At 44.0% G+C, this 288,358-nt stretch overlaps 3 protein-coding genes and 1 long non-coding RNA gene across 5 annotated transcripts; 2 read left to right on the forward strand and 2 right to left on the reverse strand.

The window, feature by feature from the left end:
* Positions 1 to 59,427: 59,427 nt before the first annotated feature.
* LOC130309503 (uncharacterized) lies at positions 59,428 to 102,133 on the reverse strand. Its single transcript, XM_056552327.1, has 4 exons — positions 102,041 to 102,133; positions 96,020 to 96,212; positions 60,057 to 60,619; positions 59,428 to 59,974 (listed from the first exon to the last, which is right to left on the reverse strand). The coding sequence occupies exons 3-4, from the start codon at positions 60,173 to 60,175 to the stop codon at positions 59,521 to 59,523; spliced, it is 573 nt and encodes a 190-aa protein (XP_056408302.1). The 5' UTR covers positions 60,176 to 60,619; positions 96,020 to 96,212; positions 102,041 to 102,133; the 3' UTR covers positions 59,428 to 59,520.
* A 14,469-nt stretch (positions 102,134 to 116,602) lies between these two features.
* Positions 116,603 to 179,019, forward strand: TOP3B (DNA topoisomerase III beta). 2 transcript variants are annotated; one of them, XM_056532044.1, is made up of 18 exons: positions 116,603 to 116,956; positions 124,525 to 124,659; positions 131,017 to 131,148; positions 135,422 to 135,528; positions 140,978 to 141,052; positions 141,151 to 141,347; positions 142,873 to 143,029; positions 143,186 to 143,299; positions 153,807 to 153,897; positions 155,327 to 155,481; positions 156,190 to 156,295; positions 161,127 to 161,273; positions 162,539 to 162,712; positions 163,270 to 163,398; positions 169,891 to 170,040; positions 170,753 to 170,853; positions 176,135 to 176,336; positions 178,489 to 179,019. In XM_056532044.1, exons 2-18 carry the CDS (start codon positions 124,590 to 124,592, stop codon positions 178,956 to 178,958), a joined length of 2,577 nt encoding a protein of 858 aa, XP_056388019.1. In that variant the 5' UTR covers positions 116,603 to 116,956; positions 124,525 to 124,589; the 3' UTR covers positions 178,959 to 179,019. The 2 variants fall into 2 exon arrangements, with proteins under 2 accessions (XP_056388019.1, XP_056388028.1); XM_056532053.1 differs by lacking the exon at positions 116,603 to 116,956 and adding an exon at positions 116,963 to 117,099.
* LOC130282988 (uncharacterized) lies at positions 162,719 to 186,865 on the reverse strand. Its single transcript, XR_008846585.1, has 3 exons — positions 186,809 to 186,865; positions 179,085 to 179,195; positions 162,719 to 162,946 (listed from the first exon to the last, which is right to left on the reverse strand). It is a non-coding gene; the product is annotated as an uncharacterized LOC130282988 (long non-coding RNA).
* Positions 186,821 to 230,975, forward strand: PPM1F (protein phosphatase, Mg2+/Mn2+ dependent 1F). The gene is made up of 7 exons (XM_056532060.1): positions 186,821 to 187,174; positions 200,909 to 201,045; positions 202,757 to 202,956; positions 208,524 to 208,712; positions 210,673 to 210,816; positions 210,917 to 211,010; positions 228,978 to 230,975. The coding sequence occupies exons 1-7, from the start codon at positions 187,008 to 187,010 to the stop codon at positions 229,343 to 229,345; spliced, it is 1,299 nt and encodes a 432-aa protein (XP_056388035.1). The 5' UTR covers positions 186,821 to 187,007; the 3' UTR covers positions 229,346 to 230,975.
* The last annotated feature ends 57,383 nt before the right edge of the window (positions 230,976 to 288,358 follow it).

A 288,358-nucleotide genomic window follows, 5' to 3' on the forward strand; every position in this document is an offset into this window, starting at 1 on the left:
ATTTTAATAACAGCCAATTTCTTTCCATCTGAGGACAGTCTGCCACGGCTCAGTTAAAAAGATTGCTTGTTGTTTAATTTATTTAATCATTTAGGTTGAAATGGTCAGTCCTACATCAAGTCAAATCCTACAGAAAAATTTCAGCAGATCACCAGGTGATCAAATTCGGCAACAGAAAATTAACTATTGCTGCCAGTTAATCACCTAAAAGGGACCTCATTGTGTATGGTGACCTTAAAATTTCTGCAAGAGTCTATTAGTAAAAATTCTGTCTTAGCATAAAACAATTTAAAGCAATAGAGACCAAGAAGGTAAAATATGAAGATTTAAAGTAAAGATTGCACTTCTTAACACAATTAACTTCTTTTTAGTTATCTGTATTGATCTAAAAGCTACTTAAACCCTCTTTCCAGTTTTGTCAAATGTCTGAATTTTTAAGTTTTTCTCACATTTTATCACTATGAAGACAAAAGGAGGCATCAAATAAGGAAAAGTATACAAACAGCGATATAAAGGATATTTTAAATATATAACTTGGTGTTAATGTTAATTTCTGTTCAACACTCAACGATGTGAAATAAAATATGTAAGATAATATTCATTGCTCAAAATACTGTATTTACAGACAAATACAAATGGTAGTAAGGAAAAACATGAATCAGAATTTAATCACCTTTCAAAATACAATAATGATTATAGAAAATTAGCCTTCTCATACTTTTCCCTACTGTATTGTTATAAAGGTAAATAGTTAACCATAGAGATATTGGTTCATTTTCTAATCATATGATATAATTATGACTGGAAAACTAATCTTTATCTTCAAATATTTGTACATTAATTATGCTATACATTCATTTAGATATAATTTTGGATCACCATACTATTCATTGATAGGAGAATGGCTATTTTTTAAAGATTTTGGTTTATCTACTTATTGTGATGAAAACAATTACAGAACACCATGAGTTTAACCTATTAACAGTCTCATTCAATGTTTCATACCCTCAAACAGTTGTTAAGTTTAAATGAAAAGAGTTTACATGGAAAACTGCAATATGATTAGATCAATATTTTTATCCTAATTATGTGCCCCATATTTGTTATTTTTATAAAATTATAAATTTTTTCATTTTTATTACTAATTAATATGTAACAGTAAGTAATATATATATTTTTTTGTTCATAAGTTAAATTAATAAAAGTTTATTTTTAATTTTTAAACTTAACACTAAGAGCAAAGAAAAGCTTTGAAAAAGTTGCTATTGGTACTTTTAAAAAATCTTTTTAATGATGTACTGAGAAATAGATCATGGGTAGAATGGTATTTTAAATAATTAGTTGGTTCCACATGACAGCAGTTTTTTGCATCAGTATTTGTAAGCCAAAACCAGGAGTGCTTCCAAAACACGAAATAGGTACAAATCTTTCCATTATGTTTTTTTCTTTTAAGGTGCCACTTCTAATTTTGGCTTATAAATACTGATACAAAATACTGCCATGTGAAAACAGCTTTGATACCAGAGTTGACACCAAATTTATATATTTTTTTGTGTCTTATTACTTAAATAGTAATAAGACTATTCTTATTAGTACTAGTTCTTATTAGTTACTATTTTGAGGTGAAAACAATTTTGTGATCATTTTCTGAAGAGGTGAGGTGAATAAAAGTGCAGTAACTCTGGCTTTTTCCCCCCTTTATAGTATTCACTATGTATAAGTAATAAGGTGACATTTTAATAGATTTGGCTTTTACAGACATAGTAATATGATTTTATTTTTTACATAAAACTTTCAAACTTTGTTTAACTTTTTAACTTTTAGTATCCCAGGGGGATTTGAACAAGCAATAGCAACAGCACATGTACAATACAGTGAAATACTTCCATGTTTGTGGTATTGGGGGGGGGGGGGGGGGGGTTACGTTTGGCAACCAATCAGATTGCTTATTTCATTTTTCACAGGTTTCTTTAAAAATTTAAGAAGCAATCTGATTGGTTGCCATGGGCAATTGCACCACTCTTCCTCTGCACAGTTTTTGATAAATTTCCCCTATGTGTTTGTTTGCAGCCACTTTACAACCTTTTTTATGCTGTTTTTAGCATATGTGCACCAAATGTATCAAAATGGCGCAAGACTTTGATAAATTTAGCACAAATGAAAAAATCACTTCAGAACTTGCTGTAGCATGTCATTTTTCTAAGGCAGGGCAGCGGTGGTATATAATAGTGTTTTTTTTTATGTATGTGCAATATTTTTTTGCGCAATAAATATTTTTGCGCATTTTTAAAAAGACACAGTTAATAAATATCATCCATTGCATAGTCAAGAACGAAGCACTGCATATCACAGTCACTTTTGCCAAAGTTTTCAATTTTAAGTTGCGCAAAGTTTTTGCGCAAAAAATAACTGTGCACCAAATTTCAGGAATAAAATGTCAGATGACAATGATAAATCTCCCCCACAGTCCACACACACCAGTTACAAAACTTTGCTCCCTACTTAGAAATTCTGGGATGATAGGTGCCCAACACAGATTCTGCTTTCCAGAAAAGGATTGAGACAATCTGTGGGGAAATTTGTCAAAATTTGTGCAGAAGACTAATGGTGCATTTGCCCATAGTGACCAATCAGATTGCATCTTTCATTTTCAGAAGCGATCTGATTGGTTGCTGTGGATAATTGCACCATTCTTCCTCTGCACAGTTTTTGATAAATCTCCCCCTCTAAGAGCACGTTACCATAGACAAATTCTCTGTGTATAAAATCTACATAAAAAATGGCTCCAAAAACTACTTCTGTCTAAGGAGTTTTTATTTTATTTTTGCATTTCAGGCATAGAAACCAGGTTCTGTATCGCAGTAAACAGTGTATGTACTAATAGACATTTATTTACATGACTAAACCCCCAACAGCCTAACATGCACAGATTAAACAAATATTCGTGTACTGCTTGTTAAAAAAGATGGTTCAGAATAAATTAGATAGAATAGTGGAATCTGGAGCAGTATAACTCATTGATCTGTAATAGATTGAGGGCTGCACTTTAACCATCTCACCAGAAAGATCCTAACATATGGTAACAAAATATGCAGGGATGGAAATCAATTATCCATTGTACTATTTTAAATGATAGTTGGACAGAGACACATTTTAGAGTTATCTATAGTGTAATATATGCTTATTATCCGCCACTAATCCAACAGAAGCCAGATAGGCTGACCGATTGTCCCAAATTTGTAAGACACATTGGCCCTGATTTACTATTGTAAACCCGACCTGTTTTGTCGGGTTGTGCTGCAAAATGTGTTGCATTGCACCACAAATTGTGTCTGCGCCAGAATTTGGACCACAATTTAAAAAAAAACAACAAACTCTCTATTTTCCTTAGAAAACCTGAAAAGGGGGAGTGGATTTGACATGAGGAAAACCCCACAGCTCAGAGCATGCCTACAAAAAACCAAATGTAGGGAAATATTAGTAAATACCGTGATATCGTGGAAAATTACTACACCCTATTCTTAGAAAATCAGGGCCATAATGTATCTGTTTTACAGAATGTTGCAATATAATTTTTTAAATTTGTTAAATAATAATAGATAGTGCCTAAAATATAGCTTTTAATAAGTATTTACTAAAATACACCAAAAAGAAAAAGTTAACTCATCAGCATTAAAATATCTCAAATGGCAGGCTATGTAACCCCTTAAAGGACATCTGCAGCGTGATTAACACTTATCCCCTATCCACAGGATAGGGGATAAGTGTTTGATCGCGGGGGGTCTGACCGCTGGGACCCCCTGTGATCTCCTGTATGGGGCCGCGGCTGTCCCATGCAGGGGGCGTGCCAGCCGCAGCATAACGTTGCAGCCGGCACGCCTCCTCCATACATCTCTATGGGAGAGGCGGGGAGGCAGCGTTCGTGCCTCCCCGTCTCCCCCATAGAACTGTATGGGGACGGGGAGGAGACGGGGCGTCACCGTCGACCTCTAGGTCGACGCTACGTCACCATGAGCACTAATGGCGGCGCCCCGTTAGGGAGATCGAGGGGGGTCCCAGTGGTCGGACCCCCGCAATCAAACACTTATCCCCTATCTTGTAGATAGGGGATAAGTGTATATTGCGCTGCAGTTGTCCTTTAAGGACCCGGGGTTTTTCTGTTTTTGCATTATTGTTTTTTTCCTCCCTACCTTTAAAAAATCATAACTCTTTCAATTTTGCACCTAAAAATCCATATGATGGCTTATTTTTTGCGCCACCAATTCTACTTTGTAATGACATAAGTAATTTTACCTAAAAATGTACGTCGAAATGGAAAAAAAAATCATTGTGAAGCCCATTTTGGGGGCTTCCGTTTCTAAGTAGTACATTTTTCAGTAAACATGACACCTTCTCTTTACTCTGTAGGTCCATAAGATTAAAATGATACCCTACTTATGTAGGTTTGATTTTGTCGTACTTCTGGAAAAAATCATAACTACATGCAGGAAAATGTATACGTTTAAAATTGTCATTTTCTGACCCCTATAACATTTTTATTCTTCCACGTATGAGGTGGTATGAGGGCTCATTTTTTGCGTCATGATCTGATGTTTTTAGCGGTACCATTTTTGTATTGATAGGACTTTTATTCATTTTTTCATGATATAAAAAGTGACCAAAAATGCACTATTTTGGACTTTGGAGTTTTTTTGTGTGTACGCCATTGACCGTGCGGTTTAATTAACGATATATTATTATAATTTGGACATTTCTGCACACGGCAATACCACATTATTATTTTTATTTACACAGTTTTTTTTTTAAATGGGAAAAGGGGGTGATTCAAACTTTTATTAAGGAAGGGTTTAAATGATCTTTATTCACTTTTTTTCACTTTTTTTTTTGCAATGTTATAGCTCCCATAGGGGGCTATAACACTGCACATACTGATCTTTTACATTGATCAGTGGTTTCTCATAGGAAACCACTGATCGATGATTCTGCCGCTTGACTGCTCATGCCTGGATCTCAGGCACTGAGCAGTCATTCGGCGATCGGACAGCATGGAGGCAGGTAGGGACCCTCCGGCTGTTCGGGATGCAGTGATTTCACCGCAGCGATCCCGAACAGCTCCCTGAGCTAACCGGCATTGTTTTATTTTCACTTTAGACGCAACGTTCAACTTTGAACGCCGCTTCTAAAGGGTTAATATCGCGCGGCACCACGATCAGTGCCGCACACTATTAGCCACGGGTCCCGGCCTCGCGTTATAGAACGGGAGCGGACTCATGACGTACCGGTACGTCATGGGTCCTTAAGGGGTTAATATCAGCACGGCTGTATAAACGTTTTCTCCACAGAACATCAGAGATCTTTGAAACTAGCATTGTATATGTCTTTTATTTTTAGGCACTATAACAGAGATGGATGGATACTTCCAGGTGCTAAAGACCAGATGATGCTTCTCTGATTTCTTTTACAGGCAGAGCTATATGTATTTTACATCAACAGTTTTTACTTGTGTGACATGGGACAGTGAAACCAAACTGATGCCACAACATATTCCTGCATAGTTTGTATAAGCTTTATGGCATACTTTATTCACTGTATCTACAGGACACAATTTAAGTTAATTTACTTGTAAACTTTCCAGTACGGCTCTTTGCCATCCTGATGACATTGGTCGTGACAGACCAATAGAAACGAGTTGAAGGCACGAGTGTTGGAATTTAGCTGTCCCAATAGGGACTGACATATATGTGTGGCCATTATCTATAGTCCGAGATTGGACCTATTTGATGGACATTGTTTATTATGAATAGGAATAGATCAGATATTATATAGCCTGCCATTTGAGATATTTTAATGGTGATGAGTTTACTTTTTCTTTTTGGTGTATTTTAGTAAATACTTATTAAAAGCTACATTTTAGGCACTATCTATTATTATTTAACAAATTTAATTTATTTGCCGGATAGTATCCACTGAGTGGGGCGGATGGGATCAGAAACATCCTATCATTATTTAATATTATTTATTCCAAACTTTTTGGATCTGCCTCCAAAAAATAATCCATACTCTGGGGTATTAAATTACAATGATTAACGGGAAATAAAGATTAAATATTGTATAAGTGAATTACCTACTCTAATACATACATTCTGCCTTTGTGCAAATAGATGTCTCCTCCAGTGCTGACTACCATTCTCTATTTATGTCCACGACCAAAACATTCAGTAATGCTTCAGGACTTCGACAGCTCATAATACCTTTCTCCTTTATGGAATGATATCTGATGTAGTGTTTAAAGGGCAGACTAGAACCTATGAAAATTACTTTAACCCCCTTCATGCATACGTCCAAGCATCCGACACGTGCAGTGCAGGAGATCAGCGTCAGGACCCGGCTGTTAATCACAGCCGGGGTCCCGCCACAGCTGCTGGAGCCGCGATTGCACCGATCCTGGCAGCATTAACCCCCTAGATGCCATGATCAATCCTGATCACGGCATCTATGGTGTTGACAGGGGGAGCGCTCTCCTCCTGTTCACGATCGCGGGTCACCGTTGGTTGCTATAGCAGCAGGAGGTCAGATCATGACCTCCTCTCTGCCTGCTATGGAAGCCTGTGAGATCCAGCCACAGCTGTGCTGTGTGCAGCTCATCAGGTCATACTGTGCTGCAGTACAAATGTATTGCAGCATAGTATAACCTGTAAAAAGTGTAAAAAACTTTACAGTTTATAGTTCTTCAATAAAACTATGAAGTGTAAAAAAAAAAAAAAAAAAAAAAATGCCCCTTTCCCAATAAAAGCCCTGTATTATCACAAAAAAAAGATCAAAAACACAAATCATATACATAATAGGTGTTTCCACATCCGTAATGATGTGTACTATAAAACTATAATGTAAAGTTTCCCGCACGGTGAGCGCCAAAATAAACATTAAAAAAAGCGCAAAATTTGCCAATTTTGGTGCAAATAGCGGAATAAAAAAGATCAAAAGGTAGCACGTAGCACAAAAATGATACCAATAAAAAGTACAGCTCATCCCGCAAAAAATAAGTTACAGTTACGGCTGTTGGAAAATGAATGGCAGAAAAGAATTTTGCTCAGAAAAGGAAAAAAAACATAGAAAGCCATATAAAATGTGTATCACCATAATCGTACTGACCCACACAATAAATATAATATCACTTTTACCGCACAGTGTACACCATAAAAAAATGCATTGAAAAAAAGCCAGAAATTTTCCAGTTTTTCACAATATTTTGAAGTTTTTCACAAAAATGCTGCATGTGTCAACAAAAATGCACCACTTATATAAAGTACAATATGTCACGAAAAAACAATCTCAGAATCGCTCTGCTCAGAAAAAGCGTTCTAAAGTTATTACCATTTAAAGAGATACATGTCAAATAAAAAAAAAGAGCCTGGTCATTAAGGGATTAAAGGGTTACTCTGCCCGAGACATCTTATCCCTTATCCAAAGGATAGGGGATAAGATGTCTGATTGCGGGGGTCCCACTGCTGGGGGCCACCTGCGGTTTCTGTTATAGTGCCTAAAAACTGTGGATGTTGGGTATAAGTCTCAGGATTTGGGGTATCGTATTCCATAGAACTGGTGCAGCACAAGCAAAGTATTGAGACAGGAATGAAAAGTTTGGATTATGGAAGATGGTATATATATAGAAATAGGATATTGGACATTCCTACCCACATCATCACAGCAACACTAGTATATACAGAGGATCCAAGGCACTGGATCCATAATTGGCATTTTGCCTGTCTTGGCTTGGAAAATGCCAATTATGGTCAAAATGTTGCCATGTATTGCAATAAAGGAAGTGTGTTTGCCTGAAGGCCATGGTACCTTGGATCCTTTGTACATACAAGTCTCACTGTCCAGTGTTTTGCTGCCTGGCATTCTGCAATCACTCATTTTGCCTGAGCTTCTGCAGTCTCATGCTGTACCTGCCATTTTGTCACAACTTCCTGTTGATACTGGCGACTAAGAACCATATAAACTAGTGTACTAAAGTAAAAATTGTTTACCAGCACCATATTTATCACATCTTGTACCATTAAATAAATGTCACACACGTACACAGCTTCCACCAAAAAAATTAAAGTTGTAAAAAACGTTCACCTACACCACTCCTGGTAAATTCCCCCCTAATGTCCATTGCTTGGCATTTAGGAGCTAAACTATTTCTCTGCTCAGATGCCATGATACACTGCTCTATACCATGCAATATCAAAGCACAGATCAGCAGTTCCTTTGTTTTGGCTGCAGGATCAATATCTCCCTGCTTACAGAGGTTATTCAGAGCCTTTTGCTCTGCTTCTTATGCACTATACAGATGTCACAGTAACAGATGTAGCTTTTGCCAAATAAACGATAGGAAAGAAAAACAGGGAAGGGGAAACTGAGACTGCTCTTGTAGAACTGTTGCACACCTCCAAGGATACAGCTAGTATGTCCTGCGGAGTGAAGTTTTACCTGTGCTCCAGTATACCGCACAGGCCTGGCCTCCCCATACCACCGTTTGCAAAGCCATCACCCGGACAGTGTTTCGCTTCATCTGGGGCAAAATGGACAGAGTCAAGAGGACTGTGATGTACAAGGAGCCCCGCAAGGGTGGGAAGGGAATACCCCATATCCCCACTCTGCTGAGGGCCTCCTTTGCATGTGTCAGCGTGCAGCGGACTCTTGTTGAAAAGATTGGCTCAGCAGGCAGGTCCATGTCTCGCTTGTTTCTCATGCCCCTCTGGAGACAGCTGGGCTGGGACAGCTGGGACAGCTCCATCCCTTACAACTGGAGCGCTCCCTGGTTCTATTGGGATGTTGTCTGGTTTGTGAGGGAACACCAGCTGGAAGGACTGAAACCTGACCTATGGAAGCCGAAGACAATCTACAAGCTCATCCGAGCTAAGGACTTGACTGAGCTGGTTCCGGGACTCCCCACAGCCACTGCAGAGACAGTTTGGACTAATGTGGCCTCAAAGCTGCTTACCAATGGACACAAGGACTTGTCGTGGATGGCCGTCAAGGGAGGACTCTCTCTCAGGTCGTTCATGCATGCCCGCAACCTGTGCACAACCCGGTACTGCCCCCGATGCCCCTATGTGGAGGAAACATCTTTGCACGTGTTTTGGCAGTGCCCCTTTGCACAGGGTCTGTTGGACGCCCTGGAACATGAACTCAGAGACTCTGTACCCAGGAACTGCTTATCGTACCATTCGGTGCTTTACGGTCTGTTCCCTGGGACCCAAGACGTGGAGGCCATCCAGGAGGCCTGGCGCCCTATGAACTGTTTTAACGACGCAGTGTGGCTTGCCAGGAACCGCCTCGTGATCAACAGGGAGAACATGTCCGTCCTGGACTGCTGCAGGTACATCAGGAGCCTGCTCAAAGATTATTCCATCTTGGACAGCCCGGCCGTCGATGAGGAAGAAGAGGAGTGAAGACCCCTCTCCTCCCATGTCTCCTTGAAGATACAACCCAGCAGTTTGGCCCTGTGATCTGTCCCCTCCCCACCCCCACCCCCACATAGTCGCCAATACCCCCCACGCCCCCGCCCCGATCACAGATTGTATTGTTTTGTTATTCGATCTCTTGTGCTTTTCTATTACAGGATTGAGCGGAGTGTTAGAGTAGCATGATGTGCGATGTATAGCTTAGGGAACCTTTGCTGTGTACTGTACTGTCATGCTTTGTGTGATTGTAATTTATTGTATGACTTGTAATGACTGAACGGACAATAAAGCTCTTTCAATAAACCAAGGATACTGCTAGTTTTTTAAAGGAGCAGTCCATGACTTTGTTTTGCTAATATAGTGCAACATAGGCTATTTTTGGAGAATATTGTAGAGGTTATTGTGTATGCCTTGCGCCTACACAATAACCTCTACAATATTCTCCAAAAATAGCCTATGTTGCACTATATTAGCAAAACAAAGTTTTGTGGCTCCATACTGGCTACAATTCCATCACTAAAATTATTAACTAATTTTGCATTAACCATATGGCTTTGCAGAGAGAGGGTGTGAAGTTGTATGACTGTTCTTTGTCATCTCATTAGGCTGCTGGTGCTGGAGTTCAACCAGGTGAACTTATTAGCCTTACAAGTGGATTGAGTTCAGTTCACATTATGTGCAGTTCTAAAACTATAGGGAGAAACAACAGAAAGTCCTAAACTATATTCCATCTTATTACAGAATTCACCATGTTTGTACCAGTGACATACTGTAAAGCCACATACCATTTTCAATACATTATCTTTTTCAATTTAGATTTGTTTCTCATTTTAAAATCCAAGATTTTTTCTCACTTTGAAATCCAAGATGTTGGCAGAACATTGGAATTCTATCTTTAAGGTTTGTACGACAATATTTTCTAATGATTCAATTGCATCTTTATTTATTCTTCTCATTTGTATTGCTCAGGCAGGTGTCTGTGGTGAAAAGATAATTTCTTAGATCAGTCCCTTGCATCTGACATCCCAGGTGACTGGTACTATAAAAGAGAATGAACACTGTTATTTATTTGTTGTAACATTGTTTTCAAAAAACAAAAGGAAACACAGCATTGATTTTTCTTTGCATTGCCTTTTATGCTAGCCTCATTAAAATATGTTTACATATGATTAAAGGGGTACTCCAGTGGAAAACTTTTTTTTTTTTTTTTTCAAATCAACTGGTGCCAGAAAGTTAAACAGATTTGTAAATTACTTCTATTAAAAATCTTAATCCTTCCGATACTTATTAGCTGCTGAATACTACAGAGGAAAGTTATTTTTTTTGGAACACAGAGCTCTCTGCTGACATCATGACCACCGTGCTCTCTGCTGACATCTCTGTCCATTTTAAGAACTGTCCAGAGTAGGAGAAAATCCCCATAGCAAACATATGCTGCTCTGGACAGTTCCTAAAATGGAAAGAGATGTCTGCAGAGAGCACTGTGGTCATGATATCAGCAGAGAGCTCTGTGTTCCAAAAAGAAAACCATTTCCTCTGTAGTATATAGACCCTAAAAAGTACTGGAAAGATGAAGATTTTTAATAGTAATTTGCAAATCTGTTTAACTTTCTGGCACCAGTTGATTTTAAAAAAAGTTTTCCACGGCAGTACCCCTTTAAGAGCAACACACACACTGTTATATTTATTTAAAGATTAATAGTCAGTAGTTCGGAGCAACACTACACTAGGTTATTATTGCTACTTTCTGCCACTGTGCTTTACTTGGTCCTTTACAAGTACTATTGCATTTAGCATTTTAGCCCAATGTATCGTTGTGTTAGTGCCACTGATCTTGGCCACTTTACTTGGCATCAAGACAGGATCCTTTGAGTTGGGGCATCACTAGGATAACACATAGTTGGGGGAGGGTTCAGGGCTTTTTTTTAGGGCTCAACCCTCTGCAATTACAGCCAGATGGTCCCCTTTAGGGCAATAGTGAGGACACTACATTAGCTCCTGTCCATTTAAAGGAAACCTGTCATCATTCTCATCTGCACTAACCTGTCGATACAGACAGGTAGTGCAGGTGACACTGATAACAATGATAATTACCTGGTCCCCTTCTGTGCTGTGGTTATTCTGCAAACTTCCGCCGTATCTTCTGCTCCGGGGCTGACTTGGAGCATGGGCAGAGCTTAGTGACATCACCGCTGCTGTTCTCTGTTGGGTCCCGCTGCTAGCAGACAGCAGCGGTGATGTCATTAAGCTCTGCCCATGTTCCAAGTCAGGCCTAGAGCTGAAGATAGCAAAGAGGATAGCCAGAGAACCACAGCATGGAATGGAGATAACATGAGGAGTAGGTTTATTACAGTGTGTCACCCCAGCAGTAAGGTTATTACATGACAAGGAGGTTTGTTACAGTTTGTCACCCCAGTAGTATGGTGGGGTGTGTTACAGGGCAGAGCCAATGGGTGGGGTCAAAGGGCGGCAAAATTACTTTTGCCTAAGGTGACAAAAATACTTGCACCAGCCAAGCATGGAGGGGGTGTGTCAACCCCGCTTGTTGCATGGGGAGAGCCAGGATGTCATGTAGGAGATAACTGGAGGGCCACAGCAGTCGGACCCCCTGACAATCAGACATTTATTCCCTATCCTATGGATCGGGGAAAAGGAGTAAAATGTTGGACTACCTCTTTAAAGGGGTACTCCACTCCTAGACATGTTATCCCTATCCAATGGATGTCTGATCACGAGACCCCGTGATCTCGGCTGCGGCACCCCAGTCATCCCATCCGGTGCATGGCGTGAACTTTGGATAGGGGATAAGATGTCTAGGGGCGGAGTACCCTTTAAGAGCCTTTCACTGAAAATAAACACTGGGAGGATTTCTCAATTTATACCTTCAATATTAGACTGCAACATATCCAACTATATAGGCATACAGTCAGGGGCGGACTGACAACACTCGGGGCACCCGGACCAAAGAAAGCAAGGGCCCCCAGTCGGCCCCTGGCCACACCTCTGCCCCGCCCCTATTCTACCAAAATCCTTCCTCATGCACCACTTCTACATACAAAATAAAATATATACCGTATAAAGTAAGTAAGATAATTTTCCATGACCAGTAATACCTGTATATAAGGAGTAAATATATACCACCACACAATAACTGCATAATACCAACATACTGTACTGAATTAAACCACTAAACACACACCAGTATTCCCCCATACAGTTCCCAAATAGCAGTAGATACCAGCTGTACACTGGATCTGTATATCATATAAGTGATTATATACAGGGCCGCAGACGCTTGCCCCATCCCCCTCTGGTGCTGCGGTCCGCCCCCTAGATTGCGGGCACTCCTGTGTCCCCTGCCCCTACTCCTGTGCGTTCTGTTTGTCAGCGTGCGCGCACCAGCACTATAAAGGGCCAGCTCGCTGGTAATTGGGACTGACTTCCCCTTGACCCTGGCTGGATCTTTGTGTCTCCTAGAGCCTGAGAAAGAGTTTTCTGTATGTTCTGATTATCCATGTACAGGGCTGCCATCAGGAATTTTGGGGCCCCTTACACAGCTAAAGGCCTGCGGTTTGCCGCCCCGACTCCGCTCATAGGCCCCTGACTCTGCCCCTAGACCTCCCCTATGACCCACCCCGAATTTTTTTTATTTCTTTTTACTACTACAAAGACAGTAAAAAGTGAGACAGACCCTCAAACTGCAAACTTCCGGGGGCCGCGTGCAGGAGATCACAGGGAGTCCCAGCACTTGGACCCCCCTGCAATCTATAACTTATCCCCTATCCTTGGATAGAGGATAAGTTATTTTTCACCAAACTACTCCTTTAACAGAGGGGCCTACCCAAACTATATGGAAGCAACTATTAACAGAGGGGCCTACCCAAACTAAATGGAAGCAACTATTAACAGAGGGGCCTACCCAAACTATATAGGGGGCTCCACCTGCCCCTCTGTTAATAGTTGCCCCCATAGTTGTGGTGGGCCCTTCTGTTAATAGTTTCCCCCATAGTTGTGGTAGGCCTGGGACCCTCTCAGAGAGGCCTACAACTATATGGGGGAAAAATATTAGCAAAGAGGGGCCTACAACAACTATATGGGCCGGGACACAACTTGCCACTATATAGTTGTTGTACGCCCCTTTCTGCTGCTAATTGTTGCCCCCATATAGTTTAGGCCTCATATATTTTCCCCAGGCAGTAGTCCCCAACTCAGCTGAGCTGCCTGCCATTGCTATATAGTTCTGCTCTGGGACCCCCCAGCCTCAAGTCACATTATATATTTTTTCATTAAATTTATGACATGCTCTAGTGCTGCCACCTGTGATCAGCCTCATTTGCCACCGCTGCAACAACTCACCTCTTTGGTAGCCAGCCAGCGCACACAGTCAGCAGCAGGCAGCAGAGCGACTCTCCTCTGTTCCGAGACAGCGCAACTGTGCATGGGGAGCAGGGCGGCGGCTGTATCAATGCGCAGCAGCCGTGCATGAGGAAGTAGTACCTCCCGCCGGCCATTGCAAATTTAAAGAGACAGCTGGCCCCGGAGGTATCCCTGCTGCATACATGCATAGACCGCGGCACTGACTGTAAGTAATCAGTTAGGAGTGGTGGTGGGCCCCCAGTGGTCAGTGAGTGACAATTGCAGTCACTCACTGACAAGCAATAAAAAACAGGTCCAGGGGCGGCCGGGCCCCTTGAAGCTCTGGGCCCCATACAGGTGTATGGGTTGAACCCCCCTGATAGTGGCCCTGTCCATGTACCGTACCTTCCTTCTAAGTTCCTCACCTTGCTCCTGTGCCCTCAGCCTCTGACCATCTTGCTATGTCTCTGACCAACTTGCTACGTCCCTGACCACACTCCTGTGCCGCCAGCCCTGACCTTTTGCCTGACCTGACTACTTGCTTTATCCTTCTTGTGCCACTCTACACCTCGGCAGCCTGTGTGGACGAGTCGTATCGATCTGAGTGCCGCCTGCTGCAGCAAGTCTATCCTGCTTTGCAACGGGCTCTGGTGAAAACTAGTGGCACCTTAGACTTCGCTCCCTGATACGGTCCTTTTATCTTCCACACAGGTCCAGTGTATTCACTTCTCCATAACCAGCTGTTACAGTAAGATCCGGCCATGGATTCCGCCAAGGTGCCTTTGCCTAGTGTCGCAGACCTCTCTACAGTTCTGGCTCAGCAGTCGCAACAGTTGGCCCAGCAGGCCCAGCAACTGAACCAGTTATCCGCCATGATGGAGCAGCTCCTCTCCATGTAGCAGCAGCAGCAGCAACAACAACAGCGGCAACCTCCTCCTGAGTTTTCCTCAGGGACAACTCCTTCCATGGCATCGCTAGGTCCCAAACTTCGTCTGTCTATGCCTACCAAGTAGTATGAAGGGGACCCAAATTGTGCAGGGGATTTGTTACCCAATGCTCCATGCACGTGACCGATCAATTTCCGTCTGAACGTGCCAAAGTGGCTTTCGTGGTTAGCCTTCTTTCCGGCAAGGCTCTGGCCTGGGCTACTCCTCTTTGGGAAAAAAGGCGATCCTGTGACGTCCAACCTACAAGCCTTCTTCTCGGAATTCCGAAGTGTCTTCGAGGAGCCAGCACAGGTGTCTTTGGCCAAAACAGCCCTCCTTAACCTCCGCCAAGGGGACTTTTCTGTGGGAAACTACATGGTTGAATTCCGTACTGTAGCATCTGAGTTGGATTGGAATGATGCAGCCCTGTGTGCTATCCTTGCTCTATGTTTTTGCCTTTGTGGACTCCGGTTATGCAGGGAACTTCGTAGAGGCCACTCTGGTCTACAAATATCATCATCTTCCAGTCACACCACTGTACATCTCCTCTATCAACGGGGAGTGTCTGAATTCCGTGGTGAAGTTCATCACAGAACTTCTGAGGATGCAAATGGGTGCTATGCACAAGGAATGGATCAGGTTCTACGTGCTTCCTCACTGTTCTTCGGTACTCTTCGGTCTGCCGTGGCTGCAATGCCACACCCCAGTGCTCGAGTGGCATTCCGGAGAAGTCTCACGTTGGGGCCAGGACTGCCAGAATCGCTGTCTGTTGACAATTCAACTGAAGCATCCATTCCTTGTCCTTCTCTGCCGGGTCTGCCTACCTCATATCAAGACTTTGCTGACGTGTTTTGCGAGAAGCAAGCGGAGAGTCTTCCACCACATCGACTTTTGTTCAATTGATCTTCTGCCGAGTACTTCACCCCCTCGGGGAACAATCTATCCCTTGTTGGCTCCTGAGACACAGGCCATGTCGGAATACATCAGAGAGAACATACAGAAGGGTTTTATACGGAAGTCTAGCTCTCCAGCAGGAGCTGTTTTCTTATTTGTGGAGAAAAAACACTGATCTCTTCAACCATGCATTGATTACCAGGAACTCAATAAAATCACCATCAAAAAACGATATCCTCTCCCACTAATCTCTGAACTATTCAACCACCTATGGACCGCCAAGATCTTCACCAAGTTGGACTTGTGAGCGGCGTATAACCTTATCAGAATTCGGGAAGGTGACGAGTGGAAGATGGCTTTTAATACTCATGATGGGCATTACAAGTACCTTGTGATGCCTTTTGGTCTCTGTAACGCCACGGCCGTTTTTCAAGAATTTGTTAATAATATTTTCCGAGATCTCCTTTACACTTGTGTGGTGGTGTATCTGGATGACACTTTGATCTTCTCGCCCAACTTAGAAGCTCATCGCACTCATGTGCATCAGGTTCTGCGCCTTCGTAGCAACCGCCTCTACGCCAAGCTCGACAAATGCCTTTACGAGAAATCGAGTTTACCCTTCCTCGGCTATAATGTCTCCAACCAAGGCCTACAGATGGATCCTGATAAGCTATCTTCGGTTCTTAACTGGCCACAACCTTCTGGCCTACGGGCTATTCAACGCTTCCTTGGGTTTGCCAACTATTATCGGCAGTTCATTCTCCACTTCTTGAACTTCTCCACCTTGGTAGCTCCGATTGTGGTCCTTACAAAGAAAGGTGCCAACCCCAAGTCCTGGTAATCTGCAGCGGAAGAGGCTTTTTATTGTTTGAAGTCGGCATTTGCCTCTGCACCCGTACTAGAGACCTGATCTTGACAAGCTTTTCTACCTCGAAGTAGATGCCTCTTCAGTTGGTGCAAGAGCAGCTTTGACTTAGAAATGGTGACCTGTGGCTTCTTTTCTAAAACTTTTTCTCCTGCTGAGAGGGATTACACCATCGGTGATCGGGTTCTCTTGCCCATTAAGCTCGCCCTGGAAGAATGGCCTCATTTGTTAGAAGGAGCAACTTTTCCGATTAATATCTATACGGACCATAAAAATCTTCTTTACTTACAGTCCGCACAACGTCTGAACCCTCGGCAGGCCAGGTGGTCACTTTTCTTTTCCTGTTTTAATTTTCTCATCCATTTTTGTCCAGCGCACAAAAATGTCAGAGCCAGTGCCCTCTCTAGAGACTCTGATGTGGTGGACCAGGAACCTAAGCCTCGTCATATAGTGCCTCCTGATCGATTGATTTCGGCAGCACCAATCGAACTGGGAAAGACTTTTGTGCCTACTCGCCTTATTGACTTTTGTGCCCACTCGCCTTATTATCCTTATTGGCTGGCCACCCAAGCAGTACGGAAATATACTTTGCTCATCACCCGTCATTACAGGTGGCCAAACCTGGAGCGCAATGTTGCTGACTAGGTCCGCACCTGCGTAATATTTGCCCGTGACAAAACGCCTTGTAGCAAACCTGCGGGCCTCTTACAGCCTCTACCCATCCCTGAGTGTTCGTGGACCCACATTGCCATGGATTTTATCACAGATTTGTCGTCTTCCTTCAATTGCACGGTCATCTGGGTGGTCGTTGATCGTTTCTCTAAAATGGCTCATTTTGTACCACTACCTGGACTTCCTTCTGCTCCTCAGTTGGCAGATCCATTTTTCCGACATATTTTCCACCTGCATGGTCTTCCGCTACACAACATCTCAGACAGAGGGGTTCAGTTCTGCTCTCGTCTCAAAGTCAAATTGGATTTTTCATCAGCATACCATCCGTAAACCAACGGCCAAGTAGAACGGGTGAATCAAGTCCTTGGAGAGTATCTTCGCCATTTAGTTTCTGCTCGGCAGGATGACTGGTCCAATCTGTTATGCTGGGCTGAGTTCTCTTACAATCATCGTGATCCTGAGTCTACTGGTACCTCTCCGTTCTTTATTGTCTACGGTCTTCATCCTCGTCCTCCTCTTCCTCTGCCCACCTCTTCTGATGTACCAGCAGTAGATGTTCTGGTCGGGAACTATTTGACAGGAAACCCAGCGTTCTTTAGCTTTTGCCTCCTCTCGCATGAAGTCCCAGTCCGACAAGAAGAGATCTCCACCAGTCTATTCTCCCGGGGACAAGGTTTGGCTCTCTGCGAAGTATGTTTGTCTGAAGCAACCTAGTTACAAACTGGGGCCATGGTACCTGGGTCCTTTTAAAGTTCTACACAGCATTAATCCGGTTGCATACAAATGATATCTTCCTCCTTCTCTGCGCATCCTGAACTCCTTCCACGTCTCCTTCCTCAAGCCATTGGTTCTTAACCGGTTCTCTCAGAAGAACATCTCTCCTGATCCTGTTTCCGGGGCCTTTGGCGCTCCCCTGCTGCTATGCAGCGGTCCTGCGTTCCAGTGTCCCGGCCGCAGGCGCTTGCCTCTGCCCCCCTCTGGTTCTGCGGTCCACCCCCCGGATCGCGGGCAATCCAGTGTCCCTACTCACCTCTCCACGCTCCTGTGCGTTCTGTTTGCCAGCGCGCACACCCACCCCCTAGTATGCGCGCTTCGACTCTCTGGGATTTAAAGGGCCAGCGCGCTGGTAATTGTCAGGCGCTGACCCTATCAAGGGGACTGACTTCCCCTTGACCCCTGCCAGATCTTTATGTCTCCTAGAGCCTTAGAGAAAGTGTTTTCTGTGTGTTCTGATTATCCGTGTACCGTACCTTCCTGCTAAGTTCCTGACCTTGCTCATTTGCCGCCAGCCTCTGACCACCTTGACCTTTTGCCTGAGCTGACTACGAGCTTGCTTTATCCTTCCTGTGCCACGCTACACCTCGGCAGCCTGTGTGGACAATTTGTATCAGAGGTAGTGACCTGGGTGCCGCCTGCTGCAGCAAGTCCATTCTGCTATGAAAACCAGCGGCACCTTAGATTCCGCTCCCTGGTACGCCCCACATCCTCTTCCACACAGGTCCAGCAGATCCACTTCTCCATCACCAGCCATTACAAGAGATATACACCAGCTGTACACAGGATGTATATACCATATAAATGATTATAGTTACATTTGAGGACTCACAATCAAAAATTTTTCTGATCAGTGTCGTCCTTTTTCGTTTTCCTCTCTGTCCGCATCAGACAGCCATATCGACTTCTTCAAGCCAAAACATATGTAAGAGAAACATGTCACACTCTGCATTTTTACAGTGCCCTCCCCTCCTCTAAACAATCTCCCCATCTATAGGCCCCTGAACTGTTATAACGCCCTCAGGGCAGGTAGGTAGGTAGCCGGGTATATAAGTATCCAGGTAACAAGCTAGTTTTTCATTACATCACTAATTTAACCATAAAATCTCTGGCGAAAGCAAATAACAATATTTGTGGGTCGTATTTTGTTTTAAAAACAGCGCAGTTTGCAAATTTTGGAGGGGGTTGTTACTACACAAAAATGACACATTGGCCCAGATTTATCAAACTGTGTTAGAGAAAAAGTGGAGTGATTTTCCCATAGCAAGCAATCACAGCTCAGCTTTCACTTTACCAGAGCTTGTTAGCTGAGCTGTGATTGGTCGCTGTGGAAAAATCACTCTATTTTTTCTCTCACACAGGTTGATAAATCTGGGCCATTGCCTTTATTATAATAATAGTATATTATTACAACAATACCCTCATATAGGTTTTGTATTATTTTAAGACTTTAAAAAAATTATAGCTTTTGTAGGAAAATATGTATGTATCTTACCCTTATAACTCTTATTTTTCCGTATATGGGGATGTATGAGAGCTCATTATCTGTAGTTTTTATCGGTACAATTCTTGTTCAGATTGGACTTTTTGATCTTTTTTGATTTTATGAGGTGACCAAAACCCAGCAATTCTGGACACACTATTGATGTCATTCCAAAGCAAAATTGGTGGCGCAAAATACAAGCCCTCATATAGTTCTGTAGGTGGAAAATTGAAAGTGTTCTGATTTTTTAGAAGATGAGGAGGAAAAACCAAAGTGTAAAAATGAAAAAGTCCTATATTAAAGTTTTCTCACCAAAGCTGTCACATGTCACCTTTTGTTTGCAAACACTGAAAAATGCTGTACTATAGCACTGCATTGATCAGTGCTGTTGGTGTTCTATTTATACAGGCTGCCTATATTCTTGGAGTGCCGATCTGACAGCACTGAGCCAGGTAGAGCCCCTTCAGTCTTCCTCTCAGCTGATTTAGACTCTGCGATTTTGCTACTGTGGTCCCGATCAGCTTTCCTAACTGACTAGTGCATGCGCTTTAACACTTTTAGACACTACCATCAACTTTGATAGTGGCGTCTAAAGGGTTAATGTCGGACATCAGCCTGATTGGTGATGTCTGGCATTAGCCGAGGGTTCCAGCTAATGACTTATTCAACACGATGGGAGCAAGCACAGTGCTTACATGTATGCCTTGCGTCCTTAGGGCTCATTCACATAGACAGATCCGCAGCATATTTTACGGTGTGGATCCGCCGACAATGGACCCCACAGTGCTGCCTCCATTTGTGCCTGCTCATAGCGGAAATCCGCCGCTATGAGCAGACATGCTTCGATGTGCGAGTCGCTGCACGCATGCATAGTATACTTGCGCACATCGTGGCTGCTCTCTGCATAGCTCAGGGAGCAGGGGGAGTGTCCACGATGTGTGTGAGTATACTGCGCATGCGCACGGTGACTGCACATTGAAGCGTGTCTGCTCGTAGCGGCGAATTACCTCTATGATCAGGCACAGATGGAGGCACCCTGTAGAGTCCATTGCTGGTAGATCCGCAGCGTAAAATACGATGCAGATCTGTACGTGTGAATATGCCCTTAGGGTACGTTTACACGTACAAGATCTGCTGTATATTTTCTGCAGCTGATTTTGTTACCTATTGAAGCTAATGGGTTGCAAAATCAGCTGCACAAAATGTGTAGCAAAAATATGCATCAGATCCTGTACATGTGAAAGGGGTTAATGATAAATAAACAAGCAGTGTGTTCACATGCTGTCGCCCCAGTGGGGTCCCTTTCCCTCCTCCAGTGTTCACAGGTCACCAACAGGTCACATTACCAGAATTTTTTGGAATTTTTGAAAAATCGCAGCAAAAATGGCGCGGTTTTACCTCGATTTGAAAAATTGCTGTAAAACTGCGCTTTTGTGGTGGTTTTTCCCAAAAATTGTTGTGGTAATGTGACCTGTTGGTGACCTGTGGATACTGGAGGAGGGAAAGTGACCCCACTGGGCTGCTACTTTACAACCTCCCCCCAGCCCCATGTTATACTGCTAGTTAGGAGGGAAAGAGGCAGGACACAGGGACATCACTCACCCTCACATGAGGCCTCTCTGCTGTGTTCCTGGGAAGCCTGTCAGCTCTTGGCCTCCGTCCTCTTTCTGTGCTGGGGGCGGAGCCATCAATGAGGTCCCTTTCATCTCTGTCTCCACAGAGCAGGAGCAGCATAGGGATATTTAAATCAGCAGAAAGTAGCGCTTGTCTGAATGAGGATCCGGGATAAGTGTCCTGGATTCTCAGCAGCTGCAGTGGGCCCTTAAACCGTCCATTCCCTCGGACCACGTCCGAATGGACCGGACGGTCAGTCCGCCCCTGCATACAGTTGGAAACCTCACTTAAATGCTCCCATTTGTTAAAAAATAAAAATAAAATAATATATCTGGTTATTTTACTGTATACCTTTGTATATTGAATATTGTAGTCTAGTATACTTTTTTATATCGCAATAAAAAGTAGGCCCACCCAACAGAGGTCAAAAGGACACTTTTGGCCTTCTTTCAGCAAACAAAGTCTTACATATACATTTGGAACGCCAAACATGAAATTAACGTAAACCAAGGGTAATATAAAACACACATAACAGCTGCTTAGAATGTACTAGCAAGTAATTGTAATTATATGAGTAGTTGCCATCTATATATATATATAAAACTCAACGTGTGTGTATGTGTGTATGTATGTATGTATGTATGTATATATGTATGTATGTATGTATGTTCCACAAAGACTTTCAAACGGCTAAAGATATTAACATGAAACTTGGCACACATGTTACTTATATGTCAACAACAAACATAGGATAGGTAATTTAACCCTTACTCACCCCCATTTGCCAGGGGCGGGGCTTATGTTTAAAGTCCCATGCAAGTCAATTGGAAATATATGTTACTGCATAACTTCCAAACGGGTGGAGATATTTCGATAATACTTGGTCACATGTTACTTATATGTCCACTTAACAGATAGGATAATTAATTTAACCCTTAACTACCCCCATTTGTGAGGGTCAGTTTTTTTTTTTTTAAGTCTCATGCAAATCAATGGGAAATGTATGTTCCCATCTAATTTCCGTTAGGCTGGAGCTATTTCATTACCTGGTACACATATTACAAGTCAGGATATGAGGACGGGATGGGAGGTCGGGATAGGAGGACGGGATATGAGGACGAGATATGAGGTCGGGATAGGAGGTCGGGTAGGAGGTTGGGATAGGATGTCAGGATAGGAGGTCGGGATAGGAGGACAAGATAGGAGGACGGGATATGAGGACGGGATAGGAGGTCTGGATAGGAGGTTGGGATAGGAGGTCAAGATAGGAGGTCGAGATATGAGGACTGGAAAGGAGGTCGGGATAGGAGGACAGGATAGGAGGTCTGGATAGGAGGTCAGGATAGGAGGTTGAGATAGGAGGATGGGATAGGAGGTCAAGATAGGAGGTCGAGATATGAGGACCGGAAAGGAGGTCGGGATAGGAGGTCGGGATAGGAGGACGGGATAGGAGGTCGAGATAGCAGGTCGAGATAGGATGTCAGGATAGGAGGTCGGGATAGGAGGACAAGATAAGAGGACGGGATATGAGGACGGGATAGGAGGTCTGCATAGGAAGTTGGTATAGGAGGTCGAGATAGGAGGACGGGATAGGAGGTCAAGATAGGAGGTCGAGATATGAGGATGGGAAAGGAGGTCAGGATAGGAAGATGGGATAGGAGGTCTGGATAGGAGGACAGGATAGGAGGTCGAGATAGGAGGTTGAGATATGAGGATGGGAAAGGAGGTCGGGATAGGAGGACGGGATAGGAGGTTGAGATAGGAGGTCGAGATATGAGGACGGGAAAGGAGGTCGGGATAGGAGGTCGAGATAGGAGGACGGGATAGGAGGTTGAGATAGGAGGTCGAGATAGGAGGACGGAATAGGAGTTCGGGATAGGAGGTCAGGATAGGAGGTCGGGATAGGAGCTCGAGATTGGAGGACGGGATAGGAAGTCGGGATAGGAGGTCGAGATAGGAGGACGGAATAGGAGGTCGAGGACGGGATAGCATGATGGGATAGGATGACGGGATAGGAGGACGGGATAGGAGATCGGGATAGGAGGACGGGATAGGAGGACGGGATAGGAGGACGGTATAGGAGGTCGGGGCAGGAGGTCGAGATAGGAGGTCGGGATAGGAGGTCGGGATGTGGGGTCGGGATATGACAACAATATATGAGGACTGCATATGAAGTCAAAAGCTTCCTCCTTTGTTTATTTTCCTCCCCAAAAAGGATTAGGAAGGAAAAACCAGGCAACGCCGGGTACTCAGCTAGTTGTCTAATAAAAGCCTCTGGGTATCTTAAGCTCCTTAACTCTTTGTAAAAATCAGTTCAGGGAGGGGGACAGTAAAAAAAACCAAAAACAAAACAACAACCCTATCTTAGCTTCCTCACTCCCGTGCTGATGCCAGTATCAGTTCCTATTGTCCACTGCTGATTTGACAGGTTGGGCGTCACACCCGCTCCAATAGACATGAATGGAGGGGGCGTGGTGTGACATCCCGAGGGTGCCTGGCATGATGTCACGTCTCCAATCCCAGAAACAAAGAGCTTTCCGAGACTAGAGAAGCAGCCACACATAAAATGTGGTTGCTGCACGGAGATCGCGGTGGGGTCCCAGAGGCGGGCCCCCCACGATCAGACATATTTCCAATCCTTTGGAAAGGGGATAAGATGTCTTTGGACGGATAACCCCTTTATTTCACTAGAGTACCCCTTTTTCTCTGGAGTACAGTAGTAAAACTCAAGAGAATTTTTTTAAAGGGGAATTATGGTAATTTAATTTAATTTAATGTACAGCCTGTCTCTCCAAAATGAAAGAGCTGAAGGGTCACAGTAGAAGAGATAAAGAGCAAAACAAGTTCAAGGTTCGCACACAACTGTGTACCTAAACCGATAACTAAATTAAACAGTCAAGAAGCAAAAATACAATAACAAAGAAAAATGTTATAAGTATCTGTGAACTGTTAAAGGGGTATTTCAGGATCTTTTTTATTTTATTTTACTAACCTACAGGGGCTGTAAAGTTAATGTTGTTCAGAATATAGTGTATATTATATATATTTTGCCCCAATATTTATTTTTAACAGCATACAAAATTACTCATGTCTCAGGATTTCCCAGGTTCCAGTGCATCGAGACCTGACATAATGGGTGGAGCAACAGCTGGGTGTGAGAGAGTTCATTTTGCAACAGCTGTAGGCACCCTGATTAGTAAACACTGGTCTTTGAATGGATGCTGCCAATTTGTGTTTCAATGGGTGGGGTGGCTGATGTGTGGGACGGAGGAAAGTGACTTCACACTTACAAGCATGGAACTATGGGATGTGGAGTTTAGAGAATTCAACAGGAAATGCTCAGTTCTGACAAGTATGTACTACTAAAATCCCCTTATGGTGGATAACCCCTTTAATTTCAGATGACAATTACAGGGCTGCTCTCATAATGAGAGTTAAGTGTACAAAGAATAAATATACCAATATTATATATACTTATAATAAGATTCTACATCCCATACATAAGATGGCTAAATAATGGAGCTTTTTTATTTTATTTTTTACAGTAAATGTATGTACACTGTTTGCACTGAAAAGTGGTCTTTAATGGGGATTGTCTTCACAAAGAAAATGGTGACTATACATGAATAAGGATGTGGTTTTCTCAAAGAGGTAGTCTTATAGAGAGGGTTCTCTGTGTATACAATTAGGGGTGAGTGAATCAAATCTGACGAATCTGAATTCGTTACGAATTTAAGAAAAAATTCAATTCGCAATGAATGCGAATATCGCCACGATTCGACCACACAATCACTTCATTAAACTCCATTTAGTGCAGTCCAGGCTCCACATGTGAGGACATGGGGCAAGGAATCCTGGGAAGGCGGGAACAAGGGTCGGCGGGATGAATCAGCAGCCAGCCACCCCTGTGATGTCATAGCCATATATAATCGGCAGCCATCTTGCGGCCAGTCGCATCAGTGTTCTATTACAGAGAGAGAGGGACAGACAGCAGTGTGTGTTGCACAGAAAAGCATTTTTACAGCAGTGATTCACCTCCGAGTCACATCAGCATTCTATTGCAGACAGAGGGACAGAGAGCAGCATGTTGCACGGAAAAGCTTTTTTACAGCAACGATTCACCTCAAGCCCAAATCCAGCCTAGAAGCACTGATAGGGAAGGGAGTGAGATTGAGAGAGAATTGTGGGTGTAGTACACAGCAACTGTGTGCTCCAGCACTGGTGTGTACAACAACTAAAAAGCTAATAGTAGCCAGCCAGTTAGGGTGAGCAGAGCACTAAAAGCGTATTGCCCTCTATTAAGTGTAACCTGTGCGTACATCGAAGTGGTGTATCATTTTGTTCCTGTTAAAGACTTAAGGGCCTAGATACAAGGCCTAGGCCTGGCAAAAGTACACACCTTCTGGTATTGTAGACAAATACTGTTTTAAGTGTACTGGAGCGCATTGTCCTCCCCTCAAAAGTGCACACCACATACATACATCAAAGTTGTGTACCATTTTGTTCCAGTTAAAGTCTTAAGGGCCTAGATACTGTGAAACGCCAGGCAAAAGTACACACCTGCTGGTGTTGTAGCAAATACTGTTTTAAGCGTACTGAAGCACCTTTTCCTCCCCTGATAAGTGCATACTACATATGTACATCTAAGTGGTGTACCATTTTTTTCCTGTTAAAGTCTTAAGGGCCTAGATACTGTGAAAGGCCAGCCAAAAGTACACACCTGCTGGTGTTGTAGACAAATACTGTTCTAAGCGTACTGGAGCGTATTGTCCTCCCCTCATAAGTGCATACCACATACGTACATCAAAGTGGTGTAAGATTTTGTTCCTGTTAAAGTATTAAGGGCCTAGATACTGTGAAAGGCCAGCCAAAAGTACACACCTGCTGGGGTTGTAGGCAAATACTGTTTTAAGCGTACTGGAGGACCTTTTCCTCCCCTCATAAGTGCATACTACAAATGTACATCTAAGTGATGTACAATTGTGTTCCTGTTAAAGTCTTAAGGGCCTAGATAGTGTGAAAGGCCAGCCAAAAGTACATAACTGCTGGTGTTGTAGACTAATACTGTTTTTAAGTGTACTGGAGTGCATTGTCCTCCCCTCATAAGTGCATACCACATGCGTACATCTAAGTCGTGTACCATTTTGTTCCTGTTAAAGTCTTCAGGCCCTAGACACTGTGAAAGGCGAGCCAAAAGTACACACCTGCTGGTGTTGTAGACAAATACTGTTCTAAGCGTACTGGAGCGTATTGACCTCCCCTCATTTGTGCATACCACATTCGTACATCTAAGTGGTGTATCATTTTGTTCCTGTTAAATTCTTAAGGGCCTAGATACTGTGAAAGGCTAGGCAAAAGTACACACGTGCTGGTGTTGTAGACAAAATCTGTTTTAAGCGTACTCGAGCGCATTGTCCTCCCCTCATAGGTGCATACCACATAAGTACATTTAGTAGTGTACCATTTTGTTCCTGTTAAAGTCTTAAGGGCCTAGATACTGTGAAAGTCCAGCAAAAAGTACACACCTGCTGGTGTTGTAGACAAATACTGTTTTAAGCATACTGGAGCGCATTGTACTCTCCTCATAAGTGCATACCACATACGTACATCTAAGTGGTGTACCAGTTTGTTCCTGTTAAAGTCTTAAGGGCCTTGATACTGTGAAAGGCCAGGCAAAAGTACACACCTGCTGGTGTTGTAGACAAATACTGTTTTAAGCGTAGTGGAGCCTACTCCCCTAATATACGCACTAAGTATGTCAGGCAGAGAAGTACCAGGATGTGCACAGAGGAGTGACAGAGGCCTAAATTCATCCGGCAGAGGACGCAGCAGACTAGGGGCGAGTGGCAGCATGAGTCGCAGCGAGAGGCCTGAGCTCCCGTATCAGCTAGCGGTCGTGTCTCGACCAGCAACCCATCTGCCGTCATCGATTGGTAAACACGGTCATCCACTTCACACCACGGTCATCCACTTCACACCACGGTCATCCACATGTCACATCTGACACCCCCAGTCAATAGTCGGTGGGTTCCTCAGACACAACCCTCAGTTGGAATGGCTGGGGAGAAGTCCCTGTCCTCCCATTGCCTCTGTTCTATGCTGTTCACCTCCCCACAGAAGAATCTTATGCTGTGGGTTCAGCTCCATTATTTAGTGAGGGCGATCTACTAGAGGACAGTCAGCAGCTACTGCCCAGTCAAGAAGTGGAGGAGACAGCCGCTGCTTCCTCCCTTAGGCGGGCAAGTAGTGATGAGGAGAGTGGCGTGGGAGGTGGTGTTGCGAGCACTCAGGCTCCTGAAGCAGACACTGCTGAGGAACCTGAGGAGGACATCAGTGACGTGCAGACACAACTCGCTGTTGATGAAGCTGAGTGCACTTGGGAGCCGGGTGCAGAAAGGGCTTCATCATCATCATCAGAAGAAGAGGGTTGCAGGTTTCCCGTGAGGCAGCAGCTGAGCCAGCAATGTGGTAGTATGGTTGGCAATTAGCACGGTGACAGAAGTGGAAAGTCTGGAGCCAAACGTGCCCGGGGTAGACCACCTGCTTCACGGCAGTCTACCTCCCGGGGAGGTAGTGGAACAGGGGTTCATGGAGTCAGCGCCAGTAGCAGTCAATCAGTGCAGACTGTTGGTGGGAAAATAAGCTACTCGGCCGTGTGGCAGTTTTTCATCAAGCATCCGGAGGATGTTAACCTGACCACATGCAAGATGTGTCGGCAGAAGGTAAAGCGTGGCCAGGGTCCCAATGTTGGCACCATGACCCTGCGTTAACATATGCAGCGTCACCATAAAGCGGTTCTGGGAGAACTGTGGCTCCGATGTGGTGATTCAGCCTGCTGCATCATCCAGTGGCACGCCACTCCCTGTTTCAGCCAGTCAAGGCTCCACCACCTCAGCCAAAGGGAGCTGTGTGTCTTACCCATCTTCTGTCGCTCCAGAGGCTCCTGCTCCTCCTACTTTTCCTCATGCTGCCGCCAACTACAGGCTGTGTCATTCAGCCACTATATGGTCTCTTCATGTTTCCACCACCTCCAGGCTGTCACTGTACCACCATGTGGTCTCCTCATGCTGCTGGCACATTAAATAAAACTTTTTAGGTTCATCTATTTGAAATCTTCAATTTAAATGTTAAAAAATATCTTTAATCTTTTCAATTGTGAGGCCCTATGGTCTCATCAGGCTGTTGCCACTACATGGTCTCCTTTTTCTGCCACCACCTCCACGCTGCGTCATTCAGCCACTGTATGGTCTCCTCATGCTGCCGCTACCTCCACGCTGTGTCATTCAGCCAGTATATGGTCTCCTCATGCGGCCCCACACAGGAACCTCTCCCTATTTCCACCTACAAACACTGCCAATTCACATGGTTTTCAGGTGGAAATAGGGAGAGTTTCCTGTGTGGAGCCACCCTTTTTAGGGCGAGTAACACTTGCCAAGAAGGGAATTAATAATGCGAGAGTAGGGCCTTACAGGGGAAGATTTTACCCCCACCAGTTACAATGAACCATATGTTTTCCCCTTCCACCTTTTAGAGGTCTTTGCATCACATCAATACTTGGTGGTGTAGGTGGCACATGGTGTTTTTTGCACACCTTTCGTTTTGTTTGATTTAAAAAAAAATTGGGTACATATATTTTATCCTAAGAGTATTATTAAAGTTAAGTTTTTCGTAATGCATATCCTCAATACTTACCTGTGCACACTAACACTTTTACAAAAGAGACCATTTTCTTCTGTCTACCTGCCTCAGCTACTATTCTGATCCTGCCAAATTTCTCCTTTTTTCACCCACCTTCATGACCGGGTACTGGTATTGCCACCCACTGCCCCACTATGTCACCGGGTCACTTTCAGGACTCCTGATGCTGCTGATGCCACCTCCAGGCTGTCTCATACTGCCCCCATATTTTCTCCTCATGCTGCCGCCAACTCTAGGCTGTGTCATTCAGCTACTATATGGTCTGCTCTTGTTGCTGCCAACTCCAGGCTGTGTCATCAGCCACTATATGGTCTCCTCATGCTGCCGCCAACTCCAGGCTGTGTCATTCAGCCACTATATGGTCTCCTCATGCTGCCACCAACTACAGGCTGTGTCATTCAGCCACTATATGGTCTCCTCATGCTTCTGCCACCTCCAGGCTGTGTCACTGTACCACCATGTGGTCTCCTCATTCTGCTGGCACATTAAATAAAACTTTTTAGATTCATCTATTTGAAATCTTCAATTTAAATGTGAAAATTATCTTTAATATTTTCAATTGTGAGGCCCTATGGTCTCGTCAGGCTGTTTCCACCTCCACGCTGGGTCATTCAGCCACTATATGGTCTCCTCATGCTGCCGCCACCTCCACACTGTGTCATTCAGCTACTATATGGTCTCCCAATGCTGCCACCAAATCTAGGCTGTATCATTTAGCCAGGCTGTGTCATTCAGCCACTATATGGTCTCCTCATGCTGCCACCAACTCCAGGCTGTGTCATTACATAGTAACATAGTAACTTAGTAACATAGTTCATAAGGTTGAAAAAAGACCAGAGTCCATCAAGTTCAACCTATATCCCTAATGAATCCCTACTGAGTTGATCCAGAGGAAGGCAAAAAAAAAACTCATTCTAGAAGTAAAAATTCCTTCCCGACTCCAAATATAGCAGTCAGAATAAATCCCTGGATGAAAGTTCTGTCCCTATAAATCTGTTAAACATAACCATCCATGTTATTACTCTCCAAAAATGCATCCAGACCCCTTTTGAACTCTTTTACAGAGTTCCCCATGACCACCTTCTCTGGCAGAGAGTTCTATAGTCTCACTGCTCTTACAGTAAAGAACCCTATCTGTGCTGGTGCAGAAACCTTCTTTCCTCTAAACGTAGAGGATGCCCCCTTGTTATATATACAGTATAAATAGATAATGGGAGAGATCTCTGTAAGGTCCCCTGATACTTAGTTATTAGGTCTCCCCTAAGCCTTCTTTTTTCTAAACTAAATAACCCCAATTCTGATAATCTTTCTGGGTACTATAGTCCTCCCATTCATCGAATTACCCTGGTTGCCTGTCTTTGAACCCTCTCCACGTCCACTATATATTTCTTGTACACTGGTGCCCAGTACTGTACACAGTATTCTATGTGTGGTCTGACTAGTGATTTGTACAGAGGTAGAATTATTTCCTTGTCGTGGGCATCTAGGCCCCCACTGATGCACCCCATGATTTTATTTGCCTTGGCAGCAGCTGCCCGACACTGGTCACTACAGCTAAATTTACTGTTAACTAAGACTCCTAAGTCCTTTTCCATGTCATCCCGAGTGTTCTCCCATTTAATACATAATCCCAGCCTGGATTTTTCCTCCCCATGTGCATAACCTTACATTTATCAGTGTTGAACCTCATCTGCCACTTCCCAGCCCAAAGCTCCAAGCTATCCAGATCCATTTGTAACAGTTCACTGTCCTCTATAATGTTTACCGCTTTACAGAGTTTAGTATCATCTGCAAAGAATACTACTTTACTATTCAACCCCTCTACAAGGTCATTAATAAATATATTGAATAGAATAGGACCCAAGACTGACCCCTGTGGTACCCCACTAGTAACAGTCACCCAACCAGAATAAGTACCATTAATAACCACCCTCTGTTTCCTATCACTGAGCCAGTTACTTATCCACTTACACACATTCTCCCCCAGCCCAATCTTTCTCATTTTATGCACCAATCTTTTATGAGGCACAATTTCAAATGCTTGGGTATAATCCAGATATACAACCTCCAGCGAATATTCCTGGTCCAGTCTGGAACTCACCTCCTCATAATGGCTGATCAGGTTAGTATGACCAGACCGATCCCTCATAAAGCCATGCTGATACGGAGTCATCCATTTATTTTTATCAAGATACTCCAAAATAGCATCCCTTAGAAAAACCCCAAACAATTTACATACAACTGAGGTTAAACTAACAGGCCAATAATTCCCGGGGGTCACCTTTTGACCCCTTTTTAAATATTGGCACCACATTTGCCATGCACCAGTCCTGGGGAACAGTTCCTGTCACTAAAGAGTCCCTTAATATTAAAAATACATTACTTAATTCTTTTAGAACACGGGAGTGGATGCCATCTAGACCTGGTGATTTGTCTATTTTGATTTTTAGTAAGCGGCACTGTACTTCTTCCTGTGTTAGACAGGTGACCTGTACTGGGGAGTTTACCTTATCTCGCTGTATTTCACCTGGCATTTCATTTTCCTCGGTGAATACAATGGAGAAGAATTTGTTTAATATATTTGCTTTTTCCTGATCCCTGTCTATAATTTCTTCCTCATCATTTTTTAAAGGGCCACTTTCATTTTTAACATTTTTGCTATTTTTATAGTTAAAGAACATTTTGGGGTTAGTTTTATTCTCTTTGGCAATGAGTCTTTCTGTCTCTATTTTTGCGGCTTTTATCTGTTTTTTTTTTTTAACATATTTTACTCTATAGCTTTTTAATGCTTCCTCACTGCTGTCCTGTTTTAGTATTTTAAATGCTTTATTTTTGTCATTTATTGCCCCCTTAACATTTTTAATTATCCATATTGGTTTTCTTTTATTCATGTCCCTTTTATTCCCATAAGGTATATACATCTTACAGTGAGAATTTAAGATATATTTAAACGTCTCCCATTTAGTGTCAGTATTCTTGTTTTTGAGGACATTATCCCATTTAATATGGTTAAGGGCTTCTCTGAGTTGATCAAACTTAGCCATCCTAAAGTTCATTGTTTTTGTGGCCCCTAGCGAGATTCCCTTATTGCAGAACAAGTTATAATGTATTATATTATGATAACAATTTCCTAGTTGTCCTTCTACTCATTAGTTACTCTGTCAGGTCTGTTGGTTAATATTAAGTCTAGTAGGGCGCCCCCTCTGGTCGGGCCCTGCACCATTTGGGACAGATAATTGTCTTTAGCTATATTCAGAAACCTGTTTCCTTTATGAGATTCACAGGTCTCTGTCTCCCAGTTTATATCAGGATAGTTAAAGTCCCCCATTATTATCACCTCATTCTGATTTGCTGCCTTGTTTATTTGCCTCAGTAGTTGATCTTCTGGCTCTCCCATTTATCTCCATAGATTTCTACCCATAATGGCTCCACATTATCGTCTCCCTCTCATATATCCTCCCGCAATGTGGCCTTCAGACTAGATTTTACATAAAGACAAACTCCTCCCCCTTCCCGGTTTGTCCGATCCTTCCTGAATAGACTATAACCCTGTATGTTGACCGTCCAGTGACAGCTATCATCCAACCAAGTCTCTGTTATACCCACTATGTCATAATTCTCCTCAGGCATCAAACACTCCAGTTCGTCAGTTTTATTGGACAGACTTCTGGCATTAGTCAACATGCAATTCAATGGTGTATGTTTTTGTTTCCTATGAAGCCTATCCCTATTAACTATTCTAACCCCTCACTCCCCTCCACCCCCAGGTACATTAATAAGTCCCCCCTCTCTAGCTACACTATCTTCTCCCTCTACGTTGTAGGTTCCCTCCCCCCAGTCCCTTGTTTAAACACTCCTCCACCCATCTAGCCATCTTCTCCCCAAGCACAGCTGCACCCTCCCCATTGAGGTGCAGCCCGTCCCTACGGTAGAGCCGGTATCCAACAGTGAAGTCGGCCCAGTTCTCCATGAACCCAAACTCCTCCTTCCTATACCAGCTTCTGAGCCACTTGTTTACCTCCCTAATCTCCTGCTGCCTCTCTGATATGGCTTGTGGTGCAGGTAATATCTCAGAAAATATTACCTTGGAGGTCCTTGCCTTAAGTGCCTGAAATCATTTTTATGGACACTCCACCTACCTCTTTCTTTGTCATTGATGCCAATATGTACTATGACTGCTGGGTCCCCTCCAGCCCCACCCAGCAACCAGTCAGCCCGATCTGCGATGTGCCGAACTCAGACAACACACTGATCGGCGATCCCGGTCTTTGTGACAGATCGCCCTGTCTGTCCCCCTAATAATAGAGTCCCCCACTTCCAGAGTCCTGCTGCAGTACTGTTAGCTCTGAAATGGCATCCCACTCATCTGCCAACGGGGCAAACTTGTTGGGGTGTACCAGTTCAGGACTAGCCTCCCTGACACTTTTCCCTCTACCCCGTTTTCTAACTGTAACCCAGCCACTATATGGTCTCCTCATGCTGCCGCCAACTCCAGGCTGTGTCATTCAGCCACTATATGGTTTCCTCATGCTGCTACCAACTACAGGGTGTGTCATTCAGCCACTATATGGTCTCCTCATGCTTCTGTCACCTCCAGGCTGTGTCACTGTACCGCCATGTGGTCTGTTCATGCTGCTTGCACATGAAATTAAACTTTTAAGGTTCATCTATTTGAAATCTTCAATTTAAATGCTAAAAAATATCTTTAATCTTTTCAATTGTGAGGCCCTATGGTCTCATCAGGCTGTTGTCACCTCCAGGCCGTGTCATTCAGCCACTATATGGTCTCCTCATGCTACTGCCACCTCCACGCTGTTTCATTCAGCCACTATATGGTCTCCTCATGCTGCCGCCACCCCCACGCTGTATCATTCAGCCACTGTATGGTCTCCTCATGCTGCCACCAACTCCAGGCTGTGTCATTCAGCCACTATATGGTCTGCTCTTGCTGCTGCCAACTCCAGGCTGTGTCATTCAGCCACTATATGGACTCCTCATGCTGCCGCCAACTACAGGCTGTGTCATTCAGCCACTGTATGGTCTCCTCCTGCTTCCGCCACCTCCAGGCTGTGTCACTGTACTGCCATGTGGTCTCCTCATGCTGCTGGCACATTAAATAAAACTTTTTAGGATCATCTATTTGAAATCTTCAATTCAAATGTTAAAACATTTCTTTAATCTTTTCAATTGTGAGGACCTATTGTCTCGTCAGGCTGTTGCCACCTCCAGGTAGGGTCATTCAGCCACTATATGGTCTCCTCATGCTGTCGCCACCTCCACGCTGTTTCATTCAGCCACTATATGGTCTCCTCATGCTCTCACCAACTCCAGGCTGTGTCATTCAGCCACTATATGGTCTGCTCTTGCTGCTGCCAACTCCAGGCTGTGTCATTCAGCCACTATATGGTCTCCTTATGCTGCCGCCAACTACAGGCTGTGTCATTCAGCCACTATATGGTCTCCTCATGCTTCCGCCACCTCCAGGCTGTGTCACTGTACCGCCATGTGGTCTCGTCATGCTCACCTCAATTTAAATGTTAAAAAATATCTTTAATCTTTTCAATTGTGAGGCCCTATGGTCTCATTAGGCTGTTGCCACCTCCAGGCTGTGTCATTTAGCCACTATATGGTCTCCTCATGCTGCCGCCACCTTCACGCTGTTTCATTCAGCCGGTATATGGTCTCTTCATGGTGCCGCCTACCCCACGCTGTGTCATTCTGCCACTATATGGTCTCCTCATGCTGCCCCCACCTCCACGCTGTGTCATTCAGCTACTATATGGTTTCCTCATACTGATGCCACCTTCAGGCACTGTCTTTGTGCCGCTCTTTTTTTTTTTTTTTTTAAAAGCCGAGGCAAGTGCTCTCTATCACCCAAAGTGCAAGAAAAAGTGAAAACGTGCCACACTAAAAAAACATGCACAAATTATGCAGTCTATCACTAAGCCCTTCTCCAACAGGACAACAGGAGAGAGGCCACCCAACAAACCTACCCTTCACCTCCGGGCCAAAAGGCACCTGCAAGGATCCAGGTTCGATGCCCCTTTTTGCCGAAGCTACTGCAAATGCACCTGGCTTCAACCTAGGCGTTAACCAAGGTGTCAGCCGAGGAGCCATATACTGATGGCATCTTGACCTAAGTCAAGATGCTAAGGGGTTGCAGGGAGGTGAGGAACCTAATGGCCACACACACCTCCCCTAGACCACCAGGAGGGACACCCAGAAAGGCTACCGCATCCTGACAAATCCTGTGTACAAACAAAACACGCAAAGGGGCACAGTGACATACACAAACAATAAATAAGTGAATGAGTGCAGATATACTGCCCGGTCATCCGGCCGGATCTATAAAAATGTCCCTTATCCTAGCCAGAAGGCCGGGATAGCAAGGATGAGTGCCAAAGGTGGGCATGACAGGATAGGGTATAAGATGTCTTAGCACCGGAGTACCCCTTTAACTAGTAAGTTCTCTTTACAGACACATAGAAATTCTGCAATTCTTCAATTTACTCAGCTTACTCATTTCTACCAAACATTGAAATAGAACTTGGATTTACATAGGGACCCCCTCCCTTTAAGAGTCTTTGTATTGACAAGAGCCCTCTTGAACACTTGGTGTCCGTGATCTATGCTATTCTCCTGCAGAGCATTGCTCACTTATCAGAAGGGTTGGACCTGGAAGCTGGGCTGTTCCTTCACTGCACAAGACTTGGACAATATACTTTTGTCATAAATACTCGGTCTCTGTAAATTTGCAAGAAACCAATTTCAGGATACTCTCTAGGTGGTATCGGATCACTGTGTACTCACACTGATTTTACCCGGCTGTTCCAGAAGTGTGCTGGAGGTACAGCTTGGCTCTAGGCCCCAAGACTCCAGGCTGGAATGCTTGGTTTTGCACACCATTTGGGTCCAGGTTTAAGATCTTATCTTAAGGATAACTGGTCCGGCTCTGCCACATACTCTTTATGTATGGTGCTGTCTATAATACCGGGATGGGTTAAAAACCTGAAAAGGGGGCTGGTGTGTCTGCTGTTGGTGGCGGTGCACCAAGTCCTTCTGAGGAGATGGAAATCCATCCTCCTTTCTACAATAACTGATTGGCTTAGGGAGGAGCTCCTCATTTATGGAATGGACGAGTGTATGGGCATTCTCGGGTGGTTCTCGGCTCGCTGGCTACCATAGCTGGAGTTTCTTGAAAGTCGGGAGTATTGCTCCATCTCCATAGCATCCTAGGCACTGGGTCCTGCGCTCGACCCCTGTGTGAAGCTCTCTTTCAGTTTCTGATGGTTGTACTGGTAAGTGTCCCCTCTCACTTCCTCATCCTGGTTTCCCACTCCTCCCATCCCCTTCCTACCGTTATTTAATCTTTCCTGGTCTTATTTTCTCTTTATCTATTTTGTGTGTGCCCGATTTGATTTGTCTGGGGTCGTCTTTCTGTCTCTTCCCTCTTCACAGTTGAAGGTGGACTACAGAGACAGTATTGCTTGTGCTCTTTTGTACAGTTTAAACAATTGGTGCACATTTGCATTAAAGGTGAAGTGTTACATAGAAACATAGAATGTGTCCAAGCTATACATGTTAAGGTCCTTTAACCTTTCCTGATAAGTTTTATACTGCAATCCCTGTACTAGTTTGGTAGCTCTACACTGAATTCTCTCTAGAGTATCTATATCATTCTGGAGATAAGGTCTCCAGTATTCAGCACAATACTCCAAGTGAGGTCTCACCAGTGTTCTGTACAGCAGCATGAGCACTTCTCTCTTTCTACTGCTTATATCTCTCCCTATACAGTGGTCCCTCAACATACGATGGTAATCCGTTCCAAATGAACCATTGTTTGTTGAAACCATCGTATGTTGAGGGATCCGTGCAATGTAAAGTATAGGACAGTGGTCTACAACCTGCGGACCTCCAGATGTTGCAAAACTACAACACCCAGCATGCCCGGACAGCCGTTGGCTGTCCGGGCATGCTGGGTGTTGTAGTTTTGCAACATCTGGAGGTCCGCAGGTTGTAGACCACTGTTAGAGAAAGTTGTTCTCACCTGTCCCCGCTGCTCGGGATGTCGCCGTCCATCACTGTCGCCGCGTCCCCAAGGTGTCCCCGATGCTCCGGCAAGGCCTCTGCTTCCCCGGCAACCGCGCTCTCCGTCGCCGCCATCACGTCGCTACGTACACCGCCCCTATTGGATGACGGGACGGCGTGTGCAGCGACGTGATAACGTTGATGGAGAGCGCCGACGGTGCAGAGGATCCCGAAGAGGACGCGCCGGAGCCCCAAGGACAGGTGAGTGACCATCATTGAAGCTCACGGGGCACCGTAAACTGCTATCCGGCGGCAGCTGAAGCAGTCAGCGCTGCTGGGTAGCCGTTTATGCGATGGCCCCGACATAAAAAAGCATCATATGTTGATGCTGCCTTCAACATGCGATGGCCTTTGAGAGGCCATCGCATGTTGAAATTATCGTATGTCGGGGCCATCGTAAATCGAGGGGTCACTGTACATCCAGCATTCTGCTAGCATTTCCTGCTGCTCTATAACATTGTCTTCCTACCTTTCAATCTTCTGAAATAATTACTCCTAAATCCCTTTCCTCAGATACTGAGGTCAGGACTGTGTCAAATATTCTATATTCTGCTCTTGGGTTTTTACGCCCCAGGTGCTCTATCTTGCACTTACCCACATTAAATTTCAGTTGCCAGAGTTCTGACCATTCTTCTAGTTTGCCTAAATCCTTTTCCATTTGGCGTATCCCTCAAGGAACCTCAACCCTGTCTTTGTGTCATCAACAAGAAGACATACCTTACCATCGAGATTTTGTGCAATATCACTAATGAAGATATTAAAGGGGTACTCCACTGGAAAACATTTTCTTTTAAATCAACTGATGCCGGAAAGTTAAACAGATTTGTAAATGACTTCTATAAAAAAAAATATACGGGCACCCGTATATGCCCGTAATTCCTTACGGACGTTATATAGTGACGGGACATCGTGGCGGAAAAATTACTGCATGCAGTAACTTTTCCGCCACGATGTCCCATCACTGTATAACGTCCGTAATGAATTACCGGCATATACGGGTGCAAACGGGCAGTTACAAAACCCCATAGGCTGCAATGCGATTTAGTCGCGGCCGTCAGGGGTTTTGTAACGGCTGGTTTTCCCCGATATAGTGACGGAACTTGTGACGGAAGTTCCTAAACGGAACAATAATGTAGTGTGAAAGGAGCCTAAGTCTTTGAGTCTTGGTTGCTCTGCCATGGCTCTGGTGGACAATTATATGGAGCGTGTTATATATTTTGCACTTTTTACACTGTGTCTTACATTGTATATGTGCTACTGTTGTATGAACCCTGCTTTTGTATTCTCACCTCCCTTTTTTGCCTTCTTTACCCCTTATTGTTTAATAAAAGTTCTTGAATATGAAAAAAAGAAAGTCTGCAATTCTGTTTGGGCAACATATTCAAGTTACTTTAGCTGTAGCTCAACTTCTTCCTATAGCTGACATTATAGAGAACCTGCCACCATTAAATAGGTGTCCAATGTACTAGCATCATGTTATAGAGCAAGAGGATCTGATAAGATTGATATATAGCTTTAGGGGAAAAGATTCAGTATCTTGTCATTTGAAGACCCTGCACATTCTAGGCTAAGAAGGCCAGTGGGCAGAGTGACTGAATGATTTACAACCTCTCCTGTATGAGTATGACTAAAGAGGTCGCTGGCAGTCACTGATAAGGACCACCCACTGGACTCATAGAATGAGAGGGGATTTCAATCAACAAGTTATTCTGAATTCAATTCCTATAAAACTATATATCAGTCTGCTCGGCTCCTCCTGCTCCATAACATGATGCTGACAGAACAGATCGTTTCAACATGACAAGTACCTTGTAACATGGAAGCAATAAAAGGCTGCAATAATGGAAGTTTTCTCCTAATCTGCACCACATTAAAATGAATAGAGTGTGCAGACTTCAAGTAAATGAAGCTAATGAACATCATTGTTGTTAGAAGGTGTTGTGCAAGAGCAACAACACAGCCTCATCCACTGATGATTAAGAATGCTGCTATTTAGCAAATAAGTCAAAAAACAAACAAACCAATACCTTTTTGTCATTGGTGGGGGCCCCATAGATGCTGTTGAATTTATTCAACTATTTATTCAACTATATTCTGCAAGGTATTTCCTAGATTAATTTTCTCAGTGGATCCGCAGTATTCATATGAATGCTTATTTTGTGTGAAATTTTTCGCTAAAATAAAGCACGGAAATTGACTAATAGGAATTTGCTCATGGATTCTTCTGAAAAAAATAACATGTATATTCTTTCTAAGGCACATGGATCCATGGCAGAACTTCTGTCATTGAAAGCAACGGGAGGCATCTGGAAGCAGAATCTATTCAGCACAAAATTTCTGTAGTGTTCAACTGCTGCTGATCTCCTGCATCATATGACAGTGTTTGCTTGCAGTGGTGCATGATGACTTGTCCATAGTGACAACATGGCAAATGCCTGCCTTGGTCAATCATTGGCCAACACTAAGATTAGTTTCACCTTAGCCAGTTTCATACCTGTCAGTTGGGGTCAATAGACCTGTGGTCAGGCCGGGACATGCAGCTGTAATATGGACACAAAAATATGCATGTAATACGCTCATGTTAAACTAGCCTAAGGCATCATTTTGGACATATTGTCATCATTCTCTGATAATAGATACAGGAGGAAAAGAAGCTATTAATACATTGGGGTTTTTGTTTAGGCCCAAACACACTTACAAATTAAAACATTAGTAAAACGCCATTCAAAAGTAAACCTTGGAGAAAAGCATGTTCTAACCTAACTTGGGAGCTCATAGCTCCTGCTCCCACTTCATGTTTCTGTGACTTGCTGCAGATGCTTAACATAGGAAAATTAAAATAAGTGGCTTATTGTTACTAAACCTTCCTATTCTCTACAAAACAACCAACTTTTTAGGAGAGAACCTTTTAAGCCAAAGGAAGCCACTTCCCTTCCCCTTCTCCATTAAAATAACATAGTTACATAGTTAAGGAGGCTGAAAAAAATAGACATACATCATTTGAAGAGGACCTGTTAGTAAATACTGGTATTCCTCATAAAATCACAATTCCGAATCATCCTTTCTTATAGCTCTGTGTTATGTTGTTCCTTAATTATTCTTTTGATAAATTAGTAAATTGTCACCTGGGTGTTACCAGCTAGGTCATTGTCCCTACAAGATCCAGAACAGTCAGGATAATGCATCTCAACCCAATAATGTCTCATCCGCATCACAGATGGTGTTAGAGGAACCCTGTATATGACTTGTAAGAAACAAGATTCAGCGTTGAACAGGTGCCGTGAAGTAGACTCATTAATTGTATAAAAGTCATGAAGACAAGTGGTGAGGACAGAGGCACGTTTCATGTGCTGCCACCCTATCTGTAACATCTGACAACATCTGAAATGCGTGACTCTGTTCATATCACTTGTATTCATGCCTTATATAAAATAAATGAGACCACTTAATTGTACCTGTTCCACACCGAATCTCCGTTCTTACATTTTGACAGGATAATGTCAAACAGTGCAGGGCCTGCCCCCAACTGATAAATCCCAGTTAACTATCTAGTCATGTATTTTTAGTAAGAATAACCGAATGGCACAGCATAGAGCTATAAGAAAAGATGCCTCACATTTGTTACTTTATTGGAAGTCCAACTACTTACTAAAACAGACATGTCCAAAAAGCTTACTGGTCCCTCTTTAAGTCTGAACCTATGATGTGGAGCACATGTGTTAAAGGAAGAACTAGTTGAAAGCAAGTATGATAGCCATAAACATGTAAGTATTGTTGACTTTACTCAACTGGTTATATTGTTAAACACAAACAACTAAAAACTTGTAAACCGCTGAAATGTTGATCGTCTGTATTTACTTTTTTCTATCAGTTCTCCACAAAAAATGCCCCTAAAGTGGCGTGAGCCAGGGTTCTTATTAACCAATACACAATGTACTGCTGCCCATATTACCATTTGATGACAGCGGGAACATGCCGAAACATGTAGAGGAGGGCACTTTTCTGTGTTTTTACCCGCCAGTATTGTCTGCACTTTTTCTCTTTTTGTCTCATTTAGTGTGCAGCAATACATTGTTTTAATAATTTTTTTATGGATTAAAAGTTACGTTTTAGTGGGTTCTACAATAAGGGTTCTCTGTGCTCTGGGCTACAGCCCAGGGTCTTTGTATTTTCTATCAATTGTCAGATGTAACCAAGTTTATGACTCACTTTGCAGCAGTTTAGATTTTTTTGGTCTGATATTTTTCCGGCAAGCTACCTTCAGTGATCTGTTCATGACCATGATGTCAAAAGGTCCATTTACATGAACATTTGGTACAAGCTTTGGAAGGACATTTCAATCATTACAGTTATGTCCATTTTACCATCAATTATAGATGTCCAGATCATAGTATACAGGAAATATTAGACATACTTTACACAAAAATCTTTTGATTTTTATGCTTTAAATATTTTTTATTTTTATTGAATGTTTCATTCTTTTATACTGACCAAATATTGTTAGGAATTGTAGCAATTTCTGAGACATGTAAATGGGGCTTTCAAACAAGCATTCTCAACTAACCGAAAGATATTGGTAAGTCATTTTATTAGATGTGCAACTTTAATTGTTTATACTAATAATTGCTCATCTCAATTGATAAAAAAAAAGTGAATGAGGAGTGAATGTTTAATAGATTTTGTTACATTAAAGCAATCTATAGTATACAATCTTAAGGCTTCGGATCTCCAGACAAGATACAACTTTGTGACCAGTAATTTTAATTTCACAAGGGGACAAAGTGACTGATATATTTGGAATGTGCTAAACATAATGTCATTTTTGACAATTCTTGACTACAGCTAGTTTAAAAGGAAACTGAAATGACCCAATGCAGTCCTACAAATGAACTGTTGTATTTAACATGCAGGAATGAGTATCTATAGGCACAGATTGCAAGTAGTGAAGAATAGACCCATTTAGCTAATGTTACCAGCTTCACATCTGATGATGAATCTACATCAACACGATTTATGTTTAGAGTCCTTCTTACTTCTCATTATAAGTTGCACCCACTACAGAAGTGATAGTTGTGCTTTCTTGAGGAAAACTGATGCTATGTCTCAAGGGTAAATGGCTTCCTCTGCTTCCTATTTGCCATTTGAAGGGTGAAGGGCATCATGACCTATATGGTAAGAATTCCCATTTACCTGGTTTCTCCTGTTTAGTTCTAGTCTGGGGAAGAACAGGGCCAAAGGTTTGAAGATTAAAATGTAAACACCAAAATCTATTATAATTACAAGAGTGTTTCAAATTATTTCCTTAAACTATGGCATAATTTACCTCTAGTCAAGGTCTCTATTGGTGCTGAAAGAGGAAACTGCTTGACCTCTGTGCAACCTCTGATCCTTAGGGTCAGAGCCCATGGAATGCACAGATGTCATGGTTCATAAGTAAGGACTGAAAAGCTCCGAATTCCCAGGCAGAGAGGCGCCAGTGTGTGGATGGATCTAACATGTACACCTTCTCCACCCCCCACACTCGGATGTTCTGTTCCCCACACATGTTCTACATTCCTGTCTAACATGTATGTGCCTATCCCAGACTCCACTGCAGGACCCACTGCATAGACTCACCTCTGGTTTCCTGAAGAATTATTGAGCTGCCTTGCATAGCAATGAAAAAATATTACTCTGTCTTAAGCCTCAAACACTTGTTATCCTTTACTATAGGATATTTTTTTCCTTTTTTTTCTCATCACACAATCCACAGCTTTAGAAAAAAAAAACTCATGCTTTCCCAGCAATCCTACCAATGTATATTCTGAATCCAATAAGACTGATTTGTATAAGTGGAATATTTGCTATACTGGAAGTATTATTATTTAAAACATATACAATGTTTAAAATTTATTTTAAAAAATCTGCAATTGTTAATCAAAATGTTATTACTTGAAAAATACAACTTTTCAGATGAAAGAAAAATTTTCAAATTAATCGTTTTTTTTCTTCTAACACCAAAAACAAGAATTTTAGTCAAATTTATTTTCCTTCTAAATGATTTTAATATTCATTGTTTTTTTTTCTTCTAAGAACAAAAATGAGAAATTTAGTCAAATTCATTTAGATAAATAATAAATACATACTACAAGTAGAATGTGTAAAAGAAAATGAAAACTGCTTGCATCCAAGTTCAATTTCTTCTATAAGTATTCTGAGAAGATGGACAGTTTTTCCTCCTTGTTCATGATTTTTATGACAAAATGAAGTGTTGTTATATTAGTGATGTAAACATTTCACTAATCCCGAACAGAATAAAGAAACAATGAGTATCACAATACCTCAAGTATATGAGGGAGCGGCTTCTCTATTGATCTGACTGCATCAACAGTTACAGAACCAAGCATTCTCTAGGATTGAGACAAACATGCAGAGAACTGAGGGGGAAGGGAGGGGGTCTCATAGTCAGATGGACTCACAGAAGAACTGCGCACTAGTCATTTCTAAGATGTCGCAAATGCCACCCTTGTGTCTGGTGCTGTCCTATTGCAGTATTATCACTTTATTTATTCTGCATCATATCAGCACAGATTTAATAAGAAATAACTGTGTAGCTTTAGGGGGATTGAGAAAATTGCAGATGCAAGAGGGTCTGGTGTCTGAAGTGGACCAATGACCATTCTGCAACAAAAACAACAAAGGAGTTAAAAATTCGCAGTCACAGGTATTTAAAAAAAAAAAAAAAAAAAATTGGGAATTTGTTAAAAAATTTCAAAAAAGAGGAATAAGTAATATACATACTTTCGGAAATAGTTCTGTCCCCTGCTGCTGAAATCCTTTAATCAAGTAGGATGACCGGGCTATAGTGACATTTCGTCCATAGTGACATAACATCCTGCAGTGTCCACTGGATGATAAGGTCATGTGACATTATCTTGTCACTATGGATGATATGTCCCTGTAGCCTAGTCGTCGTATTATCACAGATGTACAAAGAAAGTGTTTTATTGTCTGCAAGTCAACAACTTGGAAACCTTGATATCTCTTCACTTTTATAATATATATCACACCATGTGAGGTGAATTCACAAGACAGCATGTGGCAGCTGAAAAAAATGGCTTGGCTCCACACTATGTCTCATGGTAGGGTAGGTATTTTTATTACAGAAGAATATGCAGAATTATTACTACTTGCGTATTTACATCTGCATGGTACATTTACAAACTTTAAAAATGTGACTACAGTGTTAAGCCTTTGAGTGATTAGCTGAGATAGCATATCACTCTGCTCTTTTCCCAGTAGTTGAGTGGCATAGCACCCTTAAACCCTTCATACTTCAGGTCATGTATCCAGAGGAATGCGCTGTCAAGTCTTGCAGCCACTGCTGGTCAACCGAGGTCAGAGGTTAAACAGAATGTTGGAGTCGCATACTCCTTTCAAACTGAGCCCTGTCTGATCAAAGGATCCCCAAATTAGTTTGGCTTTCAATCACTATAATTGTCAGCCTGGTTTGGAGCAGGAGAAACATTCCTTGAAATTCTGTTTCCAATCTTTGGGCATTTTAAAGGGGAGTGCATAGCTAGTGCATGCTATTAACCTTGAGAATCTGATGTAATGCTGAAGTTTCCCTCCTCACTTTAAAGTACATTTAAATAGTGAAAGTTGTTTTCTACACCTAAATCTACTTTCTATAACAGATTGATATGAAAACATGACATAATATAGATTTTCCTTTTATTAGAACTACGGTTTATCAGTCTAAAGGGGTTGTATCTTATAGAGGTAGGGGTCTTAATCTTCTTTATATGTACTTGACAATCAAACTCATTAAATGCATAAATCTTTGCGATATCATTTAAGGTAACTTAAACAATAAAACAGACGACACCTATGGTTTACATTTTTTATGTGTTTATTTTTCATTCCATGCATGGTATATAAATAGCTGAGCTTATGTTTCTTCTCCTTTATTCCTCTTTCTTGTTTGATATATAAAAATTAAATAATTTGGAACCTAAAAAAGCATTAGCATTAGAATCGCTTCCTTTAATATACACACACACAATAAATATCATATAAATATATAAAAAAAACTTTCCAATTAAAAAAAAGGCATTTTAACCTTACAAGATGCTGTATTTTATTTTGTGAATTGTTTTGTTTTTGTTTTCATACAACACAATAAGACATTGATTGAAAATGAGCTTTCAGAAGTATTTCGGAAGCTCGTTGTTGTAAAATTCTCCCACAGTAAGCAGTCATATCATTTACAACACACTGACCACTCCCCTTATACAGGAAGACTCATGGTATAGTTAAGCTACATAACAGTGTTATGTAAGAAGGAAAAGCAGGGTCAAGTTGCGAAACGTGTGACATCTTGTGGTGCAGTTTAAGTTAAGTACTCTGTTTGTTATAGTTGTTCCTTTAGTTCATAGAGAAGAAAGATGTTAGAGAATTTGAGGCCCAAGAGGAATATGCAGTAAGATATCTGCAGAGTGAAAGAGGCCTTTGTTTCTGGGTGTGTGTTTAAGGCTGGAGCAATAGATCTGGAGGGATACCCAGGGATATCAGCTCCCTGATGGATTAATTACATTCCCACAAACTTGCAATCTCAGGCTTGTTTGATTAACTCCCAGTTACCATGGTAATGGAAGGGGGCCTTCTGGCCAGCATGACCCCTGACCCCATTGAAAGGCAAGGAGGGACACGATCCTATAGATTTGACCCACTTATTTCAGGGCTCCTAGCCTGGGGTAGGGAAATATCTCTTAGAGGTGAAGGGCTACTTAAATTGTATTTATTTTAAACATTTTCTTCAGGAAATAACCACACATCCCATTTCCTTGTGTGGCCCGGGTGACCTTCATCTCTGCTACGTATGGACGAGAGTGCATATTTACAAGAGTAACCAAAAAATTAAACTTATGGCATGATTTATTGGAACAACACAGACAGGATACCATGAGCATAATCTCACAATGTCAAGTACATTGAGTAGTTAAGTAGTTCAAATATAAATGTTTGAAACACACTCTACTGTTTTTCGCTTTTCTTTTAGGTTTAGGTTTTGGTGCATTTACAAAGTATATTGTTGCTGAGTGTCAAATCTTACAACAGTGTTGTGTGTGTTGTATTTTTATTCATTCATTTAATTCCTTCCCCCATACTTTTCCTCTTCTCCTCCTTGGTTGAACTTGATGGACTTGTGTCTTTTTTTAACCTCACTAACTATGTAGCTATTTTGGTGCACATTTGTTAGTACATTTTGGCCTCTCCCCATGTGCTACCCTGTTTAGATGCAAAAGGCAGAGTAAGGCATGTCTCAACTTTTTTTGTGCAGCTTGCGCCATAAATTGTGCCAGAAATGCATTAGTAAATTATTCAGGAAAACATACATCCCTCTAGCCACGCCCCATTTTAATTGCAAAAGCTCAAAGCATGTATGTGCCAAAAAAGTGTTTTGTGTACAAAAACAATAAAGGACATATACCTGCCATGTGCCAAACTTTGCCGCATGAGGTGACAAAATGAATTTGTGGTGACAAAATACTACATTTACCCCCAAAAAACGGATCATTAGCTGGATAATACACGCCTGAGTAAAATTGCTACAAAGTAGCTAAGTGATTCGTTCAATTTCCATCAAAGATGGGAAAGATGAATATTTCAGGGCATAAACAAACATCATAGATCAGATAGGATCCTTCAGTTCGAGGAAACCAGGTCAGCAGATTTCCATCTGCTGTCAATTCTATGTTTTATTTGTTGTCTGTGTAGCCAGGTTCCCATATAACACTAGGGAAGAACCCATACACCCAGCTCTGAGCATCGTTGGTTGAACACAAACCAATTAGCATCTTGTACACAAGAATCCAGATCTTTTTTTCCAGGCTATTGAGGAAGAGGAAGCGTTGGTGTAGATTTTATTGAGCTAGTCTCACAGAAAGCTGTAAAGGATGGGAGCAGGAAGCCTGCAGGATACAGTCATCCTTTTTTATTCACAAAGCTGGGATCAGATGTCAAACCACACACTGCAATCTGTTACAGGGAATACCATGTGAGGGCGGCATGCAGGGGAGCTTAGTCCCCTGGAGACTGCCTCACAGAATGCCAGAAATGTTCTGCCAGGAATCTACCTCAGAGCTGGTCGCATGAAGTTTTATTACGCCACTTTAGAGTCTGCATAAACAATGCACTTTAGTAAATTAGACCATTTTTTTTTATGTTTTCTTATTCTTTGTATAACATTGTATAACAGCTGTTATTCAGATGTGGCATCACATAGTAAGTGCATTCTACAAGGAGCCCCGGCAAAACTACTGATGATAATAGTATCAGAAATCAGGAAAAAAAACTATCAGAAAGATTGTCAGAAGGAAAATAGGAAGGAGATAAAAGAAGTCGAAAGTTCACTCATACACCACATTATTAATTTCAGTTGTGAATCCTCGTGATGAGCATTGATGTGGTTACATATATGTGGTTATGTAGTCACATGAAATGCTATAGTTATGATTATTGTTTTGTTGAATCTGCTTAGAACCTAATACATATTACCTAGTCTTACTATTTTTACTACCGTATATACTCGAGTATAAGCCGACCCGAATATAAGACGAGGCCCCTCATTTCACCCCAAAAACCCAGGAAAAGTTATTGACTCGACTATAAGCCTAGGGTGGGAAATGCATCATCCCCCCATGTCATCATCCCCCCCCTGTCATCATCCAGACCCCCCCCCCCCCCGTCATTAACACCCCATCATCACCCTGTCATCATCCCCCTCGTCATCATCCCCCCCCTTCATCATCACCGCCTGTCAATTCCTTCATCAGTGGTCTTCAATCTACGGACCTCCAGATGTTGCAAAACTACAACTCCCGGCATGCCCAGACAGCCGATGGCTGTCCGGGCATGCTGGGAGTTGTAGTTTTGCAACATCTGGAGGTCCGCAGGTTGAAGACCACTGAAGGGATTGACAGGCGGAGAGTTCACTCGAGTATAAACCGAGAGGGGCGTTTTCAAGACGAAAAATTGTGCTGAAAAACTCGGCTTATACTCGAGTATATACGGTATATTTGTAAATTGAAAAAGTTTGGGCCTTGTGAATTTTTTCTCCATTTTCAAAATCTCTGCATGCTGTTATTGAATCGAAACACATAAAAAGGCTTTTTTCCTATTCAGCTTTTTTGGTCGGTTTCTCAGCCTTATTTTAAGCATTTTTTTTTTTTTTTTTTTGCATGAGACTATGTTCTTGCACATTTTTAGCAGTTTTTTTTTCTTTTTTGATCAGTTTTTTCCAGCTGTTTACAGTTCATAAAACAGCCCAAAATAGCCAAAGGCTGTAAGCCCACCCTAATATGGTTCTCTTCATCATTCAGGTTTTGTTGTCATGCGTCAGTGTTTGCGAAACACAACATTAGGATAAATCTATGTTCTGTCAGTTTGATCTCTTTAATGTGCTGTCCACATCACTTTTAATAATTCATAAACATCTTTCCTTTTTTTTTAATTGAAAATAACTAAACAGATGTATAGAAAAGGATACAAATCAATCTGGCTGTAAGGCCCCTTTCATGCTAAAAAGTTGTTCCGTTAAAAGATCTGTTACAAACGTCCGTTAGAAAAGCCATGTTAAACGGCCGTTACACAATCCCATTCTATTCTATGGTATTTTTTTAATTATCTGTTAGGAACCGTTATATCCTGTCATGAATAACGGACGTTGGTTGTGAAGGAAGAAATAATGGCACTTGCACTATTTTTTCTTCCGTCACAAAAAACAGGTAAATTAACAGCCGTTATTTTTAACATTGAAGTCTATGGCTGACGGACGTTAGCAAAGAATGTGCGTTATTATTACGTCCGTTATTTTTACTGAGCATGCTCAGTAAAGCCTTCAGCCTGTGAGCACATGGTGTAGTGCTCACACCCCCTGTTACACCCCCTCTTTTCTTCTGGGACTGTACAGCAGGAGGCAGCACAGCCTAGAACTCCATCCACCACCATTTGCCACCATCAGCCAAACAAATCTTTTGCCTGAAGGTGAGTACATTGATGGCTGCTATATGCAGTATGTTTTGTACCTTTTTCTGTGTATTTGGGAACATGTGCTTTGCTTGCATGATCATCTTGGACCGTGTGGTGCCAGTCTGAAACATTTTTCTGTCCGCCATGTGCTTGCCATGTTCTTGCATTTTTGCAGGACACACGCATTTTTGCACGCGGTTTGTATGGGCGAATGAATGCTTTTGGTAGGGAAGAGTGCATGATCATTTTGGACCGTGTGGTGCCAGTCTGCAACATTTTTCTGTCCGCCATGTGCTTGCATTTTTGCAGGACATATGCATTTTTGCACGCAGTTTGTATGGGAGCATGAATGCTTTGCCTTTTGTATCATAACTGTAGCTTTTATTAAATTTTTTTAAAATAATTAAAGTGGAATATTTAGTTTTTTTTATTATAGACATAATGCCCCAAAAATTTGATAAATCAACTAAAGAGCCCATGAAGGCCCCAAAAAGGGTTAATTGTCATAATTTGGAATGATTTATGTTATGCTTTTTACATTATTTAATTGCGCGTATTATTTTGGAATTTAAAAAAAAAAAAATTATTTGTACTTTTCAGAAGCTACCACCAATGAAATCTTCAAGTGATGAGGACCCTGGATTTCCTATTGTTTCTCCAATCCCCCGTGTGAGTATTAGATTTTTTTTATTTTTATAAAATTATAATTTTTTCTGTATTTTATATAGATTTAATATTTTGAAGGGGTACTACACCCCTAGACATCTTATCCCCTATCCTTTGGATAAGATGTCTGATCGCGGGGGTCCCGCCGCTGGGGACCCCCTCAATATAGCATGCAGCACCCACCTGTATCTGCTTCCGGCAACGCTGGAGGTTCTGGCTCCCGATCACGGGAACGGAAGATCGTGACGTAACAACCACGCCCCGTGTGATGTCACGCCCCGCCCCCTCAATGCAAGTCTATGGGAGGGGGCATGATGGCTGTCACGCCCCCTCCCATAGACTTGCATTGAGGGGGCGGGCGTGACGTTACACGGGGCAGAGTCGTGACGTCACGATCTTCCGTTCCCGTGGTCGGGAGCCAGAACCTCCAGCGCTGCTGGAAGCAGATACAGGTGGGTGCTGCATGCTATATTGCAGGGGTCCCCAGTGGCGGGACACCCGCGATCAGACATCTTATCCCCTATCCTTTGGATAGGGGATAAGATGTCTAGGGGTGGAGTACCGCTTTAATATCATTATGATAATTGGTATTGAAGTGCACAGGAAATTTTTGTTACGCCACTTATTTAATTTTTTTGGGCATTTTATCAATAATTTTTTTTTTCTATACACACAGTATTCCTCCACACCATCAAAAAAATCAAAAAATCCTCCACACCACCACAAATTTAAAATGTCAATGATTTATTAAAATAATTATTCATTTTTTGCAGAAGCATGTAGTGGTTCAGGAACCCTGGATCCAGAAGGCCAAGTGTGAGTTTTTTTTGGGGGAGTAATTATGAAATTAAGTTTTCTATAATTAAAAAAATGTTTTCTTTGACAGTCAGAATATATTCCATCCCATGAGGAATCCAAGGAGGAGAGTGTCCCTGTTACGCCTAGCGCTCCGGGTCCCCGCTCCTCCCCGGAGCGCTCACGGCGTCTTTCTCCCTGCAGCTCCCCGGTCAGTCCCGCTGACCGGGAGCGCTGCACTGTCATGGCCGTTGGGGATGCGATTCGCACAGCGGGACGCGCCCGCTCGCGAATCGCATCCCAGGTCACTTACCCGTTCCCGTCCCCTGCTGTCATGTGCTGGCGCGCGCGGCTCCGCTCTCTAGGACGCGCGCGCGCCAGCTCCCTGAGACTTAAAGGGCCAGTGCACCAATGATTGGTGCCTGGCCCAATTAGCTTAATTGGCTTCTCCCTGGTCCCTGACTATATCTGACCTCCTCCCATGCACTCCCTTGCCGGATCTTGTTGCCCTTGTGCCTAGTGAAAGCGTTTTGTGTGTCTAAAGCCTGTGTACCAGAACTTCTGCTATCCACCCTGACTACGAACCTTGCCGCCTGCCCCCGACCTTCTGCTACGTCCGACCTTGCTTCTGTCTACTCCCTTGTACCTCGCCTATCATCAGCAGTCAGAGAGGTGAGCCGTTGCTAGTGGATACGACCTGGTCACTACCGCCGCAGCAAGACCATCCCGCTTTGCGGCGGGCTCTGGTGAAAACCAGTAGTGACTTAGAACCGGTCCACTAGCGCGGTCCTCGCCAATCCCTCTCTGGCACAGAGGATCCACTACCTGCCAGCCGGCATCGTGACAGTAGATCCGGCCATGGATCCCGCTGAAGTCCCTCTGCCTTATATCTCTGATATCACCACGGTGGTCGCCCAGCAATCCCGACAGATCGCCCATCTAACCCACCAGCTGTCGGAAATGTCCACCATTGTGCACCAACTTCAGTCGCAACTTCAGCAGCAATCATCTCCTCCGCCAGCTCCTGCACCCCTTCCGCAGCGAGTGGCCACTCCTAGCCTCCGCCTGTCCTTGCCGGACAAATTTAATGGGGACTCTAAGTTTTGCCGTGGCTTCCTTTCGCAATGTTCCCTGCACATGGAGATGATGTCGGACCAGTTTCCTACTGAAAGGTCTAAGGTGGCTTTCGTAGTCAGCCTTCTGTCTGGAAAAGCCCTGTCATGGGCCACACCGCTCTGGGACCGCAATGACCCCGTCACTGCCTCTGTACACTCCTTCTTCTCGGAAATTCGAAGTGTCTTTGAGGAACCTGCCCGAGCCTCTTCTGCTGAAACTGCCCTGCTGAACCTGGTCCAGGGTAATTCTTCCATTGGCGAGTACGCCATACAATTCCGTACTCTTGCTTCTGAACTATCCTGGAATAATGAGGCCCTCTGCGCGACCTTTAAAAAAGGCCTATCCAGCAACATTAAAGATGTTCTGGCCGCACGAGAAACTCATGCTAACCTGCATGAACTCATTCATCTAGCCACTCGCATTGACATGCGTTTTTCTGAGAGACATCAAGAGCTCCGCCAGGAAAAAGACTTAGATCTCTGGACACCTCTCCCACAGTCTCCACTGCAATCTGCGCCTAGGCCTCCCGCCGAGGAAGCCATGCAAGTGGATCGGTCTCGCCTGACCCTGGAAGAGAGGAATCGCCGTAAGGAAGAGAATCTTTGTCTGTACTGTGCCAGTACCGAACATTTTTTGGTGGATTGCCCTATCCGTCCTCCACGTCTGGGAAACGCACGCTCGCACCCAGCTCTCGTGGGTGTGGCGTCTCTTGATGCTAAGTCGGCTTCTCCACGTCTCACGGTGCCTGTACGGATTTCTACTTCAGCCAGCTCTTCCCTCTCAGCCGTGGCCTGCCTGGACTCTGGTGCTTCTGGGAATTTTATTCGGGAGTCCTTGGTGAATAAATTCCGCATTCCGGTGACCCGTCTTGTCAAGCCACTCCACATTTCCGCGGTCAACGGAGCCAGGTTGGATTGCACCGTGCGTTACCGCACGGAGCCCCTCCTAATGTGCATCGGACCTCATCACGAGAAAATTGAATTTTTGGTCCTTCCCAATTGCACTTCCGAAATTCTCCTTGGACTACCCTGGCTTCTACACCATTCCCCAACCCTGGACTGGTCCACTGGGGAGATCAAGAGTTGGGGTCCCTCTTGTTCCAAGGACTGCCTTAAACCAGTTCCCAGTACTCCCTGCCGTGACCCTGTGGTTCCTCCTGTATCCGGTCCCCCTAAGGTCGTTAGGGACTCTGCCTGCCACAGAAAATGCCTCTCCCCCCCTCCCAGTCCCTTCAGGCAAGCCTCTGTGTCCCCTCATGGCTCCCGTCCTTGTGTCTCCCTGCCCCGTGCCAAGCTTCACCCTCTGCCCTCCCTCCCCATTCCTACTCCTGCTGTACTGCCTGCCATTGAGGAAACCATCCATTCCTTCCCGGTGTCCTCATCCCAGGGGAGGCAGTCACCGGACAAAAAAAAGGGGAGACCTAAGGGGGGGGGGGGGGTACTGTTACGCCTAGCGCTCCGGGTCCCCGCTCCTCCCCGGAGCGCTCACGGCGTCTTTCTCCCTGCAGCTCCCCGGTCAGTCCCGCTGACCGGGAGCGCTGCACTGTCATGGCCGTTGGGGATGCGATTCGCACAGCTTGACGCGCCCGCTCGCGAATCGCATCCCAGGTCACTTACCCGTTCCCGTCCCCTGCTGTCATGTGCTGGCGCGCGCGGCTCCGCTCTCTAGGGCGCGCGCGCGCCAGCTCCCTGAGACTTAAAGGGCCAGTGCACCAATGATTGGTGCCTGGCCCAATTAGCTTAATTGGCTTCTCCCTGGTCCCTGACTATATCTGACCTCCTCCCATGCACTCCCTTGCCGGATCTTGTTGCCCTTGTGCCTAGTGAAAGCGTTTTGTGTGTCTAAAGCCTGTGTACCAGAACTTCTGCTATCCACCCTGACTACGAACCTTGCCGCCTGCCCCCGACCTTCTGCTACGTCCGACCTTGCTTCTGTCTACTCCCTTGTACCTCGCCTATCATCAGCAGTCAGAGAGGTGAGCCGTTGCTAGTGGATACGACCTGGTCACTACCGCCGCAGCAAGACCATCCCGCTTTGCGGCGGGCTCTGGTGAAAACCAGTAGTGACTTAGAACCGGTCCACTAGCGCGGTCCTCGCCAATCCCTCTCTGGCACAGAGGATCCACTACCTGCCAGCCGGCATCGTGACAGTCCCGCATGTGTCGGCCCCCCCAGGACTCCCAGGATAGGCCCTCCAAAGAGCCTGAACCAGTATGTATTGCACAATTATATTGCAGTTTTTTCAAAATGTTGTATACCGTATTTCAAATATTTTACATTTTTTTAAAATAGCGTACCGAGCCTCATCAAAAAAGAGGAAGAGGATGCCTTGTTGTTCGTGGCAGAGGACGTGGTCGTGTGAGTATTTAATATTAAAGGGGTATTCCAGGCAAAACCTTTTTATATATATATATATCAACTGGCTCCGGAAAGTTAAACAGATTTGTAAATTACTTCTATTAAAAAATCTTAATCCTTCCAATAGTTATTAGCTTCTGAAGTTTTCTGTCTAACTGCTCAATGATGATGTCACGTCCCGGGAGCTGTGCATGATGGGAGAATATCCCCATAGGAACTGCACAGCTCCTGGAACGTGAGTCATCAGAGAGCAGTTAGACAGAAAACAACAACTCAACTTCAGAAGCTAGTAACTATTGGAAGGATTAAGATTTTTTAATAGAAGTAATTTACAAATCTGTTTAACTTTCCAGAGCCAGTTGATATATAAAAAAAAAGTTTTGGCCTGGAATACCCCTTTAATACTTGTTTTTTTAGTGTACTTTTGAAGTCAGTTGCCCAGAGCAAGTAATGACATTGATTCTTTATTTTTTGGCTTGTTTTTAAAGAGCCAATGTGATTGCTTGCATAGTCAACTGAATACACCACAGTTTTTAAAAACTATTAACAGAAGATTTATAATTTCAGGGTGGCGCTCGGCCCGGTCGGGCGAATATTTAAGGGGGCAGGAGGAGCCAGAGGTCATCATTGACGATAACCACTTAATAGCTATGGTTGAGGCTTGTCCTGCCCTTTGGGATTTGTCCAACCTCAACCATGCCAAGTGCCAATACACCAAGGCTCTTTGGAATGAGATTTACAGTGCCATCTGTAATTCCTGGGAGGACCTTTCACCTGATGAAAGATGCATTATTGGTAAAAAAAAATAAATAAATAATGTTTTATGTTTTTGTTTATTATTTTTTACAAATAATTTATTTTTCCTTCTAGGCGACCAGATAAAACATCACTGGGGATCCATCAGGGACCAGCACATGCAGGACCTAAGGGAGGAGGAAGAGAGGCCAAGTGGATCGGGTGCCTCCACCAAGACCCCATAAATTTACCGGCCACTTCTCGGGTTCCTCCAAAAATGTCATAACATGAGGAAGTATGTCCAATTATATTTATTTATTATTTTAAAATATTTTTGGTAAATAAACTAATAAATTTTTTTTCTCTTTCAGAACACATTCCAGTGTGACACAAAGGCAGACTCTCGCTGTTGCACCACCCTCCCTGCCCCAGCCCCCAACACTGCTGATCAAGGGCAAGAACCTTCTCCCCTACCAGCTTCCTCATCGTCCCGACCAAGTCGCCAGAGGATCGAGACATCCTTTGGAGATTTGGTCTGGCTGTTGAGGACTGATAGGAGACAGCATGGGATCCTTGAAGATCTCATAAAGCTCACAAAGGAAAGTGGAAGCCTTGAGGGAGGAGCTTTGCCAGTTACGGCAGGCAGGAGCGGGGTCGTCAACTGGTCCCCCTTCAGACTCTCTACTCTATCTCCAGAGCCTGGCTCCCATGATGGAGAAACTGCCCCTTGATAAGCAGTGTCAGTTCCGCAAGGAGTCATTTCACTTCTGTCTAGACTCTGCTGCCCCCCTCCCACCACCCCCCTCTTCCAACCCCCCAACTCTCCCCAACCCACCTCTTCTCCACTCCCCTTCCTTGTCCATATCTCCTGTCCAAAGTACAATCCATTACCGTCACCGCTCCCCTTCCCATCATCACTCCCGTTCCCCTTCCCGTCACCACTACCATCACTGCTCCCATTCCCCACACTATTCCCATCACCGCTCTCCACCCTATTCCCATCAACGCTCCAGTCACCACTCCCATTCCCCTTCCTATGGCTGTTACCCTTCCCTTTCCACTCCCCATTCATACAGCCGTCAACTTTCCCCTCCCTTTTATCCTCAGTCCAAGTACCACACCCTGCACCGCTCCCTGGGACATTCCCAGCATTTGGGCCAGTTATTCACCCCTTCAAGTAGTCTGGTCAAAATACTGTCCCAGGGAGAACCTTCTGCCCATTCCACCCCTTCCTTCACACCCAGTTTCCCTTTGCCCCATAATATTCCCACCCCTTCAACACCTTTCCGAAAAATTTCTTTCTCCCAATCACATTCCTACTCCCTGGATACCCCTATTCCCAGATTCTATTCAGAAAGAAGAATAGACTCCTTGCAGCCCCCGGAGGACCCCAGCTCCCAAGACCCTTCTCAGGTCCCCCACCAGCCCACCTTTACTGATTCATAGGGCAAAAGCCCTTTATCCCCAAAAAATATGTAAATAGTTAAGTTATTTTTATTTAAAAAAAATTATAATTCAACTCTGAATTAAAAAAGGTTTTTTTCACTAGATATAATGACTTTGTGTATTTATTTTACAACCACTAGGGTTTGCTTTCAGGATACTAGAGGTACCTTCAACCACACAGTATTTTATTCACACTGGGGGGGGGGGGGGGGGGGGTAGAAGGTACCATGCTACTATCCTGAAAGCAAATATTACATAACATGGGGAAATATAACAGAAAAAAAAACTTTGCTAGCAGGATAGGGGAGGTGGTAGATTGTATGCCCCAGTGTGACTTTGACATTGGGGTGTACAATCTACCCCCTCCCATATCCTACAAGCAAAGTGTACCACCAACAATATACAATATATACATGAGCACCTTGCTAGCAGTTTGGGGGAGGGGGTAGATTGTACACCCCAGTGTGACTTTGACATTGGGGTGTACAATCTACCCCCTCCCATATCCTACAAGCAAAGTGTACCACCAACAATATACAATATATACATGAGCACCTTGATAGCAGTTTGGGGGAGGGGGTAGATTGTACACCCCAGTGTGACTTTGACATTGGGGTGTACAATCTACCCCCTCCCATGTTCTGCAAGCAAAGAGTACCACCAACAATATATACATAAGCACCTTGCTAGCAGATAGGGAGAGGTGGCAGATTGTAATCCCCAGTGTCACTGACAATACAATCTACCCCCTCCCATATCCTGCAAGCAAAGTGTACCACCAACAATATATACATAAGCACCTTGCTAGCAGGTTGGGGGAGGTGGTAGATTGTATGCCCCAGTGTGACTGACACTGGAGTGTACAACCTACCCCCTCCCATATCCTGCAAGCAAAGTGTACACACAACATGCAAAATACATCAGCAGTTTCCTATCAAAAATGAATTTAACAAAAAAATATACAAAAAGTCAAAAAGAGTTAAGAACATACGATCCTGCCAAGACACTCTGCCAGCTTCTGTCAAGAAATACTGTGCAAAATCGTCTTGGAGACGGATGACGGCCTGGGTTGATCTTCTTGATGACTGCTGTAGTCCAGGCAGAGCAGCTTCCACTTATTCAGGATCACTGGGGTGAGGCTCCTTGGTTGGGATGAAGTTGTGGAGAACAACAGCTGCCTTAAAAACCTGATCAACCACGTCCGGGTGCAGTTGAATTGGTCGTGTGAAGATCCGCCATTTGCCCGCAAAAATTCCAAAGGCTTACTCCACATAGCGTCTGTTAGGATTCGGCAGGCTGGATGTGGATCCTCTGTGTCAGCGAGGGATTGGCGTGGACCGTGTCGGTGGACCGGTTCTAGGTTGCTACTGGTATTCACCAGAGCCCGCCGCAAAGCGGGATGGTCTTGCTGCGGCGGTAGCAACCAGGTCGTATCCACCGGCAATGGCTCAACCTCGCTGACTGCTGAGAAGGCGTGGGACAGAAGGACTAGACAGAGGCGAGGTCAGACGTGGCAGAAGGTCGGGGCAGGCGGCAAGGTTCGTAGTCAATGGAGATAGCAAGAGGTCAGGAACACTGGTAAGGCAAACACTGTAAACGCTTTCACTAGGCACAAGGGCAACAAGATCCGCCCAGGAAGGGAAGGGGAAGTGAGGTTATATAGACAGGTGCACAGGTGGAAGCTAATCAGACTGATTGGGCCAGGCACCAATCATTGGTGCACTGGCCCTTTAAATCTTAGAGAGCTGGCGCGCGCGCGCCTTAAGGAGCGAAGCCGCGCGCGCCAGGACGTGACAGCCGGGGACCGGGACAGGTGAGTGACTTGGGATGCGATTCGCGAGCGGGCGCGTGCCGCTATGCGAATCGCATCCCCGAGATTCTGACAGCGGGTCTGACCGGGGCGCTGCAGAGAGAGGAACGCCGCAAGCGCTCCGGGGAGGAGCAGGGACCCGGAGCGCTCGGCGTAACAGTACCCCCCCCTTAGGTCTCCCCCTCTTTTTGTCCGGTTGTCGCTTCATATGGGACGAGGACATTGGGAGCGATTCTAGAGTTTCCTTCTGGAAGACAGAGATATCCTGGGTAAACTCATCAATGGCAGGCAGTCCAGAAGAAGTGGAAATGGGGAGGGGGGCAGAGGGTGAAGCTTGCCACGGGGCAGAGTGTTACCAGGACGGGGACTATGAGGAGGCAAAATCTCTGCTCGTTTTTTGCAAAAAACCTCGGCATAGTCCTGATAGGCCTTGGGGTGACCTGGTATAGGAGGAGACACTGAGGTTTGACTGACGGGACTGGGAGCAGACATGAGGCATTTTTTGTGGCAAGAAGCACCCCAGCTCTTGATCTCCCCGGTGGTCGAGTCAAGGGTAGGAGAATGGCGTTGGAGCCATGGCAGACCGAGGAGGACTTCAGAGGGGCAGTTGGGCAAAACAAAAAATTTAATTTTTTCATGATGCAGTCCAATGCTCATGAGCAGGGGTTCTGTGCGATAACGCACGGTGCAGTCCAATTTTACTCCGTTGACCGAGGAAATGTAGAGCGGCTTGACGAGACGGGTCACAGGGATGTTGAACTTATTAACAAAAGAGGCCAAAATAAAATTTCCCACAGAACCAGAGTCCAAGAAGGCCACAGCTGAGAAGGAGGAGTTGGCAGAAGGAGAAATCCGTACGGGCACAGTGAGACGTGGAGAAGCAGACTTCAGACCAAGAGACGCCACTCCCACGTGAGCTGGGTGCGTGCGTTTCCCAGACGTGGAGGACGAATAGGGCAATCCACTAGGAAATGTTCGGTACTAGCGCAGTACAGACATAAATTTTTATCCCTGCGGCGAGTCCTCTCTTCATGGGTCAGGCGAGACCGATCCACTTGTATAGCCTCCTCGTCGGGAGGCACAGGGGTAGTTTGCAAAGGATATTGGGAGAGAGGTGCCCAGAGATCAAGGTCTTTTTCCTGGCAGAGCTCCTGGTGTCTTTCAGAAAAACGCATGTCAATGCGGGTGGCCAAATGGATAAGTTCATGCAGGTTGGCAGGAATTTCTCGTGCGGCCAGCACATCCTTGATGTTACTGGATAGGCCTTTTTTAAAGGTCGCGCAGAGGGCCTCGTTGTTCCAAGATAATTCCGCCCAGGAAGGGAAGGGGAAGTGAGGTTATATAGACAGGTGCACAGGTGGAAGCTAATCAGGCTGATTGGGCCAGGCACCAATCATTGGTGCACTGGCCCTTTAAATCTTAGAGAGCTGGCGCGCGCGCGCCCTAAGGAGCGGAGCCGCGCGTGCCAGGACGTGACAGCCGGGACCAGGACAGGTGAGTGACTTGGGATGCGATTCGCGAGCGGGCGCGTGCCGCTATGCGAATCGCATCCCCGCCGGCAGTGTCAGTGCAGCGCTCCCGGTCAGCAGGTCTGACCGGGGCGCTGCAGAGAGAGGAACGCCGCGAGCGCTCCAGGGACCGTTAGTTGAAGATCCGCTGGCGGTGGTCGAGTCCTCAGCTGGAGTAAGGCTTCAGCAAGTTGGCACACATCTGTAAGGCCTCGTCCCCAACAAAAACAAAGGGCATTTGAGGTCCCTAAGTCCAAGGAAAGGCCCTTGCTTCAGGAAGTCCCATCTCATCAGAGTAGATCCTCCTCCCCATGGCAGAGTTCTTGAACACACGGGAGTCGTTGGTTCTTCCATATGACCCGATGTCCACAGCGATCAATCTGTACTGCGCATCCGCAACGGCCATAAGTATGGTGGAGAAGAACTTCTTGTAGTTGTAATACTCCGACCCTGTGTGTGCCGGCTTCTGGAACCTGATGTGCTTCCCGTCGATTGCTCCAACACAGTTTGGAAACTGTGTGACTTCCTGGAACTTCTCTGCGATGCCAAGCCAATGTTCTGCTGAAGGTTGTGGGAGAAAGTCTGCTTGAAGGCAATACCACAGGGCATTGCAGATGGTCTGGACAAACCAAGAGATGGTGGAAATTCCCAGGAGAAACTGGAAGTGGAGCGACGAAAAACTCTCACCGGATGCCAGGAACCTGAAAAAAAAGGGTTTAAGTATTTTGCAAAACACATTGGATGAGCACTGTAAAAAAAAAAAATAGAATTTTGACTACATACCTAAGGGTAGCAACAGTACTCTCCCTCTCAATGCTGAAATTCAGACTGCAGCCGGATGCTCCATCTGAGGTGGGTGTCTTGGCAACAGATCCTTTCATTGATGCGTTGCAGGAGGTCATCAAATGTTCTCAGGGTGCTGGCGAAGCCACAGCAGCACATCGAAACTGTAGGAAAGGTGGGTAGGAAACATGGTGAAATTCGCAATGGTAAAGTCTGACAGCAAGCAATCCAAGCAACAGTACTCTCCCTCTCAATGCTGAAATTCAGACTGCAGCTGAATGAGGCGTTCCTCTGGCGAGATTCTCCTTCTGAGCTGGGTGTCTTGGCGACAGATCCTTTCATTGATGCGTTGCAGGAGGTCATCAAATGTTTCTACAGTCATCCGTAGGTAGCTTGCAAACTTCTCAGGGTGCTGGCGAAGCTCCACGTACAAAGTGCTGTGCACCCCATGGGTCATCCGTGCTGCAGTGATGGGATGGATCCAATATCTTCATCGGCGGCGACATCTCTCATCATCTTTGGATCTTCTTCTTTGTTGGGCACACCACAGCAGCACATCGAAACTGTAGGAAAGGTGGGTAGGAAAGATGGTGAAATTCGCAATGGTCTGACAGCAAGCAATCCAAGCAACAGTATTCTCCCTCTCAATGCTGAAATTCAGACTGCAGCCGGTTCATTGTGGCAACTTTTTATACCCTCCCCTTGAAGTAGGAGGTGGAGCTTCAGGTGTTGCAAGGTGTGAAAGGTAGGAAAGGTCAAAAAGGGGTTAAAATAACGGACGTTATTAACGGATGTAATAACGGATCATAACGGATAAACAATTATAAACGGACGTTAAACTCTGTTCACCCGTTATTATACGTCCGTTACAATACATAATAACGGATGTTTATAACGGACGAATGAACTATAGTGTGAAGGAGCCTAAATGACATTTCTAAGAGAGAGAAAAAAATTTAAAGTTCAAAAATAATGCTACACTAGATTAAATATTTTTCCTAGGTGTTTACAGGTGTATTCACTCATCTTTTTTGTTTGGATTTTGGGGCAGAATACACAAGTATTCCACAAAGAAATGCACATGAAATCCACCAACAAACCCCATGATTTGCTTGTTTATTCCACATGGATTGTGTTCAGTTTTATTTGCAAAAAATGCAGTAAAAGATTAATTGAAAATATATATGAAAATACAAAAAATTAAACATACACAGGATTAGAAAAACCAATTTCTTCCAAAAAACTGCACCATATCTGCCCTCAGGTTGTGTGCGGTATTACAACTTGGCTCCATTAAATTCCATGTAACTGAGCAGCAAAACTACACCCTGGGGACAGAAGTGGTGCTGTTTTTATCCCGGATAACTCCTATAAATGGGTTTCACCATTATTCACTTTCCTTAGCAAACATAATATTTTGTTAGGTTAAATTAAAGTAAATGTGTGTCTCTGTAAAATAATGCAGACAAGACCTTATTTCCTTGTTTCTACCTTCTTTGTGTGCCCTCCCCTTTTCATATAAAAATCTGTGTGGTGGGTGGAGCTTCTGATTGTCACATGATTTCCTTTGAACTTCATTTTCCAGCAGTACATAATATTTTATGAAGGTAAGAAGAAAATGGACCCGGCACTACCAGAATTAAAGGCTACTGGCACTCTTTGCATCCGAGGGGGCTGCGGGGCTAGCTAGAGGGTTGCCGATAGTGGTGCGTCTCCATAAACAGAAGGATAAAAGTTCCAATGAAGACAAAGAAAGAGGATCGCACTCACCAGAAATTCAACTCTTTATTCCGTCACCGGTACGTAAGGCATATGCATAAGTGGAGGCGGGCGGGGGGGGGGGGGGGGGACAGGAGCTCCAGAACAAGTTGCTTCACGCCTGTTTGGCGCTTCCTCAAGCCCTTAGGGCTTGAGGAAGCGCCAAACAGGCGTGAAATAACTTGTTCCGGAGCTCCTGTCCCCCCCGCCTCCACTTATGCATATGCCTTACGTATCGGTGACGGAATAAAGAGTTGAATTTCTGGAGAGTGCGATTCTCTTTCTTTGCCTTCATTGGAAATAATATTTTATGAGGTATACTGTCCTCATCCTGGCCAGTGAATATTTAGCCAGACTTATGCATATTTACTGCAGTGAATGATGTACTTCTAGAAGGTTCTGATAGGCCAGTGTAGCAGTTGTATATGCTTCCGTCTATTTGGGTGTATATTCACTTTGTGTGAGGAGAACTAAGCAACTGAGCATGTCTGACCAGAGAAGAAACTGTCTACAGACATATTCCCATGGCAACAAGCAAAAAAAAGCACTTGGCCTATGTTGGTAGGGCTGCCTTTAAAAAAAGATTGATTTCTGATAATTACTTATATTTCCAAATATGTTTCATTTTACATAATGCATCAGTTTAGACCAATTTTGCTTCAAGGTTAAACCTCTTAAAGCCATGGAACTTTCCCATGTAACTTTCTGGGTATCACATAATAATAATAATAATTTTATTTATATAGTGCCTACAGATTCTGCAGCGCTTACAATTATGGGGTACAAACAAAGACAAGTATCAGACATAATATTACACAATAACTATTCAAACAAGAGGTGTGGGGATATGTTGAGGCCAATTAGAGAATGTTATAGGCCTGTCTGAAGAGATGTGTTTTTAGGCCACGTTTGAAACTATGGATGTTGTTGAGTCTGAGGGATTGAGGTATAGCATTCCAGAGAACCGTTGCAGCACGAGTGAAGTCTTGGAGACGGGAGTGAGAAGTTCGGATTATAGAAGATGTTAGTGTGAGATCATTAGCAGATCGGAGAGAACGTGTAGGATGGTAGACGGAGATGAGAGAGGAGATGTAGGGAGGTGCAGCATTGTGGAGAGCTTTGTGTGTGAGACTGAGGATTTTGTACTGTATTCTGGACTGAATTGGCAACCAGTGTAGTGACTGGCACAGGGAGGAGGCATCGGTGTAGCGGCTGGAGAGGAAGATGAGTCTGGCTGCGGCATTAAGGATGGACTAATGAGGAGAGAGTTTGGAGAAAGGAAGGCCTATTAGTAAAGAGTTACAGTAATTGAGGCAGGAGTGAATCAAAGCAAAGAGTTTTAGCAGTTTCAGTAGTGAGAAACGGGCGGATTCTGGAAATGTTTTTGAGATGCAGGTGACAAGAACGTGAAAGGAACTGAATATGGGGAGTGAAAGAGTCAAGTATAACTCCAAGACAGCGAGCCTACTGCCCGGGAGTTATGGTAGTACCACTTACCGTGATGGAAATGTCAGGGTTAGGTACAGTATCAGTTGATGGAGAAAAAACAAACAAAGTTCTGCTTTTGAAAGATTTAGTTTCAGATATAAAGAGGACATGATGTCTGAGACAGCAGAGAGACAGTCACTGGTATTCTGTAGGAGTGCCGGGGTGATGTTGGAGGAAGAGGTATAGAGTTGTGTGTCATCAGCATAGAGGTGGTACTGGGAACCAAATCTATTGATTGTTTTTCCAATGGGGGATGTCGAGAGTGAAAAGAGTAGAAGACCCAGGACCGATCCCTGGGGAACCCCGACAGCAAGGGGAAGAGGAGAAGAAGTAGAGCCAGAAAACGAGACGCTAAAGAAGCGGCCAGAGAGATAGGAGGAAAACCAGGCGAGAGCAGAGTCCTTGAGACCGATGGAGCGGAGACTACTGAGGAGGAGTTGGGAATCCACAGTGTCAAAAGCCGCAGACAGGTCCAAGAGAATCAGTAAAGAGAAATTGCCATTTGATTTGGCCGTCAGAAGATCGTTAGGGACTTTGGTTAGGGCCGTTTCTGTGGAGTGAAGGGAGCGGAAACCAGACTGTAAGGGGTCAAGGAGAGAGTTCTCGGAGAGATAGCGGATAAGGCGGGAGTAGACCAAGCGTTCGAGGAGTTTGGAGATAAAGGGGAAATTTGACACGGGTCGATAGTTGGCTGCACAGGATGGGTCCAGAGATGGTTTTTTCAATAGTGGGGTTATGATAGAGTGTTTGAAAGAGGAGGGAAAGACCCCCGAAGAGAGGGAGAGGTTAAAGATTTTAGTTAGGTGACAGCTGATAGCAGGAGAGAGAGACTGGATGAGGTGTGAAGGCATGGGGTCACTAGAGCAGGTAGTGGGGCGGGCAGAGGAGAGGAGCCTGGAAACCTCATCCTCCATTACAGGCTCAAAAACTGAGAGTGATGAAGAGGAGATGTGGCTAGGAATTGGATCAGAACTTTTAGGGGACTGGGAGAGGATTTCATCACGAATGTCATTGATTTTAGTTTTGAAGTATTTGGCCAGGTCTTCAGCACAGAGATCAGTGATTGGGGTCTGTACTTTAGGCCGAAGGAGAGAGTTGAACGTGTCAAAAAGGCGTTTTGGGTTGTTAGACAGAGAGGAGATGAGGGAGGTAAAATATGTTTGTTTGGCGAGATGAAGAGCGGAGTAATAGGATTTAAGCATGAATTTATAGTGCAGATATTGTTGGAGGGGATTTTTCACTTTTTTTAATTTTTATTTTTACATTTTTCAACTTTTTTTTTTACACTTTTTATGTCCCCATAGGGGACTACTATAGCAATCGTTTGATTGTTAATACTGTGCAGTGCTATGCATAGGACACAGCACTGCTCAGTATTATCGGTGATCTTCTGCTCTGGTCTGCTCGATCTCAGACCAGAGCAGAAGACCCCGGGAGACAGCCGTAGCTAGGTAAGGGGACCTCCGGCTGTCATGCTGGATGATCGGATCCTCGCGGCAGCGCTGCGGGAGATCCGATCATCCAATCAAAGTACCGCAATGCCGCAGATGCCGTGATCTGTATTGATCACAGCATCGGAGGGGTTAATGGTGGACATCCGCGTGATCGCGGATGTTGGCCATTACCGGCAGGTCCCCGGCTGCTGCTAGCAGCCGGAACCTGCCGTGTATGACGCAAGCACCCTTCCGATGCTCGCGGTCATACACAGGACGTAAATGTACGTCCTGGTGCGGGAAGTCCCGCCAAACCAGGACGTACATTTACGTCCGTGGTCGTTAAGGGGTTAAGAAGCACTTTAGATGGCAGTTTCAGATGGTATATTTGAATATCTCCAGACCTAAGTCTAACAGACCTATTGTCTCAAATATATAGTACTAGGCTAAGCCAGCAAATTGCCAGAGGATTGCTATCAGGTGTGAAAAAGGGTGGGGGAGCTATAGCATTTGGAGGAGAAAGTTAAGGGAAAAAAAACAGTTTGGGATCACTCAGGGGAAATAAATTGTGATCAAACAAAATAGAAACACTTGCCAAATAACAGTAATAAGTATAATGACAATGCAATGATGGTGGTAGTTGTTCAACGGATGAATGATGATTGATTATTTAAATACAGCTAAACATATATTTATTTTTATTTATTTATTTATTTTAGAGTAATGAAACACATGGATGCAGCTGTGTAGTGTTTTATTAAATATTTTTACAACTACATTCAATATCCACCCCTGCTCCCAGTAACCTAAACATTGAGCTGACAACAAGGGAAGGAAAGGATTAAATGGGCACTGTCATGAAATCTAAAAATTGATATGTTGTAGTACTTAAGTACTACAACATATCTCTAATATACTTTAATTAAAAAAAGTGTTTTTAAACAAGTTTAAAATCACTTTTAAATTCGGCCACTAGGGGTCGCCCTCCTAGTGGCCGAATGCATTCTGCAGTGACGTCACTACTGGATTTCGACTCATTTCAGCCTGGCAAATGAGTCGAAATCCAGTCACTGCGGTGCTCGCTCGCGCCTGTCAATCAGACAGGCGAGAGCGAGCACGCTGATAGCTGGGGCTGCGCGCATTGGCCAGCTCCACTGGCCTCGCGAGTGGCTCCGCCCCCCCTCCCCTCCCCCCCCCCCTTATCCTGTCCGGAGGCCGTTACCCTGTCCGGAGGCAGCTCATTGATCCTCTGGTAAGTCTTCCTCACTGGAGGAATGGGGTGGGGGAAGCAGGGTTCGGGGGAGTGCCGCCGCTCAGCACTAGAGGTATGGGGGTGGGGAGCGGGGTTCGGGAGAGCGCCGCCGCCGCCGCTGCTGCTGCTGCTCCCGAAGTAGCACTGCTTATTGTTTTCACCACAGGGTGCCTCCAGCTTTTTCACCACTACAACTCCCAGAATGCCCTGACAGCCAGTAGATGTTAGGGCAAGCTGGGAGTTGTAGTGGTGAAACAGCTGGAGGCACCCTGTATAGTGAGCTAAGGGCGGAAGTGCCGGCTCCAGCAGGCATCAGTGACGTGGTGCCTGCTGGGGAAGTCTGCCTGGTAGTGAGCACACTACCAGGCAGACAAAAAGGGATTTTAATATAGTAAAAAAAAAATGTAAAGGGAGGGAGGGTTTAGGGAGAGATGGGCAATAGGCAGGGACAGAAAGAAAGAAAAAATGGATGGTGGGAGCTACACTTTAAGAATATCAGGAGCAAGTTTGCTAAATTAATGTAATTGAAAAAATATTTAAAGAGTACTAAACTAACCATTTAATATATTGTTCCTTATGTAATTATAATACACTTTGCTATTTACTTGCTGTTAAAATTCTTAACCTTTATATGCTTTTTAATGCCATTGAAAAAAAACAGCCACTAGGTGGCTCTGTTCTGTTCCCTGCCACAAGTCAAATAATTAGTTTGGTCTCCTCCCGGTCTGGCAGGAGACCAAACTCAGGAAGTGCATGCGGGATATGGCAAGGCACAACTCTCACAGGCTTCAGTGATGTTGTGCCTGCTGGGGAACACCCACTTTTTCCTGCAGGGAGTTCACACAATGTGAGCAAGGGGAAAGGTATGATACAGAGATTTTTTAAGCGCAGGAGGGGTTTTTGTTGTAAGGAAATATAATCTGAGTTAGTTTAGAAAATATGATTTGATAACAAGTACTCTTTAAATATTTACCTTGACATGACCTACCAGTTTAACTATATGGGTTGAGATGGGCGTACCTCTTTAAAAAGACAACAAAAAATAGTAAGACACCAGCTAGAGCAAAACACAAAAACTAGCAAATATACAAACTGACCCAGATTCCAATAATTTTCAAATACAAAAATTACGATAACACATACAACAAGCAAGAAACAGCCCAGGAACCAGGACAAGAACATGACATTTGACAGATACAAGAAACAATTGGTTGAAACAAGAGTAGGAAGCATTGAGCAGTGCGGTAAGGAGAGCAACCTTGGAATAGCACTAGTTGGAGATCGACGACAGATAAATATACTATATATGTATTTCTGCTAAATTCGCTATCTCTTTGAGAATTTGCTCCTTGACCCCTTAAAATCTGGTTTCTGCTCCTTACACTCCACAGAAACTGCCCTAACCAAAGTCACTAATGGTCTTCTGACTTCCAAATCTAATGGCACTTTCTCTATTGATTCTCTTAGCTTTCTCTGCAGTTTTTGACACTGTAGATCCCCAAATCCTCAGTAGTCTCTGCTCCATTGGAATTAAAGGGGTACTTTGACCCTAATACATCTTATCCCCTAAGGATAGGGAAGAAGATGTCTGATTGCAGGGGTCCTGCCACTGGGGACCCCCGCAATCTGCCATTCAGCACCCACCTTTGAGAGCTCTCCACAGCCCTGGAGGCTCCGAGTGTGCAGCGTGACGACCACGGGGACGGAGTATCTTGACGTCATGACTCTGCCCCTGTGTGACATCACGCTCCGCCCCCTCAATGCAAGTCTATGGGTGGGGGCGTGATGGAGAACTGTATTGTCTCCATTGACTAATCTACCTAAAACCGGCATTTACATCTCAGTGTTTAGTTCTATCACAACTCCCGGGTAGCAAGCTCACTGTCTTGGAGTTATGCTCAACTCTGATCTATCTTTCACTCCCTATATTCAATCCCTTTCACGTTTTTGTCACCTCCACTATTGAAACTCTAAAACTCTCATTGTTGCTTATACTCATTCTCGTCTTCATGATTGTACTAATAGGTCTTCCTTTCTCTAAACTTTACCGTCTTCAGTCCATCCTAAATGCTGCAGCCATCTATCTCGTCAGCCTTTACACCAATGCCTTCGCCCCTGTGTCAGTCACTACACTGGATGCCCGTTCAGTCCAGAATACAGTGCAAAATCCTCACTCTCACCCACAAAGCTCTCCACATTGCTGTACCTTCCAACATCTACTCCCTCGTCTCTGTCTACCATCCTACACACACTCTCTGTTCTGTAAATGATCTAAAACTAACATCTTCTATAATCCAAATCACTCACTTCCGTCTCCAAGACTTTGCTCTTCTCTGGAATGCGATACCCCAAACCATCAGACTTATATCCAACATCCTCTGTTTTAAACATTCCCTAAAGACACATCTCTTCAAAGAGGTCTATCTCTTTAATTGGTCTCTGTCTTCTATGAGTTTGCCCCTTTTTGAGACCTCTGGGTCTTGGAGACATCAAAAAGTGTCATATTCGTCAGTCTCTCCCTATGCTCTCTGCACTTTTGACATTCAGAGATAAGCTAATAACAGGTTGGCTACCCTATTTATAAAACATACCCTATTTTAAAACATAGCTGGACCATCCTATCAATAAAGCACTTTCTGCCTTTTGTCTCAACCCCATTCCTCATAGACTATAAGCTCTCGCTAACATGTAATATTGAAATGTCTGATATTTGTCTTTATTTGTACTCCCAAAACTGTAAAGTGCTGTAGAATCTGTAATGAATATTACAATTACAGTGATCCCTCAACTTACAATGGCCTCAACATACCATAGTATCAACCTACAATGGTCTTTTCTGGACCATTGTAACTTGAAACCAGACTCAATATACAATGCTACAGACAGGCCAGATCTGTGAAACGTGTCAATACCTGGAAGAACTGACAAATCAGAATGGACATTTCACTGGTAAAACCCCTGTATTCCTGAAGTGCATGCACTGACTGGCTGTCTAATAGCGCCTCCTACAGTACAGTGAGGTACTGCATGTGCTGTACTACTCTTTACCTGCATCAGGGATAGCTTCTCCAGGTGAGGGCGGCTCCATGTTACTTTTCTTAGGACACGGTGTGTACTGTACAGGACCCTGAAGAAGCTCCTGTCCTCAGTGATTTACAGCTCCCAGCAGATCTTTCTTACTTTTATATGTAAGGATTTGCTTTATCTATATTAGTTATCTGCTTATTTTTCTTTAATCCTCACTTTTTCCTTGTTGTGGATGACATTTTGGTGGATTCAGAACCAATTACCAGGTTTCCATAGAGTTATGGTCTCAACATACAATGGTTTCAACATACAATGGTCGTCCTGGAACCAATTAATATTGTAACTTGAGGGACCACTCTATTATATCACTACATCTTATAGTTATGTATAAAAGACCTTGGCCTGGGTCTCCTAATATCCTTATATTTCACAGGAGGGGTGCATTACCACACATCTCCGGAACTAGAGAGGCTTATTTGCATAAGTACAATAGTGACTGTCCTCCTGTTGAAAATGAGTTTGATTTATCCTTTGATGTTTAGGTCTTTTTCATCAGATATGCTTTTCCCGTTTACATTTGTTAATTTATTTTGAAAAATGATGGTATTTAATGGGATAACATACTTTAATATATCATTTTGTCCATGATATATGCAAAGTATTTACTCAACAAGATTAAGTAACATTAACAACTATAGAAACAACATTAAGCACCTTGCGGTGTTACATTGGACTGAATAGTAATTTGTGCCTGAATCATGATGGTAAATTAACTCTTAGCAAGGCTTTAAGACAGAAGTTACATTATAAATTAACAATTGTAAAGATGTTTACATCATAGTACACCAGAAATTGAAATAATATAAAAAAAACCCAGAGAGAGCAACAAAACAAATGATAATGCAATATACTACATAAGTAAGGCAATTTACTTAAAAGTAAGAAAAACAGAAAAGAACCGATGCGCATCTAAGTGCAATTAAGATATATAGCATGTATTGTGTAAATAGGTTTGCTCACCTGGTGGTGTTGTACTTTGAGCACAACACCATAGTAGACTTAATACCACTGCACCAGTATGGAGTGCAGCCGGCACCGGTCCCGTTCTCGGCTGGAAGAGGACGGTCTTGAGAATGCAAAAAGAGGGGAGGAAAAGATCTCCCAATAAAGCGGTGGCTGGAATGGCGCTGTGCTCCAGAGGATCGCTGTCTCGATTGGGGCAATTAACCGACCAAAACGGACTTTAAAAAAATAACAAATTGATTAGTTAAGAGCATGCAAAAGTGGCATGCTCTTAATTAATAAATTTTTTATTTTTTTAAAAGTCCGTTTTGGTCGGTTAATTGCCCCAATCGAGACACCGATCCTCTGGAGGAGAGCGCCATTCCAGCCACCGCTTTATTGGGAGTTCTTTTCCTCCCCTCTTTGTGAATTTACTACTATAACAATACATAAATGATCAACACTAGATCTTGTAAGTAAACATATAAGTTTTGTTTATTTAACCCCTTAAGGACATAGGATGTAAATGTACATCCTGATGTGCTGGGACTTAGCGCACCAAGACGTACATCTACGTCCTATACATGACGCGTGCATCGGAGCAGTGCTTGCATCATGCGTGGCAGGTCCCGGCTGCTATTAGTAGCCAGCGTCCCACCGGTAATGGCAGACATCAGCAATTGTGCTGATGTCCGCCATTAACCCCTCAGATGACGTGATCTATATGGCAGCTACGGCAATGTGGCGCTTTAAAGGGCTGATCTGATCGCCCACGACACAACAGCGGCGATCAGATCAGCCAAGATGGTGGACGGAGGTCCCCTCACCTGCCTCTGTCTGTCCCTGGCATTTTCTTCTCTAGTCTTGCATCGAGCAGACCAGATAAGAAGATCGACGAAAATACTGATTAGTGCTATGCCTATGCATAGCACTGTTCAGTATAAACAATCTAATGATTGCTGTAAATAGTCCCCTATAGACTATAAGTGTAAAAAAAAAGCCCCTCCACCAATAAAAATGTAAATCACTTATTTTTTCCCATTTTACCACCAAAAAAAAGTTAAGAAACTAATTAATAAACATATTTGGTGTGCATAATTGTCCGAACTATCAAAATATAATGTAAACAATTGCATATGGTGAATAGCATAAAGATAAAAAATAATTGCTGTGTTTTGATCACATTCCAAAAGAAAATAATAAAATGCAATAAAAAAACTACAGATCACAGCACAAAAAATTAGCCCCGTACACCCCCATATATGGAAAAAGTTATAGGTGGTCAAAATAGGGCAATTTTAAACATACTAATTTTATGAAAAAGTTTTTTTTCAAAGCAGAACAATAATAGAAAAGTATGTAATCATGAGTATCATTTTATTCGTATTGACCCACAGAATAAAGAAAACATGTCATTTTTACCATGAAGAGTACATCATAACAACGAAAGCCTCCAAAATTTTCAATTTCCTCACACATTAATGTTTTTTGCGGTTTGCCTTACATTTTATGGTAAAATGAGTGATGTCATTACAAAGTACATGTCACGATGCCGGCTGGCAGGTAGTGGATCCTCTGTGCCAGAGAGGGATTGGCGTGGACCGTGCTAGTGGACCGGTTCTAAGCCACTACTGGTTTTCACCAGAGCCCGCCGCAAAGCGGGTTGGTCTTGCTGCGGCGGTAGTGACCAGGTCGTATCCACTAGCAACGGCTCACCTCTCTGGCTGCTGAAGATAGGCGCGGTACAAGGGAGTAGGCAGAAGCAAGGTCGGACGTAGCAGAAGGTCGGGGCAGGCAGCAAGGATCGTAGTCAGGGGCAACGGCAGAAGGTCTGGAAACACAGGCAAGGAACACACAAGGAACGCTTTCACTGGCACTAAGGCAACAAGATCCGGCAAGGGAGTGCAAGGGAAGTGAGGTAATATAGGGAAGTGCACAGGTGATTACCCTAATTGGAACCACTGCGCCAATCAGCGGCGCAGTGGCCCTTTAAATCGCAGAGACCCGGCGCGCGCGCGCCCTAGGGAGCGGGGCCGCGCGCGCCGGGACAGAACAGACGGGGAGCGAGTCAGGTAGGGGAGCCGGGGTGCGCATCGCGAGCGGGCGCTACCCGCATCGCGAATCGCATCCCGGCTGGCAGCGGGATCGCAGCGCCCCGGGTCAGAGGACGTGACCGGAGCGCTGCAGCGGAGAGAGTGAAGTGAGCGCTCCGGGGAGGAGCGGGGACCCGGAGCGCTCGGCGTAACAGTACCCCCCCCCTTGGGTCTCCCCCTCTTCTTGGAGCCTGAGAACCTGAGGAGCAGACTTTTGTCAAGGATGTTGTCCTCAGGTTCCCAGGATCTCTCTTCAGGACCACAACCCTCCCAGTCTACTAAAAAAAAATTTTTCCCTCTGACCTTTTTGGCAGCCAAAATTTCCTTGACCGAGAAGACGTCCGAGGAGCCGGAAACAGGAGTGGGAGGAACAGATTTGGGAGAAAAACGGTTGAGGATGAGTGGTTTGAGAAGAGAGACGTGAAAGGCATTAGGGATACGAAGAGAAGGAGGAAGAAGAAGTTTATAAGAGACAGGATTAATTTGACACAAAATTTTGAAAGGACCAAGATAGCGTGGTCCCAACTTGTAGCTAGGGACACGGAAGCGGACATATTTAGCGGAGAGCCATACCTTGTCTCCAGGGGAAAAAACGGGGGGAGCTCTTCTTTTCTTATCCGCGAACCTCTTCATGCGTGAAGAAGCCTGTAAGAGAGAATTTTGGGTCTCTCTCCATATAATGGAAAGGTCACGAGAAATTTCATCCACAGCGGGCAGACCAGAGGGCAAGGGGGTAGGGAGGGGGGGAAGAGGGTGACGGCCGTACACCACGAAAAATGGGGATTTGGAGGAAGATTCAGAGACCCTGAAGTTATACGAGAATTCGGCCCATGGAAGGAGATCTGCCCAGTCATCCTGGCGGGAGGAAACAAAATGTCGCAAATAATCACCCAAGATCTGGTTAATTCTTTCTACTTGTCCATTGGACTGGGGATGATATGCAGAGGAAAAATTTAATTTAATCTTGAGTTGTTTACAGAGAGCCCTCCAGAATTTAGACACGAATTGGACACCTCTATCCGAGACAATCTGCGTAGGCAACCCGTGAAGACGAAAAATGTGTACAAAAAATTGTTTAGCCAACTGAGGCGCAGAAGGAAGACCAGGAAGAGGGATGAAATGTGCCATTTTGGAGAATCGATCAACGACCACCCAAATAACAGTGTTGCCACGGGAAGGGGGTAAATCAGTAATAAAATCCATACCAATCAGAGACCAAGGCTGTTCGGGGACAGGCAGAGGATGAAGAAAAGCAGCGGGCTTCTGGCGAGGAGTCTTATCCCGGGCACAGATAGTGCAGGCTCGCACAAAGTCCCCAACATCCGTCTCCAGAGTCGGCCACCAATAGAAGCGGGAGATGAGTTGCACAGATTTCTTGATGCCCGCATGACCTGCGAGATGGGAGGAGTGACCCCATTTGAGGATTCCGAGGCGTTGGCGTGGAGAAACAAAGGTCTTTCCTGGAGGAGTCTGCCTGATGGAGGCAGGAGAAGTAGAGATCAGGCAGTCAGGTGGAATGATGTGTTGCGGAGGGAGATCAACTTCTGAGGCATCCGAGGAACGAGAGAGAGCATCGGCCCTAATGTTCTTATCGGCAGGACGAAAGTGAATCTCAAAATTAAATCGGGCAAAGAACAGAGACCACCGGGCCTGGCGAGGATTCAGCCGTTGGGCAGACTGGAGGTAGGAGAGGTTCTTGTGGTCGGTGTAGATAATAACAGGAAATCTTGATCCCTCCAGCAGATGCCTCCATTCCTCAAGTGCTAACTTAATGGCTAGAAGCTCTCGATCCCCGATGGAGTAGTTCCTCTCCGCTGGAGAGAAGGTCCTAGAGAAAAAACCACAAGTGACAGCATGCCCGGAAGAATTTTTTTGTAGAAGAACAGCTCCAGCTCCCACTGAGGAGGCATCAACCTCCAATAGGAAGGGTTTGGAAGGGTCAGGTCTGGAGAGCACGGGAGCCGAAGAAAAGGCAGACTTGAGTCGTTTAAAGGCGTCTTCTGCTTGAGGAGGCCAGGACTTGGGATCAGCATTTTTTTTGGTTAAAGCCACGATAGGAGCCACAATGGTAGAAAAATGTGGAATAAATTGCCTGTAATAATTGGCGAACCCCAAAAAGCGTTGGATAGCACGGAGTCCGGAGGGGCGTGGCCAATCTAAGACGGCAGAGAGTTTGTCTGGATCCATCTGTAGTCCCTGGCCAGAGACCAAATATCCTAGAAAAGGAAGAGATTGGCATTCAAACAGACATTTCTCAATTTTGGCATAGAGTTGGTTGTCACGAAGTCTCTGAAGAACCATACGGACATGCTGGCGGTGTTCTTCTAGATTGGCAGAAAAAATTAGGATATCGTCCAGATATACAACAACACAGGAGTATAACAGATCACGAAAAATTTCATTGACAAAGTCTTGGAAGACGGCAGGGGCATTGCACAGTCCAAAGGGCATGACCAGATACTCAAAGTGTCCATCTCTGGTGTTAAATGCCGTTTTCCACTCGTCCCCCTCTCTGATGCGGATGAGGTTATAGGCGCCTCTTAAGTCCAATTTAGTGAAGATGTGGGCACCTTGGAGGCGATCAAAGAGTTCAGAGATGAGGGGTAAGGGGTAGCGGTTCTTAACCGTGATTTTATTAAGACCGCGGTAGTCAATGCAAGGACGTAGGGAGCCATCTTTTTTGGACACAAAGAAAAATCCGGCTCCGGCAGGAGAGGAGGATTTACGGATAAAGCCCTTTTTTAGATTCTCCTGGACGTATTCGGACATGGCAAGAGTCTCTGGGGCAGAGAGAGGATAAATTCTGCCCCGGGGTGGAGTAGTGCCCGGGAGGAGGTCGATAGGGCAATCATAAGGCCTGTGAGGAGGTAGAGTCTCAGCTTGTTTTTTGCAGAAAACATCCGCGAAGTCCATATAGGCCTTAGGGAGACCGGTTACAGGAGGAACCACAGAGTTACGGCAAGGGTTACTGGGAACCGGTTTTAGACAGTTCTTGGAACAAGAGGACCCCCAACTCTTGATCTCCCCAGTGGACCAATCCAGGGTTGGGGAATGAAGTTGAAGCCAGGGAAGTCCAAGGAGAATTTCTGAGGTGCAATTGGGGAGGACCAAAAGTTCAATCCTCTCATGATGAGATCCGATGCTCATAAGAAGGGGCTCCGTGCGGAAACGTATGGTACAGTCCAATCTTTCATTATTTACACAATTGATGTAGAGGGGTCTGGCGAGACTGGTCACCGGGATGTTGAACCTGTTGACGAGAGAGGCCAAAATAAAATTTCCTGCAGATCCAGAGTCCAAGAAGGCCACAGCAGGGAAGGAGAAGGCAGAGGCAGACATCCGCACAGGCACTGTAAGACGTGGAGAAGCAGAGTAGACATCAAGGACTGTCTCACCTTTGTGCGGAGTCAGCGTACGTCTTTCCAGGCGGGGAGGACGGATAGGACAATCCCTCAGGAAGTGTTCGGTACTAGCACAGTACAGGCAGAGGTTCTCCATACGGCGTCGTGTCCTCTCTTGAGGTGTCAGGCGAGACCGGTCGACCTGCATAGCCTCCACGGCGGGAGGCACAAGAACAGATTGCAGGGGACCAGAGGAGAGAGGAGCCGAGGAGGAGAAACGCCTCGTGCGAACAGAGTCCATATCTTGGCGGAGTTCCTGACGCCTTTCGGAAAAACGCATGTCAATGCGAGTGGCTAGGTGAATAAGTTCATGTAGATTAGCAGGAATTTCTCGTGCGGCCAGAACATCTTTAATGTTGCTGGATAGGCCTTTTTTGAAGGTCGCGCAGAGGGCCTCATTATTCCAGGACAATTCTGAAGCAAGTGTACGGAATTGTACGGCATACTCGCCAACGGAAGAATTACCCTGGACCAGGTTCAACAGGGCAGTCTCAGCAGAAGAGGCTCGGGCAGGTTCCTCAAAGACACTTCGGATTTCCGAGAAGAAGGAGTGTACAGAGGCAGTGACGGGGTCATTGCGGTCCCAGAGCGGTGTGGCCCATGACAGGGCTTTTCCGGACAGAAGACTGACTACGAAAGCCACCTTAGAGCTTTCAGTGGGAAACAGGTCCGACATCATCTCCAGATGCAGGGAACATTGGGAAAGAAAGCCACGGCAAAACTTAGAGTCCCCATCAAATTTATCCGGCAAGGATAAGCGTATCCCAGGAGCGGCCACTCGCTGCGGAGGAGGTGCAGGAGCTGGCGGAGGAGATGACTGCTGAAGCTGTGGTAGTAACTGTTGTAGCATAACGGTCAGTTGAGACAGCTGTTGGCCTTGTTGCGCTATCTGTTGTGACTGCTGGGCGACCACCGTGGTGAGGTCAGCGACAACTGGCAGAGGAACTTCAGCGGGATCCATGGCCGGATCTACTGTCACGATGCCGGCTGGCAGGTAGTGGATCCTCTGTGCCAGAGAGGGATTGGCGTGGACCGTGCTAGTGGACCGGTTCTAAGCCACTACTGGTTTTCACCAGAGCCCGCCGCAAAGCGGGTTGGTCTTGCTGCGGCGGTAGTGACCAGGTCGTATCCACTAGCAACGGCTCACCTCTCTGGCTGCTGAAGATAGGCGCGGTACAAGGGAGTAGGCAGAAGCAAGGTCGGACGTAGCAGAAGGTCGGGGCAGGCAGCAAGGATCGTAGTCAGGGGCAACGGCAGAAGGTCTGGAAACACAGGCAAGGAACACACAAGGAACGCTTTCACTGGCACTAAGGCAACAAGATCCGGCAAGGGAGTGCAAGGGAAGTGAGGTAATATAGGGAAGTGCACAGGTGATTACCCTAATTGGAACCACTGCGCCAATCAGCGGCGCAGTGGCCCTTTAAATCGCAGAGACCCGGCGCGCGCGCGCCCTAGGGAGCGGGGCCGCGCGCGCCGGGACAGAACAGACGGGGAGCGAGTCAGGTAGGGGAGCCGGGGTGCGCATCGCGAGCGGGCGCTACCCGCATCGCGAATCGCATCCCGGCTGGCAGCGGGATCGCAGCGCCCCGGGTCAGAGGACGTGACCGGAGCGCTGCAGCGGAGAGAGTGAAGTGAACGCTCCGGGGAGGAGCGGGGACCCGGAGCGCTCGGCGTAACAGTACAATTGTTCACACGAGGAGGAAAAAAACAAAAACGCAAAAACAAAATTGGCTAGTATGTGAATGACCCAATCTACTGTTTGTCACGATATGTGACACATATTAAGGGGGCAAGCGCATGTACTACCAGACATCAGAGCCAGACATCCTCTGAGAATAGGTAAGAAAATGTTCACACTGTTTTTTTGTGATAACATATGACATATTCCGTGGTACTAGACCCCAAGAAGTCTATAGTGGCAAAACTGTACCTTCATTGCGTTCATTGTATAGAAATTGCTTTTTCCTATGCTTCTGGCTACCACAAAAACCTGTATGGAACAGTACACCTGCACTTGTAGCGCTGATCAGGGTAGGAAGCTGAAATTAAACAGGAAGTTGAAGAAGCAATGTTGACGTTTTTGCTTTGGACAGACTGGAAGATAATCTGTGTGTGTATGTGGTGGGGGGGGAGGGATGTTACAGTGTACAGTCTATGTTCAGTAGGAGCAGTCAGTTAGAAGGGAGCATGAGGAGTCTATGTAACACAGGAAGCATGAGCAGAAGTCTATGTGAGAGGGGGGCCTTGGGAAGCAGAGAGGTGCAGGGAGCAATATCTGTGAAAGTGGGGACCATTGGGGGCAGTGTTATAAAGAAAAATAGGGCCATGGAGAGCAGTCTATGTAACAGGAAGACTGACAGGACGATGACCTTATCTTACTTGCACTTGACTTGTGGCTGCAGGACTTGACTTGAGGCCTCCACTACTCTGGACACACACTCTAGGCACGACTTGACTGGACCTCAGCAGGAAGCAAGAGAGAGAAGCTAGCTCCACCCAGGGCTTATATGGGGAGACTAGCAGGGAGCCCATAGGTCACTCTGGAGGTCAGCTGGTCACTGGCACCTCCTGAGTAACAATCACATGGTACATTTTATTAAAGGTATAACACATCTTTTAATATCCAACATATATACAAATGGGGAAACAACTACAGGAGGCCCTGGGGACACTGACGGACACTGCCTGACAGGGCAGGAAAGGTACGGAGCAGCACCATCCTGTACTGGGCCACCAAAGTCTATGAGGGAGAATGTGTGTGTGCAGTCTTTGTGAGAAATAGGGGCATTTGGGGGAAGACTGTAAGAGCATGGATGGTAGTCCCAAGTTGTGGCTGGAACAAAGAATGAAAAAGAGTGAAAAGTGACTTTTGATCTTTGTCATGTCACAAGACAAAACCTAAAAAAGCTCTTAGCTTGGGATTGAAATGCTTTGCTTTGCTCCAAATAAAGAAGCTATCTTTGAAAAATTGGATGTGGTTGGTCACAATCATTTAGTAACAGAGATTGATTCTTAATCTATCTTCCATAGGTACAACAGAACATTTTAGGAGACTGTAATTTTTGTTTCCATGAAGTGGCTGAACGAAGAGTTGTTGGTGGTCTAACCTAGATATAAAAAAACTGTAAAAGTGAATGACTATAATTGCTTATATGGTCTGCAGAAATCCTGTGTAAAATTGGTATCTTACCACTAAATGTCACTATATGCTGGTCTTGGTTTAGTTGGTTTTACTCAGTATCAGTATGGTAATATTATTTAGTCACTTTGATGGTAAGGTAGTGATCATAGTATATGACCTCTTGAGGAAGAAGAATACATGAAACATGTGTCGAGGTGGAGATGAGGGTGCCTCTAGGATACCAACATGTCCCAGTCAGGTAATACATTGGCTCTATATTATGTTGCTATTGCATTTAACTATCACTGATATTGCATGGAGCTGGATTGGATCACATGTTTTTGATGATTTGGGTGTGTAATGAAAGTGCCACCTGTGTCTGAATTAGTTTGTCGGCGGCAGTGCCCAGGTGTGTCGCTGGACAGTCCTGTTCCACAGCAGCCGCCACCACTGGTCACTGTTTTTAAGTGGCCATGATCCGTGCTACTGATCTTGATAAGTCAGCTGGCGCCTCGGCCACTTTAGATCAGTAAGCAGCTGTGTCTGCTGGGACTGACAAGTGACACCCCTGATGTAGTGCCAAGGAGTAGAACGGGAAGATGTCACTCATCAGTGCCACACAGGAGGATGCCACTTATTAGACCCACTGAGATGCCGTCTGCATCTGGGCCTACCAGAGCCGGACTGAGGCCATGTGAAAATGAATAACACAGGGAGGATTCAATTGGCATAGCAAAGGATCAAGGGGAAGAATGAAGTGACACAGAGAGGGAACAAGGTTTAAAGGAAGTGACACAGGTGTAACAAGGAAGGGGGATAAAGTGACACAGGGGGGAACAAGAGGGGTAATGAAGTGGGACAGGGGGAGATGAAGTGACATAGGGGGGATCAAGGGGAGAATAAAGTGACACGGGAGTGATAAAATGGCACAAGGGGGTGCTAAGGGGGGTGACGGAATGACATGGGGTGATTGAGGAAGGGACTTAAATGGTGTGTGTGTGTGGGGGGGGGGGGGGGGTAGCAGCTATATTTGTAATGCTGATACTGGATACCAGTATCACGACATGCGTCATAGGACGCGTAACTTGATATATGCAATTGGTGGTATGGTGAGGAGTGTGTCCCCAAACTATGCATGTCTAAAAAGGGTGTCATTAACATGAAACGTTTAGAATTGTAATCATTTACATCTGTCTGAGATATAACTTTTACAACAATCCAACATTTCTATCTGTGCGCATTATATTGCAGAAAAATTCTTCTTTCTCAATTTATTCCATTCTTCATTTTCAACACCTCCTTTCCCTTACCGTCTAAATTGATCACTTATTCTCAATTCAATGGTAAAATTTGTTTTAAAGAGGATACAAAATAGCTCTCTTCTAGAAAGAAGGCTATCTCTCTAGTGCCACCAATAGGTAGATTTCCTTAGTGAAAACCAATACCCGCCAAGAAGCAGAGATGAAGAGAGATTATTAGTTCACTGAGAGATCAGATTACAGCTGCTGCCTATAAAAGTCCATAGAGAAGGGTGGGTGATAAGAGAGCTATTGAGGGAGACAGAGGCATCCAGTGCTGGATTTACAGCAGTACTGCTCATTACTTTGAAGGCTTCAGTGCTTTTCAGAGTGTAAGAGAAAGGGAAGCAGGATCCCATATTCTCTGTGTCTAAACTATGGATCAAAGTAGTTTGAAAAGTAGTGGCTGTTGGTTTCTCTTTAATCCCCTTATGATGCCTATGTCAGGCTTCAACACAAAGTCCCATTTTTCAAATCCAACATGTGTCACTACATGTGGTAATGACTTTGGAATGCTTTAACTTGTGGTGTCCCAGTACCAGAGTGGGTCCTATCAGGTAAACATTGCTTCAGGTGCCTGCGCTAGGCCCTGTTGTTCAGGGGATGCTTTATTATTCATTGTAGTCTTTGCCTGTTAATTTATATTGTTTTGTATCTTTAAGAAATGTACCAGATATCTTTAACCCCTTAAGGACGAAGCCCATATTGGCCTTAAGGACGCAGAAAATAAAATTTTTACGTTTTCATTTTTTCCTCCTCGCCTTCAAAAAACCATAACTCTTTTATATTTTCATCCACAGACTAGTATGAGGGCTTGTTTTTTGTGTGACCAGTTGTCCATTGTAATGCCATCACTCACTTTACCATAAAATATATGGCGCAACCCAAAAAATACTATTTGTGTGGGGCAATTAAAAAGAAAACCGCAATTTTGCAAATTTTGGAAGGTTTCGTTTTTAACGCCATACAATTTATGGTAAAAATTACATGTGTTCTTTATTCTTTGGGTCAATACGATTAAAATGATACCAATGATAACGTACTTTTCTATTACTGTTGAGCTTAAAAAAAAGCCCAAACTTTTAACCAAATTAGTATGTTTAAGATCCCCCTATTTTGAAGACCTATAACTTTTTCTTTTTTCTGTATAAGCGGCGGTATGAGGGCTCATTTTTTGCACCATGATCTGTACTTTTTATTGCTACCATATTTCCTTATATAAAACTTTGAATACATTTTTTATAAATTTTTTGGGGAATAAAATGTTATAAAAAAGCAGCTAATTTGGACTTTTTTTTTTCACGTTCACGCCATTCACCGTATGGTATCATTAACATTTTATTTTAATAGTTCAGATATTTACGCACGCGGCGATACCAAATATGTATATAAAATATTTTTTTTAACACTTTTTGGGGGTGAAATAGGGAAAATGGGGCAATTTACGTTTTTATTGAGGGAGGGGGTTTTTCAAATTTTTTTTCCTTTATTTTTTTAAACTTTTTTTCCTTTTATTTAAAGCAATCATTCGATTGCTAATCCTGTTCAGTGCTATGTATAGGACATAGCACTGATCAGGGTTATCGGTAATCTTCTGCTCTGGTCTGCGGGAAGGCAGATCAGAGCAGAAGACTCCCGGAAGACAGCGGAGGCTGGTGAGGGGACCTCCGGCTGCCGTGCTGGATGATCGGATTGCCGCAGCAACGCTGCGGGCATTCCGATCATCCAATTAAGTGACCGCGATGCTGCAGATGCCGTGATCACGGTATCTGAGGGGTTAATGGCGGACATCCGCGGGATCGCGGATGTCCGCCATTACCGGCGGATCCCTGGCTGCGATCAACAGCCGGGACCTGCCGCGCATGATCCGGGCATCGCTCCGATGCCCGCAGTTATGCTTAGGACGTAAATGTACGTCCTGGTGCGTTAAGTACCACGTCACCAGGACGTACATTTACAGCGCTCGTCATTAAGGGGTTAAGGAGGTATGATGCAGAGTACTCATGTGACCTTGATTGCCCACTGGGAGGCCCCTAGATAGGCCATATATAGTGTAGGGTGAGGAGTTATTGAGTTGAGAGTCTAGATTCAGAGTTCAGTAGTTTGAGAGTGTGGAGTGCAGAGCTCAGTGTGAGCTGCAGTGTGGAGAAGAGACAGCAGAAGGGTGAGGTCATTCAAGAGAAGCCAAAAGAAAATCTTAAAGCAAGCAACCACACGGCAAGTGTTCCCCGCCCAGGTGGAGTCGTAAATTCCTAGTTGTGAGCACCAGAGATCGTGAGCCAAAGGGCCACACAGTGCCATTTCATACCCTGGCATTGTAGCATTAATTGGACACTATAAGAACCCTAGCCAGCGTGGGAGGCCTCAGAGTTAAGTCTAAAATCCCAAGCATACAACAAGTAAAGCCTAGTGGGTGTAAAATACTACAAGATACAGCAAATCTACAGGGCTCCCAAGCATTACTCTGCATAGCCTCTACTCTAATCTGCCCTGTGAAGATTGTAACAACTACTCCTGCCTCAGTGAATAGACAGTTATCTGTAACTTGGCCTCAGTGTATTAATTATCCCGTGCCTGGCCCAGGAGAAGCTGTCGTATCCTCGGACCGTATAAATTAGCAGTGACCTGGCATCACAAAATGATACTTCTAACCACCCCAAGTCACACACCACAGCTGCCACATACTTATACCAGATATTCTGAATTCTAAGAATATTTTTTGTGACACTTGGTTTTGGTGTTCAATTTTAGCAGCGATGTTTTATGTTTATAAAACAATCAGAAATTGATAGAAAAAGTTGAACACTGCAACTTTTAAATCTTCTGCTTTGATAATGAATAAATATACCCCACAAATTAATGAATAGATAGGATTTACTTAATATGTATTTCCTTAGCTCTGTAGTTGGTCCTGTATCTTTTACATGGGCCTAATGCACTACTTGACTTGAAGTGAAGGATAAGTTTTTGAAAACTATACCCTTCAGGAAATTAATATAGTAGTATTGTAGTATTAGTAGTATTGAAAGAATATTGAATTTACCAGAATTAGATTGTAAACAAATACTTTTCCCAATAATTTAGTTTTTGAAATTTTTCATTTTTGCAAGAAAAAAAAAATCACTCCACAATGCGATACAAAATTTCTCCCAAGTATGGCAATACCTCACATGTGGTCATAAACTGCTGTTTGGGATATGGAAGGGCTCGAAAAGAGAAGGAATGCCATTTGGCTTTTGGAGCACAGGTTTTGCTCGATTGTTTTTTGGGCACTTTTTTGACACCTCATACATTCAAGCCTCTTTAACCTGTTGGGGATGCCATTGTGTCCTGGTACATACGCCCGTGGGAATTTCGGTCCCCGCCGCGCGCCGGGCGGGGAACGGACCGGGGTGACTGCTAATATCAATCAGCAGGCACCCCGCGCAAATGCCCAGGGGGGTCATTAGACCCCCCCATGTCGGCGATCGGCGCAAGTTGCAAGTGAATTCACACTTGCGATCTGCGGCTATTCCGGGTCATACGGGTCTATGGTGACCCGGAAAATAGGGGGGATCCGACGATCCCCCTCAAGGGATAGGAGTGAGATGGCAGGGGTGCCACCCCTCCTATCCCTGCTATTGGGCGTCTAGAAGCGATGTCCAATAGCAGATCGGGGGCGGGGGGGGGGGGGGGTAACTTTCATTTTCCCCGTTCTGCCCACCCACAATAGGCGGGACAGAATGGGGAAACCGAAGGGAACCGGCGACAAAGTCCACTTACCCTGCGGGCGACGATTGGTGTCAGAGATCGGCGGGCGGCACGTTGTGCGCCTGGCTCCCTGGATCCGACGGAAGCCGGTAAGTTGCCTAGCAACATCTGGAGGGCTACAGTTTGAGATCACTATACAGTGGTCTCTACACTGTTGCCCTCCAGATGTTGCAAAACTACAACTCCCAGCAAGCTGTCATGCTGGGATTTGTAGTTTTGCTGGAGCACTACAGTTTGGATATCACTGTGCAGTGAACTGTGGCCCTCTAGATCTTGCAAATCTGCAACTCCCAGCATGCCCACATAGCAGTTTGCTGTCTGGGCATGCTGGGATTTTTAGTTTGGAGATCACTGTGCAGTAGTCTCTAAACTGTAGCCCTCCAGATGTTACAAAACTGCAAATCCCAGCATGCCCAAACAGCATATGAGGTATTTCCTTACTCAAGAGAAATTGGGTTACAAATTTTGAGAGGATTTTTCTCCTTTTACCCTTTGTATACCCCTTGTAGAATTTTCTCCTTCACTTTGCTGCTATTCCTGTGAAACACTTAAAGGGTTAACACACTTACTGAATGTCATTTTGAATACTTTGAGGGGTGCAGTTTCTTATAATGGGGTAATTTATGGGTATTTCTAATATGAAGACCCTTCAAATCCACAAAATACCGATTTAGAAAATTTTGTGAAAAAATTGGAAAATTGCTGCGGAACTTAGAAGCCCTCTGATGTCTTCCAAAAGTAAAAACATGTTAACTTTATGAAGCAAATATAAAGTAGACATATTGTTTATGTGAATTAATATATAATATATTTGGAATGTCTATTTTCCTTACAAGCAGAGAGCTTCAAAGTTAGAAAAATGCTACATTTTCAAATTTTTCATCAAATTTTTTAATTTTTCACCAAGAAATGATGCAAGTATCGACGAAAATTTACCACTTACATAAAGTAGAATATGTCACGAAAAAAAATCTCGGAATCAAATTTATAAATAAAAGCATCCCAGAGTTATTAATGCTTAAAGTGACAGTGGTCAGATTTGCAAAAAATGCTCCCGTCCTTAGGGTCATAATGAGCTCTGTCCCCAAGGGGTAAAGAAGGTTTTCTAGTTACCAACATAGTCATAGCCGTAAATGTTGGCACCCCTGAAATTTTTCAAGAAAATGAAGTATTTCTCACAGAAAAGCATTGCAGTAACACATGTTTTGCTATACACATGTTTATTCCCTTTGTGTGTATTGGAACTAAACCAAAAAAGGGAGGAAAAAAAGCAAATTAAACATAATGTCACACCAAACTCCAAAAATGGGCTGGACAAAATTATTAGCACCCTTAACTTAATATTTAGTTGCACACCCTTTGGAAAAAATAACTGAAAACAGTCGCTTCCTATAACCATCAATAAGCTTCTTACACCTCTCAGCAGGAATGTTGGACCACTCTTTCTTTGCAAACTGCTCCAGGTCTCTCTCATTGGAAGGGTGGCTTTTCCCAACAATTTTAAGATCTCTGCACAGGTGTTCAATGGGATTTAGATCTGGACTCATTGCTGGCCACTTCAGAACTCTCCATCGCTTTGTTGCCATCCATTTCTGGGTGCTTTTTGATGTATGCTTAGGGTGAAGAGATCTTGGACACAAACCCAGCTTTCTGACACTGGGCTGTACAGTGCGACCCAAAATCTGCTGGTAATCCTCAGATTTCATGATGCCTTGCACACATTCAAGGCACCCAGTGCCAGAGGCAGCAAAACAACCCCAAAACATCATTGAACCTCCACCATATTTCACTGTAGGTATTGTGTTCTTTTCTTTGTAGGCCTCATTCCGTTTTCGGTAAACAGTAGAATAATGTGCTTTACCAAAAAGCTTTATCGTGGTCTCATCTGTCCACAAGACATTTTCCCAGATGGATTTTGTCTTACTCAAGTTCATTTCGTCGAAATGTAGTCTTGCTTTTTTATGTCTCTGTGTCAGCAGTGGGCTCCTCCTGGGTCTCCTGCCATAGAGTTTGTTTCATTTAGATGGCGACGGATAGTTTGCGCTCACACTGATGCTCCCTGAGTCTGCATGACAGCTTGAATATCTTTGGAACTTGTTTAGGGCTGCTTATCCACCATCTGGACTATCCTGCGTTGACACCTTTCGTAAATTTTTCTCTTCCGTCCACGTCCAGGGAGATTAGCTACAGTGCCATGGGTTGCAAACTTCTTGATAATGTTGCACACTGTGGACAAAGGCAAATCTAGATCTCTGGAGATGGACTTGTAACCTTGAAATTTTTGATATTTTTCCACAATTTTGGTTCTCAAGAACTCATACAGTTCTCTTCTCCTGTCCACACAGACACACAATGCTAGGTGAACTTCTCTCCTTTTTATCTGCTTTCAGGTGTGATTTTTATATTGCCCACTCCTGTTACTTGCCTCAGATGAGTTTATAGGAGCATTACGTGCTTGAAACAATCTTATTTTTCCACAATTTAGAAAGGGTGCCAATAATTTTGTCCAGCCTATTTTTTTTGTTTGGTTTGACCAATTTGGGAATAAACACGTGTATAGCAAAACATGTGTTACTGCAATCCTTTTCTGTGAGAAATACTTAATTTTCTAGAAAAATTTCAGGGGTGCCAACATTTACAGCCATGACTGTATGTCCTATCCACAGGATAAAGTATATGTATCTGATCACAGGAGGTTTGACCAGTGGGAACAGGGACCAATGTCTCCTGTTTGAAAGGAGCTGCAGGCTTTGCATGTGTGCAACCACTGAATGTATTGTCTATGGGGGTGTCCTGTACTTGACCACTCGACTGTGGTCTGGTATCTCCTATAGAACTTTATTCTGATAGGAAACTCGATTCCCCATTTTCAGATTGAACGTACTGAACTGATTTTTAACAAACTGTAGTTCTTTTGTGGTCTCCTGTTGGTCTTTGTTAACTTGGCCAAAAAGGTGCCACATTCAACACATGACCACAGCAGCCAATCACTGACCACAGAGTTGACATGCAGCCATATTTTCTGCTGTGAGTGAGTGGCTGCTGTGGTCATGTGTCAAGTTAACAAAGCCAGATATGAGGTCACAGAACCATAGGCCCAGGAACTGCAGAAAATGTAAACGCTCTGAATGCGACTGATCAATATTTCAGGTGATATACTGTTCTTAATAGTAGTTGTATGTTAATGAGTAGGCTGCACTGTGGGTATTAATTTATTAATAAACCAGTCACACCTACAGAACTACATTGTCATGCATTAAAAATAATCGAATACTAAATGTCTATAACAAGATGTGTTTTTACACTGCATAAATGAAAACAGCAAACTGGGAACAAAGTTATGTTACATGTAGAGCTTTATCTAGAAAGCCATCTTGAATTTGTTATGGCATAATTTCTGGTAGATGATAAAGAATTTCAACCATGTTATTTCATCCTGAAAACAGCATCTGATGCATGTTTGTGAACTGTAATAAAATATTTATCTGCATGTTCCCTATGTCCTTGTCACTCTACCCCAAACCATTCAGAGAAAAAAATTATTAAAAGCCTGCTCAGATTTAACAAGCCAGGTGCAGCTAGTTAAGGTCATACGGTAAAATGTTCACTCCATTGTTCTACACTGCATCGCACAAAACGGTGAGCTATACCATTCGCTATTATTACTGTAATCTTTTTATTTATATAGTAACAACATACTCCATTGTGCAATGCTGTCAGAAAAGAACAGAAAAGTACAAAAGAATAACAAAAATATTGCAATCTACAATGAAAATAAGAAAAGAAGGCCAATCTCATTAGAATGTATAAAAGGAAATAAAGACATTGTGGAAATGCTTATCTGTTAAAGTGGTACACCCATCTTTGAGAAGAATTGTGATTTTGAAAATATAGAACTGCATACATTTGTCACTAAGCCCTAGATGTAATTTAGAGTAGAGATTGAAGATGAAGGTTGATGTGCATATGGATGGGTTTTTATTATTTCCTCTAGAGAACATAGCAAAATCTTATTAGTTACAAGAGGACTGATTATTTGGGCATGAGGATAGTGCCTGTGGGGCCACACAATTGCTTGACTACAGCACTCTTTTAAGTATGTCTAATGTATTTAACCCCTTAAGGACCGTGCCCATTTTCACCTTAAGGATGCATCCCTTTTTTGCAAATCTGACCACTGTCACTTTAAGCCTTAATAACTCTTGGATACTTTTACTTTTCATTCTGATTCCGAGATTGTTTTTTTGTGACATATTCTACTTTATGTTAGTGGTAAATTTTTGTCAATACTTGCATCATTTCTTGGTTAACAACAAAAGGATAGCCCCCTTATATGCAGGTAACAAATCCCACGCAGGGTAAGATATGAATACAACAAGGAGAGAAAGCATTTGATAGGATTTAAAATAAACAAACTTTATTAAATGGTGTTAAAAATCACATAGACATACAAACCCATAAACATGGGTAAAGAGACAAATCCAGGAACTGGAACCATAGTGAGGGCTCACATAAGGTAAATAACAGACATTATCATTATGTCTAACAAGAAAGTACAAGTGTTTAATAACTTAGCAGCAAGCTCAATACATACAAATAGATGAGCAAAAATAAGAACAATAAATTACCAAGTGGACAATGGATATAAGGCAATGGGCCCTCAGCACCCAACGTTTCGTCAGGGGTTGGCTTCTATCCGGGGTGTGGTCTATGTGCAGACAGCCCTCCCTTAAATACATACTATCTACCAATAATATACCAGAATGATGGTCACGTGCCCTTTCATAACATATCACATACTTGAAAACGAGATTGTTGTCAAGGAGATGAGGGCACGCAGCCGGAACCCCGCCTGCCGGCCATCCATGTCAGACAAGGACATGCCGGAAGACGGAGTCCAGAGCCGCCCACCGACGTCACCAGGAAAGCATCAAAGAACAGTAGCCCGGAAGAACATGTTGTCGGCACCACAGGGGCGCCGGAACACAGATCCGGCCCCGCCCACCCGGCCGCATCACAAGACAGCGTGATCGGCAGGGGGGCGGAGCCAAAGCCAGCGCGCCGATGCCATAGGGGCCCCAAGAACCAATCAGGAACAATATAAACAATGTCACATGGATAAGATCGGCTACAATTGGGCAATAACTATCCCGTTTGTCACAATAACAACAGATGCCCTGTACTAGTGACATCTATTTGTCATATGGGGGCCGCCTGGAAGAGAAGCCGGGATATGTATTCCCCGCCTCCCGTCCGGAGGGCATCCCCAGGAGTACGTACATCATATAATGAGACTAGAATTATGATGTGGCATAAAAGACGCAAGCGCTATGAAATGGGAATAATGAGATAACATGGTGAAAGGATGGAGAAAGAATGTGATAATGAAGTGAAAGACAATGGTGTGAGTGAAAAGTGCAAGTAAAATTGAATATATCAAAAATGTTGATATGAGTAAAAATGTGTGTGGATATGCATCCACGTTGCTGGAGTGGCCAGTTCCAGACAAGTGGATGGGTAAGTGAGAAAACACAAAGTGAGGGGGTGAAAAACAGTGTAAAAGTGCAATAGTTTTTTACACTTGCATGTTCTTGTAGACCCAGTTTTTTTATTTTTACAAGGGGTAAAAGGAGAGAAATCTTCCTAAAATTTGTAACCCAATTTCTCTCGAGTAAGGAAATACCTCATATGTGTATGTCAAGTCCTCTGTGGGTGCACTAGAGGGCCCAGAAGGGAAGGAGCGACAATGGGATTTTGGAGAGTGAGTTTTTCTGAAATGGTTTTTGGGGGGCATGTCACATTTAGGAAGCCCCTATGGTGCCAGAACAGCAAAAAAAAAAAAAAAAAAAAAAAACACATGGCATACTATTTTGAAAACTACACCCCTCAAGGAATATAACAAGGGGAACAGTGAGCTTTAAAACCCCACAGGTGTTTGACAACTTTTCGTTAAAGTTGGATGTGTAAATTATTTATTAATTTTTTCCACAAAAATTTTACATTTTTACAAGGGGTAATAGGAGAACATGCCCCCAAAAATGTATAACCCCATCTCTTCTGAGTATGGAAATATCCCATGTTAGGACGTAAAATTCTCTGTGTGTTAACTACAATGCTCAGAAGAGAAGGAGTCACATTTGGCTGTTGGAAAGCAAATTTAGCTGAAATGGTTTTTGGGGGGCATGGCCCCTATGGTGCCATAACAGCCAAAAAAAAAAAGCAAGAACACATGGCACACTATTTTGGAAACTACACCCCTCAAGGAAAGTAACAAGGGGTCCAGTGAGCCTTAACACCCCACAGGTGTTTGACGACTTTTCGTTAAAGTCGGATGTGTAAATGAAAATGCATTTTTTTCCCCAAATTTTACATTTTTACTAGGGGTAATAGGAGAAAATGCCCCCCAAAATTTGTAACCCCATTTCTTCTGAGTATGGAAATACCCGATGTGTGGACGTCAAGTGCTCTGCTGGTGCACTACAATGCTCATAAGAGAAAGAGCGCCATTGGGCTTTTGGAGAGATAATTTGGTTGGAATAGAAGTCGGGGGCCATGTGCGTTTACAAAGCCCCCCGTGATGCCAGAACAGTGGACCCCCACATGTGACCCCATTTTGGAAACTACACCCCTCACAGAATTTAATAAGGGGTGCAGTGAACATTTACACCCCACTGGCGTTTGACAGGTCTTTGGAACAGTGAGCCGAGCAAATGAAAAATTACAAAAATTACAAAAATCTATCAGACACTTGTGAGGCGTAAATTCTCACTGTACCCCTTATTACATTACGTGAGGGGTGTAGTTGCCAAAATGGGGTCATATGTGGGAGGGGTCCATTGTTCTGGCACTATGGGGGCTTTCTAAACACACGTGGCCTTCAATTCTGGACAAATTTTCTCTCAAAAAGCAGAATGGCGCTCCTTCTCTTCTGAGCATTGTAGTGCGCCCGCAGAGCACTTCACATCCACATATGGGGTATGTTGTTACTCAGAAGAAATGGGGTTACACATTTTTGGGGGCATTTTTCCTATTTTCCCATGTGAAAATGAAAAATTTAGGGTAACACCAGCATTTTAGTAAAAAAATTTTTTTTTTCATTTTCCCATCCAACTTTAATGAAAATTCTTCAAACACCTGTGGGGTGTTAAGGCTCACTATACCCCTTGTTACATTGCTTGTGAGGGGTGTAGTTTCCAAAATTGGGTTAAACGTGGGTATTTTTTTTTTTAGGTTTATGTCAGAACCGCTTTAAAATCAGCCACCCCTGTGCAAATCACCAATTAAGGCCTCAAATGTACATAGTGCGCTCTCAATCCTGAGCCTTGTTGTGCATCCGCAGAGCATTTTACGTCCACATATGAGGTATTTCCATACTTAGGAGAAATTGTGTTACAAATTATGGGGGTCTTTTTTCCTTTTACCTCTTGTGGAAATAAAAAGAATGGGGCAACACCAGCATGTTAGTGTAAAAAATTTAATTTTTTTACACTAACAGGCTGGTGTAGACCCCAACTTTTCCTTTTCAGAAAGGGTAAAAGGAGAAAAAGCCCCCAAAATTTGTAACGCAATTGCTCCCGAGTACGGAAATACCCCATATGTGGCCCTAAACTGTTTCCTTGAAATACGACAGGGCCCCGAAGTGAGAGAGCGCCATGCTCTTTTGAGGACTATATTAGGGATTGCATAGGGATGGACATAGGGGTATTCTACACCAGTGATTCCCAAACAGGGTGCCTCACGCTGTTGCTAAACTCCTAGCATGCCTGGACAGTCAGTGGCTGTCCGGAAATGCTTGGATTTGTTGCTTTGCAACAGTTGGAGGCTCCGTTTTGGAAACACTGCCGTACAATACGTTTTTCATTTTTATTGGATGGGGACAGTGTAAGGGGGTGTATATGTAGTGTTTTACCCTTTATTATGTGTTAGTGTAGTGTAGTGTAGTGTTTTTAGGGTACATTCACACTGGCGGGTTTACGGTGAGTTTCCCGCTAGGAGTTTGCGCTCCGGCGAAAAACTTGCTGCAGCTCAAACTTGAAGCAAGAAACTCACTGTAAACCCACCCATGTGAATGTACCCTGTACATTCACATGGGGGGGGGGGCAAACATCCAGCTGTTGCAAAACTACACCTCCCAGCATGCACTGACAGACTGTGCATGCTGAGAGTTGTAGTTTTGCAACAGCTGGAGGCAGACTGGTTGGAAAACTTTCAGTTAGGTTCTATTACCTTACTCAGTATGTTCCAACCAGTGGGCCTCCGGCTGTTGCAAAACTACAACTCCCAGCATGTACTGAAGGGCATGCTGGGAGATGTAGTTATACAACAGCTGGAAGTACGCAACTACAACTCCCAGCATGGCGAGACAGCCGTTTGCTGTTTGTGCATGCTGGGAGTTGAAGTTTTGCAAGATCTGAAGGGCCACCATTTAGAAACCACCACACAGTGATCTCCAAACTGTATCCCTCAATATCGTGCAAAACTACAAATCCCAGCATGCCCAGACAGCAAACTGCTGTGTGGGCATGCTGGGAGTTGTAGTTTTGCAAGATCTAGAGGTCCACAGTTTAGAGACCACTGCACAGTGATCTCCAAACTGTAGCCCTCCGGCTGTTGGAAAAATACAAATCCCAGCATGCCCACACAGCAGTTTGCTGTCTGGTCATGCTGGGATTTGTAGTTTTCCAACATCTGGAGGGCTACAGTTGGGAGACCACTGTATAGTGGTCTCCAAACTGTAGCCCTCCAGATGTTGCTAGGCAACTCACCGGCTTCCGTAGGATCGCTGTACGTCGCACACCGCACCAGGGGGGAGAGAGGATCACCGTCCACCGCCGCCGATCGCCAGTAAAGGGACCTCCACCACCACCGCTGCCGGTCACAGGTCAGTTCCCCCATTTTGCCCGGATTATCGTTGGTGGGCAGAGCGGGGGAATTGAACTTTAACCCCCCTGCCCCCGATCTGCTATTGGTAGGTCGCTTCTGACCCGCCAATAGCAGGGATAGGAGGGGTTCCTAACTCCTATTCCTTCAAGAGGACTGGGGGTGTCTTGGACACCCCTGATCCCCCTTATTTTCCGGGTCACTGGGCACTGGAGACCCGTATGACCCAGACTCGAAGCAGATCGCCGGTCTGAATTGGCCGGCGATTTGCTGCGATCCCCGACATGGGGGGGGGGGGGTGTTTCAGGACCCCCCTGGGGGATATGCCGGGATGGCTGCTGTTAGATAACAGCAGCCGTCGCAGCCCGATCACCCTGTCCGGTGACGTGGTGATCCCGGAACACCGCGCCGTAAATGTACGGCGTTGTGCGCTAAGATACGCTAAGCAGCGCCGTACATTTACGGCACATGTCCTTAAGGGGTTAAAAAGGGTAATCTCAGTAATGGCATATGGATAGGATATGCCATTGTTCTGTGACTGATTGCGGGGGGGGCATCAAATCCCTGGGAACCCCACTGATGCTTAGAGTGAAGGGGCTTTTTAAAGAGCTGAGAAACGTGCTGTCACCCAAGTGCAACAAAAAGTGCAACGTGTCACACTAAAAAACGTGAACCAGGATGCGGTCCATCGCAAGATCCTCTCCGAAAGGAGAGAGGCCCCCCAACAAACCTACCCTTTCCCTCCGGCCAGAAGGAACATGCAAGGATTCGGGTTCGATCACAAGTGCTCCCAGCATCAACCTAGGCATTAACCAAGGTGTCAGCCAAGGAGCAGTATACTGATGGCATCTCAGCCAAAGCCAAGATGCTTGGGGTTGCAGGGAGGTGAGGAACCAGAAGGCCAAACAAACCTCCCCTAGACCACCAGGAGGGACACCCAGAAGGGCTACTGTACACTGACCATCCTAGGGAGCACAGACACAGAAACGTGGCAAAGTGGAAAAAAAGACATACAAATAAATAAGTGGTAAAAAACAGATACGGCTCAATTGATACTACATGGCACTGGCTAGACTGAGCAACCCAACCCAACACCTATACCCACAGTGTAAAAATGTAAAGAAAGTAAAATAATAATATATTGGAGCTCAACAGTCTATAGATATTGGGATAGTAATTTATTTAATATGTATAAAATAACATACATAAATAGGTGGTTCACAGGGCCCTTGTGAAACCACCCCTTAACCCCTTAAAGACGCAGGGTTTTCAGTTTTTGCATTTTCGTTTTTTCCTCCTTACCTTTTAAAAATCATAACCCTTTCAATTTTCCACCTAAAAATCCATTTCATGGCTTATTTTTTGCATCACCAATTCTACTTTGCAGTGACATTAGTAATTTTACCCAAAAATCCACAGCGAAACGGAAAAAAAATCATTGTGCGACAAAATCGAAGAAAAAACGCCATTTTGTAAATTTGGGAGCTTCCGTTTCTACGCAGTGCCTATTTTGGTAAAAATGAAACCTTATCATTATTCTGTAGGTCCATACGGTTAAAATGGTATCCTACTTATATAGGTTTAATTTTGTCGTACTTCTGGAAAAAATCATAACTACATGCAGGAAAATTTAGACGTTTAAAAATGTCCTCTTCTGACCCCTATAACTTTTAACCTTAATTTAACCTTAATTTTTCCACGTACAGGGCAGTATGAGGATTCATTTTTTGCGCCGTGATCTGTAGTTTTTATTGGTATAATTTTTGTTTTGATCGGACTTCTTGATCACTTTTTATTCATTTTTTAATGGTATAAAAAGTGACCAAAAAATAAGCTTTTTTGGACTTTGGAATTTTTTTTACGTGTACGCATTGACCGTGCGGTTTAATTAACGATATATTTTTATAGTTCGGACATTTACACACGCGGCGATACCACATATGTTTATTTTTATTTACACTGTTTTATTTTTTTAATGGGATTCAAACTTTTATTAGGGAAGGGGTTAAATGATCTTTATAAAACACTTTTTTAAAACTTTTTTTTGCAATGTTATAGCTCCCATAGGAGCCTATAACATTACTTACACTAATCTTTTACACAGATCACTGGCATGTATTATCGGTGCTTGACTGCTCCTGCCTGGATCTCAGGCACGGAGCAGTCATTTGCCGATCGGAAACCGAGGAGGCAGGTAGGGTCCCTCCCGATGTCCTGTAAGCTGTTTGGGATGCCGCGATTTCACCGCGGCGGTCCCGAACAGCCCGACTGAGCAGCCGGGATAGTTTCACTTTCGTTTCAGACGCGGCGGTCAGCTTGATCGCCACGTCTGAAGGGTTAATACAGGGCATCACCGCGACTAGTCACTAGTTAGTGGAATTAGATACAATAGTCTATGATAGCTGAGCTGGTCTTATACGGAATGACTGGAGTAACTTTTATGAATCCACAATAAAGTGCATAACTCCAGATAATTGTATTATATCCAAGTGTGGTGACCCCGAGTTGTGGGGTGACCACGGGGCGTGAAGGGTGTCGGTGCAGATGGTATTAACCCCTAATGTTTGTGACGCCATAGTGGTTTTTGGGGATCAGTAACCACCCAAACGAAATCCCCGTTATCCCAAGGTTAGGCAGGGCAAGAAGAGTCCACAAGCAGATTATGGTTAATGGAGGCCTTACTGAGGTCAGACAGTTGTTATAGTCTTTACAGCTAGGCCAGAATCCCAGATAGTCAGCCAGTAACACGGAAAGGGCATTGCAGCTTGCTGGGACATGCAGTACTTTTGGGTCAGACTTCAATACAGTTACTCTGACTATAATTAACTTGACTTTGGTAGAGACAGCAGACATAGATGAGTTGATTTACTGACAATGTGGCTGTTGTGCAGGCTTTATTGGCTCCAGGTGTACTGGACACAGGATCTGTAATGTCTGTGCTTTGCTGTTCCTCAGCAGGAGTGATGGTGTAAGAGAGAGATTGTAATGGCTGCCCCTCTTATAAAGGGGGGCTGAGCCAGAAGCCCTTAGGTCAAGCTGCAGGTCATGTGTTTTACTGGTGCTCTCTGGGTAACATGTGATAATATAACATGTGATAACTCCAAAGGTCCTTTAGACATTTACATTGGTCCTCCAAAGGTCCTTTATACTAGGACACTAAGGGACTCAACCTGACAGGGCCTAAGTACTGTACATGGTTATATCCTGTACTGGGAAATTACACAAGTAAATGTCTGTAACAGTTCCAGGCTTGGAAATAAGGTGCAATGAGTGTCTATATATGTCTTATCCTTATATCGCACGTACTGGCCTAGATAAATATCCAAACACACAAGGTGTTGTACAGGGCAATATCTGCCCGATATCTCTTAGTGATAATATTGTCAGACACAGCAATAAGTAGATTGTATTCAACTCACCCTCCGGAGGATCAATAGATCTGGTGCTGCGCACCTCTCACCTCGTGGGGGCTCCCGGTGTCTGTGAGTAGATAATTGGGCTGTGTATCTGTAGATGTTGAAGGCGCGGCCGGCTGAATTAGCGATTCCCATATGCTCGCAATCTCATGGTTTGTCAGCTGTAGATAACATGAAGACTTCGCTTGCAGCATTGGGCAACGTCCTTGTGGATGCCGAGCGTGAGCTCGGATCACTCTGATGATAGAGGATGGTTACAGGTGATTGACAACAGCTCAGTAGAAGTGGATATTCGTGGTAGCGAGAAAATATCAAGCTATAGGTGGTATTACTAGACTTAGTATACAGTGCTAGAAACTGGACGCGTTTCAGAACCAGCCATAGGTTCCTTCTTCAGCAGTAGTTATACAGTGGGGGTATTAGCACTGTCCATATATGGGGAAAAGCCCTCCCACTAATTACTTATGCAAATGGTGGCCGAAGGAAAACATGGAATGGATCGAAATGTTACACAACACAATAAAACAGAGTAAATGGTTATCAACACTGTGTGATCTTCAAAATTGTACTATATGAATGTAAAACAGTACTAAATGGATGCAAATACAGATGAAAAAAATAAAAAAATATATATATAAATAAACAATGGGATAATGCCAATAAATCCTATCAGTGCAATGTGCACGACAAAAGTAATTGCAGGCATATATTGTCTGCGTCTCACTCTATTCATTCTAGATGTATATGTAAATATGCAAATAAAGGTAAAATGAAAAATATGTGTCTATATTAAAAAAAAAAAAAAAAAAAGTAAAAAAAAAAAGCCCCACATGGCATACTATTTTGGAAACAACACCCCTCAAGGAACGTAACAAGTGTACAGTGAGTCTTTACACTCCACAGGTGTTTGAGAAATTTTCGCTAAATTTGGACTTTTGCACTTGGACTTTTGCAGAGAGAATTTGTTTGGAATGGAAGTCGGGGACCATGTGCGTTTACAAAGCCCCCTTGGTACCAGAACAGTGGACCCCCCCCACATGTGACCCCATTTTGGAAACTACACCCCTCACAGAATGTAATAAGGGGTGCAGTGAGCATTTACATCCCAATGGCATTTAACAAATCTTTGGAACACAGGGCTGTGCAAAGGAAAAATAAAATCTTTCATTTTCACAGACCACTGTTAACAAAGATCTGTCAGACACCTGTGGAGTGTAAATGCTAACTGCACCCCTTATTACATTACATGAGGGGTAAGAAAATAATATGGCACGCTCTGGTATATAGAAGGTGCTCGAGTAGTATCCCACTCCTCAATGTACAAGATGAAAAAGCTCAGCACTCATATGCATTTGAATAATGTGAATTTTATTCCGCACATAAAGCAATCCAGATAGAATTTGACGTTTCGACCCATACAAGGGTCTTCATCAGATATCCGGGATTGCTGCAGAGGCAAGTGCAGGGAAGAAACGGCCTTACGCCGGGAAGATTAAAGATCTGTGTTGCGGTCTGTGACTAGCTTACATGAAGGGTGTAGTTTCCAAAATGGGATCACAGGGGGGGGGGGGGGGGTCCACTGTTTGTAAACACACGTGGCCTTCAATTCCAGACACATTCTCTCTCTAAAAGCCTAACGGTGCTCCTTGTAACGATCAGCCACCCCTGTGCAAATCACTTCAAATGTGCATGGTGCTCTCACTCCTGAGCCTTGTTGTGAGCCCGCAGAACATTTTTCGCCCACATATGGGGTATTTCCAAACTCAGGAGAAATTGTGTTACAAATTTTGGGGGTCTTTTTTTCCAATTACATTTTTTTTACAATAACATGCTGCAGTAGACCCCAACTTTACCTTTTCATAAGAGGTAAAAGGAGAAAAATCCCACCAAAATTTGTTAGGCAATTTCTCCCAAAGTGAGAGAGTGCCATGCACATTTGAGGCCTAAATTAGGGATTTGCATGGGACGGACCCAGATGCAAGAATAACACTTGCCTCCGATACCAAAATTACCCTTTGGCAGTGTTTCCCAAACAGGGTGCCTCCAGCTGTTGCAAAAAAGCATGCCTGGACAGTCAATGGCTGTCCAGCAATACTGGGAGGGGGGGGGGTAACTGTATAGGGGTATATGTATATGTAGTGTTTTGCCCTTTATTTTGTGTAGGTGTAGTGTAGTGTTTTTAGGGTACACTCACACGGGCGGGGGTTCACAGCGAGTTTCCCACTGGGAGTTTGAACTGCAGCAGACAATTTGCTGCATCTCAAACTTGCAATGAGAAACTCACTGTAAACCCCCGCCCGTGTGAATGTACCCTGCACATTAACAATTGGGGGGGGGCAAACCTCCAGCTGTTGCAAAACTACAACTCCCAGAATGCCCTTTGGCTGTCTGTGCATGCTGGGGGTTGTAGTTACAGTCATGGCCGTAAATGTTGGTGTGGTGCCGGGGTGGAAGGATGCAATGGGAGTGATGCAGAGTGGTAGTGTAGGGTATTGGTATTAACCCTATGTTGCCAAGACGCCAGGATGCGGTTTCCTTAGGGTAATGGTCCTACCGCCAACCGTCCCATAAACGGTAGGGAAGAATAAAGGAATGTCCACAGCAGATATTGATGAAAACCGGAATAAACTTTAATGCATATTTTATGCAACTGCAGGTAACAAAACAGTTTGTATAGAGGACTGTAGTTCAGGTTCCTCACAGGTTTCCTGGGACTTCTGAGTGCAATGAGCTTTGATTTGCTAGCCATTGTGCTACTGAATTTATGATAATTGAGTTGCAGTAGTCACACAAGATTTTAGTAGTTTTGAGCTGGATAAATCACGGTTTATTGGCTGCAGAAGATAAGGCTTCAGGCCTAGCTTGAATTGATAATTTGTGCTGAGATGTTCTTTCTTTAAGTGCCAGGAACAAGAGAGAGAATTTAGTGGCAGCAGCAGCCCCCTATATATTAAGGGGGTGGAACAAAGCTCATTGTATAGCCAAACCTGTCAGTCCTGACCCATGGAACTCTGGGTATATCACATGACCCAAAGGTCCTTAACCCCTTAAGGACCAGGCCAATTTTCACTGTAGGACCAGAGCGTTTTTTGCACATCTGACCACTTTCACTTTAAGCATTAATAACTCTGGGATGCTTTTACCGTTCATTCTGATTCTGATATTGTTTTTTGTGACATATTCTACTTTATGTTAGTGGTAAAATTTTGTCGATTCTTGCATAATTTCTTGGTGAAAAATTCCAAAATTTGATGAAAAAATAGAAAATTTAGCATTTTTCTAACTTTGAAGCTCTCTGCTTGTAAGGAAAATAGACATTCCAAATAAATTATATTTTAATTCACAAATACAATATGTCTACTTTATGTTTGCATCATAAAGTTGACATTTTTAAACTTTTGGAAGACATCATAGGGCTTCAAAGTTTAGCAGCAATTTTCCAATTTTTCACAAAATTTTCAAAATCGGAATTTTTCATGGACCAATTCAGGTTTGAAGTGGATTTGAAGGGCCTTCCTATTAGAAATACCCCACAAATTACCCCATTATAAAACTGCACCCCTCAAAGTATTCAAAATGACATTCAATAAGTGTGTTGACCCTTTAGGTGTTTCACAGGAATAACAGCAAAATAAAGGAGAAAATTCAAAATCTTCATATTTTACACTCGCATGTTCTTGTAGACCCAGTTTTTGAATTTTTACAAGAGGTAAAAGGAGAAAAAGTCTCTCAAAATTTGTAACTCTCGAGGAAGGAAATACCTCATATGTGTATGTCAAGTGTTCGGCAGGCTCAGTAGAGGGCTTGACAGGGAAGGAGCGACAATAGGATTTTGGAGAGTGAGTTTTTCTGAAATGATTTTTGGGGGGCATGTCACATTTAGGAAGCCCCTATGGTGCCAGAACAGCAGAACCCCCCCCCCATGGCAAACCATATTGGAAACTACACCCCTTCATGGCACGTAACAAGGGGTCTAGTGAGCCTTAACACCCCACAGTTGTTTGACGACTTTTCGTAAAAGTCGGATGTGTAAATGACAAAAAAAGAAATTTTCACTAAAGTGCAGTTTTTTCCCAAATTTACCATTTTTATAAAGGGTAATAGGAGAAAATGCCCCCCCCCCAAAAAAAAACAAAAAAAAATGTAACCCTACCTCTTCTGAGTATGGAAATACCCCATGTTAGGAGGTAAAATGCTCTGCGGGCGAACTACAATGCTCAGAAGAGGAGTCACATGTCTTTTGGAATGTAAATTTAGCTGAAATGATTTTTGGGGGGCATGTTGCATTTAGGAAGGCCCTATGGTGCCAGAAAAACAAAAAACAAGGGGTATAGTGAGCCTTAATACCTCACAAGTATTTCACGACTTTTTGTTAAAGTTGGATGTGTAAATGAAAAAATAATTTTTTTTTCACTAAAATGCTGTTTTGTTCCCGAATTTTTCATTTTTACAAGGGGTAATAGGAGAAAATTACCCTCAAAATTTGTAACCCCATTTCTTCTGAGTATGGAAATACCCCATGTGTGGACATCAAGTGCTCTGCTGGCGCACTACAATACTTAGAAGAGGAGGAGCGCCACTGAGCTTTTGGAAAGGGAATTTGTTTGGAATGGAAGTCAGGGGCCAAGTACATTTACAAAGCCCCCCGTGGTGCCAGAACAGTGGACCCCCCCACATGTGACCCCATTTTCACGGACCACTGTTTCAAAAATCTGTCAGACACCTGTGGGGCATAAATGCTCACTGTACCCATTATTACATTACGTGAGGGGTGTAGTTTCCAAAATGGGGTCACATGTAGGAGGGGTCCATTGTTCTGGCACTATGGGGGCTTTGTAAACACACGTGGCCTTCAATTCTGGACAAATTTTCTCTCAAAAAGCACAATGGCGCTCCTTCTCTTCTGAGCATTGTAGTGCGCCCGCAGAGCACTTCACATCCACATATGGGGTATGTTGTTACTCAGAAGAAATGGGGTTACACATTTTTGGGGGCATTTTTCCTATTTTCCCATGTGAAAATGAAAAATTTAGGGTAACACCAGCATTTTAGTAAAAAAAAAATTTTTTTCATTTTCCCATCCAACTTTAATGAAAATTCTTCAAACACCTGTGGGGTGTTAAGGCTCACTATACCCCTTGTTACATTGCTTGTGAGGGGTGTAGTTTCCAAAATTGGGTTAAACGTGGGTATTTTTTTTTTAGGTTTATGTCAGAACCGCTTTAAAATCAGCCACCCCTGTTCCGAGCCTTCAATTCCGAACAAATTTTCTCTTCAAAATCCCAATGGCGCTCACTCTTTTCTGAGAATTTTAGTTTGCCCGCAGAGTAATTTACATCCACATATGGGGTATGTTCTTACTCAGAAGAAATGGGGCTACAAATTTTGGGGAGCTTTTTTCCTATTTTCCCTTGTGAAAATGAAAAATTTAGGGTAACACCAGCATTTTTGTGACATTTGTTTATTTTTTATTTTCCCATCCAACTTTAATGAAAATTTGACAAACACCTGTGGGGTGTTAAGGCTCACTATACCCCTTGTTGCGTTCCGTGAGGGGTGTAGTTTCCCCCCGCCCCTGATCTGCTATTGGTCGTCATGTCTATACGACCAATAGCAGGGATAGGAGGGGTGGCACCCCTGCCACCTCACTCCTATCCCTTTAGGGGGATCGTAGGTGTCTTGGACAACCGCGATCCCCCTTATTTTCCGGGTCACCATAGACCCGTATGGCCCAGAATAGCTGCAAATCGCAAGTGTGAATTAACTTGTGATTTGCGGCGATCGCTGACATGGGGGGGTCTGATGACCCCCCTGGGCATTTGCGTGGGGTACCTGCTGATCTATATCAGCAGTCACCCCGGTCCAGTCCCCGCCCGTCGCACGGCAGGGACTGAAATTCCCACGGGCGTACAGGTACGCCCTTGGTCCTTAAGTACCAGGGAGCAAAGGCGTACCTTGGTCCTTAACAGGTTAAACCATAGCATAACATAAATGAAAGGCATGTGACCTCTAAGGTCCTATACAGAGGTATCCTAGATTAATTAAATATATACATAAAATATTACCATATTAAGAGGCGACTAGGGGTTAGCCTTTCACAGTCCTGGACATCATTAAGAATGTCCTTAATCAGGCTGTAGATGAATAGCAACAAAGAGTCCTTGTGCATAATAGAATGTCCATACAAGCTCTAAAATTAAAATAAACAGGATTGTTGGGGATTGGATCACAAACAGGATAATAAAGACTTACCTAGAGATCTTTTTGGTATCACCATTTTACTTTACTTTATTATGCACCTATTGACTATGCATGAAATTTAATAACGAATAACATTTGACTGATATTTTATTATTAACTTTTTTTTCCTTTCTTGACTGACAAATAGACTAATATACGACTAGAAGTATGTATAATGACTTTGATGTCTCTACATACTAGAATAACAATCTCACTTACTATTTTGTTCTATACCGCATTTTCAGCTATACAAGTTATGCATTTGTTTTGGATTGGGTTGTCTGAGGCTTTCTGACCAATGCCTTAGCTACTAGGCTCTATAGGTATTACACTCTTACCCCTAGAACTCTGTCTAGATAACACTTACATAATGTTACCTTTCTGGATACGTACATTTTAGTGAGCTACCGGAGCATCTTCTGGCCAGGAAGAGCATCCTGAACACGTAAAGGACAAAAGAAAACACATGTTAGTGCATAAACAGTGGTATGGCACTGGAATATAGCATGTTATAGTCCCTAAGAATTTTTTGTTTTTGTTTTTGTGAGGTATATTTTGGAATTATGTGTACTGAACTTTATTGAAAGGTACACTAATGAGAGTTCTGAGATGTACTATGTGTACAATATATTGGATTAAGTCAGTCTTGGTATCTGAGAGGATTGTTTCCCTGTAGGCGCTAGTGAGAGGTAGTAGTAATGTTACTCCCAGAGGAGCTGGAAGGGTACCTTAGAGTAACCACTATAACACCTGCAAGAAAATATACATTTTGTGTACAGGAATTGATACTTCTGTACAAGAACACCATACACAGTGTTGACATTTGACATCAGCAGACATTTTATTTATTAGCACACTAAGGCTACTTCCTAGCAGCACAACATAAAGATGTTTCAGGTACTTTTCACCTGATAGGAAGGTGTACACTTTTACACACAAAATATATTACTATATGAATATTTACATTAAACAGACACACAAGAATCAACAGTCTACCTGTGTTATGAGTCCGTATTTTAACACAGCTGCTACCAAGGCCTGAACCAGGAGTCTCTTGGCCAAAGGCCGGGCAAAAGCTTATGTGGTTGTGTTGCTGAACCAGAAACTTTCATGGCACCGTACTGCCAGGCACTTTTCTTTAACCTGTTATATCAGGAACAGAGCAGTCTGTTGAATGAGAGGGAAAAAAAAAAACAAAGGTACTGGGTACCAGAGAGTAAATGACAAGCAAAGCAGCAGCTCAAAAAGACTTTACAACAGATTTCTTCTGTATACCCACCCTCGCCTGTCAGGATTCTTTCTCCTCTCAGACATATAACGAGGAGAGCGAGGTGGGGACTCTCTCAGAGGTAGAATTGCAGTGTCCCATGAAACATTTGTGAGCGTTGATTGGGACACAGACGGACTCAAACTTACAACAAAATTAATGGCCGCTGCTGAGGCCACTGGAACCACGGTTGGTGCCGGTTGATCCGGCCTCACTTCCTTAAGCAGAGTAGGCCGTGGCACTTCTGTTGGTGCCTGTTGGTTAGGCCAAACCTCCGGGCATGGAGTAGGCCTAGGCACTTCTGAGGTTGGTGCCCGCTGGTTAGGTTAAACCTCCTCAGGGGGAGTAGGCCTAGGCACATCTTCAGATGCTGAGACATCAGAGTAGGATCTCTGCAGATACTTGGGGTGCATGATGGGGGTTTTGAATCCCTCTTCTTCCTCGGCGTTGCTAGGCAGCCTCATCGGACGGATACCATGTTGGTCTGCATCCAAGTCGTCCGCTGGAAAATAGGTGAAAGGAAGTTGGGTAGGGTTCCTAGGCCTCGTGACTGCTGCAGCCCATTCACCCCGCAGACTCTGAACAGGGGTATACTCGACAATCTCCCCTCGTTCCAGGGAGTGATATCTCTTGGGTAGATAGTCCCTTTGCACGGCCCTCCTGTTCACTAGGATGGTTCCCCCATGCTTGCAGTCCAGGAGGGTACCAAAACCCTTGGTCTTGTCGAACTTAATCACAGTGGCGCGTTGGCGCTCTAGAGGTGCTTCACCCTCTCAGGGGTAGTCCAGCTTCCTAATATATAGGGCCTCCAACCTTTTAGTTTCACGTTGCTGCTCTTCCCTCACTTCATAGGGGAGAAACTTTGGCCCATAACGCTCCCTGTGCTCAGCTCTAAATTTTTCCATAATGTTATTCATTTAAGCCTCCCTGCGGGCCCTTTCTCTCTGAGCTGTGGGGACCGGAGGGTGTGACTTCCCTGGAGGGGAAAGAACATGATCCCACATGTACTCTATCAGCTCAGGCTCATCACCAAATACCCACTTCGGGAGAGCGGGTGAGCGCGGGCGTGCACTCGGCAGGGTGACTTGGGACAGCGGGATCTCTGGCTCTGGGCTGGATGAAGAGGAGTACCACTTGGGTACTCACATCTGATTCCTCTGTTGGGATCTCGGACCAGGACCCCCACGTCCGATGGTGAGGGGACAGTCTCACTGGTGATGCCACTGGCGATGTCCCAGGTGATCCCCCTTTTGGAGTAGCCGGCCACTAGTCATCCTCAGGCAGCGGTGGTAGGTCGCAGGTCCCTTCGGTGCTGATGGACAACTGCTGCAAGTGATCGGCCAAGTCTTGGAAAAGTTGCGCTGTGGCAACTTTTCGCTGTTCGGGCGCCATCTTGATACTCTCCTCACGTGTAGCACTGTATTCCGCCATGTTTGTACTCCTTGCTTCCATCTCCAGACTGAAGAGGTCGCGCTGCGGGGCATCTTTTATGTGAGGCTTCCACAAAATGGCTGCCGTCCGGAAGGACGTCATCAGTGCAGCTCTGACTTCCGGTCCCCCGGCGAACATCAGCAGAAGATTAAAGTTCCACCTCGGCATCAACACGTGTACTTGATGTTCACGCCCAGAGGCAGGTCGCGGAGCAGCGCGGGACATTTTCGCCTGCTTTTTGGGTAAATCCTTAACCCTTTCTAGTACACACGGTCGTGAGGAACGCAGCATGGCTTCGCTGCGGATTTTACACATTTTCGCAGCAAAACAATCTTCGCCTCCCCCCTTACTTTTTCCAGTCAAGCACAATCTCAATAGCAAAGATCCGTACACTTTTGTGCGCAATTATGATCGCAGCATGTGAAAATTTTGAACAGTCCATATAACACATTTCATGATAGGGGGAGTACTATTGCTTTAGTCAGGGTAGCAAAGTTCTTTAAGACACACACCTGAATCCTGTTCGTGAGACGCCAAAAGAGTTGTGGTGCCGGGGTGGAAGGATGCAATGGGGGTGTTGCGGAGTGGTAGTGTAGGGTATTGGTATTAACCCTATGTTGTCGTGACGCCAGGATGCGGTTTCCTTAGGGTAATGGTCCTACCGCCAACTGTTCCATAAACGGTAGGGAAGAATAAAGAAGTGTCCACAGAGGATATTGATGAAAACCGGAATAAACTTTACTGCATATTTCATGCAACTGCAGGTAACTAAACAGTCTTTGTATAGAGGACGGTAGTTCAGGTTCCTCACAGGTTTGCTGGGACTTCTGAGTGCAATGAGCTTTGATTTGCTAGCCACTGTGCTACTGAATTTATGATAATTGAGTTGCAGTAGTCACACAGGATTTTAGTAGTTTTGAGCTGGATAACTCACGGTTTAGTGGCTGCGGAAGATAAGGCTTCAGGCCTAGCTTGAATTGATGATTTGTGCTGAGATGTGCTTTCTTTAAGTGCCAGGAACAAGAGAGAGAATTTAGTGGCAGCAGCAGCCCCCTATATATTAAGGGGGTGGAACAAAGCTCATTGGATAGCCAAACCTGTCAGTCCTGACCCATGGAACTCTGGGTATATCACATGACCCAAAGGTCCTTAAACTATAGCATAAATGAATTAAAGGCACGTGACCTCTAAGGTCGTATACAGAGGTATCCTAGATTAATTAAATATATAGATATATACATTTAATATTACTATATTAAGAGGTGACTAGGGGATAGCCCTTCAGGAGAGCCCATTAGCATGGAGGGACTCTGGCTGAGGGGACTCCAGACAAAGGGACAGAACCAAGTCCTGTTTCGGGACACCACATTGGCACCCCTGAAATTTTTCAAGAAAGTGAAGTATTTCTCACAGAAAAGGATTGCAGTAACACATGTTTTGCTATACACATGTTTATTCCCTTTGTGTGTATTGGAACTAAACCAAAAAAGGGAGGAAAAAAAGCTAATTGGACATAATGTCCAGGGCTGCCATCAGAAATTTTGGGGTCCCTTACACAGCTCAAAGCCTGGTCCCCCGACCTCTTGTAGCCGCCCCCCAGGGCATGACTGCCATCTTCCCCATCATCCATAAAAAACATGTTTTAAACACAGGACAAGAAAAACAAGAGCCGTGAGTTCAATGAGGAAGGAAGGAAAGAGGAAATATCACCATACATATTACCATCATACTGTTACTGATCAAATCCTGTATACTATAGAACTTAAAGGGGGTACTCCTCTACCTTACTTCTTATCCCTTATACACAGGATATATATCATAGTCCGCAATTGCAATGCCTGTTTTATACCGGCCGTGGTTTTGGCAGCATAAAACTGATTACAGGTTCCCTTTAACTGTAAGTAACTATATTAAAATATACTTAATTAAAAGACAATAAACAACTATAAAAAAAAACAACAACAGAGAAACATAGAGCCCCCTCCCTAACACAGTAGCAACAGCAGATCTTCACTCCCAAGATACCCCCCCCCCCCATAACAGGTCTCCCCTCTCCAGCCCCCCCCCTAATAGGTCTTCCCTCTCCAGCCCCACCCCCTTTATATCAAGTCTCCCTCCTCCAGCCCCCACCCTTTACAACAGGTCTCCCCTCTCCAGCCCCCTACCTCTTTATAACAGATCTCCCCTCTCCAGCCCACCCCTTTAGAACAGGTCTCCCCTCTTCAGCCCGCCCATAACAGGTCTCCATTCTCCAGCCCCCCCCCTTATAGCAGGTCTCCCCTCTCCAGCCCCCCCCCTTATAACAGGTCTCCCCTCACCAGCACCCCCCTTTATAACAGATCTCCCCCCTCCAGCCCGCATTTATAACAGGTCTCCCCTCTCCAGCGACCCCCCCCACATTATAACAAGTCTTCCCTCCCCAGCTCCCCCACTCACACAGCAGGACTCTCAGCCCCCCTCCTCACATATTAATAAGATTAGGATCTCCTCTTACCCAGTGTAGCTGATCTTCCCCTGAGCAGCTTCTGTTCCTGTGAGCTGTCAGCAGGAGGAGCCAGAACCAGTGAGGAGAAGGCAGACAGTAAAGGCGGCAGTGAGCGTCCTGTTTGTACAGTATGTAGTAAAGACTCTGTAGCCTCTGGTCACTGTGACAGCTGTCAGTCTCAGGACCTGTGTGTGATGCTGCAGCTGCAGTGCACACAGGTCTGGAGTTCTCAGGCTGACACACTGACTGATCTATATGTGTGTCGGGACTCCTAGCCTCCAGTACTGCCAATGTTCCGACCCTGGCTGCTGCCCCTTTGGAGCTCAGACCCCTTACTGGAGTACTGGCTGTACCCCCCTGACAGCGGCCCTGATAATGTCACACCAAACTCCAAAAATGGGCACCCTTAACTTAATATTTGGTTGCACACCCTTTGAAAAAATAACTGAAATCAGTCGCTTCCTTTAATTATCAATAAGCTTCTTACACCTCTCAGCCGGAATGCTGGACCACTCTTCCTTTGCAAACTGCTCCAGGTCTCTCTTATTGGAAGGGCGCCTTTTTCCAACAGCAGTTTTAAGATCTATCCACAGGTGTTCAATGGGATTTAGATCTGGACTTATTGCTGCCACTTATGAACTCTCCAGGGCTTTGTTTCCATCCATTTCTGGGTGCTTTTTGACGTATGCTTGGGGTCATTGTCCTGCTGGAAAACCCAAGATCTCGAACTAAAACCCAGCTTTCTGACACTGGGCTGTACAGTGCAACCCAAAATACATTGGTAATCCTCCGATTTCATGATGCCTTGCACATATTCAAGGCACCCAGTGCCAGAGGCAGCAAAACAACTCCAAAACATAATTAAACCTCCACCATATTTCACTGTAGGTACTGTGTTCTTTTCTTTGCAGGCCTCATTTCGTTTTCGGCAAAGAGTAGAATGATGTGCTTTACCAAAAAGCTCTATCTTGGTCTCATCTGTCCACAAGACAGAAAGATTTTGGCGTACTCAAGTTCATTTTGGCAAAATGTCAAAGTCTTGCTTTTTTATGTCTCAGTGTCAGCAGTGGGGTCCTCCTGGGTCTCCTGCCATAACGTTTCATTTCATTTCAATGTCAATGAATAGTTTGCGCTGACACTGATGCCCCCTGAGCCTGCAGGACAGCTTGAATATCTTTGGAACTTGTTTAGGGCTGCTTATCCATACTCTGGACTATCCTGCGTTGACACATTTCATCAATTTTTCTCTTCTGTCAACGCCCAAGGAGATTAGCTATAGTGCCATGGGTTGCAAACGTCTTGAAAATGTTGATATTGTTGATATTTTTCCACAATTTTGGTTCTCAAGTCCTCAGACAGTTCTCTTCTCCTCTTTCTTTTGTCCATGCTTAGTGTGGCACACACAGACACACAATGCAAATACTAAGTGAACTTCTCTCCTTTTTATCTGTTTTCAGGTGTGATTTTTATATTGCCCACACCTGTAACTTGCACCAGGTGAGTTGAAACAATCTTATTTTTCCACAATTTTGAAAGGGTACCAATAATTGTGTCCAGACCATTTTTGGAGTGACATTATGTCCAATTTGCTTTTTTCCTCCCTTTTTTTGTTTAATTCCAATACAGACAAAGGGAATAAACATGTGTATAGCAAAACATGTGTTACTGCAATCCTTTTCTTCTAGAAATACTTCATTTTCAGGGATGCCAAGATTTACAGCCATGACTGTATGCAACTGCTGGAGGCACACTGGTTGCAAAACACTGAGTTTGTTGTTGCAACAACTACAGTGTGCCTCCAGCTGTTGCAAAACTACAACTCCCAGCATGTACAGTTTATCAGTGCATGCTGGGAGTTGTAGTTAGCAACAGCTGGAGGCACACTGGTTGCGAAACAGTGAGTTAGGTAACAAACTCTTATTGTTTTGCAACCAGTGTGCCTCCAGCTGTTTCAAAAACTACAACTCTCAGCATACAGTGACAGCCGAAGTGCATGCTGGGAATTGTAGTCATGCAAAAGCTGGGGACATAGTACTACAACTTCCAGCATGCACTTTGTCTGTCTGTGCATGTTGGGGGTTGTAGTTATGCAACAGCTGGAGGCACACTGGTTGCAAAACACTGAGAGTTTGTTACTTAACTCAGTGTTTCCCAATCTGTGTGCCTCCAGCTGTTGCAATACTACAACTCCCAGCATGCATGGTCTTTCAGTTCATGCTGGAAGTTATAGCTTTGCAACAGCTGGAGGCAGACAGGTTGGGAAACAGACAATGTTTTCCAACCAATTTGCCTCCAGTTGTTGCAAAACGACATCCAGCATGCACTGACAGCCGAATGGCATGTTGGGAGTTGTAGTTATGCAACAACTGGAGAAGAACAGTTTGGAGACCACTGTGTAGTGGTGTCCAAACTGTAGCCCTCCAGATGTTGCAAAACTTCAACTCCAAGCATGCACAGACTGCCTAGGCATGCTGGGAGTTGTAATTTGGCAACATCTGAAGGGCCAGATGTTGCCGAACTACAACTCTCAGCATGCCTGGACAGTCTCGGCATGCTGAGAGTTGACGTTTTGCAAGATCTGGAGGGCTACAGTTTGGACAACACTGTATAGTGGTCTCCAAACTGTGTCCTTCCAGATGTTGCAAAACTATAACCCCCAGCATGCCGAGACTGTCTAGGCATGCTGGGAGTTGTAGCTCTGCAACATCTGAAGGGCCAGATGTTACAGAACTACAAGTCCCAGCATGCCTGGACTGTCTGGGCATGCTGAGAGTTGTAGTTTTGCAACATGTGGAAGGGCACAGATTGGAGACCACTGCGCAGTGGTTTCCAAACTGTGGCCCTCCAGAAATTGCAAAACTACAACTCCCAGCATGCCCAGACAGCCAAAAGCTGAAACTCCTAGACGCAGCAGCCTAGACTTTCCAGCGATCTTCACTGTTGCCCCTGACGTCATTGCCGCTGCATCCACTTCCCTGCGCCTCTTTTCTGCCGCCGGTCCCCGTGTGTCCTCCAGGTATCTGCCGCCGGTTCCCCCCGCATCAATGGCTCCGCAGCCATCGCCACCATCTTTCCCCGCTCTGCCCGGATTTCTAGTGGCGGGCAGAACGGGGGAAATGAACTTTCAACCCCTGCACCTGCCCTGTGATTTGAAGGTCAGTCCTGACCGGCCAATCGCAGGGGATAGGAGGAGGTGGCACCTCCCTCCTATCCTTTAGAATGATCGGGGCTGTCTCTGACAGCTCCGATCGTCCCTATTTTTTTGGCGATCGGGTCACCAGAAACCCAATTAGCCCGGAATCACCGCAAATCGCCGATCTAAATTTATCAACGATTTCCGGAGATCGTCCGGTCCCCGACGCTTGCTGGGTGGGGACAAGACCGCGATGCCTGCTGAACGATTACAGAAGGCATCGCGGTCCTGTCCCAGCCCGACACACGTTGGGGACCGGAATTCCCACGGGCGTACAGTACTGGGTCCTTAAGTACCAGGGCATCAGGGAGTACCTGTACGCCCTGGGTCCTTAAGAGGTTAAACAAAAAATAAACGCTGGTCATCGACATAGTCCTCCAAATCCGAAGAAGTCCTCTGCATACACGGATCTGAAATAAGAAGAAAAGAACACAAAAAATATGTAAATACATTAATGGTGCCTCCAGCAGTTCCTAAACTACAACCCCCATGCCATGACAGGAGTTGTAATTTAGCAACACCGAGCCTCCAGTTTAACAGCTCGAGGCACCCTGTCGCTAAACTACAACTCCCATCATGGGAGTTTTAGTTTAGGAACAGCCAGGGAAGCCCGCTTATCTCCCACCAGCCTGCGCCGCATGACTACCACTCCCAACATGCCGGCTACCAGGAATATGAAACTACGGCACAGTAGTTTCATATTTCCCTCCTGAAGTTGTGATTGGCCGAGACCCCTCGGTCAATCACAGCATATGAAATTACAATCCTGTAGTGTCCGGCCGGCTGGCTCTGCTCCCCACCGTCCACATTTATCACCCGCTGCCCGCCAGCAGTATGCTACCACGTCGCTCCCCCCCAACCCATATACCACCTGCCGCCCGGCGGCATTTAAGGGTGGGTTCACACCACGGTTTGTCCCCACGGTTTCTGTGTACTGTTTTATATTTGAAACCATATGCAACTGTATCGGAAACCATCTCCATAGACAATGCATTGGAAACCGTATGCAACCTGATGCATCCGGTTGCATGCGGTTTGTTTGTAATACATTTCCCCCCCCCCGTACCCTAAACCATGTTCTACCACGTTTTTGGTCTGGGTGAAAAATGGTATTGTAACCGTACATGGTTTTTGTAACAGTCAATGAGAACCGTAGTGAGCCGTATGTCTCTACGGTTCAATCCGGATTTCCCTATACAGTTTTTAACTTAGCACATGCGCATTGTGATTCTAAAGTCACACCTACCAAACAATTTAAACTTTATTTAAAAAAGAACAAAAAATCTTAAAACCGGATTTGATGAAATTGTTAAAAACCTTATGCAACCGGAAAAAAAAAATTCAAACAGTATATGGTTAAAAACAGTATGCAGGTTCTTTTTAAGCACATGGTTGCATACAGTTTGGTCCGGCTTTGAGGAATACAGTTTTGACTAAAACCGTGGCGACAAACCGTGGTGTGAACCTACCCTAACAGCCGCCAGCTAGCTACTGAAAGACTACAACTCCCAGCATGTCCTCACTGTAAGGGCATGCTGGGAGCTGGGCATGTAACAGCGGGTGGTATATGCGGGCAGCCAGTGATAGATGCAAGCAGCAGGTGATAGATGCGGGCGGGACTTTTTCTATGCCAACTTTTTTTTGGTATTGACTGGTTTGTAGAAGAAACCACGGCACTCGAGGTATCCGATGCACTTAAAAGTTATTTATTGCGACACACATATTACAGAGGAAAAATGTGAGACACACTCCTGTGTATTTCATATCTCTCCTCTGTAATATGTGTGCCGCAAGAAATAGCTTTTAAGTGCATTGGATATTCCTATTCTACAAACCTGTTTACAAGCTATCGCTACCTATTATCCACAGAGCACCATTCTCCAGCACGAACTGTAAGTTGTCTTCCCCTTACTCTCCTCTACGTACTTTTTTTGGTGTAGATTTGCGATATTTTAGGCCGTTTGCGACTTTTTAATAAAAGTTGCAGTTAGTAAATCCCTGCCTACAGCTAAGTAAAAAACAGAACTCATGTAAAACAGCTGGATTGTGAGAAATCGCGTAGCTCAGCGTACCACAAAAAGTCGCACAAAAGTTGCACGTGCAACTTTTTTACAACAAATTTACACACAAAAACCTGGGTAAATCCCTTGATAAATTCCCCCCTATGTATCCTGTCAGAGTCTCCTTGATGCCACTTCTCAGAAGCTGGTGACTATAAGGCTGGAACTCCACTGAGGTTTTTGCCCTGCGATTTTTGTGGCATAAAAACGCCAGAAAAAACGCCAGAAAAACTGCCACAGTTTTTCCCTGCGTTTTGGCATTTTTTCTGGTGTTTTTACCTTTGTGTGGAATTTGCCGTTTTTGGCCACTTTTGCTTTATTTTTTTACAAAATAGTTGGGTAAGAAAAAAAAATTTAAAAAAAGGATGCAGTAGGGATGTAAAAATGTATTTAAAGGGTACCTCTCATCAAATAAACTTTTGATATATTTTAGATTAATGAATGTTGAATAACTTTCCAATAGCATGTTAATGGAAAAATATGCTTCTTTCTATTGTATTTTTCCCGATCAGTCTTGTCAGCAAGCATTTCTGACTCATGCTGGAGTCCTAAACACTCAGAGCTGCCAGCCTGCTTTGTTCACAGCCAAACAGGCTGTGAACAAAGCAGGCTGGCAGCTCTGAGTGTTCTCCTTTGTGAACAAAGCAGACTGGCAGCTTGTAGTGTTTAGGACTCCAGCATGAGTCTGAAATGCTTGCTGCCAGGACTGGTAGGGAGACCCCTAGTGGTCATTTCTTCAAAGTGGAAAATTAAATTGAAAGAAGCATATTTTTTTTAATAACATGCAATTGTAAAGTTATTCTGCATACATTAATCTATAATATTTCAAAAGTTTTTTTGATGAGAGGTACCCTTTAGCTAAATGTTAATTTTTTTATAACAACATTTTAATAATTTTTTTTTATAAAGTGTGTGTGTTTAACTTTTTTCTTCTTTTTTTTCACATTTTTTATGTAGTACTACTACTCCCAGCATGGAACAAGACTGTTCACACGATGCGATCGTCCATAATATAGCAGTGATGTGGCTCTATACAGCGCTCACATCTCTGCTCTATTCACATCACTCATTCATATTTTCGGGCCAGAGCTGTTATTGGCCGGATGGTTGCAGCCAATCACAGCTCTGAGTAAAAGATGAATGAATGAGTGGCCGGGCCCGGAGTATAGTGCAGAGGAGGGATGCGAGCGATGTATACAGCCGCTTTGCATCTTTGCTATAGACAGAACGATCACATCGGGTGTCAGTAGTGACACCCTCTGTGATGTGTCCTTTAGCAGGCACTACTACTCCCATCATGGAGTACACTCTGCTCCATGCTGGGAGCTTTAGTACCTGCATTAATAGACAGATCGCAGCGAGTGTAACTTCTGACACCGGCTGCGATCTGTCTATTAATGCAGGTACTACAGCTCCCAGCATGGGGCAGAGTGTACTCCATGTTGGGAGTAGTAGTACTTGTAGTTAAGGAAAGATCACTGCGGGTATCACTCCTGACACCTGATGTGATTCTCCTGTATAATGTATGGATGCAGCGGCCGCTCTCCTATGGTCCCCTGCACGCCGTATATATACAAATTCCGATTTCTCACAGAGAGCTGTGATTGGCTGGAACCATATGGCCAATCACAGCTCTCTGCGTGAAATATGAATATGTATATATATACGTCAGTGCAGGAAACCATAGAAGAGCGGCCGCCGCATCTATACATTATACAGGAGGATCGCAACGGGCAATCTGTCAATACGTACAGGTAACTACTACTCCCATCATGGAACAGTGTGTTCCATGCTGGGAGTAGTAGTACCACCTAAAAAAATTTAAAAAAGTGAAAAACACATGCACACACTACATTTTTATTATTGTCGGCTACATTTTTAGCGCTTTACCCGCTCCATTAATTGATTAATAAACATTTCGTAATAAAAAAGATACATTTCGTTAGGTACAATTTTTTCCATCACTACTGTATCTTTTTTATAAATTTTATTATGGTACCCTACGACATTTTTATAAAAAAGGTATCTCCATAATTTTTTTGGATCGCTAAAGTCCAAAAAAGAATAAAAAACGCCTGCAAAAACGCTAAATTTAAAACCAACATGGCGTTTTACTTGGCGTTTTTGCTCTCCCATAGACTTCTATGGGAGGAAAACGCCACGATTTCAGGGCAAAAAACGCCAAACTAGGTTTTTGCAGGGCGTTTTGAAAATCCAGCCTCTGAGCCTGAAATTGCTGAAAAACGCCAAAAGGATTTAAAAAAACGCCAAACTGAAAAACGCCAAGTGAATCTGGCATTTTGCAGTTTACCATTGACTTGCAGCTAACATCTGGACGCGGCGTTTTTTCACTGAAAAAACGCTGTGCGGGAAAATTGGCGTTTTTGATGGCATTTTGCAAAAAAAAAAAACCTCAGTGGAGTTCCAGCCTAAGGGCATGTTCACATGGCAGGATGTTTGGGCAAAAAATTTTTGGACGATTATGCAGATAGTGAGCACCGGCACTAGTAATTAGCGGCATATTCGAATTTGCGATATTTCGCAAATATATGGACGAATATTTGTCCTATATTTGCAGATTTCGCGAATTCGTTATATCCGTTGTGTATTTGCATATTCGTGTAATCGCACATGAAACTACAAAAAAACACTGCTGGGAGGAATCTTATATAGTGAAGGGGTGGGAAACTTTACTATTGGCTGCTAGGGATGTTGATAACCTCTGACAAGTGTATTTGCATCATTTTTCATTGGCCCACAAGCTAAAAGCAGAAATATGAGAATATGCACATATGCGAAATATTCGCTCTCCACAGTGTCACACAGTAAATAGTATTGGAGCATTCTTTAGACCACAAGCTGGAAGCAGGGAGGGATGATCTCTGTGATGTGTTCTGTGAAAAAAAAAAAAAAAAAGAATATTAGTAATTTCGAATATATGGGGAATATATTTGCAACATTCGCGAATTTGTAATATTCGCAATAAAAATTTGAAATGCGAATATTTGTGCCCAACACTAACCGACACTAGGACCACTCAGAAATGTGCCATCTCCAAACCCAAAATCAGAATTTCCATAGCAGATGTTTCCGTTGGTGAAATTTTGCTGTGTACAGTGCAACAGAATGCCATTAAAAACAATGGGACTCTGCTGCATTGAAATTTTACGGACTAATTTTTCTGACGTATTCCGCTCTGTGTAAATGAGGCCTCAGACTAATTTCACACTATGAAATTTCTGAGCAAAAAATTCCACTCGGAAATTCTGATGCGGCAACCTCTCATTGGGGACATTTTACCAAAACGTGTGCAAAGGATAGGTGAAGCAGTTACCAATAGCAACCAGATTGCTTTTTTTTTTAAGGGCTCTGAAAAATAAAACAAGTGGTTGCTATGGGCAACTGCTCCACTTTTTCTCTGCATAGGTTTTGATAGATGTCTTTCTAAGCCTTCAATAGGATTTTACTGCACCGTGCACACTGCGGAATTTCTGTGACAGAAATTTTGGATGTTCATTCTTTCGGTGAAATCATTTAGGAAATGCATTGCCATCAATAGAGAATATACGAGTGGCAGATGTCCTAGCGGGCCTGCTGTGCACAGAGAACATAAGCATTCTTTCAGAAACTCAGTCTTATAGAAGACAATTGGAGGCTGCTGCATTGGAATATTAATGTAGAATTTCATAGTGTGAACGCAGTCTAAATGATCCTCACATATCAGAACACCAATACATAATGTAGTAGTCACATTGGGGCAGATTTATCAAAGTAAAACTGTCCTTGTTGCCCGTAGCAACCAATCCCACTTCAGATTTTACTTTTTGAAACAGCTGTCAAAATGAAAGCTATGCTCTGATTGGTTGCTGCAGGCAACAAAACAGTTTTTAGATAGTTTTAATAAATGAAGCGCATTGTGCTTTACGTTTGAAGAAGGAATGACCTTGTTGCCCATAGCAACCAGAGCCCACAGTTCAGGCTCCAGTGTGATGCCAGCTGATGTGTGGCACTCTGCACTGAGCTCCAAAGATCAACCAATCTCTTGTGCCAACCATTTAGAGCCCGCCCTGGTACTGTGCCGCCTGCCAGCCACACGCGCTGACACCTCCCGGCTACACGGACTGCACAGCTGGAGCCACCACCAAGAGGAGCCAGCGCCGCGGCCGGATGTACGGCCCAGGAAGTGATGTCACCCACAAAACATGGCTGCGCCCTTGTCGCTGTAGACTTCCCCGGTTCTGCTGCAGGGAGAAGTACATGATGTGTGAGGGGAAGAAGAACAAGTGAGGAAAAGCCGGCATATGAGTAAGAACGCGCAGTGTGTACGCGCCTGGAGGGGCGGGCGGAGCCGCTGGGGACACTTACATAGTCCATAGTGTACGGACTGACTGGAGAGGTCCTATGTGAGCTGGATCCGACCATCGGTGGACCGGACTCCACTGCTCCCGGTAATGGAGACCTCCGCCATTGTCTCCTCCGGATCAAGAGGTTCAGTCTGCTGAGAGGTTGTGAGGGCGGCTAGGAGTGATGGAATCCAGCACACAGCACAAACATAATACACACACATGTCACAGCACAAACATGATACACACAGTGATGTCACAGCACAAACATGATACACACAGTGATGTCACAGGACAAACATGATACACACAGTGATGTCACAGCACAAACACGATACACACAGTGATGTCACAGCACAAACACGATACACACAGTGATGTCACAGCACAAACATGATACACACAGTGATGTCACAGGACAAACATGATACACACAGTGATGTCACAGGACAAACATGATACACACAGTGATGTCACAGGACAAACATGATACACACAGTGATGTCACAGCACAAACACGATACACACAGTGATGTCACAGCACAAACACGATACACACAGTGATGTCACAGCACAAACATGATACACACAGTGATGTCACAGCACAAACATGATACACACAGTGATGTCACAGGACAAACACGATACACACAGTGATGTCACAGCACAAACACGATACACACAGTGATGTCACAGCACAAACACGATACACACAGTGATGTCACAGCACAAACACGATACACACAGTGATGTCACAGCACAAACACGATACACACAGTGATGTCACAGCACAAACACGATACACACAGTGATGTCACAGGACAAACATGATACACACAGTGATGTCACAGGACAAACATGATACACACAGTGATGTCACAGCACAAACATGATACACACAGTGATGTCACAGCACAAACATGATACACACAGTGATGTCACAGGACAAACATGATACACACAGTGATGTCACAGGACAAACATGATACACACAGTGATGTCACAGGACAAACATGATACACACAGTGATGTCACAGGACAAACATGATACACACAGTGATGTCACAGCACAAACATGATACACACAGTGATGTCACAGGACAAACATGATACACACAGTGATGTCACAGGACAAACATGATACACACAGTGATGTCACAGCACAAACATGATACAGTGATGTCACAGCACAAACATGATACAGTGATGTCACAGCACAAACATGATACAGTGATGTCACAGCACAAACATGATACACACGGTGATGTCACAGCACAAACATGATACACACGGTGATGTCACAGCACAAACATGATACACACGGTGATGTCACAGGACAAACATGATACACACAGTGATGTCACAGGACAAACATGATACACACAGTGATGTCACAGGACAAACATGATACACACAGTGATGTCACAGCACAAACATGATACACACAGTGATGTCACAGCACAAACATGATACACACAGTGATGTCACAGCACAAACATGATACACACAGTGATGTCACAGCACAAACATGATACACACAGTGATGTCACAGCACAAACATGATACACACAGTGATGTCACAGCACAAACATGATACACACAGTGATGTCACAGCACAAACATGATACACACAGTGATGTCACAGCACAAACATGATACACACAGTGATGTCACAGGACAAACATGATACACACAGTGATGTCACAGGACAAACATGATACACACAGTGATGTCACAGCACAAACACGATACACACAGTGATGTCACAGGACAAACACGATACACACAGTGATGTCACAGCACAAACACGATACACACAGTGATGTCACAGCACAAACACGATACACACAGTGATGTCACAGCACAAACACGATACACACAGTGATGTCACAGGACAAACACGATACACACAGTGATGTCACAGGACAAACATGATACACACAGTGATGTCACAGCACAAACATGATACACACAGTGATGTCACAGGACAAACATGATACACACAGTGATGTCACAGGACAAACATGATACACACAGTGATGTCACAGGACAAACATGATACACACAGTGATGTCACAGGACAAACATGATACACACAGTGATGTCACAGGACAAACATGATACACACAGTGATGTCACAGGACAAACATGATACACACAGTGATGTCACAGGACAAACATGATACACACAGTGATGTCACAGCACAAACATGATACACACAGTGATGTCACAGGACAAACATGATACACACAGTGATGTCACAGCACAAACATGATACAGTGATGTCACAGCACAAACATGATACAGTGATGTCACAGCACAAACATGATACAGTGATGTCACAGCACAAACATGATACACACGGTGATGTCACAGCACAAACATGATACACACGGTGATGTCACAGCACAAACATGATACACACGGTGATGTCACAGGACAAACATGATACACACAGTGATGTCACAGGACAAACATGATACACACAGTGATGTCACAGGACAAACATGATACACACAGTGATGTCACAGGACAAACATGATACAGTGATGTCACAGCACAAACATGATACACACAGTGATGTCACAGCACAAACATGATACACACAGTGATGTCACAGCACAAACATGATACACACAGTGATGTCACAGCACAAACATGATACACACAGTGATGTCACAGCACAAACATGATACACACAGTGATGTCACAGCACAAACATGATACACACAGTGATGTCACAGCACAAACATGATACACACAGTGATGTCACAGCACAAACATGATACACACAGTGATGTCACAGGACAAACATGATACACATAGTGATGTCACAGCACAAACATGATACACACAGTGATGTCACAGGACAAACATGATACACACAGTGATGTCACAGCACAAACATGATACACACAGTGATGCAGGGATGTGGAATTCCTATCGCCCGACACCCGGGGCTAGCAGTTTTGGGCGCCGGGCAGGGGAATTTTTCGGGCAAGCAGGCTGGAACTGACAAGTGCGGCGGCGATCTGCAGTCTGTATTGAGCGGGCTGCCGACTCCTGCCCGCTCCATACTCTGCCGCCTCCGACAATAAAAAACTGTATCCTCGGAAGCAGAGCAGGGGAGATGAGAAGCTGTGTATGTCTTCTCTCCCCTGCTCTGCAGACGTGCGGGGGGGGGGGGGGGGGGACGTGGCTTCTTTCTCCCCGTGCAGACCTGCGTCCTTTGCCTTCACTCCCCCCAGCTTTAGCTTCGGAGAGCTGAGGGGAGGAGGCGCGTCTGCACGGGGAGATGCATGCGGCGCTCTGCAGTATGTATGGAGCGAGCTCGGGATTCCTGCCTGCTCCATACTCTGCAGCCCCCGGCTGTTCTCAGTAGCCGGGGGCCGCCGCTAATAGCCAGCATGCGGCGATCGCCGCGGCTGGCTATTAACCCTTTAGATCGCCGCTGTCAAAGCTGACAGCGGCGTCTAAAGGGAGATGTGAATGCTCCCTGGTGGGCTAGTGGGGTGGATCGCCCCCCGCAGCGCGATCGTGGGGGGAGATCCACTATAGAGGTAGCCAGAGGACTTACCTCTGCTTCCTCCTGTCCCGACTCATTGTCATTGATAGATCCTGGCTGGACCAGGCTCTATCAATGGATCACAGAGCTCACAGATTAATAGAATCCAATAGATCTCTATTCATCTGTCTGAGGAATCTAATGATTCCTCATAAGTCTAATAAACTGTAAAAAAAAATAAAAAAGTTTTAATAAAAGTTTGAAAGACACATTAACCTAGTGGTCTTCAAACTGTGCCCCTCCAGATGTTACAAAACTACAATTCCCAGCACACGGTGATGTCACAGCACAAACATGATACACACGGTGATGTCACAGCACAAACATGATACACACAGTGATGTCACAGCACAAACATGATACACACAGTGATGTCACAGGACAAACATGATACACAGTGATGTCACAGGACAAACATGATACACACGGTGATGTCACAGGACAAACATGATACACACGGTGATGTCACAGCACAAACATGATACACACGGTGATGTCACAGCACAAACATGATACACACGGTGATGTCACAGCACAAACATGATACACACGGTGATGTCACAGCACAAACGTGTCATACACACGGTGATGTCACAGCACAAACGTGTGATACACACGGTGATGGCACAGCAGAAGCGTGATACACACGGTGATGTCACAGCACAAGCGTGATACACACGGTGATGTCACAGCACAAGCGTGATACACACGGTGATGTCACAGCACAAGCGTGAGACACACGGTGATGTCACAGCACAAGCATGAGACACACGGTGATGTCACAGCACAAACGTGATACAAACGGTGATGTCACAGCACAAACGTGATACACACGCTGATGTCACAGGAAAAACATGATACACACGGTGATGTCACAGGACAAACATGATACACACGGTGATGTCACAGCACAAACATGATACACACGGTGATGTCACAGCACAAACATGATACACACGGTGATGGCACAGCACAAACATGATACACACGGTGATGACACAGCACAAACATGATACACACAGTGATGTCACAGCACAAACATGATACACACGGTGATGTCACAGCACAAACATGATACACACGGTGATGTCACAGCACAAACATGATACACACGGTGATGTCACAGCACAAATGTGATACACACGGTGATGGCACAGCACAAACGTGATACACCCGGTGATGGCACAGCACAAACGTGATACACCCGGTGATGGCACAGCACAAGCCTGATACACACGGTGATGTCACAGCACAAGCCTGATACACACGGTGATGTCACAGCACAAGCGTGATACACACGGTGATGTCACAGCACAAGCGTGATACACACGGTGATGTCACAGCACAAGCGTGAGACACGGTGATGTCACAGCACAAACGTGAGACACACGGTGATGTCACAGGACAAGCGTGATACACAGTGATGTCACAGCACAAGCATGATACATACGGTGATATCATAGCACAAACATGAGACACACAGTGATGTCACAGCACAAACATGAGACACACAGTGATGTCACAGCACAAACATGAAACACAGTGATGTCACAGCACAAACATGAGACACACAGTGATGTCACAGCACAAACATGAGACACACAGTGATATCACAGCACAAACATGATACACGCAGTGATGTCACAGGACAAACATGCAAGGATTGGCTACTCAGTAATGTTACAGCTGAGAAATGATAAAAGCAGTGATCTAACAAGAATAATGCACAAAGTGATGTATTTGCAGAGATAGCCGTTTAGGAGTGGGACACAACGGCAGTGTGAAAGTAGTAGAGATAAGCGAACTTACAGTAACTTCGATTCGTCACAAACTTCTCGGCTCGGCAGTTGATGACTTTTCCTGCATAAATTAGTTCAGCTTTCAGGTGCTCTGGTGGGCTGGAAAAGGTGGATACATTCCTAGGAAAGAGTCTCCTAGGACTGTATCCACCTTTTCCAGCCCACCGGAGCACCTGAAAGCTGAACTAATTTATGCAGGAAAAGTCATCAACTGCCGTGCCGAGAAGTTCGTGACGAATCGAATTTACTGTAAGTTCGCTCATCTCTAGAAAGTAGCCTTAGATAAAAAATGTGATTGGAAAATATATAATAAAAAAAAATGGGGTTAATGCCAGACATTGGACAAACCTATGTTGCTATTAACTGGGGACCACCTGTTATGAAGCGCGCTCAGCTCCAGTACATATATAGCTTGCATCTTTAAAGCGTACCTGTCAGAGCCTACAAAAAAAAAAAACTGTTATATGTTACTAAGTACCTCATCCTGATCATGTACATGTTCTTTTTTATGTATCTGTCACCGATATTTCACAAAAAATAGCATATTACAGATGCTCAATGTCTTTTCCATCTTGTCAAAGGGAGGGGGCGTGTCCTTCTCTTGCCTTTACTGTGATGACTCCTCCCCCTCCCTCCCTGTACACACAGCACATGCTAAGCACTGCCCCTACTTTCTTCTCTGACCTACTTGTTACTAGAGACAGATTTCTACAGACTACAGGCAGGGGACAGCAGAATGCAGGGAAGGGAGACACACAGCGGATAAGACTTTAGAGCTGTTTTGGGGGTTAAGGGGTCATTATTGGTAAATTGAGTGATTTACAAATATGTTAAAATCACATGGGCTAAAACATAGTGAAGTTTGAAATTGCAGTGACATTTAAGATTCCACCGGACAATTGTGTCACCAACATGATCCATGTGGAGCTGCTACTCTAGCTATTGGTGTTGTTAGATTTGGCCTCAATATGCTAATGAGAGCCTAGGTGGCTAAGGGTTGAGGGGAGTGATCACCAACCTGCTCAGTTCTCTATCAATAGTGACAGCCACCTCGCCCTCCTTAGCATATCAGGCACCAATAGCTGGGGAGCAAGAGGTCCTAATGCATGGAGTAGTAGCTCCTCATAAATCATGATGGCGCATGTTTCTTGAAGAAGCCACAGGTCCTCCTTAAGGATATAGTCCATCCATAGACCCATATGAGGGCTTGCTGTTGTCAAGACCAATTGTACTTTCTGATAACCCTCCATCATTTTACCATGAAATGTATGGCCAAAGCAAACAAAAATCTTATTATATTAACAAAATCTTTATGCTTGAAATTGCCCTATTTGGACCCTATAACTTTTTAGTTTTACAGGGCTGCTTAAATCAGATAAAAGTTTGTACCCTGTTTGCCTTAGAAATATAGGAGACGTTTGGAGTAGCGATGATACCTTTATTGGATTTAGAATGCAGCTTTCAAGGCCACTAAGGTCCCTTCATCATGCATGTTACAAAATGAGTGTAACAACAACGTGAAGAACATCTCTCTTAAATACAATTCTAACTGGTTACAAATGGGCGAACAGATATGATCAACCCATCATAGAACTGTCCTATACTGGGTTGATCATATCTGTTCCCCTATTTGTAACCATGCCAGTTAGAATTGTATTTGAGAGATGTTCTTCACATTCATTTTGTAACCTGCCCGATAAAGGGACCTAAGAGTTCTTGAAAGCTTACAATCTACATCCTCTCAGTTAGTTATGTTTCCTTCTCTTTACTCCCCAGTAGTCATAGCAGTGTAGTGATGCCCCCACTTCATATAGTAAGTACTTCCCTTACCCACTTCCCCAGTAGATACAGCAGGCTCCCTCTATACACTTTCTTATTAGACCCAGCATTTCCTATTTCCTACAACAGCTTCCCTCTAGCTTTTCCAGTAAGCACAATGGGCTCTTATTTCCCTAGTAGTCACATAACCCACTTTTTCCCTCTGCTAGGCACAGGAACCCCCCTCCCCAGCAGACCCCCTGCCCACTTACTTCTCAGTAGTCAAAGCAGCTAATATAGCAGAACCACTGTGCTGTGCTTTTTTGATGCCAGGTTCCTTTTAATGAGCTGACATTTCTTTTAATATACTTGCTGTATTTGAAATCTTGATATATTTTGTTCCTAAGGATATTTGGATATCTATTAAACCAAAGGGATTAATAAAGACTGTGGAAGTTGCTTACCTCTGAGAATGAAGACTGTACTTATGGTAGCAGAAAAGCCTTCACTGGCTCAGTCCATTGCCAAAATCCTTTCCAAAGGTAAGGAAAGCATTGTTGAATAGTTTACCCTAAAGCAAATTCACTTTATTCAATGAATGTACATGATTTAGCCTGGTGGGTCTATTTGGGTTAGTACAATAAATGTACAGTATACTTTGTTTATTGGTCGCATATTAAAGGGGTACTCGGTCCCTAGACATCTTATCCCCCTCTATTCATGTCTATGTGAGGGGATGTGACGGCTGAGGTCGAGTGACCACAGCCACCATGCCCCCTCCCATAGACATGAATGGAGGGGGCATGACGTCACAACCTCGGTTGCCCAAAACCGGCATTCTGAACATAAATGTTCAGAACGCCAGGGTGCCAGGCAGAGATCAGGAGTCCCAGTGGCTGAACCCCCCCACGATCAGATATTTTATCTAAGGGCAGAGTACCCCTTTAATGAATAGTTCATATGTGAATCTGACCTGCCTGTTGTTCTAAAGCCTTCACTTACATAGAGATGAAGAACATATGCTGCGGAATATTAGAAAGACGTAACATAATTATAAAGGGTCCTTAACAAATTTATGACTATATAGATAGATAGATAGATAAAAGAATATATATAATATATATATATATATATATATATATATATATATATACACACACACACAGTACAGACCAGAAGTTTGGACACACCTTCTCATTCAGAGTTTTCTTTATTTTCATGACTATGAAAATTGTAGATTCACATTGAAGGCGTTAAAACTATGAATTAACACATGTGGAATTATATACATAACAAAAAAGTGTGAAACAACTGAAAATATGTCATATTCTAGGTTCTTCAAAGTAGCCACCTTTTGCTTTGATTACTGCTTTGCACACTCTTGGCATTCTCTTGTTGAGATTCAAGAGGTAGTCACCTGAAATGGTTTTCACTTCACAGGTGTGCTGGTGTGGAGGAGGAGGTGTGATGGTGTGGGGGTGCTTTGCTGGTGACACTGTTGAGGATTTATTCAAAATTGAAGGCATACTTGAACCAGCATGTCTACCACAGCATCTTGCAGCGGCATGCTATTCCATCCGGTTTGCGTTTAGTTGGACCATCATTTATTTTTCAACAGGACAATGACCCTAAACACACCTCCAGGCTGTGTAAGGGCTATTTGACCAAGAAGGAGTGTGATGGGGTGCTGCGCCAGATGACCTGGCCTCCACAGTCACTGGACCTGAACCCAATCGAGATGGTTTGGGGTGAGCTGGACCGCAGAGTGAAGGTAAAAAGGGCCAACAAGTGCAATGCATCTCTGGGAACTCCTTCAAGACTGTTGGAAGACCATTTCAGGTGACTACCTCTTGAAGCTCATCAAGAGAATGCCAAGAGTGTGCAAAGCAGTAATCAAAGCAAAAGGTGGCTAGAACCTAAAATATGACATATTTTCACACATTTTTGTTATGTCTATAATTCCACATGTGTTAATTCATAGTTTTGATGCCTTCAGTCTGAATCTACAATTTTCATAGTCATGAAAATAAAGAAAACTCTAAATGAGAAGGTGTGTCCAAACTTTTGGTTTGTACCGTGTGTGTGTGTGTGTGTATGTATATATATATATATATAATTGTTGAAGGAGAACCGCACTCCTTTACAGCATATACAGGTGCAGGCTGGTCCGGCTCAATTAGGGCTCTCAGAATTACAATAAAATGCAGCAGCACTCTCATCCAGATGAAATCATGTTAGGCTTGACAAAGACCGTGTGACAAACGTTGCATGTTTTTTAACTTGATGAATAAAGCCTAACATAACTTCATCTGGATCAGAGTGCTGCTGCATTTTTTGTGTGTGTGTATATATATATGTATATATATATATATATATATATATATATATATATATATATATATAAATATATAGTAAAAACAAAGGGAAAAATAGCCAGCACAACAACCTAATACACAGGTGCCCGCTGCTGTGGCAAATACAAAATGTACAAAAAAGAAAGTTGCAACAGCACTCTTGGTCAAAAAATGGAGGCTCTTAGCGCACTATTTGATCAAAATGTGTCCCCCCATCCACCACGCGGAGGTGGCCTCATATCGGATGGGACCCTAACATGATAACTCACCTCTGCTGTGCATATAGCCTCTGACTGTGTGACATGTTGGATCAGCCATTGACTAAACCACCTCCAGTTTTGATCAAATAGTGCGCTAAGAGCCTCCATTTTTTGACCAAGAGTGTTGTTGCAACTTTCTTTTATATGTGTGTGTGTATATATATATATATATATATATATATATATATATATATATATTATATATATATATATATATAAATAAAATGGAACACAGATTTTCCGCCAGGTACACTATTAGGGCTTTACCTTTAAGATGTGTGGACAATATCTAATTAAAGGGTTATTGCCAACTCATAAAGTGACTCTGCATCTCAGCTATGATATGCCATCACTGTAGGATTGGTGGAGTCCCAGCGTGGAGTCCCAGCCTCTGTGACCTGCACCGATCCTGACAGTGAAGGTTGCAGGACTGATTTAGGCCCTGTTATTTCTCTTGATCACCCAGCTGTGCAGGGAGCTGCTTCTGACCCCATTTGGTTCTGCACTTTGTTTTCTGTTGAGAAAATGACTTAAAATGTTACTGTCATTAGAAACAACTTTTTTTTTCATTTAATACTACGTTAAAACTTAGCATTTTCTTAATATACTTCATTAAAAAATGTGATTTGCTAAAGATGTGAAAAACAGGTTTAAAAACAATGGCCAGTAGGAGTCTCTTTCTTCTTTAATTTTGCAAATGAACCCAGAAAATTAAGCCTTTTTGGCCATTTTTTTTTTTAAAAGGACCAAAATCTCTGAGGGAAGGGGGGGGGGGCGGGGGGAGGGAGGTGTGGTTATCTCCATGCTGTTCCTTAGAGCACAGACAAGATGCGGACAGCTTGCAGTCTTTAAGAAGAGAGGCATTCATATGCAAAGTTACAAGCAGTACAAGGTGCTAAACTATTATTTACCGTATTTATCGGGGTATACCACGCACCGGCCTATAACACGCACCCTCATTTTACCAAGGATATTTGGGTAAAAAAAGTTTTTTACCCAAATATCCATGGTAAAATGAGGGTGCGTGTGTGCGCGTGTATACCCCGATATACCCCCAGGAAAGGCAGGGGGAGAGAGGCCGTCGCTGGCCGCTTCTCTCCCCCTGCCTTTCCTGGGGTCTAGAGCGCTGCTGCTGGCCCTTCTCTCCCCCTAGCTATCGGCGCCACTGCCCGTTCTGTCCCCCTGACTATCGGTGCCGGCGCCCCATTGCCGGTGCCGATAGCCAGGGGGAGAGAAGGGGTAGCGGCACCGATTGCCGGCGCCGCTGCCCCGTTGCCTCCCCCCATCCCCGGTGGCATAATTACCTGGTTCGGGTCCGTGCTGCTGCAGGCCTCCGGCGTGCGTCCCCGGCGTCGTTGCTATGCGCTGCACGGCACGGCGCATGACGTCAGTGCGCCGCGCCGTGCATCGCAACGACGCAGGGGACACACGCCGGAGGCCTGCAGCAGCGCGGATCCGACCCAGGTAATTATGCCACCGGGGATGGGGGGAGGCAACGGGGCAGCGGTGCCGGCAATGAGGCGTCGGTACCGATAGTCAGGGGGACAGAACGGGCAGCGGCGCCGATAGCCAGGGGGAGAGAAGGGCCGGCAGCAGGGCTCTAGAACCCAGGAAAGGCAGTCGTAGAGAAGCGGGCAGCGACGGCCTCTCTCCCCCTGCCTTTCCTGGGAGTATATCGGCGTATAACACGCACATAGACTTTAGGCTAAAAATTTTAGCCTAAAAAGTGCGTGTTATACGCCGATAAATACGTTATATGCAAAATGGTTTCTCTTTGGTCATTTTATGAACTTATTTCTTGTTTATGTGCACCATATAGGTTCCACATGGCTGCTTTAGGGTTATAAAAAGCATTCACTTTGGTTACAAAGCTGTGAAAATGTAAAAATCTTAGTTTTTTGGCAGGTTTTTCTTTTTTTGAGTTATATAGAGCATGCATGGCTGCATTAGAGTTATATAGAGCATGCATTCAGCCAATATGCTTTGCAAATGTAAAAATGTGTGTGCAGACCTCATGACAGGGGAGAGGGGGGATGGGGGGAGGAGAGAAGCTCATCATGCTCCAGGGGAAACACCCCCAGCCTCTGAGAGAAATTCAGAAGACTGATCACAGATATACATATATCAAAAGGTATTTTACATATTAACACATGCATATTATTATGCATACAGGTATTAGGCACATTACTAATTTTACATTACACATTACTAAGGGCATTTTTTTTTTAAATTTTCTTATTAATGACAGTAACTCTTTAAAACTTTTCACCTTTATCAATTTCTGCACATATAGCAAACTTTCAGAAATAAAGGGCCTCTCCTTAAGATAGGCATCAATATTGGATCAATGAGTCCATCACCTGGCATACCCTACTGATCAGCTGTTTGGAAATTCCGCAGTTCACATGCGAACCCAGCACCCTCTTTAATGTTTACATCGGATGTAAGCTGCTTCGTATGATCAAATACTGCACTTTTCACAGAGGTAGTGCAAGTTATTGCAGCGTTTACAGTTTACTGAAATGGTAGAATATTTTGCACCACCGCTATATACAGTATTTTCCGGCATATAAGACGACTGGGCCTATAAGACGACCCCCAACTTTTACAGTTAAAATATAGAGTTTGGGAAATACTTGCCATTTAAGACTACCCCTCTACAGTGATGTAAGGTACCTTACCAGTGATTGGCTGGTTGTTGTATACATAGCCTGCTTGGATTGGTCAGCTTTCCCTGCCTGCCCAGCTCTCCATCTCCAAGACTATCAGAGCGGTACATGCCTCTTTTACCCCTCTGGCCTGCCCTTGTATCCTATTACCGTACCTCCTACTCTGCCTCTCAGATCTCGCACATGCGCCACCCTTGTATCCCATTATCGTACCTTCGTCTCTCTGATCTCGCAAATGCGCATCAGCGTAGCCTGTCAGATTTTGCACATGTGCACCTGCGCCACCTCTCACATCCGGCACATTCACGCCTGCGCCGCCTCAGATCTCGCACATGCGCCTCTTCACTGCAGTCTTCAGGAGCGAGATCTGAGAGGCAGAGAAAGAGGTACGGTAATAGGATACATACAAGGGCGGGCCGGATGGGTGAAAGATGCATGTTTTTCTGGGCACAGCGCCGCTCTCTATCTATCCATACCCAGGAGCCCCGCTCTATCTCTATCCATACAGGGGCGGATCCAGAGTTTATCCTCGTGAGGGGCACTATTAGAGTATCGTGCAGTGGTCGACACGCCCTCTCCTATAGACTTGCATTGAGGGGGCGTGGTGTGACGTCACAACCTCCGCATCCGGAGTTTGGAACAAAATGTTCCGAATGCTGGGGAAGTGGAGTATCCCTTTAAGTACGCAGCATAGTTCCCCCACACTAGGTTGTCAGCATAGTTCCCCCACATTATGTTGTCAGCTTAATTCCCCACAATACGTAGGCATCATAGTTCCCCCCCACATTAGGTTGGCAGTATAGTTCCCCCACATTAGGTTGGCAGTATAGTTCCCCCACATTAGGTTGGCAGTATAGTTCCCCCCACATTTGGTAGGCAGTGGCCCCCACAGACATGCAGCCTTCATTTTTTTTGCGCCGTGATCGGTACCATTTTTGTTTTGATGGGACTTTTTGGTCAATTTTTTATAAATTGTTTTAGGGTATACAAAATGATCTAAAATACTCAATTTTGGCTATTAACGGCGGCCCTCAGCTACAGGAATCAGCTGAAGGCTGCCTGGTATGGTGCGGGCTTGAGTCAGGAGCCTATGCCATACAATGTTTGCCATCTTAGGAAGAACCAGCTCAGTTAAGAAACATTACAGTATTGCAATTGACCTTGGCTAAAAATGTTTCTGAGTGAACAGCTCTCGCAGACATGGTCAGCAATCCCTCACCCCTCCCTAAACATTCTTTCAAGGCTTTAAAATGAGGTGCTGACTATCTTGTGAGAAAAAATACCCTATCTATATGCCCTGGGAGTGCACCAACAAGAACCTGATACGGAGAGATTATAGTCTTAACACTTTCTATATCTCATTCATGAAACGCACAAAATAAACTGATCAACAATATCTATCTAATCTATGTCTACAAAAAAATAAATATATATATATATATATATATATATATATATATATATATATATATATACATATATATATATATACTGCCTGATGTCTTTTCAGGTGCAGGCATAAAATTAGTTTTTGAAATTCTGCCATTTTGTTTTATGTAGGTGATTTTATGTCATTACTTGTGATGTTATTAGTGTTTTTTTTTTTTTCTGGATAGGTTCTGCCACCTCTCGAAAAGGCTTAAATGGAGCATGCTCTGTACACGAGTACACAGGATCTTTCATGGGACAGACGGTGCGATTCAAGATGACATCTGTCTGTGGCCATGTCATGAGCTTGGACTTTATAGGTAGGTTCGATAACATGCTTACGGACACCATTCCAAACTCACTTAAGGCCTGTGTGGTTTTGTGTCCGCAAAAATGGCTCAGATTTATCATTGCTGCTTTATATTCTTGTACAGAGAAGTGTAGACTTAGCACAAGTATATTTTATTGCTGTACATCATCAAAGTACATTCATTGACTGGTAGGAGGAAGGGCCCTTTTAGATGGGCCATCACATTCCCACAACGAGTGTTGGTTTAGTACATTGGTGCTTGTTTAGTGAACCACATAAATAATCATTGTTAGCTGCATATCCCCCATTTACACGGGATGCCGTTCAGCCTATTAACAATGATTTTTAGACCTGCATACAAATTCTTATCAGCCGAACAACTAGCGTTTTCTCGTTTTTCAGTTGATCGCTGGTTCCTGTGAACGTTCATTCAGCCAATAATCAGCACGTGTAAAAGGCCCTTTAGAGAGCTATCAAATGTTTCACAGGTATGTCAGGCATAGTTGAACATGCTTGCTAGGATTTTCTCGCCAACAGAGAGTAATAGAAACCTGTTGGAAAGGGAGTAATGAAAGTTTGAGTGCAGACTTGCCGTCCCTGTGTGTGACTTTCATATATATTAAAAAAGTAAGCCCAGCTGTGGCATGGAATCTCTGTCTTTAGTCTTTACATACAGAGGAAGCCAGAGCTTCTAACAGTCCAAATCTATATGGAGATGACTGACCTCTTTAGGTTAGGGTCTGGAGGTCTAGATGTATGGCTGCCAGTCCACAGTGGGAACTAGAGCTCCCGCATTCGTTTCCTGCTGCATGGCTGATTCAGTGCCAGTACCTTAATTTTTTTTAACAATGTTCAAAACTAGTAGTGGAGAATTTCCTCCATCTATGATCCTGGTTGACATAATGGTTTAAACAAAACAAACCATGAACTCATTAGCATATGTTCATGCATCTCACATTATAAAATCAAAGTGTAATCTAAGCACTTTCCCTGCATTCATTGTAGTGTGACCACAGCTATTTCTCTAGCTGAGCAGTAAGCATGGTTGTAGAGCAATTACTTCACTGCCTGGCTTCCCATGCATCTCTGTGTAGTCTAAGTGCAGGAAGCACAGGAAGAGGTTTAATGAGGTAGCTCAGCATGTAGCAGGGCCCTACATGAGGTCTTAATAAAAAAGGAAGGGCAGGTTTTGCAGCCACGTGTTGCATGTCTGCGGAGAGAACGAGGCAGCAAGTCCCAATTTGTGAGGTGTAGAGATCTAATGGATGGGAGCACCCTCTGCTGGCAAAACCATGTTTCGGCCATGTCCCATGATAGAATAGAGAAAAACAACTCCCAAAATTAAATATGTATTTTGCCAAACAACCAAGTTCTTATTGAAGGCGCTTCTTCTGTAAATTCATAGTTGACAATATATTAAAATGAATCTTGGACACAAATCTTTCATGAGTCTTATACTGTTTGTGTCTAATTCTAGAGCTTATAAAGCAGATAATCACAATCATGTGAAGTTATTATGCATTTTTTTTATTTGTGCTTTGTGTTGATTATTTTGTTTAAAAAAACAAAACAAAAGAAGAAAAATGTTTTCTTAGGTGTCTTTATTAAATGGTCACTCTCATTAATACTGCTATTTCACTTCTTATGGTAAATAAAAAATATTTCAAATATAGTTTGTTTAAAAAAAATGACGTTTTCTATGTTTTATTTGTGCTTAAAAAAGCTCAAGAGAACATTTTCCCCCATCTCATACACAGACTTGGGACCAAAGCCCAAACACAGGAAGTGCAGCCTGGAGTGCTGAGGGGGGTGTTTCCAACCAACAGCAACTCCATGCTGCGCTTCCTGTGTTTGGGCTTTGGTCCAAAGTCGGTGTATAAGATGGGGGAAAATGTACTCTTAAATAAAACATAGAAAACTTCATTTTTTTAAAACAAAGTATATTAGAAATATTTTTTATTTACCATAAGGAGTGCAAGAGCAAAAATTAGTTTTAATGAGAGTTACCATTTAAAAATTTAGCATAACTTCTCTTCTGCAACCTGCATGGTCTCACATATAGTGCAGACTGCCATGTCCCGTTCCTAGTGAAATCCATCAGAGAAGCTGCTTGACATCTTGGTATTCAGCCCCACTTGATCAATATTTCAAGCTTATTTATGGTATAACATTGACCTTGATCTGGTCAGAGATCAGTTTTGAATAGGGGTACATGTGAAAAATCCATAATGGTGACCGCTGGTTTGCATCTAGCAGATACAGAGCAGGTCTTGGTCAGGCATTTAGAGCAGAGCTCTCCACACACAACACAACAGCAGTGACTGCTCTACCACAACCTGCAACCTGCTCTGTATTGGCTGCATACTGGAGGTGTAGGACCTATGAATATGTAACAGTCATGTGACCAGTACATGTGGAGGGGGGAAGCTCAACAGGAGAGAGGGGAGATTCTGGCTGAAGAGACTGTAATGATCCCAGAGCAGAGCAGCTAGGGGAGGAGAGACTCGGATGAATGGATGACAACCAACTAGCTCTCACAATATCTGTCATTCAGTTTTCCCAGGTTCCTGAATGGCAGATCAGCTTTTCTGTCATTCACAAGTCTGGGAAAGCTCAGAGACACATATGGTGACAGCCATGTTGGTTGTCATTCAGCTTTCTCAGACTCCAGTTTGGAGGGGTCTGAATAGATTCAATAGGTTAATAGAGTACATTGACACTGCAATGAAATGATTGCCTATACAAATCATGTGCAGTATTTTCCAAACTATTAAAATATAACATTATTGATCCCACATAGTAAACCGTGTAAAGAGAAAAAATTGCTTTAGTCACACGCAAAACGTCCAATCTATGCCAAATTGGTACCAATGAAACTGCATGTCACTGAGCCAAAAAAAATTGCCCCAACACAGCTCCAGAGATGAAAACTAAAACTGTACAAATTGAGTATTGTAATCAAACTGACCTAAACAATCAATATAATACAGTAGTCCCCCGACATACGATCATTTCAACATACAATGGCCTCTCAGAGGACTGCATCAGCTGCTGCCAGAAAGCCGTTTAATGTGCTTTATGTGCCTCGCTGATTTATACTTACATGTCCCTGCCGCTACGGCCTGTCATCTCGCAGCTCCTCAGCTGCCGCTTCCCTGCGCCGTCTCTATCACCGTTATCACGTCGCCACTCATGCCGCCACTTCGCCCAATAGGGGCGGCGTGAGTGGTGACAGAAAGCGACATCGCAGGGCAGCAGCGACGTAGTGATACGGCAGCAGAGGAGCGGCGAACAGACGGGTCGGAGTGGCAGGGACATATGAGTATAATCCATGGTACGAATCCCTCAACATACGATGGTTTCAACAAACGATGGTCCTTTGGAACCAATTACCATCGTATGTTGGAGGGACTACTGTATGTCAGTTTGACCACATGATGAACAGCATAAAAAAGAAACCCTCTTAAATAAGCAAAACTGCCTTCTTTTATTACAATTTAACTTTAGACATTTTTTTTCACAGCATATATTAATGAAAAATAAAGCGTGTCTTTACTGTTTGCAATTATCCCAGCAAAAAAATTTCAAGTGTAAAGACGAAAATTGGCTGCATTCTTAAAAAGAAAATGACCTATTGTTTAAATTAGGTTATTATGGTAAATATTTTTAAAGAAATCTTGCAGAGACTTCCTGTTCTGCATGTGATGCCAAAGCTAAATAAATCTAGATAAAGCTCCCAGCTCAGCCTTCCACTCCCTCTTCAACGGTCACAGAACACACCGAGAAACCTTTACCATTCATGTCAATGGGACAGCTCTTGTCTGTTGTTGTCTGTATCTATTGAACAAGGTGACTACCCCCCATAATAATCTACAACAAAAATAAAAAGAAAGAAAGAAAATATAAACCAATTAGAAAAAAAGAACATGTTTTAGTGTCTGTCTCTAATCAGTAAGAAAAATCTAGGCAATACATTCCATTTAAAGGGTTATCCAGGAATAGAAAAATCTAGGCAATACATTCCATTTAAAGGGTTATCCAGGAATAGAAAAGCTCATTTCTTTCAAAACAGCTCCACATCTGTCCCCAGATTGGGTGTGGTTTTACAACTTGGCTCCATTCACTTCAATGGAACTGAGCCGCAGAACAACACCCAACCTCGAGACAAATGTGGTTTTTGAAAAATAGTAGCTCTGTTTTCCTATTTCCGCATAACTCTTTAAAAGGGGTAAAAGTAGTTATAGTTTTCATGTATTGTATATTTTATGAATTGTTTGTTTCAGGGAAATATAACAACTGGGATAAAGTGGACCCAGCAGAGTTGTTCAGCAAAGCACCCACTGAGAAGAAGGAGGCCAATCCCAAGCTTAGCATGGTGAAGTTCTTGCAGGTGGGTGAATGTTATATGTAAGATTTTAGCCAAGTATAATCAATTAGCCAAGTATAATCAATCAATCAATGCTTTGTGGGAAGCATTAGAAACTGGTCAATTCTGCCAACGTAAAGATCATATGCATGTGCAGGTTAGAGTGCCACTAAAATGAGACACATACAGTCGACATACGATGCTTTTATATGTCGGGGCCTTTGCATTAACTGCTATCCGACAGCGCAAAATGCTTAAGCTGCTGTCGGATAGCAGTTTAAGCATCCCGGACAGGTTCACTTACCTATCCCCGCTGCTCCGGGTCCACTTTGCGATCCTTCGGCGGTCTTCTGCATCTTCTCCGGGGTCCGGGCCTTGCTTTCTGGCGTTGTTATTACGTCCTGCGCACGCTGTGCCGCCGCCGCAACGTAAGAACGTCACCAGAAAGCGAGGCCCGGACCCCGGAGAAAATGCGGAAGAAGCCAGAAGATCCCGAAGAAGATGCTGGAGCAGCGGGACAGCATCGGAAGCCCCTGGGACAGCATCGGGAGCGGTGAGGACGCGGTCCGGAGCGGCGGGGACAGGTGAGTATTAAATGCACTTTTTACATTGCACGAATCCCTCAACATGCGATGGATTCGACAAACAATGGGTCGTTTGGAACGAATTACCATCGTATGTTGAGGGACCACTGTATATTTATAAGATTCCCCTTAGGAGTGATTACAGGTGGGTGGGGGGTTGACGAGGGTTGGGTTATGTGGGTGTGCTGCTTTCTGTTACGGAAAGGCTCTCCTTATCTGTGGCATTTGGACATCTAAGGCCAGGTTCACACTGAGAATCTCCAGCCGTAAAAATTCTGGCCTGAGATAGATCAATAGCAGTAAGGCACTCAGCCAACAAATCCGGAACTTCACAGACTATCTAGGAAGTACAAATTACTTATAAGAAACAATATATGGTGGAGAACTGTCAAGCTGGAAAACGGTATAGGCGATACATAAATGTGGAGGGGGACAGGAGATCCCAGTGAGTACACATGCTAGGGTATAAAGTGGGCAACCAGAGCGTCCATAGCAGCTCGGAAGGTAGGTACTGTATATTGAGTCAACGTGGAGGAGCACCAAACACCCACACTTTATCAAATTTACCAGGGCATCCTCTATGCTTAAATACAACTTACTCAAATGGTATGACAACGTTTTCAACTAGAGAGCATAGGAGGACGGGGATCCATCCAGCGTAAATCCTCTGCTTTCTGTGCTAGAAACAGTCTTCCTCAGGAAAATCCGGGTGTGATGTGGCCAGACCTCCTCCGACAACACCCTGAATAGACACGGAAGTGGTTCCATGGGCATAGGTACAGATAACACTGAGGACAATAACGAGCCCACCTCCCCCCAAAACAGTATAAATAGGGGCAACTTCACATAAGGTGCCAAAAGTCTGCACGGGGAGAATAACACCCATGACAAGGATCAGCTGGCAGTCTACCCACACAGCACAACCTGACCGGCGTCAAATAGCTAGCATGTATAATATAGAGCTGGATCAATTTATTGTTAGCAGCAGGAGACACCAAAATATGAGAGGAAATCCCCTCCTTCCACTCCTCAGAGGACAAGGAGGGCAGGTGGGACTTCCAGTAATCCCGAGCCACCAGGGGGTGCCAGATTGTTCATTGGTTATTAGATGGGTATACAACACAGAAATGAGTCCCCTAGGTCCCTGAGATTGAAATATGATTATCAGGGGATAATCCAAGATAGAGGGCCCAAGACTGGGACACTGACTAGAAAGAGCGTGCTGTAGTTGCAGGTATTTATAAAAGGAAGTTCTAGGAAGGCCAAACTCTTCTTGCAATTGAGAGAAGTATTCAGCAGTGTAAGGTAGTGACATTATGTTCCTTCCAGAATGGAGAGTCAAGGTCTGAAGTCAAGTGAGTGAAGCCCGCATTGTCCCACAATGGCAAATCGGACATGACATCTGTATAGGACTGAAGCCCTTTCGTTGCATGCCAAAGCTGAAGTGCCAGTCTATGAAGTGGGAGGAGATGACGCCCCCCAGTGCACGGTGTCTCCAGCCAAACCCGTAAATTATCAGCAGTAACATTGAGAGCTAAAAGGTGTCCCGAGTTGGGAAAAGAGCTTGAAACAAACCAAGAGCAAAGCAGATGTAGCTGACCCGCCAGGTAGTAGACATAAAAATAGGGGAGAGCATAACCTGCTATGTCCTTTAGCTGCTGTAAGACAGATAACATAAACTAAAACCTGTAGTTCCCCCAGATAAAGGGAGGTAGCAGAGAGTTAAGTTACTTAAAAAAAGGAGGTGAATACATGGGGCTACAGAGTTTTCCAATAGGTATAAGCACTTGGACAATATAATCATTTTGACTAGGTTAATTCTACCGGGCACTGAGAAAGGAAGAGAACTCCATACTTTAAATTATCTCATACTAGGGACAGCAAGGGATACGCATTAAGCTGTAAATCTCGACCGGGATATTTGTGTATTATCAACCCCAAATATTTAAAACTGTTAACAACCTGCAAACCACACATGGAGCTAGGCGAGGAGGAAGACGAGAGCGGCATAAAGGCAGATTTGGACCAATTAATCTGCAGACTGGAGTAATCTCCAAACCTATCGATCATGGATATAGCCCGGGGTAACACAAAGGACTATTTAAGAATAGAATCATGTATTCAGCATAAAGTCCTATTTTATCCACCCTGTCTCCTAAAGCTACACCCAGGACCTCCCGATCCTGCAGAGGAGATAGAGGAGGCCGATCACATCATGTGGCAGAGAGTTCCATAGTCTCACTGCACTTACAGTAAAGAATCTCTGTCTGTAATGATTATGAAACCTTCTTTCCTCTAGATGTAGAGGATGCCCCCATGTCATGGTTACCGGCCTGGTGAACAACATGTCCCGTTCACCAGAACTTGAGCTTTGGGTGCGGCATAAAGAATGGTAATCCAGCGTATGAAGCCCTCGCCAAAGCGCTTCAGGGTGGATATAAGATATGACCATTCAACTGAGTCAAATGCCTTGGCTGTGTCCAACATGGCCAAGGTCCAGTCTCCACCAAGGGCAGATCCCAATTAAACAATCGCCTGAACCCTTTGAATGTTCTCGGTAGTAGACCGCCCGGACATAAAGCCTGATTCGGGAATGCCCTATTCTCTCTATCCAAGAAGGCCCTATTCTCCTCGGGCAGGGAAGGAAACTGAATATCATCTAGGTAAGCCTCCAACTCAGCAGAGTCATAACGTGCCCTGGAGCTATATAAATCCCTATAAAACTGAGCGAACCGATGTGCAATTGCATCAGTAGCCACAAGGACCTCACCTGTGTCATAGCGGATTTTCGGAATGGGGGGTAGGGTGGATTCACATCACGTTTATCGCAATACGGGACCGCTTATGGCTGGGGGAGCTAAAACCTTGCGCTCCGGTATCTCAGCCGTATGCCGCCTGTATGTAATTCATTTCAATGAGCCGACCGGAGTGAAATGCTGCCTCCGGTCGGCTCATTTTTGCCCCGTATGTGGTTTTCCCACCGCACCTAAAATCGTGGTCAACTACGATTTTCGGTCCGATGGAAAACCGCATACGGGGCAAAAATGAGCCGACCGGAGTCAGCGTTTCACACAGGGTGAATATTAGACGACCAGGCAGATTATTGCTTCGTGTAAAAGACCTAGTGCTCACAAACATTTGATTACTTGGGCTTGTGCAGGCCTAAAAATCATTATTGGTTGGCCGCTCCCTGTGTAAACGGGATGTGCAGCTGACAATGAGGTAAGCAAAGGGCCACAAAAACAATGTAGCTATTGTATAACCTGTAATATTATATTTGTCCAGAAAAACATCCAGGCCTCTTTGAACTTGTTTGAGTCAGACATCACAACATCATGCAGCAGAGAGTTCTATAGTCTCATTGCTCTTACAGTAAAGAATCTATGTCTGTGATGATTGGGAAACCTTCTTTCCTCTAGAAATTGAGGATGCTCCCTTGTGATGTTTACCGGCCTAGGTATAAAAAGATCACTAGAAAGATCCCTATACTGTCCATTCATATATTTATACATTGTGATCAGATCACCCCTAAGATGTCTTTTCTCCAAACTAAATAACCTCAACCTGTCTTGGTCCTGTAATCCTCCCATACCACCAATTACCTTTGTTGCCCTCCTCTGCACCCGCTCCAGTTCAGCCATGTCCTTCTTATATACTGCTGCCTAAAATTGGGCACCATTGATACCCACCCTCTGCTTCCTATCACCCTCTGATATCTAAGTTGCTTTTAAAAAAGTCTTATTTTCAGGCAAAACGCAGTAGCTGCAGTTCACTGTTTCTCCTTGCAAATATTTAATTGCCATAATGTCATTTTTTTACTGTGTAAACCTGGCCTAATAGACATCCTTATGTCAATCTCAGTGTCTTTTGGATGTGGCACTTTATGTAAACATGAATGAATACATGCTGAGACAGAATAGAACTAACAAGCTCTCATGAAATTCCTGACCTCAAATCTTGTATGTATAATTAGAGGGGTTTGCCCATGAATGCCCCCGGAGATGGTCAGGAGATGAAAACAACTGTGCCGACTGTCTCTCGCAATTTGCGCAACTTCCATTGACTTTAATGGACGTTGTGCAGATGGCATAGGCCCTTGAACTTCTCTGTTTGCATCCCATAGAGCAGTGTTTCCCAACCAGGGTTCCTCCAGCTGTTGCAAAACTACAATTCCCAGCATGCCCGGACAGCCGAAGGCTATCCGTGCATGCTGGGAGTTGTAGTTTTGCAACAGCTGGCGACACCCTGGTTGGGAAACACTGACTTAGAGAGTTCTGGTAACAGCGTAGCTACCTGTGCTACACCATTTGCGCACCTTCCATTAATCTCAATGACAGTTATGCAAATTTTCATACTTTTCTACTAAAAGAATAGTAAATGCTTGGAACAAACTTCCAAAAGATGTGGTTGATAAATCCGCAGGAAGTGAATATAAACCTGCCTGGGATAAAAGTATATATCTATCCTACGATAAAAAGAAAATAATATAATTGCAGACTAAATGGACCTGGTGATCTTTTCCTCCCAACTATCTTCTGTTTTATATTTTATCACAGAGATTTTCCATATATACCAGTGTTCCTTAACCTGTGTCTCTCCAGCTGTTTCAAAACTACAATTTCTAGCATGCCTGGACAGCCAAAGGCATGCAACAGCTGAAGAGCCACAGGTTGGGAAACACCAATGTACATGATAATGGCCACAGTGGGCGGTTTCTGAAATTGATTTCTCTGGAAACAGCGCCACCAAGTGACTGAATTTATTTTATATACGTATTCAGATGTAGGACCTTTTTTTAATTTCTATAAAGCATCTATTCCGTGTGGAAATAATGTAAGCAGAGCATTTATTTTTTTCTAATAATACATATGTATATTAATTTTACCCAGGTGGAAGGACGTGGATGTGACTATATAGTCTTGTGGCTGGATTGTGACAAGGAAGGAGAAAACATCTGCTTTGAGGTAACTTTATAACATATCATCACGTCAGCTCTTTAGATTACGTTGGTTCTGTTCTATTCTTTGGATGATGTACTATTTTGGTCTTAACTGTTCTTTAGGTCCTGGATGCAGTGCAACCTGTCATGAATAGAGCACATCCAGGGGAGCGGACTGTGCAGCGTGCCAAGTTTAGCTCCATCACGGATACAGATATCTTAAATGCCATGAACAGACTTGGGGAGCCCAACAAGAATGAAGCACTTTCTGTCGATGCTAGACAGGAACTAGACCTTAGGATTGGATGTGCCTTCACAAGGTTCCTTCATGTTCTTTCATCTTCAAAGAATTGTGGGATTATTTCTTTTGTATTGTTGTGTACCTTGAGGGTACAATCAGACGTATATAATCTGCTGCAAATTTTCTGCAGCAGAAATTTGGCTTGCGGATTTGCTGCAGAACTATTTAAGTCAAGGGGTCGCAACATAGTCTGCTGCTGAAAAACCCGCATAGTCTGTTGTGTGAAGTACCCTAACAATATATAGAAAAATTAAGGTTTCATTTTATTTTAAAATAGTTTTTTTGATTGTATAAGGCTCTACTTTCATGTGATATAAAGTTTTCAGTTTAAGCCCACTACATTATGACTAATACACATTAATTCATAGTTGTTTTTATGGCATAAGGCACTATAGGATAAAGGGTCTAATGCCTGGGGCAATTCTTGGCACGATCACGTCTTTAAAGGGGTACTCCACTGGAAAACATTTTTTTAATCAACTGGTGCCAAAATGTTGAACAGATTTGTAAATTACTTCTATTTAAAAATCCTTACACTTCCAGTACTTATCAGCTGCTGTATGTCCCAGAGGAAGTTCATTTCTTTTTGAATTTCCTTCTGTCTGACCACAGTGCTCTCTGCTGACACCTCTGTCCATTTTTGGAACTGTCCAGAGTAGGAGAAAATCCCCATAGCACACCTCTACTAAAATGGACAGAGGTGTCAGCAGAGAGCACTGTGGTCAGACTGAAAAGAAATTCAAATATAAAATTACTTCTTGTGGAGCATGCAGCAGCTGATAAATACTGTAAGGGTTAAGATTTTTAAATAGAAGTAATTTACAAATCAGTTGAACTTTCTGGCACCAGTTGATAAAAAAAAAAAAATTATGTTTTCCAGGGGAGTACCCCTTTAGGATTACGTTCACACGAGCGGATTTACAGCGTATTGTACGCTGCGGATCTGCTGGTGAAGGATCTGCTGGTCTTTACATGTGCCTGCTCATATCGGCAATACGCCGCGACGAACAGACACACTGCAGCGATGTGCGCGGCGTACTCGCACATTGCGGCCACTCTCCCTGCTCTGAGCTAGGCAGAGAGCTCCCGCGATGTGCGAGTATACTGCGACTCGCACATCACAGTGTGTCTGCTCGTTGCGGCGTATTGCCGCTACGAGCAGGCACATGTAAAGACAGCATAGAGCGGGCCTTCATGTAGTGCTGTATAGCTTCACTTATTTCCATATTTTTTTACATTCTTCATACACATGTGTTTGGCTCAGCTGATCTAGCATTTGTTTTCGGTGCAAAGGAAAAGTAAGCTGCTGCCAGACTGTAGGATCTCCCCAACAACAAAAGGATCAGGCATACTAAAATCCTACTACCTGACCAACGACTGCTGTCAAGGGAGAGTCCAATATGAGTCCAATCCCCATACACATTAAATAGCCATCCTGTCTTGACAAAATCACTCTCTTCATTAACTTCTTTATTTTATTTATTTATTTATTTATTTAGTATTACTTATATTTTAGCTTTTTGATCAACACTGTTTTCATACAGGTTTCAAACTAAGTATTTTCAAGGCAAATATGGCAACCTGGATAGTTCCCTCATATCTTTTGGTCCCTGCCAAACTCCCACATTAGGATTCTGTGTGGAGAGACATGATAAGATCCAGTCATTCAAACCAGAAACTTACTGGGTCCTTCAAGTCAAGGTGAGCTATCCATAATATTATACTTGTGATATCTACAGATTTTAGTCCTGAGATCTGCTTACTGACAGATATTGTAAAAAGGAACTAATATATTCTAGGTGGTGTAATGGGCTCAAGCATCAACTCACTCACTTCTATTTCTTGCCTTAAATTTAGGTGAGTCGTGGCCAAGACCAGCTTCTTACTCTGGACTGGGATCGTGTTCGGGTCTTTGACAGAGAAATTGCACAGATGTTCTTGAACCTTACGAAGGCAAGCAGGGAAGCAAAGGTAACAGTCCATTTCTTCTGTTGGGATGTTAACATTTTTTTTTAACACTTAAAGGGAATCTGTTAGTTTAGTTATGTTGCCTATGCTTAGGACAGAATAATATAAAGAAAGACTTGCTGTTTCCAGCCTTCTATTGCCTGTTCTAAAGAATACAGTAGAGTTACCAATATTCATGAGGGGCTGCTGGCCCGCCCATCTGCTCATTATTGGCAGGTTGTACATATTTCTGTATACTTCAGCATAGGCGACAAACAGGTGTCTGTCACCATGTTATGCAACCCTCATCAAGGGCAGCATAACTAAACTAACAGGTTCCCTTTAAGAAACTTCACAACTGTCCTCTAGTACATTAGTGTATCTGGTATAGATAAATGTCAAGATGTAAGGCTTATATAAGTTTCTTTCCATCAGCTTTTCACTGCATGATAGATTATAATGGATCGGTCATATCCATCATAAATTCTGTGAAAACAAAAACCATGGCATAGGTGTGAGGAGAGTCTTCTACACAAATGTGACTTTAGGATGTTATCCTATATGTATTTACTCTTACTTTTACAGATATATCAAAAGGGTTTCCTGTAAACATGGAGATATGCCCTGTGACCAATGACCACTTGTGGACCCTAAAGATTTTAAACATCAGGCTGGTCCACAAGTGGCTCTGCAAGGACATTCCTTAACTTTCTACAAAGTCTGTAGCTGAATGGAAATCATGTTGTTGCAGGGGAACCGGCTATCAACAACAGCTTGACTCTCCAGAGAGAAGGCAAAGATGGTTTATAATTGTCACTGCCTTCCTGATAGCTGCCATACACTGTGCTAAATGAGTGTGACGTACGCAACTCAGTGGGAGCCCTAGGGCTTCCTGTCCCAGTGATCATGTGATTGTCTTGTAGTTGCAGGAATTTTTAGGGATTTGTAGACTCAGATCAGGTCTGTGTGTCAGGTCTGTAACCCCGGTAACTGGTGTTTATATGTCATCCCAAGTTATAGGGGAAATCAGTAATAAGTTGTTGTAATTCCCAAAGAGCTCTTTATGACCTTTAAAAATTTGAGTAAAATGAGTAAAACTAAATAAAAAAGAGACAAGACCACAGCTTCTGCCCATGTATACCCCCTATATGAAGCAACCTGTGCTATTAATAAAAAAAAATTAAAGAAGACACATATTTCAAATTTACACATATCTGTGTCTAGCTTTGAAGTGGTCCGGTGTAGAAGTGGTTGAGGACACCTTTAGAAAACAAAACAGCTAAATATACTACCTATAGCCCTTGTACAGTTTTATTAAAAATTATTGGGGTTTTTCTTGCCAAATAAAGTTCATTCATTGTATTATATAATGTTGGGCAGTCTTCTCTTATATCTTGTGTATGATTTCTAGGATTGTAGTCATTGAATTAGAACACACGTTGTTTACTCAAACAGGTGCAATGTTTCTTAGTTATATTACAGCATATCAGTTTTCTTTCTTGTAATAAATGTGCTACAGATTTTCATAATAATTGACTGATGTATAAATTGTATACTGAAATATTAGACACAACCTATTCTGCAATAACCAGAAAGCCCCCAAAGTATAGGGGTAAATATGCATAACACACTATGTATCCCGAGGTTAATAGTATCCCTTACCAAAATACCATGTTGCCCAATGTTACCAAAACAAAAATCTATAAAAAAATGTTACAAAGGGATTTGCATGTTATGTAAGAGTATACATTTTTTAATTAAAAAACACTGAAATACAAAAAAATAGGATGAAGACAGCAACTAAAAAAGGGGGCTCTCGAGCTCACAGCTGCTAATTAGAAAGTGCAAATAGTTAAATACAGGCATAAAGTGCAATGAATACCAACAAAGTGGCCATCTGCCTGGAAGCCACGGGAACACCAGCCCCTACATATGTTTTGGTAAGATAACCTAATGCACCTTCTATACAAGTATCATTTCCATGGTGTTTGCTGATTATGCCTTATGCACACCATTGCTTTAGTCATTTATTTTTCTGATCATTGTACACTGCTTAAAAAAATAAAGGGAACACTTAAACAACACAATGTAACTCCAAAGTCAATCACACGTCTGTGAAATCACACTGTCCACTCAGGAAGTAACACTGATTGACAATCAATTTCACATGCTGTTGTGCAAATGGAACAGACAACAGGTGGAAATTATAGGCAATTAGCAAGACCCCCTCAATAAAGGAGTGGTTTTGCAGGTGATGACCACAGACCACTTCAGTTCCTATGCTTCCTGGCTGATGTTTTGGTCACTTTTGAATGCTGGTGGTGTTTTCACTCTAGTGGTAGCATGAGACAGAGTCTACAACCCACACAAGTGGCTCAGGTAGTGCAGTTCATAGAGGATGGCACATCAATGCGAGCTGTGGCAAGAAGGTTTGCTGTGTCTGTCAGCGTAGTGTCTAGAGCAGTGTTTTTCAAACGCAGTCCTCAAGAACCCCCCCAACAGGTCATGTTTTCTGGATTTCCTTAGTCTTTTACAGGTGATATAACTGTGGTGATGCCTGATTCACTGACCATAATTATATCACCTGTGAAAGACTAAGGAAATCCAGAAAACATGACCTTTTGGGGGTGCTTGAGGACTACGTTTGGGAAACACTGGTCCAGAGCATGGAGGCACTACCAGGAGACTGGCAAGTACATCAGGAGATGTGTAGGAGGGCAACAACCCAGTAGCAGGACCGCTATCTCTGCGTTTGTGCAAGGAGGAGCACTCCCAGAGCCCTGCAAAATGACCTCCAACAGGCCACAAATGTGCATGTGTCCACTCAAATGGTCAGAAACGGACTCCATGAGTAGTGCTATTAGGGCCCAACATCCACAGGTGGGGGTTGTGCTTACAGCCCAACACCTTGCAGGACGTTTGGCCTTTGCCAGAGAACACCAAAATTGACAAATTCGCCTCTGGCGCCCTGTGCTCTTCACAGATGAAAGCAGGCTCACACTGAGCACATGTGACAGACGTGACAGAGTCTGGAGACGCCTTGGAGAACGTTCTGTTCCTGCAACATCCTCCAGCATGACCGGTTTGGCAGTGGGTCAGTAATGGTGCGGGGTAGCATTTCTTTGGGGGGTCGCACAGCCCTCCATGTGCTTGCCAGAGGTAGTCTGACTGCCATTATGTACCAAGATGAGATCCTCAGACCCCTTGTGAGACCATATGTTGGCGCGGTTGGCCCCGGGTTCCTCCTAATGCAAGACAATGCTAGACCTCATGTGGCTGGAGTGTGTCAGCAGTTCCTGCAAGAGGAAGGCATTGATACTATGGACTGGCCCACCCGTTCCCCAGACCTAAATCCATTTGAGCACGTTTTGGACATCATGTCTCGCTCCATCCAAGAACACCACGTTGCATCACAGACTGTCCAGGAGTTGACGGATGCTTTAGTCCAGGTCTGGGAGGACATCCCTCAGGAGACCATCTCCCACCTCATCAGGAGCATGCCCAGGCGTTGTAGGGAGGTCATACGGGCACGTGGAGGCCACACACACTACTGAACCTCATTTTGACTATAATTGTATTAAGGACATTACATCAAAGTTGGATCAGCCTGTAGTGTGGTTTTCCACTTTAATTTTGAGTGTGACTCCATATCCTGACCTCCATGGGTTGATCAATTTGATTTCTCGATCGTCTCCATTGGGGGACACAGAAACTGTGGGTATATTCTGCTGCCACTAGGAGGCTTGACACTAGGCAACAAGAAAAGTCGTCCCCTCCCAGCAGGATATACCCGCCCACAGGCACCTGAGCTAATCCGTTTTAGCTTAGTGTCAGTAGAAGGCAGACACAGGTCTGGAGCTCTCCAGACCTGGTCTTCTTTTTTACTTTATAGTTAGGGCCTGTTTTAGGTTCTTTTCTCCTTTTTATTTTCTTGTTTTTTAGGTGGGGGTTCAGGAGCATGGCGCTACCTGTTCCCTCATATGCAGCTAAGGGGAATGGGGCATAATGTATGCTCCGTTAACCCCTTCCCGCCAACGGCCAGCACCTGGGGGTTGCACCTTGGGTCCAGGTCCCCCTATCTTCCCTTGACTATAGCTGGCTGAAGACATCTTATGGCTGTTTACAGGGTGAGTATATCGACCACCCCCCTCTCCACTTTTCCACCACTGCTTTCTATCTATTATGCCTAGGTCCTTGCTTGGGGAGCCCCTTATCCTTGGGGCCTCCTGGATGGGAATTTTTTCCTCCCCGCGTTTTGGGCCCACTCCTCTTTATTCATTCTGGGGACAGTTCCTGCTCTATCATTCTGATGGAGGGGACATAATCAGTGGTGTAGGCTTTGTTTCACATTATTCAGGGGCATTTTTTACAGCTCTACTATCCCATGGTAGCGGCAATTGACTTTCGCTTCAGCCGCCTCCACGCGTGAGGTGACCGGAGCGCCAGGGATTCTGTTAGCTGTCGGCGCACGGCCGGCAGCTTTTTCTCTTCCCCGGCTGCACTTCAGTTGAAGTTGCCATAGCACAGGGGGCTTTCATAATGGCCACGGTCCTCTCACGGCACTTAGCTCTGCCCACTACCCACCGGCCCGCATTTCGGCGGGGATCCCTGCACTATGGTTTTTCAACGCGTGCACTGGGGGGGTCACTGTCTTCCTATCAGTGTTGTGCGTGCGTTGCAGGAGGGTCAATTTTCGCCACTGAGGTTCAGTCTGGTGCTGGCCCTGACCTTCTTCTCCTTAGGTTAGCCCTCTCCCTCTCTCTCTCGCTCTCTCTCTCTGCTCTGAGGGACACATACACCGGGTGAGACTGCTCCATTTTCTCTTGGTCTCACAATGTCCAAACACAGACCCGACCCCCCCAGCCAGACACTTATTATGCTTGTGTGGGTTGCAAAACTAAAATGCCTGGTGGTTGTGCGGAACCCACCACTTGTCCTGCCTGCACCACTGCGCCCCCGGAATGGGTTTCCTCCCTCTCTGTCGTTTTCCGACCTGGCGTGGGTCAGGTTTTCCAAATGCGCACTGATCTCAGGGTCGCTCTCCTGGTCGCCGCTCTTGGTCTCCAGATCTGCATACCAGGTCTGTTTTGCCTTCATCCAAGGCTGCCTCCACCAGCTCCCACTCTCCTGGGGAACTGGAAGATGAGGCATCAGGTTCTGCCACTGACTCAGAGACCAAACCGGCATGTCTGACATAGTAGACCTCTTAGTTTCGGCCATCAGGGACATCTTTCACCTAGAGGACCCAGGAACTTCGGACCCAGCTCCAGAAGTTTCCTTTCACTGCTCCCGTCCCTCTCCTAAGGTTTTCAGCTCTCCTGCTGAATTTGACACCTTAGTGGAAACAGCAAGGAAGCATCCTAACAAGCGCTTTCAAGGGACTAAGAAGGTTCAGGCACAGTTTCCTTTTGCCCAGGACCTCATTGCAAGATGCAACAATTTAGTAAAGGGGGGCTCAACTGATATATAAATCCAGTACGGGGGTGCAACTCCAGTAAAAAAAACATACACAACCACTAGACACAAAAGAAATTCACTGAAATGAGCGCACACCACCAATATACTAATGAAAATACAAAAGTTCTTTATTATATGACTCAACAATCAATATATAGGGAAACATTTAAAAACATTTAAAATAGCCCAGACAAGGGCATAGCACACCCCTGAGGAAGTCGCTTTGCGACGGAACGCGTGTGGATCTGGCGTGACCCCGTCCTTTTGTTATTGGATGTCCATCTCTGTGTCTCGCCTAAGTATCACTCAATATTGAACCTTCATTTATTGTCATGCTTATTTTTTATGCTTGAGCAGGATAGGTATTGGGACATAGTGTTATTACCTGTTATTATTGCACTGTGTGTTTGATACAGACGGGGTCACTTACCTGTGGAAGGGGGTTCATGGCCCTTCCCCAGGGTTGTGCTATGCCCTTGTTTGGGCTATTTTAAATGTTTCCCTATATATTGATTGTTGAGTCATATAATAAAGAACTTTTGTATTTTCATTAGTATATTGGTGGTGTGCGCTCATTTCAGTGAATTTCTTTTGTGTCTAGTGGTTCTCATTGCAAGATGGACATCTCCACCAACCGTGGATCCTCCGGTTTCTCGCCTGTCAAAGGAGACTATTCTGCCTTTGGTGGATGCAGCGTCCTTTAAGGACCCGGCGGAAAAGAGATTTGAAATTCTGGCAAAATTCGCGTTTGAAGCAGCAAGTTTATCTTTACTTCCTGCCTTCGCCTCTGCTTGGGTGTCAAAAGCCCTTTCTGTCAGGGCTTCTCAACTCCGCCAGGGCATTTTGTCCGGGGCCCCTTTGGAAGATTTGGCAGATCTTGCACTTCAACTCTCCAATGCTGGAGACTTTTTGTGCTCTGCTTCTAAGCAGTTGTACTGCTTTTGCCACAGGTAATCTAGTGGCACTTTGTCATTCCATGTGGCTGAAGGCCTGGGACGCTGATGCCGCTTCCAAGAAATCTCTCACTGAGCTTCCTTTTACTGTGTCTCGACTTTTTGGGAAATGCCTGGATGAGATTATCTCAGAGGCGTACTGGAGGTAAGAGCTCCTTATTAACACAGAATAATTCTCGCCGTACCGACTCCCGAAGGAAGTCAATCTCCTTCTGGTCCTTTCGGTCCTATGGGTCAAGTAGGGTGACTAGACCGGCACCCTCACAGGATAAGAAGGCTCCTTCTTTCAAGACCCGTCCTTCCTGGAAATCGGATAACCATTCCGGCTGTTTCGCGGCCAAGTCGGGCATCCATAAGCCTCCTTCTGCCTGAAGGGACGCCCCCACCTGAACATTCTTCTCGAGTGGGAGGACGTTTGTCCCTTTTCTGGGATGTTTGGTCTGCCCACGTGCAGAACTCTTGGGTCCAAGATGACGTTTCCAACGGCTATCAGATCGAGTTTACTTATTGTCCAAGGGATCGCTTTTTTCGTCCTTTCGAGTGGCGCCTCGGAACCTTCTCACTCGGGGAGTGATCGTCCCAGTTCCTCCCAAGGAGTGTTTTTCGGGCTTCTATTTGAACCTGTTTGTGGTTCCCAAGAAAGGGGGTTCCGTCCGCCAGATCCTGGATCTGAAGCTCCTCAACCGTCTCCTTCTCCTCCGTCATTTCCGTATGGAGTCTCTCCGTTCTGTAGTGGTATCCATGGATCAAGGGGAGTTTCTGTCCTCGGTGGATATCCAGGATGCCTACCTCCACATCCCCTTTTTTCCAGGACATTCAGCGATATCTTCGCTTCGCCATTCCAGAGGGCCATTTTCAGTTTGTTGCCCTTCCTTTTGGTCTGGCCACGGCTTCAAGGGTCCTCACCAAGGTCCTGGCGGCAGTTATCGCCATCCTGCGGGCTTGGGGTGTGTCTGTAAATCCTTACCTGGATCACCTCCTGGTCAATGCTCCAACCAGGGCCCAGAATCAAGAGAGTCTCCGTCTCACTCTTCAGACCTTGTCCCGTTTCGGCTGGGTGGTCAATCAGGACAAGTCCAACCTAACTCCCACCCAGCCTCTAATCTTCCTTGGACTCCAGTTTGACATGGCGACTGCCCGAATTTGGCTTCCGCAGACAAGCTCCACAAGCTCCTTGCTTTATTATCAGGAGTTCGGATTCTCCGGCATCCTGTTCTGGTTTCCATTCAGTTCTGCATGGAAGTTCTGGGTCTAATGGTGGCGGCCATGGAAGCCGTTCCTTTCGCCCAGTTTCATTATCGCCCTCTTCAAATTTATCTTCTGTCCTGGCGGGACAAGACTCTGCTGTCCCTCGATCACAGAATCATTCTTCCTTCCAAGACAGTCCTTCCTGTGGTGGCTTTGGTCCCCTCTTCTTCGTCAGGGGCGATCCTTTCTGCCCCTCCACTTGCAGGTCATCTCGATGGATGCAAGTCTCAGCGGTTGGAGAGGAGTCTTCAGGGACCGGACGGTCCAGGGCCTTTGGTCCTCCCGGGAAGCTCTTCTCCCCATCAACATCCTGGAACTCAGGGCAATCTACCCTTGCCTCTGCCATTGGGAGCGCATTCTCCAAGACCATCCTGTCCGTGTCCAGTCGGACAACTCCACAGCTGTGGCGTAGGTCAATCACCAGGGCGGCACACGCAGCTCAACGGCGATGGCCGAAGTCTCCAAGATCCTTTTCTGTGCGGAGCTCAGAGTTCCCTCCATCTCACATACCAGGGGTGAAGAATTGGGAGGCAGACTTTCTCAGCCACTCCACAGTCGACCCTGGCGAGTGGTCTCTTCATCCAGAAGCATTTGAAATCTGCAACCTCTGGGGCTCCCCCGATGTGGACTTGTTTGTGTCCTGCCACAACCAGAAAGTTCCTCGCTTTGTGGCGAAGTCCTGGGATCCCTTGGCCCTAGCCGTGGATGCCCTGGTGCTTCCCTGGTCGCACCTTGCCCTCCCCTATCTCTTCCCTCCTCTTCCTCTCCTTCCCAGGGTCCTGAGGAAGCTCAAAGCGGAGGGCGTTCCCGCCATTCTCGTGGCTCTGGACTGGCGCAGGCAGTTGTGGTATGCAGACGTGGTTCATCTAGTGGATGACGTGCCACTGCGCCTCCCAGTTCGTCCCGACCTGCTCTCTCGGGGTCCCCTTTGCCACCCCAATTTACAGTTGCTGCATTTGATGTCCTGGTGATTGAGACCGCTGTTCTGAGAACCAGGGGTTCTCTCCCTAAGTAGTTTGCACTATGGTCAAGGCGTGCAAGCCCTCCCCTGCGAGGATGTACCACCATACTTGGCGGTCTTATTTTCGTTTGTGTGAATCTCACTCCTTTTCTCCAGTTACATACTCCCTCCCACGACTTCTTTCCTTTTTATAGTCAGGGCTGGAACAACGCTCGGCTCTCAGTTCCCTTAAGGGACACGTTTCGGCTCCCTCCATCTTCTTTCAGCATCCCCTGGCGTCCGATCCTCACATCCGGACTTTTCTGCAGGGTGTTGCTCATGCGGCTCCGCCTTACAGATCCTCTACTCCACCTTGGGATCTACATTTGGTTCTCAGTGCCCTTCAGGGTACTCCCCTCGAACCTCTCCGGGATGTTCCTCTTCGTATCCTTTCCTGGAAGGTGGCCGTCCTCATTGCGGTCACTTCCATTAAGAGAGTTTCGGAGCTGGCAGCTCTCTGATGCCGTTCTCCCTGCCTGGTCTTACTACAGGACAAGGTTGTTTTTCGTCCGGTCCTGTACTTTTTGCCTAAGGTGGTCTCCGCTTTTCACCTAACTGAAGACATCGTCCTTCCATCCTTTTGTCCTTTTCCATCTCATTCCAGGGAACGTTTGCTTCATGGTCTTAACGCGGTACAGGCTGTTCAGATTTACCTTTCAGTCACTTCTTCCTTTCGCCAGAGTGACTCCTTCTTTGCGCTTATGGAGGGTCATCGTAAGGGGCTTCCTGCTTCGGAGGCGACCTTTTCACGGCTGATTTGTTTTGCCATTTTGGAAGCTTATTGCTGCAAGGGGAAGACTCTTCCTTTCAGGGTCTTGGCTCATTCCACTTGTTCTGTCGGGGCCTCCTGGGCTCTCCACAACAGGGCTTTGGTCTGTCAAATTTGTAAGGTGGCCACCTGGTCGTTCTTACACATGTTTACAAAATTTTACCAGGTACATACCTTTGCATCTGCTGATGCTGGTCTGGGTCACAAGGTGTTGCAGGAGGCCAGCCTTCCACCTAAGTTGCCCACACCAGGAACTGCTTTGGTACGTCCCACGGTTTCTGTGTCTCCCAATGGAGCCGATCGAGAAAAGTAGATTTTTATGCTTACCGTAAAATCTCTTTCTCGGAGTATCCATTGGGGGACACAACACCCACCCATTTGTTCTGGTGTTCCTGGTTTGGTTACCTGTCCGAGGGTGGTTTCAGTAAATTTTTATTCTGTGGTTTCCTCGGACAGTTACTGTTTTTTCTTTACCTGTCTGTCCTCTCCTACTGCTCTGGGTCTAAACTGATTAGCTCAGGTGCCTGTGGGCGGGTATATCCTGCTGGGAGGGGACGCCTTTTCTTGTTGCCTAGTGTCAAGCCTTCTAGTGACAGCAGCATGTACCCACAGTTTCTGTGCCCCCCAATGGATCTTTGGAGAGAGAGAGATTTTGCGGTAAGCATAAAAATCTACTTTTCCATTTATCATTTTTGTGTGATTTTGTTGTCAGCACATTCAACTATGTAGCAACGAAATTATTTAATTAGATTAGTTCACTTAGATCTAGGATGTGTTATCTTAGTGTTCCCTTTATTTTTATAAGCGGTGTATTATCACTACCCAGGATTACCACGAGTGCCCTTTTCAGTTGTTGCATTTGTTCTATTTTATGTATTGTAATATTAGTTATTTTTGTAGGTTTTTGGGATATTATACAGTACAATGAACAATCTTTACTTGAAACCAGAATACTGGTTTAATAAAAAAATAAATAAAAAAAGAAAACTACCACCTCAACATCATTCAGAGCAGGGTACTATTGTCTACTGTATACTGTGTCACTTTTATGCTAATTCTTGGGGTAAGGTAAGCTGAGGTAATCATATGTTTGTTTCCCTGCAGGTAGAATCTGTCAGCAAAAAGGAGAAGGCCAAGCAGAGACCTCAGGCATTAAACACGGTGGAAATGTTGAGAGTGGCCAGTTCAGCTTTAGGTTTGTTGAATATAAATACTGTATATAGACAGGTACATTAATACGCAGGGATGTTACATTTTGGGTGTAGGCATATTGGTCCAGCCTTGGCCTTTGTATGAAAGCCACGCTAGCCAAATTATTTGAAGGCCTGAGATCCACAAGTGTTCCAGGAGTGGTGATCCCGGTGCCTTAAAGTAATAGTCCGATACGGACTATTCTTATTCTATCCTGCCCGGGCTGCAAAAAAAAGTGAAAATAAACTTTCACTTACTTTCCTACGTTCCCCCGGCGTTCCGCTACAGTTGATCAGTCGGCCGTGCTGTCTTCTTCCTACTTCCCTTAGCCCGGAACGTCACACGGTGCTTCAGCCTATCACCGGCCGAAGCAGGATATCGCTGTGTTCGGTGATAGGGTGAAGCACCGTGTGACGTACCGGGCTAAAGGGAATAGGAAGAAGACAGCCCGGCTGACCGATCAGCTGTAGCGGAGCTCTGGGGTAATGTAGGAAAGTAAGTGAAAGTTTATTTTCACTTTTTTTGCAGTCCGGGCTCGATAGAATAAAAAAAGTCCATACCGGACTATTCTTTTAAATCACTGGGATGGGATCCCAGTGAGTGACAGCACTTTGTATGCACACGCCCCTGTTTACCCACAGTTGTCTGGCTAGGATATGAGAAATTTTTATACTTCTGGCCAGATATCCAGTCTGTGTTTACAGTGCATAACCTTCTTTATTTGTGTGCCACTAGATTTAAACAGTTTTCAGTATCTTTTAGGTTCAGGCAATAGGTTCCACACCACCCTGTATCACTGGCTCCCCATCTGGGGAGGCAACCCTTAATTTACATCTCCACACTAAGATTGCTGCCTTAGTGAACTTTAGGGTAAAGACAGGCTCTCTCTTCAAGCTTTGGCAAAGGATGGCCATTGATATGCAACTCTTGCAGGTGTGTACCTGTATAGGTTGCCAGGGGTCTGACTGATCAACTGTTTGAAGAGGAGGTCTCATCTCACTATTCTGTTAAGCTATGAATAGGCCATCATTACTAGTTTGGCAGCCTCATCCCTGCATTGCTGTATTAATTGTAGTGTTGTTGCAAGCATTGCCCCAGTACTACAGTATTGCCCTAAACCAGTGTGTTCCAACCTGGGTCCCTCCAGCTGTTGCAAAACTACAACTCCCCAGCATGGCATGCTGGGAGTTTTAATTTTGCAACAGCTGGTGGCACCCTGATTGGAAAACACAAGGCTACAAAAAGGGTACAAAAATCCCTTTTTGATGACTAAACAATTTCTTTTCTTATGAGAAAAGTTTGAATGATGATATTTTGGGACACTGTCCAGTTTGTTTACACAGTAAAAGTGTCTCTTTGTATTGACCACTTACTTGCTGATTGTCTTATCAATGTCAGTGTGGTATGTATCATTATCTCTCATATTGTTTCAGGTATGGGTCCACAACATACAATGCAAATTGCAGAGCGATTATATACTCAAGGCTATATCAGCTATCCTCGCACAGAGACCACACACTATCCTGAGAACTTTGATCTGAAAGGAACCCTGAGGCAACAGGCCAACAATCTATTCTGGGGTGATACGGTGAGCAAAACAAAAAAGTAATAGCTTTTCTTAATGTTTTAGGCACTGTTTTCCTCCTTTTCTCTGTGTTCAAAGCCTGTTATAATACCACACAATCTGCAGAATTGGATTAGGTTTCTGTGGCCAATGAACCGCACGCAAGCATGACATTACCATGCACAATACTAAGCATCAGCTGGAGTGGTGCAAAGCACTCGTTGGTTCTTTGGATGAGATGAATAGCATGTCACCATCTTGACAGTCTGAAAGACAAATCTGGGCTGAGCCCCTTAGTTTCAATAAAATCTTAAAGCTTCAGAATGCAATGCCATTCTAGATGATTGTGTGCTCTCAACTCTGTGGCAATTACGTGGAAGGCCCTCTTCTGTTTCACCATGACTATTTCATTGTGCACAAAGCAAGGTCCATTGCAAAAAAATGGTTTACCATAGTATTAAACTTGACTGGGCTGCACAAAATCCTAAATACAAGTCCATAAACAATTTTAAGACCAATGTAATTTACCTTGATAATGCTGCAATGAATAGATAGTTGCACAGAAAACCCATCCCAATATATTCAAGTCTTATATGGCAGATTGATGCAAAAAATATAGAAAACATAAAGTAGGTCATCAGTTGATGGCAAACTTTCACCTATATACAGTAACGTTGAACCTACCCTTCTCAGATCTTCATGTATTGACTATTTATTACTCTGCCTTTCTAGGTTAAAGCTTTGCTTGCTGAAAATATTAATCGGCCCAGAAAAGGAACAGATGCAGGAGACCACCCCCCTATTACACCAATGCGTTCAGCAACAGAGGCAGAACTTGGTAAATACCTTATCCTGTGTTTGATAAACACGATTTTCTTTTCCTAAAATAGTAAAAACATTTGATGCTTATTTTTGTCCATCTTTAATAATATTTTTTTCTTGTTTTTTTCATTTGGTCCAGAATTATGTGATAATTTTTTTATAGCAGCGTTTGCTCAGTTTTCATATCAAAAAAGTCAAATCCCTCAGGAGAGTTTTAACTTAAAAAATTATGTCTGGGGACAGCTTACTGCATATGTTACAATAGTAAAACAGCATGTAATAAGTTCCTTAACCCCTTGAGGACCAAGCCCATTTTCACCTTAAGGTCCAGAGCATTTTTTTGCACATCTGACTACTGTCACTTTAAGCATTAAAGGGGTACTTTGGTATGGACTTGCATTGAGGGGGAGGGGGTGTGACATCATGAGGGGGCGGGGCTATGACATCACAAGCTCCCGGTGTCGGCTCCAGCGTTCAGAACAGTTTGTTCCAAATGCTGAGCAGCGGAGTACCCCTTTAATAACTCTGGGATGCTTTTACTTATTAATTTGATTCCGATGTTGTATTTTCATGTCATACGCTACTTTAACAAAGTGATACATTTTTGCCGATACTTGCATTATTTCTTGGTAAAAAAATTCATAAAATTTCATGAAAAATTTGAAAATTTAGCATTTTTCTAACTTTGAAGCTCTCTGCTTGTAAGGAAAATAGACATACCAAATAAATTATATATTGATTCACATATAAAATATGTCTACTTTATGTTTGCATCATAAAGTTGACATGTTTTTTACTTTTGGAAGACATCAGAGGGCTTCAAAGTCCAGCAGCAATTTTCCAATTTTTCACAAAAGTTTCAAAATCGAAATTTTTCTGGCACCAGTTCAGTTTTAAAGTGGCTTTATATTAGAAATACCCCATAAATTACCCCATTATAAAAAAGGCACCCCTCAAAATATTCAAAATGACATTCAGAAAATGTGTTACCCTTTTAGGTGTTTCACAGGAATAGCTGCAAATTCAAGGAGAAAATTCAAAATCTCCATTTTTTTTACACCTGTATTTTTTTACACACTATTTGGGAAACACCCCTCAAGGAACGTTACAAGGGGTACAGTGAGCATTTACACCCCTCAGGTGTTTGACAAATTTCCGCAAAAGTTGGATGTGAAAATGAAAAATTCTATTTTTTTTTCACTAAAAAGATGGTGTTACCCCAAGTTTTTCATTTTCACAAGGGGTAATCGGAGAAAAAGCCTCGCAAAATTTTTATGGAAATATCCCATATTTGGATGGAAAGTGCTCTGCGGGCGAACTACAATGCTCAGAAGAGAAGGAGCGCCATTGTGCTTTTGGAGAGAGAATTTGTTTGGAATGGAATTTCGGAAACTACACCCCTCACGGAATGTAATAAGGGGTGCAGTGAGCATTTACACCCCACTGGCATTTGACAGATCTTTGGAACAGTGGGCTGTGCCAATGAAAAATTACATTTCTCCAATGGCTCCATTGGGGTATATCTTGTTGCCACTAGGAGGCTGACACTATGTTTAATAAAAAAAAGAGGTCGGCCCCTCCTGGCAGAATATACCCCGCCCACTGACTCTGAGCTAAACAGTTTTAGCTTAGTGTCCTAGAAGGCAGACGCAGGTCTGGAGTTTCTCCAGACCTGGTCTTCTTTTTGTTATTTTCTAGTTTAGAAAGTTTAGTTTTTTCTACTGTATTATTTTTCTAGGTTGGGGGCGACAGGAGTATGGCACTGCCTGATCCCTCCCTCTTGCGACTAAAGGGCACGGTTCATAGTGTATGTGGTCTCTGACCCCCCTCCGGTTTCTGTTTGTTCACTCTTTCAGACGATCTCTGCCTTGAAGCATTCCTCCTTGCAACCTCCCTCCACCGAGACTAGTTCAGCGTCCTCGGGCTGCCTTGGGTCTCTGAAGCCCTATCGGCCTGGGCCTCTCAGCTTCGCCAAGGCATTTTATCTGGGGCTCTTCCAGACGATCTGCCGGACTTAGCTCTCCAGATCTCCAACGCTGGCGATTATCTATGTCAAGCTTCCCTGGAATCCGCACGCTGTGCAGCATTTGCTTCGGGCAACTTGGTTGCTATCCGCCGCTCCATGTGGCTGAAGGCCTGGAATCCCGACGTGGCTTCCAAGAAATCACTCACAGAGATGCCATTTACTGGCGGCCGTCTTTTTGGCAAGCGACTGGACGAAATCATCTCCCAGGCTACAGGTGTTAAGAGCTCTCTGCTCCCTCAAAACAGGGTGTGCCGCTATGATCCTCGCCGCAAGACCTCGATCCTTTCGTTCTTTTGGCTCGGGTCGTCAGGGCAAGCCGGCGTCTACACAGTCGCGGAAGACTCCTACCTTCAAGCCACGCCCCTCCTGGAAGTAGGATGGCCGTTCTGGACATTTCTCTGCCAAATCAAGTACTTGCAAGCCTACCTCCGCCTCAAGGGGCGCCCCCACGAGTTTTCTCCTCGGGTGGCCGGTCGTTTGTCTTTTTTTCAAGATGTTTGGTTGGCACAGGTCCAGGATTCCTGGGTTCAGGACGTCGTTTCAGATGGCTATCGGATTGAGTTTGGTTCTTTTCCCCGGGATCGTTTTTTCCGGTACCAGCTTCCCCGCTCGACGGTCCTGGCTGCAGCCTTTCAGTCTGCTCTCCACACCCTCCCTGCTCAGGGGGTTATTGTACCGGTTCCGCCTCAGGAACGTTTTTTGGGCTTCTATTTAAATCTGTTCGTCGTTCCCAAAAAAGGCAGAACGGTTAGTCCAATCACACATGGGGTATTTATATACTCAGAAGAAATGGTGTTACAAAACATATGGGGAGCTTTTTTCCTATTACCCCTTGTGAAAATGAAAAATTAGGGATAACACCATCATTTTATACAAATACAAATACTTTAATGAAAATTCTTCAAACACCTGTGGGGTGTTAAGGTTCATACCCCTTGTTATGTTCATACCCCTTGTTATGTTCGGTGAGGGGTGTAGTTTCCAAAATGGGGTCACATGTGGGTGTTTTTTTTTTTTTTTTGCGTTTATGTCCGTACCGCTGTAACGATCAGCCACAAGTTAAAGGACGCCCTATGGGCTTTAAAATTCTCTCCATTCCTAGACAATCTCTATATGTCATACTGGGAGGAGGTCGTCTTGTTCTCCCCGTCCAACCCATTCTCTACTCTGGTGGGTTGGTACGGGAGGTACATAGATGACCCCCTCCTAGTATGAAGGGGTACCCATGTTCAGGCATTGGATTTTGTTTCTTTTATTAATGCTAACCAATTTGCTTTATCCTTTAACATGATGCTCAGTAAGGACCAAATCGATTTTTTGGATGTTACTCTTATAGGAGAAAAGGTTAACAACTGTATACATAGCAGATTATATCGTAAGCCATGTTTGGGTACCAGCCTCCTTCATGCTGTTCCAAACGCTGTTTTTTGCTCTGCAGGGGTCGGCCAAGCCCCATTGTGACATCACGGCCACACACCCTCAATGCAAGTCTATGGGAGGGGACGTCACGTCTCCTCCCATAGACTTTCATTGAGGGGGCGTGGCCGAGACATCACGAGGGGGCGTGGCCGACCCCCGCAGCGCAAAAACAGCGTTCGGAACATTTAGTTCTACGCTGGCCTGTGGAGTACCCCTTTAAGGGGGGATATAAGGGTTAGAAAAGTTTAGTTTATAAAGACCTGTTAGTTTTACAACAATTATTAAACCAGACAGCCAAGAACTCTTCACTGCTGACTGCCACAGAATATTCATGACAAAGAAAAGGAAGAGTGGGAGGTGACAATTATCGGTTCCATATATAGCATATAAATGTCCAAAATGGCCTTATGAAGCTCCGTCATACCAGGAGTGGTAATCTCTCCCTGAGATAAATACTCACCCCCTTTAGCTGCTCTCAGGACTCTTACCCGAGCAAAGCCAGATCACACTGCTCTCTACTGACGACTGGCAAAAACCACGAAACAGCTGTCTGCAGATGGGTAGAAACTTTCCTTTTGGGAAGTAGTCTGGCTTGGCATAAATCCCGATTAGCTTTTCATATTCCTTAACAGGAGCTAAGCTGATACCAGGGAACACTACCTGAATAAGGTGGTGTAATGAGCTGCTTTGCATATTCCCCTACCCGTATATAGCATATATATGTAAATTCAAACAGTGTGTAATGTTAATGTCTTTGACTTACTTTGTTTTTATATGGATTTCTAACATGGTTGCTATATTCTGATCTGTCTCATTCTAGCTATATCAGGTTCTGAGCCCAGATGTGTACATCATCTAGATCTATCTACTCCTATAGTATAAATGCAGATAATGTTTCCTTGTGTCCCAGCTAATCCAATCTCATTGACAGTTCTCATGTAATTGGATAAAAAAAAACAGAGGAAATGTCTTCTATGTTTATTGTACTCATATTATTTGAAATAAACTATCCAAAGTTCTTACCTAACCATAGATATTTAATTTTTATTGGCTGATCCTGCGCTTTGTTACTCATCCCAGGTACCATCTTTCCAAACAACTCCATTTACCATTCTTACATCTGTTTCTGTAATCTGCTTAGAACTGAGCTGCCAAAATACTTGCTGTCCGATTGGACAAAAGCTATTTATTTAGAAGTGAATCTCATGTCTCATGGTAACAAAAATTCAGACTGTGCTTCATTACCAACAAAGTAGAGATCTTTACACAGCAATATTCCTGTTTTCTTCTGTTTTAATGACCTAGTATTGCGTATACAATCAAGAAACCAAGGTAGAACCATTGTCCTGCTTCTTTATCTGACAAAGTACATTCACTCTTAACTTTGTTTTTATTTGTTAAGGTGGGGATGCTTGGAGACTATATGAGTATATAACGCGACATTTTATTGCTACCATCAGTTACGACTGCAAATATCTTCAGACAAGTATTTGTTTTAGCGTAGGCTGTGAGAGATTTACAACCACCTGCAAAGAAGTTATTTCTCCTGGTGAGTAGTCTTCAAAAATCTAGTTGTGCAACACAAAAACTGATGTTATTGCTTTTTGTTATATTCAGAATATAGTGACATAACATTTGTTGTCATTTTCTGAGAAGGTGACAAAGGTAGCAGCTGCAACTGAATAGAAATGTATCAGAATCTCTGTGATTGAAAAATATTTAATTAACAAATATTATTGGATTAATCACATAATAGAGCAAAACAGCCTATGAGTGAGTGCACACCACCACACCTGCATGCGGCGGCAAATGGTAGCATGATGTTGCCACAAGGCCATTTGCCACTGCGTGCCTGTGGGGTTTTGGACACATTCATTCTGCCACTTGTGTGGCATACACATTAAAGTGGGCCCAATCTGCCAATTACAGCAAGATCAGCTGACCATCTTATGTATATGATAGTCTCCTGATTCTCCCCCAATTGCACATGTTGAGGATTGGGCATGTGCAGGATTTCAACGTGCCTTATCCTTTTGTTGAAGTAGAGATAAGCAACTGCCAGTGGTGTCTGGCTAGGTATTATTCCTCCCCTCCCCCAATTCACAATTACAAGTATGCTCAACAAAGTCTTGAATGAGCATTTGTCCCTCAACTATCATAAATGTATAGCCAACTTTACTGTTACTACAGACATACAGATTTTTTAATTGTCAATCAGATAAGTATTTTTCTAGTGATAATAGCTATATTTGTTTGATGGAAACAATTGTTTCAAATCGATATAAAAAAATCCCATAGATGGTATAGAAAATGAAACGGTCATGTTTGAACATTTTCTTTGTAGGAAGGTGGTTATAATGAAATTGCCATATTGTACTGCAGAGCATTCCAGCAGTCACAGGCTTTATGAACATTCTGCTGACTGACCTTTAGGAAAATGCCAGGAAAACAGAACTTTGCCCAGATCTGCAAAGCTTATTGTTAGACCATTCATTCTATGAATACAGACAATAATGATATATTAGGGAATGGCTGTTGAATTCAATTCCATGTAGCAAAAGGTAGCATGTTTTCAGATTGACCACTAACCCTAATAATAACAGCTTGACGTTTCCTGTTCTGTAGAGAATAGTTTTCAGGATTATGATGAGATGTGATGGTCACAGCTCACTCCAACCCCTTCCTGAACACTGTCCAGGTCACAGAGCATGTCTAGAACTCTCTCCCAATGAGAAAGGTCCAGACTATTGTTTCCTGAGTATTTTTAATTAAATAAAATGTAGATTGATTAATTTCTTTAATATTGGATTTCAGGGTATACGGAAATAATGCCTTGGCTGGGCATTCCTAAGGAGGAAAGTTTTCAGCCATGTGAGAGAGGGGACAAGTTCAGTGTGGATGAGATAAAGCTTCTGGAAAAACAGACGTGCCCACCAGATTACCTTACTGAAGCAGAGCTTATATCCCTAATGGAAAAACATGGGATTGGTTGGTAATCCTTTATACATGTATGCAGATTAGCAAATATGATATGATAAACATACATAAATCACCATTTTTAAAGATTCTTAGGTTTAATGAGCTGTTTATTATTTAGATATAGATGCTGGTTAATAGCTGCAGCTACATACTTATAAGCCTTGTTCATCAATACATCTTTATTCATCTTAGTGCACTAACTGTATATTACAGCAATAAGAGGCAGCCATAAGTGGTTGTTACCTAGAGAATCGTGAAGAAAAGTAGTAGTTATTAGAACGCACACATGTTCTTTAAACATCAGAAATCTCACATAACCGAAGGTTACATATGTTGGTATTTATATATTAGGACTACAGGCATGCTGGCATCTGCCTATCTTTAACCTAGTTAAACCTGTTACCTATCCAAATGGGGCATTGCAACAAACATGATGACTTTACATGCTGGTAATATGCAGGAGTCAGTGAGGCCCAAGGTCAAAAATCAAAAGTACAAGCCAAAGTTATTAGACAACTGTATGTAACAAGTATAAAGGTAAGCATATAATGTGTTTTAACTTTTAGGAACGGATGCCAGCATCCCAGTACACATCAATAATATCTGCCAGCGTAATTATGTTACGGTTGAAAGTGGCCGCAGGCTGAAGCCTACCAGTTTGGGCATTGTCTTAGTACATGGCTATTACAAAATAGGTAAGTACAGATATTAATATTGTGATGACTAAAATGCTGCTGAATATATTCTGTTGTTGCTGGAGGATGTTCACTCTTCATAATAATTGCTTTCTAAATGTATTATTAATCCAATATTCTAGAACAAGTGGGTAAGCTGGCACACTTTATATTTGCGTATTACAAATTGTGCAAATGTATATTAAATCCAGGTATATAGTAGTAGTATTAAATACCCACCAGGAAAGAATTATGCTCGTTTGGGAAGTGTAAGTGATGTACAAAAAAAAAAAAAAACATGTTCTTCACATGTTCTTGCCACGTAGGCAAAAGCCACCTTGAAAAAGCACACAAATGTGCAGTATACTGCATGGTTCACACGACATGAACTATTAAACTCATAAGCACAATAAAGCAAATTTATTAGATGTTCCAGTGTATAGAACAAATTCTAATAGTCAGAACGTTTATGAAAGAGGTGCACATTCTTCATAAAAAGCAAAGTAGCTTAGATGTGTAGTGAAGAGGTATAACGTCTGGCACCACCAATAACATGAAGGTACTGTGTGAATGGATGCGAAAACTGCTCAGGATCCGTGCATGCAGATAGGTGGTGAGCAATATATATTGTAGCGGAAATTTTTTTATACAACAAGTGTATAACCAGTCCTCAAGGGATTACAAAGAGGAAATAGAGGATGGGGGAAGGGAAGGTGTAGAATATGAGGTATAGTGTAAATGTAAAATATATGTAAATAGATAATCAGAATAAAGTGTAAAATGAATGTATACCCATTAAGTGATGGTGATTATGCTCAATCTATATATTAATGTAATTGTATGAATAATAAAGTCAATTGAATTAATGATCAGTGGAAGTATATAAATAAATAACAGATAAAAACCTGAGAATAAATATTGTCAAAAATATATTAAAACATTTATTGCATATAAATAATCATGGATACCTGGGCAGGGCCCTTGCTCCAGGTATACCACAGAAGAAGTAAAAAGATTGCTCAAATGATAATGGAAAACATAAAAAACATAAAAATGAAGTTAATAGTCCATCTTGGTACTTGCAATGTGATAGCAAAAAATGGATACAAAATTGCTCTAAGTCCTGTTCTTGAAGAAAAAGATGTAGCAAATAATGGTTTATATCTTGTGACAGGGAGAGTGGCTGCAAGCTGTTACAAAGTATTGCCGTTCATTAGATGTTACCTACAGTGCACTGAGGTTTTGGATTATATGACAAAGAATGATAGTACCTTGTTCTCCGATGCAGTTACAATATTACCGTAGGTAGATGCAGTTGGTCCCCTTCAGAGTGGCGTGCTCCGTGGATATAGGGATCGTTGCTGACACGGTCCTGCACCCGGCCTTCTTACGATACTAGATGACAGGAGGCAGATAGTGGCAATAGCACGGCACAGTGTCCGGCCCTTAAGTGATGGATGATGATCGCAGTGTGAGTGACAGTGGCACTTGTAGTCCCCGCGTCTCTGTGATCAATTGGAGCGGGTGCTTGCAGTCCTCTATGGAATAGCTGGAAAAATAACGCTGTATGCAGCGAAGTGAGGTGAGCGGTCAGCGTCCCTCGTGTGTATTGCGCGCGAGCCGCAAAGTGGAATTCATGTGCGGTGCTCCAGTGCTGTCAAGGCAAGTTCAGAAGCAAGTACAGATGGATCATTTCAAATAGTTTTTGATCTGGAAAATAGGCTATACGCGTTTCACAGCTTACTGCCGTATTCCTCAGTAGCCAAAATATCTTGTGTATCGTGCATGCAGATAGGTGGTGCTGCGAGTATATCAAATCCAGGTAAGCAATGTATATTAAAGAAAAAGACTCGGCAACTCACCAGTACTGCAAAATAAGGCTTCTCTTTATTCCAAGGAATGCGAAGTACACATCAGTGCAAGGGAGGGCTGAACAAGAGGCAGGGGGTGCGGGTAGGACTGCACAGTTTCGTGCCGATCTGGCGCTTCTTCTGGCTACTTGCACACCTCTTGTCCAGCCCTCCCTTGCCCTGATGTATATTTTGCATTCCTTGGAATAAAGAGAAGCCTTATTTTGCAGTATTGGTGAGTTGCTGAGTATTTTTCTCTCATATATATTGCTTAAAAGTAGCTTAGATGTTGACAGATTTCTAAGTGTAGTCTGGGCTAGTGTGAGATTGCACAAAAAATGATATTGCTGGCCAAAAAATTAAGTGATAATTTAAAAAATGTCGGTTGATAAATCATCAACCACTGCAAAAAGATAACCATGTCACATTACATTCAAGTTGTTGTTTTCTTAAATGAGCAGTGTAAAATTTTGCAACTTTTTCACCCATTGCGCCAAAAAATTTACACAATTTACCACCAAAAAAATAAGGTAAAGCCCAATGGTAAATCCCCCCCCCCCAAAAAAGTCTTTCTGAAGGTTCTCTCTTTTTGGATGGCAGGTGCAGCATGCCTCCCCTTAAAGGGGTATTCCAGGCCAAAACTTTTTTTTATATATCAACTGGCTCTGGAAAGTTTAAACAGATTTGTAAATTACTTCTATAAAAAAATCTTAATCCTTCCAATAGTTATTAGCTTCTGAAGTTGAGTTGTTGTTTTCTGTCTAACTGCTCTCTGATGACTCACGTCCCGGGAGCTGTGCAGTTCCTATGGGGATATTCTCCCATCATGCACAGCTCCCAGGACGTGACATCATCATTGAGCAGTTAGACAGAAAACCTCAGAAGCTAATAACTATTGGAAGGATTAAGATTTTTTAATTAATTAACCCCTTAAGGACCAAGGACGTACCGGTACGTCCTTGGTCCTGCTCTTCTGATATAACGCGGGGTTACACAGTAACCCCGCGTCATATCACGGCGGGCCCGGCGTCATAGTGAAGCCGGGACCCGCCTCTAATAGCGCGCAGCGCCGATCGCGGCGCCGCGCGCTATTAACCCTTTAGCCGCGCGCTTAGGTGCAAATTTGAAAGAGTTATGATTTTTTAAAGGCAAGGAGCAAAAAACGAAAATGCAAAAACGGAAAAACCCCCGGTCCTTAAGGGGTTAATAAGTAATTTACAAATCTGTTTACCTTTCCGGAGCCAGTTGATATATATAAAAAGAGGTTTTGCCTGGAATACCCCTTTAAGTCTCCTCTACCTAGACTGTATAGCTCAGTGGTTAGCTGGCTGTTAGCTGGTTGTGTTAGCATGGCATGCAGGAGGTTCAGAGTTCTTTTCCTACCCTTGACCTTATTGGCCTTTTTTATCCTTATGTTCACCCTTGGATGCATCCTAGGAGGGGCACCCTTAAACCATGCCTCCCCTTCCTTCCCTGCTTTCCTCCCTCTGTGAATTTTTCTGCCTGTCCATGCAAACTTTCTGGCCTGGTGCCTATGCTGAGACCACGGTCCTTGTCAGAATTTGGCCACTGTTTCCCCCATTCATCTGTCACCTTCTCTTGGGGACCCCCTAAGTGGTCCTTCTACACTATCTTTCTCTTCTTAGGCACGTAGTTCAGTACTTTCTCCTAACCCACCTTTCCATGGGTTCTTTCCTTCCTCTACTCCTGGAGGTTCCGTTGCTTATCTGACCTGGTGGAATGACACCCCTTAGTCTACACAATCATGGTGGTGTTCTTTTCCCCGCATTGCTACATTTGTTCCAGTTTCCCTTGCTTTGACCCATCCGAATTTTCTCCCAGACCGGACTCTTACTACTGGTGAGCCCTCATTGATCTTAGCCTGAATGAAATAACTTAGGCTACCAGCTGCTTCTCCTGTCGCTCTACAGTTCACAAAAATGTCATAGTCATTCTACCATCTTCCCCTTGCCTATCCTCCATGGAGAAATCCAGTCCTTTGTTTGCAGACTGTACAGTGACACAGTACACTTGCCACGACAACATGCCATCTTAAGTGACTGTCGAGTTGTCCTTCTTCTTTGAACACTGCAGGAGATCCAACTGGAGACATCAGTTTTTCCACGGGCCATGTGTGCCAGTTTCGCAAGTGGGTTCAACCATGTTGTAGTCTCTCCCAGCATCTTCTAGTTCACCCATACCGTTGCTCTCCAGGGGTCCATCTGTCACCTGTGCCTACTCTTCTTCACCCAAAAGCTTCAGTTTCTTACAGCATGGCCACCCTGCACACAGTCTTACCAGGGTACCAGTTTCTTATAGTCCCAGGACTTCTCACTTCCATTATATGAGAACAGATGGCTTCTGACCCCAACTATTTAGCCTTAACAGGACTCTTTTACCCCCTAGTGTTATCCTGTTGAGTTTTCAGAGGGGTCTAATTGCATCTTAGCAGAGTCGCCTTGCCAGTCACAGTTACTCTTCAACTTTCTTCCCTTTTCTTTCCACAGTTCTTCCTCCTTATTTCCTTAGGAGCAGTTTGTACCTACTCGAGTCTTAGCCAGCTTTATACTCCCTTTCTCCCTCCATGTCGCCTATCCTGCTGCTGGTTCTATATGGCAGTTTCCTTCATGAGATTTTTGGTTTCCTGGCTAATCCATTCTATGTCCCACCAGATCTGTTCTGCCTGCACTGCGGTATGTTGTTGTCATGGCCAAGACTCCCCTGTGAAATCTTGCATCTCCAGGAGCTTCTTGGGCATGTTTGCTTTCATCTCTTCCAGTATTTCATTCTCCATCCCAGAGTCTTCATCCATGATCTTAATGTCCACACTTTTGCTGGTACTCCCTTTTGCATCAGTGCTTGCTGATTCTTTCTCTGCTGTTCTTTCGGCAGCAATGCCTTGTCCTCACGATTTTTTCCCCCCACCCACAGACTTCTTAAGGATTATCCCATCATGTCTTATTTCCCCCATCAAAACGAGCTAGAAAGGAGGATTTTTGTACTCTCCATCTTCAGTGGGGGACACAGCACAATTTTTTTTTATTTCTGTGCTTTGGCGGTTCTCCATTTGGTGGTATTCCTTCCTTTTCTGTTCTCTGACTCTATTGTTTGTACCAGAGAGAGTAGTACGAGAAGTCAAACTTATAGGTTCAGTGCCAGCGAGTGGCTAAATCCTTCTCATGAATAGTCACTTTATGTAGAGAAAACCTTTCAGCAGTCTTCTCACTAAAATTAAAGGCAGTATAATGTTGAAATACCAGGCTGGTATATATTTAAGACGTGATCAGGTCAGTCACAATAGAAAATGCCAACAAAAGCCAAATCAGCTCTAGTCTATCTGTTACTATGTTTAGGAAGCTGTTGTGAAAATGTTATCTGTCTCTAATCAGTAAAAAAAAATCTAGGTGCTAAAATCAGGAGTGTATGCCAAGACCAGAAGACATTTAAATTATTATGTTTCCACTTTATTTTGGACCTAGTCTTGGCTTTGCAGTCAAAATGTAAAGGGGGCCAGGATACCATTGTGTAGTAGGGATCCCCCACAGCTATATTTGCTCATGGGCGTATGTCATGGGCCTATTTTTGTTACAAATGTTACAATGTTTGTAAGGTTAGGGATCACTTCAGTGGCTGATTTCAAACATTTTCACTCTATGGGCAGCTGCTGTATTGTGGGTGATGTTGTCAGTTTGTGGCAATGTACTGGATAAAGCTATAGTTTATCCCCTTCTCTAGCACCCTATTTAACACTGTGTATCCATAATAGTACAATTGGTCATATACTGTTGGGTTTTACTTGTGCCAGATTGTCTAGGCATCTGGGAGGAACTTATAGAATGTGTCGACATATAAGAACCATTTGGCCCTTCTAGTCTGCCCAATATTCTGAATATCTTTAATAGTCGCTGGCCCTATCTTATATTAAGGATAGCCTTATGCCTATGCCATGCATGCACAAATGCCTTCTCTGTATTTGCATGTACCACTTCTACAGTAAGACTATTCAATGCATTCACTACTCTCTTAGTAAGATAATACTTTCTGATATTACTGCATAAACCTTTGTCCCTCCAATTTGTAACTGTGTTACACTGGTGCCTAAGGGGGTCTCAAGGCACATCTGCCCCATAAGCCCATTTGGGGCCTTGTTTCAGGGGCCTAGAAGCTACACCTCTGGTTCTGACCATTCCTCTAGTTTACCTAAATCCTTTTCCATTTGGCGTATCCCTCCAGAAACACCAACCTTATTACAAATCTTTGTTGTCATCAGCAAAAAACTTGAAAAAAAAACTACTATTGGTACCATAGTGTCACTCTTTGTTGCCTTCCTTTTTCCCACGTTTTTGTTGCAGATGCAAAGTCCACTGACATTACCTTGACGAGTATGCAAGTTTGTTCTTGTAAAACCCCTACATGGTGCAACTGGGCTGGAGGCTTTGCTAGGCTACTCCTCCTTCATTTATAGAATCTACAGGCCTGCCCAACCACCTGTCTTCCAGAAAAATATTGATTTCAAATACTGGCTAAATATGCAATGTGAATAAGGCAACATAGACTAATTTGATGTTGTGGCTTCTGGATTTTTCAACATTTAGTCAATATATGTGCAGTAAGTACTATTTGTATTCCTGGACATTTCTCACTGTGTGTCTCTTACTCCTAGATTCAGAGCTGGTATTACCCACTATCCGCAGTGCAGTTGAAAAACAACTCAATCTGATCGCTCAGGGAAAAGTAAACTTCCATCAGGTCCTGGAACACACTCTGGATATCTTTAAGAGGAAATTTCACTACTTTGTGGATTCTATCGCAGGTGATAATTCAGTTCCTTAGATGTTTTTATTTGTAATAATACTTATAGTTAGGTTTAAGACACCACTTCTTCTAGTTTTACAATAAAGTTTACTGTATACATAACATAAACATTGGTAAGTTGCTGACAGTCTAACAGCAGATGTCAGGGGTAAAGTCAGGCTGATTCCAACGTGCCGATACTTTGTTTTGGGGAATATCTATGGAAATAACTGTGGTTGGGCTAGTTTCATAGTAATAAAATTCTTTGAGGCGGACATTCTGTAGGTGGCAGGCGCTGACTAAAACAGTTCTGAAATAGACCGACTCCATAGACAGCAATTCATATCTGAGAGGATTCAGCTTAAAGAATGTTCATTCTTTATACAGAGTCTGGAATTCTGCAGCAGAGTTTTCCATTTTTGGAAATTCTGCCATGTAAATAGGCCCTTAGACCATCAGCTCTGTTGTGTGTATGCCCATCATATATTATTATTCAAATCCAGGATTTACTTGGACTCTTGTTCTGAAATCAACTTGTGCCAGAGTTATACAGATTTCTTTTGGATGGTAAGGCAGACAAAAAGTGTTTGTCATATCTATGGGATATCATATAAATGCCTTATATTTAGGGTGCCCCCTTTTTGGACTCCCACCAAATTTTTGGTCCCGAATAACCTTTAACTAGGTGGTTTGTACAATTAAATCTTAAATGTTTTGCCATTTCTTATAAGGTATGGACGAGTTGATGGAAGTATCATTTTCTCCTCTGGCTGCCACTGGAAAACCACTGTCTCGCTGTGGGAAATGTCATCGCTTTATGAAATATATACAGGTATGTATGTAACTATATATTACTGCTGTTTATGTTTAGAGCATTATATAGGTGAAAAAAAAGATTTTCATAGAAGATTTCTATGTTCAGATCTACTGCAGTCAGTATGGAGTAAATTATGATCATGTTATGTATATTATTTCTGTAAGGTAACACATTGTAAAATTGCAATATTTCTGTTGAGACAACCTCTTTAACCCCTTAAGGGCCCAGCCTATTTTCACCTTAACCCCTTAAGGACCATTTTTCCGTTTTTGCACTTTCATTTTTTCCTCCTCCACTTTTTAAAAATCATAACTACATTGTACAATGTACAATAGGAGCAGCACCATTGAGCTTTTGGAGAGATAATTTGTATGGAATGGAAGTCAGGGGCTATGTGCGTTTACAAAGCCCCCTGTGGTTCCAGAACAGTGGACCCCCCCCCCCCTCACATGTGACCCCATTTTGGAAACTACACCCCTCACAGAATTTAATAAGGGGTGCAGTGAGTATTTACTCCCCACTGGCGTTTGACAGATCTTTGGAACAGTGGGCTGTGCAAATGAAAAATTACACTTTTCATTTTCACGGACCACTGTTCCAAAAATCTGTCAGACACCTCTGGAGCGTAAATGCTCACTGCACCCCTTATTATATTATGTGAGGGGTGTAGTTTCCAAACTGGGGTCACATGTTGGGGGGTCCATTGTTCTGGCACCATGGTGGCTTTGTAAACGCACATAGCCTTCAATTCCGGACAAATTTTCTCACTTAAAGCCCAATGGCGCTCCTTCTCTTCTGAGCATTGTAGTGCGCCCGCAGAGCACTTTACTTCCACACATGGGGTATGTTCTTACTCAGAAGAAATGGGGCTACAAATTTTGTGGGGCTTTTTGTTACTATTTTCCCTTGTGAAAATGAAACATTTAGGGTAAAACCAGCATTTTAGTGAAAAAAAAGTTTTTTTTCATTTTCCCATCCAACTTTTATGAAAATTCTTCAAACACCTGTGGGGTGTTAAGGCTCACTATTCCCCTTGTTACATTCCATGAAGGGTGTGGTTTCCAAAATGGGGTCACATGTGGGTATGTATTTTTTTGTGTTTATGTCAGAACCGCTGTAAAATCAGCCACCCCTGTGCAAATCACCCATTTAGTCCTCAAATGTACATGGCGCACTCTCACTCCTGAGCCTTGTTGTGCATCCGCAGAGCATTTTACGCCCACATATGGGGTATTTCCGTACTCAGGAGAAATTGCGTTACAAATGTTGGGTCTTTTTATCCTTTTACTGCTTGTGAAAATAAAAAGTATGGGGCAACACCAGCATGTTAGTGTAATTTTTTTTATTTTTTTTTACACTAACAGGCTGGTGTAGCCCCCAAATTTACCTTTTCATAAGGGGTAAAAGGAGAAAAAGCCCCCCAAAATTTGTAGTGCAATTTCTCCCGAATACGGAAATACCCCATATGTGGCCCTAAACTGTTTCCTTGAAATACGACAGGGCTCAGAAGTGAGAGAGCGCCATGTACATTTGAGGACTGAATTAGGGATTGCATAGGGGTGGACATAGGGATATTCTACGCCAGTGATTCCCAAACAGGGTGCCTCCAGCTGTTGCTAAATTCCCAGCATGCCTGGATGCTGGGAATTGTTGTTTCTCTATCGGCTCCATTGGGGGACACAGACAGTAACCCCCCGACAGTAACCCCCCGACAGTAACCCCCCGACAGTAACCCCCCGACATGCGATGGCCCCGACATATGATCAAATCGACATACGATGGCCTCTCAGAGGCCATCGCATGTCGATGTCAGCATCGACATACGATGCTTTTATATGTCGGGGCCATCGCATTAACTGGTATTCGACAGCGCAAAATGCTTAAGCTGCTGTCGGATAGCAGTTTAAGCATCCCGGACAGGTTCACTTACCTATCCCCGCTGCTCCGGGTCCACTTCGTGATCCTCCGGTGTTTTCTGCATCTTCTCCAGGGTCCGGGCCTCGCTTTCCGACATCGTTATTACGTCGCTGCACACGCCGTCCCGGCGCCGCAACGTAATAACGTCACCAGAAAGCGAGGCCCGGACACCGTAGAAGATGCGGAAAAATCCGGAGCCAGAGAAAAAGCCGGATCCTGAAGAAGACGCCGGAGCAGCGGGACAGCATCGGGAGCCCCTGGACAGCATCGGGAGCGGTGAGGACGCGGTCCGGAGCGGCGGGGACAGGTGAGTATAACTTCCTATACTTAACATTGCACGAATCCCTCAACATACAATGGATTCGACAAATGATGGGTCGTTTGGAATGAATTACCATTGTATGTTGAGGGACCACTGTATATGCTGCTGTCTCTAGGAGGTTGACACTATGGTAACCAAAAAGTCAGCTCCTCCCAGCAGGATATACCCGCCTCCAGGCCACTGAGCAATTCAGTTTTAGCTTAGTGTCTTAAGGAGGTGGACACTGGTCTGGTGTTCTCCAGACCAGGTCTCATATTTTTTTATTTTTTAGGTTTAGGGAATGTGTTAGTTCTTTATTCCTTTTTATTTCTGTTTTCAGGTGGGGACTCAGGAACGCAATGTTCACTGTTTCCCCATTGCAAGAGGTGGCAGGTATCTTGGATGTACTGTTAACCCCCTCTCGCCAACGGTCAGCGCTTGGGGTTGTACCTCATGGGTCCGGGTCCTCCTACCTACCTGTTCGCCTCGCTATGAGCTTGGCTTGCCGCAGGCACTGATCTGTGGAAAAATAGCAATTTTAACTGCATCCATTGGCCACTTATTAGAAAACACTTGTGGGGTGCAAATGCTCACTTTACAGCTTGATACCTTTTTTTTAATAGTCAAACCAGGAAGCTTTTATTGAAGAACAGATAACAATAAAACCATCGCTTCTAAGTAGGTAATAACAACTGTCCAAGGACCGAACAACAAAATACAAAGAACAGTGGTACACTTACAGTAATGTATATAAAAGGATAATTCTCAAGGGAAAGAGAAAGGCCATATACAGTACTGAACTCGTTGGCTGACCCCCTCACACAACAACAGAGCAATACCCCTCAATAAAGGGATAAACAATGAGTCATATCGGGACAATGCGTGGATGATAACCATGGCTCCCATACAGTATTAAAGCTTTCTACCGTATCTTCCCTGACTGCAGATAGTTTTTCATAAAGCATAATAAGGTTTATTCTAGAGACCACGGTCCCAAAGTGCAGACTCAAATGTTTCCACTGTGAAGCGAGATGAATCCTAGCTGCCATCAGGATGTGTTGTGCAAGGCGGAATGTTTTATAATGTATCCTAATGGGTCGACAGCCAAGGAGGCAAAAGACAGGCATCCTCGGGACATGGTTAGGTAAAATGTAGATACATTTTTTTAAAGGGTGTAGTTTCCATAGTTTTCACTTCTGGGAGTGACCACTGTAGTATACAAAAAAGAAGGTTGCAGCAGCACTCTTGGTCAAAAAATGGAAGCTCTTAGCGCACTTTTTGATCAAAAATGTGTGTCCCCCACCCACCATGCGGAGGTAGCCTCTTGTCGGATGGGACCCTAACATGCTTAATCCACTCACCTCTGCTGGGCTTATAGCCTCTGACTGGGTGACATGCAGGATCTACTATCAATTTAAAAACCTCCTGTTAAACAGGGAGGGGCGCACGGCTAGAGAGGGTGCCACTCCCCCTGACTTGCATAGCAAAAAAGAAAATTAGCCAGCACAACTACATAATACATGGGTGCACGCTGCTGTGGCAAATACAAAGTATACAAAAAAGAAGTTTTTTGGGTCAAAAATGGGGGACACATTTTGATCAAAAATTGAGCTAAGAGCCTCCATTTTTTTTTGACCAAGAGTGCTGCTGCAACCTTCTTTTTTGTTTACTTTGTATTTGCCACAGCAGCGTGCACCCGTGTTTTATGTAGTTGTGCTGGCTATTTTTCTTTTTTGTGTGACCACTGTAGTAGTACCTCAGGGGTTCTGCAAAAGCGACATGTAACCTGAAAACAATTCCTGCTAAATCTGTACCTCAAAAGCCAAATAGTGCTCCTTCCCTTCTGAGTGCTGCCATGTACCCTGACCGTTATTTATGCACATTTATATGGTATTGCCATACTTGTGATATTGTGGAACACATTGTGGGGTGCTTCATTCCTATACCCTCTTGCGAATATAAATAAATACAATTCTGAATTGAAACTACATATAACTGTACCCAATTCTAATTTTATTCTATAGAAACACTAAACTAAACACTGTCGTAATTTTTTCGGGCGCATATTCTGCCGTGTTAATGGGCTGTTTGGGTGCGTTCACACGTGCGTATTTTCTGCTGCAGATTTGCTTTAACCGATTCTGCAGCCCATTGAATTCAATGGGTAGCAAAATCTGCAGCAGAAAAATCGGCTGCAGATCTGCAGCAAAGATATGCAAATGTGAACGCACCCTTTAAGTACAGGCTGGGTTCACACTAGCCCAATATAGACTTATTTTTTACATCTCTTACGGCTGCAAGTCCCAGTATGACCACAAATCTGATGACTAGAATTGACAGCTGCCATCAGTTTAAACAGCATAAATGAAAAACAGAATAGAGGGGCACTCTATGTGCGATTACCATCTTAAAATAAGATGGAGTGTGATTTCGATGTTACCCTCACCTTATACACCGGACACTGCCTGTATTCAGCTGTGTTCTCCAAGCAAGGAGATACGGTGAATAACCAGAAGCATGAGAAGGAACTAGCGAAGCCTCTGGAAAAATGGATACTTTGCTGCGCTGAACCAGTTAGGCAGTAATATTTACAGAGATGGCAGGGTAAAACAATTAAAGAACATAACTTATTGTTGTTACAGACAACATGTTTTAGGGCGGAACCCCCTCTTCATTAGGTCATTGGACCTAATGAAGAGGGGAGGGAGGATTTCCCTCTTTATCAGTTTCTAAAATCTGATGAGTGGAGTATCCCGCTTAAAATGTGTTGTCCGTTACTGCAATAAAGTTTCTTCTTTTATTTATTTTTTACCTTATCCTCCTCGGTAAATCTTACTGTCCTAACTGGTTCAGCGCCACAACGTATCCATAGGCTCCGCTAGTTGCTTCTCATCCTTTGAACTGCCATCAGACCACAGTTGGATCAGGACATGCAAATGTAATGACGTAAAAACATAACCGTATTAGCTAGTGAGAACTCAGCCTTAAATTTGTATACAGCATACTGGTTTATTATACGTTTTCAGTGCAAGCATACTGCAGTAACTATATTACAGTACAGAATTTGTTTGTCCCCAGGCTAAGCCCAGCCGTCTGCATTGTTCCCACTGTGATGAGACATATAGCTTGCCCCAAAATGGAACCATCAAGTTGTACAAGGAGTTGCGGTGTCCACTGGATGACTTTGAACTTGTGCTGTGGTCCTCAGGCTCTCGGGGGAAGAGCTATCCACTGTGCCCATATTGTTACAACCATGCTCCTTTCAGAGACATGAAGAAAGGTTTGTCTACAGCTCTAGCTGGCATTTTAATTTTTTGTAACCTGTTCTGAGGTTTTGTTAGGTCGGAGCAAATCCCTCTACGATTTAGGGGGTCACCTCAAACAGTAAGAATACAGGAAGAAATTAGTCTGGTCTTAGAGGCCGAACTGGATTTATGTGCATTATGACACAGATTGTACCCATTTAAAAGGGTATGGATGAAATAAATAAAAAGAAGGCTGCAAGATCATTACACACAGACCAACTCATCCTACTTCCTGAATATGTATAATCTTTTTGTCACACTGATGCTTTCTGTTTGGTTCAATAGCAGCCATGGTACACATGGCTTCAATAGCAGCCCATGTGTTAGAAGACTTTAATTCCTATCATGCTTTACTGACATCTACTCCAGGCTGTTCTCCTTCACCTATATTTCCAAAGCAATAGAACAATACCACAACACACCTTGTATGCAGTTAAAGGGGTATTCCGGTCAATTTTTTTTTTATCCCCTATCCAAAGGAAAGTGGATAAGATGTCTAATCGTGATATCCCTGCAGCACCCGCATTCTATGCAGGAGCTGCATCTCCAGTTGCGGAAACCTCAGAGTTTCCGGGACTGGGGACGTGACGCCACGCCACGCCCCCTCCATTCCTGTCTATGGGAGGGGGCATGACCGCCATCACGCCCCCTCCCATAGACATGAATGGAGGGGGCGTGGCGTGACGTCAAGTACCCAGTCCCGGAAGTTTCTGAAAATGGAGATGCAGCTCCTGCATAGAATGCGGGTGCTGCAGGGAGATCGCTGGGGGTCCCAGCGGCAGGCACCCCAGGATTAGACATCTTATCCCTTATCCTTTGGATAGGGGATAAAATGTTTTTGCCCGGAATGCCCATTTAAAGGGAAACTGACAGAGTTCACCTGCACTAAACCTTGGATTACACTAAAAACTGGATTACAATGAGGTATCACTTACCTTATTCGCGGTCCAGTTCAGAAGATGTGTGTAGCCGGCATTGTTAATATTTAAATGGCCGACTTTGCGCAATAGTGGTGGGACCGGGCATACCCAGCATCCCTGCTTCCATTTCCTCTGGACCATAATGCCTTCCCACCTCACACGGTCCCCATGAATATTCATGAGGTGGGTGGGCATATCAGTGCAGGGAAGCCAGGTATGCAAGGTCCCGTCTCCATTGCACAACGCCGGCCATTTCCAGATTAGCAGTGCTGGCTAATACAGCATGTATCTCCGGAAATGATTCATCATTGTAATGAAGTTTAGTGCGGGTGAACCAGCTGTCAGTTTCCCTTTAAGGAAGCTACATTAAAGGGGTATTAAAGGAAAAAACTTTTATATATATATATATATATATATATATATATATCTATATATATATATATATATATCAAATGGCTCCAGAAAGTTAAACAGATTTGTAAATTACTTCTATTTAAAAATCTTAATCCTTCCAATAATTATCAGCTGCAGAAGTTGAGTTGTTCTTTTCTGTCTGGCAACAGTGCTATCTACTGACATCTTTGCTTGTCTTGGGAACTGCACAGAGTAGAAGAGATTTCTTATGGGGATTTGCTTCTACTATAGACAGTTCCTGAGACAGCTGTCATCAGAGAGAACTTAGAAAAGAACAACTCAATTTCAGCAGCTCATAAGTTCTGAAAGGATTAAGATTTTTTAATAGAGGTAATATACAAATCTTTTTAACTTTCTGGAGCCAGTTGATATGTAAAAAATATTTTTTCCCGGATAACCCCTTTAAGCTTTAATTTATCACCACAAAACAACATTTCTGCAGTGGAGTACTGCCTTTGTCTAGTGCAGTATTGCTCTTCCGAAACATCATTCTGTGGTAACGTAACCTGTTTTACACACACTGCACTATAGTACAACTAGAAGAATTTCATGTTTACTCATAAAAATTTGTATAATGCCAGGATATTGTCGGCTGGCAGAAATTGTTTCTGGTAATTTAAGAAAAACCTGGAGAATTGTCACTTGCAACCAAGTCCTCTTACACATTTTTGTATACACTGTGTATTTTCTTAGGATTACCTTTTACTGCTTTATTCTTTGACATCTCTTTATTATTTATTTAAAATAATATAAAGGTTTTATTGATCTTCATTTTCCCTCCATCTTTCTACAGGGATGGGGTGCAATGAGTGCACTCACCCAACCTGCCAGCATTCACTGAGTATGCTTGGAATTTCCCAGTGTGTGGAATGTGAGAATGGTGTGATGGTCTTGGACTCCACCTCTGGTCCTAAATGGAAGATGTCCTGTAATAAGTGTAATGTCATTGTGCACTTCTTTGAAAATGCTCATAGGGTGCGAGTCTCTGCAGAGACCTGTGAAGTGTGCGATGCTGCCCTTATGCTTGTTGACTTTAATAAAACAAAGAGCCCCCTTCCCGGAGACCAAACTCAGCACACAGGCTGTGTATTTTGTGACAATATATTCCAAGATCTGGTAGAGCTCAAACATGCCACTATGAGACATCCAATGCACAGGGGTGGACAAGGAAGAAAACAAGGAAGAGGAAGGGGCAGAGGTCGAAGAGGTAATCCCAAAAAACCAAAGGACAAAATGGCTGCCTTAGCAGCGTACTTTGTGTAGCATGTCTTTTTTAGCATGTTCAATAAAGCCTGGTTCTTAAAAAAAACAAAAAAATTCTGGTCTGTGAAGTTTTGGTGCTGCAATGTTCTGTCATTAGTGGTTATAACATGCCTGGGAAATGCTTACCTGTCGAGCTGCATGGTAGATTTTGTGAACCAGCCGTCAGTTTCCCTTTGACTGCAGAAATTTCCCAACATCTTAGAAAATCTTTAGATTCCACTTGTGTCTGTTCCACAGCTAAAACACATAATACATCTGATGCATGGTATATATACATGTTTTTTGGTTCAATTTGTTCCAGAATTTTGGTGCAAACTTCATCTTGATTTATGAATTTCTAATAAAAAGATGCAATTTTCTGTTGTGTCTAATAGAGGGAAGCGGTTTAGAATTCCAATGAGAAATCAACATTCACCTTACAGGTGGGGCCACTTACATTGCCATACAGCACACCAGCGTTTGGTGTTACCACAATTCTTTGAGATTTTTATTTTATTTTTTTTTATTTATATCTACCGTATTTTTCGTTCTATAGGACGCACCGGCGTATAAGACGCACCCAATTTTTAGGGGCAAAATCTAAAAAAATAAAGATTTTGAACCCAATAGTGGTCTTCAACCTGCGGACCTCCAGATGTTGCAAAACTACAACTCCCAGCATGCCCGAACAGCCGTTGGCTATCCGGGCATGCTGGGAGTTGTAGTTTTGCAATATCTGGAGGTCCGCAGATTGAAGACCACTGCAGGAGGAGGTAAAACTCACGTGTCCCCGCCGCTCCGGACCTGTTACCGCTGCCCTGGATGTCGCTCCATCGCTGTCACCATCGCTCCGGAACGTCTCTGCTGCCGGCCGGGTAGCCTCGCTCTCCGTCGCCGCCATCACGTCCTTACGCACGCCGACGCACGTACGCGACGATGTGATGACGAGGAAGGAAAGCGCCGGCCATACAGGGGATCCCTGAACGGAGAAGACACCGAGGAGGCAGGTAAGGTCCCTCCCGGTGTCCTGTAAGCACTAACCCGGCAATTCAGTCGCGCTGTTCGGGACCGCCGCGGTGAAATTGCGGCGGACCCGAACAGCCCGACTGAACAGCCGGGTTAGTGTCACTTTCCCTTCAGACGCGGCGGTCAGCTTTGATCGCCGCGTCTGAAGGGTTAATACAGGGCATCACCGCGATCGGTGATGTCCTGTATTAGCTGCGGGTCCCGGCCGTTGAAGACCGCACGGACCGCCGCAATAGGGGTGTATTCGCCGTATAAGACGCACCGACTTTTTCCCCCCAGTTTTGGGGAATAAAAAGTGCGTCTTATATGGCGAAAAATACGGTACATGATTTTTATTTTTAAGTAAGATGTGCGCAGAAAAACATTCCAAAACCACACAGACTTGTAATAAAGCCACATTCTGGAGCAAATTGTCCCTGCTAAGTGGCATGATACCATCATTCCCTATTCTACCTTAATTAAACATTGGGAAAGGGGGGTAATATAAGTGACACTATTGATCCTACGCTATGATACCTCCAAAACCCTCTTAAAGTCATCAGTGAAGAAATTAGAAGATGTTTAAGGAGATTTGTCAAAACCTGTGCGGGGAAAAAGTCTTTCGTTTTGAAGAGGGCTTTTTAAAACTAAAAGAAGCAATCTGATTGGTTGCTATGGGCAACTGGTCAGTGTTTTCTCTGCACAGTTTTGGACAAATCTCCCCAGCTCCTTGTGAATCTGTCCTTTTTATATTTTTTATTACATTATTTCCCCCATTGTAAGCCTGCAAATAATAGTTAAGTAGTCCTCTCCATTATGTTTTTTTTTAGATAGGTAGTCCTCTCTATATCTCAGAATTCCCCATTTGGCTTACAGCAGAGAAGAATATAAAAACAACCGATTCTGAATCAGCATCATTTACACTATTTACTGATGACTTTAGGAGTTTTTTTTTTTTTGAGGTGACACTGTTCCTTTAATGATAAGGAATAGGTGATGTAATACACATCATGAATACACATCTTCATGCATAAAAATATAGGTGTTACTCAGGCTTGTCTTTTTACAGTAATGTATTCTCTATGGGATAATGTTCCTCTTACTGAATCCACCAGAATCCTGAGGTCAGTGACCGTGTAATCATACAGGAGACACAATTGACGTGGTGATATATGAATTATATTCTGAATAGTTTATAGCAGTGTTTCCCAACCAGGGTGCCTTTGGCTGTTTGGGCATGCTGGGGGACACAGACCTTGGGTATATGCTGCTGTCGCTAGGAGGCTTGACACTATAGCAACAAGAAAAGTCGGCCCCTCCCAGCAGGATATACCCGCCTCCAGGCAACTGAGCTAATCAGTTTTAGCTTAGTGTCTGTAGGAGGCAGACACTTGCTTTGGAGCTCTCCAGACTTGGTCACATATTTTGTTATTTTTCAGTTTAGGGACGTTTAGTTAGATTTTTCTCTCCCTTTATTTTTCTCTTTTTAGGTGGGGTCTCAGGAATATAGCGTTCACTGTTTCCCCATTTGCGAAGAAGGGGCACAGACACAGAGTCATCAACTGTTAACACCTTCTCTCCACCGGTCAGAGCCTGGGGTTGTACCTTTGGGTCCGGTTCCCCCTACTCTCCCTGCTCGTCTCGCTGTTTCAGCCCGGCATGATGCAGGTGACTAAAAGCTGACTGAAGACTTCATGAGGTAAGTCTCCTATAGACAGAAGGTTAGTATTTCCCCTTTTTTCTACAGGTTTCAGCATTCTCAACCTCTGGAGACACCCAGTTTGGTGGCCACTCCTTTTTATTTCCTCTAGGGTTTTAACTGTTTGGGCATCTTATATTTTTTCACTGTTAATTTCATTCATATATACTTTTACTGGTGCCTACTACTTTGCACATGCGCCGATATTTTCGCTTCGGCCGCATTTGTATTAATGCGACCGGAGCACAGGAGTTCACTTACTGTCGGCAGCGCAGTTCACGCCAGCCCGGTGGTCCCCTGCCTTCTCCAGCCTCACTCCCGGGACATTACCAGCATTAGGAGGCCTTCACATACTAGCTGCAATGCACGGAGCTCCCGGACCTTAGCCCCGCACACTCTATGCCAGCGGGGCTTCGGGTCCTATCGCGCATTAACGTGTACATTGTGAACATTATGCCTTCCTATCAGCGTGGTGCACGCGCTTCAGGGAGCATTTCTGACCAATGGGGGCTCTCCTACAGTTAATCCGGACCCCTCCGGTGCATTGGTCTAGCCTCCCTGCTCCTCTCCCCCCTCCCTCCGGCTCTCTTTCTCACATGAATGGAGGACTGTACTTTTTCCTCCCACAGCCTCCTTACACTTCAGGAGGGACACAGACTCTGGGTGAGACTGCTTCATTTTTATATTGCTTCTGCTATGTCTGACCCCAGAACTGAACCCCCCTCCAGACAGGTCCCTGGGACCCTGGTCACCTATTATGCCTGTAAGGACTGCAAACTTAAAATGCCTTGTGGTTCTGCTGAACCCATTTGTCCTCCTAATATACCAAGGCGGAAAGCGTCCCTGCCATTCTCGTGGCTCTGGACTGGCCCAGGAGGGCGTGGTAAGCAGACGTGGTTTGGCTAGTGGACCACGCTCCACTGTGCCTCCCACTCCGTCCAGACCTGCTCTCTCAGGGTTCTCTTTGCCAATTTACAGTCTTTGCATTTGAAGACGTGGCGGTTGAGGCCGCGGTTTTGAGAGCCAGGGGTTTTTCTAACCAAGTTGTTCGCACTATGATCAGGGCGCGCAAGCCCACTTCTGCAACGTTTTACCACCGTATTTGGCGGTCTTGTTTTCGTTGGTGTGAATTTCACACCATTTCCCCCTTTACTTTCTCTCTCCCACGACTTCTTTCCTTTTTACAGTCTGGGTTGGAACAACAGTTGGCTCTCAGTTCCCTTAAGGGACAAGTTTTGGCTTTTTCCATTCTTTTTCAATGTCCCCTGGCGTCTGATCCTCATATCCGGACCTTTCTACAAGGTGTGGCTCACGCGGCCCCGCCTTACAGATCGCCTACTCCCCTTGGGATCTGAACTTTGTTCTCTGGGCCCTGCAGGGTGCTCCCTTGGAACCTCTTAGGGACGTTCCTCTACATCTACTTTCCTGGAAGGTGGCGTTCCTTATTGCGGTCACTTCTATTCGGAGGGTTTCGAAGCTGGCAGCTTTATCCTGCCGCTCTCCCTACCGGGTCATCCACCAGGACAAGGTTGTTTTTCGTCCGCTTCCGTCCTTTCTACCTAAGGTTGTTTCTGCTTTTCATCTCAATGAGGACATCGCCCTCCCATCCTTTTGTCCGACCCCATCTCATCCAAAGGAACGTTTGCTCCATAAACTTGATGTGGTATGGGCCGTTCGGACCTACCTCTGTCACTTCTTCTTTTCGTCAGTGACTCCTTCTTTGTACTTACGGAGGGTCGCCGTAAAGGACTACCTGCTTCCAAGGACACCATTTCTCGGTGGATCCGGTCTGCTATTTCGGAAGCTTATCGCTGTAAGGGGAAGACTCCACGCTTTAGGGTCTCAGCTCTTTCCACTCGTTCTATCAGGGCCTCCTGGGCCCTCCGCAACAGGGCTTCAGCCTCGCAAGTTTGTAAAGCGGCCACCTGGTCATCTTTGCACACTTTTACAAAATTCTACCAGTTCATACCTTTGCATCTGCTGATGCTAGTCTGGGTCGCAAGGTGTTGCAGGCAGCTGTGGTCCAGCCTTCCACCTAACTTGCTCCTCTTTTAACCACCCTGGGGACTGCTTTGGTTCATCCCAAGGTCTGGGTCCCCCAATTGAGCCAATAGAGAAAAGGAGATTTTTATGCTTACCGTAAAATCTTTCTCGGAGGATCCATTGGGGGACACAGCACCCACCCATTATTCTGGTGTTTCTGGTTTGGTTACCTGTCCGAGGGTGTTTGTTAATTTTTATTCTGTGGTTCCTCGGACAGTTTCTGTTTTTTTTTTCTTACCTGTTGGTCCTCTCCTACTGCTCTGGGACTAAAACTGATTAACTCAGGTGCCTGTAGGTGGGTATATCCTGCTGGGATGGGCTGACTTTTCTTGTTGCCATAGTGTCAAGCCTCCTAGTGACAGCAGCATATACCCAAGGTCTTTGTCCCCAATGGATCCTCCGAGAAAGAGATTTTAAGCATAAAGCATAAAAATCTCCTTTTTGCAACTGCTGGATCCTGCATCCTGGTTGGGAAACCCTAATCTACAGGATTGAGCAAATAAATCCTCTACACATTAAGGGTCAGTACCAACCACAGTGCACGAAAACTATGGCAGCCGGCAGAAAAGCCATACTCCTTGTGCTAACCACAAGGAAATGCTGTATCCTTAGTCCCCTCATACAATCACTCATGAGTAGCCTGTCAATACCATGGAAATAGGTATCCTGCATAGGAACAATAGTCACTAAATAATAGATCTTGCACACCTTGTGGTATAGTTTGTACAAAGAAAGGCTACTGCACACAGTTGAGGTACAGTTGGCATGCCGAGATGCTACCGCAGGATGGGTGGTACAGTTAATGCAGGTTGACACTACTGCAATGCTGTGTGGGTACACATGGCATGGAAAGACATCACTACATGATGGATCGTGCAGTTAGTGCAGGGAGACACTACTACCTGCTGAGTGGTACAGTTGGTGGAGGAAGACACTACTGCCTGCTGGGTGGTACAGTTAGTACAGGGAGACACTGCTGCTTTCTGGGTGGTAAAGTTGGTGTGGGGGAGACACTACTGCCTGCTGGGTGGTACAGTTAGTGCAGGGAGACACTACTGCCTGCTGGGTGGAACAGTTGGTGTGGGGGAGTCACTATTGCCTGCTGGGTGGTACAGTTGGTGTGGAGGAGACACTGCTGCCTGCTGGGTGGTACAGTTGGTGTGGGGGAGACACTACTGCCTGCTGGGTGGTACAGTTGGTGTGGATGAGACACTGCTGCTTGCTGTGTGGTACAGTTGGTGTAGGGGAGACATACTCCCTGCTGGGTGGTACAGTTGGTTTGGGGGAGACATACTCCCTGCTGGGTGGTACAGTTGGTGTGGGGGGGAGACACTGCTGCCTGCTGGGTGGTACAGTTGGTGTGGAGGAGACACTGCTGGATGGTAGAGTTGGTGTGGAGGAGACACTGCTGCCTGCTGGGTGGTACGGGTGGGGGGGGGGGGGGAGGGACACTGCTGCCTGCTGGGTGGTACAGTTGGTGTGGAGGAGACACTGCTGCCTGCTGGGTGGTACAGTTGGTGTGGGGGAGACACTGCTGCCTGCTGGGTGGTACAGTTGGTGTGGAGGAGACACTGCTGCCTGCTGGGTGGTACAGTTGGTGTGTGTGTGGGGGGTTGGGGGGGGGGGAGGGAGAGACACTGCTGCCTGCTGGGTGGTACAGTTGGTGTGGGGGGGGGGGGGAAGAGAGACACTTCTGCCTGCTGGGTGGTACAGTTGGTGTGGGGGGGGGGGGAGAGAGACACTGCTGCCTGCTGGGTGGTACAGTTGGTGTGGGGGGGGGGGGGAGAGAGACACTGCTGCCTGCTGGGTGGTACAGTTGGTGTGGGGGGGGGGGGAGACACTGCTGCCTGCTGGGTGGTACAGTTGGTGTGGAGGGGGGGGAGGGAGAGACACTGCTGCCTGCTGGGTGGTACAGTTGGTGTGGGGGGAGAGAGAGACACTGCTGCCTGCTGGGTGGTACAGTTGGTGTGGAGGGGGAGACACTGCTGCCTGCTGGGTGGTACAGTTGGTGTGGAGGGGGAGACACTGCTGCCTGCTGGGTGGTACAGTTGGTGTGGAGGGGGAGACACTGCTGCCTGCTGGGTGGTACAGTTGGTGTGGAGGGGGAGACACTGCTGCCTGCTGGGTGGTACAATTGGTGTGGAGGGGGAGACACTGCTGCCTGCTGGGTGGTACAGTTGGTGTGGGGAGATACTGCTGCCTGCTGGGTGGTACAGTTGGTGTGGGGAGATACTGCTGCCTGCTGGGTGGTATAGTTGGTGTGGGGGGGGAGACACTTCTGCCTGCTGGGTGGTACAGTTGGTGTGGGGGGGGGGGGGGAGAGAGACACTGCTGCCTGCTGGGTGGTACAGTTGGTGTGTGTGGGGGGGGGAGACACTGCTGCCTGCTGGGTGGTACAGTTGGTGTGGAGGGGGGGGGAGGGAGAGACACTGCTGCCTGCTGGGTGGTACAGTTGGTGTGGGGGGAGAGAGACACTGCTGCCTGCTGGGTGGTACAGTTGGTGTGGGGGGAGAGAGAGAGACACTGCTGCCTGCTGGGTGGTACAGTTGGTGTGGGGGGAGAGAGAGACACTGCTGCCTGCTGGGTGGTACAGTTGGTGTGGAGGGGGAGACACTGCTGCCTGCTGGGTGGTACAGTTGGTGTGGAGGGGGAGACACTGCTGCCTGCTGGGTGGTACAGTTGGTGTGGAGGGGGAGACACTGCTGCCTGCTGGGTGGTACAATTGGTGTGGAGGGGGAGACACTGCTGCCTGCTGGGTGGTACAGTTGGTGTGGAGGGGGAGACACTGCTGCCTGCTGGGTGGTACAATTGGTGTGGAGGGGGAGACACTGCTGCCTGCTGGGTGGTACAGTTGGTGTGGGGAGATACTGCTGCCTGCTGGGTGGTATAGTTGGTGTGGGGGGGAGACACTGCTGCCTGCTGGGTGGTACAGTTGGTGTGGGGAGATACTGCTGCCTGCTGGGTGGTATAGTTGGTGTGGGGGGGAGACACTGCTGCCTGCTGGGTGGTATAGTTGGTGTGGGGTGGGAAACACTGCTGCCTGCTGGGTGGTACAGTTGGTGTGGGGGAGACACTACTGCCTGCTGCATGGAGACTACAACACACTGTAAACATGAAGCTTTACCAATTCTTCCCCGTTTAGTCTTTACTGAGCACACTATACTGGAGCACGTGATAAGCGACATGACAGTGTACTCTACTATGTACACCGCACCCTAACAGGAACAGCGACCCCCGTGGACCACGTGACTTGACATTGTCACGTGACGGCCCGACGTCAGGCGATCCTTTTACTGAAGTATAACTAGCAGCTACCCAGCGGTATGGCGGCGGAGACAGTGGACGGGGAGTCGTCTCGGAAGCTGCTGAGTGCGGTGCTGCATGATCTCTCAGGACCCGAGGGGCAACCGAGGCCACAGAACCGAAGAGTGAGCCGTGACGAGGCCGAAGGAGAGCTGTCTGAGGCTGTGCTGAGGCTGGTGGGGGGCAGGTGAGGGCGCAGCTGTCTACTACTATGGGAGAAGCTCGGGGGTCCATGTGCCCCATGTATAATGACAGCCTGCACTGCGGCTATGGAGGAGCTCGGGTCTTTTATGTAAGGATGCACCGGAGCTTCATCACAGACCCCGCCTAGTGACCGGGCTGTTGTAAGAATAGAACTCCCATTGTGATGACTGGGAGTTGTAGTTTCACAACAGCAGGACATCCACATGTGTGCACATACACATCACGGTAGTGCCACCTAGTATTTACCCCGGTGTAACAATCTGCCCATGTTCACACAAGTGGCATATCTCCCATTGCAGCTGTGCAGGATACTAACAAATGTTGCACGACCCTATTGACTTATTTCTGGGTTTCTAGTATTTTTAACACTGCAAAAAATTCTATATATCCATACATCCCCAGAAAATGACAGTTCTGGAGCATCTTATCTTAAACTTCTACATTGTGGCATTCCTCTGTTATTCTGTTTTTTTTTTTTTTTATATTAAAGGAGTACTGCAGTGTTAGACACTTATCCCCTATCCGCAGGATTGTGGAGGGTCCGACCGCTGGGGCCCCCCCGCAATCTCCTGTATGGGGACCCGACATTGCCTATGGGAGAGGCGGAGATGCTCAAATGCTGCATCTCCACCTCTCCCATAGAGATACATGGAGGGGGTGTGTCGGCCTGGGCCCCATACAGGAGATCAAGGGGGGGTCCCAGCATTCGAACCCCCGTGATCATACACTTATCCCCTATCTTGAGAATAGGGGATATGTGTCTAACACTTCAGATATCCTTTAAAGGGGTACTCCGGTGGAAAACAAAATATATATATATTTTTTAAATCAACTGGTGCCAGTTAATTAACGTACTAATTTTGGTGCAAAAAGTTATAATTTTCTTAACAGAAGTAAAACAAAATAAAACCTATATAAATTGGGTATCATTTTAATCGTATTGACCTACAGAATAAAGATAAGGTGTCATTTTCACCAAAAAGTGCACTGCGTAGAATCGGAATACCCCAAAATTTACAGAATGGCGTTTTTTTTTTTAATTTTGCACCACACATATTTTTTTTTTCTGGTTTCACCATAGATTTTGTGATAAAATTATTGATGTCATTACAAAGTAAAATTGGTGGCTCAAAAAACAAGCCCTCCTATGGGTCTGTAGGTGGAACATTGAAAGCGTTCAACGTGGTGTTGGTGGATGGAGCGAGACATGATGTCCCAGATGGGCTCAATTGGATTCAGGTCTGGGGAATGGGCGGGCCAGCCCATAGCATCCATGCCTTCCTCTTGCAGGAACTGCTGACACACTCCAGCCACATGAGGTCTAGCATTGTCTTGCATTAGGAGGAACCCAGGCCCAACCACACCAGCATATGGTCTCACAAGGGGTCTGAGGATCTTCTCTCGGTACCTAATGGCAGTCAGGCTACCTCTGGCAAGCACATGGAGGGCTGTTCGGCCCCCAAAGAAATGCCACCCCACACCATTACTGACCCACTGCCAAATCGGTCATGCTGGAGGATGTTGCATGCAGCAGAACATTCTCCCCTGCGTCTCCAGACTCTGTCACGTCTGTCACATGTGCTCAGTGTGAACCTGCTTTCATCTGTGTAGAGCACAGGGTGCTAGTTGCGAATTTGCCAATCTTGGTGTTATCTGGCAAATGCCAAACGTGCTGCACCTGTGGACGTCGGGCCCTCGTGGAGTCTGTTTCTGTTTGAGTGGACACATGCACATTTGTGGCTTGCTGGAGGTCATTTTGCAGGGCTCTGACAGTGCTTCTGCTACTCCTTGCACATAGGCGGAAGTAGCGGTCCTGCTGCTGGGTTGTTGGCCTCCTCCACATCTCCTGATGTACTGGCCTGTCTCCTGGTAGCGCCTCCATGCTCTGGACACTACGCTGACACACAGCAAACCTCCTTGCCACAGCTCGCATTGATGTGCCATCCTGGATGAGCTGCACTACCTGAGCCACTTGTGTGGGTTGTAGACTCCCGTCTCATGCTACCACTAGAGTGAAAGCACCGCCAGCATTCAAAAGTGACCAAAACATCAGCCAGGAAGCATAGGAACTGAGGAGTGGTTTGTGGTCACCTCCTGCAGAACCACTTCTTTACTGGTGTCTTGCTAATTGCCTATATTTTCCACCTGTTGTCTGTTCTATTTGCACAACAGCATGTGAAATTGATTGTCAATCAGTGTTTCTTCCTGAGTGGACATTGGGATTTCACAGAAGTGTGATTGACTTGGAGTTACATTGTGTTGTTTAAGCGTTCCCTTTATTTATTTTTTTTGAGCAGTGTATTTTTCTGAGGTAGAGTGCAACCGAATTAAAAAAGGTAAACTGCATTAGATTCCTTATCTCCTGCACTATTACGGTACATTCACATGTACAGGATCTGCAGCATGTTTTGTGCAGCTGATTTTCTACATATTGGCCCTCATTTACTATTGCAAACCTGACATGTTTTGTCGGGTTGTGCGCCAGATTCTGTCGCATTGCGCCAGAAATTCGGTCTGCGCCACAGGGAAAGTGTAGGGAAAGTGGAAAATGTAGGGAAACCTTAGTAAATACGGTGGGGGAAAAATTGTAGGGAATTAAAACCCACAAGAAACCTACACTCCACTCTTAGTAAATAAGATCCATTAACTTCAATGGATAACAAAATCAGCTGCACAAAATATACAGCAAAAATATGCAGCAGATCCTGTACATGTGAACGTATCCTTAGGGTGTATTCACACATACAGGATCCTGTGCAGATATGATGCGCAGGATTTGTAACTGCCGATTAGAAGCTGTGCTCAGTCATTTAGTTTACATTGAAATGTGCAGCAGAAAATCCTGTGCATCAAATCCTGCGCATCAAATCTGCGTACGTGTGAACGTACCCTTAGGGTGTATTCACACATACAGTATCTGCATGAATTCCTCATATGCAGAAAGATGAAAAATTCCGCGTCTGCCTCATTTGGCCGTAATTCCGCATCTTTATGTGGAAATTCTGTCGAGTGAACATAGCCTTAGCATTCCTCTTGTCATGTGGGATAGTACCCGATATATATTGTTTATCGTTTAGCAGCCTGGGCACAGGAATATGTAAAATTCATCAGTACGGCTGATAATTAATTGGGGGTGGGGTGTTAGAGAGCAGAGCAGAGCAGCGCCCGCGGGTCACATATGATTAGCCATAACTTACAAAAATACTGTGATATGCAATTTTGGTCATACCGCCCAGCACCAGGAGGGGGTATGGATAGTGATTACCATTGAAGTCATTTGAGATATGAAAATATGCTATAGGCGTGTTTCATTTGTATTGAAATTGTATGCATAATATTGTCCAAATGATCTGGGACATAAACCGTCAAGAACGTATGGCTGACAGCTATCTCTCTGAATCTCGCCATACACATGGCAGCTCTGGTGGAAGCTCATCTCTCCCAGAACAATAGTGGTGGGCATTTGAAATCCAACTTGCCCAGCATTTTTCTCCCCTTTTTTGTCAGGGGAGAGTCCCCGACGCCATACACTTTAGACAGTCAGTCAGCAGGTTTGACCGTCTTTTGACTAAAGTTTATGGGGACCTTTAAATGGAATCTGTCTTGTCTCTGGTCCATGGTGATCAGACAGGCTTTATGCCGGGTACGTCCACGGTCGACAATATTAGCAGGGTGTACCTGAATTTGCAGATGACTCAGGAGGGCGCAGGAGTGAGATCGTTTTTTTTTTTTTTTTCATTGGACGCTGCCAAAGCATTTGATAGCGTCGAATGGAACTATTTGGGGGGGGGGGGGGGTAATGGGGGCCATGGGGTTTGGACCTAAATTCCTTACTTATGTTAAACTTCTCTACCAGCGTCCGACTGCCCGTCTTCGGGTCATTGGCAGGTTGTCCCCATCATTTGACCTACAGAGGGGTACGCGACAGGGGTGTCCCCTGTCGCCTCTGCTGTTTGCGTTAGCCATAGAGCCGCTGGCTTGTCTCCTGCGTGCCTCACCGGATCTGATTGGATTCCGCTACGGCTCCATTGACGAGAGAGTGGCGCTTTATGCAGATGACATGTTACTATTTTTGGGTGATACTGCTTGATCCCTGTCTCCTGCTATGTCTCTTATTTTGGAGTTTGGTACCTACTCTGGCCTGCTTATCAATTGGGACAAGTCTGTTCTGATGCCCTTAGATGCTCTGCCTAATATTCCTCAGCCCTCTCTGATATTCAGGTGGTTAAGGAATTTAAGTACTTAGGTATCAACATCACACCATTTTTGCACGATTTTATACCCCGGAACCTGACACCCCTGCTGGACAAGAGTTCAAAAAAGGTGGCGGTCTGGTGTAAATTGACGATTTCGGTGGTTGGCCAGACTAATCTTCCAAAAATGGTCCTCATGCCGCAGTTGCTCTATGTGCTGCAGAACTCTCTTGTGTGGATAGCAATGACTTACTTTCACAGAATACAGCAGCTTTTCAGACAGTTAGTATGGGGTGGGGGGGGGGGGGGAGACTGCTAGGATCAAACTTGAAACCTTACAAAGGGCAAAATATTCAGGGGGGCTGACGTTGCCTAATCCCTGGCTGTACTTTATCGCCTCGCAACTTCATCAGTTAAGAGGGTGGGTGAAGACGTCTTTATTGGGGCCTACTGGACGTTTATTTATGGCTAAACATGGAGGGAGAGTGCCACTACACATTCTTGAAATTGGAGCCCTGACCAGACCTCCGGACTCTTCTCCCACTACCCTGCTCCTCTGCAAGCTCTGGGGCCATACGTGTAAATTACTGGGTCTTACGAATTCTTTACCACTTACACCGCTATGGCGTAACCCGAGCTTGCAGGTTTTCTACTCTTTTGTGGATGCTAGCTACTGGGAGAGGAGGGGATTGTGTGAACTGGGGCAGCTGGCTGTGCAGGGGGTAGTTAGATCTTTTGAGGATTTGCAGGAGGAGTTTGCTTTACCGCGCTCCTCATTTTATCGATACCTGCAACTCCGTCATGTGTATGAAACTCAGAATCGGCTACAGCTGCTGGAGGTACAGTCTAATGTAAAAAATGTAAATGTAGTCTAATGTAAAAAAAATGTAATAATTTAATAAAAATTAGCAGTATGTTAAGGTCATATTACTGGACAAAATACTTATGATAACACATTTTTCCAAGTTTTTCTATTTCCTTATGGACATGGAGGATCTTTGAAAAGTCATGCACAGCCTGCACTGGAGCATCGTGCTTGTGTGATCCAGCCTGCACTGGAGCACAGAAGATGCTCATTTTTGCCCCGTATGAGGTTTTCCCACCGCACCTAAAACCGTAGTCTACCACGGTTTGAGGTGTGGTGGAAAACCGCATACGGGGCAAAAATGAGCCGACCAAAATCTGCGTTTCACTCTGGTCGTCTCATTGAAATTAATTACATACGGCAGGGATAAGGGAGCGCAAGGTTTTAGCTCCCCCCAGCAGTATGCAATAACGTATTGGTAAAAACGTGATGTGAACCCAGCCTTATCCAGACTTCACTGGAGCACAGAACATGTGTAATCCAGCCTGCCCTGGAGCACTGTACTTGTGTAATCCAGCCTGCCCTGGAGCACTGTACTTGTGTAATCCAGCCTGCCCTGGAGCACTGTACTTGTGTAATCCAGCCTGCCCTGGAGCACTGTACTTGTGTAATCCAGCCTGCCCTGGGGCACTGTACTTGTGTAATCCAGCCTGCACTGTACTTGTGTAATCCAGCCTGCACTGGAGCACTGTACTTGTGTAATCCAGCCTGCACTGGAGCACTGTACTTGTGTAATCCAGCCTGCACTGGAGCACTGTACTTGTGTAATCCAGCCTGCACTGGAGCACTGTACTTGTGTAATCCAACCTGCACTGGGGCACTGTACTTGTGGAATCCAGCCTGCACTGGAGCACTGTACTTGTGGAATCCAGCCTGCACTGGGGCACTGTACTTGTGTAATCCAACCTGCACTGGGGCACTGTACTTGTGTAATCCAACCTGCACTGGAGCACTGTACTTGTGTAATCCAACCTGCACTGGAGCACTGTACTTGTGTAATCCAACCTGCACTGTACTTGTGTAATCCAGCCTGCACTGGAGCACTGTACTTGTGTAATCCAACCTTCACTGGAGCACTGTACTTGTGTAATCCAGCCTGCACTGTACTTGAGTAATCCAGCGTGCACTGGAGCACTGTACTTGTGTAATCCAGTGTGCACTGGAGCACTGTACTTGTGTAATCAAGCGTGCAATGGAGCACTGTACTTGTGTAATCCAGTGTGCACTGGAGCACTGTACTTTTGTAATCCAGCCTGCGCTGGAGCACTGTACTTTTGTAATCCAGCCTGCGCTGGAGCACTGTACTTGTGTAATCCAGCCTGCGCTGGAGCACTGTACTTTTGTAATCCAGCCAGCAATGTCATCATTTTTATTTTCGTGAGAAAAAGTCTGTGAGCATTTGGAAAAGTTTGGCTATACCTGACTATTGATTCCGTTATCAGCAGCCATTTCATTATTTGTAACTTTCTAATGGGGTAAATCATAAAAAAAAAAACATATATATATATATATATATATATATATATATATATATATATGTAGAAATTGCAATTTTCAATATATTACTTGTTTTATACCCAATGGTGTATGTGTTGTACTGTATATGCTTTTGTTCCACTCCAGAATTTCTGCATGGAATTCTGCATGAAAATTCTGCATGAATTTATAGTTAAAGGGGTATTCCAGGAAAAAACTTATATGTATAATATAAATTGTAGAAATTCCAGCACTGGATGGCCTTCAGTGCGGTGCAGGAGTCCCCCAGCGTGCCATGCTGGATAACTAAATACTTCCACTCTTTAGGATACAGCACCAGTCACGAGGTCCGGGTTGAATGCAGTTAAAACAGCTTTATTGCATCAGGGTATAAAGTGCGACGTTTCGGCTCAGTAGCCTTTCTCAAGCATGCTTGAGAAAGGCTTCTGAGCCGAAACATCGCACTTTATACCATGATGCAATAAAGCTGTTTTAACTGCATTCAACCCGGACCTCGTGACTGGTGCTGTGTCATATATATATATTCCAGTTGGATTCAAAATGGCCGGAAGAGGGAAAACAGATTTGTAAATTACTTCTATTAAAAAAAATCTTAATCCTTCCAATAATTATCAGCTGCTGAAGTTGAGTTCTTTTGTGTCTGGCAACAGTGCTCTCAGCTGACATCTCTGCTTGTCTTGGGAACTGCACAGAGTAGAAGAGGTTTGCTATGGGGATTTGCTTCTACTCTGGACAGTTCCAGAGACAGGTGTCATCAGAGAGCACTTAGACAGAAAGGAACAACTCAACTTCAGCAGCTCATAAGTACTGAAAGGATTAAGATTTTTTAATAGAAGTAATTTACAAAGCTGGTTAACTTTCTGGAGCCAGTTGAGATTATATATATATATATAAAAAAAAGTTTTTTCCTGGATAACACCTTTGAAACATTTCAATGGGATTCCACTGTCCCATTCACACAGCAGAATTTCTGCTACATGCTAGACACAAGTGGGGTCTGATAAATAGTGCGGTATGCTGGGCAATTATATCTGCCATTTTTGACTGAATCCGCCACGCGGCTTCTAATATACCTCTGACACGGGTTTATACCTAGCCTTACATCAGATAACATTCTTTACCTTTTTAGATAAATATTTATTGGTGGGATAACCCCTGATACCATTTCTGCCCTTAGTCTTGTAGCTGCTTGTACTGTATAATCTGTACACAAGGTATGTGCCTTTAGGTTACCATTCTATATGTTTCTTACAAGAGTAGGTTTTTACAACCTGGTTTCTACTGAATCCCATTGTTTACGGGTACCCTAGGAAACACCTGGTATGATCAGTATTTGGCCTGACGGAGCTTGTTTCAGTCATTTGGTTAACATTGTTGTAACCGTAAATATATTACAAGGTGTTATGTTTCTGGACTATGAAGCCTCAGGCCGTTGGATCCAGCACAGCACTCGGTTATGTTCACAGAGGCAAAAGATGCACTGTTTTTAATGAAGAAAATACATAAACACCAGTGTTGTGTCACCTTAGAAAACCTCACTCCCAAGCGCTTGTCTTTTTACCCATGTAAATATTAGGGATCGACCGATTATTGGTTTGGCCGATATTATCGGCCGATATTCACGATTTTGGACATTATCGGTATCGGTAATTACCGGTTATCGTATCGGCATATAGCCGATAACTTATACCGATATTCCGGTATAAGTTTATCGGCTATCGGCCTGAAAGGTCACAGATTATCGGTATCGGCCCTAAAAAATCGATATCGGTTGATCCCTAGTAAATATATGCCCTAATGGCTTCCATTATTAACAGAAAAATATTGGCCCTGATTTATCAAATTTTGTGAGAGAAAAAGTGGAGAGATTTTCCCTCAGCAACCAATCACAGCTCAGCTAACGAGCTGTGGTAAAGTGAAAGCTGAGCTGTGATTGGTTGCTGAGGGAAAATCTCTAACTTTTTCTCTCACACAGTTTGATAAATCTTACCCTTTTGTGTTTAGAGTTAGTGATATGTATATACGGTTTTGTTCACATGTGCACTATAGGTTCTAAGGAGTCCTTGGGCTTCACAAGACTGCTAGAGATTCCCCAAAAAAAGCAATGCTAGATTGTGGGGAAACTTGCCATTGCTATTTTTCGGATGCCTACCTGCATGCATTATGTACCAAACTGTTTCAGTGGAAAAGCTTACATTTCACCATATACCCAGTTCAGTAAGCTTTTATCTGTGCATTGGTATACAATGGATAAAGCAAGTTGTAACTGTTAGGCTGCATTCACACCACGTTTTTGCAATACAGTTCCTGTATACGTTTTCTATGTAAAAACCGCGTGGAACCGTATTGGTAAAACGTATGCATTGACTCTCCATTGAAAACCGTATGCTAAAAGATGCATCAGGTTGTGTCCGTTTTGCATCCTGTACGGTTTTGTCAGGTTTTTTTCCTCTACCCAAAACCGTAGCTTACCCGGTTTTAGGTCCGGGTGAAAAACTGTATCAAACCGTATACCCTTTTTTTTTTTTTAACATGGGAGTCAATGGGAACCGTACAGAACTGTATGTGCAATACAGTTCCATACGGTTTTCACCATACGGTTTTTGACTTTGCACAGTTTTTTTTTTTTTGGGAATTTCAATCAAACAAGTAAAACTTTATTCAAAATGGAGCGAAAAGTTAAAAACGTATACGTTTTTTTCCTTAAAAAACGGATGCAACCGGATGTCATTTTTCAAACCGTATACGGTTTTTAACTGTATACGGGTTTAAATTTGTACACACGTTTTGATACAGTTTAGTCAGGTTTTGAGGAATCCACTTTTTCTCAAAAACCTGATACGGGAACTATATAGCAAAAAACGTGGTGTGAATGCACCCTAAGGGTGGGTTCACACCACGATTTTCTATACAGTTTTTGGATACGGTTTAAAAAAAAAAAAAAAAAAAAAAAACGTATGCAACTGTACTGAAAACCGTGCCCATAGACTTTCGATTCAAAACCGTATGCACCATATTGCATACGGTTGTCTCCGTTTTTCACACCACACGGTTTTTAACTTTTTTTTCTGGACAGAAAACTGTGGCCTACCACGGTTTTTGGTCCAGGTGAAAAACAGTATTGACCAATGGGAACCGTACAGAACTGCATGTGTGTACGGTTCCATCCAGTTTTTACCATACGGTTTTTGACTTTGCACAGTTTTTTTTTCTTGGAATTTCAATCAAACAAGTGAAACTTTATTCATAATTGAGTGAAAAGTTCAAAAATATGCGTTTTTTTTTCTTAAAAAAACGAATGCAACCGGACATCACTTTTCAAACCGTATACTGTTTTCAACCGTATACAGATAAAACTTTGTACACACGTTTTGATACAGTTTAGTCAGGTTTTGAGGAATCCGCAAAAAACTGTATTGCAAAAACGTGGTGTGAACCCAGCCTTACACAGGATGCATGTTATTTTAGGCTTGCAGTTAGTGACATAGGGGGAGATTTATCAAACTGTGCGAGAACAAGTGGAGGGATTTTCTCACAGCAACCAATCACAGCTCAGCTTTCACTTTACCACAGCTAGTTAGCTGAGCTGTGATTGGCTGCTGTGGGAAAATATCTCTATTTATTCTCTCACACAGTTTGATAAATCTGGGCCATAGTATGTGTTTTCCAACCAGGGCGCCTCCAGCAGTTGCAAAAGTACAACTCCCAGAATGCCCGGACAGCCGAAGGCTGTCAGGGCATGATGGGAGTTATAGTTTTGCAACAGCTGGAGGCACCCTGGTTAGGAAACACTGGACATAGTATATGAATTATTTGTTTTCTCCCGCCCCCCTCATCTCTGGGCATTGACATTTCTCTGGTCTGTATTTACAAAGGTGCTTATCCTCACTATTGTTGTCATAGACAGGCTTCCTCTATATCACAATTGCGTCGGCCTTAGCAGACTTCCTTCTGTGACAACATTTCCTGCTGGGCTTCCTTTTTGTGGCAGCATTTCCTGACTTGAACCTTACAGGAAATGTTCTGGTTACCAGGAACGCATTGATAGAAATTTATGGTTTATGATTAGGACTGAGTGGATGGAAGCCGGGGGCATATTGTTCCCTCAGTGGTATCAATACATACATATAGATGACATGTTTACTGTGTTAACCTTTTTTCTCTAAGGGTATGTTCACACTGCGGAATTCCGTGAGCGGAATTCCGCACAGTGAACGTTAGCATCTGTGTGAATGGGTCTTCCGCAAGACCTGTTCACACTGCGGAATTTCAGCTGCGGACAATTCCGCCGCTGAAATTGTTCAGCGCAAAGAAAGAACATGTTCAATCTTTGCGCGGAAGTCCGCGAGCACTGCATAGCCGTCAATGGTGATGGCGCGGTCGTGCCGCCGCTGGCTGCCAGAATGGGTCTCCGCTCGCTGAATTCCGCAAGCGGAGATTCAGCTACAAATCCGTAGTCTGAACATACCCTTATATGTGCCAAGTTTGTCATTGGCTTGTTTACACGTTTTTAATGGACAGTAAATGCATACAGTTTTCAATACGGTTCCGTACGGTTTTCAAATTGAAAACGTATATGGGAACTGTATTGCAAAAATGTGGTGTGAATGCAGCCTTATCCCCAATCTACAGGATAGGGGATAAGTAGCATAGCCTCGGGGGCGTCCAACCACTACAATCCCCGTAATCTCTGCAACAGGATTCCAGCTCTCAGTAAGGAACTACTTCTATAGACGGCCCAAACTCAATTCAATTCTATGAGAGCATCAAAGAGTCGGACCCCCGCAATCAGCTGCTAATCAGGTCCTGTGGATAGAGAATAAGATTGTTTACACCAGACAACCTCATTATTTCAGGGCAACATAGTGTGTTTCATGGCTATTAGTAATATTTTCAAAGTGTCCCTGTCATTTAGAAAAAAATTTGACATGCCAGAAGGACACAAGTTTTTATTGCTCATTGTCAGATTTAGATACCGCCAGGAGAAGCGCACTTCATTCTGCGATCTCCGTTAGTCTATTGCAAATGGACTGAGATTGCGCCCAGATGGGCAGTGAAGCCTGTCACTGCAGACTACATCCAGACATATCTAGAGGTTGGTCACAGTCTAAACATTCTGACCCCAAGCAATCAAACTGCTTCATACGTTTGTCTGACATGTCCAAAGTTTTTCTAAATAAGGACACATTAATGCTCATACTTATCATAATGGAAGTAACAATTTGTCATTACACATGGAAAATGCACATCCCTTTTTCCTTGTCTACCTGCTAATAAAATAAATAAAAAAGTGCTTGTAATTAAATTAATGAGACCTAGTTTGTAGCCTTGTTGCATATGTGTTTTTTTTTTTTTTTTTGTTTTTTTTTTATCAAATGCACTTGTATTCTGGTTCAAAGTAACACATCAAAATACATATTTCTTTTTTAAATGGCCACATTGCAGTGTTGAATATATGCATGAAAATCTGCAGGAGAATACATTGACCTCAGTGGGGTCTGCCACAGAAAATCCAAACACTAATGTGAACAGAGTTTTTCAACTGCTGGACATACAGTCATGGCCGTAAATGTTGACACCCCTGAAATTTTTCAAGAAAATGAAGTATTTCTCACAGAAAAGGATTGCAGTAACACATGTTTTGCTATACACATGTTTATTCCCTTTGTGTGTATTGGAACTAAACCAAAAAAGGGAGGGGAAAAAAGCAAGCATGTGATGCTCATTTTTTACTCACCTGGGGAAAGTAACAGGTATGGGCAATATAGAAATCACACCTGAAAGCAGATAAAAAAGAGAGAAGTTCACTTAGTTTTTGCATTGTGTGTCTCTGTGTGTGTCACACTAAGCATGGACAACAGAAAGAGGAGAAGAGAACTGTCTGAGGATTTGAGAACCAAAATTGTGGAAAAATATCAACAATCTCAAGGTTACAAGTCCATCTCCAGAATCTCTAGATTTGCCTTTGTCCACAGTGCGCAACGTTATCAAGAAGATTGTGACCCATGGCACTGTAGCTAATCTCCCTGGACGTGGACGGAAGAGAACAATTGATGAAAGGTGTCAACGCAGGATAGTCCGGATGGTGGATAAGCAACCCCAAACAAGTTCCAAAGATATTCAAGCTGTCCTGAAGGCTCAGGGAGCATCAGTGTCAGCGCAAACTATCCGTCGACATTTAAATGAAATGAAACACTATGGCAGAAGACCCAGGAAGACCCCAATGCTGACACAGAGACATAAAAAAAAGCAAGACTACATTTTGCCAAAATGAACTTGAGTAAGCCAAAATCCTTCTGGGAAAACGTCTTGTGGACAGATGAGACTAAGATAGAGCTTTTTGGTAAAGACCATCATTCTACTGTTTACCGAAAACGGAATGAGGCCTACAGTGAAATATGGTGGAGGTTCAATGATTTTTTGGGGTTGTTTTGCTGCCTCTGGCACTGGGGGCCTTGAATGTGTGCAAAACATGAAATCTGAGGATTACTAACGGATTTTGGGTCGCACTGTACAGCACAATGTCAGAAAGCTGGGTTTGCATCCGAGATCTTGGGTTTTCCAGCAGGACAATGACCCCAAACATACGTCAAAAAGCACCCAGAAATGGATGGCAACAAAGCGCTGCAGAGTTCTGAAGTGTCCAGCAATAAGTCCAAATCTAAATCCCATTGAACACCTTTGGAGAGATCTTAAAATTGCTGTTGGGAAAAGGCGCCCTTCCTATAAGAGAGACCTGGAGCAGTTTGCAAAGGAAGAGTGGTCCAACATTCCGGCTGAGAGGTGTAAGAAGCTTATTGATGGTTATAGGAAGCAACTGATTTCAGTTATTTTTTCCAAAGGGTGTGCAACCAAATATTAAGTTAAAGGTGCCAATAATTTTGTAGTTTGGTGTGACATTATGTCCAATTTGTTTTCCTCCGTTTTTTGGTTTAGTTCCAATACACACAGAGAATAAACATGTGTAACTGCAATCCTTTTCTGTGAGAAATATTTCATTTTCTTGAAAAATTTCAGGGGTGCCAACCTTTTCGGCCACGACTGTATAGTACATTTTAAATCTGGGTGATGAAAAGACAGAGAATATTTAATCTTGAATTTTATTCTCTTCACTTATTAAGCTTCTGGTTCGCTCTCAGATGGCTTTTCTGTGTTTTTGCAGAGGCGGTCAATCTTGGCTGGCTGCCTGTTTAGTTGGATCCGCTGTTCACCAGACCCTGTTGACAGACTTGGACTCCTTTGTTGAGAAGAAGCAGGATGAGGTGGAAGGACCAGAAAATGATGTACAGACTGGAAGCCGTAAGTATGGCCTATGGGTATAATGGCTGATACTATTGTATTTATTATTAGTTCTCTAGATTACATTTTAAAATTTGGAGATTAATTGGATTCCCATTACACTCAATCTAAAGGTATAGGCCTAGATTTATCAATTTGCCTGTCACCAAAAATTGTCTGGTTTTGCCCATAGCAACCAATCAAGATGAATTGTGATTGGTTGTTCTGGATAAAACCAGAGAGTTTTGGTTTCAGGCAGATTGATGCATCTGGGCCATGAATTCTCATGTTCTAGAAATGCTCTGTGAAAGCAGTCGGAACAGTATCTTTATACACTAATGTGTCTTCATAGCTCAGAACAAGAGATCTATTTAAGAAACGTATGCAGAATGTAATATAAGGCACTGCAGTGTCCCCTCCCCATCCCCATTTGGTTAATCTCATATGGTTTGAGCATGTGGTTGTACAAACTAACTAGTATAAAACAATGTAGGGGTAAGATCATATACAGTAAAATGTCATTTTAAAGCATTATGGTCATTAAAAACAACTTTTGATGTGTTGCTTAGACATAGACTTCTATGCAGAGAAAAGGTCGGATCGGGCGGCCAGCTGGGGAGTGGAATGTAATGCTGCCCGCTACCCCAGCTATTATGTCACAATTGCAGCGGGTCTTAGTGAGATCTGTTACGATCAACAACTTTCGACCTATATGAGCAACATGAGGCTGTAAGAAAAGTAAGCTAAAGAAACAGTAAGGCTTTAAGAAAAGCAAATGCTGAATCTGTGAATCTACAGCAGTGTTTCCCAATCAGTATGCCTCCAGCTGTTGCAAAACTACAACTCCCAGCTAGCTCAGACAGCCAAAGGCTGTCTGAGCATGCTGGGAGTTGTAGTTTTGCAACAGCTGGCGGCACACTGGTTGGGAAACACTGATCTACAGAACCATTCTTACTATTGGTTATTTTATATTTAGTGGTGTGTTAGCTCCCTCTGTTGGTAAAGAATGTGGTTAGCTTGGGAAATGTGCATCATTTCTTTCCTGTTGTGTTCTTATAAAGTCTGTCTTTACCAAAGAATGTCAAAGAGCAGCATTCCAAAATTATGTCGATTTTGACGGTTTATTAATCCTCTGAGTGACCATGTCTATGTGTGTCATGTAAGTATTAGGTAGGAAAAAACTACTTAAGGATACAGGCCCACATTTATCATTGCAGTGCAAGTGAAGCATTTTTTTTACACCTTTTTTTTGTGTGCTGGTAACGTGTAGGAGCACCAAATTTATTAAAAGGTAAGAGCTTTGATAAATTTTGTGCAGGTCCACATTTTCTGAAACTTCTGTCTACACATACACCAAAAAGCTACACCATGTCTGGGCTGGTGTAGTTTTAGAGACTTTTCAGTGGCTTTGCGCCTTTTTTTGCTCCTTTTTACAAAAAGGGGCAATGATAAATCCCTTCCATATCATGTCTATTGCCAAAATCAGTGGATTGCAACTCAAAATCAGCAGAAATGTGTAAACAAAAAGGGGCAAAAAAAGGCGCAAAAAAAACCCTGCTTGTGCCTTTTTTGCCCCTTTTTTGCCCCTTTTTTAGACACAAAAAACAGTCTAAAGACAATGATAAATGTGGGCCACAGTGTACACAGATTAGATGAAATTCAGAAGAAATGGTCAATTTTATTAGCCACAAATGTGCTTTCTTATGTCCTTGTCCTTAACTTTTTTCTGTAGTCCTCGACTTTGATGCTTTACTTCAACGCTGCCTTACCTGTCTCCAAGAGATCAGCAGTCAGTGGCAAATACAGTTACCTTCAGCACCAACCACTAAACGAAGCTTGCTTGTCTCTATTCACTCAATACGCAACACAAGAAGGAAAATGGAAGATCGTCATGTGTCGCTCTTGGAATTCAACCAGCTTTTTGGCTTCAAGGTAAATATAATTTAAAATGAACATAAAAGATACAAATTTAACCCCTTAAGGACCCATTTTCACCTTAACCCCTTAAGGACGCAGGACGTAAATATACGTCCTGGTGAGGTGGTACTTAACGCACCAGGACGTACATTTACGTCCTAAGCATAACCGCGGGCATCGGAGCGATGCCCGTGTCATGCGCGGCTGATCCCGGCTGCTAATCGCAGCCAGGGACCCGCCGGCAATGGCCGACGCCTGCGATCTCGCGGGCGTCCGCCATTAACCCCTCAGGTGCCGGGATCAATACAGATCCCGGCATCTGCGGGAGTTCGCGATTTAAATGAACGATCGGATCGCCCGCAGTGGACGATATAGTGTCCTATACATAGAACAGATCAGTATTAGCAATCATGGTATTGCTATGAATAGTCCCCTATGGGGACTATTCAAGTGTAAAAAAAAATGTTAAAAAATGTAAAAGTAAAAGTTAAAAAAAAGTGAAAAATCCCCTCCCCCAATAAAAAAGTAAAACGTCCGTTTTTTCCTATTTTACCCCCAAAAAGCGTAAAAAACATTTTTTATAGACATATTTGGTATCGCCGCGTGCGTAAATGTCCGAACTATTAAAATAAAATGTTAATGATCCCGTACGGTGAACGGCGTGAACGAAAAAAAATAAAAAAAAGTCCAAAATTCCTACTTTTTTTATACATTTTATTAAAAAAAAAATTATAAAAAGTGTATTAAAAGTTTTTTATATGCAAATGTGGTATCAAAAAAAAGTACAGATCATGGCGCAAAAAATGAGCCCCCATACCGCCACTTATACGGAAAAATAAAAAAGTTAGAGGTCATCAAAATAAAGGGATTATAAACGTACTAATTTGGTTAAAAAGTTTGTGATTTTTTTTTAAGCGCAACAATAATATAAAAGTATATAATAATGGGTATCATTTTAACCGTATTGACCCTAAGAATAAAGAACACACGTCATTTTTACCATAAATTGTACGGCGTGAAAACAAAACCTTCCAAAATTAGCAAAATTGCGTTTTTCGTTTTAATTTCCCCACAAAAATAGTGTTTTTTGGTTGCGCCATACATTTTATGATATAATGAGTGATGTCATTACAAAGGACAACTGGTCACGCAAAAAACAAGCCCTCATAGTAGTCTGTGGATGAAAATATAAAAGAGTTATGATTTTTAGAAGGCGAGGAGGAAAAAATGAAAACGTTAAAATTAAATTGTCTGAGTCCTTAAGGCCAAAATGGGTTGAGTCCTTAAGGGGTTAAGGACTCAAAACAATTTTCGTTTTTGCACTTTAGTTTTTTCCTCCTCCTCTTCTAAAAAACGTAACACATTAAATTTTGCACCTACAGACCCATATAAGGGCTTGTTTTTTGCGTCACCAATTGTACTTTGTAATGACATTTTAAAACCAAATCTGCAGCGAAACAAAAGAAAAAATTTTTGTGGGGGGAAATGAAAAAAATAAACAAGATTTTGCAACTTTTTAGGCCTTCCGTTTATACACAGTGCTTTTTTTTTTTTTTAAAAAAGACACCTTATCTTTATTCTCTAAGTTGATATGGTTACAGGGATACCCAATTTATGTAGGTTTTATTTATTTTACTACTTATTTTACTCCCAAAAAAAATTATAACTACATGCACCAAAAATAGTTAGGGGCATTTACTAATCTTTTACTATGTAGTCTGGTTTTTACCCTGTTTTTTTCTACTTCATTTTTGACTGTGCGACAAATTTACTAAATTGTTGCACGGCGTTAATAAATTTGGCACACGTAGGCAAAAGGGGGAAATTTACTTCATGTAGTAGAAAAAATAGTCTGTTCCTTTTTCCTGCTGTCTGAATAGGTTTGGCTGCTAGGTTTCCTTCTGGATCTTTTTTTTTTTTTTTTTTTTTTTTTTTTTTTTTAGCTTTTTCACCACATCTAAATAATTCAATAACTAAATTGTAGTCATGGCTCAGAATAGTGGTAAACGGCGTTTAGTGTGTGTGTGTGTTTATTAAATTTTTTTTAACACTTTTTTTTTTTTTTTTTTTACTTCTTCTACATATCTGTGTATCCTGTGGACTCCTTCGGATTCGGTGGACTACTTCGACGACTAGCGTTTTTCTTTGCTTGATGTTAATAAAATGGTTAACGAGGGCTTGTGGGGGAGTGTTTTTTTTGTAATAACATTTTTTTTTTTAAACCTGTTGTGGGTTTTTTTATTTTATTTTTTTACTTTTACTTTACTTGACAGGCTTAGTAGTGGAAGCTGTCTTACAGACGGAGTCCATTACTAAGCCAGGCTTAGGGTTAGCCACAAAAACAGCTAGCGCTAACCCCCAATTATTACCCCGGTACCCAACGCCACAGGGGTGCCGGGAAGAGCTGGTACCAACAGGCCCGGAGCGTCAAAAATGGCGCTCCTGGGCCTAGGCGGTAACAGGCTGGCGTTGTTTAGGCTGGGGAGGGCCAGTAACAATGGTCCTCGCCCACCCTGGTAATGTCAGGCTGTTACTGTTTGGTTGGTATTTGGCTGAGAATAAAAATAGGGGGGGACCCTATGTGTTTTTTTTCAATATTTAATTATTTATTTAAAAAAAAAACGCATAGGGTCCCTCCTATTTTTATTCTTAGCCAAATACCAACCAAACAGTAACAGCCTGACGTTACCAGGGTGGGCGAGGACCATTGTTACTGGCACTCCCCACCCTAAATAACGCCAGCCTGTTACCCCCTAGGCCGAGGAGCGCCATTTTTGACGCTCCGGGCCTGTTGGTACCGGCTCTTCCCGGCACCCCTGTGGCGTTGGGTACCGGGGTAATAATTGGGGGTTAGCGCTAGCTGTTTTTGTGGCTAACGCTAAGCCCAGCTTAGTAACTGACTCCGTCTATAAGACAGCTTCCAATACTAAGCCTGTCAAGTAAAGTAAGGAAAAAACGCAGGTTTTAAAAAAAATTTATTACAAAAAGCACTCCCCCACAAGCCCTCGTTAACCATTTTATTAAAATCAAACAAAGAAAACCGCTGGTCATCGAAGTAGTCCACCGAATCCCAAGGAGTCCACAGGATACACTGATCTGAAATGAGAAAAAAAAAATGGGTTAGTACATTTATTATCACCTGCTCACACATCTCCCGCCTCGCCCGACTACAACTGCCAGCATGCTTACAGTAAGGACATGCTGGGAGTTGTAGTTGTGTGGGGCAGGAGATGTGTGAGCAAGTGACAAGCTTGTCCCCTGCCCCCAGCTGCAGGACTACAACTCCCAGCATACCCTTACAGTAAGCAAAACTACAACTCCCAGGAGTTGTAGTTTTGCAACATTTGGAGGCACCCTGGTTGGGAAACACTGGCCTAAAACAGTGTTTCCCAACCAGGGTGCCTCCAGATGTTGCAAAACTACAACTCCCAGCATGCCTAGACAGCCAAAGGCTGTCCAGGCATGCTGGGAGTTGTAGTCTTACAACATCTGGAGGCACCCTGGTTGGGAAACACTGTTTTAGGGCTTGGGCAACATAGCCCTTTGCCGCTAGACACTGCCGCGCAACAGTGCCGCCCGACGATCTCCGTCACCGATCGTCGCTGGAGCCTCGGAAGGGTAAGTGAACGTCTTCGCCGGTCCCCTTCAGCTGTTTAGTTTTGCAACAGCTGGAGGACTACAGTTTACAGACCACAAACCAGTGGTCTGCAAACTGTGGCCCTCCAGCTGTTGCAAAACTACAACACCCAGCCTGCCCTGACAGCCAAAGCCTCATAATGCCTCCCCGCTACCCTCACTTATGGGGACACTGATATACATCCCCCTCCTTGTCTCCCGCCCCCGCAGCTCAGCTCCCGCTGCTACAAGACTACAACTCCCAGAGTGTCCTCACTGTATGGGCATGCTGGGACTTGTAGTCTTGCAACAGTTAGCAGACAGATGGGAGTTGTGTGGCGCTGGCAGGTGAGAGGGGGGGATGTAAATCACTGCAGTCTCCTTGTAGCGAATTGAGGGTAGCGGGGAGAAAGTTTGTCGGAGCCCGGGCGGCATTAGCTTTTCCTGCTCCATGTTAATTGTGCAGCTGCGACTGTCGCAGTTAATAAATACCTGACCCCTGCAAGTCAAAAAAAATTTGACTTTCTAGCTCTTGCTAGAGAAAGTCACACGAAAAATAGGGTAGGCGCAATTGCGACAATTTAGCTCCAAAAATAGTCAGAAAAAAATGACTAAACCCCTTAGTAAATGCCCCTCTGTATGTTTAAAATTGTCACCCTATAACTTTTTAATTTTTCCGTGTATGGGGCTATATGAGAGCTTATTTTTTGCACGGTGGTCTGTAGTTTTTATCACTACCATTTTTGTTTTGATGGAACTTTTTGATCGCTTTTTAATAATATTTTTATGGTATATGAAGTGACCAAAAGTTTGAACTTTGGTAATCTTTTAAGTATACACCATAGACCGCGCGGTTTTGCTAACCTTACATATTAATAGTTCAGATTTTTTTACATTTTTATTTTATTACATTATTTTATTTAAAAAATAGGAAAGGGGGGGGTGATTCAAACTTATTAGGGGGGCTTATTCACATTTATTCTCCTGTTTTTTTAGTTTTTTTTTGACACTTTTTAACACTTTTACAGTCTTTTAATTGCATACACTGATCAATGCTATGCCATAGCATAGCATTGATCACTGTTATTGGCGCTCTGCTGCCAAGCAGGCTTGGAGCAGTAGATTGCCGATCGGACAAGGAGGAGGCAGGTGAGGACCCTCCTGTCGTTCAGTAAACTGATCGGGACATTGCGATTCTGTCGCGATAGTCCCGATCAGTTCCGCTAGGCTGCTGGGATATGTTTACTTTCACCTTAGATGCCGTGATCAACTTTGATTGCAGCGTCTAAAGGGTTAATGCTGGGCATTGTCCCGATCGGCATTAACCCTGGGTCCTGGCTGCTGATAGCAGTCGGGATACACTGGTTTTGAAGCATTCTCCGCTTGTGAGAACGGTTTAAACCCCGGTAACGGGACTCGGGAAGTACAGGTATGCCCTGAGTCCTTAAGGACTCGGGAACGGGGTTGTACCTGTACACCGTGCGTCCTTAACTGGTTAAATAATCTGTGGCTTTGCAGCCTTTCTAGACAATTTAAAGAGGTATTCCAGGCCAAAACTTTTTTTTATATATCAACTGGCTCCAGACAGTTAAACAGATTTGTAAATTACTTTGATTAAAAAATCTTAATCCTTGCAATAGTTATTTTTTCTGTCTAACTGCTTTCTGATGACTCACGTCCCGGGAGCTGTGCAGTTCCTATGGGGATATTCTCCCATCATGCACAGCTCCCGGGATGTGACATCATCATTGAGCAGTTAGACAGAAAACTTCAGAAGCTAATAACTATTGGAAGGATTAAGATTTTTTAATAGAAGTAATTTACAAATCTGTTTAACTTTCCAGAGCCAGTTGGTATATAAAAAAAAGTTTTTGCCTGGAATACCCCCTTTAATTTGTTTTGTTAAAAGCAGTATTCCCATTTTGCTTTCTAAATCAACTCTATCATTATGCCTTTCTTGCTTTCAGGATGGCGTGGAGAGATCATATTTTGCTGTATTTGATGGGCATGGTGGAATAGATGCTGCTAATTATGCTGCTACCCACGTCCATGTTATGGTGGCCCGACATGAAACATTGATGTCAGATCCTGCCAGGGCTTTAAAGGAAGCCTTTCAGCGTACAGATGCTATGTTCCTTAAAAGAGCAAGACGAGAGGTAAGTCACCTATGAAATCTACACAGGGGCAGGAGTTTTCACAATGTTCTAACCCTCAGAGGTTAAAAGACATGAGACTGTTGAGTAAAGCTAGATTATTAACCAGGTTAATATGGGGAATTGGAGGACTACAGTACCCAGAAAGATTATCAGAATTAGGGTTATTTAGTTTAGAAAAAAGAAGGCTTAGGGGCGACCTAATAACTATGTATAAATATATCAGGGGACAGTACAGAGATCTCTCCCATGATCTATTTATACCCAGGACTGTATCTATAACAAGGCGGCATCATCTACGTTTAGAGGAAAGAAGGTTTCTACACCAGCACAGACGGGGTTCTTTACTGTAAGAGCAGTGAGACTGTGGAATTCTCTCCCAGAGGAGGTGGTCATGGGGAACTCTGTAAAAGAATTTAAAAGGGTCTTGGATGCATTTTTGGAGAGTAATAACATCACTGGTTATGTATACTAGATTTATAGGGACAGAAGGGTGATCCAGGGATTTATTCTGATGCCATAATTGGAGTCGGGAAGGAATTTTTACCTCTAGTATGGTTTTTTTTTGCCTTCCTCTGGATCAACTCAGTAGGGACTCATTAGGGTTATAGGTTGAACTTGACGACTGACTCTGGACTTTTTTCAACCTTATGAACTATGTTACTATTATAAATTAATTTATCCTAAATCATTAGTGTGTGGGGAAAGGGATATCTTATTCCCCAGGTTTCACTGCAGTAGGGGGAGACCTTTTCTGGCTGCACTACATGGCATGCACATTTTACTTCTTTATTTCTTTGCTTTTTTTTATTTTTATTTTTTTATTATTAATTTTTTTTTCTTTAAAACAGATATTTGACAGTAAAGAAAATTTAAGTACGTAGAATAATAAACAAAGGTCATTACATATTAACAAGACCAGGTTACACTATGGTAATCTGCATAGATCAGGTTGGCTCTATGAGTATCCGGTGAAGGCGCAGTGTCAGGGACATTGAGCATAGATAGAAGCCGTTATCTGATAAATAATGAAGCTAGGTTTTTATGAAGTGTTATTAGTGGGTACTAGTAATATCTCTAGAGTTCCTCACAATCCGGATCTATTACACCTCAGCTGATGGTCAATAGTCCAGGTAACATGCATTGAAGAAGATATAAAATGTACAGAATAAGCAGGAGGTAGAAGGTTTGTAAGAGGTAGAAAGGGGGGAAAGTTTTATATAGAGAAAGAGACAGGTAAGTAGGGAATAATAATCTGCTCGGCTCCAGCTCCTCGAGGTCTGTCCACCGCCTCAGACCACTCTCAGGGATTCCATTTTTCTTCTTATTTAGGTTTGTGTTTTTCACTTTTCAAACAACATGTATAAATTAATTAATTCTATGTATTGAATATGTTATGGATACATCAATGTATTGAATTGTATTGTACTCTATTAGGTAAATGCACAAGAACCTATTCTAGGCAGAAGCTTTATTAAATGCCTTAATTATGCCATTTAGGTATCTAGTCAGGATTCTGTAGAAACTGGTTTAAGAAAACTTTTTACAAATACTGATGCTATCATATTTATTTATTTATTTATTTATTTATTTGGGGGGGGGGGGGGGGTTACATCTCATAATTTACCACAAGTACAATCTTACAGATTTGATGCACAGGATTTTCTGCTGCAGATTTTAATGTAAACTAAATGACTAAGCACAACTTCTAATCTGCAGTTACAAATCCTGCGCATCAAATCTGCGCAGGATCCTATATGTGTGAACGTACCCTAAAGATGTTTTCCAGCAATATATTTATTATTTTTTTTTTTTTTTTTTATGTCTGTGTTATCGCATTTTGCCTGACTAGTCTGGTAGCACACTGTTGTACTATTTATTGCCTTTATTCCACTTATGAGATATGTGGCAATATTATCTTTTTAGTTTCTCCTGAATTAAAAATGTCCCATCTGTTCTGCAGAGACTGCGCAGTGGTACTACTGGAGTGTGTGCACTGTTGGAAGGTGATCAGTTACATGTGGCATGGTTGGGTGACTCTCAAGCTCTTCTTGTGCGACAAGGAATTCCAGTGACTCTTATGGAGCCTCACAAGCCAGAGAGAGAGGTGAGCTGGGTTCTGTATATCATCCTGCATAAGTGTTTTTATGTTATTTTTATAAATAAATACATTTCGCTAATTCACTTCAAGCACAACTGTTTTACAGGATGAGCGCGAACGAATAGAATCCCTAGGGGGCTGTGTTACTTTTATGGGGTGCTGGCGAGTTAATGGGACTCTTGCTGTGTCCAGAGCGATTGGTGAGTATTTTTTTATAACATAAATCCATTGAAGGACTTTTCTTCTTGCACCTTCTAGTTGTCCTGTAGCTGTGGGGACAGTTCAATAGCATAACTTTTTTTGGGAGGCTTGTGTGTGTTTTTTTCCCCTCTAAAATGGCCTGGAAAAAATCTTATGTATTAACTAATAGTGGACATTCTGGCAGAACCTTGACTAAATAGTCAGTGTGGTGGCAGGTACAGTTATTGTCCAATGTGTATATGTATATGCTCTTGCCATTAGGTGGCGCTGACACTACATAGAAAAAAAGTCGGCTCCTCCCTACAGTGAGATAATCAGTTTTAGCTAGTGTCAGTAGGAGGCAAGACACAGATCTGGAGTTCTCCAGGCTTGGTCCTTTTCTTGTTTTATAGTTAGGGATGTTTAGTTAGTTTTTTTTATTCCTTTTATTTTCCGTTTTCAGATAGGGGTTCAGGAGCATGGCCCTACCTGTTCCCCCTTTGGCAATGAAGGGGCACGGTGCATAAAAGTATGGGCCATCAACCTCTTCTCGACAACAGCCAGCGCCAGGGTAGTTCCTTGGGTCCGGGTCCCCTCTTGCCCCTGCTCACCCCGCTATTGCAGCCTGGCATGATGCAGTGTGTTGTTTAAAGAGTAGTCCAGTCCTGAAAAACGTATACATTTCAGATCGCAGGGGGTCCGACCGCTGGCTCCCCCCCCGCGATCTCCTGTACGGGGCCCCGGCTCGCTTGCCAGAGAGCGCGTGTTGACCACGGCACGAAGCGGCGGCCGACACACACCCTCAATACAGCGCTATGGCAGAGCCGGAGATTGCCGAAGGCAGCACTACAGCTTTGCCATAGAGTTGTATTAAGGGGGCATGTCAGCCGCCGCTTCGTGCGGTGGTCGACACGCCCCCTTCCCGCAAGCTGCGGGGGGCCCGTATGGGAGATTGCGGGGGTCCCAGCGGTCCTTAGGATAGGGGATACGTTTTTCAAGACTGGAGATCTCCTTTAAGTTTGCAGAAGACTCCATCAGGGTGAGAGTATAGCCAAGATCCAGGTGAGTATGTGAGGACTGGAGCGGCAGGTGCCTCTACTGCACTATCGCCGTTCCAGCCATAATGCACACTTGTATACAGTCATGGCCATAAATGTTGGCACCCCTGAAATTTTTCAAGAAAATGAAGTATTTCTCACAGAAAAGGATTGCAGTAACACAAGTTTTGCTGTACACATGTTTATTCCCTTTGTGTGTATTGGAACTAAACCAAAAAAGGAGGTAAAAAAAAAAAGCTAATTGGACATAATGTCACACCAAACTCTAAAAATGGTCTGGAAAAAATTATTGGCACCCTTAACTTAATATTTGGTTGCACACCCTTTGGAAAAAATAACTGAAATTAGTCGCTTCCTATAACCATCAATAAGCTTCTTACACCTCTCAGCCGGAATGTTGGACCACTCTTCCTTTACAAACTGCTCCAGGTCTCTCTTATTGGATGGGCGCCTTTTTCCCAACATCAATTTTAAGATCTCTCCACAGGTGTTCAATGGGATTTAGATCTGGACTCATTGCTGGCCACTTCAGAACTCTCCAGCGCTTTGTTGCCATCCATTTCTGGGTGTTTTTGACGTATCAAATACAAAGAAAGTGTGTATGCACTCCACCGCTCAGCGGAGGTAGACCCGTCCTGGGGTCCGGATCACAGGGCCCTGGATCTCAGCATCTGCACAAGTTGGTAGCGCTCGGAGGCAACGCCGGTGCATTGCGGTGGATTGCAATTTGCCGTAGAATGTAATGGGCGACTCAGCACTTTTCTTGGCTTGAGCGCTCCGCCTCACTTACATTCTATAGGCTGACACTCGCACACCAGCCCCCAACCATTGGTTGCTGGGGGGGGGGGGGGGGGTGCGAGTGTCACGTGACATATTTAGTAAGTGAGCCACAGAAGCCAATCCATTTACTGTGTCCTCGCTGCTGCGCCTGTCAGCTTGTGTGCCCCTCGCACAAGCCGACAGTCAGTGTCAGCCGCCAGCGCGATCACTATTCACTGCTAACAGGACCCCTGTGCCCGCTAGCAGTGTTATGTGTGTCCACGCCAGTGTGCACAATGTCCTCCGCATGCACAAGCAATGTTCACTGCTAACGGGACCCCTGTGCCCGCTAGCAGTGTTATGTGTGTCCACGCCAGCGTGCGCAATGTCATCCGCCTGCGCGAGCCATCCACCCCGCCCGCGGCTCTGTTCCCCGCTCCCTGTTAGCTCAGGGAACGGGAAGCAGATTTAAAGGGCTTCGGGCTCAGCGAGTGCATAGGGACTGCATGCGTAGGTAGGTAGCGTAGATTTACTTATAGTGTAGCATAGTTTAGGATTAGTTTGAAAGAGACTACAACTCCCAGCATGCCTGGGTATGCTGGGAGTTATAGTGCAGGGAAGGGCCCACAACTACCAGCATGCCCAGACAGCTGAAGGCTGCCCGGGCATGCTGGGAGTTGTAGTGCATGGAAGGGCCACAACTCCCAGCACTTAAGCTGCCCGGGCATGCTGGGAGTTGTAGTGCAGGGAAGGGCCCACAACTCCCAGCATGCCCAGACAGCTGAAGGCTGCCCGAGCATGGTAGGAGTTGTAGTGCAGTGAAGGGCCCACAACTCCCAGCATGCCCAGACAGCTGAAGGCCACAACTCCCAGCACTTCAGCTGCCTGGGCATGCTGGGAGTTGTAGTGCAGGGAAGGCACCACAACTCCCAGCATGCCCAGACAGCTGAAGGCTGCCGGGGCATACTGGGAGTTACATAGTTAGTATGGTTGAAAAAAGACATACGTCCATCAAGTCCAACCAGGGGATTGAAGGGAAGGATGTAAGGGGATAAGGGAAAGGGATGTAGTTTTATAATTCTGCATAAGCATTAATGTTATTTTGTTCCAGGAATGTATCTAACCCTGCTTTAAAGCTGTTAATTGTTCCTGCTGTGACCAGTTCCTGAGGTAGACCGTTCCATAAATTCACAGTCCTCACGGTAAAGAAGGCGTGCCGCCCCTTTAGACTAAACCTTTTCTTCTCCAGACGGAGGGAGTGCCCCCTCGTCCTTTGGGGGGGTTTAACCTGGAACAGTTTTTCTCCATATTTTTTGTATGGGCCATTTATATACTTATATACGTTTATCATATCCCCCCTTAAACGTCTCTTCTCAAGACTAAACAATTGTAACTCCTTTAATCGCTCCTCATAGCTAAGATGTTCCATGCCCCATATTAGTTTAGTCGCGCGTCTCTGCACCCTTTCCAGCTCCACAGTGTCCCTTTTATGAACAGGCGACCAAAACTGAACAGCATATTCCAGGTGAGGCCGTACCAATGCTTTATAAAGGGGGAGTATTATGTCCCTGCCCCTCGAGTCCATGCCTCTTTTTATACATGACAATATCCTGCCGGCTTTGGAAGCAGCAGCCTGACATTGCATGCTATCCTGTAGTCTGTGATCTACAAGTACACCCAGATCCTTCTCTACCAGTGACTCTGACAGTTTAATCCCCCCTAAGACATACGATGCATGCAGGTTATTAGTACCCAGATGCATAACTTTACATTTATCCACATTGAACCTCATTTGCCAAGTGGATGCCCAGACACTTAGTCTATCCAAGTCATCTTGTAACTTATGCACATCCTCTATAGACTGTACTGTGCTACAAAGCTTGGTGTCATCTGCAAAGATAGAAACAGAGCTGTTAATACCATCCTCTATATCATTGATAAATAAATTAAACAGCAGCGGGCCCAGTACTGAACCTTGGGGTACACCACTAATAACCGGGGACCAATCAGAGTACGAATAATTGACCAACACTCTCTGGGTACGATCCATGAGCCAGTGTTCAATCCAGTTACAAACTAAAGTTTCCAAGCCCAAGGACCTTAACTTACCTGTCAGATGTCTGTGAGGGACAGTATCAAACGCTTTGGCAAAATCCAGAAACACTATATCCACAGCCATTCCTCTGTCAAGGCTTCTACTCACCTCTTCATAAAAGCAAATTGTAGTTTAGCTGATGTAGTTTAGCTGATGGGACCACAACTCCCAGCATGCCCAGACAGCTGAAGGCTGCCCGGGTATGCTGAGAGTTGTAGTGCAGTGAAGGGACCACAACTCCCAGCATTCCCAGACAGCTAAAGGCTGCCCAGGCATGCTGGGAGTTGTAGTTTTACACAGGTATAAAGTAGTTAGCGTAGTGTTAGCGCAACTTTAGCGTAGTTAGCATAGCATAGCGTGGAGTTTTGGTGCCCCACTGCTAGTGCACAGTGTCTGCAGAAGTGATCCGGTGTATCCTGTGGACCCTATACAGGGCGATGGGATTCAATCCATGGCTCCTCAGCCTCAGTGATCACCTATCTTATCGCCACCGACCTGCACCTGGAGGTGCACCCTTTCTATAAGCCGAACCGTTATCTGCATGGTTTCCACCGCCATCGGCCTCCCATCACAGGGCTGCTGCATGTATTGCTGGGGTTTCCCGTACCTCTCTCCTGGTTTGAGGTGTCAGGAAGGGTGTCCCCATGGGTACGAGGGACTGGATTACAGTCATCCAGTCTTTGGTCTGCATGATCTCCTACACTACCAGGTTGCCTTTTAAGCTTAGGGTACTCCTACCCAACCTTCGGTGGGAAGGCAAAATGGAGTGACCCTGCGGGTTCAGGGATCCTGTTCATGTCAACTGGGCTTTTGGCGTCATGGTTTACCACTGTCGAGTCCTACCATGCACTTCCAGCACCACGGCAGAAGTTCTGGTGTTCCACTACAAAGGTGAGTTGGGGTGTAAGTTACCCTGTGTGGTCCATGAGCCCCATACAATGCTCCACATTGTGTTTGCAGGGTTCCCTACTCTACCAGGTCCCTCTCCACATGCCTGCCACTCTTGTGGCTGAAGGCTGGTAACCCACTTTAGGTGTGTGGTCTTCAACGCAGTGACCCGGTGTTTTTCATGTCTATACCAATTAGCCAGCCTGTGTCTGTATGATTTTCCTGATTCACCAGGTCCCCTACCCTGTACCTGCCGCTTCCCTGGCGGATGCCACTTCTGTTGGGGCCCCATAAGAGTGACTCTATGGTTCATTGGACCTTCTCTCAGCGGAACATCTACCAGTGAATCAGACTGGGTCTGCCTGGTTTCCGGCACCGCATGCATCTTCTTGAAGTGTAGCATCATTGGACGATAGGGTGTGGACGTTTCCTGCAGGTTCAATAGACCTTAGCAGGAACAGCAGCCATCTTTGTTCCCTTCTTGGGGGCAACATTGGTCTGCTTAGAACTTCGGGATAGCACGCTGTTAGGTGCTAGGCCTGTTTTCCATACTGCACGACATGTGCTAAGTCAGCAGTTGACCCCCTTTTTCATAGGTTCCTGGGTTGTGCTCAATGTGGCGTACCTCCTCCATGGTGTTTGTTGGTAAGTATACTCCTCAATTGCTGTATCAAGTCTTTGTCTCTTACCCAGCCAATGTCCAGTGTTCCAATCCCGTCATGGACTCGGATGTCTCCTCCATACCTTGGTTTGTTGTCGAGGGGTTCCTGAGGTTGCTATGTTCGCCCAGTGCTTTAACCCATTACTGCAGGGAGGTGTTTGCATGCTCCTCCATTACTTGGCAGTCCTCCTTCCACAGGGAGTACAGTGATCGGGGGTTGGGCATGGTCAGTACTTGACTTTTGCCTCAACTGCCCTTTTTTCTCCTCCAATAGGGGGCTTTTGCTGTCTCACGGAGCACTTTCTACTGACAATATGGCACCATCTCTTTTCCCCCCTACACAGATGGAGAACCTGACTGGGTCCTTGTTCTGGTGAGAGCAATCAGCAGTGTGTTTTGCTGGCTATGCCTTGGGGCTCACTGCCCAGCCTGCAGCCTGGCACTACCCTGTTTCTTGGTTGTCTACTACTGCTCATGCAGCCAGGGCACCCTCCTATGCTGGAGGAGTCTATGCAATAATGTGTGGCTCAGTGCTGGCAGTCTAACAACCATCTGCTATTTAAGTCCTGCGGTTGCTCTCCTCATCCCTTGGTGCGGTCTCCCTGGAGGAATATATACATTCTTCCTTTGGATGTTGTCTGTTGCGTGGCACTTTCGCAACAGTCTTCTGGGTCTTCATGTGCCCAAAATCCGTGAGTCCCGACTGGGTTCCTGTCCTGACGGCAGGGACGTGCACAGACATTTTGGAGGGCAGGGGCTCAAGTAAAAAAAGAGGGCACTTTTCATAATTTAAAAAACGTCTGCCAGACTTAATGGGCAGATGTGCTGTGGTGTTTTTGTAAAATCGAGTGAAGAACAGTTTCTCTGAGGTCCGCCATGTGTATATACACTTTGTCTGTGCTGTCAGTCTTATTTACAGAAAACATGTGACATCTGCCCTATAATATACTGTATTATAGAGGAGATTCATCAAAACCTGTGCAGAGAAAGAGCGGTGCAGTCGCCCATAGCAACCAATCAGATCCAAGCACCCAGCACCAATCACCCATCCCCAATAACCCAGTACCCATCCCCAATAACCCAGCACCCATCCCCAATAACCCAGCACCCATCACCCAGCACCCACCTTATGCAGGAATCTCCACACAGCTCTGGTTCTTACACTGAAGAGATGACACCACACTAATATATGCTTACAGTCTACAATATACAAGAGTTGGCAAAAAAAAGAATTATAAATATACAAAGACGGCCAGGCATAGCACAGCATACAGGATGGAGGCAGGGAAGCTCCGCCTCCATTGCGCACAAGACTGACTTCGCATACTAGCAATGTGAGGCAATACCTAGAAAATGGAAAGACCAATTTTTGTATATATGCACTGTAACCTAGTGTATTGGGTTTAGTGCGAGTAAACAGCCTGTCAGTTTCCCTTTAATTATATACCGTACCCCCCCTTAATTCCCTATATACTGTGCCACCATTCATCTATTAATTCCCTATATACTGTGCCACCATTAACCCCTTAAGGACACAGCCCATTTTCACCTCTAGGACGCAGCCCTTTTTTGCACATCTGACCACTGTCACTTTAAACATTAATAACTCTGGAATGCTTTTACTTATCAATCTGATTCCGAGATTGTTTTTTCGTGACATATTCTACTTTAACATAGTGGTAAATTTTTGTGGTAACTTGCATCCTTTCTTGGTGAAAAATCCCAAAATTTTATGAAAAAATTGAAAATTTTGCAGTTTTCTAACTTTGAAGCTCTCTGTTTGTAAGGAAAATGGATATTCCAAATATTTTTTTTTTTTTTGATTCACATATACAATATGACTACTTTATATTTTCATCATAAAATTGACAAGTGTTTACTTTTGGAAGACACCAGAGGGCTTCAAAGTTCAGCAGCAATTTTACAATTTTTCACAAAATTTTCAAACTCGCTATTTTTCATGGACCAGTTCAGGTTTGAAGTGGATTTGAAGGGTCTTCATATTAGAAATACCCCATAAATGACCCCATTGCAAAAACTGCACCCCCCAAAGTATTCAAAATGACATTCAGTAAGTGTTTTAACCCTTTAGGTGTTTCACAGGAAAAGCAGCAAAGTGAAGGAGAAAATTCAAAATCTTCATTTTTTACACTTGCATGTTCTTGTAGACCCAATTTTTGAATTTTTACAAGGGGTAAAAGGATAACATTTATACTTTAATTTGTAGCCCAATTTCTCTCGAGTAAGCACATACCTCATATGTCTATGTAAATTGTTCGGCGGGGGCAGTAGAGGGCTCAGAAGCGAAGGAGCGACGAGGGGATTTTGGAGAGTACGTTTTTCTGAAATGGTTTTTTGGGGGCATGTTGCATTTAGGAAGCCCCTATGGTGCCAAAACAGCAAATAAAAAAAACATGGCATACCATTTTGGAAACTAGACCCCTTGAGGAACGTAACAAGGAATTAAGTGAGCCTTAATACCCCACAGGTGTTTCATGACTTTTGCATATGTTATAAAAAAAAAACATTTTTCACTAAAATGTGTGTTTCCCCCCAAATTTCACATTTTTGCAAGGGTTAATAGCAGAAAATACCCCCCAAAATTTGTAACCCCATCTCTTCTGAGTATGGAGGTACCCCATAAGTTGACCTGAAGTGCATTACGGGCGAACTACAATGCTCAGAAGAGAAGGAGTCATATTTGGCTTTTTGAGAGCAAATTTTGCTCGGGGGGCATGTCGCATTTAGGAAGCCCCTATGGTGCCAGGACAGCAAAAAGACATGGCATACCATTTTGGAAACTAGACTCCTTGAGGAACGTAACAAGGGATAAAGTGAACCTTAATACCCCACAGGTGTTTCACGACTTTTGCATATGTAAAAAAAATAATTTTTTTTTTTACCAAAAATGCTTGGTTTAGCAAAAATTTTACATTTTTAAAAAGGTAATAGTAGAAAATACCCCCCAACATTTGAAGCCCAATTTCTCCCGATTCAGAAGACACCCAATATGGGGATGAAAAGTGCTCTGCTGGTGCACTACAGGTCTCAGAAGAGAAGGAGTCACATTTGGCTTTTTGGAAGCAAATTTTGCTCTGGGGGCATGCCGCATTTAGGAAGCACCTATGGTGCCAGGACAGAAAAAAAAAACCACATGGCATACCATTTTGGAAACTAGACCCCTTGGGGAACGTAACAAGGGGTAAAGTGAACCTTAATACCCCACAGGTGTTTCACGACTTTTGCATATGTAAAAAAAATATTATTTTTTTTTACACTAAAATGCTTGTTTTCCCCCAAATTTTACATTTTTACAAGGGATAATAGCAGAAAATACCCCCCAAAATTTGTAACCCCATCTCTTCTGAGTATGGAAATACCCAATAAGTGGACGTGAAGTGCACTGGGGGCGAACTACAATGCTCAGAAGAGAAGGAGCATCATTGAGCTTTTGGAGAGAGAATTTGGCCATGTGCATTTCCAAAGCCCCCCCGTGGTGCCAGAACAGTGGACCCCCCCCCCCACATGTGACCCCATTTTTAAAACTACACCCCTAACGGAAGGTAATAAGGGGTGCAGGGAGAATTTACACCCCACTGGCATTTGACGGATCTTTGGAACAGTGGGCTGTGCAAATTAAAAATTTTATTTTTCATTTTCACAGACCCCTGTTTCAAAGATCTGTCAGACACCTGTGAGGTGTAAATGCTCACTGTACCCCTTGTTACATTCCGTGAGGGGTGTAGTTTCCAAAATGGGGTCACATGTGGGTATTTATTGTTTTGCACTTATGTCAGAACCGCTGTAAAATCAGCCACCCCTGTGCAAATCACCAATTTAGACCTCAAATTTACATGGTGCACTCTCCCTTCTGAGCCTTGTTGTGCGTCCCCAGAACACTTTGCGCCCACATATGGGGTATCTCCGTCCTCAGGAGAAATTGCGTTACAAATTTTGGAGGCTTTTTTTCTTTTACCGCTTGTGAAATTTTAATGTTTTTTTTTTTTACACTAACATGCTGGTGTAGACCCCAACTTTACCTTTTTATAAGGGGTAAAAGGAGAAAAAGCCCCCCAAAATTTGTTAGGCAATTTCTCCCGAGTACGGCGATACCCCATATGTGGCCCTAAACTGTTGCCTTGAAATACGACAGGGCTCCAAAGTGAGAGCGCCATGCGCATTTGAGGCCTAAATTAGGGATTTGCATAGGGGTGGACATAGGGGTATTCTACACCAGTGATTCTCAAACAGGGTGCCTCCAGCTGTTGCTAAACTCCCAGCATGCTTGGACAGTCAATGGCTGTCCGGAAATGCTGGGAGTTTTTGTTTTGCAACAGCTGGAGGCTCCGTTTTGGAAACACTGCTGTAGGATACGTTTTTCATTTTTATTGGGGGGGAAGGGGTGGGGGGGGGGGGCAGTGTACGTGTGTATATGTAGTGTTTTACTCTTTATTTTATGTTAGTGTAGTGTTTTTAGGTTACATTCACACTGACGGCAGATTACACTGAGTCTCCCGCTAGGAGTTTGAGCTGCGGCTGCTGCAGCTCAAACTTGAAGCAGGGAATTCACTGTAATCCGCCGCCAGTGTGAATGTAACCTGTACATTCACATGGGAGGGGGGGGGGGGGACAAAACTACAACTCCCAGCATGCACTGACAGAACGTGCATGCTGAGAGTTGTAGTTTTGCAACAGCTGGAGGCACACTGGTTGGAAAATACTGAATTAGGTAATAGAACCTATTACCTAACTCGGTATTTCCCAACCAGTGTGCCTCCAGCTGTTGCAGAACTACAACTCTCAGCATGTACTGATTGCCAAAGGGAATGCTGGGAGATGTAGTTATGCAACAGCTGGAGGCACGCAAGTACAACTCCCAGCATGCCGAGACAGCCATTTGCTGTTCCTGAATGCTGGGAGTTGTAGTTTTGCAAGATTTAGAGGGGTTCAGGCTGGAGATCACTGACAGTGGTCTCTAAACTGTGGCCCTCCAGATGTTGCAAAACTACAAATCTCAGCATGCTAAGACAGCAAACTGCTGTCTGGGCATGCTGGGAGTTGTAGTTTTTTAATATATGGAGGGCTACAGTTTAGAGACCACTGTCAGTGATCTCCAGCCTGAACCCCTCTAAATCTTGCAAAACTACAACTCCCAGCATGCCAACACAGCAAACAGCTGTCAAGGCATGGTGGGAGTTGTAGTTTTGCAACATCTGGAGGGCGACAGTTTAGAGACCACTCTCTAAACTGTCGCCCTGCAGATTTTGCTAGGCAACAGACTCCCGGACACGCGGCGTCATACTCACCTCTACCGCCGCCGTGATCACAGCCTCCGCCGGGTAAGTGACCGCCGCTGCCACTACTACACGGTTCCCCCCGCTGTGCCCGGACACCGATGGGCGGGCATAGCGCGGGGAACCGAACTTTAACCCCCCCGCCCCCAGTCTGCTATTGGTCGGCCGCTCCGCCGATCAATAGCAGGGATAGGAGGGGTGGCAACCCTGCCACCTCACTCCTATCTCTTCAAGGGGGATCGAGGGTGTCTTGGACACCCCCGATCCCCCTTATTATATCGCGGCGCCGCCGTTGATGGGCATGGGGAGAGCTCTCCCCCTGCAAACACCATAGATGCCGTGATCAGAACTGATCACGGCATCTATGGGGTTAATGCTGCCGGGACCGGCGCGATCGCGGCCCCGGCAGCTGCGGTGGGACTCCGGCTGTGATTGACAGCTGAGTCCCACCCGCGATCTCCTGCGCTGCCCGCGGCAGAGCAGGAGATCGCTTGGACGTATGCATACGTCCATTTGCGCGAACGTGTAATTCGCCTGGACGTATGCATACGTCCAATAGCGGGAAGGGGTTAATGAACTATATACTGTGCCACTATTATTTAACTATGGGTGCGTTCACACGTGCGTATTTTCTGCTGCAGATTTGCTTTAGCAGATTTCTCTTCCCATTGGCAAAAATAGGCACATGTGAACGCACCCTAAGGATCTATACACAGTGCCAGCATACATAAAAAATATAATGTTCCAATATAATGAAATATATACTGTGCTTCCATAAATTCCCTATATACTGTGCTTACATTCCTCCAATAATTCCCTAATAATGTGCTTCATACAATAAATACAAGCACATAACATAATGGCACATACAGTACATAGGTAATATACACACATACATAGAGACACTGACACATACAGGTACAAATATACATTAAGAAACATAAATACACAGACACACATATAACAAGGAATATATACTAAAATATATAGCCAATAAGCACATCAGACATACAGGTTCACACATACAATCACTCACAGATATATACACGCATACATAGATTCACTTGCTCATATATATATATATATATATATATATATATATATATATATATATACACACATACAAACACACATACATAGATTCACTTGCTCATATATAAAAATTCCAGAAGAACAGCACAACAATTTTCAGAAAAAACAATATAATGGTGCACGCTGGGTGTGTACCCTGGTGAGAGGTTCACATATACTAGAGAAAAACAAGAGACCAGCAGCACACAGAAATAAGGTGCAAAAAAGGTGAAAAATTTATTGCATCATCCCAATGTACAAAAGAAGCGACGTTTCAGCGACCTCTCGTCGCCGTTCTCAAGCTCAGAGCTTGAGAACGGCGACGAGAGGTCGCTGAAACGTCGCTTCTTTTGTACACTGGGATGATGCTATATATATATATATATATACACACACGTACGTACATACATACATACATAGATTCACTTGCTCATATATATATATATATATATATATATATATATATATATATATATATATATACGCATGCATGCATACACACACACACACATACATAGATTCAGTGGCGTAGCTATACAGGTCGCAACGGTCACCATGGCGACCGGGCCCATTAGCCAGGGGGGGCCACTATCACATTATGGCCAGCACCGCCATTAACCCCTTCCCGCAGAATGTCAAATATAAACGCTAGGTTGTGCAGTGCGTTCGCGCATCCCAACGTTTTTTAAATGACATTCAGTTAATCCCGTGATACGCAGCATCGCACGGGTTAACCAGCAGAAGTCCAGCTGTTTCCAGCAGGAGACAACTTCTGCTTCACCCCCCACGACCATCCATTGATGGTCCTGGTCAGCGATCACTGTGATTGGTCCCTGTGGACCAATCACAGTGACCTGGGGTGAAAGTTCAGATCCCCCGCACTGCCCGCCCCTGGAAGTCGGGCAGAACAGGGAAGATGGCTGCGGCCCTGTGGGGGCTCGCGGGGACCTGCGGCATAGGGGGGGGGGGAACACGCAGGGACCAGCGGCCTTACCTGGAGCACCGGCGGAACCGAGGAGCAGCGGCGGCCACGTGGAGGAGCAGCGGCGGGACCGGCAGGTAAGTACATGGTCCTCTTCACTGCTGCTTCTAGGAGTCTGAAAACTACAACTCCCAGTTTGGAGACCATTGTATAATGGAGGGCCCCAGTTTGGAGACCATTGTATAATGGTCTCCAATCTGTGCTCTTCCAGCTGTTGCAAAACTACAACTCTCAACATGCACTGACTGTCCAGGCATGCTGGGAGTTGTAGTTTTGCAACATCTGGCCCTTCAGCTGTCTGGGCAGCTGGGAGTTGTAGTTTTGCAACAACTGGAGACACACTGGTTGGGAAACATTGTCTGTTTCTAACTCAGTGTTTACTAACCTGTGTGCCTCCAGCTGTTGCAAAACTATAACTCCCAGCATGCACTAACAGACCATGCATGCTGGGAGTTGTGGTTTTGCAAAAGCTGGTGCGCCGTACAGGGTGCATTCACACGGGTGAGGGTTTTACAGTGGGTTTCTTGCTGCAAGTTTGAGATGCAGCAAATTTTGCGCTGGGAAACTCGCTGTAATCCCCCACCCGTGTGACTGTACCCTAAAAACACTACACTACCACAAAATAAAACAAAAAGTTAAAAACACTACATATACACATACCCCTACACAGATTGGGGAAGCGGGTCGTCAGGTGGTAGTGGGGCCCAAGGCAATTTTTCGCAGTGTTTCTAGCTACGCCCCTGCATAGATTCACTTGCTCACATATATAGGCATATACATAGAGACAGACACACACACACATATATACATACACACATAGATTCACTTGCTCATACACACATATATATATATATATACACACACATACATAGATTCACTTGCTCATATATATATATATATATATATATATATATATATACATACATATACACACACACACACACATATATACATACATACATACACACACACATACATAGATTCACTTGCTCACACATATATCTATATATATATATATATATACACACACACATATACACATACATACACACATACATAGATTCACTTGCTCACATATATACACATATACATAGATAGACACACACACACCCACACACACATATATATATATATATATATACACATACACATACACACACACTGACATACAATCACTCACATTTATTTACAGTCACTTACACTAAGGCCCCAGCCATCCCTCTCTGCACATACATATAGACACACACACACACACACACATATATACACACACATATATACATACACACACACACTGACATACAATCACTCACATATATTTACAGTTACTTACAGTAAGGGCTGCACAGACTGAAGTTTGGGGCCGGACATGCTGTGGGCGGAGCTTCTCTCTGCCTCCTTTGCTCCTGTTTCCTCCGTGTGGAGAGAAGCAAAGAAACGGCAGATAATGACAGGGTGAGTGGCGCCCCCTTGCTGCAGGGAGGGCACAGCACCCTCCATTAAACCACATACAACTCCCCAGCAATGGATCCTTTTTACTTCACCTATCACCCTGAGTCTGTAGCTCCTTTTGTGAGGGCACTAGAGGGGCAGGTGAGGAAAAGGGCAGGGGCTCCAGCCCCCTTTTACCCCTATGTGTGCACGTCCCTGCCTGACGGTATGTTGCTTCAGCGTCCTCTGGCCCGTTAGGATCGACAGGGTCCAAGGGCAACCTCCTGGGCAGTGGTGGAGTGCCCTCTTCTCTAGATCGGCCCTCCTGGTTCTTAGGGCCTTAGTGATGGTTGCGGCATTGGGTAGGTGCAGGGCTCCTGCACAGACTTTTCCACAATCTCATTTGTGGGGCGGTCTTTCTGTGCCACACTTCTTGTTCCAATATAGTCACCTGGAATGTCTCGATGACGTGAGGTTTACTCCCCCTACAAGGGTGAGACCTCCAGGGGCCTTGGGTTCCTCCAATTCACACTTCGCCACTCCGTTGTTCGAGGTACTCCTTCTCAGGGCATTCTGCTTCTCGTTTAGCCATTTATTTATTTATTTTTCCTTCTTCCCTCAGGGTCCATGTACTCTTGGGCGGCAGGCGTTCCGGCAGCCGGATTGCACCAGTCTAGGCAATTTCAGCTTGTGGGAACTCCAGGAGCCTTGGGATCCTCCAGTTCCTACTTCGGCCGCTCCCTTGTTCGGGGGGCTCCTTCTCAGGGTGTTTCGCTCCTAATTTAGCCCTATTTTTCCTTCCTCTGCCTCAGAGTCCATGTACTCCTGAGATGGAAGGCGTTTCGGCAGCCGAATTATTGCCAGTCTGGCCGATTTCAGCTTCTCCAGAGACGTGGTTTTCTCAACGCGTTTTTTCCCGCTGTTCAGGCTCTGCACCATGCTTTCCGCTATTCTCCCCGGGTACTCGCGGCGTGCCCCTGGGACAGTGGTTTTGGGGCCTGCAACTTTTTGGGTCAGGTCATTGGTCTTGTTCTCCATGCCTCTCCCTAGACGGTTCCCATCTCTCTTCCTTTTTTTTCTGGTCTCCCACCTTGTCTGTTCTCGTCTTCTGCTCAGGCATTCGCAGCTCTACGGGGCTTTTTCTCGCCCTGGTCTCTTGAATCTGTTGATTCTCTTGTTGGGATTTTTCTTGGAGTTCCCTTTTTTTTGTGTGTGTGTGTTTCCCAGTCGGGCTAGCCCTCAGTCTGGTTCTGTGCTTCCTTGGAGTGGTTTTCCTCCCTCCTATCGGTTACTGCCCATCTAGCTTCCAAGATGTCCTTCTCTTGTGTCTTTCTGGGGACTATTGGTTTAGTGCTCTACTAGGAAAGTACCTTTCTTGGCATCCTAGTCCATCTCCATGGTCGATGGGTACTTCTTGACGCTCTGTTTGCGAGCCTCGATTGCCTTTTTGGCCCTGGGTCTCGTCTGTGAGCCTTATGAGCATACAGGGGTCAGTCTATGACTGGCTTCTATTTTCAGGTGGTTGGTTTTTCCCACCCTAGGGGGACTGCTTTGCTACGTCCCATCAGTATCTGTGTCCCCCAATGAAGAGCGACCGAGAAAAGGAGATTTTTTTTGTACTCACCATAAACTCTTTCTCGTAGCCTTCATTGGGGACATAGCACCCACCCATTTCTTCATGTCCCGTCCAGATGATTTTTTTCTGGTGAGATGGGATTTTATACAGGATTTCCTTCTAGGGTCCTTCGGACATATCTCTTTGTTGGCTTCTCCTATTGCTTTGTGACAAAACTGATTACTAACTTCCAGTGGGTGGGTATATCCTACCAGAAGAGCCAACTTTTTTTCTATGTAGTGTCAGTGCCTCCTAGTGGCAAGAGCATGTAGCCATCAGTATCTGTGTCCCCCAATGAAGGCTATGAGAAAGAGATTTTACGGTGAGTACAAAAAATCTACTTATGGTGGTGCTAAGGTCTTTCATCAATTGACTGACTATATGCTGATTATTCTTAGACTTCTTTGTAATGTATGTCAGGGAACTGGTGTAGATGAATAATTGACTGAATATTAGGGAGTCTGATGGTATGTAAGAAGTAAAAGCAAGTTCTGTAAACATTTAGCTCCTTACAGAGAAGGAAATAAAACAGCATATCAATCTTTTGAACAGGTACTCATGGGCGCTGTAAGGAGCTCCCAAAAAAGCCTGTGCAAAGTAGTCGCTGTTAAAAGGAACATGTAAGGCTGCCTATGCTTCCACTGCTTTTTTCATCAGTCTGTTGCTTGCTGATATATTTAAAATACTTTTCAAGCACTTAAATTTTGAAGCACACACTGCATTCCTGGCACTGCCAGAGGAATCCAGAATATTCATAAGGTGCTGCTGCCCCAACCCACCCGCTGATTGACAGCCTTCTTCCTCTGCATAGTGACAGGGAGAAATCTGTCAGTCATCAGCAGGGGCAAATATACAGAATGAATATGGTGGACTTCTCTCTGGCAATGGCAGGCACTTGCTACATGCTAGTAAACTACAATAAATATATCCGCTCCACTGTCGGACCACTAAAACCACTTGTCTGTTGCTATATTGTGCTGCCCTTAGGGTCTATTCACACTGTGGAATTCTGCCTCAAATTAAAGCCCATAGACTATGGGATTCCACACTCCCATTCACACTTCTGAATTTCCGCTTGCGGAATTCCGCTAGCGGAAATTCAGAAGTGTGATGTATGGGAGTGCGGAATCACATAGTAGTTTATGGGCTTTAATTTGAGGCGGAATTCCGCAAGCGGACATTCTGCCATGTGAATAGATCCTCAGCTGAATGAGTAGAAGAGCAAAGTGAAGGGGTTAATGGCCCACTGGTACAAAATGGTACAAAAATCATTGCTAGATCTATTGAGGCCTATCACTTTTGTTAACTACGCAGTGTCCTGTGTGTGAAAAGCGTGCATGTCACAGGCAGTGTAAAATCTCCAGTCTAATGCAGGGAGGGTTGGTGGCAATAATCTTACACCATACAGGAGCCGGATTGAAGGAGGCTTGCTAACAACAGGAAATGCACAGAGGAATTTAATGGCCAGGGACATTTTGTCTGATATCCTATCTATGTAATACAATAATGGTTTAAGAAATCATGATTTACCCTTGAGTATTCCCAAGAAAGCCATACAAATGACTAACTGACTGCTGAGGCCAGGGATTGGCTGTAGTGTTTTTTTGAAATGTCATCAGGACAGCAGGGAGAGCTTGTGTGAATGGGTAGGTGCCCTCCTCTTAGAGTTTAGGGCTTAGAGCTTGCATTGCAGGGACATATGTGCACCCCCCCCCCCCCCCTTTTTTTTTTCTTTAAATACATGTGTGGTTACGGATGCAAGCTCTGTACAGGTATGTACAGTCTGTTGTACTTTTATATTAAACAAAAACACTCAAAGGAATCAGTGTCAAGTGTTCACTCAGAGCGGAACCTTTGCTTTGGCACGAGCATTTGTGTTTGTTTTTTTTGGGGCGGGGGTAGCTGTTTTGAAGGAATTAGTGGCAAGTGTGCAGTCGCTGTACTTTTAGCGTTGCTAGGAATTGCAGCATTGTTCTACTCGAGCAAACATGACAATGCTGCAGTTCCGCTGCACTTCAGTACGAGAGGCTAATTTGTCAACATTTTTAGTGAACCACAAACAGTTACCTTATTATTCAGCCTGTTAATGGTTTATTTTCAAATACTGACATTTTTGTGTTGTTCTGTTTCCAGGTGATATTGATCAAAAACCATATGTGTCTGGAGAAGCGGATGTGTCCTCGCATACCCAGTGTGGCTCAGATGACTTCCTTGTCTTGGCTTGTGATGGTTTTTATGATGCAGTGTCATCCTCTGAGGTTCCTAGCCTTGTTTTAGGTCATCTTCAAGAGAATGGTGGAGATGGACAACATGTTGCTGTAAGGCTGGTGGCAGCTGCTAAAGAGGGTGGCTCTAGTGACAATATCACAGTTCTGGTTGTCTTTCTTCGTGACCCTGCTAAAATCTTGGAAGACTATCTGGCACATGGAAGTGGGGAAGATGAACCCTTGTTTGATTTTGGAGGTGGAGGAGTAGAGGTTGCATCAGACCATGCAGGTTGATGCCACTTCTTACTGACATAAGACTCTCAGGACATTTTGTAAGGAAAGGCAGTAGACTATTTAACCCCACAGTAGGGTTACGTCAGGAATTCCTCTTCAGGTAGTCTAAATCTCCAAGTCGTCAACAGAGATATGTTCTTTATAACAACAAAAGCAGTGAAGATTTCCCTCTGGCATTGATGGAATTCAAAGGGACAAAAAAATGCTGTATTTAACGCTATATATCTCAGTGATGCAGTTTGTAGATCCCTATGCCATCTAGACAGTATGACTACATGAAAGCACTGTCTATTTTCTACTTTTGTTCTCAGTATTACATTGCAATGGCCAATATAGAAATTACAGTATGAGAGGTCACAGACTGCAAAGGGTTTAGTTACTGTTGTAGTCAATGCAGTATGTAAATGATATACTGCTGTCTGTAAAGGAGGAAACTGCTTCTATATCTGCTATTATTTCCATGATGTAGCACATGGGTGGATAAGGGCACAGTATTTATAAAGGTGCTCAATAAAAAATACATTTTGATTTTTTTTTCTTTAAAAAAAAAAAATATATATATAATGATGATAATTTCCAGCATCTGATTTGCTGTATTTTTGGCACTTGATATACAAGTTCTAGACAGTCCTCATACAGTCATGGGCATGAGCTGTAATGGTCATGCATTACATCCACTTTCACTATAAGGGATCACATTTGGAAAACTTTTATATAATAATCGGATCAGATGGAGGATTATTTTGTTTTTGTGGGGAAAATAACCTATAATACAGGATTACAGGACCCCCTCAGCAAGTAATTATTATTATTTTTTTTTTTTGCACCAATGAAAGTTTAAAAGTACAGAAATGTAATGAATGGATCGAATGTGCGCAAACACAGAGATTATATGGTCAGACCTACATTCTGTCTTCAGAGGCAGACACTGTTCACGGAAAAAATCTCAGGTTTTATGTTTATTGTATATGTTGTCTGATAGCAGATAAAAGTTTCAATTATTTGTGACTTTATTCCAAAAATACTTAAAAAAAAAAAATAAAAAACAAATCTATACATGTATTTGTTCCCAGAGGCTTGACGCAATCTGTAAGAATGCTCAGTCATTGCTTGGCCAAATTGAGAAACATTTGTTCATTAAAAGAAGGGCATATCTATCTCATGCTATTTTTACTTAATGAAGTGTGGTTCTTTACAGTATTTTTATTTACTTTAACTAATATTTGGAGCTCTACTAAAACCCTTCAATATAGAATGCCACTGTTTTATATTAAACAAGCAAGTGCCTACTACATGTATACAATGTTATTATTGCACATCTGATTGTGTGTGTTTGCCTATTTAAATGTGTGTTTTTTTATATAATTTACAGTGTTAAGGTTTTATACAAGTGAATATATCATTTTGTTTTTTGTAAGATTCTTTTCTAAGGTTGGCTTGTGACATTTGTCTGTTATGAGAGTCACTCACATCCTGTAAGCTAAAGGTAATCGTGTCCAAGACAAAATACATTGTCACTGTGTAATAAAGCTACATATTCTGTTCAGTATTGTGGAAATATAAAGAGAATCAGACTATTATGGATCCTCTGTAAACCTATGAGTATTGTAGAAATAAATGTTTGGATATATAGGCACCTGGGGTATGTGTATCATTTCATAATCTGTTGGTTAATGAGGTGTGTGTTTCTTTAATTTAATAACCCTTTCAAGTCACAGCCAATTTGATGTTTTTTCATTTTTGCTCCCCTGTTTTTTAAACTCATAACTAAAAATTTTCCATCTACAAGACTGTATGAGGGCTTGTTAATGTGGGATCAATTGCACTTTTTAATGGCACCACTCATTAAGTACGAAACCTATTTTGACCTTAAAGGGGTACTCCCCTGGAAAACTTTTTTTATTTATTTTAAATCAACTGGTGCCAGAAAGTTAAAATCTTAAAGGAAATCTGTCAGGGGAGTGGCCTGGCAGCCGAGGAGCATGGTCGCAGACTAAGTGCACTCCGCATTCAAACCCACAATAGCGACAATTAAGCCTTACACCGCCTGATTCACCTCCCTACTGACGCCTGAACCTCCCTTACCATGCCGGTGAAGAGGAGGAAGCAGACAAAGGTCAGCATCCTGGCGAAATGTAACTTTGTGCCCCGGGCGGCCTCGCGGCAAGATGGCGCCGGAAACTCTCCTACCTCACTCCGCGCGGTCACCGCAGCCACAGAGTCTGCGCGCTTCATATAGCCCACTGCTGTCCTGGAGATCCACTTCAGACCAGGATCTTCACAGCTCTACTGCTGCCGCAGCTTCTACTGGCCGGGCCGACAGCTGTCTGCATCGACGTGACTCTCCCTCAGCAGTGGTTACGGACAGCCCTGAACGGAGCTCACAGGTGAAGTCTCCCTCCCCTCAGCCCGGAGGCACAGCATCTCCAGCTCTCTTTACCTGCATCCAACAGTGAGGTAGTATTTTGGGATGCTTCCACCTAGGGGGCAATGATATAGGGGATACTTTGTCAGCTATCCCTGTATCTAATCAAGCATTAACTGACACTACGTTAAGAGATATGCTGTTGTTACTGTGCACTACGTTCCTACAAGATATGCATAAGATGGTTAACCCTATTCAAGCCACTGTTCATGCATTGGGCAACAGAGTAGACCATTTAGAGCAGAAGTTCAGTGAATTTGCCGCATCGCACAACGACCTTATTGATCTGAGAGACAATCTGGAGGATGAGGTGTCGGCTCTCAAATTGAAGGTTGCAGATTTGGAGGACCGGATATAGCGGTATTTGTCCATTCGCTGATTCAAATTACTCTACCCAACTGCCTGTCTAGCGAACTCATTGTAGACAGAGCTCATCGGTTCCCACGACCCAAACACTTGGAGGAATCGGTTCCAAGGGATGTCCTTGCACGTATATACACTTCATTCATGTGAAGGAAAAGATTATGGAATATGCACGCCGCAATGATGGTCTGCCAGCTCCCTACCATAAGATTGCTGTGTATGCGGATTTATCAGCGACCACTTTACAAGCCCGCAGATCCCTTCTTCCTATAACCTCAGCTCTCCGCTCTGCTAAAGTGATATACAGATGGGGGTTCCCGGTTCGTTTGCTCATAAAACACGATAACTCACTGCACATTGAGCGCAGCCTTGCAGAGGGAGAGGAACTCTTGAAAGCGTGGAACATCTCTCCGATCTATCCACCTCACCCGCCGAAGACTTCCCGACCAAGAGCTGTGGAGGAGGACTGGTCCAACACCTGATGAACTGTGCGGTGCTTAATTAGCCCATTGAAGGTGTCGTGTCCATGGTGCCCGGATTCAGAGTGGACTTAAAGGGGTACTCCGGTGCTTACACATCTTATCCCCTATCCAAAGGATAAGGGATAAGATGCCTGATCGCGGGAGTCCCGCAGCTGGGGATGCCCTTGATCATGCACACGGCACCCCGTTTGTAATCAGTCCCCGGAGCGTGTTCGCTCCGGGTCTGATTACGCTCGACCGCAGGGCCGGCGGCGTGTGACGTCACTCCTCCGCCCCCGTGTGACGTCACGCTCCGCCCCTCAATGCAAGCCTACGGGAGGGGGCGTGATGGCTAAATGGCCCACCCTGTAGATTTAAGGGGCCTTTCAGTAAGAAATCCCCCATAAATGACCCCATTATAGAAACTGCACCACTCAAAGTATTCAAAATGATATTCAGAGAGTTTGCCCTTTAGGTGTTTTCACAGTAATAGCAACAAAGTGGAGGAGAAAACTCCATTTTATTTTTTTTTTATTTATTTTTTTTGACACTAACCTGTTCATGTAGTCCCATTTTGTTCATTTTTAAAAGGAGAAAAAGTCCCCCAAACTTTGTAGCCCACTTTTTTCCCAAGTAAGGAAATACCCCATATGTTGACATAAAGTGGTCTGTGGGTGCACATTATGGCTCAGAAGAGAAGAAGCGCCAGTTGGCTTTTGGAGAGAGAATTTAGCTGAAATAGTTTTTGGGGACCATGTCGCACTTACAAAGCCCCCATGGTGCCAGGACAGTAAAAAAAAAAAAAACTTCCTGTGACCCCATTTTGGAAACTACATCCCTCAATGAATGTAATAAAGGGTGCAGTGAGCATTTACACCCCACTGGTGTTTGACACAATTTTGGAACAGTGGGCTGTGAAAAAGAAAAAAATGTAATTTTTACACTAAAATGCTGGTGTAACCCCTAGTTTTCCTTAGGGGGCTATAACACTGCACATACTGATCTTTCACATTGATTATTGATTCTGCCGTTTGACTGCTCATGCCTGCATCTCAACACCCCACAGGTGTTTGAAGAACTTTCATTAAAGTTGGATGGGAAAATAAAAAATTTTCTCTAAAATGCTGGTGTTGCCTTAAATTTCTAATTTTCACAAGGGAAAATAGGAAAAATCCCCCAAAAATTTGTAACCTCATTTCTGCCCAGGCATGCTGGGAGCTGTAGTTTTGCAACATCTGAAGGGCCAGATGTTACAGAACTACAACTCCCAGCATGCCTGGACAGTCTCGGCATGCTTTGAATTGACATCTGGAGCACTACAGTTTAGACACCACCTTATAGTGGTCTCCAAACAGTGCCCTTCCAGATCTTTGGAACAGTGGGCTGTGCAAAAAATTAAATTTTTCATTTTCATGAACCACTGTTCCAAAAATCTGTCAGACACCTGTGGGGCGTAAATGCTCACTGCACCCCTTATTACAATACATGAGGGGTGCAGTTTCCAAAATGGGGTCACATGCAGGGGGGGGTCCATTGTTCTGGCACTATGGGGGCTTTGTAAACACACGTGGCCTTGAATTCTGGCCAAATTTTCTCACTAAAAGCCTCACTAATGGCACTCCTTCTTTTCTGAGCATTGTAGTATGCCAGGAGAGCACTTTACATCCACATGTGGGGTATGTTCTTACTCGAGAGAAATGGGGTTTCAAATTTTGGGGGACATTTTCACCTATTACCCCTTGTTAAAATGAAAAATTTGGGGTAACATCAGCATTTTAGGGAAAAAAAATTTCATTTTCACATCCAACTTTATTGAAAATTCGTCAAACACCTGTGGGGGGGTAAGGCTCACTGTACCCCTTGTTACGATCCTTGAGGGGTGTAGTTTCCAAAATAGTATGCCATGTGGGATGTTATTTGCAGTTCTGGCATCATGGGGGCTTCCTAAATGCGACATGCCCTCCAAAAACCATTACAGAAAAATCCGCTCTTTAAAATCCCATTGTCGCTCCTTCTCTTCTGAGCCCTCTAGTGCACCCACAGAGCACTTTACATCCACATATGAGGTATTTCCTTACTTGAGAGAAATTGGGTTACAAATTTTGGGGGGCTTTTTCTCCTTTTATCCCTTATAAAAAATATGGGTCTACAAGAACATATTAGTGTAAAAAATGCAGATTTAGATTTTTCTCCTCCACTTTGCTGCTATTCTTGTGAAACACCTAAAGGGTTAACAAACTTTCTGAATGTCATTTTGAATACTTTGAGGGGTGTAGTTTCTATAATAGGGTCATTTATGGGGTATTTCTCACAGTAAGGCCCCTTAAATCCACTTCAAGCTTAACTGGTCCCTGAAAAATTCAGATTTTGAAATTTTCGTGAAAATTTGGAAAATTGCTGCTATACTTTGAAGCTCTCTAATGTCTTCAAAAAGTAAAAACATTTCAACATAAAGTAGACATATTGTATTTGTGAATCAATATATAATTTATTTGGAATATCCATTTTCCTTACAAGCAGAGAGTTTCAAAGTTAGAAAAATGCAAAATTTTCCAAATCTTCATGAAATTTGGGGATTTTTCACAAAATAAGGATGCAAATAACGATGAAAATTTAACACTATGTTAAAAAGGAATATGTAACGAAAAAACTGTCTCGGAATCAGAATGAAAGGTAAAAGCATCCCAGAGTTATTAATGATTAAAGTGACAGTGGTCAGAATTGCAAAAAATGCTCTGGTCCTTAGGGTCAAAATGGGCTCTGTCCCTAAGGGGTTAAGGACTCAGCCCATTTGGTCCTTAACCCCTTAACGACGCAGGACGTATATTTACGTCCTGCGCCGGCTCCCGCGATATGAAACGGGATCGCGCCGCGATCCCGCATCATATCGCGTCGGTCCCGGCGCTAATCAACGGCCGGGACCCGCGGCTAATACCACACATCGCCGATCGCGGCGATGTGCGGTATTAACCCTTTAGAAGCGGCGGTCAAAGCTGACCGCCGCTTCTAAAGTGAAAGTGAAAGTGACCCGGCTGCTCAGTCGGGCTGTTCGGGACCGCCGTGGTGAAATCGCGGCGTCCCGAACAGCTGATCGGACACCGGGAGGGCTCTTACCTGCCTCCCCGGTGTCCGATCGACGAATGACTGCTCCGTGCCTGAGATCCAGGCAGGAGCAGTCAAGCGCCGATAATGCTGATCACAGGCGTGTTAATACACGCCTGTGATCAGGATGAGAGATCAGTGTGTGCAGTGTTATAGGTCCCTATGGGACCTATAACACTGCAAAAAAAATGTAAAAAAAAAGTGTTAATAAAGGTCATTTAACCCCTTCCCTAATAAAAGTTTGAATCACCCCCCTTTTCCCATAAAAAAAATAAAAGTGTAAAAAAAATAAAAAATAAACATATGTGGTATCGCCGCGTGCGTAAATGTCCGAACTATAAAAATATATCATTAATTAAGCCGTACGGTCAATGGCGTACGCGCAAAAAAATTCCAAAGTCCAAAAAAGCGTATTTTGGTCACTTTTTATATCATTAAAAAATGAATAAAAAGTGATCAAAAAGTCCGATCAAAACAAAAATCATACCGATAAAAACTTCAGATCACGGCGCAAAAAATGAGTCCTCATACCGCCCCATACGTGGAAAAATAAAAAAGTTATAGGGGTCAGAAGATGACATTTTTAAACGTATAAATTTTCCTGCATGTAGTTATGATTTTTTCCAGAAGTGCGACAAAATCAAACCTATATAAGTAGGGTATCATTTTAACCATATGGACCTACAGAATAATGATAAGGTGTAATTTTTACCGAAATATGTACTGCGTAGAAACGAAAGCCCCCAAAAGTTACAAAATGGCGTTTTTTTTTCGATTTTGTCGCACAATGATTTTTTTTTCCGTTTCGCCGTGCATTTTTGGGTAAAATGACTAATGTCACTGCAAAGTAGAATTGGCGACGCAAAAAATAAGCCATAATATGGATTTTTAGGTGGAAAATTGAAAGGGTTATGATTTTTAAAAGGTAAGGAGGAAAAAACGAAAGTGCAAAAACGGAAAAACCCTGAGTCCTTAAGGGGTTAAAGGGGTACTCCCGTGGAAAACTTTTTTTTTTTTAATCAACTGGTGCCAGAAAGTTAAACAGATTTGTAAATCACTTCTATAAAAAAAAAAAATCTTAATCATTCCAGTACTTTTTAGGGGCTGTATACTAAAGAGAAATCCAAAAAATAAATGCATTTCCTCTGATGTCATGACCACAGTGCTCTCTGCTGTCCATTTTAGGAACTGTCCAGAGCAGGAGAAAATCCCCATAGCAAACATATGATGCTCTGTTCCTAAAATGGACAGAGATGTCAGCAGAGAGCACTGTAGTCATGACATCAGAGCAAATGCATTTCTTTTTTGGGATTTCTCTTTAGTATACAGCCCCTAAAAAGTACTGGAAGGATTAAGATTTTTTTAATAGAAGTGATTTACAAATCTGTTTAACTTTCTGGCACCAGTTGATTTAAAAAAAAAAAAAAAAAAAAATTTCCACGGGAGTACCCCTTTAACCCCTTAACCCCTTAAGGACTCGGGATTTTCCGTTTTTGCACTTTCGTTTTTTCCTCCTTACATTTTAAAAATCATAACCCTTTCAATTTTCCACCTAAAAATCCATATTATGGCTTATTTTTTGCGTCACCAATTCTACTTTGCAGTGACATTAGTCATTTTACCCAAAAATGCACAGCGAAACGGAAAAAAAAATAATTGTGTGACAAATCGAAAAAAAAACGCCATTTTGTAACTTTTGGGGGCTTCCGTTTCTATGCAGTGCATATTTCGGTAAAAATGACACCTTATCATTATTCTGTAGGTCCATACGGTTAAAATGATACCCTACTTATATAGGTTTGATTTTGTCGCACTTCTGGAAAAAATCATAACTACATGCAGGAAAATTTATACGTTTAAAAATGTCATCTTCTGACCCCTATAACTTTTTTATTTTTCCACGTACAGGGCGGTATGAGGACTCATTTTTTGCGCCGTGATCTGAAGTTTTTATCGGTATGATTTTTGTTTTGATCGGACTTTTTGATCACTTTTTATTCATTTTTTAATGGTATAAAAAGTGACTTTTTTGGACTTTGGAATTTTTTTGCCCGTACGCCATTGACCATGCGGTTTAATTAATGATATATTGTTATAGTTCGGACATTTACGCACGCGGTGATACCACATATGTTTATTTTTTTTTTACACTGTTTTATTTTTTTTATGGGAAAAGGGGGGTGATTCAAACTTTTATTAGGGAAGGGGTTAAATGACCTTTATTAACACTTTTTTTTTACATTTTTTTTGCAGTGTTATAGGTCCCATAGGGACCTATAACACTGCACACACTGATCTCCTATGCTGATCACTGGCGTGTATTAACACGCCTGTGATCAGCATTATCGGCGCTTGACTGCTCCTGCCTGGATCTCAGGCACGGAGCAGTCATTCGTCGATCGGACACCGAGGAGGCAGGTAAGGGCCCTCCCAGTGTCCGATCAGCTGTTCGGGACGCCGCGATTTCACCGCGGCGGTCCCGAACAGCCCGACTGAGCAGCCGGGATACTTTCAGTTTCACTTTAGAAGCGGCGGTCAGCTTTGACCGCCGCTTCTAAAGGGTTAATACCGCACATCGCCGCGATCGGCGATGTGTGGTATTAGCCGCGGGTCCCGGCCATTGATGAGCGCCGGGACCGAAGCGATATGATGCAGGATCGCGGCGCGATCCCGCTTCATATCGCGGGAGCCGGCGCAGGACGTAAATATACGTCCTGCGTCGTTAAGGGGTTAAGGACGGAGCCCATTTTCACCTCTAGGACGAAGCCCTTTTTTGCACATCTGACCACTGTCACTTTAAACATTAAAAACTCTGGAATGCTTTTAGTTATCATTCTGATTCCGAGATTGTTTTTTCGTGACATATTCTATTTTAACATAGTGGTAAATTTTTGTGGTAACTTGCATCCTTTCTTGGTGAAAAATCTCAAAATTTGATGAAAAAATTTAAAATTTTGCATTTTTCTAACTTTGAAGTTCTCTGCTTGTAAGGAAAATGGATATTCCAAATAATTTTTTTTTGGATTCACATATACAATATGTCTACTTTATGTTTGCATCATAAAATTGACGAGTTTTTACTTTTGGAAGACACCACAGGGCTTCAAAGTTCAGCAGCAATTTTCCAATTTTTCACAAAATTTTCAAACTCGCAATTTTTCAGGGACCAGTTCAGGTTTGAAGTGGATTTGAAGGGTCTTCATATTAGAAATACCCCATAAATGACCCCATTATAAAAACTGCTCCCCCCAAAGTATTCAAAATGACATTCAGTAAATGTTTTAACCCTTTAGGTGTTTCACAGGAAAAGCAGCAAATTGAAGGAGACAATTCAAAATCTTCATTTTTTACACTCGCATGTTCTTGTAGACCCAATTTTTGAATTTTTACAAGGGGTAAAAGGAGAAAATGTATACTTATATTTGTAGCCCAATTTCTCTCGAGTAAGCACATACCTCATATGTCTATGTAAAGTGTTCGGCGGGCGCAGTAGAGGGCTCAGAAGCGAAGGAGCGACAAGGGGATTTTAGAGAGTACGTTTTTCTGAAATGGTTTTTGGGGGCATGTCGCATTTAGGAAGCCCCTATGGTGCCAGAACAGCAAAAAAAAAACATGACATACCATTTTGGAAACTAGACCCCTTGAGGAACGTAACAAGGGATAAAGTGAGCCTTAATACCCCACAGGTGTTTCCCGACTTTTACATATGTAAAAAAAAATAATAATATTTCACTAAAATGTGGGTTTCCCCCCAAATTTCACATTTTTGCAAGGGTTAATAGCAGAAAAGACCCCCCAAAATTTGTAACCCCATCTCTTCTGAGTATGGAGGTACCCCATAAGTGGACCTGAAGTGCACTGCGGGCGAACTACAATGCTCAGAAGGGAAGGCGTCATATTTGGCTTTTTGAGAGCAAATTTTGCTCGGGGGGGGGGGGGGGAGCATGTTGCATTTAGGAAGCCCCTATGGTGCCAGAACAGCAAAATAACCCCCACATGACATACCATTTTGGAAACTAGACCCCTCACAGAATGTAATGAGGGGTACGGTGAGCATTTACCCCCCACTGGTGTCTGACTTTGGAACAGTGGGCTGTGCAAAATTTTTCATTTTCACGGACCACTGTTCCAAAGATCCGTCAGACACCAGTGGGGTGTAAATTCTCACTGCACCCCTTATTACATTCCGTGAGGGGTGTAGTTTTCAAAATGGGGTCACATGTGGGTGTGTTTTTTTTTTGTTTGTGTTTGTCAGAACCGCTGTAACAATCAGCCACCTCTGTGCAAATCACCTCAAATGTACATGGCGCACTCTCCCTTCTGGGCCTTGTTGTGCGCCCCCAGAGCACTTTGCGCCCACATATGGGGTATCTCCATACTCGGGAGAAATTGCGTTACAAATTTTGGGGGGCGTTTTTCCCTTTTACCTCTTGTGAACATGAAAAGTATAGGGCAACACCAGCATGTTAGTGTAAAATTTTTTATTTTTTTACACTAACATGCTGGTGTAGACCCCAACTGTTCCTTTTCATAAGGGGTAAAAGGAGAAAAAGACCCCCAAAATTTGTTAGGCAATTTCTCCCGAGTACGGCGATACCCCATATGAGAGCGCCATGCGCATTTGAGGCCTGAATTAGGGACTTGCATAGGGGTGGACATAGGGGTATTCTATGCCAGTGATTCCCAAACAGGGTGCCTAAAGCTGTTGCTAAACTCCCATCATGCTTGGACAGTCAATTGCTGTCCAGAAATGCTGGGAGTTTTTGTTTTGCAACAGCTGGAGGCTCCATCTTAGAAACACTGCCATACAATACGTTTTTCATTTTTATTGGGGAGGAGGGTGTGGGGGGGCAGTGTACGTGTGTATATGTAGTGTTTTACTCTTTATTTTATGTGTGTAGTGTAGTGTAGTGTTTTTAGGTTACATTCACACTGGCGGCAGATTACACTGAGTCTCCCGCTAGGAGTTTGAGCTGCGGCGGAAAATTTGCCGCAGCTCAAATTTGTAGCGGGGAACTCACTGTAATCTGCCGCCAGTGTGAATGTAGCCTGTACATTCACACGGGAGGGGGGTCAAAACTACAACTCCCAGCATGCACTGACAGACCATGCATGCTGGGAGTTGTAGTTTTGCAACAGCTGGAGGCACACTGGCTGGAAAACCTTGAGTTAGGTTCTATGACCTAACTCAGTATTTTCCAACCAGTGTGCCTCCAGCTGTTGCAAAACTGCAACTCCCAGCATGTACTGATTGCGGAAGGGCATGCTGGGAGATGTAGTTATGCAATGGCTGGAGGCACGCAAGTACAACTCCCAGCATGCCAAGACAGCCTTATGCTGTTCCTGAATGCTGGGAGTTGTAGTTTTGCAAGATTTAGAGGGGTTCAAGTTGTAAATCACTGTCCAGTGGTCTCAAAACTGTGGCCCTCCAGATGTTGCAAAACTACAACTCGCAGCATGCCCAGACAGCAAACTGCTGTCTGGGCATGCTGAGAGTTGTAGTCTTGCAACATCTGGAGGGCTACAGTTTGAGACCACTTAGTGATCTACAACCTGAACCCCTCTAAATATTGCAAAACTACAAGTCCCAGCATGCCCACACAGCAAACAGCTGTCTGAGCATGCTGGGAGTTGTAGTTTTGCAACATCTGGAGGGCCACGGTTTAGAGACCACTGTAAACTGTGGCCCTCCGGATATTGCTAGGCAACAACTCACCTAGCAGGACCCGGAAGCCGCCGCACGTGGGGGATCCCAGCATGGAGGATCGCGATCCGGGATCCAGGTAGGGACCTTCGGCGCCGATCTTCCCTGGACGGTTCCCCCGTTTTGCCCGGACACCGATAGGTGGGCAAAGCGGGGGAACCGAACTTTAACCCCCCCTCCCCCGGTCTGCTATCGGTCGGTCGCTCGGCCGACCAATAGCAGGGATAGGAGGGGTGGCACCCCTGCCACCAAACTCCTATCCCTTTAGGGGGATCGAGGGTGTCTCGGACACCTACGATCCCTCTTATTTTCCGGGTCACCAGTGACCCGTATGACCCGGAATCGCGCAGATCGCAGGTCTGAATTGACCTGCTATTTGCGCGCATCGCGGTCATGGGGGGTCTCAGGACCCCCCTCGGCGATGTGCCGGGATGCCTGCTGTTAGATAACAGCAGTCATCCCGGCCCGATCACCGCTACCGGTGACGCGGCGCTCCCGGAACCCCGCGACGTACATGTACGTCGCCGCGCGCCAAGTGACACTTCGACATGTACGTCGCTCGTCGTGAAGGGGTTAAGGACTCGGACAATTTTATTTTTACGTTTTAGTTTTTTCCTTCTCTCCTTCAAAAAATTTAACTCTTTTATATTTTCATCCACAGACTAGTATGAGGGCTTGTTTTTTGCGTGATCAGTTGTCAGTTGTAATGACATCACTCACTTTACCATAAAATGTATGGCGCAACCAAAAAAAATACTATTTGTGTGGGTAAATTAAAAAGAAAACCGCAACTTAGAAAATTTTGGAAGGTTTTGTTTTCATGCTGTACAATTTACGGTAAAAATGATGTGTTCTTTATTCTTTGGGTCAATACGATTAAAATGATACCCATGATAACATACTTTTCTATTATTGTTGCGCTTAAAAAAAATCGCAAACTGTTTAACCAAATTAGTACGTTTAAAATCACCCTATTTTGAAGACCTATAACTTTTTCATTTTTCCGTATAAGCGACGGTATGAGGGCTAATTTTTTGCGCCGTGATCTGTACTTTTTATTGATACCTTATTTGCTTATATAAAACTTTTAATAAATTTTTTTTTTTTTTGGGGGGAATAAAATTTACTTTTTTTTTCTTTGCGTTCATGCCGTTCACCATTCGGTATCATTAACATTTTATTTTAATAATTTGCATATTTACGCACGCGGCGATATCAAATATGTATATAAAAAATTTTGTTTTACACTTTTTGGGGGTGAAATAGGGAATATGGGACAATTTACGTTTTTATTGGGGGCGGGGGGTTTTCAAATTTTTTTTACTTTTATATGTTTTTTTTTTTACTTTTATTTTTACACTTTAATAGTCCCCATAGGGGACTATTTATAGCAATCATATAACCTATGCATAGGACATAGCACTGAACAGTATTATCGGTCACCTTCTGCTCTGGTCTACTCGATCACAGACCAGAGCAGAAGACCCGCGGAAGGCAGCGGAGGCAGGGGAGGGGAGCATTGCGGGCGATCTGATCATCCATTTTAGTGACCGCAATGCTGCAGATGCCGTGATCTGTATTGATCACGGCATCTGAGGATCGCGCGGATGTCCGCCATTACCGGCGGGTCCCTGGCTGCTATCAGCAGCCGGGACCTGCCGCACATGACCCGAGCGATGCTCACGGTTATGTGTAGGACGGAAATGTGCTTCCTGGTGCGTTAAGTACCAGCTCGCCGGGACGTACACTTACGTCCGGCGTCATTAAAGGGTTAAATGAAAACTGTCACCCATTCACCTGCACTATAACCCGATAGACCGATAGTACAGTGGGGATCAAAAGTTTGGGCACCCCAGGTTAAAAAAAAATTTATGTGCATAAAGAAGCCAAGGAAAGATGGAAAAATCACCAAAAGGCATCAAATTACAGATTAGACATTCTTATAATATGTGAACAAAAGTTAGGTTTTATTTCCATCATTTACACTTTCAAAATAACAGAAAACAAAAAAATGGTGTCTGCAAAAGTTTGGGCACCCTGCAGAGTTAATATCTTGTACTGCCCCCTTTGGCAAGTATCACAGCTTGTAAACGCTTTTTGTAGCCAGCCAAGAGTCTTTCAATTCTTGTTTGAGGTATCTTTGCCATTCTTCCTTACATAAGTCTTCCAGTTCTTTGAGATTTCTGGGCTGTCTGTCACGCACTGCTCTTTTAAGGTCTATCCATAGATTTTCAATTATGTTGAGGTCAGGAGATAGTGAAAGGCATGGCAAAACCTTCAGTTTACGCCTCTTGATGTAATCCCCTGTGGATTTCGAGGTGTGTTTAGGATCAGTATTTGTAGAAGCCATCCTCTCTTTAACTTCAGCTTTTTCACAGATGGCATCAAGTTAGCATGCAAAAATTGTTGAAATTTTATTGAATTAATTTTTCCTTCTACTCGTGAGATGTTCACTGTGCCACTGGCTGCAATACAACCCTAAAGCATGATTGATCCACCCCCCATGCTTAACAGTTGGACAGAGGTTCTTTTCATTAAATTCTGTTCCCCTTCTTCTCCAAACGTACCTTTGCTCATTCAACCTCATCGGTCCACAGAACTTGTTTCCAATATGCTCCAGGCTTGTCTATATGTTCATTTGCAAAGTTCAAACGCTGATTTTTGTGGTGGGGACATAGTAGAGGTTTTCTTCTGATGACTCTTCCATGAAGACCATATTTGTACAAGTATCTCTTTATAGTGGAATAGTGTACCAGAACTCCAGTGTCTGCCAGATCTTTCTGGAGGGATTGTGCAGTCAAAAGTGGGTTTTGAATTGTTTTTCTCACAATCCTGCGAGCTGTTCTGTGTGATATTTTTCTTGGTCTTCCAGATCTTGCTTTAACTTCCACTGTTCCTGATGACTGCCATTTCTTAATTACATTCTGAACAGAGGATATTGACATCTGAAAACGTTTTACGATCTTCTTATAGCCTTCTCCAGCTTTGTGAGTGTCAGCTATATTTAGTTTTAGATTTCTACTGCTTAGAAGAACCCATGGTGCTGATTGTTGGGGCAAGGTTAGATGAGTCTGGGCATTTAAAACCTTTGAGATTGACATTGCCTGGTCTTCCCAGATGATAATTGAGAACAATTCATGACACTGGCAGGTCTCAGCTTTGCAAAGGGGGCTGTGCATGCTATAAATTCTGCAGGGTGCCCAAACTTTTGCAGCCGCCATTTTTTTGTTTTCTGTTATGTTTTTTTAAATGTAAATGATGGAAATAAAATCTAACTTTTGTTGACATATTAAAAGAATGTCTAATCTGTAATTTGATGCCTTTTGGAGATTTTGCCATCTTTCCTTGGCTTCTTTATGCACATTAATACAAATTTTTACCTGGGGTGCCCAAACTTTTGACCCCCACTGTATAGTGCGGGTGAACAGGAGACCGATCTGACTTCTATACCTACCTGCAGTCCGGGACCTCAATCCTCCAAAGGTCCCCATCAATCAGCGCTGGCTTGTGCTCTGTAGGCACGCCCACCAGCTGGATTTAAATATTCCTAAGCGCTGGTCATGTGTGCGCTCGTGCCTACTGAGCGCTTACGTGACCAATGCTTGTGAATATTTTAATCCAGCCGGTGGGCCCGCCTCCAGAGCGCAAGTCAGCGCTGAAAGATGGGGACCTTTGGAGGATCAGAGGTTCCGGAATGCAGCTAGGTATAGCAGTCCGAGACCCCATATCAGTCTCCTGTTCACCTGCACTATAACCTTGTCTATCAGGTTATAGTGCGGGTAAACGGCTGACTATTTAACTTTTTAAGGGGTTAAATCTATGTTAAAACCAAAAAATATATATATATTTGTGAGCTGAAATACATTTTTTTCGCCTTTTAAAATTATACACACACATTTTCAATTTTCCACCTACAGACCCATATAAGAGAAATGAATGTTTGTTTGTTTTTTGCAACACCAATTGTACTTCGTAATGACTGCAATTATTTTACTACTTAGTCTATGGAAAGATGGCAAGAAAATTATTTGTGGGGCGAAACTAAAATTGGGGGCTTCCGTTTTTATGCAGTGCACTTTTCAGTAAAAGTGATGTGTTATTCACTAGCTCCATACAATTACACCGATACCCAAGATTGATAGATGTTTTTTTTTCTACTTTTAAAGAATTCTTTATGTATTAAAATTTGTATGCCTAAAATTGGAGATTTTCCTACCCTTGGTGATGGAAAATATAGATTTTATGAAAGACAGGAGACAAACATTATGCAATAAATCCTTCTTTACTGGACTCAGCAGCGAAACAGTTAAATGCAGAAATAAGCAACAAACTTGAAAGTGAAACCAAGTGTGCTGTATGTGTAAGGTGACCAATTAGGATAGAGCTCAGGTGATATAAACAGGTGAGACACTAGCTCCTCCTCTTTCTTTGTATAATCAGCAGAAAAAAATAAACAATAATAAGTCTCAATATGAAGATGAGAGAGTAGAGTACATCCATAGGAATCCAAAAGTACTGGAAGAAGTACGAAGATCTTGAGATGAGATGTCATCTATGGTCCTCAGGAAGGTTGAACTGGAACAACGAAGAAAGTAACTGGAATAGGATTGAAGACTTGTACAGGAATCATCCATGTAGTCTAGTATGCTAGGAAATAACGTACAAACAATTAATATAAGGGGAGGGTAATATGGGAGGGATAATGTTCATCTCCTGTCTTTCATAAAATCTATATTTTCCGTCACCAAGGGTAGGAAAATCTTCAATTTTTGAAGAGACTGCGCCTATAGTAGAATGAGCTATAAAAGCAGATATATCGATACCTGCAAGAGACATGGATTGTTTGACCCATCTAGCCAGAGTTGGAGAAGAAACCGGCAAGTGAGGTTTACAATTGGAAATGAGAAGTTGTGAAGAGGAAAGTTGACGGAGATTTTGAGATTTGAAGCATCGGACTACAAATAGTTTCTCTTGTAACATAAAAGCAGGATAAAATACTTCATGAATATTTGTTTTAGTACGTCTATGAATCTTGAAAAGGACACCTTGGGGAGTATATTGTCTGTGGGATATGTCTAAAGCTTTGACATCGGATACCCTTTTGATGGAAATAAGGCAAAGAAGTGCCGTGAGTTTAAAGGATAAAAATGTTTATGATAAAGAATCATTACCATCCCAAGATGTGAATAAAGAAAGTAGAGTATTTACATCCCAAGTGTTGAGATATTTGGGTTGAGGAGGACGTTTGAATCAAATGCCCTTAAGCAGTTTACATATTAAAGGATGTTTGCCTATAGCGATAGAACGAAAAGGAGCATGATAAAAGGAGATGGCATAGTGATAAAGATTTAGTGTTCTGTAAGCTTTGCCAGCATCAAAAGATGCTGATAGGAAATTTGGAATGTGGACGATAGTGTATGAACGGGATCAAAGTCCTGTTGTAAGAACCAATGAACCCATATTCTCCAGGCTGATCTGTAAGCAGATCTGGTACCTGGAGCCCAGGCTTCTGATAGAATGTCTCTAGTTGACTGAGAAATTTCTGAGTCAATTGGTATTGACCTGAAATCTTCCATGCCACCAGAGAAAACTGGTTCGAAAGGATCAGTGGATGTGGATTCCCAGAAGGATCCAGAAGAAGAGAAGGGAATGATGGAATGATTCTTGGAATGTCTAATAACATTGTCAGGGACCAACCAGGGGACAGGGAGAGTGAGCCCTAAACTGACCCTAAAACCGCTCTCCCTGCTTACTTGCCCATCCTCCCTAAACGGTGGATCGACAACTGGGTGCCGGTCCCTTCCTGAACAAAAGTGCAGGGGCCTAATAAAAACACATACTAATAAATAGTTGGTCACAAACCAGAAACATAACAGGAACATAGAACTCTATAACAGATTAAGTTCAGAAGACACCGATCAGGGAGCAGCACAGGGGACACTATGAATCAGCGGTCATGAACAGAGGACACTATAGATCAGCGGACATGAACAGAGAACTCAGTGGTCGTGAACAGAGGACACTATAGATCAGCATTCATGTACAGAACTCCAGAGATCTAAATAAAGAACTAATAAACATATGGAGTTCAAAACACCAGACAGGAAAACGGATAAGTCAATAGACTTTAGGAACAGACAGGAATATAGCATAATCCCCCAGAACATCCAGTAGACACAAAGTCCTCATTGACCAGAAACAGGGATGTATCGCTAAATAGGAATATTTGCATTCCCTATGCAAAACCTCCAGTAGACACGAAGTCCCCATGGACAGGTAATAGGGATGTCTAGATACACAGGATATATTTATAGAACACTGAACACAAGACAGTAATAATCGCAATCCCTTCAGAACACCTCCAGTAGACAAGGAGTGCCATGGAGCGTTAACAAGGATGCAACAGAAAGTAAGCCCACAATTCTGGCTACAGAGCGTAGAGATATTCGATCCTTGTTGAGAAGAGATCGGATTTCCTTTCGAATAGTTTTTTTTAGCTTAAAAAAGCTGAGTGTTTATCTAGTTCTTGGGAGGGAATAAGAATGGATTTTTTTTAAATTTATCAAAAATCCGAGATCAAATAGGAGAGATAGTGTCCATTTCATGTGAAGACGTGCAAGAGATATGGAATGAGCCATGATCAATATGTCACCAAAATATATTATAGGACGAACACCGCAAGATCTCAAAGCAGCCACTACTGGTTTCAAAAGTTTGGTGGAACACCACGGGGCTGAAGACAGTCCGAATGGAAGGCAGGTAAACTGCCATTTTTGCTCTCGCCAAATGAATTGAAGGGAGATTTGAGAAGAAAGATTAATGGGAACGGTCAGATAGGCATCCTTGAGATTTATTTTTATCAGCCAATCTCCTAGTAATAGCATATCTCTTAAGAGATGAATGCCCTCCATCTTGAAATGTTGATAACGGACAAAATTGTTTAATAATTTTAGATTTATAACTGGTTGGTAACCTCTATCTTTCTTTTTCACTAGAAAAAGGTTGCTGACAAAACCTGGAGAGTGGAGTGGTACTGGACAAATAGCATTTTTTTGAATAAAGGTCTTTTATCTCCTCTATCAGAAATTGATCCTCCAGAGAAAAAAATAATTGGATGAGGAGGATGATATTGGGTAGGATTTGATACAAATTATATTTGGTTTCCCATAATTGATTTGAGAATCCAGTGGTCGGAAGAAATCATAACCCAATTGTGGGAAAAATGAATGAGTCTTCTGCCCACTGGAAGATGGGAAAAAGGATGCAGCCGTTGACTTACCTGTCGGAGGTCTGAAACGGGATGAAGACGATCCTCTTTGCCCTCTAGTACTCCATGGTCATCTCCGGTAGGGGAAGAACGGGGTAGGTTGATCTGAAGGGGCTGTATAGAAGGATCTATCTGTTTGGAAAGAACCTCTGTGAGGGGGTCTGTAGTGGGAGGAATGGCTGGGGAAACGACCCTGTCTTTTCCCAGCCCTATTGAAAACCTTATTGGTAGAGAAGACATGTTTTAACCCCTTAACAACAATGGACGTAAATGTACGTCATGCTGCCGTGGTACTTAATGGACCATGATGTACATTTACGCGGCGCTGGCGTCATGCACGGCAGGTCCCGGCTGCTATCAGCAGCCAGGGACCTGCCAGTAATGGCGGATATCCGCCATTAACCCCTCAGATGCCATGATCAATACAGATCACGGCATCTGCTGCAGTGCGGTACTTTGAATGGATGATCGGATCGCCCGCAGCGCTGCCACGGGGATCCGATCATCCAGCATGGCAGCCGGAGGTCCCCTCACCTGTCTCCGGCTGTCTCTCGGGGTCTTCTGCTCTGGTCTGAGATCAAGCAGACCAGAGCAGAAGATCACCGATAATACTGATAAGTGCTATGTCCTATGCATAGCACTGAACAGTATTAGCAATCAAATGATTGCTATAGATATTCCCCTATGGGGACTATTAAAGTGTAAAAAAGTTAAATAAAGTAAAAAAGTTAGAAAAATCCCCTTCCCCAATAAAAAAAGTAAAACGTCAGTTTTTCCCATCCCCCCCATCCCCCCCAAAAAAGCGTAAAAAAAAAATTAATACACATATTTGGTATCGGCGTGTGCGTAAAAGTCTGAACTATTAAAATATATTGTTAATTATCCAGTACCGTGAACGGCGTAAACGTAATTTTTTTTTTTTAAAAAGGCCAAAATTGCTGCTTTTTTGTCACATTTTATTCCAAAAAAAATTAAGAAAAAAATTATAAAAAGTAAAACCTAAGAAAAAATGGTACTGATAAAAACTACAGATCATGGTGCAAAAATTTTTCCCTCATACCGCCCCATATACGGAAAAATGAGAAAGTTATAGGTGGTCTAAATAGGGCAATTTCAAACATACAAATTTTGTTAAAATGGTTTCAGATTTTTTTTTAAGTGGTACAGTTATAGAAAAGCATATAAGCATAGGTATCATTTTAATCGTATTGACCCACGGAATAAAGAAAACATGTCATTTTTACCGGAACGGGTACAGCGTGAAAACAAAACCTTCCAAAATTTTATAAATTGCTGTTTTCTTTTCAATTTTCCCACATAAATAATATTTGTCTGGTTGCATCGTACATTTTATGGTAAACTAAGTGATGTCATTACAAAGTACAATTGGTGATGCAAAAACAAGCCCTCATATGGGTCTGTGGATGGAAATATAAAAGAGTTAGGATTTTTAGAAGGCGAGGAGGAAAAAACGAAAATGCAAAAATAAAATTGGTCTGGTCCTTAAGGGGTTGAAGAGGTTTGTGCCTTGTCCAGAGAGGCAAACAGCCCCATGTATGTACTTATTTCCTTTATAAATTGTTCACCGAACAATAACCCATCTGTGGAAGTGGATGGGTCGGAATTAGCTAGGTGGGTAAGTTGGGGGTCTAGTTTGAGAAGGATAGACCTCCTACGTTCAGTGCATAGTGCAGCATTTGCGTTTACAAAGAAACATATAGCACGTTGAGCCTAACCTCTTAATGTGTGTACATCAATAGGTTTTCCGGAGGCAATGGATTCCTCTGACAAGTCTAGAATCTTTGTCAATGCTCCTAATAGATCTAGGAACATGTCTTGGCAGGCTCTTATTGAGCAGTCTATACCCTTTTGGGGTTAGAGCCAGACTTAAGCATATATCTGACTGGTATGGGATCTAGTAGTAAAGAAATTGGGGCTCAAGGTCAATGAATATTGGATAAAAGGTATTTCTATGTCAAGCTGCTGAGGAAAGGTCCTATGGAGGACCTGAAACGAGTCCAGCTACAGCCATGACTACAAGTACCACAATACCAAGTCCTTTTCCCTTAGGACCTAGGACCAAGTCCTTCCCTATCCTTCACCACACCTGTCCTCTTACTGGACAAGTGCGCATCACCCTGCCACGAGGACGCTGACTGTCTATCCACTATCTACAGAAGAAGTGCTGCAGTCCACTCAGAGTGAGTCCACCACCGCCGCTGCAGACCTGAGACAGCCGTATCTCTAGCAGCGCACTTCCTGCCCAGGGAGCCGGGACTTCACCGAGACCAGCGCTTACCGATAAGGTACATTATTTGATTATTCACTTACCCAGGCACTGCTTGTTGTAACCACCGAATCCTGATTCACTGCTGCTTCATTGCGAGACTGCCGAGTCTCCTGCAGAAGGCTCCCTGCCATAGGAGCAAGGATTGATACACGCACCCTTTGGATATTGATACAAACTTTCACAGGCCGGATACATTATTACAAAACTAGCGCTGTGATCCTATACATTTCAAAGGGAAAGTACAACTTTTACCTGGATTACAATTGACTTGCTACAGTTACCGAACACTGTCAGATCAGTATTTATCTGAACATTGCTTTGCTTTTACCAATCTACTTTTAATGTGTGGTCACTTTTTATCTAAAGTTCATATTTGCTATGTTGTCTTGCTAATCAGATACATTTTATTAATGATTTACATGTCCATTGTTCTTTTATATATACACTATCTGTGGTACAGTCAACCTACAAGGGCCCTGTAGGTCGCTGACCACTATTTTAACTATCTATTGTATATCATTATCCAATAAAAACCTTTTATCCAATATTCATTAACCAAGAGCCCCTCCAATCCTCTTATTTTTAGTATGGGATCTAGTTCAGGGGTTTGATCGGCATTTGATGCCAGTGTAGGACGTGGGCATTCGGCCCTGAGTTTATTACGGGCCTTTCTGTCTAGACTCTTTTTAATCCAGTTTTTCAGGAACTTGGCAACATAGGGTTTGGGCACCCATTTTCCCGACCTGGGATGTTTTATTTTGGAGGGATCAAAAAATGGGATGCCCAAACTATCTAAAATGGTGGTATCCTTGGAAGTACCGTCACCAAAGTCAATCATTTTTTTGGATGAGATTTACTGGCAGGAAGGATACACACTAGTCTCGACCGACGTAGAGAGCCTGTATACCCGCATCCCACATGATGCGGGTATACAGGCTCTCCGTAATTTTTTGGCCTTTACAGATAAATCCCCGGCGTTTATTAATTTTGTCACTGACACAGTTAAATTTATTTTGGAAAACAATTATTGTACCTATTCTGAAAAATGAATTCCTTTTGTCGCCACATTAAATCAGACCACAAATATGTGGACGATATTCTCATTATTTGGGAAGGAACACAAGAAAAATTTGATGCTTTTGTGTCTAAACAGTGCTAACAATGTGAATATGAGGTTTACCTCGAATTTTGGTGTGGACTCATTGGAATTCCTAGATGTTAAACTTGATATTATTGAAAACAAGAGAGTGACATCAGGGTTCAGGAAATCAATTTAAAAATACTCTCTCCTCCACTATGATTCGTCACATCCAACACATACAAAAGATAGTATCCCATATAGTCAGTTCATCCGGCTCAAATGTATCAACAATGATCCAGGTAAATTCCAGCTAGGACAAGGGCAGAAAATTTTACAAGTACTGAGTTACTGAATAAAAAACCTAAAAAGAACAAACCACTAAATAGATGCTTTTTTTCTTTCCAAAATAGTCCTATGAAAAATAAAATTAAACAAGCTATTTTTAACAACTGGTTTATGGTAGAAAGAGATGAGGCCCTAAAAAAATACACAGCAAATAAACCCATCATAACATATAAACGTAATGAAACATTACAGAATTACATAAAAAAGAAACAAACTTACAGAGATGCCACAACCAACTGGTTAGAAAACACTAAACCTCTAGGCAATTTTCCATGCGGCACATGTTCTTTCTGAAAATTCAATCTAAAATGCAGCTCAGTTAAACTAGGTGAACATAATGTTAGAATAAAACAATTTATTACATGCCATTCTACACATGTGGTTTACGCCTTAATTTACGGTTGTGGTTTTTCTATATTGGAAAAACCATCAGACCATTATTTCATCGATTAAGAGAGTATCTCCGTTCCTTAAAAACAGGATAGGGGCCTCAAGATTTATCAGTCACATAAACGAAAGTCATGGAGACCGCCCCGATACATTGAGATTTGTAACCCTTGAAAGGGTAGAAAAATCAGTGAGGTGAAGAGATAAAGACTGTCAACTACTGCAGAAGGAGGCTTTTTGGATTGTATAATTGAACGCGTTTTTAGATCCTGTTTTTAAGTTTATTTCTGCATTTTGGTTATGCAAATGTACTGATGTTTATATGTTACCTAGGATACCCTTCTAGTAGGGTCCTTTTTAAGTACAAAGATATAGTCAAAAAATTCATCTTTATTAATGTATACAAAAACAGGTAGAAAAAACACCCATAAAATGACCCACCCTTAAAAAAAAAACCAACACAAAGCTAAGCAGGATATCACTGGGATATATACAGAAATCGGTATAGCCAATATACAGTCTAGCAGTATTAGTTTAGTCAGCACATAGGAGAACAATATCTCAAATCAAAACAATACCTAATTGTGACATGCTGACGGCTTCCCAGTGATGATCCTGCAACCTCGACACGTGTTTCGGATGATTCCTTTCTCAAGAGGCGCCTCTTGAGAAAGGAATCATCCGAAACACGTGTCGAGGTTGCAGGATCATCACTGGGAAGCCGTCAGCATGTCACAATTAGGTATTGTTTTGATTTGAGATATTGTTCTCCTATGTGCTGACTAAATTAATACTGCTAGACTGTATATTGGCTATACCGATTTCTGTATATATCCCAGTGATATCCTGCTTAGCTTTGTGTTGTTTTTTTTTTTAAGGGTGGGTCATTTTATGGGTGTTTTTTCTACCTGTTTTTGTATACATTAATAAAGATGAATTTTTTGACTATATCTTTGGGCTAATTTTGTAGGTTTTGTTGATTAAATCATTAGCCGTGTTGGGCTTGTAGGTAATATATCCTTTTTAAGTACACCTTCTTACCTGTTACGTCAGTAAGGGGCCTTATGAAGCACTTGCAGCGCGAGACAGTTCCGTAGCCCACAAACACCTCCCTCCTATGTCATCTCCCTGCACCTTGTCTTTGCACAGACTTCAATAAAGAGCACAGATGAAGCAAGAAACATGGTGAGTGTGCTTGACTTTTTTTCTTGCTGGATATGTCAGATTTATTCTCATGCTAACAAGAGTATAGCAGCTCCACTATCTGTGCAAGAATATAATCACTGCAACATTGTGTCCACTCAAGAGGAATTACACAGATGTGTGAAGTAGCAGTGTCAGGTTGTCTATCTCTCCCTCACCTTAAATATCACTTCCCTCGGTGTCCTCAGGACAAAAAGAGGGGTCATCATTTTCAGAATACTCTGAATCCCAGGAGTCATCGTCTATTTCAACAAAAGAGTCAGGTTTATTTCTAGAAGAGGCTTTATGTCCCAATTTGGTGGATACCGCCTCACGGGTAGAGTGTTGTGTGTGTCCTTTTTTGACACTAGTAGTGTGTAGAGATGTTGCAAATTGTTCACCGGCGGACAGTTCCCGGTGAATTTAGCATGTTTGCATTCGCATCGCCGGGCGAACATATGTGAAGTTCGATCCGCCCCCTATACTTTAACATTGCAGTAAACTTTGACCCTGTGAGTCAGCAGACACATTACAGCCAATCAGCAGCAGTCCCTCCCTTCCAGACCCTCCTATCTCTTGCACGGACGCTATTTTAGCCTCATTCAGCATGCTGCAGGCTTAGGAAGTGGAGGGTCAGAGAAGCTGCTCCTGCTGTATAGGGAAAGCGATAGCTAGGTTGCTGCTAGGTGGTGTATTCAGGGTCCAGTTTACTTCTAAAGTACTAGTGTAACATCTGCTTTAAGGACAGCACCCAAAAAAGCCCTTTTTAGGGCTGAAAGATATCAGTCCTGGTTGGGAGGGAACCGCTGGTTAAAAGGGGTACTCCAGAATCAAACTTAAGTTCCTTCAAGCAACTAACTACTACAGTATTCAAAGGGCTGAAATATATCAGTCCGTGTTTTTTGCAACAGCTGGAGGCACCCTGGTTGGGTACCACTGCATAAAAGGGGAACTCCACTGGCAAGCCATTTTTTCTTTAAAGCAACTAACTACTACAGTATTCAAAGGGCTGAAATATATCAGTCCGTGTGTTTTGCAACAGCTGGAGGCACCCTGGTTGGGAACCACTGCTTAAAAGGGGAACTCCGCTGGCAAGCTTTTTTGCTCATTGTCACACTAGTGCAAATCACATTAGGTGTGACAGTTAAGCAAATAAAAAAATAAAAAACTTTTTTGGCTGTTAAATAAAATCAGTCGTCACTGTCAGTTCACGTCACAGTTGCCAGTTTTTTTGCCTGCAGGGCAAATTGTGTCACCCTAGTGCAAATCACTTTAGGTGTGACAGTTGTGCAAATAAAAAAAAAAAAAACTTTTTTGGCTGTTAAATAAAATCAGTCGTCACTGTCAGTTCACGTCACAGTTGACATTTTTTTGCCTGCAGGGCAAAATGTGTCACCCAAGTGCACATCACATTAGGTGTGACAGTTGTGCAAATTTAACCAAAAAAAATGACAGGCAGAGGAAGGCCACCCCGCAGGGGCCATCGTGGTGCTGGGTTTCCCTTTGGCCCTAGAATGGCCAGTGTTCAGAGGCCACATACCCTGAACCCCCAAAGTTCTGAGGACTTAGTTGACTGGCTATCACAAGACATCCAATCTACTACAGTTTTCGCTCGGAACCTTGACGCACCGTCCTTCTCCTCCTCTAGCTTAGCTTCGGGCACCTCTCATGCTACCACTTGCCCGCCTGCTGCCACCACCAACACTAGCACAGCACCTTTACTTGATCCGTCAGAGGAGTTATTTACACATCAGTTTGAAGACATGAGTGATGCGCAACCATTATTGCCAGAGGATGTAGTTAACAGGGATATGTCTCAGTCAGGCAGCATTTCACACATGGACGTACGATGTGATGATGATGATGTTGTACCCGCTGCTGCTTCCTTTCTTGAGGTGTCAGATAGCGGTGAAGGTGTTGATGATGACGATGTGTCCGTGGATGCCACGTGGGTGCCCACTAGAAGAGAAGAAGAGGGGGAAAGTTCAGATGGGGAGACAGAGAGGAGGAGGAGACGAGTTGGAAGCAGGGGGAGGTCGTCGCAAGGAGCTAGTGGCACAGTCAGACAGCATGCATCGGCACCCAGGGTCAGCCAGACTCAGTGCTGTTGCCACCACCAAAATGCCGTCATCGCATAGCTCAGCAGTGCGGCATTTTTTTTGTGTGTCTGCCTCTGACAACAGAGAGGCCATTTGAAACCTGTGCCAGAAGAAACTGAGTCGTGGGAAGTCCAACACCCACCTAGGCACAACTGCTTTGCGAAGACACATGATCTCACATCACAAACGCCTATGGGATCAACACATCAGTACAAGCAGCACACAAAGTCAAAGCCGCCATCCTCCTCCTGGTCCAGCATCTTCAGCCAGGTCAACCACTGCTGCCCTTCTTGCCCCCTCTCAACCATTCGCCTCTCCGTCTCTGCCCACAGTCAGGTGTCTGTCAAGGAGATGTTTGAGCGCAAGAAGACAATGTCTCAAAGTCACCCCCTAGCCCGGCGTCTGACAGCTGGCTTGTCAGAACTGCTAGCCCGCCAGCTTTTACCATACAAGCTGGTGGAGTCTGAGGCCTTTAAAAAATTTGTAGCCATTGGGACACCGCAGTGGAAGGTACCCGGCCTAAATTTTTTTTGCACAAAAGGCAATCCCCAACCTTTACTCCATTGTGCAAAAGGAAATTATGCATGTCTGGCACACAGTGTAGGGGCAAGGGTCCATCTGACCACTTATACCTGGTCTGCAAAGCATGGTCAGGGCAGGTATATCACCTACACTGCGCATTGGGTAAACCTGGTGACGGCTGCCAAGCATGGAATGCGTGGCTCTGCAGAGGAGTTGGTGACACTGCCACGATTTGCAGGCAGGCCTGCTGCCACCTCCTCTACTCCTCCTACTCCATCCTCTTCCATAACATCCTCGGCCGAGTTCTCTTCCACTGCTGCGTCTTGCTCCACATCACCGGCACCCCCCCCCCCCCAGCTCCCCAGGTGCTATTCCACATCCTGGATACGGCAGTGTCGCGCCATCTTGGGGTTGACTTGCCTCAAAGCGGAGAGTCACACCGCACCAGCGCTCCTGTCGGCCCTGAATGCACAGGTGGATGGACCAGTGGCTGACTCCGCACCAACTGGAGATCGGCAAGGTGGTTTGTGACAACGGAACAAATTTGTTGGCGGCATTGAGGTTGGGCAAGTTGACACATGTGCTGTGCATGGCACATGTGTGTAATCTGATTGTACAACGCTTTGTGCTCAAGTAACCAGGCTTACAGGATGTCCTGAAGCAGTCCAGGAAGGTGTGTGGCCATTTCAGGCGTTGTCAGATATCCGGCGGCTAAACAACATGCCAGTGAGGTGCTTGATTTGCGACAGCCCGACACGTTGGAATTCAACACTCCTAATGTTCGACCGCCTGCTCCAACAAGAAAAAGATGTCAATGAATATTTGTATGACCGGGGTGCTAGGACATCATCTGCAGAGCTGGGAATTTTTTTGCCACGTTACTGGAGGCTCATGCGCAATGCCTGTAGGCTCGTGCGTCCTTTTGAGGAGGTGACAAACCTGGTCAGTCGCACCGAAGGCACCATCAGCGACATCATACCATTTGTTTTCTTCCTGGAGCGTGCCCTGCGAAGAGTGCTGGATCAGGCAGTAGATGAGCGTGAAGAGGAAGAGTTGTGGACACCATCACCACCAGAAACAGCCTTATCAGCATCGCTTGCTGGACCTGCGGCAATGCTGGAAGAGGATTGTGAGGAAGAGGAGTCAGAGGAGGAATGCTTTGAAGAGGAGGAGGAAGACCAACCACAGCAGACATCCCAGGGTGCTCCTTGTCACCTATCTGGTTCCCGTGGTGTTGTACGTGGCTGGGGGGGAAGAAGATTATACCTTCCCTGACATCACTGAGGACGAGGAACGGGACATGAGTAGCTCGGCATCCGTCCTTGTGCAAATGGGGTCTTTCATGCGGTCGTGCCTGTTGAGGGACCCTCGTACAAAAAAGATGAAGGAGAACGAGCTGTACTGGGTGTCCAAGCTACTAGACCCCCGGTATAAACATAAAGTGCCTGACATGTTACCACATTACAGCAAGGCGGAAAGGATTCAGCAGGTCCAAAATAAATTAAGAAGTATGCTGTACACAGCGTATAAGGGTCATGTCACAGCACAACAGGGATCTAACAGGGGAAGAGGTGAAAGTAATCCTCCTCCTTCCACGAACACGCCGGCAAGGACAGGATGCTGTACAGACATGCTGTTGATGGAGGACATGCAGAGCTTTTTAAGTCCTACGCATCGCCACAGCCCTTCGGGGTCCACCATCAGAGAATGACTTGACCAACAGGTAGCAGACTACCTTGCCTTAACCGCAGATATCGACACTCTGAGGAGCGATGAACCCCTTGACTACTGGGTGTGCCGGCTTGACCTGTGGCCTGAGCTATCCCAATTTGCGCTCAAACTTCTGGCCTGTCCCGCTTCAAGTGTCCTGTCAGAAAGGACCTTCAGTGCAGCAGGAGGTATTGTCACTGAGAAGAGGAGTCGCCTTGGTCAAAAAAGTCTGGATTACCTCACCTTTATTAAGATGAATGAGGGATGGATCCCGAAGGGACTGACACTGGGCGATACATTTGACTGAACAAGGCCTGATCAGATGAGCTGCCTTGGGCTAAAAATGGTCTACATGCTGCTGTATTTGAACTCTGAATGCCGGATGACTTGCGTGACTTATCCGCCACCAACTAGGGTTCAAGCCGCAATGTTTTAGGGCACTTTCTGACTGGCAAAACAAACAGAAATCTTTCTGGCCGCTGCTACAGCAGCGGCTGCAACAATACCATATTTTCCAGCCAGGTGTACATGCCTAATTTTTCGGGACTCAGCTGCTGCACTTGTTATGGTGCTGCAATTTTCTGCCCGCTGCTACAGCTGCGGCTGCGACAATACCCAATTTTTCATCCATGTGTACATGTCTAATTTTTCTGGCCTCTGCTGCTGCACTTGTTATGGTGCTGCAATTTTTATGGCCGCTGCTACAGCTGTGACAATACCAAATTTTCCAGCCAGGTGTACATGCCTAATTTTTCTGGCCTCTGCTGCTGCACTTTTTCTGGTGCTGCAATTTTTCTGGCCGCTGCTACAGATGCGGCTGCGACAATACACAATTTTTCATCCATGTGTACATGCCTAATTTTTCTGGCCTTCTGCTGCACTTGTTATGGTGCTGCAATTTTTCTGGCCGCTGCTACAGCTGTGGCTGCGACAATACCCAATTTTTCATCCATGTGTACATGCCTAATTTTTCTGGCCTCTGCTGCTGCACATGTTATAGTGCTGCAATTTTTCTGGCCGCTGCTACAGAAGTGGCTGCAACAATACCAAATTTTTCAGGCATGTGTACATGCCTAATTTTTCTGGTACTCTCTGCTGACATCTCTGTCCACTTTAGCAACCGTGGATATTAGATGTATGCTAAGGATAGCATGGTGGCTCAGAGGTTAGCACTGCTGCCTTGCAGCGCTGGGGCCTTGTGCTGCCTCAAGGGGGGCTCTAACTATGTGCTGCCTAATATGGGGGAATCTTATGTGATGCCTAAAGGGAAGCTCTAACTATGTGCTGCCTAACATGGGGGAATCTATGTGATGCCTAAAGGGGGGGATATAACTATGTGCTGCCTAAAGGGGGCTCTATGTGCTGCCTAAAGGGAGGCTCTAACTATGGGCTGCCTAATATGGGGGAATCTATGTGCTGTCTAAAGGGGGGAATCGAACTATGTGATGCCTAAAGGGGGGCTCTATGTGCTGCCTAAAGGGGGCTAAAGCACGTTATTCTAAACCATTTAGGAATAATAGGTGATTTATGCCCTTTATGGATTAAAACCAGACTCTGCATCAACTATGTAATTTTCCATGGGAGTTTTGCCATGGATCCCACTCCGGCACGCCACAGTCCAGGTGTTAGTCCCCTTGAAACAACTTTTAAATCACTATTGTGGCCAGAAAGAGTCCCTGTAGGTTTTAAAATTCGCCTGCCCATTGAAGTCAATGGCGGTTCGCCCAGTTCGCGAACTTTTGCAGAAGTTCGCGGTCGTGGTTCGTGAACCGAAAATTTTATGTTCGCGACATCACTAGTAGTGTGGCTGCAATATGGTTGCGAGCCTTCAGTAGGGTCTTGACTAGTATGTTTAATTACCTTTTTCCTTTGAATATGGGAAGACTGGTCATACTCATGAAACTGCCCCTTAAAAGTAGTTTTCTTAGATTTAATAATGCCCTTTGGAAAGGGGACTGTAGAGTCATCCACCAACCAAAATATATCTGTGGGTGTAGATGGGACATCCTGGGTAGGTTTTTGTGCATTAGATTGGGCTATAGCCATATTAACTGATTTAGTTATAGAGTCATGCATGGTAACCCCCTGGTCACTAATACCCTTATTAAACTTCCACCCCTAAAACCTAGCTTTTATTTAGCCTAGTTATAAAATATTATAATGTAGAAATAATGGTGAGTCTCTTAAAAACACAGTCGTGTAGTGTGTTTCCCAATGTGTGTGTATATATATAATATATATATTTACACAGTATTGTCTGTTCATATATGACTGGTTGTCAATCACCAGTGGCCTGCAGATACCCTGCGCTTGATAGCACCACTGACACACTCATAGGACTGCTGTTAAAACCTAACACTGCCAGTCGTGTTAGGTTTTAACAGCAGTCCTATGAATGTGTCAGTGGTGCGATCAACCAGGGTATCTGCAGTCCACTGGTGATTGACAACCTGTCATATATGAACAGACAATACTGTGTTACGTCTGTCACAGAAGGGCGGAAATACCTCAGTTGAGCACCACCTGAAAGAGCAAATCTCGCGAGACGCAGTAATTACAACTGCATCATCGCAAACAGTAAGGGGAGAGCGTGCGCTGGTAACGGGAGGCACGAGCTGAGGCTTAACTACAGAAAAAGGTAGGAATAAAAAGAAAATGGCGAAAACCAAGGATAATATCAAGGAGAGAGAAAGAAAAAGATTAGGAAATAATATATATTTAAATAAAAACGGGACACATAGCAGGCTATTGGAAAAAAGTAATGAATGGAAAAAACGGGTTAAGATAAGGAGGATAATCATAAGAGAAGACAATTATATGTATATAATAATGAAGAATAGAAAGAAAAAATCATGAATATATAAAATTATTAACCCAATACAGAGTTAATACACCTATCTTGTCTGCTGAGCAGCAAAGAAAGAGGAGAAGCTACGGTCTCACCTGGTTATATCACCTGAGCTCTATCCTAATTGGTCACTTTTTATGTACAGCACACTTGGTTGCACTTTCAAGTTTTTTGCCTATATCATCCAGTAAAGAAGGATTTATTGCATAATGGAAGTCTCCTGTCAGGACATAAAATTGACATTTTCTAATACCACTTTTATTCTTGCCATTTAAGGGTTGTATGAGTGCACTTTTTTTTATTTATTTATTTTTTTTGCATTTTCATCTTTAGTTTTTATTGGTAACATTTCTGTTCTGAATTTATCTAACTTTTTTTCTGGCATATAAAGTGACCAGAAATCAGCATTTCCGGACTATGGAATTTTCCTTGCATATGCTATTGACCAAGCAGTTTCATTAACGTTCTAGACATTTACGCATATGGAGACACCACTTGTTTATTTTTGTTTACATCATTGTATTGAAAAATGGGAAAGGAGGTGACTCAAGTGTAGCTCGCAGTGGATTTCCCGCAGCAGAAAACCAGCTGCTGTTTACCAGTGTATGAGCGTACCCTTAGGGTAGGGTCACACATGCCGTATTTTGCTGCGTAATTTGCTACTGTGTATTTTCCTACCCTTTTGAAGTCAATGGGTGGCAAAGTTTTAGCAGGAATTTCCTGCACAAATAAGATGTAATGCACTCTGTGTTTTCCATCACTACCAAAGGCACATCCTAAGATTGCCTGTCTTTTTATTATTTAGGTATACCAAAGCATAAACTAAGCAATCACATTAAAGGGGGTTTAAAAAAATGGATTATTATTTATATATATATATATATATATATATATATATATATATATATATGGAACAGGAAAGCAGCACTCCAGAGGAAAAAAGGTGCACGGGTGCCTACTGTGTCAGGTCCAGGTTGGGGACCCCTCCACGACACAAAGCAAAAATAAACAGTGGCACACCAAGTGAAAAAAGAAAGGTGATTTATTTTAAAAAAACGTGTTAGGGAACGTTTCAGCTGGCTCACCCAGCCATTTTCAAGCCCTGCTTTATTTCGTTTGTGAAGAAAATGCCCACTCGACAGTTTTAGCAGGAATTTCCTGCACAAATAAGATGTAATGCACTCTGTGTTTTCCATCACTACCAAAGGCACATCCTAAGATTGCCTGTCTTTTTATTATTGAGGTATACCAAAGCATAAACAAAGCAATCACATTAAAGGGGGTTTAAAAAAATGGATTATTATTTATATATATATATATATATATATATATATATATATATATATACATATATATGTTAGCAGAATTCTGTTTCTTTTCATTTGTTTTGTTTTCCTTCTAATTTTTTTTAAGAAGGCTTATTAATTATATATATCTACTTTATCAAAAAGTATGTATGACTCATCTGAAGAAATAAAAAAAATCCTAGTCCTTATGCAGTAGTTACGTTTTCTGGCCACCTGACCAAGAACAGCACTTAACCTGTTAAGGACCCATGATGTACCGTTACGTCATGAGTCCGCTCCCATTCTATAACGCGGGGCCATGGCGGGTCGGGCCCGGCCTCTAACAGCTAATAGCGTGCAGCACTGATCGCGGTGCCGCGTGCTATTAACCCTTTAGATGTGGCGTTCAAAGTTGATCGCCGCATCTAAAGTGAAACTAAAACGTTGCCGGTTAGCTCAGGGAGCTGTTCGGGATCGCTGAAGGGTCCCTACCTGCCTCCTTGCTGTCTGATCGCCGAATGACTGCTCAGTGCCTGAGATCCAGGCATGAGCAGTCAAGCGGCAGAATCATCGATCAATGGTTTCCTATGAGACACTGCAAAAAAAAAAGTGCAAAAAAAAAAAGGGAATAAAGATCATTTAACCCCTTCTCTAATAAAATTTTAAATCACCCCCCCTTTTCCCATTTAAAAAAAAACTGTGTAAGTAAAAATAAACACGTGATATCGCCAAGTGCGGAAATATCCGAATTATAAAAATGTATAATTAATTAAACCGCACGGTCAATGGCGTACAATGATTTTTTTCCCCAATTCGCTGTAGATTTTTGGGTAAAATGACTGACATCATTACAAAGTAGAATTGGTGGTGCAAAAAATAAGTCCTCATATGGATTTTTAGGTGCAAAATTGAAAGTTATGATTTTTTTAAGGTAAGGAGGAAAAACGAAAATGCAAAAAAGGAAAAACCCCGGGTCCTTAAGGGGTTAAATCTCCAGCAGTGAACAGGTTACCATTGAAAAAATGTTGTGCCTCATGGCATTCCAGAAGAGAAGTGTTCATGTTCAGCTGTATGTATTATATCTCTAGTACAGGAGGGTGTGTTACCACATTGAAAGTGGGTTGGACAAATCTCCATCACCATAGCAACTTGGAGATGCATCCTGGTCTGTTCTACACTACAGTGAATCAAGCAGGGACTTTGCAGAATAAGCTCCACATTACAATGACTCCACAGCTTCAGGGATAACACAATAGTCAATAATCGTTGGCTAAAGTGAACAAAACTACCCCCCCCCCCCCCCAATAAAATAGCTATATTGGCATAAAATAGGCCCTAATACCAAGACCAGCAATGGTGCCATAAGTAGGTGGGGCAATGTTCTGATGCCATATGATGTTAGCTTTACAGCGTAATCATGTTTGATGAGCTTAGTCAGCTTACAACTAGAGTTGAACCAACTTTTCAAAAAACTTTCAGAAAAAGTTTGACTTGTAGAGAACAGGTACTTTACAATTCGGCAATAAAAAAAAAGCCTCAGAACACATGTATAACACTGCCTAAGAACTCTAAAGTCCTGTAAAACACTACCAGGGTCACCTAGGAATGTATTCAAGTATTTGTAAAGTGGTTTTAAGACTACCGGTAAGTTAAAGGAGATATATCATGTACAAAAATGTATCTCCTATCCACAGGAGTTTTAGTTTCCGGGGGGGTCCGACCACTGGGAACCTCCGTAATCTCCTGTACAGGACCCCAGCTCTCTCCAAGAACGGAACAAAGAATAAAGGGGGGCTCAGCCTAATATGTATAGAGTGGTGCTACAATGGTATACAAAACATACTATAGAAAATCTAAGAGCAAAGAAGATACCATACAAATGTGCACACCCAAAATGAGATAAGATAAATCAAATAATTTTATTTCAGAACAATTACAAAAAGACAGACATTTATAAACACTTAAAAGGCTCGACACAGAGCCACCCTACAAGACGGGGGGGGGGGGGGGGGGGGAGCCAATAAGGCCCCCTCCTGGACTACAGTACTGTATACAATGAAAAAGATGATTCACCCACTCACCCTTAAAACAGGAAACCACTTAGATGAATAAAGTGCCTATACACACATATGGTAAACAATACAAGAATTACTGTGTGACAAGCAAATCATATCAAAGTGACATAATAAGGAAAAAATGTATATGCATGAAGTAAGATAAAGTAATGCTGCCCTTAAGCAGCAGATACCAGCAATAGAAGAGAGAGGTCAAATATCAAGATGGTAGTCAGAGGTACGGTGTCTACGAAGTCCCCACACATTCCGTTGCCTACATGGCAACTTCCTCAGTGGTGCAGTAGTGTATCATGAATATAGACTGTCTTTTTTATGGTGGGTGCCTGTAATCATCCTTACCAGCTGGGAATGAGGAGAGGGAGCAAACAAGGTCTCAGAGAACTTGTAATAATGTAACAACCCTAGGTCACATGTTTGATCAGCTGACCCTCAATACATACGATCATGTGACCAAGTCACCTTATCCATTCCCTAGCGTCCCTCAGCAGCACAATATGGTATTACATGCCCCTGTGCGCCCACAGGATGTAGGAATTTTAATGACTTAAATAAAAATGGTTAGAGAGTTATGACTTTCCAATAACTCTCGAACTTCTAGATCGTCTAGGCTGGATTATAAATCAAGAAAAGTCTCATCTGTTTCCATCCACCAGAGGATCCTTTCTTTGCTATGTCATAGATATGACTCTATTCTTATCACAGGAGAGGAAGGACTGTCTGTTAGCAGCAGTGAGGCATATACACAGAGTTCGCCATGTCTCAATAAGGACCCTTATGAAAGTTTTGGGTTTAATGTCCTCCTCAATAGATGCTGTTCCTTGGGCCCTCTGGCACTTGAGACCTCAACAAATAGAAGTTCTCGGTTCTCGGCAGCTGCCTGTGTCGACCCATCATCAAGTAGAACGGGGTTTATCCAGTAGAAAAGTGGACTGTGTTATTATAAATTTCCAGCAATTCGGGCAAGAACCGGTGCCACTCTTCATGCTTTGACACAGAAGCTGCTTGCAACATGTGGATAAAAATTTGATTGATGGGCTCACAGAGTCCGTTTCCTTGAGGGTGATAAGCAGTAGTCCGGAGTTTCTTACAGGCGTGGAACGGACATAACTCCTGAAAGAGTTGGGCCTCGAAGGCCATTCCTCGGTCTGTTAGGACAGACTCTGGACACCCAAGGATTTTCACCCAATGAGTGTAGAACATCTGGACCGTGGTTTTAGCTGTGAGGTCCTTAACGGGCACTACGACAACCGACTTGGAATAGTGGTCCACCATGGTAAGAGCATAAGTGTACCCGGACCGGGTAGGAGACAACTTGACATGGTCTAGCGCGACCAACTTGTTAGGCTTTTCACTTTGTCTGGATGGAATTGAGGGGTGCTCTGGCGTCCATGTGCCCGTTCTTGGTGACGTTGCTGGTGACGTTGCTGGTCGCCCGTTCTAGGTGACAGCACACTCACTGCACCATTTCTCGATGTCGCTCCAAATCCAGTAGAATCTTCGTCTGACAGTAGCTTCGGTTTTGTGGACTCCAAAGTGTCCCTGTCCGACTGATCATGTTATGCGTTGAGGACCATAATCGCGTCTCTTCGGGGAACCAGAATCTGTCGATCACCAGAAACCGAATCCAAAGAGTTTTGGTACAACAGTCCCTTATGCACGAACAGTCGCTTCCTCTGTTGCACAGACATAACAACTCGTAGTCTAACTGGGCCCGGAGTAGACAGGTTGGTACCTTTTTCATCAGAGGATAGTTCAACAGATCCCCCATTACTCGACTTTCGTCTTGTAGAGTCTTCCAGGTGTATAGGTCTTCCTGAACCTTCTCGGACCTGGGTTCACCCTCTTGAAGGGTGGTCACAGTATTCTGATTCACGAACCTCTGGTAAAATGGGAGCATCGCCACATCTTCCCACTCGTCCTCGACAGCTGGTTCTTTGCTGGGAGTCATTCAAGACAGTACATTGGCATTGACATTTGACTTGCCCCTTCTGTACTTGATGGTGTAGTTGTAGTTGGCCAATCTTGAGGCCCAACGCTGCTCGATGGCACCCAGTTTGGCAGTATTCAGATTGATCGATGGGTTATTATCCGTGTAGATGGTAAATGGCGTGGCAGCCAAGTAGTCTTTAAACTTCTCAGTTACAGCCCACACGAGAGCGAGGAGTTCCAGCTTGAACGAGCTGTAGTTGGCATCATTCTTCTCTGTTCCTCGCAAATTACGACTGGCATTCACCCGCTCTTGCCCTTCTTGGACTTGGGACAGCTCTCAGACCTTCAAAGCTGGCATCGGTATACAACCGGAATGGCTGACTGTAGTCTGGATATGCCAGGATGGGTGGTTCTGTCAACAGGTGTTTAAGAGCTTGGGACTCTGTTTCTTGTTCTTCGGCCCATTCAATGGGTAGTCTTCCACTGTAGTTCTCCTTCGCCGTACCCTGTAAGACAGCTGTGAGGGGTTCTGCAATTTGGGCGAAGTGGGAAATGAAGGGGCGATAGTAGACGGCAAATCCCAGGAAGCTCCTGACATCTTTCAATGTGCGCAGGGTAGGCCAGTCCTTGACAATCTCTATCTTTTCAGGGTTAGAATGGACGCCCTGGGCACTGACAACATGACCTAGATAACATGACCTGAGGTTTAAGCAGATGTCACTGCTTGATGTTTGATCAAGACTTGGAAGACGTCTGACAGATGACCAAGGTACTTCTGGTAGGACTTGTACACAATGACATCATCTAGGTACAACAGGACACTCAAAGACTAGATGGCCCAGGCACCTCTCCATCAGACGCTGGAAAGTAGAAGGGGTTTTGCGCAGCCCAAACGGCATACTCTTGAATTCGAACAGTCACATGGGTGTCACAAAGGCTGTCTTCTCTCGGTCTTCCTCGGCCATACGCACTTGCCAATACCCACTGGTTAAGTCCAAGGTGGAGAAGTAAGCAGCCGACCCGAGGGCTGTAAGTGACTCTTCGATTCTTGGAAGGGGATAAGCATCCTTATGTGTGACATTATTCAGTTTCCTGTAGTCGACACAAAAACAAATGGTCCCATCTTTCTGACTCTCTAGAATGACATCAGCGTCCTTCATGTAAACCAGCATCTTCTTAACGGTTTGATACATGCCTGGCGCAACCGGACGGTGTCTTTCTCTGTGCTGGATCATGGACGTGGGTCCAAAGTCTGTGGAGTGTTTACTGAAAGCCTCGTGGTAACTCTTGGCGACATTGATGACTCCACTGACTTGATCTCTCAAAGTGGTCTCGTCTCCCACTTGAAGTTGTGCCCACCAGGGCTCAGGGGAACTTGTAGCAGATCCTGGAGTCACTTGGGCTGCCTGCTCTTGGGCCACCCTACATTCTATTAAGATGTCATATGACTCTAGAAGATACAGCTGGGCGACTGGGGTGTATTTAGGCAATATAGCAGCAACATCCGACAGATTGACTAACCTGATTGGGACTCTCCCGTTGGTAACCGTGACAAGGCTTCTCGCAGCTCGTACAAGGGGATGATCTTCCAGCTGCATAAGCTCCAGCAGGGCTTGATAGTCCTTGATCCTTACTCCAGGAGGTGCATGGCACCAGATGATGGTCTCTGCATTGGGTTGTAAGGTCACCGACCTAATGTCTCGAACTCGTACTCTGCAGATCTCGCCTTGCTTGTTGGCAAACTTCTTTTCTGCTTGTGGGACCTCCAAGTGGTGCTGCGCAGCCTGCTGGCCTGAGGAGGACATGTACGGGAGAGAGGCATACAAGGAATCTATTATCTCATCAGAACAGTATTTCATGATGTTCATCCCAATATAAACTCAGCAGTCCTCTTATCTGACACATTAGTTACAATCACTCCCTGCCCTCTAAGTACGTGCTCTCCAAACTGAATGACTGGCTCCCAATATCCATGTCTGGGTATAGCTTGCCTGTTACCCGCCACTACTCTCAGGTTAACATCATCAGGCTCACATAATACACGAGCATCTAAATACCCATAGAAAACATTTTTAGGTATAGTAGACACTTGTGACCCTGTATCTATCAACGCCTCCAACTGTACACCTTCCACAATAATCTTTCCATAGGGGCAAGAGGCGACGTAACGTGTTAGACCTGACTTAGGGCATTCAGGAGTTGTGGCTGCTTTCCTGGGGGCCGGTCCTTGACCCCAGAAGGAATTCCGTTTAAATCCTAGCAGTTCAGTGTGCGGACTTGTTACAGTGGGTACGGCTGTGCCCGGGGAACTTCCTGTTTTGGTCTGGTTAGTAAAGTCTTCACCTGTACAACACAGGGCGGACATTTAGTTCCTCCTCGCAACACTGAAGAGGCGTCGCAGCTGGGGACTGACGGGGAGAGGTGGAGCTGCGACCGCTCCCGCGTGCAGAAAACACCAGACTACATTTAACCCTTTCAGGTACTGACTTTGCACAATCCACAACGGCAATTAACGGTCTTTCCTTCACCTCCCCTACTATTTTACCGACGCCTGCCAGTAACACTCTGCAGTAACAACAGTCCTGTACACTTTTCTGGTGCAAACTTTTTTGCATGCGATTTTTCTCGGACACAGTTCAGACTCAGACTAGGGGGAAGGACTTGTCGCTTTAGGGCTATGGCACACACCCAAATCCTGTTTATGACGCCAAAGTTGTGGTGAGCCACGGGGGTGGGAGGTGAGGTGTAGGGGCAGATGGTGTTAACCCCTTTTTGTTCATGATGCCAGGGCGTGGTTTTAACCGAGAACCACTCGAACAGTAGCACCACTAGTCCTAGTTTAGGCAGAGCAAATAATAGTCCAAGGCCAGGTTAACGGTAGCTTTACTGAGGAAGACATATGGTACAGTCTTTACAGCTAGGCCAGGATCCCAGAGAGATGATCAGTAACACAGGGGACCTCGAAGCTTGCTGGGACTTGCAGTGACTTTGACAGACTTTAGCACAGTCACGCTGACTATAATAGACTTGACTTAACTGAAGATAGTGACAGCAGACAGAGATGACTTGACTTACTGACTTGTGGCTGTAATTTAGGCTTGAGGCCTCCAGATGTGCTGGACACTGGCTCTGAGACGTCTGGACTGGACTTGACCTCAGCAGAAAGTGAAACACAGGAGCGTGATTGTAGTACCTCCCCCTCTTATAAAAGGGGACTGTGCAAGGAGCCCATAGGCTAGCTGCGGGTTATCTGGTCACCTGGTGCTCTCTGGGTAACAAAACATGTGACTTTAACATGTGACAACCATTATCATGTGACTAATAACATGTGACCATATCAAAGGTCCTTTACATTCAATGTACAACTAATTACATTATGGGGGAACACTGCAGGTGAGCCCTGAGGACGTACAGGGACTCAAGCTGATAGGACTGTGGAATGATATGCTGTACTGGGACATCACAATACAAGATGTAAAAACTTTGTCATCATGTACTACAACATGAAGATGCTGCTGCTCTTACTTCTTACAAGGGTAGTACTTTCAAATGGAGTGGAGCGGTGGTTTAGCGAAGAATAGACCCCTGTTCTGTAGGTGTTTGCTGTTGGAAAGCCCTAGCAAACAGGCTGCATAGCTTCTCCTCCTTCTTGGAAGGTGAAAAGCTTCAATTACCAACTAGACAATAATCCTTAAAGGAGTAGTGCAGTAAAATATAAATTATCCCCTATCCAAAGGGGATCCCCTATCCAATGACAGTTACACTTTAACAAATAGCCTTGACAACACAGGAGTGGCTCAGGAATAACTGTGAATGTTCTTGAGTGGCCCAGCCAGAGCCCTGACTTAAACCCAATCAAACATCTCTGGAGACCTGAATATGGCTTCCACCAACAGTCTCCATCCAACCCGACAGAGCTGCAGAGGATCACAGTTTTCTTTTCAGTAAATTAGCAAAGACTTCTAACATTCTAACAAAATGTGAAAGGGTCTGAAAACTTTCCAAAAGAACCGTATGCTTTTGCTGCCGACAGGAGGAATGCTGCCGCAGAAGATTCACTACATGTCCATGACAGAAGACTAAGTGAATGGCTAACAGCACTTCAGAACTTTGCTCTGCACCTGCTTTTCCAGCTACTGAGAGGCATATAAAATTGTTGCATAGCCAGTGTTAACATTTTGTAAAAGATGTGTGTTGGTTTTCTTTTTTTTAGAAACTTAATAAAATGATGTATTTAACCCCACAAGCACACAGCTCTTTTTGCTCTTAGAACAGACATTTTTGTTTTTCCTTTCTCTTATTATAAGCGACATGACACTTTAATTTTTCAATCCACACACCTATATGAAGACTTGTTTTTTTGCGCAACTAAACGTACTTTGTACTAATTTTACCATAAAATGTTATTTGTGGAGGGGGGGGGGGGGGGCTGCGGTGTTTGAAAAGAAAACCACAATTTTTACACATTTTAGAGGTTTTGTTTTGTTTTAACACAGTGAACTTTATGGTACAACTGACATGTTCTCTTTTTTCTGTGGCTCAATATGATTAAAATGATACCATGGTTACATGAAAGTATGTTTAACCCCTTAAGGACCAAGCCCATTTTGGCCTTAAGGCCCAGGCCAATTTTATTTTTGCATTTTCGTTTTTCTCTCCTCGCCTTCTAAAAATCATAACTATTTTATATTTTCATCCACAGACGAGTATTAGGGCTTGTTTTTTGCGCAACCAGTTGTCCTTTGTAATGACATCACTCATTTTACCATAAAATGTATGGCGCAACCAAAAAAATACTATTTGTTTAGGGAAATTGGAAAGAAAACCGCAATTTTGCTAATTTTGGAAGGTTTCATTTTCACACTGTACAATTTATGGTAAAAATGACATGTTCTCTTTATTCTGTGGGTCAATGCAGTTAAAATGATACCCATGATTACATACTTTTCTATTATTGTACCGCTTTAAAAAAAATCTCAAACTTTTTAACTAAATTAGTACGTTAAAAAAATTACTCTATTTTTCCGTATAAGCGGCGGTATGAGGGCAAATTTTTTGCGACGTTATATGTACTTTTTATTGATACCACATTTGCGTATATAAAACTTGTAGTACATTTTTTATAAATTTTTTGGGGAATATGATGTGACAAAAAAAGCAGCAATTTACACCATTCACCATACGGGATCATTGACATTATATTTTATAGTTCTGAAATTTACGCATGTGGCGATACCAAATATGTTTATTAATTTATATTTTTACACTTTTTGGGGGTAAAATGGGGAAAAGGGACAATTTGCATTTTTATTGGGGGAGGGGATTTTTCACATTTTTTAAAACTTTTTTTTTCTTTTCTTTTTTCACACTTTTTATGTCCCCATAGGGAATTATTAATAGCAATCACTTGATTACTAATACTGTTCAGTGCTATGCATAGGGCATAGCACTGATCAGTGTTATCGGCTATCTTCTGATCTGGTCTGCTCGATCTTAGACCAGAGCAGAAGACCCCTAGAGATGGCCGTTGGCAGGTGAGGGGACTTCCGGCCGCCATGCTGGATGATCGGATCCCCACGGCAGCGCTGCGGGCGATCCGATCATCCATTTAACCGACCACACTGCCACAGATGTCGTGATCTCTTAAAGGATAAATGAAAACTTATTATACTGTGGTCACTATTACCAAGATGACCCCCCCCCCCCCCCCACCTCTATCTCGGATGCTATGTCTGGCCTATTGGTTAGTATAAGATCCAGAAGCACCCCACCTCTTGTTGGGTCCTGCACTATTTGAGAAAGGTAATTGTTCTATATTATTGCCAAAAACCTGTTTCCCTCGCTGGACTGGCAGGTTTTAGCTTCCCAGTCTATATTAGGGTAGTCAAAGCCCCCCATAATCATGACATCACCCTTCTTTGCTGCCCCATCTATTTGTCTTCATAGTAGGTTTTCTGCTGCTTCGATTATACTTGATGACTTATAACAAACCCCTATCTGTAATTTATTGTTCTTACTATTTCCTTTCCTATCCCTAGCTCTCTATCTACACTATCTTCCCCCCTATATTTTGTAGTTTCCCTCCCCCTAGTCCCTAGTTTAAACACTCCTCCACCCTTCTGGCAATCTTCTCCCCGAGCACAGCTGCATCCTCCCCATTGAGTTGCAGCCTGACCCTACATTAGAGCATATATCTGACAGCAAAGTCGGCCCATTTCTCCATGAACCCAAACCTCTCCTTCCTACACTAGCTTCTGAGCCACTTGTTTACCTCCCTAATCTCCCGCTGCCTCTCTGGTGTGGCTCGTGGTACAGGTGATATTTCAGAAATTACTACCTTGAAGGTCCTTTCCTTAAGCTTGCGGCCTAAGTCCCTGAAATCTAATCTCCCGGTGCCTCTCTGGTGTGGTCCATGGTACATCTCTGAGTCTGGGAGCAGCCTGTTAGTCTGCAAATCACTGCATAGTAGCTGGAGGCACACAGCTGGAGAATACACAGCTCTAAAACAGAGTTTTACAAATATTGTACTCCCAGCTGTTGCAAAACTACAACTCCCATCATGGAAATTGTAGTTTAGGAACAGCTGAAGGCTGTAGTGGTTAAATGGTGATCTCCTATACTGGATACCAACACACTTTACGGCCGGTATCCAGTATGCTGCAAAATACAGAGTAGTCTGTCAGCATAAAGACCCCTATTGGCAGCTATTATCATTTTAAATTTTTTAGTAAAACTAAAAAATGTTAAATAAATGCATATTTAAAAAAGTAATCTTATCAGTAGTACTACAAAATATAAAAAGTTTTTCATAATGACATTGCCTCTTTAAGGGCACTCCAACTACCTCTTACTTTGGCATTGGTGCCAATGTCTACCATGACTGCTTGGGCTTCTCCAGCCCCTCCTTGCAGTCTGTCAACCCAATCCGCGATGTGCCGAACTCGCGTGCCAGGAAGACAACACACTGTTTGACGATCCTGGTCTTTGTGACAGATCGCCCTTTCTGTCCCCCCAATAATGGAGTCCCCCCCACTAATATCTGGCCTGCACTGCACTCCTCCTTCCCTCCTTACTGGAGCAGACCCCCCTCCCCCCCCCCCTGGCTGTCAGAAGCAGTGTAATGCTGCAGATCTGACCCCCTCATCTGCCAACCGGGAAAACCTATTGGAGTGTGCTTGATCAGTACTAGCCCCCCTGACACTTTTTCCCCTACCCTTTTTTCTATCTGTAACCCAGCTAGCTGCCTGACTGTCCTGCACCTCCATGCCACTAACCTCCCCCACCTCTGCCCCATAGAGTACCTGCCCAGTGAGCAGCAGACTCCTCTCCATATTATCAATGGATCTCAGTGTTGCTAATTTGCTTAGATCCAGGATCTGGTCTTCCAAGCGCACAATAAGCTCACATCTAGCACAATAATATGCCCCCTTGAACGGCTGTTCAAGAAACACATATATAGCACAAGATGTACATTGGATCACATTTTCAAGCATGGAGGGCATTGTAACTTAAACGGGTACTCTGCTGCTCAGCGTTTGGAAGAAAATGTACTGAATGCTTAGAGCCAACGCCGGGGGCTTGTGATGTCATGGCCCAGCCCCCTTGTGCCCGCAGCCACGCCTCCTCCCATAGACTTGCATTGAGAGGGCAGGCCCATGATGTCAAGAGCCCCCGACGCCGGCTCTAAGCGCTCAGAACATTTTGTTCCGAACGCTGAGCAGCGGAGTACCCATTTAAAGGGATAACAGAACCTTAAACAGTAACCTTTAGAGTCCGGTGTAAACTAGAACTTGCTTCACTTTGAAATTGCAAACACACCAAGCGCTCACACACCTCGCTATCTAGGTTGCTTTTAAAGCAGTCTGAATGCTGAAGCTGCTGTTCACTGCTCCTCCATTTGCGCCTCTTAGTAAATCTAGCAAACTAAAGATGGACAGAGCTTTACATATGTGCAGCATTCCAAAACACAGCAGAGGATAAATCTCCCACAATGTACTTGTACCAAGAACACAGAATGGCAGCACCAGTGTTGCCCTAAGTGTTTTTTTTTTTTTTTTTACACTTACAACTTTTAAGTGCAAACAACATTACCACCATTGAAGTGTTCAAACGTGAATTGGGCTTCAGCAGAAAATCTGAATTTACATGGATCTAATTAAAAATAAACACTATGCACAATGTGAATCTATTTTATATTACGTATTTTACAGGTGATGGATAAAGTGACATGGTGGGAAGGTATGCTTAACATTTTGTAAGCATGGAACAGTTTTACACAAAGTGCACAAACAATTTACTACATCTTAAGATATGGTTGCAGGGCCGCCATCAGGGGGGGGTACAGCCGGTACCCCAGTAAGGGGCCCGGGCACCCAAGGTGGCTACATGCTGGGACCGGTTCTGGCACGGTCCCTGCATGTGCATAACCGAACCATTCACCTGTGGGCCCCATTGCATCCCCTGCGACTGAGCCAGCAGGTGAAGGTGGGAGGGGGCAACCACGGATTCGGGATACCTGTCCCGAATCCCTGAGCAACCACAGCCAACACTGAGTGCACCTTTAAGACGCACACACTATTGAGCATGCGCTCGGCTGCGGCGGCTGACGTAACAGGAAGGAGCCGGCTGCTCCGTCCTGTCATTCCAGCCCGGGCTTCCTGTGCGGTAGCGGCTCTGCAGAGGCTGTCCGCACAGGAAGCCGAGAGAAGAGGAGAGAACAGGAGTAGCAGGGGAACGAAGCAGAGGTAAGTGGTGTTTTTTGTTTTTCCATGGAGCTGTGTCAAGGGGCCATGTCAGGGGGAATTATTATGTGAAGGGGCCATGTCAGGGGGCATTATTATGTGAAGGGGCCATGTCAGGGGGCATTATTATGTGAAGGGGCCATGTCAGGGGGCATTATTATGTGAAAGGGCCATGTCAGGGGGCATTATTATGTGAAGGGGCCATGTCAGGGGGCATTATTATGTTAAGGGGCCATGTCAGGGGGCATTATTATGTGTGGGGGAAATGTATGGGAGCAATGTGAGGGGGCATTATAATGTATGGGGGCAATGTGAGGGGGCATTATAATGTATGAGGACAATGTTGGGGGCTAATACTATACAGGGGCACAGAAGGGACTACTATATGGGGCAGTGTAATACATATAGGGGGTTTGTATATAGTTGAGGACTTTGCTGTAGAGAGAAGCATGAAATGTTTGTCTGGCAGATTCGGTGAAGATGAGTTGTGATCGGGAGAAATCTTTACAATGACCCAGGAGAGATGGAGAAGAAAGAGAAAAGTGAACGACTCAGCTCAGAGAAGATGAGACCCTGTGAGTATGTAACTATAATGACTTATATGGTCTGCAGCACCTGTGTACAGCTGAGATCTACTTCTATATAGGGGTTATTGATCTTTTGTATAGTTGTTTTTATTCAATAACAATATAAGAGTGTTAGTCAGTGGTAATGGTAATGGTAGTGGTCATGGTGTGGCAGAATTATATGTGTCTTGTATTGTGGTGTTATTAGTGATACTGGTCTGCGAATAGTGGCTTTTATTTCCTTACATTATGGTGGTATTATTTAGTCACTGCAGAATTAATATGGAGTGGCGATATTATTTTATGTTTCTAAGCCTGATACAGAGATAAAATCCAATGTGTGCCACAGTAAGGAGGGGGTCCAGACTACGTCCAGACACAGTAAGGAGGGGGGGGGGGGGGTCCAGACTAAGGGGCCCCAAAATTTCTGATGGCAGCCCTGTATGGTTGTAACAAAAGAATTAATAAGAATAAAAAAAAAACTCGAGCAACATGGAATCAGTAAAATGTTAATTTGTGTCTGGACAATAGGCAGCATTTCCCATAAATATGACCGAGCTCTGAGTCATGGCCAGACACATAGAAGCAGCACACACTTATGATACTTGTGACCGTAAGCCTGGTTACCTCAGCTCCGGAGCACTATCTAAGCTACTGCGTGACAATATTAACCCTTTAGGGACACAGACGATTTTGACCTTGGGGACACCCAATTTTAATATTTGCATTTTCATGTTTCCTCTTCACTATTAAAAATGACACAACTCTACAACTTTTCCACCCGCAGAGCCATATGAGGGCATGTTTTTGCATAAATGATTATTTAAAAAAATGTAAAAAAAATATTATTTGTTGGGGGAAATTGAAATGACTGACATGTTGTGTTTATACTCTACTACTTAAAAAAAAAAGTCAAATATTTTGTTAGAAAATGAGTATACTTAAAATTGGCATGTTTTGACCCCTATACTTTTTTTTCTGTATACAGTGCATTAGGAGGGTTCATTTTTTGGCGCCGTGATCTGTAGTTTCAGTACCACGTTTGCACATATTCTACTTTTTATCACATTTTATTATATTTTTTCTGAGATGTGATGTGGCCATAAATCAGTAATTTTGGACTTTGCTATATATATTTTTTTTTTTCCGTTTACGCAGCTCACCATACGATTTTTCCATCATTTACGATTTCCACATGTGGTGATACCAAATCTGTTTATTTATTTCCTTTACATTTTTTATTTGTAAAATTGGAAATTCGGGTGGTTTTATTTTTTTTTATTGGGAGAGGAGCTTATTCACATTGTTTAAAACCCTTTATTACTTTTTTTTTTTTTTTAAGTCCCAACAGAGGACTATTTATAGAAATTTTTCAATTGCTATTACTGTTCAATGCTATGCAATGGTATTGCACTGATCAGTAATATCGATCATCCACTTATATAGCTTGCTAGACTGCAGACCATACAAATGTAAGGAAAAAAAGAGACACAGAGCAGGTAAGGGAATAAAGTAAAAGGAAATCCCCATAGCAAACGTATGCTATTCTGGACAGTTCCTAAAATGGACAGAGATGTCAGCAGAGAGCACTGTGCTCATGATGTCAGCAGACAGCTCTGTGTTTAAAAAAAAAAATTTCCGCTGTAGTATTCAGCAGCTAATAAGTACAGGAAGGATTAAGATTTTTTAATGGAAGTAATTTACAAATCTGTTTAACTTTCTGGCACCAGTTGATTTAAAAAAAAAAAAAAAAAGTTTTCCCCCGGAGTACCCCTTTAACCCCTTAAGGACCCAGCCATTTTACACCTTAGGACCCGGCCATTTTTGCACATCTGACCACTGTCACTTTAAACATTAATAACTCTGGAATGCTTTTCGTTATCATTCTGATTCCGAGATTGTTTTTTCGTGACATATTCTACTTTAACTTAGTGGTAAAATTTTTTGGTAACTTGCATCCTTTCTTGGTGAAAAATCCCAAAATTTTATGAAAAATTAGAAAATTTTTCATTTTTCTAACTTTGAAGCTCTCTGCTTGTAATGAAAATGGATATTCCAAATATTCTTTTATTTTATTCACATATACAATATGTCTACTTTATATTTGCATCATAAAATTGACGAGTTTTTACTTTTGGAAGACATCAGAGGGCTTCATAGTTCAGCAGCAATTTTCCAATTTTTCAAAAAATTTCCAAAATCACAATTTTTCAGGGACCAGTTCAGGTTTGAAGTGGATTTGAAGGGTCTTCATCTTAGAAATACCCCAAAAATGACCCCATTATAAAAATGACATTCAGTCAGCATTTTAACCCTTTAGGTGTTTCACAGGAATAGCAGCAAAGTGAAGGAGAAAATTCACAATCTTCATTTTTTACACTCGCATGTTCTTGTAGACCCAATTTTTGAATTTTTACAAGGGGTAAAAGGAGAAAATGTATACTTATATTTGTAGCCCAATTTCTCTCGAGTAAGCACATACCTCATATGTCTATGTAAAGTGTTCGGCGGGCACAGTAGAGGGCTCAGAAGGGAAGGAGCGACAAGGGGATTTTGGAGCGTACGTTTTTCTGAAATGGTTTTTGGGGGGCATGTTGCATTTAGGAAGCCCCTATGGTGCCAGAACAGGAAAAAAAAACACATGGCATACCATTTTGGAAACTAGACCCCTTGAGGAACGTAACAAGGAATAAAGTGAGCCTTAATACCCCACAGGTGTGTCACGACTTTTGCATATGTAAAAAAATGTAAAAAACATTTCAATAAAATGTGTGTTTCCGCCCACATTTCACATTTTTGCAAGGGTTAATAGCAGAAAATACCCCCCAAAATTTGTAACCCCATCTCTTCTGAGTATGGAGGTACCCCATAAGTTGACATGAAGTGCACTATGGGCGAACTACAATGCTCAGAAGAGAAGGAGTCATATTTGGCTTTTTGAGAGCAAATTTTGCTCGGGGGCATGTCGCATTTAGGAAGCCCCTATGGTGCCAGGACAGCAAAAAATACCCACATGCCATACCATTTTGGAAACTAGACCCCTTGAGGAACGTAAAAAGGAATAAAGTGAGCCTTAATACCCCACAGGGGTTTCACGACTTTTGCATACGTAAAAAAAAAAAAAATTTCACTAAAATGTGTGTTTCCCCCCCAAATTTCACATTTTTGCAAGGGTTAATAGCAGAAAATACCCCCCAAAATTTGTAACACCATCTCTACCGAGTATGGAGGTACCCCATAAGTTGACCTGAAGCGCACTACGGGCGAACTACAATGCTCAGAAGAGAAGGAGTCATATTTGGCTTTTTGAGAGCAAATTTTGCTCGGGGGGGCATGTCGCATTTAGGAAGCCCCTATGGTGCCAGAACAGCAAAATAACCCCCACATGGCATACCATTTTGGAAACTAGACCCCTTGAGGAACGTAACAAGGGGTACAGTGAGCATTTACCCCCCACTGGTGTCTGTCAGATCTTTGGAACAGTGGGCTGTACAAAATTTTTAATTTGCGCAGCCCACTGTTCCAAAGATCTGTCAGACACCAGTGGGGTGTAAATTCTCACTGCACCCCTCATTACATTCCGTGAGGGGTGTAGTTTCCGAAATGGGGTCACATGTGTTTTTTTTTTTTTTTTTTTTGCGTTTGTCAAAACCGCTGTAACAATCAGCCACCCCTGTGCAAATCACCTCAAATGTACATGGTGCTTTCTCCCTTCTGAGCCTTGTTGTGCGTCCCCAGAGCACTTTGCGCCCACATATGGGGTATCTCCGTAGTCGGGAGAAATTGCATTACAAATTTTGGGGGGCTTTTTTCCCTTTTACCTCTTGTCAAAATGAAAAATATAGGGCAACACCAGCATGTTAGTGTAAAAAATTTATTTTTTTACACTAACATGCTGGTGTAGACCCCAACTTCACCTTTTCATAAGGGGTGAAAGGAGAAAAAGCCCCCCAAATTTTGTAAGGCAATTTCTCCCGAGTACGGCGATACCCCATATGTGACCCTAAACTGTTGCCTTGAAATACGGCAGGGCTCCGAAGTGAGAGCACCATGTGCATTTGAGGCCAGAATTAGGGATTTGAATAGGGGTGGACATAGGGGTATTCTACGCCAGTGATTCCCAAACAGGGTGCATCCAGCTGTTGCAAAACTCCCAGCATGCTTGGACAGTCAACGGCTGTCCGGCAATACTGGGAGTTGTTATTTTGCAACAGCTGGAGGCTCCATTTTGAAAACAGTGGCGTACCAGACGTTTTTCATTTTTATTTGGGAGGGGAGGGGGGCTGTGTAGGGGTATGTGTATATGTAGTGTTTTTTACTTTTTATTTTATTTTGTGTTAGTGTAGTGTAGTGTTTTTAGGGTACAGTCACACGGGCAGGGGGGGTTACAGCGATTTTCCCGCTGCGAGTTTGAGCTGCCGCGCAAAATTTGCTGCATCGCAAACTTGCAGCCTGATACTCACTGTAAGCCCCCTGCCCATGTGAATGTACCCTGTACATTCACAAGGGGGGGACCTCCAGCTGTTGCAAAACTACAACTCCCAGCATGCACAGTCTATCAGTGCATGCTGGTAGTTATAGTTTTGCAACAGCTGGAGGCACACGGGTTGGGAAACACTGAGTTAGGAAACAGACAATGTTTCCCAACCAGTGTGCCTCCAGTTGTTGCAAAACCACAACTCCCAAACATTCTCAGGCATGCTGGGAGTAGTAATTTGGCAACATCTTTAGAGCCAGATGTTGCCGAACTACAACTCCCAGCATGCTTGGAGTTGTAGTTTGCAACATCTGGAGGACTACAGTTTGCAGACCACTAATACAGTGGTTCCCAATCTGTGCCCTTCCAGATGTTGCAAAACTACAACTCCCAGTATGCCAAAACTGTCCAGGCATGCTGGGAGTTGTAGTTCTGCAACATCTGAAGGGCCAGATGTTACAGAACTACAACTCCCAGCATGCCTGGACAGTAAGGGCATGCTGAGAATGTGTAGTTTTGCAACATCTGGAAGGGCACAGTGGTCTCCAAACTGTGGACCTCCAGATGTTGCAAAACTGCAACTCCCAGCATGCCCAGATGCCAAGGGCTGTCTGGGCATGCTGGGAGTTGTAGTATATAGGGTCCCAATACAGCAATGCATGTCGCTTTACGGCGACGTGCATTGCTGTAAAGGGCCCGACCGCGGCTGAAGATCAACTCACCTGTCGCCGCCGCCGCCTTCGTCGCCGGGATCCGGGTCTTCAGGGACGAGGTAAGTACCGGGGCCGGTTCCCAGCACTCCCCCGTCCCCCGCCGCGTCCTCCGGTCTTCCTCCCGTCCTCTCCGGACATCCAGGGGCCGGGCAGGACGGGAGGAAGTAACCCCCCCCCCCCTTGCGATTGGTCGGTTAACTAACCGAAGAATCGCAGGGGATCGGAGGAGGTGGCAGGCTTGCCACCTCGCTCCTAGTGTTCAGCATGGTCCTGGCTGTCTGTGACAGCCGGGATCATGCGAAATTACCAGGCGGTCGGGTCCCAGAGACCCGATCAGCCCGGTATCGCCGCAGATCGCAAGGGCGATTTCCCTTGCGACATGGCCCCCCTCGGCGTTTGCCCTGGATCCCTGCTGAAGGATGCATACCAGGAGACAGGAAGACCAGGAAAAGACATGACGTATGCATACGTCATGGGTCCTTAAGACCCAGGGTGTGATGACGTATGCATACGTCATGGGTCCTGAAGAGGTTAAGCCACCATTTTCTTATTGGACCCCCGCAATCATGCTACAGGTGGTTTGATAAGTGTAACTAAGCACAGGACCTGTTTTTCATGCCGTGACCAGTATTGATCACTGCATCTTAAATGTAAATGGTGGGCATCATTGCAATCACTGATGTGGTGGCCCAGTACGGGATGGTGTTTTCCTGTACCTTTCCTACCCTGTCAGGCAGTGTCCCTCAGTGTCCCCAGGGCCCCCTGCAGTTATTTCCCCCATGTAAATATGTTGTGTATTATATTATGTGTTGTATCTTTAATAATTGTACCATGTGATTACCCAGGAGGTACTAGTGACCAGTTGACCCCAAAGGTGACCTACATGCTCCCTGCTAGTCTCATCCATATAAACCCTGGGTGGAGCTATCTTCTTTCTCTCTTGTTCCTGAGGTCCAGTGCAATCAAGTAGTCTTAGTGTGTGTCCAGAACATTGGAGGCCTTAAGTCAAGTCCTGCAGCCACAAGTCAAGTGCAAAGTAAGCTAAAGTCCCTGTCCTGTCAGTCAAGTCAAGTCTTCTGTCTATCCAGCGTGGCCTGCTCTAAATTCTCCTGTCTACTACAAGTCCCAGAAAACCTGCAAGGTCTCTGTGTCACTGGTCACTTTCTTGGGCCCTAGCTGTACTGCCTAGACTGTAACAACCTCAGTAAGGGTGCGTTCACATGTGCGTTTTCTTGCTGCAGATCTGCTACAGATTTGCTACTGCAGATTTTGCTGCCCATTGACTTCAATGGGCAGAAAAATCTGCTGAAGCAAATCTGCAGCAAAAATACGCACGTGTGAACGCACCCTAAAGCTACCATTGTCCGTAACTTGGCGTCGGTGTCTTCATTGCCCCCGTGCCTAGCCCAGGATCCAGCAGTATACCTCCGGGTGGTTAAGGCTAAACCATGCCCTTGCATCACGAACAGAAGGGGTTAATACCATCTGCCCCCAGGGCAACAACATCAACCCTGCACCACACACCCCGCCATTACCATACTGAGGTCTCTCATTATCTGTAAGATCCCGGCTGCTGATAGCAGTCGGGAGCCCCCATGCATGAAGAGGGCATTATTAAGAAAGAAGGCACCATGATGTACATGTGTCCTTTATGGGTTAAAGGGATTACCTAGTTATTAAAAATGTATTCTCCATCCAATGACTCTCCACAGTGAACCGTACCAGAGCAATGGTGGGGTAGGACACCATTGTGGTCGGTGTATGGCCATCACTGCTAACACAACACTGAAGAAAGTACGTCTCAGATGGTGGGGGCCACAGCATTCGGCAGGGCCTTGTCCTGCAGATAGGCAATATGTTTTTAATAGCTAGATAAACCATTTAAGGACAGATTACTGAAATAAATCTTAGAAAAAAAGAGGAACTCTGCAGCCAATATCACAGCTGTTCACAAAGCCAGCCTCCAGTGAATGCCGTCATTAACTGTTTTGATGCTGAATCAGGCAAATGAGAAAAAACATCTTTGCCCAATATGTTATTGAAAAACAGCATTGAATATGAGGAAACATTTAAGCCTTCTAAAGAATGGAAAAGGCTGAGGAACTGATTGCAGGCAGCAGCTGCTCCTCCCTGATACTTTGTCTCTGTTTCATAGCAACCAGCATTCACATCTCATGATTACTTCCTGTCCACAGGGCTACATGGGATCAATACACTGATTCCCCCTATATAAGGCCAGCTCTGTCAAATATAGAATAGTAATAACAGCCGTTTCTTTCCTGAATTTATTTATACAATAAATAAACTTAAATGTGTTAAATAATAAAACAAGAAATGAACATATGATAAAACAACAGTTATGGACAGGAGCATATGGAGGATTATTTTAAGAGGAAGAGGGTTTAAAAAATGAAAACACTACCTCCACCCCACGACCATGTAAACACTACATGCATGTTAAATACAGACACTATATACAGACTAAATTTACCCCCTTACAGTGACCATATAGAGGTAGATACCAACTCAACACAGGCTCTGTAACCCAACTGTCCCAGATCCAGAGGGACATTGCTGCTTTTGCCCGGAACGGCCCCCAAATGTCCCGCTTTTAACTGTAAATGCCTTGGTGCGAAGTTTGACAGGGTGAAGAGCCATTGGCTCCTCACCTTGTCAATCACTCTTGTGCTCGATGGCTACATTTAGCCAGGAAACACAAAAGGCCGGGCCGAGCTTTCCCTATGCGCACCAGCGCACTGGTGATGTCATCAGACGCCGGAGCGCAGAGGAACATAAAAGAAGAAGCCATGCTGCAAGAGCTGCAAGAAAGAAGAGGACATTCAGGGAGGAAGACGCCCGCGGTCGGGCCGGGGGCGGGGCTGGGGGCATGGACGGATGGGCTGGTTGGATAAGGGGTTGGTGTACTGCTGCTGATCTAATGTGGGGGAAACTGCTGCTCTACTGTGTGGGAAACTGCTGCTCTACTGTGGTGGACACTGCTGGCCTACTTTGGGGGACACTGCTGGCCTACTGTGGAGGAAACTGATGCTTACTGGGGGGACACTTATGTCTACTGTGGGGGACACTTCTGCCCTACTGTGGGGGACAATGCTGTCCTACTGTGGGAGACACTGCTGTCCTACTGTGGGAGACACTGCTGCCCTACTGTTGGGGACACTGCTGCTCTACTGTGGGGGACACTGCTGCTCTACTGTGGGGGACACTGCTGCTCTAATGTGGGGGACACTGCCGCCTACTGTGGGGGTACTGGTGCCTATTGTGGGAAATCTGCTGCCTACTCTGCTGGCAACCCAATGTGGGGGTCTTTTGCTGCCTACCTAATGTGGGGGACATCTGCTGCTACCTACTATTATTACATTTTGGGGCATTATAGTTATTGGAAAAGTGCGGAGCCTAAAATGTTTTTTCCCACCATGTTCTCCAGAGAGGAGTCATAGCCAGAAGAAATCATCATGGCATCTGAGCTGGAGAAGAAAAAGGAAAGTGAATGACTCCGATCAGAGGAGACATCACCTGATATAACTGTATGTAATCACTTATATGGTCCGAAGTGGTAATGATGGGGGTTGTTGTCAGTCACCTGATATAACTGTATGTAATCACTTATACGGTCTGTAGTGGTAATGATGGGGGTTGTTGTCAGTCACAGGATATAATGTATATAGAGAGGAGAAAGTGATAAAAAAGGACATGCACCCCTAGTGAAGTATAGTTTAAACAATGATTATAGAGAACAAAACATATGAATCTCACTCACCCTTTGGTGTTGCGCTAAGAGCACAACACCTATGTCCGCATATAGAGTGAATCTTTTGGTCCTGCAGCTCGCAATCCTTCCGAACACTCCCTGGAGTCGTCGGTAGTAGTAGATGAGGTCCCTGTCCTTATGAAGGGCCCATTCAGGGCCAGAAACGCGTTGATGTGCTTTCAATAAACGCTACTCTTTGATAACCATAAGAGTTTAGTCTCTTCTAATTCTATTGGTCCAGCGCTGCAAGAAAAATATCCGCTTTTTTTATCTACCTCACATGATATAACTGTATGTAATCACTTATATGGTCTGCAGTGGTAATGATGGGGGTTGATGTCAGTCACCTGATATAATGTATGTAATCACTTATATGGTCTGTAGTGGTAAAGATGGGGGTTGTTGTCATTCACTGATATAATGTATGTAATCACTTATATGGTCTGCAGTGGTAATGATGGGGTTGATGTCAGTCACCTGATATAACTGTATGTAATAACTTATATGGTCTGTAGTGGTAATGATGGGGGTTGTTGTCATTCACTGATATAATGTATGTAGTCACTTATATGTTCTGTATTGGTAATGATGGGGGTTGTTGTCAGTCACATGATATAATGTATGTAATCACTTATATGGTCTGTAGTGGTAATGATGGGGGTTGTTGTCAGTCACCTGATATAACTGTATGTAATCTCTTATGTGGTCTGTAGTGTAATGATGGGGGTTGTTGTCAGTCACCTGATATAATGTATGTAATCACTTATATGTGTGATAGGCTGGGGGGTGTAGGGTATGGGGAGTGTAGCTGTGCGGTAATCAAAGGGTGCTTGTTAACCCTTGCTATTCGTGACGCCAGGGTGGGGGCTTCTCTATAAAGCTTTTCCTACCGCTGCCCTTCCCGGAAACGATACGGAGGTAGATTATAATGGGTTGGAGGTAGATAATAATAATGGATTGTCCACAACCGGTGAGCTTCTGTAAACAGCGTTAACTTTTACTGAAGATTTTCTGTACACTTCATTAACATAACAGTCTCTTAGCATAACAACCGCTTCTTTTGGAGATTGACAATGGTTGGGACTTTAGCATTAAGAGTCTTTTAAAATATTGCGTTGTTCCACTGGATTTAGGGGAATTAGTTGCGGTCCAGTAGTCACGCTAGCATTAGCAGGAATTAGAGTAAAACTCACGATTTTTGGTTCTGCTGAGGTCGTAGGTTTTGAGGCCTAGCATGTCTTTGTAAGTTGCGTTGCACACCGTCCTGTTAGTCCAGCATCCACGAGAGCAGCAACCCAAGAAAGCGATAATTGGACGCAGCTCCCTTATATGGGCAGGGGCTGGACTAACGCTAATTGGTCCATACTGATGTCAATCACCATTACAGAGATTTGTGGGTAACATGTGACCCAAGGACCTCCTAAGGTTCTGCAACATACCATAGAGGTTACTAGCATGGTCACATGACCGAAGGTCCTGCGACACTGAACAAGTTAAGTACTATACATTTCTATAAAATATAGATATATTATTAATATATACATTTATTAACATTAAAGTTAGACTTAAGGAGAGGCGACTAGGGACTGTTCCACCTGAGGAACCCTACCTGAACTCAGTTACTCTGACTTTGGAGACCTCTACACTAGGTACTGGATGCAATATGGTACCGGGACACCACAAACCCCCTTACTTAAGTCGGCCTCGACGTCAGTCCCCTAAGACAGAGGGACAAAGTGAAGGTCGGGTACGACCTATAACACTACTTAACATTTTTTTTTGGTGTACAAACATTGGTTTGGGTAAACTCATGAACAGGGTTGGTTAGTTCATGAATTTAGAAACAGGATGATATTATTCACATGAAATACATGCTACTTAGCATTTTCCTTTTTTTTCTAGCTCACTAGACAAGTTAAATCTCACTATACATTTTTCTTTAGATTCACTAGACAATTGAAATCTAACTATACATTTGTGCCATATTAGCTACCTGTTTAGTACCCTGGAAGTATATTGGCTTGCCCGAGGCTTTCTACCAATAAGGGTGGCTACTAGGGTCTATTGGCTACACGCTCCTATCCCTAGAACACGAAAGATAAACCTTACCTAGGTTACCTTTAATGACGTGCATTGTTTTTAAGCTCGCAAGAGTATCTACTGGCCAGGCAGAACATCTCGCACACGTATAAGAACAGAGAATTAGTGTACATGACAGTGGCAGGAATTGGAAAAATGTCATTAGCTACAATTTCCAAGGCATTTACTTTAGTGTGAGATAATTTTTTGCTTGTTTGTTGTACTAAGTTTAAGTGGGATAAGTACACTTAAGTCATTGTTTTGGAAGTACTATGGGGGAGATTTATCAAAACCTGTGCAGAGGAAATGTTGCCCAGTTGCCCATAGCAACCAATCAGATTGCTTCTTTCACTTTTTCAGAGGCCATGTTAAAAATGAAATAAGCGATCTGATTGGTTGCTATTGGCAACTGGGCAACATTTCCTTTGGACAGGTTTTGATAAATCTCCCCCTATGTGTTTAGTACTATGTGTAAGGTCAGACTTGATACCTTAAAGGGGTTGTGCGCTGCCCTGACTTTCGGAGCTCCGCTCACAGCGTCCGGAAGTTCATTACTCCGAACGCTGTGTGCGGGCTTCTGTGTTCACAGCCGCCGGGCATGACGTCACGCCCGGCCCCTCGCGACGTCTCGCCCGCCACCTCAACGAAAGTCTATGGGAAGGGGGCGCGGCCGCTGTCACGCCTCCTTCCCATAGACTTTGGTAGAGGGGGCGGGCGTGACGTCACGAGGGGGCGGGCGAGATGTCACAATGGGGCGGGCGAGGGGCCGTGTGTGACGTGACGCCCGGCGGCTGCGAACACGGAAGCCCGCACACAGCGTTCGGAGTAATGAACTTCCGGACGCTGTGAGCGGAGCTCCGAAAATTAGGGCAGCGCACAACCCCTTTAAGGGTAGTTTCCTTTGAGTGGACCTTTGAGAAGGTGTTAGTGATGGGTGACAAAATTGTTATTCCTTAGAGGAGCTGAGGAAGCCACCTACTAGCAACTACTACAATGAATATTTATTAAACACTCCAACAGGGTTCAGGTGCATTCACCTGATAAGTGCAACTTTCACGAAGAATGTCACGTTACGATTGAGGTATATACATGTAAACTTGCGTGCAAGGATCAGCAGTCCACCTGCACTAAGAGTCAAAACTTTCACGGCTAGCACAGTTTAGCCGGGCACACACTTACGAATCTCCTACCTCTAAGAATCTCTTGGTCTAAAGACCAGGCACAAAAGCTTGATGGTTACTTTACAACTTGAACAATATTAGCATAGTCCTGTCAGGCACATTTCTTGAACTTGTTGCAAAACAGTCTGTGAAGACAAAACAAAAAAAACGTTCAAAGCAGAATAAGTGTCAGCTTCAAATAAAACTCTGGCGATGTCGTCCTGCTCCTCGCCTAGAGCCTCTACCCCTCTCAGGATCACGAGCAGGCAAAGAGTTAATGTGGCTCTCCCACACCACATTGGTCAGGGTAGAATTTAACACTGAAGGATTGAGGTTAACAGTTGGTGCTGGTTGGTTCGGCCCCACCTCCTCATCAGGCGTGGGCCGCAGCACATTTGTTGGTACCTGGGGGGGCAGACCAAAGCTCCTTGT

This window comes from Hyla sarda, chromosome 1 (assembly GCF_029499605.1).
Source record: "Hyla sarda isolate aHylSar1 chromosome 1, aHylSar1.hap1, whole genome shotgun sequence".
NCBI classification, from domain to species: Eukaryota; Metazoa; Chordata; class Amphibia; order Anura; family Hylidae; genus Hyla; species Hyla sarda.

What these genes read in the sequence shown, in the direction of transcription:
- LOC130309503 (XM_056552327.1), bottom strand. Translation starts at nt 60,175, where the DNA reads ATGACCTCCTGCAACGCATCAATGAAAGGATCTGTTGCCAAGACACCC. An exon ending in AGTACTGTTGCTACCCTTAG is followed by an intron (nt 59,975 to 60,056) that starts GTATGTAGTCAA and finishes CTTTTTTTTCAG; the next exon opens with GTTCCTGGCATCCGGTGAGA.
- TOP3B (XM_056532044.1), top strand. Translation starts at nt 124,590, where the DNA reads ATGAAGACTGTACTTATGGTAGCAGAAAAGCCTTCACTGGCTCAGTCC. An exon ending in TGCCAAAATCCTTTCCAAAG is followed by an intron (nt 124,660 to 131,016) that starts GTAAGGAAAGCA and finishes TTTTCTGGATAG; the next exon opens with GTTCTGCCACCTCTCGAAAA. An exon ending in GCTTTATGAAATATATACAG is followed by an intron (nt 170,854 to 176,134) that starts GTATGTATGTAA and finishes GTTTGTCCCCAG; the next exon opens with GCTAAGCCCAGCCGTCTGCA.
- PPM1F (XM_056532060.1), top strand. Translation starts at nt 187,008, where the DNA reads ATGGCGGCGGAGACAGTGGACGGGGAGTCGTCTCGGAAGCTGCTGAGT. An exon ending in ACCAGCTTTTTGGCTTCAAG is followed by an intron (nt 202,957 to 208,523) that starts GTAAATATAATT and finishes TCTTGCTTTCAG; the next exon opens with GATGGCGTGGAGAGATCATA. An exon ending in TTAAAAGAGCAAGACGAGAG is followed by an intron (nt 208,713 to 210,672) that starts GTAAGTCACCTA and finishes TCTGTTCTGCAG; the next exon opens with AGACTGCGCAGTGGTACTAC.